Genomic DNA, 245,853 nt, shown 5'->3' with positions numbered 1-245,853 from the left:
ATGTTTACTTTTATAATCTTCTGAGGAATGGCACAGTGATACAGCATAGGACTTTGGAGACATCTCAAAAGTTTAATAGCTACCATAACCCCTGTAAAAACAAATTTCACTTGGAAGAAAGGTCTGTTTTATTTCAATGGAATTTATTTCTACCATGTGTGTTAAAGATGAAAGCTTTTGAAACATTAGGGCAAATTTAGATGCTTAAGAATCTTGGCTTCGATCACTTCCAGACAACCTTGCAAGGCAGATGTAATAATGTTTGCACTATGCCAGAACGGAATCATTGCTGACAAACATCAGAGGGTTAAAACATTCATTCTCATTCTGCAAAACCCAATATGCACCTTTAAAAAGTGTGTGTGTGTGTGGCTGTTCTTTCTCACAATCCTCTTCTTTGTAATTGTTTTAGTACCCAGGGAACTCACATGTAGGACTGCTCATATTCCAAACAGGACTCAAATAGACAGTCACTACCCATTTTCTCCTCTCCTCCCAAATACTCATGCTGAGGGTACTTTTTGCTACTTGAAAAGGTGTTCCTAAAAAGCAAGGTTTAGTTTCAACCCTTTTAATTTTTTTCTGCTTGCGCCACTTGCCGGGCTAGCAAAACAGTTCCTTTTAATCTATTTGAGAATTAACTGTGTGCATCTTTTTGTAGAGATGGGGAACCGTTGACCTGTAGGAATCACCCGGTTTATCCATGGGCCTCAGAAAGACCTCTCCTCCAAGATCCCCACCCCACTACTGTGTGCTACACACAGTCCTCAGTCATGCCCTGTGTATGAACTGTTCCAGAAGCTGCCCCTTTTTCTTCTCTGCACAAAGCACATGGCCACCAAGCCCTCTCCATTCGATGTGCACAGAGAAATGAGGGACATGAGAGCTGGGCTCTTTGCTAGGCCTCAGTCTCTAATGTCACCCACTACCCTTGGTGGGGTAGCAGCCAGATCCACCCTCCTGAACTCCTCTGACTCACCACATGGAACAGCATCAGTGAAGTGGCTCCAAACAGCGTTCCACTTTTGCTGACAAGTAAGGCCATTGGACCACAGCTGTAGCAGAATTCTGCATTGCTGACACGGAGTGTTCAGAATGTGTCTGCAGTGCAGACCTCATGAATAGCATATTAGAAAAAGTGACATGGGAGAGTTTACAGGTTTGAGTATGCGCTCAGTTCAGAAACATGCTGCATATGGAAAGCTAGCTCTTCGGGAGGGAAGCTTAGCAGAGCAACAGTCCCGAGGGGATAACAGTCAGGAAAATGAAAAGCCATTAGCACCCACTTGAGTATTCCTTCTCCTCTGTTCTCATCTGTTCCTTACAAGAAACAATTTGTTTTACTCTTCTGCTTTTTTGGTCATTGTGTCTCAGTTTAACTTCACCTGATAGTTCTGAGGCTAGAACAACCCCCTGAACTTCTTGGATCAAGGACAAAATCCAAAAGAAACACTGCTGTAATCAGGCACTTGTTGTATGGTACTTCTACTGCTCAGGGGAGGGTGGTGGTGGTGGTGGTGGTGATTATTATTATTATTATTATTATTGCACATTAATATTCAAAGAACCCATGCCTTATTTATAAACACTGAGCTTTTGTGCATTATGAAGTAGACTAAGAAGAACAAAAAAATCAGTTTTAGAAGAAATACAACCAGAATGTTCCCTAGAGGTAAAGATAACTAGGCACAGACTCTCATACTTTGGGCACATCGTCAGGAAAGACCGACCGCTTGAAAAGGACATCATGTTTGGTAAAGTCGAGGGCCAGCGGAAAAGAGGAAGACCTTCAATGCGATGGATTGATACAATTACAGCAACAATGGATGCAAACATTGGAACAGTCAGACATATGGCGCAAAACTGAACAGCATTTCGTTCTGTTATGCATAGGGTCGCCATGAGTTGTAAACAACTTGACGGCAACTAATAACAACAACAACAAGCTGGATTGTGTTTTTTCCTGCTCTAACCGGGAAAGTGCTACCTTAAAAGAATATGTTCCATCTTTATACAAGAAGTTAGCCCAGTGCTGCAAATATTACACTTGGCACCTATTGTACAACATAGCTATCATTTTTCCACTAGGAAAAAAAATCAACCACCATTGTTTGGTTTCAGAACTAAAACTTGGCAGTGGGCCTACATGCAAACACCCCCAGGCAGCTGCTTTATATTTCTTCTGAATCAGACTTACTCCAAGCTAATCCTCTGGCTTGACATTCTCTAAAGAACATAAAGACCTCCTAAGGGAAAAGACCCTCCCAATACTATAGTTCCCTATTACTCTGACAGGACAACATAATAGTGATGTACCATTTCATTGAGCTTGCAGTCAAATTACAACAAGATGTCAGCTTTTTCATATGCCATCATGGTCAGTTGTTGGAGCAAACATATCTAGTTGCTGACCTGATATAGTGAATACAGTAGGCTTCCTTGATGCAATCCCAAATTTAACAAGTCATGAAGGATATGCAAAGAGGATTCTGTAGACACATTTATTTCGAAAGTAGTATTTGTAATAATATTTATTACAATAATTTTTCAGATGTCCATTAGGGGTATGCATAGTTAAAACAAAAAAACAAACAAAAAATTATTTGGAAGAATTTCTTCAGATCTCATGCAAGCAGGAGCATAGCTATTTCATTCATTCATCTTTCTTCAGGCCTTGAAGACTATGCTATAATGAACAGCAGTGCAGTGCTGGGCTTGCACAACATCCAAAGTACTTCTTCCAAACTGTTTTTGAAGAATGCACAACCAACAGACCAAATTTCTATGGTACCTTTAACAGTATAGTTGCCATTAAAATAGTCTTAAGAGTTTAGGCAATGGCATATTACAGAATTATAGAATATGGGCAAAGAATCTTGGAGATCAGTTAGTCCACTCCACTGCCCAGGTAAAATTAATACCATATACCCACTGATGGACATCCAACTTCTCTTTAAACACTTCCAGTGAAGGAGAGTCTCCATCTTCCTGAGGCAGTCCATTCCACTGTTGAACAGCTCTTAACTTTAAGAAAATGTTCATGATATCAAACCAAAAGCTACTTCCTTGTAATTTAAACCCACCGTTTCTTGTCCTATCTTTTGAAACAACTTAACAATTCTGGCCTCTGTCTTCTAAATGACTGCATTACAGAAACTTGACAACAGCTATCATGTCTTTCCACAGTCTTCTCTTCTTCAGACTACTGACTGTTCCTTATAATTTTTTTTCTTTCAGGCCCCTTTTGATCTTGGTAGAACATGAACTCTGAATGGGAGCCAGTTTATCAACATCCTTCCTAAAATATGGTGCCCAGAATTGGACACAACACTATAGGCACAGTTTAAGCAATGCAAAATAGAGAGGAGCCATGACTTGTCGTCTTTGGCCTGGTGCCTTCCCCAGTGTAGGTACTCCCAGATGTATGCATTTCAACTCTCAGCATTCTCAGGAATAACCATGCTGGCTCCAGAATTCTGTGGATTTAAGTCGTACCTTGTAATGGTTGCCTAATCCCAAATACTCAGTCTCACAAGCCCGGGCTTAAAGATAACTGATTTATTAAAGGAATAGTATGCAAATACAGAGAAAGCTGAGAATAGGCAAAAGCGCGCGAAATACAAACTAAATACCCTTGCTTCAAACCCAATCCCGCCCCTCGCCCCACCATAGCAACCACCCCCTCCCAGGTGTTGGCAACGTCACACATCGGCCTGGGAAAGTAACCTTGAATACATGTCATAACCCAAACATACATTCCTGCAGAACAGCAAGGAGATTACAGCCCGGCACGGCTGAAATTCCCCTCCCCGCAAATGACAGACACGGAACAGGAAATTGACATGTGAAATGTTACGATGTTAACAGAACATTGGAATGATGAACATGACATACCTTGATAGGATCTTCCAATGAAAGCTCTTTCTTTTGCATATTGGCATCAATGGCTTACAACACAGTCATAAAGTGGCTCCAAGGTAAGGCTTCTTTCAGGAGCTTTCCTGCTATTGAGAAGCCATGGGTGTCATGAGTACAGATGGTGAGCAGGAGGGGGCCTCTATCCAGGTGGAAAAATGCATGCGTAGTTTAGAAGCTTTGAATCTCCCTTCGAAGAAACTCAGAGCAGACCCACCTTAGATTTCTGGGTTTTATCTGTGAGGGTTTTCCCACAGCCTTTCAGTTTAGCAGGATTTTCTGTCTAGTAGAGTGGAACAACAAACACTAGAGACACAAGCAACCATCTCAGAGTAGTTCTTCGCTCCAAGGTAAGACAATGGGAAATCTTTCCCATGTGAAGCTCAAGATGAATGAAGGCCTTTTTCAGCAAACCATCCAAGCCTGCCAGAGTCATGTGTTCCCCTCAGTCAATGGATAAGACATAGCTAGGCTATTTTTTCATGGCTGAGGCTGCACCTACATTTTTTAGGGGGATTATAGCTGCAGTAGACAGGGATTTTATGTCAAATGTGGTCAGGAAGACTAGAATTTTCTCTCTCTCCCCCCACCTTAAAATTTGGATATCTGAGCAGCTGTCTTCCCACCCTACCCACAGCTTTCATATACAAATTCTGGGCAAAGAACAGCATTTATTCAGTTTAACAAACAATGCTTAAACAAGAGGCCCATTGTATAGAAAAAAGATGCCCGTAAGTTCAAAACTCCTAATTTTGTCCCTAGGAACGCCAACATAACTAAATCCTGCAGTCTGACTCACAGTTAATTCTAAGCCATCAATGAGTAAAGGTCCCCTGCATGACCTAAAACTATGCAGAAATTATCTGTGATATATCCAGCTCCTGCATATGACAATAGCAAGTTGAATTACAAAATATCCTGCTCCCTCACAAAACGATAACCAGAGGGATATGCAATATATACTCCAACCACCAGGTGGCATAATGGGCCACTTGCAGCTCCACTATGTTTTGCAGCTCCAAACCAACAGGAATTACTACTACAAAAGAGATCCAAATTACTAGTGTAGCTCAGAAGCTCCCACTATTACTTAGTGCAGTTCTTATATTCTTTGCAGCAGCAAAATAATCTAACAGTCACTCAGCTCTTTGACTAACACTTTATACAGGCTATTTTTTTTAATTTCAATCTTTTTTTTAGCAGATATGCACTAATTTATTCCCCAAATATTGCAAATGGGAAAAGTGGTTGATGAGGAGGCACAAATATATCAAACTCTCTGTTTTTACAACAAAGCACATGCTGCAGCTCCTACCAAATGAAAACAGGCTCCTTCACACAAATGAATGCTGGGCTTTCTTACAAAATTGCTAGGTTCCATTACTTGATAAAAGATCGTTTCACATCCTACATCTCCAGCACCCTTTTGTGTGTGATTTTCAGTCTAGAAAGCATCTACTTCCATTCATCAATCCCGAGTCACACCAATATTGTGAGAAGTCACTGACACTGTTCAGGTCACTTCCCAGACTGGATCACAGCCGACACCCTTGTTCATGAGCCATTCAGCTGGTCAGGATATGGTTCTGTTGCCTCTGACACCATGGAAATCCCTGAACTGGGTCCTACAATATCCTAAGAGACTGGTTCCACTGAATCTGACCACAGTAAAAGAAGAAGATAGAATCAACAGTTTAAATTCAGCTCCCAGTCTGGCAGATGAAGGCATGTACCTTTCCCCACCATCTCAGCCATTCCTTCTTGTTTGTTTAATCTCTGCTTCGTGTTCCTTACTCTCTGCTCCTTTAATCACCAAGGGAGGAACTACCAACCCAAGACTGTCTTGGAGGAAGAGATCCTTGATTATTCTTCTCCTGACATTTCTTCTCAGCAACAGCAATTCTTCTCTTGGAGACAGTGGGATCATAGACAATCTTCTCAGGACTGAGGTTTTTCCATAATACATTTTTTGTGTTACTTTTTTCTGTGTAACTTCAACTGCCATTGGTTCAGGAACATTAGCCTTCTGATCCCATACTTTAAGAAGTATCACTGATTAGGTATTTGATCCCACATGATACAGGGATCTGGATTGTGCAGTATAATGCACCTTGTCAGAACAGGCTTACTTATAGACCAGCCTATAGCCCAATAACTGTAGAGGGTAGGGAGAATGGCTTGAAGGCCAGGAGGAAGCAACAGCAATGATCAGACAAGCAGGGGTTGAGTCCATTCCAAGAAACTAATAGGAGAAAATGTCTCAGACAAGCCTCTCCCTAGTTCACACAGAGATGGCAGGAGGGAGGGCAGGAGGGAGGGCAGGAGGGAGGGCAGGAGGGAGGGCAAAGCACACTCAGACTTGCAAGATTCTGTTATTATCTCTGTTACAATAAAAGTAGTACTGACCTACATGACATTGGTTTCTTAGTCTGGTCTACCTTGTACAGCTAACAAGAACCACCCACTGTGGCTCTATCTCAGGCACCAGCCTGAACACTCAATTGCATTGGAAACATGACCCTGCAGCTTTGCAATCTTCAAGTGACTTCAGTCTCCCTGGTACTAAGTCATCTGAGCAAGTGTTTGCTTTGGTGCAAATCTTGCCTCTGCAGCAAGGGCTTTGGGTCAAGACCTACAGGTTTTCTCAATTTAGAAAAGACACAAAGCATCAAGCATAGAAGTTGTTGCCTTCTTCAATAGCCTCAAAGACCTTTCCAGTTTTCTCTCCTGAGATGCAGATGGAAGACCCAGCAGAATGTTTTCCCTCAGAATGTCTACATTTTTATGGAAAACAAGTACTGCAGATAGCCCAATGTTTAAGCATAGAAATCTGCAACCAAGAAAGTGAAGGACACAGTTTATCCTCTGGTGCAGGTTTCAGCTGTGTCTCTGCCTTGTTCTCCCAGAGGAGTCACAGTACTAGGCAGATGGCTGTAAGTTGTTAAGTTTGCCTCTCAGCCACACAGTAACCAGGCAGAATGTGAAGCAGAGAGGGGTCTTAGTATTCCAAAGTCAGCAAGGTAACAAAAGAATTCCACACATAAACAGGTTCCAGAGAAGAACAAAACAGGGAATCTGGCAGCTGCTTAGAGGAACCTCAGGACTGGGTTATCCCAATTGGCCAGTTTTATTTCCAAGGCTTCAGCCTCTACCCTAAAAGAGTTGAACCACATTGGTTCTCTAAAAGAGCTGAACCACATTGATTCTGCTTATACTGCTGGTCTACTTGGAAGCAACGATGACTTCTGGATAGACCATTTCTCATAAAGAGCTTTCTATGCCTGGGTGTGCATATGCTCAAATTTCCCCTTTCTGCCTCTTTTTGTAAGTACCTCTATCTTCTCAGGTTTGATCCATTAGACTCTTGGAAAAAAAACCCCAGCAAAGTTACATGTGAGTGGCTTTTCTACCAGGTATCTGTTGCTGTTCAAGTTTTAAAAATGGATTTTCTCTATGCAATAGGATCCACCATACTAAGCCAAATGCCATATCCCTTAGCATTACCGGCAACTTGTTTATCATTTTTATTACACTGACATCAGTGAAAATGTCTACTAAGGGGATGACATTGCCATCCTATTTACTTTGAAATACATCCTGTTGATCTCAGCAGAACATCTTCTAAATAAACTGAGACTATAATCCCACATACATTGACTAGAAGTAATGCCCACAGGACACAGCGAGAATTATTTTTGAGCAAACAAGAACAAGACTGGGCTACAAGTTTGACTTTTTTAAATGCTCAAACTTATTGATGTGTTCATGGTCTCTGATATTGCATTTTTCATTTCTGAACATGGTATTTATTGAAAGAGTTTAAAATGTCTGTAAGAATTCATAGTTTGATTGGGCAACCAGAGTAGAAAATAAAGTCATTTATTAGAAGCTCATGTTAAAATAAGGCATTTTTCACTTTGCTTGGTTATGGTTTCTTTTCAGCAATCTTCCCTTAAAAAGTAAGTTTCATATTTTATATATAGTCATGTGAAAAAGTAAGTACACCTCATGTAAAGTTTAATATATCTGGACATATAAATTTTTTAATCTTTATTCAAACAGTATGATAAAGGTGATATAACTGAACAAAAACACTATGAAAATTTGACTTTGCAATCATTTATTCAACCAAAAATTACAGATATGCCATTTCCTTCTGTGGAAAAAGTAAATACACCCTTGGCTCTAATACCTGGTATTGCCCTCTTCGGCAGAAACAAGCTCAAGCAGACATTTCTTACAGTATAACTGTCTCTGACATTGACTGGGAGGAATTTTTTCCTACTCCTCCATGCAGAATTTTTTAAGCTGTGCAATGTTTGAGGGGTTTCTTACATGTACAGCCCATTTCAAATCAACCCACAGAATCCTGATGGGATTTAGATCCAGGCTTTGACTTGGCCATTCTGGAACCTTCCATTTTATTTTTTTTCAGCATTCTTTGGTGGATTTACTATAATGTTTAGGGTCACTGCCATGTTGCAAGGTCCACTTTCAGTTGAGCTTCAATCTTCTGACAGATGGCCTCACATTATTCTCAAGCACCCTCAGGTACAATGAAGAATTCATAGTGGATTCTATGATGGTAAGCCACCCAGGCCCTGATGCAGAAAAGCAGCTGCAAACCGTAGCATTTCCACCACCATGTTCTACAGTTGGTATCAGGTTCTTCTGGTGAAATGCTGCCTTTGGTTTTTGCCAAACTTGTCTTCTGGTCCTGTGGCCAAATAATTCTATCTTTGCCTTGTCTGCCCAGAGCACATCGTTCCAGAATTCCTGGACTTTGCCTAGGTGTTCATGAGCAAATTTTAGTCTTGATCTGATGTTCTTTCTGGACAGTAAAAGTTTTCTCCTGGCACACCTTCCATGTAGATCTAAGTTGTGCAGCTTCTAATGGTAGACTCATGCACTTTGCCATCAATAATGATGAGAGTTACCTGTAGGTCACATGATGAACATCTGGGGTTCTTAGAGACTGAACTTGCTGGGATGGCCTGGGCAGGCTGCCAGTTGTTTGACATCTTCTCCACTTTTAGATGATCTTCTGGACAGTGGAATGACTGATGTCCAACTGTTTGGCAATCTTTTTAAATACCTTCCCAGATTCATAGGCATCTATAACCTTTTTGAAGGCATCAAAGAGTTCTTTTGATCTAGGTAAGGAGATACCAACCACTTCAACAACAAAGAGCAAATCAAACTAAATTTCTGAGGTTTCATAAGACAGGCTCCTCCCAGATCTTCTCTAACAATGTTCTAATCATTGGCACCTGATCTGGTATTTAGATATTTGAGGTAGTAATAAATGTAGAGGTGTACTTTTTCCACATGTGAAATTTGCATTTATGTTTATTTAAATTACACGATGGACTACAAAATGTAAATGGTGCATGATATTTGTTATATTATAACCCTTTTATCTATCAGTATTGTTGAAATGAAGATCAAATATCTGTATGTTGAAATATGCTGAAAAAGTAAAAAAAACTCAATGGGGTGTACTTACTTTTTCACATGACGATATGCTTTGAGAAAAGCGAAAGTATGAAATGCATTTTGGTAATGAAATTAAACTCTGTAGACTTAAGGCACAGAGAAAGCAAGCAGCAGACATTTTTCTTGTTCTGGCATTTCTCTCGCTTTCTCTGAAAAGTGGGAAGGCTGTATTTTACTAGTGTTTCATATTCAACCATATTTTTCCCCCCCATCCCCCCCCCATGTTTCTTCAGATTAACTTCCAACAATAAGAAAGCCCAAGAGGTCAATTTGGGAGAATAACATTTCCAGCATGATGGTGCTTTCTTTTTCCACAGCAATCTTCCTAGTCCAGTCCTCTATGCTACTGTGTGGTGACAGTATGCTTACTATACAAGCTACTGCCCATTCTTGCACAAAGAGATAACATGCCCTCTTGTTCTGACTTCAGATAGAATGCTGCATCCTCTGTGATGGCACTGCAGCAATTACTGATATGAAGTTCTTCACCCAAATCTTAGTGTGATGCAATCAAAACAGAATTTGCAAGACAATTAGAAAATCAAGGGCAGGAAAAAGCTGAAAAAGCCTCCAAAATGGGTGAATATACAGTATGAACCTGTTTTTGCCTAGATATCCCAGTAACTAACTATCCTGACTAGCAGCAACTATTCAAGAATTCAGACAGTGCTTTCTCCTGTTCCATCACAAGATCAGGCATTTATCTGAAAGATTAGTTGTGCAAAGCAAGTGCTCCCTGACTGATCTATTTTACCCTTCTCATAAAATGGCCAAGGAGACCCTCATTATGACCATGGGTATGACCAAACTACTGACTTAATAGTTCACAGCAGCACAATAGTATAAAGTAAGCATCAGTGAATACAAATAAGTATGTTTAGAAGAGTAGCTTAAAATTACCTCCTTTGGTTCAATCAAGCACAGTGTCCAGATTATGCTGATTGCACTCTCTCTTTTTTGAGAGATGGCTTTAGTTGGAACCAACTCTTAGCTGGAATATTTGCATGTTAAGAGCCTCGCATAGTTTCCCCTTTGCCTTGTTCTTCCAGGCTGGTGGACGCAGATTTATTTTTCTTTTCTTTTTCTTTTTGCCCCCTCCTTTAAGATAATAATCCCAACACCATTTAAATTTTTTTTCCTGATTTACACATTCTGCTAAATCATGGCTTATTTAAGCATGGTTTATTGATTAAATCAAAATTGGCTGGGGTCTCAAACAGTTCTAAGCTAAAGACACAGTTTGTAAACTACAATGTTTACAAACTATGTACAAACAAAGCACCACTAAACCAAACCCATACAACCCATATCCCTGTGATGTGTGAGCCAAGTCACATGTACTAAGACACAAAGTAACACACATGTGAGGACAGGTATACATGCACACTCACATGCAATATAAGACAAAGGAACCTACATACACTAAAGCACAAAGTAATATACTGTCATGTTCTCGTTCTAATGTCTGGTTAACATTGTAACGTTTCCCATGTCTTTTTCTGTTCCGTGTTCCTTCACCCGGGGTTTTTCCATTCCTTCGCCTTCCATTGTTTTGAAGGCTTGGAATGCATGTTTGGGTTTGCGCTCCTGTTCAAGGTTACTTTCCCAGGCGCGTCTAACGGCTTCTAGCACCTGGGAGAAGGAGCGTCCTGACGGGCGACGGGGCGGGACCTGCTCACAAGCAAGGCTTTTAAGTTTGTATTTGGCGCGCTTTTGCTCATTCTCAGCTTTCTCTGTATTTGCATACTATTCCTTTAATAAATCAGTTATCTTTAAGCCCGAGCTTGTGAGACTGAGTATTTGGGTTTAGGCAATCGTTACATAAAGCTGAGAATCATTTTATCCATTTTCCGCTAGCCCCATCCAATCATTGGATAAGAGGGTACGCTAGCGATGACAGAACCTCAACTTCGCGCAAGTGAGGGAAGCGAAGAGGAGCGGGAGGCGGCCAAAAGCCGGCCAGCGCTAACCTCGAGAGCGCAAAGAGCAGCACGTCGGGAGTTGCGAGATATCCAATTGGACGAGCTGCTGATATCCATGCAGGAGAGTCTCAGGAGTGAACATAGAACGGTTATGGAAAGAGCACCGGGGAGGGGGTCTCCACAATTGTCCTGGGAGCACGAAGTCCCCTTGTCACCGAGGGTGGTGGTAACCAACCAACCCCCGGAGGAGCCGGTCACTCCGGCTCGTATGAGGGCATTAGAAGATAAGATGGATTTAATAGTGACGATCCTCAAGGATCTACCCAGAGAGGATCTACCCAGAGAGGCAGAGCCCACCCCGGAGGATTGGGAAGAAGAGCCGTCACAGTACCCCAGGCACAGTACCATGTCGACCCGGGGGAGAAGCAAGACTCGATCAGCCCGTCAAGGGGGGGAGCGAGAGGCAAGACCTCCTAGGGATCGACCACCCATGGGGGCTCGGCGCACGCTGACATTCGCGGCACCGCCACAGCCAGCTGAGCCGGCAAGAACCTTCCCACCATTTGGAGTGAAGTTCGATGGGGATCCCACAACGCTCTCCTTCTTTATTACTAATGCCAAGCATTATATAGAAGATTGGGGTCGAAACTTTCGGTCTGAACATGGCAAGGTCAATTTCATTGCCAACAAGCTGAGAGGAAGGGCAGCGGATTGGTATGTGCAACTATGCCAAGCTGAGGCAACTGAGTTAGAGGACTTCGATGACTTTTTGTGGGCACTTAAAGAGCATTTCGAAGACCCCCTAGCTCAAGAAACGGCCAAAAATGACCTGCGGAAACTCTACCAAGGGTCCCTCTCAGTTGCCAAATATGCATTGGAGTTTAAAGCTTTGGCAGGAAAAGTGGAAGACTGGTCTGAGCCAACAATCATCGAATTGTTCAAGCAGGGGCTTGAACCCGAAATCCTTCGATGGGCTCTGGGCAGAGATGATCCTAAAACGCTATATGGGTGGATTCAGTTGGCGGGAAGCGCAGAAAATGCCCTACGAACCTATGCCCATACCAAAGAACTTAGACAAACACGTCTCGCTAGAGGAGCGCGCACATCTGGACTTGCCAGCCGCCCCAAACCGAAAACCTGGGAAGAAGAGAGGGAGCAACGGTTCTCCAAGGGTCAGTGCCTCCGATGTGGGAAAGAAGGGCATCGAGCCACGTCGTGCCCGAGACGCCGTCCAGAGGAACGACAGACGAAACCCACGGTAAAGACGCCTGCTCCTGCTCCACCGCGAAAACTGAAGGCAGCCCTCGCGGAACTGGACCCCCCAGTCCTTCCCTTCGGAGAAGAGGAGGAAGAGTTGCAATTCGAGCAACCGGCGGGAAAAGCCTACCACCTGCCCTGAAGGGCGCCCTAGGGCAGGTGGAAGAAACCGGGCGTAACCATGATTCGGTGAGTGGAAACTTCCCCACACTGACTGTTAAAGTTAAACTGAGCTCAAAAACCAAAACGGTGGAAGTGTGGGCCATGCTAGACTCGGGTTGCTCCCGTTCCCTAATGCACCCTGATGTCGTAGCGGCTCTGGAATTGCCCACGTTCCCTTTGCCAAGACCCATGATTTTCACTCAATTGGATGGAACTATGGCGGGAGGGAAAGCAGTCAATCTTTCCACGGGACTGGTCGCCTTGCAGATGGGCTCCCATCAGGAAAAGCTGCCATTTGTGGTAGCTCCAGTGGGGGGTCCTCTGGTAATCTTGGGGATGCCTTGGTTTGTGCAACAAAACCCTTTTATCAACTGGCTGCATAGAACTGTGACGTTTGCAGATGGATTTTACAAAGTACCCGAAAAGGACCTACTGGAGGACATGGAGGGTGGAGGGGTAGCGTATACCACTGTGCAAACGCTTCAACCTCTTGAGGGACTACCCAATCAGTACCAAGATTTTGCTGAAGTATTTGGGGAAAAGGAAGCGGATCGCTTGCCACCCCACCGAAAAACGGACTGTGCCATTGAGTTTTTACCAAATGTAAAATTGCCTCACCCAAAAATATACCCCATGTCTCCCAAAGAGCTTACCACGCTAAGGGAGTTCATTGACAAAAATCTGGCTAGGGGTTTCATTGAGCCGGCAAATTCTCCGGTAGGAGCTCCTGTCCTATTCAGGCCAAAAAAGGATGGGTCATTAAGGCTTTGTACCGATTTCCGCGGGCTCAATGCGGTCTCAATATTAAATAAATATCCTTTGCCCCTGATCAAAGATATGTTATCACATCTGGCCAGAGGCAAAATTTTCTCAAAACTGGATTTGAGAGAGGCTTACTTTCGCATTCGCATAAGGGAAGGGGATGAGTGGAAAACAGCGTTCAACTGTCCTCTTGGGGCTTTCCAATATAAAGTCTTACCATTCGGGTTATCTGGGGCACCTGGGGTTTTTATGCAACTAATCAATGAGGTCTTGCATGACCACCTATTCAAGGGGGTACTAGTATATTTGGATGATGTATTGATTTATACTGAAACCATGTCAGAACATATCCACTTGGTGCGTCAGGTACTGGCTAAATTGAAAAAAGCAGAGTTGTACGCAAAACTGTCAAAATGTGCGTTTCATCAGTCACAAATTGATTACCTAGGGTACCGGATTTCAGCTCAGGGCATTGAAATGGACCCGGCAAAAGTAGAAGCTATCGTGGCATGGGAACCTCCCCGTACCAGGAGACAATTACAAAGTTTCCTTGGATTCTCTAATTTCTATCGGGCATTCGCCCAAAATTTTGCAGAAATCGCCCTCCCCCTTACTGAACTGTTAAAAACTAAAGGACAGGGGGATACGCGACGTTCAAAGAACCCAGGCGCACTCCTTAAATGGACTCCAGCCTGTCAGCAAGCGTTCGAAGCGCTCAAAGAAATCTTTACCACTGAACCAATTTTACAGCATCCAAACCCCTCTAAGCCTTTCGTTGTACAAGTCGATGCTTCTGATTTTTCCATAGGAGCAATTTTATTACAATCTGACCAATCTGGCGCTTTAAAACCCTGTGCCTACCTCTCTCGCAAATTCACAGAAACAGAGAGAAGATGGCATGTTTGGGAGAAAGAGGCTTTTGCTGTAAAAACGGCTTTAGAGACATGGCGACACCTATTGGAAGGCACTTCAAACCCTTTTGAAGTCTGGACTGACCATAAAAACCTGGAAGCTTTAAGCACCAGTCGGAAACTCAGTCCCAAACAGCTGCGCTGGGCTGAGTTTTTCAGCCGCTTTGACTTCACTCTTAAATTTATACCAGGCAAGAAAAACTTTTTAGCTGATGCACTCTCGCGCAGACCCCAAGATGCTGGCCCAGGGCCAACGGTCCAAGGCACCGTCTGGACCGACAAACAATTAAGTTTGGCAGCAGTGACTCGCAGCCAGACCCGAGCGCAATCAACTCCGCCTCCAGCCGCTCTGCCTTCCAGCCACCCACCGCCCTTGTCAATTCCCTCCGATTTGCAACAACAGTTGCTTTCCCACCTTAAAACAGATACTTGGTTGCAAACCAATAGAAACATTTTAACTTTCACCGATGATCTTGCCTGGCGCAACGATCGTCTCTATGTACCCGAGGCAATGCGGAAAACCATACTCCAGCGCTGCCACGATGACAAGCTGGCTGGACATTTTGGCTACGTAAAAACTTTGCACCTCGTTCGCCGCCAATTCTGGTGGCCAACTTTACTCAAAGACTTGAAGGAATATGTCACTGCGTGCCCTGTATGTGCGGCGATAAAGCGCAAACCAGGCAAACCCCAAGGTCTCCTTCAACCCGTTGCCACTCCATCTGTCCCTTGGCAGGATATCTCCATGGACTTTATCGTTGATCTACCCCCTAGTCAACGCAAAACTGTCATTTGGGTCGTCAAAGACTTTTTCTCCAAACAAGCCCACTTTATCCCATGCGCTTCTATCCCCACCGCGCAACAGCTGGCACGCCTCTTCCTCATCCACGTGTACCGCCTCCACGGTATCCCCGCCCGTTTGGTGAGTGACAGAGGCACACAATTTACGTCACAATTTTGGCGGGCATTTTTAAAACTTTTGGGTACAAAACAGTCGCTTTCCACCTCCTGGCATCCGGAAACGGACGGATCTACAGAGGCGGTTAATTCTACATTGGAACAATACCTCAGAGCTTTTGTTAACTACCAACAGGACAACTGGGTCGATTTACTCCCATTTGCTGAGGTCGCTTACAACAATTCCATTCATCAAACCACTGGTCAAGTTCCCTTTAAAACAGTTTTTGGACGTGAATTTGTTCCGATTCCTGAACTTCCTCATCCTCAACCGCTACCAGCCACCCTTGCTGACTGGGCAGACTCTCTCAAAGACTCATGGTCTAATATTCTACTCGCTCTCCGCCATGCCCAGGCTACCTATAAACGCCATGCCGATGCAAAGCGTTCCCCAGAACCATCCTTTGCGGTCGGGGATAAAGTCTACTTATCAACTAAGTTTATCAAGTCCCCACAACCCTCTAAGAAACTTGGTCCTAAATTTGTGGGTCCTTTTCCAATTGTTGCTCAGCTCAACCCTGTTACGTTTAAACTTGATTTGCCTCACAACCTTAAACGTTTACATCCTGTTTTCCATTGTAGTTTACTCAAACCCTGCCTGTCGTCGGACCGTTGGCATCCGCAACCCATTCCTCCACCTCCCCTCATGATTGACAACCAGCAGCACTTCGAAGTGGCATCTATCCTCGACTCCAGACGCCAGCGCTCTGCTTTACAGTACCTCGTCCGCTGGAAACATTTCCCTCATCCTGAATGGGTTGCTGCTCCAGACGTACATTCTCCTCGTCTCGTAACCCAATTTCACTCTGCCTATCCTGACAAACCGGCTCCCTAGTTTCTTTTGGGGGGGCAATATGTCATGTTCTCGTTCTAATGTCTGGTTAACATTGTAACGTTTCCCATGTCTTTTTCTGTTCCGTGTTCCTTCACCCGGGGTTTTTCCATTCCTTCGCCTTCCATTGTTTTGAAGGCTTGGAATGCATGTTTGGGTTTGCGCTCCTGTTCAAGGTTACTTTCCCAGGCGCGTCTAACGGCTTCTAGCACCTGGGAGAAGGAGCGTCCTGACGGGCGACGGGGCGGGACCTGCTCACAAGCAAGGCTTTTAAGTTTGTATTTGGCGCGCTTTTGCTCATTCTCAGCTTTCTCTGTATTTGCATACTATTCCTTTAATAAATCAGTTATCTTTAAGCCCGAGCTTGTGAGACTGAGTATTTGGGTTTAGGCAATCGTTACATATACAGACACACAGACACATATACACAGAAACAAACACAAACTAAAACAGACACAAACAAACAAATATTGTAAGTCGGTGGTGGAGAGCATGGCAGCAATGGAAGGATGATATTAGATAAAGTCTTGGGGATCCCAGAGGGCTGGCATAGTGGCCTGGAGTTAAAGGGAAGGCTGGGGTAGGAAAAAAATGGAGGACAGTGTGGTGGGAGGAAAAAGTGGTACAAGTGCAGCTCCTGTATCAGATGTGCTAATGGCAAGATTTGCAACAGCATGTTGTGGTGAGTTGGCACAAGAATCATTTTTTGTTTGTTCTTTGCAAACTATATTGGCTGTATTGACAGTGTCAGTGCCCTCAAGATTTTACAACTGCCAGCCATTTCCCAATTTTTACAATTGTATCTGGTTGAAAACATTTTTGAAGCCTGCTAAAAGTTAAAATGGCCAAAACTTAAAGTAATTATATGCTCGTCCTTCCAAAAGCTATTCACTAGCAGCAGAGACATCCAGAGTTGGTTGCATTGTTTAGATTTGGAAGGCCACCCAACTCCCAAATGACTCCATATAAACTGCCATATTTGGGAGAAATCTAAAGCAAACTGTAAGAACTGGTAGGCTTATGAAGATGACCTGATCTATCATGTACAACAAACAGATGCAGCTTTTATTTTAAATGGCTACAAGTATGTTTGAAAAACAAATGCAATTCCTTTATTATCTTACATATACAGTACCTTCAGGCACTGTTGTACTGATCATTGTATAAATTGGTTATTTAAGGTTTGAAACAAAGGACATTTCCCAGATTACATGAGAAAAGACAGGGAAGTTCTAGGCATTTAAACTGCAAAGTATAGTTCTTATCTGGGAATAAGTCCCATTAATCTTAAATAGGATTTACTTATAAGTGAATGAATATACAGTTTGTGTGTGTGTGTGTGCGTGTGTGTGTGTTTGTATTGTTAATATTCTTGTTTACTATTTTTGCAAGTAGACAGAACCAAGCAGAACTCCATAATATTATAATTGCCTCCTTTTCTAAGCAGAAATAAAACTTTCTCATGCACCAAAAGCACATGGGTTGCATGCAAAGAAATTCTGGTTAAGCTCCTATAGTAGCAGGAAAGTTCTATTTAATTGTAAAGTAATGTTTTAATTATTGTTAAAGTAAATTCATAAACATGCTTTCTAGGGAAACATATGAATTAGAAATGGAAAACTAGATTGAAATATATTATTTAACTTTTTATTTCAGTGGGATTATTAAAGGTCTGTTTTTGAAAGGCCACAGGGACAACATAAAACTATTCCAGCAATTAATCTCTGTAATTTGGGAGACTGAGGGCTAGGCAGTAGAAATGACCATTGAGATAGCTGCAGACATTGGCCCTCATGCCACCACCAACCTCAACTTTCCTGGCATAAAAGGTTATTATTGCTCTAGTGTTCCAAATCTGCCATAGTAGCTAAATGGATTCAGTTGAGTATGATTTTTCAATGAAACCATCTAGACCAATAAATGAAACCATCTAGAATGATGGTTTCAATGAAACTATCTAGACCAGGTTCATCAGAATGGAAGTGTCTGTATTTTTAGCAAAGTGAGGACTACTCAAAATGTATCAGCAGTTTCAGTTTTCTCTGAGTAAAAATACTGATTCCAGTATAAGTTCCCATAATTATAATAGGGGGAAAAAGCATTATATCTATATTCACCAAGAATTTTACCATAGATGACTGGAATTTCAACTCCTTTCAACATTTTGCTTATAATTTCAAACCAGCCTTTTTAGAAAGAGGCAGTTCTCTCAGCTGTGCAAATCGTTACTGACTATTTAATCCCATTGAGCTGGGCGGAAGGTCAACTATGCATGGTGCTCAGCAAAGGCATTCCCGGCACCCTTTGGTAAAGGCAACTGCAATAGCAGAAGATTCCAGTATCAAAACATTTTACCTAATCCTTAAACAAACATGGACTGAGATTCTGTTACCTTCCTATGGCTTTTAAATCTTGATCAGTCTCCTGAATCTTCAAACAGTAGTTATCTGCAAGTTTATAAAACTGAGTAAGCACAGAAGCTTTCAGATCAGGATATGGGCACTCCAAATCCAGTAACTGTCGTGGAATCTCAGGTACGAGTGTGGTCCTTTCCTCTAAAGTACATGCCAGCACCTACAATAAAGATAAAGACATTGGTACCATCTGCCACAATCTTGCTAATCCAATTTAAATCAAATTTTAAAAAATCAAAGAACTTACTTCATCTGTAAATTCTTCAAGCTCCTTTTCCAAAGCTATTCTCTCCAGATGAAGCTTTTCCAAAATTGCTTTCTGTTGTTTCTTCACAAACTCTACCTAGTTTTGTGAAATATTACAATAATGAGTTGAAGTGCAGTGAATGTTGTAGGTGTGTCCCACATATTACAAAACACAACATTGCTCATTAATTCATGCTATTTTTATCCTATCATCCCTTCAAAGAATTCAGAGCAGTATAATGCAAGAAAGTTACCCCTTCTTTCTATCATCACAAAAGTTCTATAAAGCAGATCAGATTTAAAAAGATGGCTGGTCCGAAGTCCAGCTTTGAGCCTGAGTGGGAATTGGACCTGGGTTTGTAACCCCAACTCTACTGGTTCTCTCTAACATATTTTAGTGATAAAATAAGCCTGAAATATATGGAAATCTTAAACTCCCTACTGTAGTACGTCATCAGATCAGACTGACTCTGAATCCAATGCATTAAAACAAAATCAAAAGAAAAAAATGATTCGGATCAGAAAAAATTTCCTAAAATAAATTAATATTGGATTCTACGAAGATCCCAAGATTAAGGCATGCAACCAGATGCACAGAGTAGCTTCCAGAGAACATATGTGTTTTCTTATTTTCATTCAAAATGGGAAAATGTATTCCTAGAAGTATGTAGCATGGAGTATATGGACTGAAGAACTTTATATGATCTTTAGAAATTGCTTTATGAATTGACACAACTATTACAATTTTTCTAGAATACACATCTGTTTATTTTGTATATGGTTAGATTGACATTTTAATAAACAAGACAAATTAAATTATATAAAAAGCTATGTAATTTGCTCTCAGAAAAGCAAAAAATAAAAAACTATCGTATGTATGTAGTTATTCATACATCTAATCATTTTTTTTAATCTGTTCAACTGTGTCCAATTCTTGGAGACTGCCTGGACAAGTCCCTCTAACTATGACACAAACATGCCCTGCTAAATCGTTTCAAAACTTCACTGCTATTCTACCAAGTGTTGGTCTGCGGTGTATTTCTTTCTTTTTTTAATACTATTTTATTTTACTTTATTTTTTTTATTTTAATCCGTTCAATCATGTCTGATTTTTGGAGACTGCCTGGAGAAGTCACTGCAGTTTTCTTGGCAAGGTTTTCCAGAAGTGGTTTGCCCTCGCCTGCTTCTTAGGGCTGAGAGAGAATGACTGGCCCAAGGTCACCCAGCTGGCTTTGTGCCTAAGATGGGACTAGAATTCACAATCTCCCGGTTTCTAGCCTGATGCCTTAATGCCTTAACCACTACACCAAACTGGGTCTCAATTACTTCCAGTTAGTTATAATTTCAGTCTATGTATTCCACAGTAAATCAACAGCCAGCCTTAACATTAACTAGATTGCATGTGCACATCCCTGCACATTCAACACCCAGAGGTTTAGTCATTTTATATAAAAATCCAAGATCTGTGTTTAAAAATGCTGATTTACTGTCTGCATTGATTTCAATGTGTGTTTTAACTTATTTTCAAAGTTGAAATGTTTTTGAAATGATTGAGGAGATATGAATCAGCATGAGTGTGAAAAAACCTGTCCCATCAGCTAGCCAACATGACCAATAATCAGGAATGATGAGGTTTGTAATTTATCTGGAGGACCACAAGATCCTGGAAAAAGAAGAATTTTGCATGGTGTCCAATCTCAAATGTCTACAGGCAGTACATGATGGACCCCCAAGTACGGTACAAAAGATTATGTTCAGTAGCATACTATCTCTCAACATTGCTAAGAGAAAACAAGATGAAAGTATTAAAGGGAGAAAAAAAGCAGTTTTAAGAAGCTGGATTCTGAAACTAGTTCTATGCTGCATATATACTCTGATATCTTGAACACCAGATTTCTTTAAGTGTACAAATTAATATAATATAATATAATATAATATAATATAATATAATATAATATAATATAATATAATATAATATAATATAATATAATATTTCACAGTAAAATATAGGACAGAAGACCATCCACAGCAAGATATAGGATGGAAGCCCATCTGCAGAATCACTGAATTACTAACCTCTTCTAATACAGCATCTGGATTAAACTGATATTCCACACTTTTGCTGGTGGTTTGAATTTCCAATAGCCTGTACCTTAAATCTTCTCGTAGCTGCCAGACAGGTTGCACTGTATTTGCTTGAAATGTATCCAAGCCTTTTGTTAATTTATATCCTATTAAAAGTTAAACAGAAATTAGGGGTGTTGCTCAGTTAAAGAGCTAATTAATCAGAGTTTGTCAAATAATAGCTTACATTCTATATTTTCTAGAAAAGGGAATTATAATTTTCTCTCTCTCTCTCTCTCTCTCTCTCTCTCTGAAAAGAATAAGAAAGCCAGGTTCCCAGAAAAAGAAGGGACTGAGTACAGTATAGTATTTTTGTAGGTCTTTTTCTGTTGTATTACTGATGACAATTGGAGAAAAAGGACACAACAGTCCATAGAACAAAGTGAATATTACTCACTCACTTTCATCTGTTACAAGACTTATTTCTAAGAGGGAAAGTTCAATAATGGAACTTAGATGAAGAGCACAAAAATAGGAAATCATTTATTCTTGACCCACTCTCCTTAACCCTCAAACCCTTCTTAACTCTCCTTATCAGTAAGTACAAAACTTAGTTTAATCCAGAAATCGGCAGATTACTTACGCAAGTCCCACAAGTCGAAAAAATATTCATTTTCTTCATCAAAGAATGTTTGAACTTCAGATTCTAATTTCTGCCTGCAATGAAACATTTCAGGTCAGGAAAAACGTACCCTTTTCTCTTGTACCCAAATATTTTGGGGCGGGGGGGAACCAAAGGTATTCTTTCATTTCAGTATAGCTGTAGTTTATGTCTTTCCTAATCTCCTTTCTTTTTTAAGCTGCAGCTATATGTTGATAAATTCACAGATGCCAGAGTAGTTTTTCTCAGGTGAAACGTTCATTTAGATCACTTAAAGATTTACGCTTTTAACCCATACTCACGCATTTTTTGTATATTACAACTACCTCAGAACTTTTTCTCTTATATTTGATATTATCTCTAGGGTGGACCTGAAGCCTTATTGCCAAGTTTTGGTTCCTAGTCTGACTACCCACTATTAATGCTGATGTTCTATATTCATTTCTCTATTTCAGGGAGGTCAACCAGGTCCCCTCCAAGTATCTTTGACTACAATTCCAACGAAGCCTTCAGGGATTAATTATAGCCAGCAAAGCCATATTCAATCAATTACTGAATTATTACTTTTAACATTAAATTAAATTAAAACTTAATTGGATCACTATTTCAATTAATTGTGATATTGACTTGTACTGTGTTTTATATGTAAGTCCTGTAAATTATCTGGAATCCTTTAAGTTTCAGGCAATAGACAACAAACAAGTGAACAAACCACACATTTTCCAGAATTCTGCCTCCTCTGTTCTCTTTGACTCAATTTAGCATTCTCTTGCTACATAGTTTTCTTTATTTCAGCTTACCCTATGTCATCAGTTTCCCATATGTAATACCCACTATCCTATGTGAACTATATACTGTAGCTCTGACATCCTGCCTGGAAAAGGATGTTGCCTTGTTCTGTGCATTTTCCAAATTCCTTTTCCTTATTCTGAAGGTGCATCAGCCAAAAACTATAGTTGTCATGTTCACTGTTCCAATGTATTTTAAAACATCGTAATGTTTCCCATGCCATGGTGCTGACGCATGTTTCTGTATGGGAGGGAGCTGCTGTGAAACCTTGTACCAAGCTCTGTATTTGGAATCAGGGGAATGGAATGTGTTTGGGTTATTCTAGCTGTTCAAGGACTTTTCCCGCAGACCATCAGGAACCGTTAGGAGCACCTGTGGATATGGACTTGTGAAGATTCAAAGGGGGAGGGATTTCGTTTTCACCGAAGGTTTTTAGTTTGAATTTGCCTGCGCTTTTAGCATTCTCAGCTTTCTTTGTGATCCTGCATGCTGTTCTTTAATACATCAGATATCCTTAAAACTTCTGCCTGTGAGTCTGATAATGTTTTAGAATAGGCAATCGTTACAATAGTTGACAAACCACAAAGACTGGAATCACAAAAATACTAAGTCAAAATGAAACAAACCACATTAGGAATTATTGTGATACACAAATTCACTCTCTCCCCTTTCTCTTATTCTCTATATAAATCTGGAAAGCAAGTAGAGATGACACTACAGTAGGCTGAAATATTAAGCACCTCATTGTCTTCTAGAAAGTGTATGATCCAATGGCTTTTGGGTCACTAGGCCTTTCTGATCTCCAGCCCAGTTCTTCCTTTGTGTGGGAACTCTACTGGTAGTTAACTATAGTCAGAACTTCCAGAATTAATCAGATCTACTTCTACCTAACTTGTTTAAAGTTACCAGGGCCAGCTTGCAGTCAACTCTGTACATAGAAATGGGCCTGAGCTCTGGGTGCAATTAGACCTATTTCTCCTCCCCAAGAGAGCTTTTCCAGTTATGGTATGAATCTGGTTCCTGTTTTGGGGTTATTGGCATTTGAGGGTTTTCTTACCTAAAAGAGCATTTTCCTTCAGACTCTGCATATGACGTCTTGTTCATTGCATTACCAGATTTCCAATTACTTTATTAAGCTTTATCACTTCTTACCTGTTTTCATGCAATCTTTTGTGCTCTTTCCACCACACTTGGTGATGCTGTTTCAGCAGCATTTGTTCCTTGTTAATTTTTGAAGCATGCTCTAGTTTTTTAATCTAGGAACAAGATGTAAAGAAATTTTATTAATAATAAATGTTGTTGTAAAAACACCTTAAATTTAAACCATTTTAAAGAAAAGTCAATGGTTCAGATCTATTATTAAAAGAACATTTGTTCAAGAAACCAAGATAATATATATACCAACTATCTCTATCTCATTTTCTGCTAGCTGCAAAGTATGCCTAGGTGGAGAAAATAGGGAACCTAAACAAAATTACTTATACCCAAATACAGTATTGCTTTTCAAATTGCAGTTCTTATTATAGATCAACGTATGCACATCTTGCAAAAAAAAAAAAAAAAAGAACAGCGTACTAAATATTATTGAATATATTATTGTAATTTTTTCTATCTTTTTGTTAATATAGAAATGAATGTGCAATGAACTGATAGCCATGAGGTCACAGGTTAAACAAAAGGTATAGCTCTACCCAGAAATATCCATCATTTTCTGATTTGCAGTTACAGAATTATAGAACCCTTGGAGCTTTCTCACAAAGTATTTTTTTAATCCGTTCAATCATGTCCGATTCTCGGAGACTGCCTGTACAAATCCCTGCAATTTTCTTGGCAACGTTTTTTGGAAGTGGTTTGCCATTGCCTTCTTCCTAGGGCTGAGAGAAAGTGACTGGCCCAAAGTCACCCAGCTGGCTTTGTGCCTAAGGTAGGACTATAGTAGAACTCACAGTCTCCCAGTTTCTAGCCTGATTCCTTCACCACTACCACAAACTGGCTCTCTCTCAGAGTTAGATAAATGAAAAATGTTGGAGAATCAAACGTGATTTTTGTGTGTGAAAGGAGCCTGATTCTGGTGATTACAAATTACTCAGCTGACCCTGTGCTAAAAAAACAAATTGTTTCTTATTTTTAGGCAAAGTTCATTCATTGTATGAAGTAATGGCTTGTTTTAATCATAGTTGAAAAAACTGAGATCTGTTTCACACAACACATTAAACCATAAACCATAGTTTACCAACCACAAAGGTTGATTCATGCATCACACTAAGTTAAAACAGATTAACTATTGGTTAGAACAATATGTTAAACCAAACATTTGTCTCTTTACTTGTTTTCTCCAAGCATCTCAGTTCTTTAGTCGCCTGCACTGTCTTCTTCCTAGACTTATGTCTTCTTCTTTCCAATGGAACTGTGGTTTCCAAACACACACACACACACACACACAAGAACACCTTTACTTCCATCAGAGCTCTTTTTAGTTAGCTGGCTGGTACAGTGATGAAAAAAGTATAAGTCCAATTGTATCTATAACTGTTGTGAATCAACTTGGCAGAACTTATATCTTTCAGAAATTTCACTCTGGCTTCCAGACAAGAACATTAGAAGGGATCCAGTCATGCTTCTCTAAAAGACATTGATGGGAAATGTGGGGTTTGAGCCTGCTTCTGACTCTGAAAATGAAACTTATCCAGAGTCGGAAGGGGAAAACAAAACTTATCAGGAAGGACTTGGAGAAATAAAACCCAGAAGTGACTCAGCGTGGAACCAGAGCCAGTGCCTTCTGCCATTGTGGACCTGCTTCCTGCACCAACCGCTCCAGTCAAGTCTCTCCTTGCCACTCCTGCCAAGCACAGCCTCGCCTGCAGTTCCAAGCCTTGCCTCATCGCTCCAGCATGATTCAGTCTTGCCTCCAGTCCCAAGCCTCAAGATGCTCCAGCCCAGTCTAGCCTTGCCTCCAGATCCAAGCCTTGCCTCAACGTTCTAGTCCAGTCCAGCCTTGTCTCCAGATTCGAGCCTTGCAAAGATGTTCCAGCCCAGTCCAGCCTTGTCTCTAGATCCAAGCCTTGCCTCGACACTCTAGTCCAGCCCAGCCTTGTCTCCAGATCCAAGCCTTGTCTAGACGCTCCAGCCCAGCCCAGTCCAGCCTTGCCTCCAGACCCAAGTCTTGCCTAGATGCTCCAGCCAAGTCCAGTCTTGCCTCCAGATCCAAGCCTTGCCTAGATGCTCCAGTCCAGCCTTGTGTAGCCTCCATGTTCCAGCCTGGTCCAACCTGCGTGCCCATTCACAGATTTGTGTGTCAAGTCTCTTCTTTGCCACACACTCTAGCTCCTTCAAGTCTTGCAGCTTCAATCAGAAAATTAGTTGAGTTCTGTCTGCTGTTTTGCCACAGTCTGAACCTGCAGTATTGCCTGAGTGTCCTTTGCAACCTGGGTGGACTTGATTGATTTGCATTGCCTAATCTATTACAAGGACTTTTGCTATTGCAAATAGTTATTTCAATAAAGACTTTTGTTGGTAATTCTGCCTGGCTGTCTCATAGTCTGAAAAGGACAGGAAAGAAGGGTTCATATCCACCAAATTCTTCTATGCAAGCTTCCTTCCACAATCACAGCCAAATTAATGGTTGCTAATAAACTTGGAGCATACGAGTACTTGCCTACCTGATGTCCCTTTTCCTGTGACAAGTTGCTTTGGTATGGAAAACGACCATTTAATATCAAACTTGGTTTGACAGGTCTTTTAGTTTCTGTAGTAAGTATTTTTTACAAGTGACAGATGCATCTACTGCCAGAAAGGAAAGACTTTATATGCACAGGAATGGAAGGGATCCATATGATAACCAAGCTGGAACTCACGGCTTATTAAGAATTATTAGTTTCCACAGGGATAAAATTGTAATAGATTCCCTTACAACAATGGATCTATAGATTTTCTATACTCCATTTATTGAACAAAGATTGGATACTTCTTTCAGACTATATTGCTGCCATGACTACTATCATCCTGGCATTCATTTGTCATAAATAATAAGTTTATTGAGACTAGCTCTTTTGGATGAGAGAAAATAGAAGCCATATCCAGTTATCAGGAGATGACAGGGAAATACTTAATAGACAGTTTTATCATTCCTTTGTATTTACACAACACTGTTTTATTCCAAAATAATAAAAAAAAACAGACTGAAATACGTTATAGAGATCAAGAGATCATTAACTGTTTTAATAAATATTTGTTTTACAGAAACAAAATGGATGGCATTTCTACATACTTGATTTTCAGGCAACAGGGATTATCCATCTCCATCTATCATTTTATATGCTAAATTTGCTTATGTGAATAGCAGAACTCTTGGTTTCATTTTTAGAAAACTCTTCGTCTAACCACTCATCATTGTTCATATGTCTGCTATAGATTTCTGTTACAACTTGCAAAATGCCATTTTTTTAATTATTGTGCTATATAGGAATTTATTTTCAACAACAAACAGCTCTTAGAGCTTCCTTGACAGGAAAAGATTTGTGAAAAATGAAATATTAAAAGATATAAGATTGGAATTTACTTTGCAGGTACTGAGCTGCCTTTGGCTTTGCCAGTCCATGGATAAATAGTACCTGCCAACTACATGATTCATTAGAAGAAAACTATAAAATGCAGGAAATATTCATTCCAGCCTTTCTCCGTTGTCACTTTTTTTTGATAATACAACTGTTCTTTCTGCAAGAGCTAACCTTTTAGTTTTCACTAGACAACCCTGGGACCCATTGGGTCATCCTTTGAGAGAAAGGTAGCGCAGTCTGATGTATCCAGAATGAACATTAAATTTTAGGCTAACCATATTTTTTTTACCCCAACGCTGGACAGTCCCATGATCATCTAAGGAGAGTATATACTGTATCATAAACAGAAAAATACTGTAATTGTAGTGGCAAACAAACTTTATTAAGAAGTCAATATTTACTTACCTAAGCAGATAAACAGGATGACCATAGGCAAAAAAGCAGCGGGAATGGGAGCAACTTCTGACTTCCTGCCAGCTTCCCCACTGACTTTGCTTGTGGGGAGCTAGCAGGGAACATCAGAAATCACGATCACGTGACTGCAGGGACACTGCAATGGCCACAACTTTGCGAATAAAACCAGTCTGAACATCGTGGACATTTCAGTTCCACAGGAGTGATGGGCCCTGGATTTTTTATGCAATCTTTAAATCAGCAGATTCTTTAAGTTAGCGGATTTTTGGTACCTTGATTTAAAAATTGTTGTGGTATAATGCACCATTTGGACTAATTTGAGGGTACAAAGAGACAAAGTGACTTGTCACTTGTTGAGATGGGTGGCTATAGAAATTAAAATAAACAAACAAACAGACAGACAAACAGATAAGCACAATGAGAGTTTTAGTAGTATATAGATGATGTATACCCAAAAACTGTAAAAATCCTTTCAGACAGAAAACTCTTAATACCATAAGTCAAAAGACAAGCTGCAGCAGCTTCATTTTTTCCTTCTTTAATGGATTTTTAATGCAACGTAAAGAAAAAGAAAAAGCAGTGAGAGATTCAGAACGGTTAACAATGAAAGTGATATTATCTAGATATCCTATCAAATTCCGTGCATAATAAAAGCATCTAAAGGCACTTTAAGTGCTTTATTTATTCAGAAAACCAAGAATGGTTTCCTACATGTATTTAATTACTATTTATCCTTCTGTATAGCCTGCTCAGTGCAGAAAGACAGAAATGTAACATCCTCCTGCAACTATGCCTCTCTTTAATAACACACTTCCACATTCCATCTCAACTGCTTTTCAGTGGAAAATGCATGGATGCATCTTACTATGCTGCGGCCATTATGGAGTGAAAACTCAGAGTTAGCAATATTATTATTCCATTATAAAAGCAAATTTAAATGTCTTACAAAATATAGAATACACAATGTTAAAAACTAAAAAGTAAAAAAATATACAAAAATCATATACAGCCAAAGGTGATGGAAAAGAAAAAGAAAACAGTAGAAACAAGACCCATTCATTGAACAGTCCTACCGAGAAGACCTAGAAAAAAGAGATTGCTTTCCAACAGGTGCCTAAAAGAATGCAACAGTACAAGTTTTCCTTCCTCCTGCTGAATGTCCTGCTGTGCCAGTTTTGCACTTGAGCTATAAACCAGAAATAGGAGAAATTCCCATGCTTGGATTTTTATTATTTATGTATGTATGCTTCTTCAAGCTCTTGGTACTGGTTTGCTACATCAATGTTCAGAGGCTGATACAGCTGATCTTTCATACATAGCATAATGATTGTCTCCGAAGCAGACTGGAAGGGGATCAGTGACAATTTACAAGGGAAATACTACATCAATCCTGTCAAAAGAGATACATTATCAAGACTACCATAGAGCAACTGTATAAATGTAGAGACCGAATCAACACTGAAAGAAAAAAAAATCCATTAAACTAAATAAAATGGAATTGGGCTATGTAGGCTGCCTCCAAAGCAGGCAAACAGGCATGTAACCATGTACTTACCACTAGTCACCAACCCCCTATTAGAAACAACAGTCTGGTACTGGGTCCAATGGTGGTCCACTGAAGCCATTTCCTCCTTCATAGCTCACTCATTAGTCAGCCTACAATAGCAATTAGAGCCAGAATATCTTCACTACTGTGCCACATACTGTGGAAATGCTCCAAAGCTCCATCTACCCAACCTAAACCAAGAGCAGCAGGAACATGACTGGTGCCCCCTGCTGAATTTGGCCAGCGAGGAGAATTCAAAAGATAACACCCAAAGGGCAAGAGCAAGAGATCTTCCTATCAGAGCCACTGAAACAGAATAGAACACCTGAGACACTTCGACCAAGAACAACACATTTTGCTTCATTATCTGTAACAAAACAGCTCCAATTTGATCTGTCTCTTAAACAGAACTTCTGAAGCATTCATGCTTGGGCATGGACCACTCCAAAACAGCTATTCCGTGTACAGAAAGGTTTACCGATGGAAGATTTTGCACCTCCTTACTAAATTATATCTCCCAGTTCCAAAAACAGCAGTAGGCAATAGCACTGCATTCACCATCCATCCATTCATCAATATCTATCTATCTATCTATCTATCTATCTATCTATCTATCTATCTATCTCCAGACATATTTCTTTAATATTCTATCATATTTTAGCATCACTCTAACCTTTTTTACACCTATTAGCAGACAATACCATTGCTGAATCCACTGTGTTCTCAGCTTTCCAAAAGGAGACTAGCCTGTGGAACCATTTCTGTGCTGAATGGGAATGTGAAATAACTGAAAATGAAGGATCATGGAGATAGATGTTTGAATTAATGCTTGCACATGAGTAATGAAACAGGGAAGGCTAGAAATAATGTGAAGAAATCCTTAACAAGCTTTTCTAAAGGAGCACAGGTTTGAAAACAACTGTTGCTTCCAGTTTCTGCTACTCTAAAATAAAGCAGCTCCTATTTTCTTCCTGCTTATATAAAGCAAAAATAATTTGCTATTCGTCCCTGTAAGTGCCAAATCAGTAAAACAAAGCTAGTAAATTAAATTTTCAGAAATACTGGCTTCAGTATGCTTATGACAAATGAGCAGTGCTGATAGGTTCAGTAACATGAAACAAAAACACCTTTATAGGAACAGCATTTTTGTTTCATTTTGTTTTACTCTATTCCTTCTTGTCACTCAAAATGGTTTTCTGCAGCCACCTCTGCTTTGCAAGTAGGAAGTGACACCTAACTCTAGCTGGTACGTTTTAAGAAATCACCGGCACGTCCCTTCAAAATAAAACAACTGAATATATATACAGTGTGTGTGTGTGTGTTTTCTCTTTCTCTCTCACATATATACAATATGTGTGTATATTCCAGAACCAAAGAGGTATTAGGGTACAGTACTGACTTTTCATAATACTGAAGTTAGTGGCTTCACTATTATATAATTTAGTATTGTTTTCCTCTTACTGCCAATATACAGAGGAATTACTGGTGCCAAAATAACTTACATATCTTGGCTGTGTGTGCTAAGGGAGGGGGAGAGAGAGAAGGGTGCCATCAGCTACTCCATTTGAGAAAGTGACACACCTTGCTGTAATCTGCAGCCTCCTGCTTTCCTAATACATCAATATTATGCATTTGAATGGCACTCATGTGCTGGGTATCAGAATTGTTGTTACAGCAGAAGTGAGACTCTCCTAACAGGGTTAGACTGTTATTAGCTGCAAGAGTTCTGGCAGGGATATACAAAGAACCATAAACTAAATCATATGTACCCGCATATTGCTGTGCTGCAATTCGTAATAGCTAAGCAAGCACAACAGTTGCCTGGTCATTATTTTTTCTTACTCAAGTTAAGGGACAGACACTTTCCTATTTCTATGTTACATTTATTTTCACTGCAACCTGATCTCTCCATGTTATGGAAGCATACTGGCTCATATATTGTGATTGCTAATTATAGCTTATTCAGATTTTAAGCTACTTAAGCATTCCTCTTTATGAAAAGCTGGGGCAAAATATCTTAAATAGGACCTAATAGCTGCTTACTAGAACAGCCTATTAACTCATTGTGAAATGAACTCCTAAGTGGAGATCCTCATGTACTGTTGTTGCACAACAGGCAGATATGAACAAGCTCAAGTTTCCAAACGTATGAAAAAAGTCTTTCTGTAAAAAGGAGGGGAAGCTAAGGGGAGAAACAATTGCAAAACCTCCCAATGAGAACCAAGCTTGCACAACAGAGATAGCATGTTGGTTGATTCTTAGAAGGGAAGAGTGGAAGGAAACCTGGAAAACGAATGGAGTATTTTCAAAAGCATGCAAATGCGAGTAAATAGGTACTGCTTCAGTGGGATGGTAACAGTCATGTGACTGTCATGCCAGCCACATGACCGTGAAGGCATCTTCGGACCGCGCTGGCTTTTCGGCTAAGAAACGGAGATGAGCATAGCCCCCCAGAGTCAAACACAACTATGCAGGGGAAACCTTTACCTTTTTATATTTGGGAAAGGATATGGCTCATTGATGGCACCCTGAACAGGAACAATCCATGTTGCAATATTTCATGGCAAATCCCACTTATTTGTAAATATTAAGAATAAATCAACTAAATGTCATATTTTTCTTCAGAGCAACACAACCCTGCAATTTTGAATGCTGAGACCTTCCAGAATAGAACTGGTTGTGTGATACAGAAAGCTGGATTAAATGGACCAGTGTCTAGCTGGGCTCTTTGTGTGTTCATTTTACCTTCGGCTACATAAATGTGCAATTCACAGTGACAAAGAAACAGTTTTAAATGTCACTATGTTCTTGTATTGAAAATGCTTTGATTGTATTTTCTTGGGCTAGTTAACACTTACTAGTAGTAGCTATCTTAGTTTGGGACAGGCCAAGTTAGGCTGAGAGAGATTGCGTTCATACATCATCATGTATTACCTAAGATTTGCTGAATAAGTCACAATTGGTTAGTCTTATATGCTAGGCCATACAAATCATGGTTTACTAATTACAACCATTGCGTTTGCACAACATGCTAAAATAAAACAAAGAAGCCACTTTATGCCTTAATAAAATGAAATTGCTTTTATGGTGATTAATATATTTCAATGGTGAAAATCAAAGGAATCTTTTTTGAAGTATTATAAAGATCCAAAAAGGAGCAGAGAGTTTCCTAATAATGATAGGGTTAACTTAAGTCCACAAAACATCTTTCACAAGCTACATTTTTACTGTTAACTAGAAAGTTAACAAAACTGTTAACAGTCACACTTTTGTGGATTACTACATAAACTTTTTTGCTTTACATTTTATAGATATAATCATCACTGTAGACTTACCTCTGTGACCTCACGGAAGGAAGGAAGGAAGGAAGGAAGGAAGGAAGGAAGGAAGATGTAGGAGTCTGTTGCTGAAATGTGTATCATAATGTCACAATACAAACTACATACATACATACATACATACATCTGCATTGTAACACTGCATGCAAGTACATACTGTAAGGTACACTGCAATGTTGTGATACATGTTTTATCACTTCCCCCCAGAGAAAGCAATGGCAAACCACATTTATATTGTTGCCAAAAAAACCTCCATGGTTGAGCTACATGTCTATGTAGTCTCTGGAAGTCAACCTCAATTCAAAGAAATTTTAGTTTTACTCTATGTTGCTTGACATTAAGTCCAGTCGTGTCTGACTCTAGGGGGCGGTGCTCATCTCCGTTTCAAAGCCAAAGAGCCGGCGTTTGTCCGTAGACACTTCCGTGGTCATGACTGAACGGAACGCCATTACCTGCCTACCGAAGCGGTACCTATTAATCTACTCACATTTGCATGTTTTCGAACTGCTAGGTTGGCAGGAGCTGGGACTAGCAATAGGAGCTCACCCCATCACGCGGATTCGAACCGCCGACCTTCCGATCGGCAAGCTCAGCAGCTCAGCGGTTTAACCTGCAGTGCCACCGCGTCCCTATGTTGCTATATTGTTTAATAATTTTATAAACTGCTTCAAATAGAGGGATAGAAAAAAAAATGGGTAAATAGAAGTAAAAGGAGGTTTAAAATGTTTCATTTGGCATTAACAAATTGCATATGCTGTATAAGCATCAATACTGAACCAAAGTGGTATTACTAATTAATGGCCCAAGCTATTTATATTCAGATCCATTGTTAAATGATTCACCTGAGTGTTACTATCCAATTGCCAATACTGTTATTAATTAGCAATCACTGCTGACTTCCTATTTGCTTCCACACTCTGCCTGGTGGATACTAGGATGTACTTCAATGAACCCTTTAGATCTTATGGCATGTTTTTCTTGAACAGCTAAAGTCGCACATAACATCCATCAAGATTTATAGATACTTACCTTTAAGAGGATGTTGGCAGATTGTAATTTCTTGGCTTCAGTAATTGCATGGAGTTGTTCATAATCAACAGGTTTATACTTTGGACTCTGAAGCCCATTTTTCACACGAACAACCAAATTGTCTAATATAGGCATAAAATAATTCAGATTGTTGAATAAAATTAAGCATTTCATTGTTGGTAAGAATTTTAGAACAAAATTTGAAGCAAACACGAATAAAAACTGTTTAATTTAAAAAGTGTAACAATAAGAAGAAAGTTTACACTGTCTATACCATTTGTTTTTCTAAACAAACTTGTAGTCCATAAAAGTCTTTATGTTAATAATACAAAAATAGAGGAAGTACTCTTGAAGGTAGCAAAATATGGAGAAAACAATCTACACAACCCAAACATTCAACTTTTAATTATTTGATTGCTTAAATCACTTACATGCTACTTAAAACTTATATACACTTAAAACTTTATAAAGGTGCCTGCTTGAAACTAGGGAAAAAGACAGTAGCATTTTGCCTTAGATCAATGATGGGCAGTTGTGGTTCACAGGCTGCATGCAGCTGTCTAATCCCAGTTTTGTGACCCCCAAAGAGCTGCAGGATGACAGCATCACAATTGCTCAGTTTTGATGTTATATTATAAGCAGAGATAGACATCTAGCATTTAAACATTTTAAAGGATCTATGTCGAATAAACCAAAATCAAACCAGCAAATCTAACCCATTCAAAGAGAGCCATTTTTGTTTTGCCCCCAGTATTATTTCTGTTTCACTTCTAGGCCCTCTCATTTAAAATAAATAAATAAAATGGCAACCCCTACCTGTAAGAAATGTTGTAATAACCCTGCTTTAGATTATTAATATTAGGTTCTGTCTTAGCATGTTATGTGAATAAGGCCAGAAAATTGGATCCAGACATATTCATGCTTAGTCTAAATGCACTGACAGTCATCCCACTGCTTTAAATAGATCTGTGTTAAGCATTACTAAAATTCAATACAATCATTAGCAAAACACATGCCTTAAAGATACCCATCACGCTAATATACATTGGAAAGCATCTAACAGAAATGGAGTAGTCTACAGTTAATCAATTTTGCAAATTGGTCCTGACTAGCTCAAAGAAAATTAACTTATACCAACATATCTACTTAAGGATGTATTGCAATAAATTCCCGTAAATGTAGTTAATGATGTTTCACACCCTTCCTCCCAATCTGATAATGTCATGCTATAAATCTGGATATTCTGGTAAAGCACATTATTTTAGCAGTCCCAGTCTTTATTTTAAGGCAGTAAATTGTCAAACGTCCTAATAGAAAACAGCAAACATATGTTCTTATACCCATTTTTATATACTATCCAGTCTGCATCAGCAAACAATGTATTTAAGGCTGAGTGTAATCCTAAACACAGTTGCTTGGAAATCAACCCCACTGGGCACATTATTTTTTCCCCCTGAGTTCTCCTTTGTTCCCCATTTTTTTAACTGTGCAGAAGTGCAATAAAAACATTAATGGTCCCAAGTCTTTTGAAGTGCTGGACACAGCACTGAACTTTATTAATAAGAATATTTCCAATCTACCACAGAGCAAAATGCAATCAATTCAATAGGTCAAACTGTACAAATAACAACTCTACATAATCTCTGTGTAACTAAAATAACAACACTGTAAGGCAAGCTCAAATATAGACACTGAAAAGAGAATAATCAAATATTTTTTTAAAATTTACCTATATTGCTACTCCTCTGAGTTGTAATAGGTCCTTGAAGGTATCTTCCGCTCATCTTATACTGTTGAAAAATAAACACATTACTTGTAAAAAAAAAGTCACCTTTGAATGTATTCACTTGATACTTTGTGAAGGGATTTATTTATATCGGAGTTCCTTATTGATATGAAATCTGTTCCAAGGACGGTTATTTTAGCTGCCCTAGAGTACATACGTTTTACTATTTTTTTTCTAATGGACAAAGTTTATTAAAAGTTCAGGCAAATGTAATGTTATACTTCTTTAATAAAGGCTGTAATAAAGGCTCTTTGCTTTACAGAATTTCTTGTCTGATTCTATTACTATTTACTTGCCCCAAACTCTCACTGAATCCAATAAGGCTTTCTCCCAAATACATGTGCCTAGGACCACAGCCTTAGTAATGAAGGATTCAACCATATGAGAATAAAAATCATGAAACTTATACAATGATTTGCCAAGATATTAAAATTCAAAGACTAAATAAAAACGATAAAATTACTTGTACAGAGAAGGAAAAAATAAGAAACTGAACATCTCATATTCCATATTTAACACTACACCCTTGAAAACTAAGAGAAAACAGTTCTGCTAGAAGAAATTCTCATGGGGATAGTGGAGAAAACCAAATGGTGTTCTGCCCATTATCGTGTAATAAAAATTTGTACAACAATAGATCTGAGACACTGCCAAATGGCCACAACTTCAGTAGCAGGTTCTCCAAATGCTCTACATTCTCTGCATGGCCAAAAGTTATGCTTAAGATACAGCTCCTTCAAGTATCAAAACAGAAGTAAAGTTTCTCAGGCCTTGTTGCACTTCACAGAAAACCAGGATTTTGATTTAATGAATGCTTTTCCATGGAATAAAGCTTTTACTCTGGCATACAAAGCAGATTATCTCCAGATAACAATGTGATTTAAGGAAAAAAACACAGATGCCTCTGGCCCTGGAAATGGAGGCAACTAAGCTCTAAAGCAGTTCCAAAGTATATACAGCATGTGACTCCCTGGCTTTGATGTGGCAGGATCAACCATTTCACCTTTAAAAAAATGAAAGGAAATCTGAAAGAGGCATCTGATCACTTGAGTGGATTAAATCAGATTTACTGAGTAATACACAAGTTGTGCCATGGGGTGAAAAGTCAGTATTAAGGTGCAAGCCCCAAGTCTTATGAGGAGTTTCAGGCAACCCTGACCACCTGACCTGTCTTAGGAATGGGCATGCTTTCAGAGTTGGGCTGTTTCCCCCACCATAGCTCTGGATTGATCAATTTACAGATACCTTCACTAATTATCTGGTGGGTGATGAACTTGGCAGTAAAGCAAACATTTGCATTTATCAAGAATTTTCTGTTGATTGAACTTCCCTCAATCTAATCAATCAAGGAGCTGGATAAACGAATAGGCTCTCACTCTTCTGCAGTCCTTTGGACTATTCTTTTCCTTTCCAACAGGCTCTTAAGCCTTAGGTTCTGCTGGGTGTTTTTTTTAAACAAAATGGATTTTTAACTATGTCAGATTAGCCCAACAGAAAATAATAGGCACAGCTGTACATCAGCAAAGCACCAGAAGTACATCTGAGCAATTTTTTGCCATGTTTCACAAGTAAATAACATATTCAGAAGCAAAGAAAGAGGTACGGTACTGTATTTTGGTCTTCAGGAGACATTGCATGTACTCCACCACACATATGTTGAACAATGTTTATGGATTTTACTTTCAGAAGGAGCTATAACACTGATCAGCACTGATGAAACCTCAACACAGGAAGCAAAGTTGTGATTCCAAAACCTGGACAGCAGGAGAAGCTGCTGTCATCCTTGCAAGCATTAAGCAAGTCAAAGTTTTAAGCAAAAAACACACAGTATGGAAGATTTATGGAAGGAACTAAAAATAGCCAACACCTTTTCCCTTCAGCTTATTCTTTTTCCTCCTTGCTCAGTAACATTTAATACATGTTATCTAAAATCTGCAGCCAGCAAATGGCAGAAACAAATGGCAGTGCAATGGCAACATGCTGTAGTAATGGAAGGGGGAGCACTGGCTAGTGTTCTTGGGAGCAATCAAGGTAAAACGAACCTATTAAATGGAAAAATTGGTTTGTCTACATATTCTATAATTATGACAAATACGATGTAACATTGCAAAGACTGGTTGTTAAAATGAAAGAAAACTATAGAATTTTGTAATCAAAGAGGGTAAATGTATGCCCACCAATGGATGTATTATAAAATGTTTGTTTCTGTTTGTATCAGTCCAGTTATAGCTATGCAGTATGGAAGCCCAGCTGTTTCCACAGAGGTAGCCAGACCATAAGGAGATACAATCCATTCAGATTACAGAGTTAAGCAACTGACATGATAGTATAATTTAAAATTTGGAGCAGTCAATCCACTTCCTCTTTCATATCCAGTAAAATCTTAATTTTAATCCTCGGTCTGTTATTGGACCATATGTAGTTCATATCTTGTTATGCCAGACACTTTAATACCTTTATTTTCAATATGTGTAACTCAGGAAATAAATGTGTATGTTTAAGTACCTACAAACATATTCTCTCCCTCTTCCACTCTCTATTTACATGTCACATTGCCTTCCATACTAAAATTTCAGTGCTTTGGCTGTTTATTCCCAAACGATTGGCTAGATTGATCAGAATCTTCCTTTGAGTATTTTATGGCTGCTGTATATTTTCTTGGTGTATATTTTACTTTTTATTTATTTCAGAGGAATAGCCTGTGCCTCTCCTCTCTAAAATTAAAATCTGCAAGCATAGTTTGAACTCTGCCCTCCCCAGTCATAACACCAAATGCCTCCCAGCTCTTAACAGATGATTGCAAAATGCCCAAGTGGTCTTTGGCAAATCGACAATATAGTTAATATATATGCAATCAAAATTCATACTTACTTTTAAATGAATTTGCTATATTTTACACATCAATGTCTCAGGAGAGTATCTTTGTTTGATACCTTGGTCCCTAGCTTTTTTTTTAATGCTATTCTACTGTTCCTGCTAATTTAATATTCTAAACTTTTCTGCCATATTTCTTAGAGATCCTTTGTGAGACACCTTGTGATAGTCCAAAAGGCAGGCTAAAATGTAATAAATCAATATATTTAATATTGGAATTTATGAGCAATGATATATATATGTAGATATATCATTTTAGTGAACAGACAAGCCCCCATTCACTCAAGAACACTTTGCACGTAAGCAAAACCCTGCAGAAGTCCTAATCCACAAATTTTGCCCAGGTAGGAAATTGACAGCTTTGGTTCACAATAACCAATGTCTGGGAACATGTGGATGGGCAAGGGAGACAAGTCCAATGTTATCTGGACAGAGCCAAAAAGCTTCCCCTCTTTGCTATTGCTGGTTAAAACTTCTGCCTTGAGGTTTTACCCTAGGTGAGGATAACAGAGAACCCCTGGGAGAGAAGAATAAGAGAGACTGCTGGAAGATATAGGCAAGATGAAGAACCACATGGTTTTGGTGAGCTAATTTCCAGGCGAAGCTAAGAGAAAGCTCAATCAGAATGGGAGTGACTCTAGGTAAAAAGCTGCTTGGAATGAAGAAGCTAATCTTCTCTAGGGCTAGAGGTGACAAAGGTACTAAATTAGAGCTCTAAATCTTCAGGGAGCAGAGAAAAGACCTATGTGAGTAGGGGGGACAAGGGGGGTAGTAAGTCTAGGGAACAGCACGGACTGCCCGAGGCCCATGGGAAGGGCAAAGCTAAGTAAGTGTTTGCTACCTAATCTCAGCTAAGGTAGCAAACTGCAACCCAGAAATCTCTAAAGAGCTCAGAGAAAGTGCTCCTCAAGTTTTGCAATTTATGGGAGTCAGGGACATGTTCCTGGACAGGCCAAGGCTAGTTCCCTGGAGAACTCTGAGGCAAAGTAAAGGTTCTGAGCCAGATTTACATTCAGATTATTTTGTTTTAAGGTATGCTTTCCTGTTTTACAGATCAGATATTTTGAAGATGTCTGCTGTTTCAGGGAATTTGCCATGATTTTTTTTTTCTCAGAAGGTTATTGCCTTTAGTGCAAAACATGTAAGAATGTAGTTCACAGTCATAAATTATTTGAATCTCAGATTCAGCCCATCTATGTCCAGTCTTCTCATAGCATTTAACAAGATACTGGGGTTTGAAGTGCTATTTGTGGTCTTATCAGTGCTAAATGATTTATTCCATCCAACTGTAACTGTTTGGACATTTGACTACTTAAAGCTAAAAGGAAGTTCTATTTTTTCTTATTTTTAATAAAATTGATTTTTAAGTTGTAAGATTTATGCTTTTGTTTTCATCTCATCAAAATAAGACAGGGCTGCTTTTCTCTGGGCACAGACTTCACAGCTAGTTGGGATGGAGCTGACACTATATAATTTGATTTTTTGCATCATCACCACCACCACCACACCATCATCATTATTGTTGTGCCCACTTTACTGTCAAATAAGTGTTCAGGCTGTGAGAGCCTCATTTCTCTCCCAAGCTGGTCTTAAGAGCTAGGAAAATGGGTCATGGCAGTGTGAAGTATTAGATAACCCATAATCTGAAGTTGCATCTGGCAGACAGAGAGGCCAGACCAAAAGACATTCTTGGGAGAGTGAAGGCCCCCTCCCACCACCCACCAATATATGTCTCACAGTCACTGTCATTTTACACTTTGACAGTGTAAATGTTTTGGAAACATTAATATAATAATAATACATTACAACACACTTACAGTAACACAAAAATGTGGAACTTCACCAACACTTCCAGATATCATAATCAGAACTATTTCACATTCATACTAACAGGACAGTTAATTTCCTCCATATAGTTGCAAAGAGCAATAAAATCACAGCTAGAAAATTGTAACAATAACCCACACATTAACTGAAGTTGTAAAATGCAACCAACAAATTCATAAAGAAGCCCTATCATCCTCCACTAAAACAACTATAATCTTATTTATAATTACAGTTACGTATGCAAAGTGTTTTTTATAAGCATGGGGATGGGTTCATAAATGACTTTTGAGCTTCAGAAAAGGTAACCTTTTCTTTTAAAAAAAATTGTTCTCAATTTTTCCAGGCTTCATTTAACAGATGTTTGGAACATAACTCTTCCTAAAATGGAAGTTGCAACATGTTTCGGTTCTTTGGCTAATTTAAAAGTATTGTCAAGTAAATGAATACCCAGTTGAATACCAGAATTAAATTCTGTATTTAAACCTCAACATGTTTGTTCATCATTTTGCAGCACCCTTCTGCCTACATCTCCTTTATTTATCTCACCTTTACCAGAGATACCTGAAATAATTTTTGCTTGCAGTCCTCATAGTACTTCCATTTAAGCTACTGAACATATTCTGCAAATTAATCATATCAGATCCTCTTACATGATTAAAACTTCAATTTGAATTGACCAGTTTTTACAAAGAGATTATCATCACTGTTGTTAAGTATGGCTCATACCACAGCAAATACTAAATTGACTGAAATATCTCATGGTTAGCTTCCTCTGCTGGGTCAATCAGTACCAGAAATACTGATTTTTCAAATTCAAAAATTTTGAACTTTATACATGCACATACACACACCCCCGAGAATTCCCAGCAGTAAGTAAAAAGGAAAAAAATAAAAAATAAAAATCCAATCTTACTGTCCAAATGAGGTCCCTGTAATTGCTCTGTGTGTAAATGCCTCTGAAAAGTGTTTGGAAACTTCAACTGGTCCAGAATGTCACAGTCAGACTGGAACTGGTTTATTTATTTATTTACTTAGTACATATATATCCTACCACAATCCAATTAAGGACTCTCAACAATTGACAAGATATACAATTAAAGCATCCACAGTTAAATAAAATAAAACAAAACAAAACATAGGTGCAAAACAACATAAAATAACAATAAATGGCATCAGTCTTTAAACGTTCTACAAAAGAGCTCTGTTTTAAGCTGCTTGCAGAAGGCAGTTATGGAGGGAACTAGTCTAATTTCAGCTGGGTGGCTCTTGTAAAGCCCTGCCACTGAGAAGCACCTCTTTCAGCTCCTAAAAGCCTTGAGAAGCACCTCTTTCAGCTCCTAAAAGCCTCTCCCACAATTTGCCCAATCCCTGTCCAATTTTAGAGTCTGATCCATGCCACACCATGTCACACCAAGCCTGATGTGGCCTTCAAACTGAAGAAGTTGCAAACACTGCTCTGAACAATAAGGGAGGATTCCTATTCTCTTTCCATGCTGCAGTTCACCTACACCAGGAGTGCACAGATGCAGTCGGCCCCTAGAGCCTTACATGACCACTCTTGCCAGAAATCATCCTTGCTGTTTTGAGCTAGGAATTATAAAGTCACATTTCTGCCCGTTTCTCTTCTCATTCTGGGGCACTGCTTGAGTGAACCTCCTTCCTTCTTATGTTATAGTTCATATCCAGAGAGTACAGTGAACGAGTCTTACTCTTGAACTGTTGCATTTCATTGCTTAGAGACTGAAGCAAAGTGCTCTGAAGCAGCCTGTTCATTGTTCAGCTTGGAGGGGGGGGGGGTGTCCCATGCAGACAATATTCTTGCAGCTAATTCGACTTAGTCACCTACGCAAAGTTACTCATGTGTACTACAGCGTGCCACTATAACATCCCACCCTGCCTATGAAGTTAATTTATGCAAGAATGGTGATGCACACTATAATGTCCTGCCCTACGTTTTTGTGGCTGTCATTTCCGAGGAGAAAGGATTGTAATTATCGCATCATATTTATGAGGATTTTAGAAATATGAGCGGGTGTACATGGTTGATTCATTTAAAATCTGCATTTCGTGGCCAACTTGCACATTCACATCCTGATAGTGTGCACTAGAATGCTTTTTCAGAATCAATAAATACTTAAAGAGCTGGTCACTCTATACATGGGACAAGATGCTTTTCAGGAGAATCATAGGAAAACTGTTTTATACTGAATGGGACTGTTGTTTCTTGGAGGTCTTCTCTAACTTGTGGTAGCTTCTCAGGGGTTCAGGGAGACTACTTGTTCTATCTGGAGTTGCTAGGAACTAAACTTGAGACCTTTTCTGCTGAAAGTACAGCTCTTCTCTCAATACACTACACAGCACCACAGTGAACATTATCAGTGACCAGTGGAATAAACATACCTCAAATACCTTTCTGAAATATCCTCAGAATATAGTTAATATAGCTGTATTAATTAAGCACATTCAAAATTCTAATTTTACTAGAAAGGTGTTACTTTCTAAAGAGTAGGGCTATTAAGGAACATTAATCAACTCTGGACCTTCACCAGACAATATGAAAAGAAATGGTTATAAATGCAGCTTTGTATGACAATTGTCTTTGGTAATTTTACAATTATTAGTTAAGATTAAAATGTAATGGACTCCCTGACCTACTAGTTCTTCTGCTCTACCATGAATTATGTGTTTCTTATGTTACATTTAAATTTCAGAATATTAATTAAATCTCCTAAAGGAGAATTATCTAAGAATATGTCTGTACCTGAACTTCTACTTCAAACATTAGAAAGTGCAATGTGAGGATAAACAGAAGAAATCAGATCAGCCAGACTAATGCAGTTCAGACTGATACAACTGAAAATTGTGTGTGACACAGAAGACCCTCTAAATCAGTGTTCAGAATCCTATGATTATTTATCATGAAAGATTGAGAAAATTTGTGAAGGATATGGGAATGAGAGTTTCTAGAATCTAAATATAAGATAGACTATTTGTCGGTAATGTCAAAAGTAGATCTTGGGAGAAAATATTGTAGAGGAAAAGGAAAGAAGTAAAAAGCTCATGTAAAAAGAGAAGATACAAGTCCTATATTTTAAAGCATTAAAAGATAAATCTTCCAACAGAATGAATGAAAAATGGTTATGAGGAAAAGGGACAAGGAAGCTGCTTGAAACTAAGTGAAAAGAATCATGATGCAATGTGCCACAGAAGTGTGTGGAGTAATGTTAATGGGGAATGGGGAATGTGGAAAAGGGTGGAATGAAGAAGGCCTTGTAGATGAGAAAAAAATGCATCCAAGTAAATGTTTGCTGCAAAAAATGATGAAAAATACTGAATATCAATAACAGATGGTTGCAAAGACTGTAATCAAAGAGAACAAAGAATTGTTCTTTGCCTCAAGGAGGCAAAGAAAATACAGAGCTATTTTGATGAAAAAATTTTAAAAATGGAAATTGATGAAAAGGGTTACACAAGGAGCTTCCAGCATAGTGCACAGAATTAAAAATAAAGAATGAATTAATTTGGGAGGAAACTGAAGTGAAACAATGCTGGAAGGAATATTTTACAGATTTGTATGAGAAGGACAGTAATATACTGTATATAAGAGTAGGACTGAAACAAATGATATGTTAGTCTTCAAGAAAAAAAAATATGAGTGATAAATGCTGTCATAGTGTTGAAAAATGGTAAGGTTGCAGGTGTAGATGGTGTAACCAGAAAAATGTTTAAATACTTGTCACTTAGGGAGTGACTTTGTGATTTGTTTAACCTATGTGTGAAGTTTGCATCTGTCCCTGATATTTGAAAGAACACCTTTCTTGTTTCCATATACTGTATAAAGGGAAAGGTAACAATAGTGAATGCAGGAACTAAAAGGGAGGTTGGTTTATTTATGGTACCTGGAAAGATGTTCAGCAGAATTCTGATTGAAAGGTTATGAGAAGTGACAAGGAGCAAAATTCAGGAATTGCAAGGCAGCATTGTGCCTGGCAGGGGTGCACAGACCAGATGTTTGCTCTTTAGAAGGTCACTGAGAAATGTATCAATGTGAGAAAGGTCATTATACTTTTGCTGATTTAGAGAAAGTATATGGTAACATGAATAGGCTTGAATTTTGTGTCAATATGGAGGTGAATGTCAGTTGCTGAATGGAATGATAATGGTATAAATGGGTATAAAATGGATGCAAGATGTTCCCTTGGTTATTTAAAGTATAAGGAATGCTTCTGGTGATGTTACAAGAATATTGGTTTGGGATGTGAATATGTATATAATGTTTTGTGCAGACAATGCCATTTGGTGGCTGAGAATCAAAATGATTTCCATCAAACATCAGATAGACTATGAGGCAAGAAAGAGCAAAGATCTGAAAAATAATGCATCAAAGACAGATAGTTGTATTTAACAGGAAAGATTAAATGAATTTTTGTACCTTTATAGAATGTTAAAATAGGGAGATGGATATAGCAGACAGTATGTGGTATGTATGCATGTGCTTGTCAACTTGTATGCTGCACTGATCACAAAGTGACTCTAGACAGCTTGTTTACTTTTCATTTTTATAGACAAATTCATATCGTTCAGAACCATAAAAACTCTAATATGTTTGGAGTTCAAGGAAACATCTTTATCTTGCTGTTCCTTCTATCAACATATCTTAAGGTTATCCAACATTAGGTTATCTAGACTTTATCCTTGCTGACAGTGATGCTTATCATACAACTACCTAGCAAGAAAGGTCCTCTGGACAAACTATCTCTTACTAAGAGAGTCCCTTCTTTTTCTTCTCTCATATGTTGGATTTCTAATGTTCATTGTTTCTTCCTCCCTCCCTGTGTGGTGCAACATGAAAGGGAATAGCACAATGGACATAAGAGATGAAGTGGGTGGGATAGGAGCCCCTGATTCTCATACCAGACATAGCCATTTTGTAAACAAGAGGCAGAAAGCTCCAAGGAAGAGAAAAGAACAGCCCAAAATCTGTTAAGATGAAATGGTGGGAGGAATAGGCCCAGGACTTGAATTTTGTGCCAAGTTTCTCTTGGCCAATATCAGACTGGAAACCATGCTGCCAGTTCTTGATAAATTAGATTTATTGCAAAAGCTGTTAAAAAGAAATCCAGTAACTGTTGAGTGCAAAATGCAAGCCATATTTATAGCAAAAACAATGTTCAAGCCTTGCACCTTTTTCTCCAATCCTTGTGAAGCAACGAACTGAGAACTGCCACTTTGGGGCAGGAGGAGCAGTTAGCACCTCTGTCTTTTTATGATAACACAATCTTCTCACCTTGGTGCTGACATACATATAGAACAGGTTTCCAGTATGCTATAGTATTCTTTATAACTTCCAAACTCTATGCATTAAAATTACTTATCTGACCTTTATTGCGTCTACCTGAGAATGCAGAGCTAGCAGATGGTTTTATAGCCATGCCTGGTACAAAACCCTGACAACTGGTATATTTGTACATAGGTACTGTGATATCGTGCCATCTTTCCAATCAATTTCCACATATTTTATCAGATGGTGGTGAAAACCGTGTCCTATACTCTAATTTATATAGGAGAATTGGTATTCTATGTTGAAAAGCAACTCTGTACAAAGAAAATAAGGGAGCTGATAATAGATTTCTCCTGAACAACAGAAGCATGGACTTTTACTGAAACACAAGTCAGTGCCTCCTATTCCCTCCACAAGTTAGTGAAGTGAGCTAACTGCCTGTCAAGGTAAGGAAGCTCTTTTGTGTATGGCCTAAATCTTCCTTGGCATCATCATTACTTTATAATTTATAAAATGTTTTAGAGTAGGTAAAATACATAGTGCACCACATTAAATTAAGGCACCTCTTTCCGGCCTCAGTGATTTGAAGAGTATTTCTTTTTTTAATAAAGTGAGATAGTTAACAGTTTGCTGGTGAATAGGCTTGTATACTTTGAAAGATAGAAAGGACACATTTCAGACTTAAATGGCTGTCCTGTTGATGAACTGACACTGTGGCAATCTGCAGTGTGAGATTTGCACTAGGACAGATTGAGTCTGATTTGGTTTGGTGTGTTGTGTTGTGTGAACCCAGTCAGTGTGCCTGATAAAATAAGCTTATGGCTTAGTAGTGCTGTGCAAGAAAAGCAACTATTGGTTTAGTTAATAGACAATTGTTCAATAAAACATGGCTTAGCATAATGTTCTATTGAGCTGTCTCACACCCCAATCAGGAACAGATCTTTAAAACGGAGGATTATTTGACAATCAAATTGCTGAAGTATACCCTACAAACATGATTTTGCAATAATTATTCTGGAGATATGCAAGTGATCTATTTTAAAGGGTATAATTGCCTTGAGAAAGGCAATCAACATTGATATTTTACCTATTTTCTCCTTAAGCACACTGACTGAATCACTGAACGATAATTTTATATTGGCTATGTATCAGGTACAGTGCCAAATTTTGGATCATTGCTTTTCTTGCTCTGAACCACAATCAGCCTACTCAGAAAACCCAGAGAATGTCCAATCACTTTTGAATGCTAACACTTACTGTACATGTTACTACAATAATCCTAGATTAATGTTATAACTGCTTAAAAAGTAATGTCCATTGTTAATCACACATATTGTCTTGAACCTTTTATTGGAACACTGTATATTCAGACAGGTTACACACAAAAATACAATTAGAATATGGAATTCTAATTTCTTACCTTCAAAGTATTGTATAATTGCATGTTGGGATAGGATAGGCTTCCTTTAAACACATCTGTCTCCAAATATACCCTGCAAGATCTTTTTTTCTCACCAAAATTTTTAAGATTAGGCAATTATTCCATTATTGCAAGATACTGTAGTTGGACTGTGCTAAACTAGATAGGTCTCTTACAGAATATTACAATTTTGCAACATTCTATACCTGTAGACATGGTCTAGTATTCTTAAACCAAAAGGAACCTTTCAAGTTAGCTTGTGGGGTTGAGGATTGACTCAGATTATCAGTTTATGCCAGATACCCATGGCAATATGTTAAAATAAAGAATGACCTCACATCAAATTGTCATTGTGCCTGAAAAATGTGCCGTTCTAAATTATTATTTTAGGAAAGAACAGGAATTAAACTGGGAATAGAATCAGGAATAGAAAGGTAAGTGAAATTCAGTCACTTTAACATACTGGGATAATGGAAAGTTTATCATTATTAATTTAAAACAAACATGTATAGTATTAAAACTTGATCAGGGATGCAATGTATTATAACATATTTCTTTAACACTATGAACCTGTGAAAGCCCACTATTGTGATTGATTCACAAATTGTTTTCAACAAGAAATAGCAGTGAGGACCTTCCCACAAGGATGTTTAACTGAAGTTTCAGTCTTATTGCATCAAGCAGACCCCCAGAAGCCACTATCTTAGATCACTTTACATGAATGTTGTACTTTGGATTTGTTGTAGATTACAGGTGCCCATGTCACGATAAATCTGAAATCTAACTTAAAAAGTCATGCGTGCAGGGGTAAAAATGGCACCATACTTACCAACTATAGTGCTTGTTGAATATGTTGTACATCTATAATGACATATATGACATTGGAATATCAACTTATAAATTATCTTTTGTAAGTTACATATTTCTTCATAATCTTATTTTATTGTTCTTTATTCATAGGTCTGCAATGCTGCGTAGCGAACAGAAATTTCCTATTTAAAACAGAGCTAGTCATCTCACTGTGCACACCTCTTATTGTGCACTTATTTACATATAGTTATGCTACAAGGAAATGAAAGCGCTGTGGCCATGGTCTAGTAACAGCAAATTGCAGGAACTGTGTCTCACAGAAATGCTAAGAAAATCCAGTGTATGTGGGAAAATATTCTGAAACGAATTAATATGGAAGTATTACTATCTAAAAATTGCGTTCATGGTGAAGATAAACAATTGTGTGGCTACTTATTTTCTTTGCAATCATTGATTAACCAGCATCACAGATTAGATATACTTCTAGAGCCCAACATCATTCAAGTTCCAGAAGTAATAATATAGACTATAACAGGGGAAGGCAACCTAGTTCCCTACAGATGTTTGGGCCAATAACTCCAACAATCTTGCTACTGGCCATGTTTGTTGGTTAGTACAAACAAGTCCAAATCACCTGGAAAATACACAGTCCAACCCCAGCTCAGTATAATACTTTGCGAATACAATTTCTTTCAATATCTGCACTCTTTGTTGTAGAATATGACTGATACCCACTATCCTAACTTTTATCATCTTGGATTACTGTAAAAAGGGTTTAGATGGAGCTGCCCTTGAAGACAATTTCAGAGATTCAAATGCTGCTGTGTCCAGCAGCTACCTGCTATCTAGGAAGGCCATCAGGACTATATGGATGAATAAACATTGCATTAACCCAAAATTAAGCTTGTTTACTTTTGGCTTAGCATGTCATACAAATTTCACTGAGATTTCTAAAAGATGGTTTATGGTTTAGCATGATTTACGGAATGTAGCCAACTGTGATTCATTCAGGAAATCATGGTTAAACAAAATATAGTTAATTCAATGTGTGACCCTCGCACTTGTATAAAATGTGTTATTCATCAACTATGAATAAACTATGAATAAAGTTGTTATTCATCAACTAGTTCTCTTCTGGGTTCAATTTAAATCTTTTCTAACCTGGTCCCATCCAACGAATTTCAGGTACAACTCTCATCAGTTCCAGCAAGCATGACTAAAAATCAGGAAGATGGAAGGTATTTTTTTATTACATCTGGGGGGTGTAATCTGGGAATATCTACTTAAAAATCTTAATGGAGTGTGTTTTATTACTTTGAAAGATAATCTCTTCCCATATGAATTTGCATAACTATTGTAGCCAGAGACCATGTTCCAGATGCCCATACCAAATGAAGCATCAGTCTTTTTTTTTTTTTTTGGCAGAGATGTAAGAAATGCAGCCAGATGCTGCATGTGATTTGTCAGCATCCCCTCTGCAACCCCCAGAGTGAGCAAAGTTTAAAATGCCAGCCTTTTTCTTTAGAAATTGGAGGTTAATAGACAAAATGGGCGCCTCAAGCTTTGTAGAGGGTTAAGGCATTGATTTCATCTGTTAACACCGCAGCAAAAAAGGATCCTGGCCACCCCAACTTTTGAGCTCTGGACATGATATAACAGTTATAATGGGAACTCAGTGGCACGAATCCCATGACTGGTATGTGGCAACTGAAAATTAATGTTGTTTAAAAGGAACAGAAGCAATAGAGAAAAAAGGAGTTGTACTGTATATATCCTGACATTTGTTAGAGGCAAATCTGCCAAGCATAATTCTTCTAGGAAATTCATGTAACTTTCTCCTTCAGAGAGTGCAGGATCAGCAATCACTGACTTGATACTAATCAGTAGGGAAGATTTAGTCAAGAAAGTAGAAGAAACGGGATACTGGAGGAAAGTGACTGTATAATCCTAGAGCTGTTGATTTTAAAGGAAATTAAATATGAATGTAGTTGAAAGTATATTTTGGATTTCAAAGATGAATTTTAATAAACTGATAGTAATGGCAATAGGGCTCCATGGCAGGAGAAGCTAATAGAAAAAGGAGTTCAAGGTGAGTGCTATTCCTAAAAATGAGATCCTAAAAGCATTAATGGAAACTATTCCAATAAGGAAAAAAGGAGGACAGCAGAAGCAGCTTATAAAAAGCATAATGAATATCTGAAAAGAAAAGCTGCATATATGCACAATGGAAAGAGGTACAAGTCATCCAGAAAGAATACATACAGATAACATGACCTTGTAGAGATGTTATTAAGAAAGTTAAAGCTGAATATGAACAGAGATGTCCAAGAACATTAAGAAGAGCTGCTCCTATTAAAAAAGTATGTGTTCTATCAGGCAAATACTGAAATTAACAGAAGATTGTCAGAGAATGCCTACTTGCTTTGAATTAGTTTAAAGATTCAGGCTGAGATGAATTGCTTCCTAGGATACTGAAGGAAATTCCTAATGAGGTGGGCAAAGTTTTTATGTATTGTCCTTGAGAAATCCTCAAAAAATGATTACCACTTAACTGGAAGAAGGCACTTGTTGTTCCTCTATTCAAAAAGACAGAAAGAAAGAAAGATCCAGAGAACTACAGACCACTCTAGAGCAGCTAATAAAGAGATTGATCTATAAGCACCTTAAAATAATGTGATAATTACTAAAGTCAGCATAGATTTCTCAAGAACAAATCTTGCTAGTTTAACCCAAACAAAAAATGAGATGAAATAACTGCCTTTGTGGTGGGAATGCTGCAGATTTCAGCTAAGCATTTGGCAAAGTAAACCATAATATGTGAGCAGGATGGTATGACAATGAGATAGAAACAGAGCTGCTCTAAAAACATACTTAAAGGTTGCTCATCAATATGTCTTCATCAAACCAGAGAGAGGTACCAAGTGAGATACCACAAAGTTTGGACTTTAGTTCTGTCACTCATCAACATTTTTATTAATGACTTGAACAAAGAAGCAGAGAATGAATATTAAATCTTCAGATAACAAAAAGATAATATTCTAGAAGTGAGAAATCAATGACTAAACAATTATATTAGGAAAATGAGTTAAAAATAATAGAATGAAATGTAACAGATAAAAATTCGAATTCTTTACTTAAACATAAATTAAGTATACAACTGTAAGATGGGGAATACCTGGCTTACTAATGATAACTGAAAAAGATATTATGGTTGTGAGTACAAAAAATATGCATTTTTAGGCAGCATCAACAGAAGTATTGCTTCCAAATCATTGGAAGTAATAACTCCATTTTATTATATGTTAATCAGACTCTGTGTCTCTACTTTTGTATCTAGTTCTGAACACTACATTTAGGATTTAAGCAAACTGGAACAGGTTCAGAGAAGGGTAAGGAGGATGATTAGAGGATTAGTAACCAAGTCCTTTGCAGAATAGCCCAGAGAAGAAAAGGCTGGGAGGTGGGGGGGGGGGGTTGAAGGCAGTCTTCTAGTATCAGAAATAATGTTACCTTTCTAACCATAAGAGGAATGATATAGTGGAACCTTCAGTGAATGTGTTCAAATAGAGATTGAATAGCCATCTGTCTGGAATACTTAAATTTGGTTTCCTGCACTGAGCATAAGATGGGTCTTGATGAGCACTCCTTGCAACTCTATGATTTTATGACATTCAGTATGGTATGGTCCTTGAATCAACTGAGTTGGCTCATTCCAGACCCAGGAAATGGAAACCAAAGCATTCTTCAATAGGAATAAGGTGCATATATTTATAAAACTTTGCTATTCCTGTCCTATGACTTGTCATTGCTATGAATAACATTTCATGTAAGCAGAAAAATGTTTTAAAACAACAACAAACCTTTTAATACATGCTCTGACAACAAGCCACATCTTCTTTAGTATCTTTTTTCAGCTGGCAGAATTTGCTTTGGTTTTTACTAAATATAGTTAAAGCGATGGTATTCCCCATAGTAACATATGGCTGCGAGAGCTGGACCATAAGGAAGGCTGAGAGAAGGAAGATACATGCTTTTGAACTGTGGTGTTGAAGGAAAATTCTGAGAGTGCCTTGGACTGCAAGAAGATCAAACCAGTCCATGCTCCAGGAAATAAAGCCAGACTGCTCACTTGAGGGAATGATATTAAAGGCAAAACTGAAATACTTTGGCCACATAATGAGAAGACAGGACACCCTGGAGAAGATGCTGATGCTAGGGAGAGTGGAGGGCAAATGGAAGAGGGGCCGACTAAGGACAAGGTGGATGGATGATATTCTAGAGGTGACGGACTCGTCCCTGGGGGAGCTGGGGGTGTTGACGACCGACAGGAAGCTCTGGCGTGGGCTGGTCCATGAAGTCACGAAGAGTCGGAAGCGACTGAACGAATAAACAACAAAGTATTTATTAACATGCATTCAAAGTAAGATTTCTGCCACATAATTATCAGGTTTGGTTTTACTTTTTCTAAGACTGAAGGAAGCAAAACCTCATATTCTTTGGTCATTTTTAGAAAATGTAAAGGAAACAAAGCTAAATAATAGTCCTCATGGTTTAGAGTATAAAAAAGTTTCATTTCCATGTCTGCATCATTCTTAGATACTTAGTTCTTTTCCAGCAGCTTTTCTGTGCTTTCGGTTTCTTTTGTTAGATTTAAGGGCTTGTTAATTGGTCTTCCTCATTCAAAGAGTAGGATGCACATATACAGATAGGGTGCCTTTGTTTTGTTAATTGACAACTAATACTACAGCCCAAAGGAGTAACTTCCTAAGGGCTGTTTTAAGTAAAGGGCAAAACAAGATAAAATGTACTTGAAGTCTATCTTCCATCTAAGAGTTCCAGTGAGCATTTTAGCTTACAGTTGGGGGGGGAGTTAGCTATCAAGAATAAACTAATGGATTCATACATACTTTTTCTCAAAATCATGGACCTTTACTTCAGCATAAAAATACTCACTTCAGAATTCCTGTAGCAATTGTTGAGATTTAAAACGTTTAAAAATACGAAAGATAATTCATCGGGCACTTATTATCATCCAAGGAAAAAGCTGCCCTTTGGTCTTTACTCATTTGTTGACTTTCAAGTTCAGTGGAACTTAATACAAAATAGGATGATGAAATACCACAAGCATTTCAATCCAGCTACCTCACCCCCTTTCTACAACAGGAGCAATTTCATGGTGAGGAAATCATGGGTTTTTCTACAGGTACCTAAGCAAGGCTCTGGATAGCTTCTTTTAGCAAAACAGAGCATTTGAAACATCTATTGATCAGAGCAAATGCCTGAAAGGGTATATGTTACAGCAGAAGCTGCAGCCACCCATGTCTGCCAAACTGTCTTGAATCAAGCAATTCAGCTGGGGTTTTGTCTTTTTTACAAAGCCCCTATACAAACTATTTCTGCTGACCAAATGCATCCATTTCCGTGTTTGCCAGTGGTAGATAGTAAGCTTGTCCTTTTCAAAGGCTTGGCTCAAAAAAAGGAGAAAGAGAGAGAGGAGAGATTTTCATTTCTGGCTGTAACACTGTGTATACAGACTGGGGATTCAGCTCTGAAACACATAATAGAGCTCGTTTTTCAGTGAGGCACCGTAGAATTGGGCTATCTAGATCCATAACTGCTTGCAATCATTTTTAAAGCATTTATCAATACAGTATCCCAAAATTTTAAAATCATTTTACATAAAAAACCCTGCTGCTTTAATCAACAAAAGAACCAATCTATAAATACATCCAGAGTAGTATCATCTTGAGAAGTTTGCATGTTAAACAGATGGACTAATCATAAATCAATAAACTAGGAGTAACTGATTGCAGCTCCCACTACATTCTCACTTCACTGTAGTTCATTTCCATCGCTAAGTAAAACAGAACCTTCCCCCAAACCAGTTATTTAGCTTTAATAGCAGTGAAACAGGAAAAATCTACTCCATTTCTGCAGCCTTCCCTTCCCACATTCATCGACTATGATGCTAAGGGTTGGTTTTCTACCATATCAATGCAGAAAACTCATGGGGGAAAAAAAAGACATAATGGAAATAACAAAAGGGAAAAGCTTCCTGCCCAAATAAACATAGGAAAAAGTCTCCTGTAGATCAGAAAGGGTCAGCATAGTCCATACACCTGATGTAATTCCAGGTGTATTATCTAGCAAGTTCACTCCAATTCACATGAAAGCATTGTTAATTTCCTCATGCCAGGTATGGAGTATAGTCAGGTCCTCTGAACTGCCAGCACTCAGATGTCCAGGTACTTCTGTGCTGTCATTATCCAACACTGAGGAAGTGGCAGGTCTCAGCCTACATAGGTGCCTGTGTAGTTCTGCTGCCAGTGTGGCTGCCGCCGCCGCCTTCCTCTTCGTTCTCTTCTGCAGGCCTCCAGCAGCTGCAACGGGAACAGGCTCCCTCCCTTTGTCCCACAGCCTTTTTGCAGTGCTGGCACCCAACAAACCTCCAGCTGTCACCACCACTGGCTCTTCAGGTCACAACTACCTTTTGCCTTTGGGCAGCCAGCCATACAGCTGTTCCAAACTCAAAGGTTATTGCCATCCTCCTGCCACTGCTGACACTACTTTCACTATTTCTGTTATAAATCCAGTTTTATCCATCAGTGAAATGTGGTTCAGTCATTCAGCCCACTACACTCCCCAATCTAATAAATACTGCAGTCAGGCTATCTTTGATGCTCAAGAACATAGGCAGTGCCCCAATGGATTGGACCCCTGTCCCACCTAGTCCATTGGTCTGTTCTCACAATGACCAACCAACTGCATGAGGAAGCCCATTAGCCTCCCAGCACATAGCCTTCAGAGGCAGTCACATGGCCATCAAGGTTGCATGAATTGGTGCAACCCTTTTTTGAAGCCAGCCAACCTGGTAGCCAGCACATCTCATGGTAGCAAATTCCAAAGTTTAATTAAATATTGTATAAAAAATATTTCCTTTTGTCTGTCCTTATTTTTCCAGTATTCAATTTCACTGGATGACCTCTGGTTCTAGAGTTTTGAGAAAGGGAAAATAGCTTTTCCTTGTCCACTTTATCCACACCATGCATAATTTTGTACACCTCAATCATGTCCTCTCTTGTTCACATCCTTTCTAGACTAAAAGGACCCAATTGTTACAAACCTTCCTCATAGGGAAGCTGCTCCAGCCTCTTGATTATCTTGCCCTCCTCTGAACCTTCTCTAGTTCCACTAAATCCTTTTTGAGGTGCAGCAACCAGAAGTGCATACAATATTCCAGCTGTGATTGCACCACTGATTTTTATAAGGGTATTATGATATTGGCATCTCTATTTTCAGTATTGTTTCTTATCCCTAACATGCTGGTGTCTCTTTTTACAGCAGATACACACTGTGTCAACAGCTTCATCAAACTCTTTACCATTACTCCAAGATCTCTTTCCTCATCAGTCACTGCTAGCTTTGATCCCACTGTATGAGTAGTTAGGACTTTTGGCACCAACATGCATCACTTTACATTTGCTCACATTGAATGACATTTGCCATTTTGATACCCACTCCCTTAATGTGCAGAGATCCCTCTGGAGCTCTGCACAGTCCCTTATTGTTTTTACCAGTCTGAACAATTTAGCGTCATCCACAAACTTGGCTGTTCCACTAGTTACACCTGATTCCATATAAGTTATAAATACATTATAAAGCACCAGTCCTAGGACAGAACCCTGTGGGACACCACCAGCTACATCTCTCCATTGTGAGAAATACTGATTTACTCCTACTCTTTGTTTTTTATTCTTTAGCTAGTTGCTTATCCACAAGAAGACCTGTCCTTTTATTCCATGCTTAAGCTAACTGAGAAGTCTTTGATGAGGGACGTTGTCAAAGGCTTTTTTGAAAATCTAAGTAGATGATGTCTACTAGCTTGCTCTTACCCACAAGTTTATTAACACCTTCAAAAAAACTCTAGTAACACCCTAAACTCTAGTATGCTTCTGTGACCTAGATGAAGTTCTTTTCCACACTTTGTCACAGACATTTTACACTGTCCAATCTTCAAAAAGCTGCCTGGAATCTGGAAGGATTCAGCAGCATACAGCTTAAACATTAATACTAATATGGAATTTTAAAAAAGAAAAAAATAGTCATGCATAAATGGACCTTCAACTGGTTGACCCAAATGATCACACACTATGTTCATCCCAGATAGCCAGTACTTTCTAATAATGGCAAGGTGAACAGCTATCACTCTTATGCACTAGTGACATGCATCAGATAAAATGATTAAATCTACATCAGTCACTAAGAGCAAAAGAAATAAAGTCACTGTAACAGAAACCTGCCATAAAAGTGCAATGCCTCCTGCATGATAAAACAGTCCCTTGGCTCTGTGTAGAATTTGTTTTTGATAAATGGGAAGCAATGCCAAGATGTTTATCTAGCAGTAGCAGACTATTATCCAGTGCCAATATTCTATTCCACTAACATCATCTGTTAAATTCTATTATCTGTTACTGACTCTCATTTTGGACCCAAGCGCCTTTGGCTAAAATTCCAAGCACATTTGTATGGAAATAAGTACCATCTGAATCAGGTCACTTCCACATATAGCACTACTCCCACTCCCCAATCCCTTCAAATAGTTTTGAAGCTGGGTATGTGATTGTTTTCATTGTTTCAAACCTCAGAACCCACAGACCAAGCAGAGAAAAAGCACAGTGCTCTCCTCCAGCTAGCATTTTGAGACAGAGAATAACACTTGTTAGTGCCCCACTCCAAACAACTGTAGGTTCTAGAACAAAACCCTCTTGCCCCCCCCCCAGAAGGGAGAGAAAATAGATCACTATCACTCTACCCTCACTCCATTCACAGAAAAATTGCTTTGCCAGCAGCAGCAGCAAAAGAGGAGGACAAACAAATAGAAATCTTGTCAATTTCATCCTACTACTTTCCCCTGGGCTACTGTGCATGGGGCAAGAATTGCAATGATTTATAGATCAAAACAGGCCAGATCAATCTTTACATTTTAAAGCTGAATCAGCAGGACATGTGCATTTGTTGGGTCACATGAGGAAAAAACCTGAACAACTGCTATGAAGAATGACCTGCAAAGCCATCAAGCCATCTTTCTCTTTTAAAGACCTGTGAGCAGACTGCTGAGGCCTAAGGAATGGGAGTTGGGTGAGGGAAGAACTTCTGCCAATGGGAAAGTATTTACAAATACAAACACTGGTGCCTACTCTATGCACTAACCTGGTCAGGCAGAGAGGGCATGTTACGGACCCTGTCCATGAGGGATTGCCAATTGGCAGGGTCCGGGAGGAGGGCCTTCTCTGCTGTGGCCCACACCCTTTGGAATGACTTACCCCCAGAGATGAGGCTGGCCCCCCGCTCTCCTGGCCTTTAGAAAGGGAGTTACGATCTGGCTTTGCCACCTCGCTTGGGGTGAGATGGAGGACAGTAGATGATGGAGGTGGCTGGTGCTGTGATGTGGCCCCCCTAAATTCCATCATGACCATCTTGGATTTTATATATGTTATATGTTATATTTTACATTTTCTATTTATTATATTATATTGTATAAGGAATTTTTATTCTTTTATTTATTGTAAGACACCCAGAGTCATCATTGAACGAGATTGGGTGGTGGATAAATTTAATAAATAAGTATATAAACAAATAAATAAAATGGTTTATTTGTGGCTTAACATGATGCGCAAACATATCCATTTTGGCTTAGTTTTGAATGTAAACTCAGCTACTGTGGCCTGTTTTACTAACCATATATCTGTCTTATTGCTAGGTGTGAAGTCAGCCGATATAGCTGATAAATACTGTGAAGACCTTCTAAAGGAAGTATCTCAACCGCGGTTGTGTTCTCACAACTTATAAACCTACTGCTCATTTAACTATAATTTACTCAATTAACCCAATATATTCTGACACACTAAGCAGAGTCCCTCCTTGGGGGGGGGGAGATGGGCAGTGATAAAAACTTGACAAATAAATAAAATAAATAAAGTAAGAAACAAACATAGTGGCTGGGATTGTAAAACATACTGGACAATAAAGAGTTGGCTAATTTGTCCATTGAGTTGTGGAGACACAGTCATTGATTTGGCTGTAAGACAGTGCTTAGGAAGGGTAGTATACAGCTTTGTTCACACAACACATTAAACAAGATTATTTTTAAATTAAGCATTTCACACAAATCCAAAACCTATCATTTAATAGTAGAAAATATTTCCTTGATTCTTCAGCAGGTCGAATGAAAAAACATATACACCATCATTTTACTAAATGTCATACACAGATGCTTAAACAACAATCAAATGGGGACATACCTTAATCTAAACTTTTTCCTGAATTGTGGAAGGCAGTTCTTGAGTTGACTGCCCATCTCCATTTAAACAGTAACTTTAAAAAACTATACTATTTCTCTATTTCTCTCCCCAACCATTTTTCTCCACTGTCAGAAATATTTCATCCAACAGTTTTGCAATACAGGCATAGAGGTACTTCAGTAAAAGGAAAAAAAGAAAAGCAATCAAGACTATCAGTGATCAAATGCAGAATTCCTACCACAGAGTACTCAGTCCCAGATACAGGCAACAAAGTGTTTATGGATTAAACTATTTTGCACATTCTGCATTTCATTTCTGGGATCCACTCTGTTATCCTTGTCCTCAAAATTTGATAGAGCAGAGTCACGTGCATCTGTTCATGCTTACTTTACATTAGAACATGTGGAAGATGCACGTATATTTAACTTACATATGCAATTGTATGCACATAAAATTATTTCACTTTTTTGCTGTTATAAAACATTTCAACTGTAAAGAATGACAGACTAGGGAGGGCTTTGGGTTTTTTGTCTTCTAAAATATAAAACCTTGTAAAAGGCAAAAGAACCATGCTGCAAATTACTACATTATTTTTAGGGAAAAACCAGTGGTATCTAAATCAGAAGACTAATATTGGCAAAAACTGGTCCCAATAATCAGTTCACTACTCACAGATATGTTTCAAGAGAGAGAGAAAAATAGCAGCCTTTTTGCTATTTAGTGCAGTAAATCAGTGCCCTCACTATCAAGAGAAAAAGAGAGAGAAACATTGTTCCATTACCAAGCACACAGAAGGCATGAATATAAATACGAATTACAAGTCAGGCTTCTATGCAATGTATTGCTAGGAAACGGTTTTATCTAGACACAGGACTGTAGGTGAATTATGTGTGTATGTATGTCACATCCACATACAGTATTCTAGACCATATAATTTATTGTTGTGTACCATTCAAACTAATAGCCTAATGTGAAAAAGAGTGTTTTCAACATGTCTGCTTAGTTTGTCTAAGATAGAGAAGAGGAAATTAAAAGAACATAATTGGGACAAGAATGCTGTCATACAGAGCTGTTAAGAACAAGGCTATGTTGATTCTGCAGTGATGCCTAATTACCAACAGTTTGAAGCTAGAGAGAAATTAATGCTCAACAGAGTTTTAACTTTGATTCTTCAGCTATTTTTAGAAAAGGTTATGTTGTAACACAGAATGTAACAGGTGCATCAAAAAAGAGATTCTCTTTCCTTCTCCAAATTCTTGGAAACAGCACAACCCAATACTGTAAATGGTTGTGTTTGCATGACATGCTGAACCACAAATTAGGCAACCAAACTTTAGCCCAACATGTTGTGCAAACACAACTCAAATTATTAGATTAAGGTGCTGTATGTCATACAAACTCATAAAATATAAAATATAAAGTTGGTTATGGATAATCATGCCATGTAAATAGTCTTCCTCTGTATTTATGTTAAGAGCTCTTTAAGTTTTAAATAATATTTGTAAGAAAGAAATGGATAGGATTCAAGGGTTTAATTCCTTATCCCCAAAGTTGTGTTCTAATAGAGACAAATAGGAGGTGGGAAGTATCATTTTCACTGGGATTATAATGTAGGGAAAAAAATAACTTTACCATGTCCTACAGTCATGATCCACGCCCCCCCATATTTAATAAAGCATAATTAAACAAACCATGTCTGTGTGTGATGTATGAGCCCAGACTCAGAGTTCAGATGAGACAACCACATTTTCATTAAGCTTAATATATAAGTATATATAACCGCCCAGAGGCCTCCAATGGAAGGAGATGGGCGGGGATAAATTAGATAGATAGACAGACAGACAGACAGACAGACAGACAATCTGAACCAGATCAGGCCCAGATTGTGGCTGAAGCAGAACATTTCAATGACAAGTTGAAACCATGATATATTTTATGCTAGTTTACCTTAACCGCAGTCCAGAGAAATTAACCATTGGTTAACTCCCCCCTTTCCACTTCTGGATACAGAACTTCCACAAATCAATTTACTTGGGGAATAACGTGAAGCAGGAATAGTGAGGTGCAGGAGGATAAACTCTGTATCTACTTTGCGCATGATGATTTTGACCTTTACTGGGCCTGCCTTTGTGCACATGTCTGCATTTTGTAAAAATAAAAACAGGAAGTACCAACCAACCTCTGCAAAGGTGGTTGAGATATTGACTAAAAAGGACTGGCATACCATGACTAGCTGCTGTTTGTCACGTCATCAGGGAAGATTTGCATGGTTACTACAGTATAAAGATGCAGCTCCTCTTATGTGCAATGAATGTTCTCTTTCTTTCCAGAAAAAAATCAACATGTTTTAACTTCCAAACTACATGAAGACCTTTTCAAACAGAGTTGGAAACCAGTTCAGACTGGTTGCCTAGTTCTGGTTCAGATGAAAAGTGATAACCATGGTTTTAGACACCCTGACAGATTGCAGTTTGTGCCAAGTTGCAACCTGAATGCGTAGCTCAACTTAAAAGGGGAAAACTCAATTTCAGTCTTCCAAATTAAGCCAGTTGTGCTCTAATTTTTCTCCTTATCTTTAATAACTAACCAGCACTATTTCAAAAAGAAAGAGAAGGAACTAGAAATGAAAGTGACAAAGGAGCAATTAGCAAACAATACATCACTAAAGCTGTGCCATGCTCAACTGTGAGCCCTTGCCAGAAGCCTTAAAGCAGCAGCTCTGTGCAAATCTTTGCTGAATAAAACTACTCCTAAGTAAGATCTGGAGAAGAATCTTGTCCACTGAGATGGGGTAAGTGCTAGCAGGTAATATAGTTCTATACTAAGGGCTATCTAGAACTGCAATTTAATTCCAATTCTACCTGGCTGCAAAGCAGTAAGAACAAAATTGCCTCAGCAATGCTAGGGAGTCCCAGTTTGAAAGCAGCCATTGATTTCAATGGTTTTGTGGCTGAAGCAAGTCAGCTAGAAGGCATAGAGAAGAAAAATTATGCTTGTGATTTTTTTTTTCTATATATCTATCCACATTTTTATTCCAAGTTTCAGTTCCTGTCTTGTATGCTTGACCTCCTCAGTATTCTAATAATATTCCCAACATACCTTTGAGGCAAATGTTAACGGACAGGTAAGTAGCTTCGTAGGCACATTAATTGCTATAAGAACCATTTGCTGTGGACTGTGATTGCTATAATGGTTATCTCCTGCTGCTGAGCATTTCTGATTGAAACCAGCTATAATGTTAAGTAGAAATTACTTTTTCTGGAGTTGAGAGACAATTAAGTGTTTGATGCCTAACCCCTCTATAAACATACTTAACTTCAGGTAAAACTGGAGCCCTCCATCATGAAATGATTGATCTTTTAACTAAAGTTTGTACATCACTAAGATTAGCCTCTTAAGTATCAGAAGCCTGGAAAGCCACCAAGGAAACTTTGGTTTAAAAAAAATAGATGCAGGAAGTTAGAAACCTGTCCATATAAACTCTCTCCCATTCAAACCGGTTAAAATAATGTTAGAGCATACAACATACAAACTTGTGATCCACAAAGGCTTGCTGTTTAGCCTATCTCCCAAAGCAATAACTTTGTTGTTGTTTATTCGTTCGGTTGCTTCTGACTCTTCATGACATCATGGACCAGCCCACGCCAGAGCTTCCTGTTGGTCGTCAGCACCTCCAGCTCCCCCAGTGTCATGAGTGCCGTTGAGCTAAAGTCATCAGCGCAATGGCACTCATGACAATGACAAGGAAATAGGTGAAGGGGTACAAGTTAAGTAGCCATCAACCTACAACGACTAACGGCCAACAAACAATAGCCAAATGAATCACGGAGCCACCCAAACCATCAGCGGCAATACAACGGGGATCGCCCAGCTGAAAGCAATCAGCAGAAGAATGGAAACCTGATGATGGGCGATCCCGGAAACCCTCACCCACCGGCAGGGCAACGCATGGGACAAAGGGGGGTGACGTGACCGTGAGCGAGGGGGCGCTGACCGGCGCGGGGTATTTAAACCCCGCACCGGCGCGCTCCTGTCACTCTCAGCTTTTTTCTACCAACGCTGTACCTGCCCTGAAATAAACCAGAGCCTGATTCGCAAGACAGTGTCTGACTGTTATTCAGGGGGAGGCAGCGCATGACATAAAGCTGAGAGTCATAAACTCAGCCTCGCCGAGCCCCACCGGACGACAACGAGCCGCGGGAGGAGTAGACGGCGAGAAGACCAGCAAGATGAGGCCGGAACGGCGCGGGCAAGGAGGGCGAGCCGCGCGGCAAGAGACAGAGGAGGACCGACCAAGGCCAGAGGCACCGCGGACTCCCGGAGCCATGGACGCCCACCCCACCCGACCCGAGCCTCAGCTCCAACCCCAAGGGGAGATGGCGACGGAGGCAACCCGACCGCGGGAGGGAGCAGCACGACTTCCGAAACCAGCGGAGGACCCCGCGCCCCACATCGCACCCCAGCAACGGGCGTGGAGCGACAGCCCCACGGCGCTCGACACGGAGGAGGACGACGGAGACACCCATCAGACGGCGGAGGAAGCGGACCCGTGGCAGAGGGACGATGAACCCCGCCGGCAACCCACCCCCGAGGACGCGCCAACGGAACCGGCCCCAGCGGCGGCGCGGGCTGTGGACGAGGAGGCATGAGCTGAACTCGCGGCCATGCGGGCTCAGCTGACGGAACTCCGGACCATGCTCCAGGCGCTTATCCCCCCGCGCCACCCAACGACGTCCCCGCACAAGCCCACACCCCGAGCGAAGCATCGAACCCACACGGGCCAGCGGAGGGCCAGCAGACGGCACAGGCGGCCGACACCACACCCCGAGAAGCGAGAGGCGGGGCCGCACAAAACGCCCGGGCCCCAAAGGACTTCCCCATCTTCTTCGATGGGACCCCCACAAAACTCTCATTTTTTGTGACCAACGCTAGGGAGTTCATGGGGAGGCACGGACACTCCTATGACTCCGAGGCCGACAAGATCGCCGCCGTGGCGATCAAACTCCAAGACAGGGCGGCGGACTGGTACGTCCAACTGTACGAGTCCAGCTCCCCCGCCCTCGCCACCTTCCCTGCTTTCATCAAAGAGATGAAAGACTACTTCGAAGACCCCCTAGCCAAAGTGCGGGCGAAAAGCGCACTCCAAAGACTTAAACAGGGCACCCGCACGGTCCCTGACTACGCCCTGGAGTTCAAAGCCCTCGCGGGGAAGGTCAGCGACTGGTCCGAGACCACCCTGCTGGAAATCTTCAAAAGGGGGCTCAACCGCGACGTTCTCCAATGGGCCCTCTACCGCGACGACCCAGAAACGTTACACGGGTGGATCCACCTCGCGGGGAAAGCCGAACACGCGCACCGCACCTTCCTCATGACAACCACGGAAGACACAAACGATGCCGGGAAAAAGGTACCCGCACCACACGGGGGGATGGCCGGCCCCATATACCCAAAAAAGAAGTTCAACCGGGAGCCCTGCGGGAGGTGTGGCAAATTAGGGCACAAGACGGCGGATTGCTTCGCCAACCGACCGCCGACCAGCGCGCCCAAGCCCACCCCGAAAATTAGCCCCAAACCACCCAACCCGGGGCCGCCGCCTCACCGCCGAATGACCGTGGCCACAGCGACACCGAAAGAGAGCTGGGACGCTTACTGGGGGGAAGAGGACAATACCGACCCCGACCAGCCGGCGGGAAATGCTCCCCGCCTGCTCTGAGACGCGTGGCGAGGCAGGCGGTGGGACAGCAACGCGGACCACCTCAACGAAACGACAAAAGCTCCGTAATATTGGCAGCAATTCAACTCTCTGCCGGCAACGGAGCCACCACGGCCGCGGCACTAGTGGACTCGGGGTGCTCAAAAAACCTCATCCACCCCGACCTAGTCGCCAAACTCGACCTCCGCTGCTTCCCCCTCCCCACGCCGCTGGCATTCCACCAGCTGGACGGCTCTACAGCGGGAGGGAAACCAGCCACGCTACAAACCGAGCCGGTCACCCTGCAAATGGGCACTCACACCGAGCGCACATCGTTCGTAGTCACGCCCATCGGACAGCCCATTGCAGTCCTGGGGATGCCATGGCTCGCGAAAAACAACCCGCGGATCAACTGGGCGACCCGCACCTTCACATTCGGCGACGGCGAGTATCGAGCACCAGTACCAGCTGGCAAAAGCAACCCCACGGTAGGACGAGCGGAGGCGACCACACAAGACAACGCCGCTACCACAGCAGACCTACCAGAACAATACGCCGACTTCTCCGAGGTCTTCGGAGAGGCAGAGGCGGACCAACTACCCCCCCACCGCAAGACGGATTGCCGGATCGACCTACTGCCCGACGTCCCCTTACCTAGACCAAAGATCTATTCGATGACCCCGAAGGAGATGGCAACCCTCCGGGAGTTCATCGATAAAAACCTAGACAGGGGATTCATAGAGCCAGCATGCTCACCGGTCGGAGCCCCCGTCTTATTCCGGGAGAAGAAAGACGGGACCCTACGGCTCTGTACCGACTACCGGGGCCTAAACGCGGCTTCCCTGTCCAACAAATATCCCTTACCCCTGGTGAAGGACATGCTCGCCCACCTGTCCACGGGCAAAGTCTTTTCCAAATTGGACCTTCGCGAGGCGTACTATCGCATCCGAATCAGGGAGGGGGACGAATGGAAGACGGCGTTTAACTGCCCCCTAGGCGCTTTCCAGTACAAGGTACTGCCCTTCGGACTCGCGGGGGCCCCTGGGGTGTTCATGCAGCTCATCAATGAGGTACTGCATGAACATCTGTTTAAAGGGGTCCTGGTCTACATCGACGACGTCCTCATTTACACAAAAACACACGAGGAACACGTAACCTTAGTCAGGCAAGTCCTCGACAAGCTCAGAAGGGCGCAGCTCTATGCGAAGCCTACAAAGTGCGAGTTTCACAAAGAGCGCCTAGACTATTTGGGGTATCGAATCTCCGGGGACGGCATCGAAATGGACCCCGCAAAAGTCGAAGCGGTGCTAAACTGGGAGCGGCCCCGCAACAGACGGCAACTACAGAGCTTCCTGGGATTCGCGAATTTCTACAGGTCCTTCGCCCGGGGGTTCGCTGAGATAGCCCTCCCCTTAACGGACCTCCTCAAAACCAAAGGGGTGGGGGACACCCGACGCGCCAAGAACCCAGGCACAGTGCTGAATTGGACTCCCGCGTGCCAGACCGCATTCGACAAGCTGAAAGCGCTGTTCACGACGGAGCCAATCCTCGCGCACCCGGACCCAGAACGGCCGTTCGTGGTCCAAGCCGACGCCTCAGACTTCTCCCTGGGAGCCATCCTGCTACAGAAAGACTCCACGGGGCTCCTGAAACCATGCGCCTACCTGTCAAGGAAGTTCTCCGAGACAGAGAGGCGATGGCACGTCTGGGAGAAAGAAGCCTTCGCGGTGAAATCGGCACTAGAGACATGGCGACACCTACTCGAGGGAGCCACCCAACCATTCGAGGTCTGGACGGACCACCGGAACCTCGAGGCCCTACGAACGCCTAGACGCCTTAGCCCAAAACAGGTCCGATGGGCCCAATTCTTCAGCCGCTTTGATTTCCAGCTGAAGTTCATGCCGGGCAAGAAGAACTTCCTGGCCGACGCCCTCTCCCGGCTGCCCCAAGACGAAGAGCCCGCCCCAGACACCATTGGGACGGTCCTATCCGCCTCGCAACTGGGGATGGCCGTGACCACCCGAAGCGGCGCACGGAGGCAGCTCGACGCTACGGCGCAGCCGACGGCGGGACAACCGGCGACGGAAAGAAGCCAACCGCAACTACCAGGGGGAATGCGCACGGACCTCGCCGCCGCCCTCAAAACCGACCCCTGGTTCCTGGCGAACCCCGACAAGGTAACGATGGCGCAAGACCTGGCATGGGGGGAAGGCAGAATCTACGTCCCGGACTCGCAACGCCAGGCGATCTTGCATAGGTCACACGACGCCAAGCAAGCGGGACACTTTGGGTTCCTCAAGACCCTACACCTAACACGGCGCCAATTCTGGTGGCCCGCGCTCAGGCGAGACGTAAAAACCTACGTGGCGTCCTGCCCAACGTGCGCTAGGGCCAAACGGGCACCAGGCAAACCCGCGGGGCTATTGCAACGGGTGGCAGAACCCTCCCGCCCATGGGAGGAAATCTCTATGGATTTTATAGTGGACCCCCCACCCAGCCAGAAGAAAACGGCCATTTGGGTGGTGAAGGACTACTTCTCAAAGCAGGCCCACTTCATCCCCTGCACGTCGGTCCCATCCTCACAACAACTAGCCAAACTCTTCCTCATCCACGTGTACAGGCTACACGGATGTCCCGCACGTGTGGTGACCGACAGGGGCACACAGTTCACCTCCAAATTCTGGCGGGCCTTCCTGAAGCTGACGGGGACCCAACAGGCCCTATCTACGGCTTGGCATCCGCAGACGGACGGAGCCACTGAGGTTCTTAATGCCACCTTAGAGCAATTTATACGATCATATACGAACTACCACCAAGACAACTGGGCTGAACTGCTCCCGTTCGCCGAAGTCGCATACAACAACGCCGTCCACACGAGCACGGGGAAAACCCCGTTCGAAGTAGTCTCGGGGCGCGACTTCGTCCCCATACCGCAGCTACCTCAACCCCCGGAACCCCAGGTGGACGCCAGCGACTGGGGACGGAAGATCGCGGAAGCATGGCCAGTAATCACGGCGGCGCTGAAGGAGGCACAGGCTGCTTACAAAGAGCAGGCCGACAAGCACCGGCGCCAACAACCGACGTTCCAGGCGGGGGATATGGCCTATCTATCCACCAAGTTCCTAAAGTCAACCCAACCCTCGAAAAAACTGGGGCCTAAGTACATCGGGCCGTTCCGAGTCACGCAAATAGTGAACCCGGTAGCAATACGCCTGGACCTGCCACACAACCTCCGGAGGCTCCACCCGGTGTTCCACACCAGCCTCCTAAAACCGGCAACCACCTCCCAATGGCACCCAAGCACGCCACAGCCCGCACCGCTTATGATCGACGGGCAACACCACTTCGAGATAAGGGACATCCTCGACTCCCGCAAGCAACGAGGAACTCTACACTATCTGGTCAGGTGGAAACACTTCCCCCACCCGGAATGGGTGGCGGCGCACAACGTTAACGCGCCTGACCTGACCAGAGCATTTCACCGGGCATACCCCGACAAACCGCAACCAAGGTCAGCAAAACCAAACCCCCCCCCCGCAGGCCTCCCCCCGCCTCCCGTGCCCCAAGGGAAAGGGCCCCCCCCAAGCCCGCGACTTGGGTGGACCGTCCCCCCCCCGGGACTCACTCCCCCCGCCCCGGGCCCACGGGGTGGTGACAAACGATCGCCAGCACCCTCCCCCCGCCCCCCGGCCGCGGGGGAGTGGCAAGCAAGTCAACAGGGCAACCTGGGGGCAACGCCCAGGAGATACAACAAAGGCGACACACTCTAAATAAGAAAAGAAGGGCCCTACCTGGAGCTGAGAAGCACCCGACCAGCCACGCCTCTCGCCTCGCCGAACTGAGCCAAACAAACAGGGTGTGGTTGGAGCATGCGCACGCCAGGTCAGAACCCGAGCATGCGCACCATGGACACACCCTGGGAAGGCACGTGGTAGAGGGAGGAGCAAAGGGAGGGGCGACAACTACTCCGGCGGGAACTTTGAAAAAAAAAAAAAAAAAAAATGTGGCGTTTTGACAGCTCCACGGGGAAAACCCAGAAACCCGGGGGAGAACACTATTCGGAAAGGGGGCAGTATGTCATGAGTGCCGTTGAGCTAAAGTCATCAGCGCAATGGCACTCATGACAATGACAAGGAAATAGGTGAAGGGGTACAAGTTAAGTAGCCATCAACCTACAACGACTAACGGCCAACAAACAATAGCCAAATGAATCACGGAGCCACCCAAACCATCAGCGGCAATACAACGGGGATCGCCCAGCTGAAAGCAATCAGCAGAAGAATGGAAACCTGATGATGGGCGATCCCGGAAACCCTCACCCACCGGCAGGGCAACGCATGGGACAAAGGGGGGTGACGTGACCGTGAGCGAGGGGGCGCTGACCGGCGCGGGGTATTTAAACCCCGCACCGGCGCGCTCCTGTCACTCTCAGCTTTTTTCTACCAACGCTGTACCTGCCCTGAAATAAACCAGAGCCTGATTCGCAAGACAGTGTCTGACTGTTATTCAGGGGGAGGCAGCGCATGACACCCAGGGACAAGTCCATCACCTCTAGAATATCATCCATCCACCTTACCCTTGGTCGGTCCCTCTTCCTTTTGCCCTCCACTCTTCCTAGCATCAGCATCTTCTCCAGGGTGTCCTGTCTTCTCATTATGTGGCCAAAGTACCTCAGTTTTGCCTTTAATATCATTCCCTCAGGTGAGCAGTCTGGCTTGATTTCCTGGAGTATGGACTGGTTTGATCTTCTTGCAGTCCAAGCCACTCTCAGAATTTATCCAAAACATCTATCTTCCTTCTCTCAGCCTTCTTTATGGTCCAGCTCTCGCAGCAAAATGTTACTACGGGAAACACCATTGCTTTAACTATGTGGGCCTTTGTTGTCAGTGTGATGTCTCTGCTCTTAACTATTTTATTGAGATTTGTCATTGATCTTCTCCCAAGGATTAAGCGTCTTCTGATTTCCTGACTGCAGTCAGCATCTGCAGTAATCTTTGCACCTAGAAATACAAAGTCTTTCACTGCTTCTACATTTTCTCCCTCTATTTGCCAGTTATCAATCAAGCTGGTTGCCATAATCTTGGTTTTTTGAGGTTTAGCTGCAAGCCAGCTTTTGCACCTTCTTCGTTCACCTCCATCATAAGGATCCTCAGTTCCTCTTCGCTTTCAGTCATCAAAGTGGTATCATCTGCATATCTGAGATTGTTAATGTTTCTTCCAGCGATTTTAACCCCAGGCTTGGATTCCTCAAGCCCAGCATGTCGCATGGTGTGTTCTGCGTACAAGTTGAATAGGTAGGGTGAGAGTATACAGCCCTGCCGTACTCCTTTCCCAATCTTAAACCAGTCTGTTGTTCCGTGGTCTGTTCTTACAGTTGCTACTTGGTCGTTATACAGATTCTTCAGGAGGCAGACAAGATGACTTGGTATCCCCATACCGCTAAGAACTGGCCACAATTTGTTATGGTCCACACAGTCAAAGGTTTTAGAATAGTCAATAAAACAGAAATAGATGTTTTTCTGAAACTCCCTGGCATTTTCCATTATCCAGCGGATATTGGCAATTTGGTCCCTAGTTCCTCTGCCTTTTCTAAACCCAGCTTGTACATCTGGCAATTCTTGCTACATGAATTGCTGAAGTCTACCTTGCAGGATCTTGAGCATTAGCTTACTGGCATGTGAGGTGAGTGCCACTGTTTGATAGTTTGGACATTCTTTAGTGTTTCCCTTTTTTGATATGGAGATATAAGTTGATTTTTTCCAGTCTGATGGCCATTCTTGTGTTTTCCAAATTTGCTGGCATATAGCATGCATTACCTTGACAGCATCATCTTGCAAGATTTTGAACAGTTCAGCTGGGCTGCCGTCGTCTCCTGCTGCCTTGTTATTAGCAATGCTTCTTAAGGCCCACTCAACCTCACTCTTCAGGATGTCTGGCTCTAGCTCACTGACCACACCGTCAAAGCTATCCCCGATATTGTTATCCTTCCTATACAGGTCTTCTGTATATTCTTGCCACCTTTTCTTCATCTTTTCTTCTTCTGTTAGGTCCTTGCCATCTTTGTTTTTGATCATACCCATTTTTGCCTGGAATTTACCTCCAATGTTTCTAATTTTCTGGAAGAGGGCTCTTGTCCTTCCTATTCTGTTGTCTTCTTCCACTTCCACGCATTGCTTGTTTAAAAATAATTCCTTATCTCTTCTGGCTAACCTCTGGAATTTTGCATTTAATTGGGCATATCTCCCCCTATCACTGTTGCCTTTTGCTTTCCTTCTTTCTTGGGCTACTTCTAGTGTCTCAGCAGACAGCCATTTTGCCTTCTTGTTTTTTTGTTTGGGATGTATTTTGTTGCCGCCTCCTGAACAATGTTACAAACTTCTGTCCATAGTTCTTCCAGGACCCTATCTACTAAGTCCAGTCCCTTAAATCGATTCTTTACCTCCACTGCATATTCCTTAGGAGCTCATATCTAGCTGATCTGTGGGTCTTCCCTAATCTCTTTAGTCTGATCCTAAATTGTGCAATAAGAAGTTTGTGATTGGAACTACAGTCAGCTCCAGGTCTTGTTTTTACCGACTGTACAGATGTCCGCCACCTTTGGCTGCAAAGGATGTAGTCAATCTCATTTCGGTGTTGTCCATCTGGTGAAATCCATGTATAAAGCTGTCTCTTAGGTTGTTGGAAGAGAGTGTTTGTTATGCAGAGTGAGTTGTCTTGGCAAAATTCTATCAGCCTATGTCCTGCTTCGTTTTGTTCTCCCAGCCCATGCTTACCTGTAATTCCAGGTGTCATTTGACTGCCCACCTTAGCATTCCAGTCTCCCGTGATGAAAATAACATCTCTTTTAGGCGTGTTGTCCAGTAGGTGCTGCAGATCCTCATAGAACTGTTCTACCTCAGCTTCTTCAGCATCTGTGGTTGGGGCGTATATTTGGATCACTGTGATGTTGCCCTGAATAACTAAGGGACAGAAAATGGACAGTCGCAGCACAATGATTAGACAGCCCTAGCCCTAAGTGTATTATAAAGATTAGACCTCCTATCCCCAAACCTTTGGGTTTGAGCAGTAGTAGACTATAATACTACAGGTAGAGCATGATTTGAGGCTGAACCGGGCTGCAAACTACTCTGAAAGCTGCCAATGTGAGCAGTTTATACAAAGGTTTCTACTCCTTCCCATACTATAGAAAAGCGGGAGGGGGAGTAGTTTCCATTTCTGTTTGAAGAGGAAGACGTTATCTGCCAATTCCACTCCGGTGTACAGAAGTAATACTGGCACTTAAAATCCTAGTTCAGAGTAGTTAACATCCATGTGCATTACAGACTTACTGCATTAAAAGATCCTCTTACCTGGTCCTTCCATAAACATGATTATAGTCAGCAAGACTGCTCTGTTGTTCATTCAGACTGAGATAATTCTTGTGTTTTGTTGTTTTTGTTTATTAGTTTGGAGGAGGAGGAGGAGGAGGAGTCATTTGAAAGAACCCAGGAAGAGAGCCTTTTCTGTCACGGCAACTGCTGTTTGAAACATCATCCCCCTGGAGAAGAGATTGGCCCTGACCCTTAAAGTCATGGCTTGTGTCACCAAGCTTGGGGATCTGGATATGTGCCAGAGCCTGTGCAGTGGTTATGCTGATTTGTTGGTTATTTAGTTTTTACCTTGGTTGCCAATTTTGTATTATTTTATTGTTATATGTTGTTATATGGTTTTTTAGCTGCTATTAGCCACACAGAAACATGAATTTGAGAAGGGCAGCCATATACATTGAAATATAAATAAATAAATGATAATGATGAAAAAGAAGAATGTTCTTTAGTGACTAGGAGAATGGTCAGAAATAAAATAGAGAGTTTGCAAAGGTGAAAATCCCTGCAGTTTTTTAAACAGGATTAACTGGGACAGAGGTCATAGCTTACTCCCCTTGAATGCTTACCTGCTACGATTCTGTTCATGTCTCTACACACTAGCAGTCCATACCCCCACAACACCTTACCATTAAGCACTGCTCTTACCTTGGGGTCAGAAAAGCAGTGGCAACAATGATTATTCACTCTTCCTCTTCTTTCAAGAATAAATGCTTGCGGACATCATATTGATGCTATGGCATTATTTTTGCAATTACGTTCTCATCACCTATAGCAGAAAACACTATGCACTTTATATCAGGTGTTCTTCTGATGGGGAGGATGGAGGAAGAAGTTTAAAGGCACTTTGGAGGAAGGCCTACAGAGGGAAAGAATTATCAGAATGCAGCCCCACTTACAGTTGAAATTTTGGGCGGGAACAAGGACATTAGAGAATATTCCTGCATTCCCAGTGACCCTGAGGATGCTTCGTCTGATGGAACAAAAGGTAAGATGATGGTGCGTGCACTATCATTTTATCTTAGTGCAAACACTCACAAATTAGATTCACACATCATACTCAGTTAGGTTTTATGAGTATGTGTTATAAACCCAGTCAGAGTCTCAGCAATTTGTTATCCTTGGCTTTTCAGCACCAAATCATTTCTGTGCAATTTGGAGTAACACTGAAACTAAATCCAGCAATATTTTCAGTAAGATAACCAAAGAACAAATTTTACTTAAAGCTTTGGAAAAGTAATCTTAAATTACAACGTACTGTCATGTTCCCCCTTTCAATGTTCTGTTAACATCATAACGTTTCACATGTCAAGCCGTTTTCCGTGTATACCCGCCTGGCTCATTTCTGGGTTTTTCCATTCCTGCGCTCTGCTTTGTTTTGGAACTTTGGAATGTATGTTTGGGTTTGCAATCCTATTCAAGGTTACTTTCCCAGGCACGTGTAACGGTTCCTAGCACCTGGGAGGGGGTGTGTGCTGACGGGAAGATCCTTTTATCAACTGGCTACATAGAACTGTGACTTTTGCGGATGGATTTTACAAGGTACCCAAAAAAGATCTACTGGAAGACATGGAGGGTGGAGGGGTAGCGTATACTACTGTACAAACGCTTCAACCGCTTGAGGGACTGCCCAGTCAGTATCAGGATCTTGCTGAGGTATTTGGGGAAAAGGAAGCAGATCGCTTGCCACCCCACCGAAAAACGGACTGTGCCATTGAATTCTTACCAAATGTAAAGTTACCTCACCCAAAAATATACCCCATGTCTCCCAAAGAGCTAACTACGCTGAGGGAATTCATTGACAAAAACCTGGCTAGGGGTTTCATTGAGCCTGCAAACTCCCCGGTGGGGGCCCCTGTTCTCTTTAGACCAAAAAAGGATGGCTCATTGAGGCTGTGTACCGATTTCCGCAGGCTCAATGCAGTCTCAATATTAAATAAATATTCTTTGCCCCTTATCAAAGATATGTTATCACATCTGGCCAGAGGCAAAATCTTCTCAAAATTGGATCTGAGAGAAGCCTATTTTCGCATTCGCATAAGGGAAGGGGATGAGTGGAAAACAGCGTTTAACTGTCCTCTTGGGACTTTCCAATACAAAGTCCTGCCCTTTGGTTTATTGGGGGCACCTGGGGTTTTTATGCAACTTATCAATGAGGTCTTGCACGACCACCTGTTTAAGGGAGTACTGGTGTATTTGGATGATGTATTGATTTATACTGAAATCATGTCAGAACATATTCACTTGGTGCGTCAAGTGCTTACTAAATTGAGAAAAGCTGAGTTGTATGCTAAACTAAGTGTGCCTTCCATCAATCCCAAATCGATTATCTAGGATATAGAATTTCTGCTAAAGGTATTGAAATGGACCCTGCCAAGGTTGAAGCGATTGTGGCATGGGAGCCTCCCCGGACCAGGAGGTAATTACAAAGTTTCCTTGGATTCGCCAATTTCTACAGGGCATTTGCCCAAAATTTTGCAGAAATCGCCCTCCCCCTTACTGAACTCTTAAAAACTAAAGCGCAGGGGGATACGCGACGCTCTAAAAACCCAGGAGCGCTCCTCAAATGGACTCCAACTTGCCAACAGGCATTCGAGGCGCTCAAACAAATATTCACTACTGAACCCATTCTGCAGCATCCAGACCCCTCCAAGCCTTTCGTGGTACAGGTGGATGCCTCTGATTTCTCTGTCGGGGCACTACTGCTCCAGTCAGACCAGTCTGACACCTTGAAACCCTGTGCTTACCTCTCTCGCAAGTTCACAGAAACAGAGAGACGGTGGCATGTTTGGGAAAAAGAGGCTTTTGCAGTAAAAACTGCTTTGGAAACTTGGCGCCACTTATTAGAGGGGGCTTCAAACCCTTTTGAAGTCTGGACTGACCATAAAAACTTAGAAGCATTAAGCACCAGTCGAAAACTCAGCCCCAAACAACTTCGCTGGGCTGAATTTTTCAGTCGCTTTGATTTTACCCTCAAATTCATACCAGGCAAGAAAAACTTTTTAGCTGATGCGCTGTCACGCAGACCCCAAGATGCTGGCCCAGGGCCAACGGTCCAGGGTACTGTGTGGATGGAAAAGCAACTGAGTTTGGCAGCTGTGACACGCAGCCAAGCACGAGTGCAACAAACGCAACCTCAAGCCGCTCCGCCTGCCTCCCAGTCACCGCGCTTGCCAATTCCGGCAGACTTGCAACAACAGTTGCTATTCCACCTTAAAACTGATACTTGGTTACAAGCAAACCTACACACTGTAACTTTCGCTGACAATTTTGCCTGGCGAAACGATCGTCTCTGTGTGCCTGACGCTTTGCGGAAAACAATCCTCCATCGTTGCCACGACGACAAGTTGGCTGGACATTTTGGATATCTTAAAACACTTCACCTGGTTAGGCATCAATTTTGGTGGCCAACTTTGCTAAGGGACCTTAAGGCATATGTCACTGCGTGCCCTGTCTGCGCGGCTACTAAGCGCAAAACTGGCAAGCCTCAAGGTCTTCTCCAACCGGTGGCCACCCCGTCATTCCCATGGCAGGACATATCCATGGACTTTATTGTCGACATACCACCCAGTCAATGAAAAACTGTCATTTGGGTCAAAGATTTTTTTTCTAAACAAGCTCATTTCATCCCATGCGCCTCTATCCCTACCGCGCAACAGCCATGCCGATGCTAAACGCTCCCACGAACCTACTTTTGCTGTAGGGGATAAAGTCTACTTATCCACAAAATTCATCAAATCACCACAATCCTCCAAAAAACTTGGCCCTAAATTTGTGGGTCCTTTTCCCATTGTTGCACAAATTAACCCTGTTACTTTTAAACTGGATTTACCCCATAACCTCAAACGTTTACATCCTGTTTTCCATTGCAGTTTGCTCAAGCCCTACCTACTGTTGGACCGCTGGCATCCCCAACTGGCTCCACCACCTCCTATCATGATTGATAACCAACAACACTTCGAGGTTACTGAAATCCTTGACTCCCGCCGCCAGCGTTCCACTTTGCAGTACCTCGTTCGCTGGAAACATTTCCCTCATCCTGAATGGGTTTCTGCTCCCGATGTACGCTCACCCCGCCTAGTTGCTCGTTTTCACTCTACCTACCCTGACAAACCGGCTCCTTAGCATTGTTCTGGGAGGGGAGATATGTCATGTTCCCCCTTTCAATGTTCTGTTAACATCGTAACGTTTCACATGTCAAGCCGTTCTCCGTGTATACCCGCCTGGCTCATTTCTGGGTTTTTCCATTCCTGCACTCTGCTTTGTTTTGGAACTTTGGAATGTATGTTTGGGTTTGCAATCCTATTCAAGGTTACTTTCCCAGGCACGTGTAACGGTTCCTAGCACCTGGGAGGGTGTGTGTGCTGACGGGTGCTTGGGGCGGGACTGGATTGAAGGCAAGGCTTTTAAGTTTGTATTTGGCACGCTTTTGCTCATTCTCAGCTTTCTCTGTATTTGCATACTATTCCTTTAATAAATCAGCTATCTTTAAGCCCGAGCTTGTGAGACTGAGTATTTGGGATTAGGCAACCATTACACGTACAGTTTGTACAAGTATAGGGACAGTAAAATAGTAAAATAACTATTTAAAAGGTATTTGGACGATAGATTTGTGCTGCCTGTTAATTGTGAAGATTTAATAATGCTAAAAGATTTAAATATGTTAAAAGAAGCTAAGTTCAGACTGATGCAGGATAATTCAAGAATGCACAGTTCACCTCTAAATTTATTAAATTTCCCCCAATCTGATGTTTCTCTCAAAATCTTCCTTTCATCCATGTTATCACCTCCTTTCCCAATATATAATCCATCTCTCCTTTCATTTGGATTATGTAATCCAGATAATTACAGGAGACTGGAATGCCAAGGTGGGTAGTCAAATGACACCTGGAATTACTACTGTGGACAAGAGGACCACAGAAGAAATGGAGTAGCCTTCATAATTAATAGTCAAGTGGCTAAAGCAGTGCTTGGATACAATCCAAAAAACAATAGAATGATCTCAATTTGAATTCAGGGCAAGCCATCTAACATCACAGTGATCCAAATATACGCCCCAACCACAGATGCTGAAGAAGCTGAAGTAGAGCAGTTCTATGAGGATCTGCAGCACCTACTGGACAACACACCTAAAAGAGATGGTATTTTTATCACGGGAGACTGGAATGCTAAGGTGGGCAGTCAGATGACACCTGGAATTACAGGTAAGCATGGGCTGGGAGAACAAAACGAAGCAGGACATAGGCTGATAGAATTTTGCCAAGACAACTCACTCTGCATAACAAACACTCTCTTCCAACAACCTAAGAGACGGCTTTATACATGGACTTCACCAGATGGACAACACCGAAATGAGATTGACTACATCCTTTGCAGCCAAAGGTGGCGGACATCTATACAGTCGGTAAAAACAAGACCTGGAGCTGACTGTAGTTCCAATCACAAACTTCTTATTGCACAATTTAGGATCAGACTAAAGAGATTAGGGAAGACCCATAGATCAGCTAGATATGAGCTCACTAATATTCCCAATGAATATGCAGTGGAGGTGAAGAATAGATTTAAGGGACTGGACTTAGTAGATAGGGTCCCGGAAAAACTATGGACAGAAGTTTGTAACATTGTTCAGGAGGCGGCAACAAAATACATCCCAAACAAAAAAACAAGAAGGCAAAATGGCTGTCTGCTGAGACACTAGAATTAGCCCAAGAAAGAAGGAAAGCAAAAGGCAACAGTGATAGGGGGAGATATACCCAATTAAATGCAAAATTCCAGAGGTTAGCCAGAAGAGATAAGGAATTATTTTTAAACAAGCAATGCGTGGAAGTGGAAGAAGACAACAGAATAGGAAGGACAAGAGCCCTCTTCCAGAAAATTAGAAACATTGGAGGTAAATTCCAGGCAAAAATGGGTATGATCAAAAACAAAGATGGCAAGGACCTAACAGAAGAAGAAAAGATGAAGAAAAGGTGGCAAGAATATAGGGAAGACCTGTATAGGAAGGATAATAATATCGAGGATAGCTTTGATGGTGTGGTCAGTGAGCTAGAGCCAGACATCCTGAAGAGTGAGGTTGAATGGGCCTTAAGAAGCATTGCTAATAACAAGGCAGCAGGAGACGACGATATCCTAGCTGAACTGTTTAAAAGCTTGCAAAATGATGCTGTCAAGGTGATGCATGCCATATGCCAGCAAGTTTGGAAAACACAAGAATGACCATCAGATTGGAAAAAATCAACTTATATCCCCATACCAAAAAAGGGAAACACTAAAGAATGTCCAAACTATCGAACAGTGGCACTTATTTCACATGCCAGTAAGGTAATGCTCAAGATCCTGCAAAGTAGACTCCAGCAATTCATGGAGCGAGAATTGCCAGATGTACAAGCTGGGTTTAGAAAGGCAGAGGAACTAGGGACCAAATTGCTAATATCTGCTGGATAATGGAAAATGCCAGGGAGTTTCAGAAAAACATCTATTTCTGTTTTATTGACTATTCTAAAGCCTTTGACTGTGTGGACCATAACAAACTGTGGCAAGTTCTTGGCGGTATGGAGATATCAAGTCATCTTGTCTGCCTCCTGAGAAATCTGTATAATGACCAAGTAGCAACGGTAAGAACAGACCACAGAACAACAGACTGGTTTAAGATTGGGAAAGGAGTACAGCAGGGTTGTATACTCTCACCCTACCTATTCAACTTGTACGCAGAACACATCATCCGACGTGCTGGGCTTGAGGAATCCAAGCCTGGGGTTAAAATTGCTGGGAGAAACATTAACAATCTCAGATATGCAGATGATACCACTTTGATGACTGAAAGCGAAGAGGAACTGAGGAGCCTTACGATGAAGGTGAAAGAAGAAAGTGCAAAAGCTGCGTTGCAGCTAAACCTCAAAAAAACCAAGATTATAGCAACCAGCTTGATTGATAACTGGCAAATAGAGGGAGAAAACGTAGAGGCAGTGACAGACTTTGTATTTCTAGGTGCAAAGATTACTGCAGACGCTGACTGCAGCCAGGAAATCAGAAGATGTTTAATTCTTGGGAGGAGAGCAATGACAAATCTCGATAAAATATTTAAGAGCAGAGACATCACACTGACAACAAAGGCCCGCATAGTTAAAGCAATGGTGTTCCCCATAGTAAGGTGTGGCTGTGAGAGCCGGACCATAGGGAAGGCCGAGTGAAGGAAGATAGATGGTTTTGAACTGTGGTGTTGGAGGAAAATTCTGAGAGTGCCTTGGACTACAAGAAGATCAAACCAGTCCATACTCCAGGAAATCAAGCCAGACTGCTCACTTGAGGGAATGATATTAATGGCAAAACTGAGGTACTTTGGCCACATAATGAGAAGACAGGACACCCTGGAGAAGATGCTGATGCTAGAGAGAGCGGAAGGCAAAAGGAAGAGGGGCCGACCAAGGACAAGATCGATATATGATATTCTAGAGGTGATGTACTCGACCATGGGGGAGCTGGGGGTGGTGATCACCAACAGGAAGGTCTGGTGTCGGCTGGTCCATGAAGTCACGAAGAGTCGGAAGCCACCGAACGAATAAACAAGCAAATCCAGATAAGGAGAGGTAACATGAGTTAAATCCTGAACTTCAGTATTCCCCAAACTCAAAATGAATAAGACTAAATCTGAAAGACTGTCACGAGTACACTGCCATGGGGCAAAAGGCATGGCAGCGCACACATGACAAAAGACAGCCTCAGGTAAAGAGGGGAGAAAGACAAGCAATTAGGAAAACAAAAGGAAGCAACAATCTAGAATCTCCTACCTAAAGAAGAGCCGGCACCCGATCGTTAACGCTATCTCCCGACAATGAGCAGGGCAGGAACGAGCAGGGTGTGGTTGAGACATGCGCAGTCATGACTCAATCACACCCAAATAAGGAGATCCAGAGAAGGGGCAGAGCAAGGGGAGGGGCGAGGAACCCTGGCGGGAACGAGGGGATATATTTGAATTGTGTGACAGCCTGTGCTACTCTCGGCTTTCTCTTGGACGGCAACTACCCAAATAAACCCTGAACCTGCGTTACCCTAACCAGCGTCTGTGCGTTATTTGAGGTAAGACGATCCTGACAAAGACCAAGTGAAAGACTAGGCATAGGGAGGCCCAACTGCAAGCAAAACTTTAAATGCCTTTTCTGCATACATGAGATGGAAGTTAAAATGATCCCACTCCTTTGGAATAGCTTGCATCTACAGACAGAGATTATTTGTCCCTGCTGATATTTCAGAAGTGATTTAGACCTGGTTCTTCCTCAAAGCTGCTGGTTATAGAGTGTAAAAGGTTCTTGAAAGTCAATCCCAAATTAAAGATTAGAGCTAATTGTGGAAGGGATATGAATTATACTTAGAATCTGTCTTTCTACTTAGAGTTAGTGAAGTTACACATAAACCAATTTATACTTAAGTAACATGTAATAAATAAACATATGACAAATGCCCACTTTTTTGTACACAAAAATATTTGTAAGGAACTTCTTAAACTGAACACTTTTCTGATCTCACAACGTCCTCATTTATTTTTAAAGAAAACAGCCTAACCACAAATTAAATTGATGCTCTATAAAACAAACCACCAACCCTCTTTCTAATGTATTCTGCCAAGAAGTTGCAATTGCACTAGATTTCATGAATTAGTCACTGAAAAATAAACTATGAATGGGTGGTTTGTATCCATGACACTTTGGGATAGGTGTCACTGGACACATTCATGGCTAAACTGTGTCAGTTGATGCCATATCATACAAATGCACCCACTGACTTTTCAGTGCTGCAACCTGCTTATTTCTGATGAGAGAGAGAGAGAGAGAGAGGGAGAGAGATCCCACTAAGCGAGAGTGTTCTACTTGTGGTCCTCCTTGCCCAGAATAGTATACCTACCACCAGTGTAGCTTTCCAGCACCAAGCATATACAAGTTTAATTCCCAAACTTCTAATGAATTGTTGATTAAATTATATCTATCTTTCAGGCACACTAAAAGCTCTGCTAAAGGGCAATATAGAAATGTTTTAAAAAATAAATTTGACAATTGGCATGTACTAAGTTATTTTCTGCTAAGATAAAATAACATGATGAAACCACCTGAGAAGCAAAACAAAGTGAAATTATGGCTTTAACAATCTTTAAACCTAAACCAACAGAGGTTTAGGTTTAAATCTAAACCACCACAAAGGTCAGGAAGCACCCATTAATGAACACTTAATGAAAATAACAAGAAAGAACAATGGTCCAAATACTGTTATTTCTGACTAACAAATACAATGATCAAACATTTACAGTATTTTATTATACTAATCCAATTCAAAACTCATCCATGCTGTTAATCTTATCACAAAATGGAAAAACATTAACATCTGAGCCTTAATACATTTACTTAGAATTTGTCTCTAAATTATTTCTATATAACTTTGTGTGTTCAGAGGTATTCCTAAAGAGGGTAATAAATCAAATCAATTAAGCAAAGGACAAAATAGTGTCCTCTTATTCTGCATTCAAAACCATCTAATAGTTTATCTTTTTCAGCTTCTTTATTGCTGAAAAAACCAAGTTGCTTCAGGAGTGCTAGTCAGACCACGTACCATGAACACCTCTCTTTTAATGCCTTGTCACCACTCCCTAACATCAGCTGCCTGAGTGACCATTATGCCTAATATTAGGGATGGTTTTATTTATACACAGTATCAACTATAGTGCAAATAGATATTCAATTTTCATTCACCAGTTTTAGCATTTTCCAACTTATAAACAGCCACAGATGTTCATACACAACTGACCAGTATAATGGCACAGGCTTTCAGGAGTCAACTGTACATTTCCTCCATGATTATCCTAATGTTTTTACAGAAGTTAGCTTAGTTTCCCACCCAAAGGAAGATGTTTCTAATCATATAACAAGCTTCTATTTGTGTGCTATAGCATCAACACAGGGCATGAGCACAAGAATGCATTATAGAAAAATTGGACTCAGTCCAGTAATGGTTATACATTTAAGCTATAATTAGGTCTTGAAGGTCTTTAGCTCAAGGTTTATGATATAACCTCAATAGCACCACTAAATGAAATTATAGTCATCCAACAAAACAGAGAATGGAGGCAGAGAAGGAGAGAGGAAAACATAATCAAATTGATACTCCAGGATCAATCCAAATCATGATAAGCAAGGAAATCAAATTTATTTCAATAGTGATTAATCCAACTGAAGCTGGAATTACAGAAACCAAGCTACTATAAATAATTACATGAATGGAACCTTAAATTTAAATATAATACAATCATCAAACTTCTCTAAAGTAGAACTGCACTTAAAATTGAATCATTTATAAAGCTAAGCTGTCTGAGAATACAGAACCAATTCAAACATTCCAAACCAACCCTATATGACACCTAATATGTTTATTATTCACTTTAAAAGTATAATTCTTTAGCAGCTCTTGGGAAAGTATGTGCCACAAGAAATCTTTGAAACTTCACTTTCTAAGTTATAAAATCCCATTTTATAAGGGTCATGAGATAACTAATCTTAAAACAGTTAAGAATGGATGTTTTGTTATGTTTTGTCTGTTCTTGCCTTCAGAAACTTGAGAAATAGTTTTACCAGCTCTTATTTCATTTCAAAGTTGCTGTCTGGAATCACTCCTAAGGAAAGATTTATTAGACAGTAGGAAAATTACAGAACCATACTATAGACGAATTAAGCTATAGAGGAAGGGAAGAGATGTGGCTCATACCCCAGCAGAAATAATGCCATATTTGTACATGCTCAGTCCAGGAACAGAAAACAAGAAACTCCAGAAAAGCACAAAGGAGTAGAACATCAGTGTCCCAGATACACTGCTGAACCCCAATCCCCAGAGAGTGTACTATTGATGGTGCCCCTGCACAAATAGAGCTAATTAACTCAAGACAACATATCACAAGTAAACATATACTGCATCACCATATTTGCATAACACATGCCAGTACTATGTACTACAGTATTCCATCACATCCTGTAGCAAAACCAGCAAAGACAGGTTTGCTGCCATTTCTCAGGCAGCCCTACAGGCAGAGGTCTAAATTCCACTATGTGTCTCACAGCTACTCTGGGACAGAAATGCAAGACTTACAGAGAAATCACCTATTATTACCCTTGTCAATTGAATTTGTTTTTGTTTTTTTAAGTGTGGATCCTATCTATGGAAAAGATCCCTATACCTACTTTTCCTTCCAGAGAGCAGCTCTCTACCCAATCTCCACAGCAGACAACGTTCAGGTACAAAATAGATCCTCCAGATAGATCCACTCTAGATACCAGAAGGACATGGTCTGCAAAATGAGTCCTATTCCAGTTAAACAATTTATGAGTTATTTGCAAGCAGATTCAAATGCATGGGTGAACCCTCCTCCCCCCTAGAAAAGGCAAAAAAAAAAAAAAAAGAATTCCCCACATTTACTGATCAGGAAGTGTACTATATAGACCAACAGCCAAAGGCTGTCATAGGCTCACAGGTCTCACCCCCATAACTTTTAGACCATTTTACACACACCTTGCTATTTGGACTGATAAGTCAACCCTTTGGGGGAACAATCCAGTAGATTCACTGACTGCTTTTCTCTACGGATATTTTCTTACACAGTGATAGAATCAGTCATCCTACTTCACTGGTGTATTTCTCTTAGAAAAGCTGAGGTTTCTGCCAAATCCTGTATATGTCAATTCTGGATCTCAACTAAGGCATTATGTTTTTACTTGTCATTTCATAGAACAGCATCTTACTCTGATCTATCTTATTAGTCATCAGTCCAGATCATGGTTGCCAAGCAAATGTAAACTACTTATACATTTTTATCCAATATTTAGGAAACCAGGTGTCTAGGGTCTTTCCATCTTGGAGTTTTGATTGCATAATATCTTGGCTATTATGAAGACAGGCAGTGGTACATTGTCTTCTGAAATAGTCATCTCTGGATCCAGGGATTTTTGATAACTATTGTCCAGTCACCAACCTCCTTTTCTTAGGTATGATTGTTCAGAGAGTGGTGATAGACCAACTTCGTAACACCCTAGAATAAGCAGATTATTTGGCCCTTTTCAATCAGGGTTCAGACCTGGGTACAGGACAGAGGCTGCACTGGTCACTCTCCTGGATGACTTATGCCAGGACCTAGATAGGGAAAGTGCTTCCTTCATGCTTCTCTTTGTTAAGCTCTTCAAGGCAGGCAAACTCAAGAGACAAGAACACTTGGACTTGTAGAAAGGTCTTTATTCCTATTATGGTAAAGAATCTTAAAAGCCTGTAAAGGAATTCTCTACCTCAACTTATTCCTAACATAATTTAGGCAGAGTTACTCTGAGTCTCTTTCTTATGTTTCCCCCTTCTCCTAGACTCAAAAAACTTTACTTTAATGGCCCTGCTTCCCAGGGCCTGTTAGATATTCCATCATGTTAGACTTCTCAGCAGCTTTCAGTACCAGGAACTATGATATCTTAAAGGACCATGTTCAAGGGCTGTGGATTGGAATCAGTTTTTCAGCAGTTCCACTCCTTTCTCAGTAGGTTGTTTCAGTCTGCGGTAGGAAGGATGGGAGATCATCCTGGCCTCTGCAATGTGGAGTGCTGCAAGGGTCAGTCTTCTTTCCCATTATTTAGCATCTATATGAAACTGCTGGGAGAGATTATCCAACAGTTTGGGGTGTGATATTATTAGTCCACTGATGATACCCAACTTTATATCACCACTGCATGTTGTGTGGGAGATGCTGTTGATATCCTGTCCTGGGGTATGGAGGCTGTAAGGGCTAGGATGGTAGAAAACAGACTGAAGCTGAACCCAAGTTAGACAGAATTGTTGTTGGAAATTGGGCTTTTCTGTTGATACCAGCATTATCTCTGGATGGGCAAAAGAGCAGGTTTCCAATCTGGGGCTTCCTCTAGACTCATGGCTCCTGCTTGAACAGCAGGCAGAGGCCATGATTAAAAGGGCCTTTACCCAGCCTTGGCTGGTGCATGAAATACAACCTTACCCAGTACAGGAGGATCTAGCTCCAGTAACATATGCCCTCATTACCACCAGACTGGACCTACTAGAACACAGTTTACATAGCGTTGCCCCTGAAAGATTATGTGCCATCAAGTTGTTTTCGATTCCTAGTGACCACATCGATTTTCTCCACGCTGATCTATCCTTAACCTGTTCTTTCATGTCTCCCAACAATGTACTCATCGCCACTGTAATTTAGTCCATCCACCTTGCTGCTGGTCATGTTCTCTTTCTTTCCACCTTTCCCAGCACTAGAGCCTTTTCCAGAGAGCTGGGTCTTCACAAAATGTGTCCGAAGTAGGAATTTGAGCCTGGTCATTTGTGCCTCAAGTGAGAACTCTGGGTTGACTTGTTCAATGTTCCATTGGTTTGTTTTCTTGGTTGTCCATGGTATTCTCAGGAGTCTTTTCCAACACCAAAGTTCAAAAGCATCAATGCTCTTCCTATCTTGCTTCTTTAAAGTCCAACTTTCACTTCCATAGAGTATCACAGGGAATACCATGGCTTGCACAATTCTGTAGATATAGACACATCACGGCATTTGAATATCTTTTCCAAGGCCTTCATGGCTGCTCTACTGAGTGCTAGTCTGTGTCATATGTCTGAGTAGCTTCTTAAAGACTACTCAGAAAATGCAACTAATCTGGAATGCAGCAGCCTATGTACTCACTGGCTCTCACAGCTGGACATATGTAATATTGATGCTGCAGGCCCTGCATTGTTTGCTAATTAGTTTCCAGGTACAATTTAAGGTGCTTGTGTTGACCTATAAAGGCCTTCATACCTTGGTGCTGGGTACCTGCAGGATTGCCTGTTCCAACTGGAATCAACCTGACTCGCTTTTGATGTCACACTTCCAAAAGGTGAGAGGGACTGAAGTTAGAGGAAGTTGCTTTTCTGTGGCAATGCTGATAATTCCCAATGGAGGTCAGGCCAACACCCTTCTTGCTGACCTTCAGAAAGATTTTTAAAATGAAGTTATTTGGAAAGGCATTCTCTTAGATTAGGAACCATGCCATCTTTTATTTCTTTATTTTTGTTTTCACATTATTGATTTTATTTCTTGGCTTTTATTATGTTATCTTTTGATCACACTATGGATGTTTTAAATTTTTGTTGCATTATATACTATGGAAGCTGACAAGAATAATCATATTGCAGTGGAGTATAAGTCTAATAAACAAACACCATGTGCAAGAGAAAAGCAGAAATACCAAGTCAAACTTATAGTGTAGCCATCATTCTTACTCCTTATTTTTGCACAAGCACCCCCTCCCCATATTGTTGTTGATGGTCTGTTGTAGTATTTTTAACCTTGTGAAAGTTTATTAATCTGACAATTGATATGGCTATAGTTTCTGTAGAATAGCTGCAGCTCCACACATTCAGCAACATTTAAAACCTTGATTAGCAATTATCAATTCTTAATTCTACATTAAGAAGTAGAAGTGGTGACATGGTTTAGTCATGAATTGTCCTATAACATGCTAATGTTCTTGTAGGCTCAAGATCTCTCTTACTAGCAGCACCATGTGAAATAGCAGATAGATATTGCTAGGTGACCTCTTAAGTATAATAGATGATCTATTATTCTTTTTAATAATCATTTTATCTTTTTATAATGATTGTTTTTATTTACTCACTGTTTTTATCTCATTGTTGTATACTGCCCAGAGTCGCCTTCTAGAGATGGGTGGCAATATAAATGTGAGCAATAAATAAATAAATATCCATACATGCAATTATCCTTCACACATATAGTATAACTGTTACATACAGCTGCCCACTTAATGATTAGCTTTTAGCAATAATTCCAATATAGTTAGAGGTAAGTGATTTAATATTCTCAAAATCTGTACTTAAAAGAGAGTTGATCCATATGCAACAGAATTTATCAGGGACATGCTTTTTAAGGTCAATCCTCAGATATTAAAGAAAGTAAAAGTGAATGATATACTGTAACCATATACATCTATCCTGTGATACATGTATCCAGAGTAATTTATTTTAGCTCCACAGGAACAATAATCTAATCTCAGTATATATGAAAAGATTGAAGTCTAAAATGGCAAAACTGTCTTACAGTTAGAATATTGCTGACCAAGAATAAAAAGTGACAAATGAATGAAGTTGTTGTGGTAAACATTCATTACATTTCTGTTGAAAAGCATCCATACAAATATTATCAGCAATTAAGGGAACCCCTAAGTTTAGTGCTCTACAGTTAAGCCATCTTGCCCCCCTCTTTTTTCCCCCCTATAACAATTAGGAGGAATGTGACTAGGTAAAAAAAAAAAAGCATATTATTTCTGGAAGCTAGAATGTTATGTTTGTGAGCAAACGAGAGAGAACTAAAAAAAAATAATAAGACTAACGCTGCAATTCCATTGGCACTTTCCTTTTAAGAGCAAACCTCACTAAAACCAGTGGGGTTTACTTACGGCACAGATGCGCTAAATCAAGTTTCTTTCTCCCCAGTGCTCCTAGGATCCTCCCCTTCCTAATACTGTATAGCCATTTTGCCTGCACCTCCATTCCATTTCCTTCCACACATTAGTCCTTCCCGGTGTCCCTCGCGTATACGTACGTACATACAAACACACAACACCCCCCCCCCCCGAAAGAAGCAAGCACCTCGCCTCGCCTGAAGGAACTGCAGCTCCCTAACCCTCGGCCGGTCTCTTCACAGCATCGGTAACCGTAGCAACCGCAGGTGCGGGAGCCATTGGTCAGTTTAACACGAGGCAGAGACCAATAGAGACCCGAGCTGAGCCGCGCTCCGCCAATCGGGGCGAGGCATAGGGCAGGGCGCCTTGCTGACGCCTAACGAGGGGAACGGGGGGTGCGAGGGGCGGGAAGAAGCGGGAGGAGAGCCTGCGAGGGAGGAGGAGGAGGAATTTGTGCTGCTCGGCTGTGGCACATTAGTCTCACTACCATGGACACCCCGGGGTAGGGCCCTTCCCGGCGGGGCGGCCGCGGCCCCTCCGCGCCCACGAAGACCCAGCGCCGGCGGGGGAGGGGCTCCTCGCTCAATCTACGCGGTGAGTGACCCTTCCCGGCTTTTCCCCCGAGCGGGGAGGAGCGGGATAGCTTCGCACCCAGAGCTGCGGTGGGCGAAGAGCAGCGGGGCACGGAGAGAACGGCCTGCCAGAGATCCCACTGAGGAGGTGGAAGTCGGCGCCTCTCCTCGATCCTGCCTTCCTCGCCCGGTCCCTGCCGCTCTTCCTTGCTTACCTGCCCCTCCGCTTCCTCCTGCTTCAATGGATTTGCTCTCTCCTCTTGTCTCCGGCTAACTTTTCCTTCCCGTCTTCCTCTGCTCTCAGATATTTATCCCCCACTTTTTAAAAGAAACTTGTCTAACTCCATTAATAGTCCCTCTTCTAATAAGCACATTACAGTACTTCTTTTTCCTTTGGTCACCACCTTTCCTTAATCGCCTATGCCTTCCTTATCTATTCAGTCCCTCTCGCGCCCCGAAAAACTGTTCAGTTTTTTCCTTTTTATTCCCTCTAGAAGATCCTCATAGTCATCCTCTAACTATCCTTTTCTTTCTCTTGTAAAAAAAAAAACCTGCTTTACATTCTGAAATATTTGTCTTCTAATTCCTTTTTCTATCCTCTGTCTCCTTCCCATCTGTCTGTTTTTGTAAATGGGCTCTACCTAAACACTCTTCCTTTTTTATTTATCAACTTCCTTTATGCAGATTTCCCACTTTTTATTACTTGTCTCCTTTGCCCTTGTATACTTGGGTTCCTGTGTTCAATAAAATACCCTTCTCCCACTGGGTAGCTTTTACTTAGCCTTGCCTTTTCTACCATTGCTCTTAAATACTGTTCTTCAGAATCTTCAAATGCTGTCTCCTTAAAACCTTTACATTTTTATACAGTATTATCCCCTCTTCTATAAAGCTTCTGTTCCTTAAGCAAGCCTTACCTAATGTCCTTCACCCAGTGAACAATATCTTAAATGCATTGCTCCCCTTTTTAGCTCTGTCCTTGAATTAAAATGAGTATCCTGTGATTTCTGTGAAAATTTTCACTTTTTATTTGACAAATAATGTTGCATTTTATTTCTTTTTCCTCCATACTTTTTTCATTTCATAAACCTCTCATTTTACTACATAAGCCCCCTCAATTTTTCCCCTGTCATTTGCATGTCTCTTAAATGCTTACAAGCTCTGCTCCTTCCTTCATCTCTGCCTTCTCCCATGTTGTCACTGTAGAAATTTCTTTTTGCTTCTTTAGTCTTTTTCTTAAAGGGGCTCATTCCAGTCCTCTTGATTCCCTATTAGCCAGCTTCCCCTTCTTCTGGCCCTCTAATTCCGTCTCTCTTAACCTGCTGAGTCTTTCCTCACTCAACCTTGCCCAATCTTGTGTTTTCTCTCATTTGCTTGTTAGAGCTACTTGCAACCTGGTTGGGGGAGCAAATCCATAGAGAGCTTTTAGCATGTCCTCCCTCCTCCTCTCAACAGACCTCAACTATTGTCCCTCTGCAGTTGCCCTGTAGGAAGAAGACAGGGAAGGAACAAGGGGATAGCCTAGATCTCGCTACATGTTTGAGAAGTGTAACACAGCCATGTGTGTGGCTGGAAGCTTTTGGTGCTCTGAGCAGATTAGGAGGCAGGTGTGTGCCTGTGAGTTTAAGGGGGGGGATGCTTGTTTGTTCCTGGAGCTTTTAGATAGTGCAGGAATGTGAGGAATGCCTTGGAAGCCAGCTGCAATAGACCCTCTTGTCCAAGCTTTCAAAGGTCACTGGACCATCTCTGTAGCAGCAAGCATCTCTGCCTGACTGCTGCAGAGAATGTGTGGGAGCACTGTCTGTACTACATGCATTACGTAGGATCAGGATAGATTCTGCTCACAGTGTTCTACTTGAAGACTGGTTTTGAAGGCAAAAATGATCGCTTTGGCCTATCCCAGATAGGCAAGGGTACAGCCTGATTACTTCCTCCCTTTCAAATATATTTGGGGTTTACCAAGTTTTATTCTAACATAATCCAGGTTAGTGCTGTAGCATTTTTTTTACACATTTCAAAGCAGAGCTGTGGAACCTAAGTGCTGGGAAAACTGTGTAGGAGATTCAGAGAGAATGAACTGATGGAAAATATATTAAATCTGGTGCTAAAGAATGTCTTATGGCTTTTTTTATATCAAATGCTGTTGTCAGAAAATTAATCTGGTGATATCTTTGTGGAGTGCTTACAGAGCATTAGAGAGAACCTCTTCTTGTTAAGACTGAGCTGCAAGTACCCCCACCCCTTACAATACCCATCAGATTAACCAACAGAGAAGCAGTGTTTTCCTAATGATGGGGCAGAGAGAACTGTCTGGTACAGCTAAATTACTGGGCGTGTCAATTACCATTTGAAATCACATTGAAGGGCAGTGGGACAGAACAATTGCCAACATACCTTTTTCCAAATTTATATCTAGTAATTTTGTGGATTGAGCCTGTTCATCTATTTAAGCTGCCAACACCAGTTAATTTGATATTTATGAGCGCAGGGTGGGGGCTTGGGTCAATATATTGGGTTGGAGGAGACAAAACATGTTGGAAAGTTTGAAGCAGCATAGTTTAGCTGTAGGTAAAGGGGAATCATCTACGTGTCTGGACATGATCTAAAAGTAGTTATTTTCTGTTGGATTTTTAAAAAAAAACTGGCAGATGAAAGGAAATAATTACAATGCTTCAGTAATGAAGAAACTATAGCAGTTGCTGCCAAAGCAAGTCCCAGAGCGTATCATATAGGCTGCTGTTCTGACATGTTTGGGGCAGTTCTTGTAAATAGGACATGGTGAATTGGCTATTACATTTAATTAAAAGGTATCTACTCAAAAAAAGTTTAAACAGGATGTTCTATATCTCAGCAAGTATTGCTGTTATTTTGATGAAGTGATTACATTTTCAAGCTTTGAAAGGTTTGCAGTCTCACATGCTAAATAGCATTTATGGATAATTACTTCTTTTTTACTTGAAAATAAATGTTTCAAAATATTAGTGGCATATTTCCTTTGTTTACTACATATGGATAATGGGAATAGAGCAATATGTTTTATTAAAAATATATTCTGGATTATTCTTTCACATGTAAGGCTTTATAACTGATATGTTTGTGTTGTACTCTGAGGAAGGATCGCAGGTGTCAGCATGTTCAAATGGATGTTTATAACAGTTATATAGAATTATTAAAGGGAAGCAAAAGATTTGGCAAGCAACATACTCTTCCTGTGTGCTAAAGGTTAAGCATTACTAAAATGAGATAAAAATATATTTTATAAAAATTAAAGGGAATTAGAACCTCAAAGCTTTTTCTACTGCAGTGATTACTAAGATCTTTAAGTACCCACATATTTTTTAAATTATTTAAATATTGCACCTATATATTATTTTTCAGCTCAAGGTGGCATATGTGGTAGTCTGCTCTAATATTATCCCAGGAACAAGAGTACTTAAACAGAACGATTGCAATTTAACATGTACAATCAGATGAAATATATTCTATAGCTGGGAAATTAGCTGAGGGTAGAAGAGCATTTAACGTAGTAGTACATCATTGGACTCCACCCTTGCATGTATGTATCTCCTATTCTGTTTCCCAGATCATCTGTTTTTTCCTTTACCTATCCTCTGGTAAAGTTACAGCAATTATGGAACCCGCAACAGTCAGATAACTCAAAACTGTGTACATCTGGTAATATCCTAAGAGTTCTCAATTCTCAGTATACATACTGGTTACTCCAACCAGTTTATTTTGGCATTAAGCCTCAAATTCTCCTTCTTCCTTGCTTACTCCTAAGATTCTTTGTGACTAAAAGGCACTCTTAGATCCTCTTTCTAGGATCATCAATGAAGTTCCTAAGTAGAGAATATATTTAATTTTATGTTTCATTTTTAAAATTGCAATTTCTCTTGCTCTATCTCTTTATTTAGATAAAAAGTATTTAAAGTAATACCCATGAATTCCTGTTTACATGATATATAAAATAGAATTTCCCTAAGAATGCTTGAGGAAAATGATCTGAAGATAAGATTTGTACTGTATGAGCAGTATAATAAGAATGTTTCTGTATTAAACGATAAAATACATTCTTGGGAAATAGTTATAGTAATTTGTAATAGAACAAACCATTCTTTTTATCCTAGGGAACAATATTATCATAGTAGATATAATGCTAAAAGCTTAATAATCCAAGCAGTGATATCTCAAGTTTCCTCAGTCAGTTTTCATTATTCATCACAAGGTTTTTATTATGTATCTCGAACAATTTAAGTTTTTTATTTCTGGCAAGAGATACTGGTTGGCATATGTTGAGGGTAGTTCAATTACCTGTTCAGTTATATGGCAGGAGAGCCTATCCAGGTTGGATTGGAGAGCATTACTTTGCTCTTGCTTCTCCTTTTTCCAAAGAAATGTAGTATCATTCATGTCATTATTTTTTTTTTGAGTCTGTTAGGGCCAGCCTGAAGAGTGAAAGCTAAAGTGTGTGCAGTTGCCACTGAACTCAGTGAAAAATAGATATAGGATGAGAAATGACAGAAAATGAAAGGAGGTGGGGAGGATGAAATGGAATAGGGAAAGGCCTGTAAAATGAAAATAGAGATGAGTCTATGGACTGGGAGTTAGATAATGAAAAATATGGAGGGAAAGAAGGTGGTTTCTGAAAAATTGAGCATCCAAGGCATTAATGGTTAGGTTAATTGGAAATGCAGAATAGTTAGGTGGGGGAGAGTGCAGAGGTCTATAACTAAGTTTTGTATCTGGATTTGGATTTGAATATTTACATTTTGGACATTTGCAGGGCAGGTAAAAGTCAATACACAAAAGTAATGCAATAATTATCTATTGACATGAGCTCTTCCTCCCTAACTGCAGTAATAACAATAGCAACATGGTTTACCCCAGTTGAGTTACGCTTAGTGACAGTTTGAAATTTTTGATATGCTTTCAGTTTGATTATGAACTAATATAATGTTGCAGTGAAGTCGAAGAAATATGGCAGGAAGGAATCAGGGGACATGGAATCCTGAGGTGATGCAACAAAAGGAATGCAATAAGAAAAATCTTCAGGTTGAGTTTGACTCATAGTGATTCATGGACATACATCTGACTGTGCAGTACTGACCAGGCCAAACCCAGCTTAGCTTTTGAGTTCAGCCAGGTGCTGCCACCTACTGAAATTATAGAGAAGAAGTGGGAGTAACTCCAGAGTAACAGGGAGTTCATGAGCAGAAAATTGAAGAATAGAGTTGGTAAAAAATGGACACTCTGATTTGGGTTTCAAAATGCAAGAATGATCTATAGGTACATACATTTATATGTTCTTTGTTTAACAAAACAAAATAATACATCAGTGATGGTACAGCGAAAGTATACATATATTACAATGGTTAAACTAAAACCTTTAATAAAATTCAAAAATCATCAATTCATTAATTAAACGTATAGAACTAAGTTAATTATATTATCTTCAGAAATAACTAGAAGTCTCTATAAAACTTGAAACATGATACTAATTTTCATATCACCACTATTTGTTACTGTTCCAAAGGTAAGTGCAGATAATTACATAAAAGGAAAAGAAAAAAGGAATTGAAAACAGAAACAAGAGAAAGAAGTCAGTAAAAACAATATCAGGAAATTATATAGTTTTAAATTCTCTCCCATTGTACTTGACTGATGATTGCATTCACATGCAATGTTTAATAACATTGAAATTGTTTCTAATTATTGTCTTTACATCAATTATTTCCTTCTTAAAAACTAGACTGTGCCTGAATTTGCTTTGTTGTGTGATGTAAGATATATAGGGGAGCCATTCTTGCTTAAATTTAGTCAAACCTGTTTTTTATAGTAATGTTATTAGAGGTTATAATTGCAACAGTAAAAACTAATACAAACAAAAAAATAGAAAAATAGAAAGTAGAAGATGCAGAAAAGAAAGAAAAAAGGGGGAAAATAGAAACGGAAATAGAAAAGAAATAAGAATATAGTGAAGAAAAATAATATATATATATATATATATATAAATAAATAAAGAAGTGACTTCCCACATTCATCACAACTAGTATGAACAAGTTCAGTAACTTAAAATTTAGTCAGACTTCTGTTCTGAATGTATATTTTGCCATTGCTGTATATTCCCTGAGTTTGGTTTCCCAATCTGATACTGTTGGTGAAGTGTCTCTTTTCCAACATTGAGCCAAATGTATCTTAATAAATTGTTATAATTTTTATTTATTTTAAATAAATAAAACAATTCCTAGTAGAAAAAAACAAGGGTTCAATTCAATCTTTGTTTTTAAAATTTATTTATTTATTTCTCAAATTTGTACTACCGCCCATCTCCCCCTAAAGAGGGACTCTGAGCGAAAATATCAAAAAATATTTTGAATGCTGTATATTTCTTTCTAGTACTTTTAAATTTTTTTATATGACCACTACATATGATAAAATATTCATTCTATGTCATAACATTTCAAACATTTTTATTTTATTTACCTATTTTTGCCATTATTGATGGAATTATGTACCATCTTTAAAATATATTGAGTCAATTTTATCTTAGATTATAGCATGGGGTAAGTTTTATTGAGTTTTTCCGTAAGTCTTCCCAGCTTATGGGAAAATAAACTAAAACCTATGGGGAAGAAATAAAGAGAAAGGCGGGGGGGAAAGGATCCATATAATATTAATATAAAATTAAATCAATCTTTACACTTATTAAGTCTAGACCATATAGAAACATATTACTCCTTATCATTTTTGAATATAAAGACATTTCAAAAATTGATAAAGAACATTTATCCTGAATCCATACTTTAATATCAGGAGTATAATTTTTTTCCCATCTATGTAAAATAATTCTCTTTGCAAAACCCCAGGCTTGATAGAGCCAGAGTTCTTCACAGAATGTGAAATTCTAAATTTATTTATTTAAATAACTTATATGGCCATCAATCACACACAGTAATCCTAAGCGACTCACAGCAAAACCAATAAAAACAGCATACCCTTCCCACCAAGGCACCATAGCAACTGATAAAACTCATCCACCCCCCCACCCACCCACCCCGCTAAACCCCATCCTAGCCCAGTGCTTGGGGGGAAGAACCAGATCTTCACAGCTTTCTGAAAGGCTAAACGTGTAGAGACCCACTAGGTGTGATTCAAGGTGCTGGTCACCACCTATAAAGCTCTATATAGCATAAGGCCTGGTTACTTGAGGGACCGCTTGTCTCCCATAGTATCTGCCCAACCAGTTCAATCTGGCAGGGTTGGTGTGCTTCAGGCTGCATTGATTACACAATGCCACTTATCAGGATCCCCAGTTCTCTGTAGCAGTGCCTGCCCGCTGAAATGAGGTTCCCCCCGAAATTCAAATGGCTCCGACACTATTGGCATTTTGAAGGGCCTTAAAGAACTGGCTCTTTGTCCAGGCCTTTGGAGGGGATTTTCTTCCTCTCTGTTCTCCTCTGGTTTATTTTCTTTGCCATCATTGTTCCTTTGCCTTGTGCTATTTTCATGTTTTTTGAATTCTCTGTTCTTTAAATGTTTTAGCATTTGTAAACCACACAGAGTTGTTATTATCTCAGGTGGGAGATTGGTACAAAGAGCTAGGGTAGCTATGGAAAAGGCATGCCTCCAAGGTCCCACTAGATTACAACATTTGAGGAAAGGGACCTATAGCATGCCCACCCTACTTAACCGAGTGGGATGGACAGATATTCTCAGGGAGAGGCAGTGCCACAAATAACCTGGCCCTGTGCCATATAGGGCTTTAAAGATGATAACCAGTACCTTGAATTGCAACTGGAAAGCAACTGGAAGCCAGTGCAGCTTGCACAACAGCTATTTTACACAGATGAACTGTGGGGTGGCCAGAACTGCACACACCCTATTCTGGACCAGTTGCAGCTTCCTGATGGTCTTCAAGGGCAGCCCCATCTAGAGTGCATTGCAATAATCCAATTGGGAAGTAATTATTTATATATATTTTTAAAAATCAAAATTACATATTCCTATTCCTGTTCCTCATTCCACTTTTCATCCATATTACCAACGTTAACCTTCATCTTATTTTTTTAGCCTTATACAAAATTGAATCATTGGTTTTACTTGAAATACAAGGTCTCTTAGAAATCTTAATACTATATTTAAAAAAAAGTTGGGAGGCTATGAAGTACAGAGAAAAGGAAGGCTAATGAGAATGTAATAGAATAAAGAAAACACTTGTATATAAATGCTATAACAATACAAATGTTTCTTTGGTTAAAGTAGTGGTGTAGCCTTCATAGGTACATTTGAATTGTGCTGCCCTGTACTATAGGAATGCAGAAAACTTGACAGTGCTAAATTTCTGATTTATTATTATTATTATTTTAGTTGGAGGGATTGCATTTTTTGACAGAGGGCTGTATGTATGTTGCTATTTATTGCCCTGTTTATAATGTATAATGAAGGAAAAAATTCTAGCCAATGAAATGTCTTTTATATAATATCTAATAGTACATACAATATGTACTTGCATTCTATAGCTAAAACTAAAGATCAACACATTTTTGTTATGGAATTGTGCTGCTCAATAACCATTCAGGTTATAGACACTATTTTTTTAGTTGTGATCTTAAATTGGACTGTAGCAAGTTATGGTTTAACTTCTTGATGTTGTATTTTATTTCATATTGCTCCTAATTGTAGGTGCATGAAAAATAAAACTACTACTACTTGTGACATGAATTTTTTTGATTTCAGCAGAGATGATTGCTGAGAATATTTGACAGTTCCAGGATAAGAAGTTTGCTGTTGATGGAATATGAAATCAGTGAAGAACTAGATTTAAGAAAATGAGTAGACCAAATAGGTAGCTGAGTCAAAATGAGGGTCTAAGAATTTTGGCAATACTTGAAGTAGATGGTGCTCCAAAAGACCAGGCATCTGCTGAGCCAGGACAACAGTGTTGTTGATTGAAGGCACTCTTGCATTTCCCAGTGGAAGGTGATGTCTATGATAGCAGGGGCTAGCAAATTATACAGTTCCTTCTGTTTCCCACAGAGAGTAGGTGATAGAGGCAGGGAGCATAAGGGGAAAAGAACTAAGTAGGTCTGGGTAAAAGTAGCAGAAGGCTATATATAATGGACAGGAAGGAAGTGGCCAGGTCAAGGAGAGACAGATTTTCTCTGTACTGTACAGCAAATTTGAGCCATTTGCAGTTTGAGTTGTCACCATGGCATTGTAATCCAGCAGTGGCAGTTTTAAAATGTAGCCTAGAATAAGTTTTAGCTAATTCCATATATTAGCTTGAACTAATCAGACAATTTGTACATTTCTGTTTAGAAAATATTCAGGCATTTAATAGAAATTCATTTATTCTGTATCATTATTTTAAAAGCTAATATCTTCCATATTTGCATGAAAGAGACTTGAGATAGTGAACAAAATGAACAGTACTTTCTAAAACAATACAGTATTGACTGTCAAACCACTATCATTCCAGATGGGCATGGGCAGCCACCAAAAAGACATAGCCTATGGGTTTCCCATGTATATTCTATGGACCTGATGGACTGGGTAGGGTATTCTCCAATTTGTCTATTTCTTCTTCAAGTCTCAGCCCTACTTCTCTCTTCCCAATTGCAGATCGGAGAAGAGTTACAGATGTATGCTAAGTAAGACAAAGCTGCTTTTAATATAATTGTAATCCAGTGTGTGGCAACACCTAGCTGACCTTAGCTGAGATTGAAAAGCGAAGTAGGATTTAGAGTCCTCCAGGAAATATCAAGGCTGCAGGCCAGAATGGAAAGTAAAAAAAAGGTCCTGGAAGAAGACAATGGCGTGCGCACGCACACACACAAACACAAAGTGATATATCCTTGAGTCGCCAAGTGTTGAGCTTGACTTGTGGGTGCCCAGTATAAATTAGCAGTTATATGAGGAGAGGGGAAACCTTTGAGGAAAGGAAGAGCACTCACCTTCTCTTTTCTGCTATAATTAGGCTTTATAACAGCTTCCACTGATGTCCAATGACTTTTCATCTAAAGTCATGAGGTTAGGGGGTGTAAAGTAGTACCTTAGATAATAACTGAAGATGCAGGGAGGCACATTTGGAAGAAAGGTGTTTTTAAGACAGATCCCAAGTCATATATGGTAGTCCTTCAGGTTCAAAGAAGACATGCTGTTGTGAAGTTCATCTGTGGACATGGAGGTGGCTCTGCAGTCCCAGTCTGGAAGTGCAGAGCCAAGCACAATGGGGGCACTGGATGTCCATTGTTGTAGTAACTGGGTGTTTTTCTGTGATGCCACTCATGGTTTTCTATCAGTTTTTGGCAGAGCTTGTCTTCAAAGCCAGTGGAGCCTTCATAGCACAGGGCTTGCCAGTGGGTTCTGTCAGCAGCTGCAGCTTCTACTACTTTTGGCTGGATGTCACAGTGGCGTAGGGTTTCTTTTCACAGCACTTTCATGGTTGACCTCAAGGTAGGCTGACCATATTTCCTTGAGACAAAGAAGGGACATTGGGATGGCAAAACGGGATGGGGTTAAACTTATGTAATCTGTATTCATGAAAAAGACAATTAAAAAAAGTTATTGACAGTAAGCTGGGAAGGTGCAGGAGGGGGAGGTACAGCAGTTGTTGTGTCTGGAGAGGCTGGTGCAGGGGTGGTGTTGGGCGAAGAGATTGCAGGAGGGCTGAGGGCGGCGGCAAGCTGGAATGGGAGGACGGGAACAAAGTGGCAGGAAGCTGGAGAAGCTGAGGGCGGCAGCAAGCTGGGATGGGAGGACAGGAATGAGGCGGCAGGAGGCTGGAGAAGCTGAGGGCGGCAGCAAGCTTGGGACGGGAGGACAGGAGACTGGAGAAGTTGAGGGCTGAAGGCAGTGGCGAGCTGGGATGGGAGGACAGGAACGAGGCGGCAGGAGGCTGGAGAAGTGCAGGAGGGCTGAAGGCAGCAGCGAGCTGGGACAGGAGAACAGGATGGAGGAGTCTAGTGAATGGTTGTCCCTGATAACCTGTTCCTCTCTGGCATGCCCTTTTATTTTATTTTCTTCCTGCCGTTTTGACCTGAGAGCCAATCGGCTTCTTTTCTGCTGGGTGCGCTTTTCCGACTCTTCCACTGAACTGATTGGCGGCAGTGATTCTTCCTCTTGCTCACTTCCAATCAGCTGTTCCTGCAGTTCCCACTCTAGGTTTCCCACCAGATTGAGAACTACTGCCAAGTCAGCCTCCTTTTCAATTTCAATTTCTTCCCACTTTTCCCAATAAGAGCTCCAATGTTTTTAGAAAACGGGACGAAATTGACACTTATATTAAAACGATGGGACAGTCAGGAAATGTTAAAAAAACGGGACATAGGGTCAGCCTACCTCAAGGTTTCTTCCCCGACTGGGGAGGCATATGTTGGTCATCCATTCCGATGATGTGTCCCACCTACTGTGTCAGGGCTCTGATAATCAGGGACTCAATGCTGGTGGATTCCACACGGTCCAAGACCTCCAGGTTGGAGACACGGTCTTGCCAAATCTCATTGGGATTTTAAGACAGTGAGATCTCAAGTGATATATTGCTTTGAAAACCAGCATCTTGACTTGAACCAGAAAAAACACCAGCCAGTGCAATTAAATAGAATCAAACTTGTTCTGCTTGTCTTCCCTCCATCAGTTTTGTAGCTTGGCTGCCTACAACTGGGTACTCAGAAATGGTAATGAAATACATTCCATACTTCTTTCTTTGGCTGCACAGGAGCAAGCTTACAGCATTTTGAGCCAGTTGGACTTTTCCGAAGTTAATAAAAATGCTGTGTTTAGTATAGGTTAGAAAATAGATTAGGTTTTTTATTTCTTTTAATCATTGCTTCTTTAACAGGTGTTTGCAAAAGTTGCTTTGTTTGTCCTAGAGCAGATATATGGTCTAGGTTTAATGATATAGTAAGGTTATGTCTGTGTTTTAATTATATGGCAAATAAAAATCCAGAATTCAGCCAGCAGCAAAGTTTGATTTAAAATCGTCATGAGTAGAACTATTTTTGTTTTCAAAACACAGTCAAACTTCATGAGAAAAAAAAAGTTACACGTCAGTGGTAACATCTTGGGATTGTGCCATCTAAGCTAGAATAGGCACTATATTTTAGTGGGCAGGATAATGTAGTAGTAAACTAAAAGTAAGAATAGAATTTGTATGCTACAGATGGGGTTGCCAATCCTCTTTCCTATGGGACAGTCCAAAGATTTTAACCATTACTAATAGAAAATTCAAGTTTTTATTGACCATAGTTAAGCACTAATGTCAACCTAAAATATTTAAATCCTCTAAAAATGTGGGCCATGTAGGACAAAAAATTGCCACAGTTTTAAAGAATGAATTAAAGGTAACCTAATGTTGGATCTGTAGTAGCTGCATGCCTCTTTAGGAAAATACCATATATTGTCATTCATGAACACTGAATTATTCCAAAGCCGATAGTGATGATGGCAGAGCACTTATTCATTCCTGATTGGAACTTCTTGAATTTATTTTGTAAGTAGTCAGCTACAAACTCTGATCTGAAAGTCAGAGATTTTGAGATTGTGCTTGTATTTGTCAAGATGCCAGATGAGCAAAACGTTTAACTGAAATGTAGTACTGACCTTTTACCTCTACCTCTATGCTCATGCAATAACTAACACTTAAATGTGGTGTTTGACATCAGTAATTCCTGCTGCTGATGTAGAAGTGTACTGTTTTCGCTTGACATAGTTTCCTATAACAAAATACTCTGAATCTCTACAACCAGGAAGTGGTACATTTGATAGTGACTTAGTACTGAATTGTCTATTTCCCCATAACATCTGCTCCTCCTACCCCTCCACACTGGATCTGTATGAACTTTGAGTATGTAAAGAATTTTGAGAACTGATTTCTGATTATTAAAAATATAAATTAAAGAGCTGAAACATATTCCCCAAGCTACTTGTTGGTTTCAGCACTTTTTAAATACACTTCCTTCACTGGCTTCATAATCAGTGAGGCCTAGAACAGAGCTTGAGAAAATTTTATTGAAATCTGGGATACTTAAAAATGACAGTGACGTATTTCACACCAGATCTGATATGATAGATGATATGATAGTCGCCTTATGTGAGATGGGCCACCATATAAATGTGAGCAATAAATAAATAAATAATATTACCAGCATATGTTAACATTCCTGGCCTTGTATCAAGTTATGTACATCTCTTGGTAGAATGGACCTCACTGAAAAAGGTAAAATTTCCCACATGTCAAGCTCAATTCCTGGCAATTTCATGAATACATCCTTATAGTTTTCTTGGCACTTGGGAAAGGAAGGATGAATGGCAACGAAAACACCTATACCCCTTCTTCCCCATTTTTCTTTAGGGAGCTGCCTGTACTGTTTTTCAAAGCCATTGCTTTAAGAAAGGGTTCACCTGAAAAGTATGGGATGATAGTAGGAAATGGAGGAGGAAGAGGATAATTTAAAAAAAAAGCTGAAAGACACATAGAGAAGTCAGTAGCAATGTCAAAGAAGCAGATGGTATGTCAGCTATACCCTCTCCAAGTGTCCTAATGCATTGGCAAATCATAATAGCCTCTGGAGCTAGCAAATTATGAGTGACCCAGATGAGGAGGTTTCTAAAAGCCCAGGCCCTGGCAAGTGTTAGCAGGCAGCCCAGAGCACTGACAACTGGAGGAGCCCAGGCTCTGGCAAGTAAATATCCTAGATGCTAGCTATAACAAGGAAGAGGAGAAATAGTAAGATGTAATAAAAGCCTCCCTTCTAAGGGAATCTTGCATCTCCCTGCCTCTGCTTGATGCTCTCTCACAAGTTGAATCAACAATGTAGAATTTTGCTGCTGTCTTCCAGGATGTTTTTTTTTTTAAACTTCCCAGTCTAGTCTAGTATGTCCCATCTAAGTACTAACCAGGTTTGACCCTGCATTGTTTGGTAGCTCGGGTCTGCCACTTTGCCAATTCATACTCTCTTTTCTCCTTCCCTCCACCTGGACGAGTAAAACCCCTGAATTGGCGGCTGAAGGGGAAATAAACTGTTGTGCAGGTGGAAATCTCTTTATGTGTTGTGTGTTAAGTCTATTGCTTTATTTCATTTTGTTCCACTGCATTTATATTAAAAATATCACAATTTTTCATCATTAAAAGTAATCCTTGTGCAGAAAACTTTAACACAAAATAAATTCAATTATTTGTATGAAAGCCCTTAAAAACAGCTTAAGAGAGAGGTCAGTCCTTCTGTTGGGTAGGATATGGAATTGATATATTTGAACCATCAAACATTTTCAAAAAGCCTTGAGTATTACAGTTTTCCTAGAATTAAAAAATACAACTTAGCATTTTTATTTAAAAGTAATTCATATTAAGTTCAGTAGATTTACTCCCCAGCTAACGTGGATAGTAACTGCAGCCCAAGTATCTTCTATCTGTACATGAGTTTTAAAGAATTAATCATGCCATTCAGAGGAAAAGTACTTGGAAGATACAAACATGTGCACAAGAGTCAAGGTCACAAAAGTGTTAGCTGTAACTGTTTCCTTATACTTGTTTTTCTGATTGTTTTCCTTTCTACATTTGTTCATCTTTTCAGGGAAATATTGTAATTGAAAGAATTTTAATTATGTGGGATTTATTTTTATACTCAAATTTAATATATATTTAACCTGTATTGGCTTGATGCTTGGTAACATATTTAGCTGAGATGTTGCTGTATTTAGAGGAGGCTTCGTTGCTTAGTTACCTTTTTCTCTTAATGGAAAATCTCCAACAATAAAAATACAACTGTAGTTGCTCAGTATTTGCTAGATCGACAGTGTACCCAGAGATATCCACATTTCCATAGAAAAGTTGTACCTGGAGGTATACTAAATAGCAGTTCAGTGCATACAGTAAAAAATACAAGACTGGAGAAAAAGGTTATGTCATTCCTGTAAGCAGAGCAAACTATTTCAGGGGTAAAAAAAATGGTGTGATTCTTATTTTTTTTACCATTTCCGACTCAAAAGGGTTTTACTTAAATATAAGCCAATAAAATCACTTGCTAGTCCAGATTATCTTCTGGCTTTCTTCTAACAAGTTGCTAATTTATAAGAAGCTAATGCAAACTAAATTTAACTTTATTGCATTAGGAATCTGAATAAGTGTTACAAACTGGGCCACTACCTTTTGATGTTTTCATATGCTATTAAAATTGATGCATTATTATGATAAAAGAATTGCTGTTCTTATTACAGAATTTTCATGCTGTGTCCTAACCACTACCTTGATATACATGACTAAAACATATTAAAATGGATTGCTTCTTGAATAGATTAGAATGATTTCTTAAACTTATTTATTAATAGTCATTCAGTAAGAACATTTATCAAAAGTTATACAAATTACAAATGTTGGCTACAGACTGTGATTTTCTTAAAATAAAAATAACGGTTTCAACAAGTTTTTCCCCTTCCTCCAACTGCTGGTCTATATCAAATGAGTTTTGCATGTTAGTACTGACCATATAAAAGTCAGCCAGTTTGGTGTAGTGGTTAAGGCACCAGGCTAGAAACCAGGAGACGGTGAATTCTAGCCACATCTTAAGACACCAGGCCAGCTGGGTATAGGTAGACTTAATTCACCCAAAACTGTAATGGAAGACTAACATTAAGGAAGATTGTATGTCACTTGCTATACTGATATATTCTGAATGTCAGAAGGCTGAATTTACTCTCTTATATTAAGAACCTATTGTATGCTAAACAAAACTGGTGTTTTCTCCACTTGCCTGTTTAATAAAGGCATACTATGTTGGCATTATTGTTTAGAAATAAAATGGCTTGTACAAATTAATATATATAATGCAAGCATGTTTTTAAGTATACTAAATGGAGATTTAAAATGTTTGGCATTTTTTAAATTTGCATTTTCTTTAAATGAAGTGTTGCATTATAAAATAGTTTCTAAAGGCATTGGTGCATCAACAATTGTAACAAGAAAGGAGAAAATTATTTCGTTCTGAAGGCTGTGTACAGGGACAGTCCCATGTAGAGAGAACTGCACTAGTCTAAATGACATTTGACAGAGGCATGAATATAGCACCTCCTGGTCCAGAAACTAGCAAGGCTGGCTGACCTGCCAAAACTGCCTGAACACTTTCTTAGCTACTTGCTGTGCCAGCAGGAGCCTTGAATCCAGGAGAACCCCCAGATTGCACACCAACTTTTTCAGATCTATGCAGATATAATCTATTCAATGTGTAACCATGTTAACAACAGTGGATGGAACCTCCATGGAGCCATAGGGATTGTATACCAACAGTAACTGTCTTGCTGGGATTCAGCCCAGTCTATTTCTCCCATTTAGGAGTCACTGCTTCTAGGATTTCCACTGCATCTCCAACTTGGCCTGGATTTAAGAAGTAAAGCTGGGTATCAACAGTAAAGATAATTCTGGAGCCCAAACCAACAGATTACCTCCTTTGGTGGTTTCATGTAGATGTTGAATAAGATGGGGGAGAGGGCTGATCCCTAGAGCACCCCATACTGGAGTGCTCAAGGGTTCAACATCTCCAGTAGCACTGATTGGAATCACCTAGCCAGGAAGGTGCAAAACAGTGCCTTCAATATACAACTTCATAGATAGTCCAAAAGATTCCATGGTTGATAATTGTGAATGACACAGAGAAATCTAATAGGATGAGAAAAGAGCAAAGTCAAATTTATTGACTTTTAATGAGTTTACTCTCAAGGTACATGTGACTTGGTTTTTAGGTACTGAAAGGGCTTGCTGTTGGTCTGGCTGGACCTTTTTAATAAAAGGTAGGCTATATATAACAAAGGATAAATAACTATATATTATGTTTGAGAAATAATGAAGATTGGTTAAGTGCCACATGATTGGAAGAAGACAATGTTGCCCCATCTGAAAAAAGGGGAAAAGAGAAAGTAACATCAATATCTGGGAGGATTCTAAAGCAGATCATAAAGAAATTGATGGGTGAGCATGAGTTTAGTGAGAACAAGTATTCTCAGATTATGGCCTTATTTTGGGGTCAGGTAACCTTAGTAGAGTGTTTTAATGCTGTACATTTCAACATAACATTGGGCAAAATACATATTCTGAATAATAAGTTAGACGTGTGAACTGGATGGCATGACAATTAAGTGGGTACATAGCTATCTTCAAAATTGCTCATCAAAGGTTCCTCATCAAACTGGAAAGAGATACTGAGTTAAGAACTGCAAGGTTCAGTCCTGGGTCCTTTAACAATTAGTTTTTATTAACAGAATTAATAAAGAGGGAGTGCTTACCAGATCTGAAAATAACTCAAAGCTGGGTAGGACACCCAGAAGTTAAAGATAAAATTAAAAATTATCTTGGTAGGTTAGAGAAATATATTGAAAATAACAAACTGAAAATTATTTGACAAATGTAAAGATCTTCACTGAGGAAATAGAAATCAGATGTGAGGTATAGGATGGGAACTATTAGGCTTATTAATAGTGCTAGTGAAAAAGATCTTGGAATAATGGTTGGTTGCAAAATGAACATAAAACAGCAATTTGATATAATTGCCAATGCATCAACAGAAGCATTGTTTCTGAATTACAGGAAGTAATAATTTCATTTTACACTGTGTTGGTAAGACTCCAATTCTCAAGTATTGTATCCATCTCTGGACACCACACTTCGGATTCTGACAAACTGGAACAGGTTAAGTGAAGGGCAATTAACATGCTTGTGAGGTTTGAAAGAATTGGGAATACAGTAGACTCTCAGTTAATTGGTAGATGCTGGATAAACGTAGTTTCTGGTTGCTTGAGAGTTACTATTAAATTTTATTTAAAGTATTATTTATTCAATTTTTTTGCTGGTTGCTTGAGGGTGAGGGCCAGTTGCTTGAGAGTGAGTGCTGGTTAACTGAGAGTCTACTGTATTATTTATTTAAATATTTTTGCCAATTGCTTGAGAGTGCTGGTTGCTTGAGTTTCGGTTAACTGAAAGTCTACTGTAGTTAGTTTTGAGAAGAGAAGACTAATAGTGGACATGAAAGGTGCCATCAAATGAGATTCAACTTCTGGTGACTATGGAAAAATGCTTATTATCATGACAGAATTTTCAAATATCTGAAAGTGGAGTGTGCAAAATGTTTTGAATGTGAACTATTTCAAATTTGAAATGCCTCATTTTGACTTGTAAATAGCTGTTGCAAGTGTGAAATTGGCTGTTTGCAAACATTTTAGAAGTGTTTTGATCTCAAAATGGGGTGTTTTGAATTTAAGATTGTTCAGTTCGCAATATTTTGCATATCCCTGAAAGGATCTCACAGAGAAGATATTGAAAACATTTCTGATCAAACTATTTCCTATTCAAATGTTACAGGAAGCCAGATTCTGATTGTAGGTTAGAAGAACTTTCCCAATAGGGACAACAGCTGGACAGTGGAATCAGTTTTCAGAGAAATTGTTATTTCTTCGCTCCATGTGCACAAGGAGAAGCTAGATACAGGTAGTCCTCATTGAATGACCACTTGTTCAGCAACAGTTGGAAGTTACAATGGCGCAGAACGAGGGGGACTTAGAGCGGATTCTCATGTTACAGCTGTTGCAGCATCCCTACAGTCACATGATTGTGATTTGGGCACTTGCCAACTTGCTCACAATTATGACATCACAGCGTCCTGCATCACGTGATCACCATTTGCAATCTATAATCCCGGCTTCCCACAAGCAAAGTCAATGGGGAAGCCAGCAGGAGGTCGCAAGTGGAAATCAAGTGATAACGGGATGCTTCATCCATGCGGGATTTGCCTAACCACAGCAAATGGGACTGCCACAACTGTTGTCGTAAGTTGACATGGTCACGTGATGTCACGCTTTACAACATGTCACTTAGCGTCCAAGTTGCTGGTCCCAATTACCATAGGTAAGCGAGGACTACCTGTAGTTTTCTGTCAGAGATCCTTTAATTTGGATTCCCACATGGTGCAGAAGGTATGGCTAGGCGTTTTAGATGGCCCCTTTCACATATGATTATGTGATTTATTTTCATTGTGAATAGCTCCTATCATCAAGAAAATGTATTTGGAGGCTGTGCTGGTTCTTCTGGATGGGGGGAACAGCCTTAGAGTCAATCCTGGCAAGACCAAGTGGCTGTGTATATTTGGAGCTCCTGGTTCTGGGGACATTCCATTTCTGGGGGGGGATACACTTAAGGGTACACTTTCCCACTTAAGACTGGTGTACAATCTCACAGCTCCCGCTCTAAGAGCAACTGGTAGCTGTGCTAAGAAGGTCTTTGCATATATTTATCTAATGCAGCGGTTCTCAAACATTTGGGTCTCAGGACACCTTTCATTCTTAAAAATTATTTAGGACCTCAAAGACTTTTAGTTTATGTGGGTTATATCTATCAATATTTACTGTAATAGAAATTACAACTGAGAAATTTTACAATATTTATTCGATTTTGAGGATCCCCTGGAAAGGTCTTGGGGGACCCCCAGGGGCCCCCAGCCCACATTTTGAAAACCACTGATTTAATCCATCAGTTGTGTCCATTCTTGGATCAGGAGGCCCTTCAGACAGTCACTCATGCCCTAATTACCTTACAAATGGCCTACCTTTGAAAACTAAAGAAGCTTGTCTAGAAAGTGGTGGTACAGACAATGATGGGCATGCCCATGTGACCTAGAGCTGAACAGATTATCACTTGGTTTCCAGGTGCAATTCAAGGTGCTGGTTATCACCTATAAAGTACCTCATAACATAGGCCATGGCTATTCAAGGGATTGCCTGACTCCAATTGTTTCTGGCTGTCTGGTGAGATCAAGCAGAGTGGGTGCACTTCGGGACCCTTCAGTAAAACTGTTCCACCTGTTGGGACCAAAGAACTGTGCCTTCTCTGTCAGAACACCTGCCCACAGGAACAGCATCTCTCCAGAGATTCATACAACTCCACCCTGATGACATTCAGAAAGTCATTGAAAACATGGTTGTTCTCCCAGGTTTTGGGGCAGAGTGCTGGATAAATTCCTCTGGGATATTTTATTGTTATGTAAAGTTTGCCTTTTTTAAAAATGTAAACTGTCTAGTCATCTGGATTGCGTTAAATAAATAAATGAACCACCAACTTAATTATCTCTGGCTGCGTTAATAATCTGATGATAAAGTAACTTTAATTAAAATTATTTTTGAATACCTATTAACGCATTAAGAAATATTATAGATGTTCATCTCTGATCTGCCATATTACAATACTGTGCTTAATTTGGTGCTTTAGAGAGAATGAATAGTAATCTAAAAAAAATTGCATTTTAGATTTCTTCTCATTTACTAATCTGATCGTATATGTCATTCTGAATTCTGGCAAGCTACGTGGACACAGTCAATTAATGAGTAGCCATTTAAAAGTATTCTAGTCAAATTATAAGGTGACTGTACATAAATGGGGACAAAGTAGAAGAAAGTAAGTTTGGACAAGAGACTGCATTACTTACAGTTATACAGTATGAAGGTATAACATCATATGTGTACACTGGGTTCCCAAGTAAGATAAAAGAGGCTTTACCTGTTTTAGGGATGGGGAGAAATTAATTTGATTGACCTTCTTAAGTCAATTAGCCTAATTTGCATTTTCTGACTAACGTGCAGGTGGAACATTGTAATTTTTTTTCCACATTTTGAAATATAGTTCTTGGCTCAGAACTGCATTTGGATAAGCTCTTATCGGGGAACATTGTTATGAAAATGCAAATGTTTGTGTTTATTGCCCTTTTAAAAGATATTCTAATTCTTATGACTGAATACATGAAAATTGACTCCCACCAAACATTCTGATTCATCCATTCTTACTTGGACTCAAGAACTGGTTTCTTTTTAGATATATCTCACTTGCTACCTAATAAACACAGATAAATAGTCATGTACAAATTGCTTTCTTTGTTTAATGTGACTGTGTTAAACCATGATATTCTTTCAGTATTTTATTTTAACTGCTGCTGGGTATAATTTTGAGCACAAAAAAATCACAAAATGCCCCATTTTGAGTACAAGACTGCTAATTTCAATATGAAACAGGCTGTTTTAAGCATTTTGTAAGGGTTTCACAGTCAAAACATCCCATTTCATACTTGAACCAGCAGTTTCAAAATCAAATGGGATATTTGCACTCAAAAGCCTTTTGAAAATCTCTTCCAGTCCTGCAAAGGCAATCACTGAGTGTCTGCTAATTTGCTAAGTAAATTGCAAATAAACACACTAATGGAGTCCAGAAGCAACAGATATATCTTATTGTATGGGAGCCATACATTTGGATTGTACATGCTAGCCATCCATTATTCATGACTGATTTTTTCCACAAGTCCAATAGGTTGGGCTAATTCAGGAAAGAAAAGGCAACCAATTTTTTCTTTCCATTTTTCTCCAAGTCTTCAGAGTGAAAAGTACAATTATTCAGCAGTGCCCCCTGTGCTTTGGAATAGCCTTCCCTTCTAACCAGGTTAGTACTCTCCTTGTTAGTCTACCAGGAGTTGGTAAAAACAGAATTGTTCTGAAAGGCATTTAAAGATTGAGGCATGGCTGTCATCTATATTATTATTTTGGGTTGTTACTTTTGTGCTCTATTTTTTGCAGTGTTATGAACTCATTTTGTATGGTTTTAATGTGTTTTATATGTTTATGGATATAAACCACTAGGAGTTAGCACAGATTATGTCAATGTATAAATAAATGGCATGCAGCAGTTTCCTTTGTGCCTGTTCAAAACTCCTCTAGAATTTAATGGCATCTGAAAAATGTCATCCTTCCTCAGTTATTCTTGACCTAGATATTCTCCAGTGTTCTCTGAACTTCATATGATTTGTGTAAATACATTATTAAGACTTTTCTATTGAAGAAAATAATGAAATCTCAAAATCTGTGATTCCTTTCCTTTTCCTTTTTTTTCTTCTTTCTTTGTTTTTCTTTTTTTCAGTTAGTGTTGCTTTGGTTTCTCCTTTTATGCATACTGTGAAACAAACACTCTTTCCTATAATATAGTTTACATTTCAGTTTGTGGTTAAATTTATCAACTGTAGTGTCTTTCTCTGAGAGCCAGTGTGGTGGCTGAGGTGCTAGACTAGGAGCAGAGAGACCTGGCTGGATGACATTAGGCCAGTCACTCCCTTTCAGCCTTTGATTGGGAAGTCAGACACCTACCTGCCAACCCACACTGTGGAACAGCATGGTGGATTATGATTAATAACTTCCAATGAAGAGGCCTCGTGATTGTTCCAGCTGATTTTAGATACTGTATGAATATTTATTTGTGTACATCATGGAGACCTCCAGAGAAGACAGAGAGATATTTGTGCTGAAGAACTTGGTCTAAGAAAGGCATTTGTCACTGGCAGGCAAGGATGTGTACCTTGTATCAAAGCTTGCAAAATAAAAGGGAGATATATCAAGCAAATAAAGTATTTTGTGAGACTGTGAGGCTTCATATTTTTAACAGAGTACAATTCCTTCAAATCTTTCAATATGATGAGCTTTGGGGAATGTAGAGATCTCTTAAAAAGTGCTTTGCTATTTAGAGGGAAAAGACCTGGAAGGAAGGGAGATAGCAACTTTGGTAATTTTATGAACAATCTCATGCCCGCACAAAATTGCTACCACCTACACAAGATAGGAAATTGCTGATCATGTGAAAGCAGCTGTAATGTCTAGTCTTACTGTGACTAAGAAAATGTAGGTTGGGCATTTCTATTACATATCACATTAAAGAAGTGGCTTATCATACTCTCTTTAAGAGTGCTTTTTTGTAATAATTTCTAATGGCTGTTTTCCCATAGAAATTTGCCTGGCTTCAGTATTGACTTCTCTTGTGTGCTTAATTTTTTTCTTCAAATCTAAGGTAACTTTTCTGATGAAAATTTGGGCCATCAGTTTCTATGAACAAATATGTATTTCTTACTGCTGCTTTTCCAAATAATGGATTCTTGTAGCCAAAGAGGGTAGGCCTGGATGCAAGATGAATAATGGAAGAAGCAGTTGCAGAATTTATACATTGTGTTTAATAATACTATTGTTGGTTGAGCCTTTTTCCTTAGCCTGATATAATACTGCATCCACTGTGGTTTGTTTAACAAAATATGATTGAAAGAAACCATGATACAGTATATCATAGTTAAGCCAGCGTATTGTGGACATAGAAGTGATGTGATTTGATTTACTTATTTATTGCAGTAATTTGATATTGCCCAATCTCAAGATGCCAGGTAGTATACAAAAAATATAAAAGGTATCCAACAATTTCCTCAATTAAAACTCAATTTAAAAACTTGCACTGCAATAATGATTACAATGATGGCCTCTAATACAGTAAATTTAAGCACCAAATGCATGTTTTAAAGAGTTTAAACCGTTTTTAACATCTTCTTGAATGTCAGAAACAAGAGGGCCAGGCGCCCCTATGAGGGCAGTGTATTTCATAGTATGAGGGCAATAGCTGAGAAGGTCTGCTTTCCAGTTCATACTTCTCTCACCTCCTGTGAGGGTGGGACCTTGAATAGACTGTCTCTAGATGTCCTCTTAGGGTGGGTAGGATCATGTCAGATAAGACAGTTCCTTATGTAATCAAACACTGCTCTTTGTAGGTATTTATAGGCGATAATCGGGAATTGAGAAAGTGAAGAACTGGCAAGTGAGTAAAGTAAAATGTGTAGGGAGAAGAAGCACATGAGTCATAAGATCGGAGCATGTATCTCAGATATTTGATCTTACAAAGCATATTTTGGATAGTTTGTAATACTATTTGGAGATGGTGCGGCTCTAAACCCTTCTAGCCAGGAGGTAGTTAAGCTTGCTCTGCAATCTCCCTTGATCTTGAAGAAGCGAAGAAGACCTTCTGAAAAGAAAGACACCAAGGGTGCAACTATTGATGTGGCTGCAAGTAGGCAATCAATCTCTAGGGGGTCACTAAAGTCAGCCACCAAACTGACCAATCTTTGGTACTGGGCCTTTGTGGAACTAAGGTCTGAAGAAATTTACCATCGTCGTTATCATCATCATCATCATCATCTACACAACAACATGAAATCAGCTACCAGTTCTTTAGCTGGTGTTGGCCTTAATTCGCACTGAGTTCTTCCAAAGAACCTAGGAAGTTGTAATGTATCATCCAAGTATATGTGCAGATCCAAGCAGAGTCACCTTTTGTAATTGACAGATGGAAATTTTGTTAATGCACAGATTTTCTAAGGTCCAAGGTTTTTGGTATGGCACCCAGTGTGTCGATAATCACTGGGACCACCACTTCTGGTTTATGCCATAATCTTCAGCTTCAGTTTTCAGATTTTGATACTTTATGATCTTCTCCAATTCTTTGTTTTCTATTCTACTATCCCCTGGTATTGCCACATCAATTACCCACATTTCTTTTCAACCACAATTACATCTGGTGTGTTAGGTGCCAAAACTTTATCAGTTTGTATTTGGAAATCCCACAGTATTTTAACCTTACTTTTTACTACTTTTTCAACTGTATGTTCCCACCAATTTTTCATTACTGGCAGATGATGATTTTTACAGATGTTCCAGTGAATCATTTTGGCAGCTATGTTATGTCGTTGCTTATAGTCAGTTTGTGCGATCTTCTTGCATGAGCTGAGTATATGGTCTACTGTTTCTTCTGCTTCTTTGCACAATCTGCACTTTGAATCATTTGATGATTTTTCAGTTCTGGCCTTGATTGCATTAGTTCAAATAGCTTGTTCTTGGGCAGCCAAAATCAAGCCTTCAGTTTCTTTTTTTTTTTTTAATGTTCCAGTTATAAGTGATTGCCAGGTTTTATCTTTATCCACTTTACCCTTGATCTTTTGTAGAAACTGACCATGTAATGCTTTTCCTTGCCAGCATTCTGTTTGCGTTGTTATTACATTATTTCGATACTCATGTTTTGTTTCCTGTACATTCAGTAAGTTCCAATTTTTAACTTGAATCAGTGCTTGTTCTTGATATCTTTTACATAATCAGCCGATGCATGCTTTTCTTCTTTAACAGTTTGTTTGACTTGAAGTAGACCTCTGCCTCCATTTCTGCAGGGCAGGTATAATCTATCAATATCACTACGGGACTGTAATGCATAGTGAATAGTCATGAGTTTTCTTGCTTTTCAGTCCAAACTGCCCAGTTCAGCTTGTGGCCAATTAATAATTCCAGCAGTGTGTTGTTGAGCAGGTACGGCCCAGGTATTCATGGCTTTTGATGGTGTTTATATTGTACTGTAGGCAAGCTGACTGGTCTGTTCAATAGATGTTACTTTAAGCATTGTAAGTGCCTTATTCACATCCTTCATTAAAGGTGCCAGGTCTTTTTTTGGTACTACTTTCAGCAATGGCAGTCTTTGTCTTTCTACTGGTAATTGTGTATATGCCATAATTTTCTCATTTAATTCTTGTCGGAGAGTCAGTTGTTTCAGTGGTGGCCTGTACTGGTTCTGTTGTTATTACTTCTTCTAAGTTATCATTTCTGTAGTTCATATCAGCTGTTTCCTCTATATTTCCAATTGTTATCTGAGTTTCTGCTATTACTCTACTATTATTTTGGGGTCTTCCATTTTCACAGTTGTTCTGAATTTCTTCCACTTCGGCATCCCTGAATATTTTATTTCTGATAATGAATCTCCTGTGATCTGCTAATTGTTCTTCAGTGATATTTGAGTCTGGATAAATTCCTTTCCACAGTTCAAACATTTGCTTTAAGTAGCCCCACTTCGTTGGTTCTGATTTATGATAGCAGGCCATAATGGAATGATTTTCAAGCACAATATACTTTTGTCTTTTTTGTGATTGTTGTTCTTCCAGTAATCCTACAGGGCTAAGCCCTGTTTGCCCGCCCCTAGCTCCTGATTCCTGTTGCCCACTTGTCGACAGATGTCCAGGAACTCTAACACCTTACAAAGTCCTTGTTGACCCGGGTGATGATCGATCCAGTATAGGACTCATTTTCTGTTTTCTCACCATAGTTAATGGGTTGGTGGATACACTTAGTCTGTCTCTTCTTCTGAGACCTGTCTGGCTTTGGAGACCCTTCTGGTAGAATACACCATCACCAGCATAGCTCTCAACCTCATCAGAGCCTCATAAGTTCCTCCCCATGACAAGGGGGTATCAATGGAGGGGATTATTAGTAGTAGTAGTAGTAGTAGAAGTAGTAGTAGTATTATACCACATGACTCTGGTAAGGTCTACCAGTTTTAAAGCTAGTGAGTTGAGGCTGGATATAAGGGTGTATCCATGCTCTCCTGTTGCAGAGAAGTATTGGGAGACTGGTTATTCCAATACTGGTGGGAACAGAAGATTTGATGCTGGAAAATGAGCAAACCATTATAGAGGAAAGCTAACAAACAAGTTAGTAGATTATTTCCCTTTTGGCTGCCCTGGCAGGTCTTAGAATTCATAGAGGAACTGCAATTACCTACAGAGCCTAGACTTGGTCATCTGTAATGTCAGTTGGTTGAGAATAAGAGCAAAATCATCCATGATTTGATAACATACGAAGAACCCGAAATGTGGTGTGTAACAGAAACCTGACAGAAACAGGCAGTGTGGGCCCACATTCTTCTACCAGGATATACTTATTATGGGGATTAAGGGATTTGTGTGGGATGATGGGGTAGCCCTGGTTGATAAGTACTGTATACCTCTTGCCAAGATACCTATCAGAGAGCTGACTTATATTGAACGTGTGTACAAAGGCTCAAGGCTCAGGATAGTTTCAGGATTTAATTAGCGTACAGGTAGTCCTCGACTTACAACTACAGTTGGGACCAGAATTTCCATCGTAAGTCATTGCAGTCATAAGTCAAGTCACCACATGACCAGACCCGATTTTACAGCGGTCATTAAGTGAATCATCGCAGTAGTTAAGCGAATCCTGCTTCCCCAATGGACATTTTTTGCCAGAAACTGGCAAAAAAGGTTGCAAATCGCGATCACATGATTGCAGGACGCTGCAACCAGTCATAAATGTGAGCTGGTTGCCAAGTGCCTGAATTGCAATCACATGACTGCAGGGATGGTATGATGGTCATAAGTACAGGTCGTAAAGCACTTTTTCCAAGGCTGTCATAACTTTGAACTGTTGTTAAATTGAACGGTCGTAAGTCTGGGACTACCTGTATTGTCTACTCTATTGCCTAGTGAAGTCTTTAAGTGAACTGACAGAGCTAAGTGCAGAATTGGTATTGGAATTACTAGACTTTTGGTGGTGGATTATTTTAATTTTCACTTTGGGCAGATGTGTCTGGTGCAGTCTATGACAACTATTACCATATTCTAGTTAGTATCGGGTACAACAACTTCTGCATGACGCACACTGAATTGCTCAGTCAGGATGTTCTGTGGGTGGGGGTCCATATAGTTTGCCATTTTTGTGAATAGATCACTTCCTGATTAAGGTTGAGAATACTGAAAAGCTGCTTGTGGTGGTACATCATACTATCTTTTCTTTGGATCCCTGCCCAACAAGGCTGATTCATCATATAGGGAGTTATTGGAATTGGCCAGTTCATCATTAAAGCCTGTCTGAGGGAGATCAGGGTGCTATCTTGTTTAATTGAACTCTTTTTAAGAGTCCTATCTGGATTCCTTACTGATGGATTATTGTAGGCCATTCTCCAAGTTTCAATGATTAGAAACTGTTATGCAGAGATTGGTGGGCAATCAGCAATTTTGGAGGAAAAAGATTATCTAAACCCTTTTCAACCTGGCTTTAGAGTAGGCTATTGGGTTGAGATGGCCTTGGTTGGCCTGTTAGCTGACCTTCATCAAGGAATTGACTGAAAAAGTATGACTATTTTTATTGTTTGGAATCTCAGTGGATTTCAGTGCAACTGACCATGGTAATCTTTTGGATTGCTTGAGAGATTTGGGGTAGGGGTCATTGCATTGGACTCCTTTTTCTTGAGTAGTTTTCAAATGGTGGTGCTTAGTAACAGTTGTTCCTCAAAATAGAAACTATTATTTGGAATATTGTAGGGCTCCAATACTGTTTAAATCATTGGATTTAATATCAGGATTTTTTGGTTCGGAGTGTTACCAATATCCTGGTGATACCCAATTCTATAGTACTTAATAAGATTCTCAGGGGGGTCCATCTTCAGGTGCCATCTGTTTGTCTGCTAGGACTGGGATTACTCAGTCATCACCACTAGGTTGTGAAACAAGCTTTTTCCAATATATCAGAGGTCTATCTTTATTAGAAACCTTCAAGAGAGTCATGGAAGTCTATCATTTCATCCTTGTTTTTAATAATATTTAATAGTTAAATTGTTTTAATATAAGTTTAATGCTTATTTTGTTTTAATATATTTAAATTATTTATATTTTAATATCAATTACTTTTTAGGAAGGGCAGTAGAGAAATGAAATACTGTAAATATAATCACAATCATATTTCCACCTGAATTATTTTGTAACGTGGATTTTCAGCATCTAAACCCATAGGTGGTGGTGGTGGTGATTATTAGATTTTTATTCCACCCATATATATATATATGTATGTGTTGGTCAACTCAAGGCGGCAAACATACCTAATACTTCTGCTTCCTATTTCCCCTACAACAACAACCCTGTGAGGTAGGTTGGGCTATTTGATCATCTCTATTTGAGTTAACAGTGGATGTATGCATGTATTTGTTTTTTGCCTGACACTTTAGTTTCGCATGATATAATTTTGGGTTAATACAGTTCTGGGAATTTTCCTTCTTCTAGATTTTCTGAATTTTTGCACAATATTACCACTGAATTACTATCAGAGCTTACCTAGGTTTTGTTGATGCAGCTGCTCAGAATTATAACAACTATATAGGCAAGCAATAAGGCACACACATTATTTTCAAAGTATTTAGCTAGTCATTAAGTTTTCATTCTGAAATTTGCTTTCTTTCATCTTGTTTATCTTTCAGACCCACCAAGCTGCATTATACATTTAGTGGAACAGTGCCATTATTAAAACCTACAGATGAATGGATGACTGTCAGGGCATAGTTTTAATTTGTTGCTAAACCTATATTTAGAACATACTGTAGTAAGAACTGGTAAAATACTCATCTGAGCATGAATATAAAATATTTTAATATGTACATCCCAGATACAGAATCCTTTCATCATGCTTAGTGTTCTCGTAAAAACCGTCATCTACCTTAAAGCACTTCTTGCAATGTTTATGCCTTTTTTCATACAAAATATAAGCATCCTGATTCTGTTTTGTTGATATAAATCAGAGCTTATAGTGATGTATTATTAGTATTTACTTTTTAAACTTAAATTTAGCAGTAGTATTCATTTATTGCACATATACATTGGCACCATAAATCATTTAAGCATTAAAAAAAGAAAATTAATTTAAAAAAGCAGGCTATAATTATCACACATCAGTTCACCCACTAATGTTATGTGGAACACTAAAGATATATCTTAGCAATATGGGGGTGATGTACCTTAGGGCATACAGTGTTTTATATTAACTTTTACCAGGAAACTTATTTTTTCTTCTGTTTGTGTGATTGTTGGGAATAGGGTGAAAATTAACTTTTAGATTTTTCTGCTGAAATACCTATTAAAAATTATATGTTACAAGGACAGAAATACCTTATCTATACCCAGTATGTTTTGGATTACATCTTAACTAAGGGATAATGCTCTTGATTGCTTGCTAATAGAAGCTTCCTGATACTGAAATAGTTTAATTACCAAGATGGATTATTAATTGGGGCTGTGTAAAGTTTTTGAAAGAGGTTCTTTGTGAAGTGGGTGTAGAGGAGCACAGAGATGACCTTGGAGAAGATATGCAGAGACTATTAGCAAAACATGAGCTCAGACCATTAGCAACATGCGCTCAGCCCAGGAGCATAAGAAAGCATGAGAAATGTTAAGTTGCCTCACCTTGACTCTCTTTGGTATAAGGGGATTGCTGTCAGGCTTTCAAGGTTCCGTTGTTAAAGCCTAAATAACATAGAGTTCAGTATTTCTTATGTCTCTTTCCTGACCTGGCCTACCTCAAAGGGCCGTAGTGTGTTACTGCAGGCAATGCTGCCCTTCCTCAAAGCATAAAAGGAGTTGTATCTTTTGGAAGGCTTACACAGCTGCTTCAAGAGCTGCCCATATTAGTCTGCATGTGGTTGTGTACAGGTAGTCCTCACTTAATGACCACAATTGGGACCAGAATTTTGGTTGCTAAGCAAAGCAGTCATTAAGTGAATCCAACCCAATTTTATGACCTTTTTTGCACCAGTTGTTAAGTGAATCCCTGTGGGCGTTAAGCAAACCACGTGGTCATTAAGCAAATCACATGGTTCCCCACTGATTTTGCTGCTAGAAGCTGTGTGGGAAGGTCGAAAATGGCGATCATGTGACCATGGGATGCTGTGAAAGTCATAAATGCAAACCAGTTGCCAAGCACCCAAATCGTGATCATTTGACTATGGGGACTCCGTGACGGTTGTATGTGTGAGGACCGGTCATAAGTCGGTTTTTTCAGCACTGATGTAAGTCCGAACCATCACTAAATGAATGGTTGTTAAGTGAGGACTACCTGTATGCATGTTTCTAGGACCACCAGTGAGACTCAGGAGCTGAGTTTGCACAGATATATGCAGAACACTGTCAAAGCAACCTTGCTCTAATGCTTCAAGGAGAGGTCCTTCGCTTAGAGTAACTCGTTTTGTAAGCACTTGTTTTGAATGCTTTATACAGCTCTCCTATTTATGTATGTCATCAATTCTTTTTTTAAAGGGTTTGTTAAATTTGGGGTTGCCAGTGAACACTTTAGGCTTTGAAGTGTGAAACATAATGTGAAGAAAAATATATGGTGCATCATTAGCCCTTTAGGCTGTAATTCTATCCACACGTACTAGGATTAAGCCTTCCAGAATGTTTGTAAACATCCATCTTGTTTAATGATTATACTTTCATTCCACAGACAAGAAATAACAATTACAATGGCAGAAGCAAAGAAATTATGAGAGCTTAAAATAAATATATAAAAGCAGATTCAAAACGATAATGTATTTGGTGTTATTGAATATATGTGCTACCTGATCTATACAGTTGAAGCAACATTTCTTTCAAATATCACAAGATTTTTACTCCAGTAAAGGAGGATAAGACTCTAGTGTAGAGAGCTATTTCTAATTCTTTCATTTGAGTGGGTAGAATATAAAGCTTTAAAAAAACCAAAGTGATGCAAAATTGCCTCCTTGCACATAACATTAACTTATGGTTTAGTACAGGGATCTGTAACCTTTTGATGGTTGCAAGGTGACACTAATGTTCTTTTTGGGGAGGAGAGCCATTGTGGTCAGATTATGTAAAGAAAGAAAGCCCATGTCATGTACTTAGACACAGCTGGGCTTTTCTGGGGTTTTTTTGGGAGGGGGAGGGGGCGGTCAGCAATTTCTGTTCTTTAAACTATGTTAAGCCTATTATATCATTTATGCTATTTTGTGTTTCCATTTCAACATTCTGTGTTCTGACCAGTTTCTGGCAACTGTAATTGAAATGGCTTCTCTCCATTTCATCATAGCTTAAAAGGGTTCTAAAGTTTTCAGCCTGAAAAAAAGTGGCTTCTCATGATGTTCAATATTTACACAGAGCTGCTCGAGGAGATTATGTGGAGCTTTGGAGTGGGCGGCCTTCGGCTCCTACCGTTCAGTTCTAATAAATCATCTGGTACTCTCAAATGTTGTCAAATAAGTTTGATTATGGGGTGGATGAGAGAGAATAAGTTGAAGTTAAATCCAAACAAGACGGAGGTATTGTTGGTGAATAGGAAACAGAGCATGAGGATTTATGTTCAGCCTGTTTGTTTGGGGGTTCCACTCCCTGAAAGAGCAGGTCTGTAGCATGAGAGTGCACTTGACATTGATTCACAGATGACAGCTATAGAAGTGCATTTGCACAGTTATATCTAGTATAGCAGCCTGTCAATCAGTTAATCTGTGCCTTGGCTACATCTCTTGATTATTATAATGCTCTCTATTGGGGGGTGGTCTTGTTAGGTGTCCAGAAGTCACAAATTGTGCAAATCTTGGCTGCTCACTGGTGCAAGATACAGGTATCACATCATGTCTGTACTGAGAAATCTGCACTGGTTACATTGTGTGTTGAATACAATACAAGATTTGTACTTGGCATTACTGTAATCTTTAACATTCTAAATAGCGTAGGATCTGACTCTTTGAAGAACATCTTCTCCCATTACCAACCTGTCTGGGTCTCAGAAGGAGATAATACTTGGGCAACCTTGTCTGGGCTTGGCAGCTAGGCTGGTTCAGGACAGGTTAGTATTTAGATGAGATAATACCAGAGCAGCAGGCTGGGCTGGGAGATTGAGAAACATCTCAGATAAAAGCAGTGGGAAACCAGCTCTGTATTGCTGCCAGGAAAACTACATCCATGTATCCATGAAATCATCAAGAATCAAGCTTGACTTGAAGGAGGACCTTTATCTGAGTGTTTAAATATGACGGAGAGGCTCTTCTGAAGATGCCTCAGCTATCAGGGACTCACTTTTCAGGCACAGGGGAGATGGCTTTCTCCTGTCTCTCTCTCAGCTATGGAATATGCTCCTTTGTAGTTGTATTTGGCCTCTAGTCTTTTAGTATTTAGAAATTTCTCTTACCTAGCTTTCAGTGATACCTTTTTCACCAAGTTTTAATTGTTCATTAATATTAGAATTAATGTTTATTTTAAATTACTACATTTGTTTTAATATGTATGCTCTATCAGCTGCCTTGAGTTGCTAAACCTAAAACCCAAGTATATGCAACCTGCCACCTGCGGGCCCCCCAGTTGCCATTGTGTGATTCCCAGACAATCCCCAGTATTTTTCTGTTAATTTTTTTAAAGATGTGAATAGGTATGTTAATGCTATACAAAATTTAATGGTTCTATTTTGTCACTTCAAACACATCGCAAGTCCCCCAAAGCAAAGAATTCTGGTTGGTCTACATCTGTAGCCTTTGGAGGCCAAACTAATAAATAAAAATAAGTTGTTGTAATTATTTTTCAAACATAAGGCTAAATTCACATATTGCTTGAAGCTTTTTGTTTTAATTAAGATAAAGGGAGGTAGCTATTATTTATTTAATAATAAACTGCTGTTTGATGAAACGTGAGGCAGGCCCCCACTCTCCTGGCCTTCTGGAAAGGAGTAAAGACCTGGCTCTGCCATCTTGCTTGGGGCGGGAGGGGGGGTAATCGACCCTGGGGGTGGCTAGTGCCCTAAAGAGGCCCCCATGTATTCATGAATTTAAGATTTAAACTTTAATATCTCCATTTTGGATTTTATATTTATATTTTTATTTAAGAGTACTGTTTTTATTGTATTTTAATCTGTATTTATTTTTAGTTTTATTGTAAACTGCCCAGAGTCGCTCTTTGAGGGAGCTGGGCAGTGATGAAATTTGAAATATATAAAATAAATAAATCATAGTGTATGATCGGCCTTCTAATTGTGACTGTGGCATTAGACTAATATGCCAACAGGACTATCCTTATTTCTGGTTATTCCTGTTTACCATGATGTGAGCAAGAAACTGCTTAAAATGAAAAAGAACAAATAAGGAATTGGCCAAGAATGCCATGATTATTTAATTTGTTTGCAAGATTGACTCTGGCCTGTTTCTGAGTTGAACAGACTATACTTATAACAAGCCATGTGTGAATGTAGCCACTGTTTGTATCTATCATATTAAAAAAAATAAGCCTGAGTGAGTTGTGGGAAAGGTTAATAGAGTGCTATTATAATAAGTCATAATTCGGGTGAGGAGGACGGGAAAAAAGAAGCTTCTGTTCCTGATTTTTCCCTACTTTGTGAAATGAAATTGAGGCTCCATATACATATATGCTTATGTATAAACATATTGAATATGAGGATATTCTTTGCAAAAAAAGTATACAAAGATTCTTGGTACAACAGGGAAGAAATTGCATATAAGCAAAGAGCACTTAATGTGTTCTTTGTGGTTAACTGCTAAAAAAAAAGGTTGCTGCACTATATCTCTTGGCTTACACTTAGGCATACAAAGGATGTGTTGAAACAATGAAAACTCATTGGGATTTGGAAAAGACAGTCCTAGTGCACACATCTGTTGCGATTTCAGAGTGGCTAAAAAATACTGCCTCAAGCATCTGTAAAACCATTCATAATGGAAAGGGAATAATTCTTCACAATTATTTGTGTTTCTAGTTAGCCTGTGTTTTGCTACTGATACTTCAGACTAGAAAAATTATCACTATCCACAAATATCTCTGTCTTTGATAGAATTAATTTTTAATTTAAATTAAATAATGTATGTTCTGCAAAGGTGAAATCAAGAGCAGATATTCTTTCTGATATAGTGAGCAGTGTTTGCATTTGGGGGGCATATTGTTGGGATCTATATAATGGCAGTCATGGCAAGTATAGTGAATTTCAAAGCAGCCATCTACTGGAAGGCAAACTGTTGAGGCTGTTGCCTAAGATGCTCTATAATACCCTGGCTTTCATCTGTCTTTTTTCTGGACAGATCCATATTTCCAGATAAAGCACTGTCTTGCAGCTACTTAGATTTCTGGGTTTTTTAAAAAAGTGTTTTTGTAGCCTATGTGGGGCAAAAAGACATTCTCAAAAGCAATTATGACAGAGACTGGTTTTTTTTTTTAATGTTTTATGAAAGATGTTTTAAAAATTAAAAAGGAGCCTGAGGGTTGCCAAAGAAATTACCCACAGGTATGTTTGCCCATTTGTACAATATAGACTCTGATTACCAGATGACTTTTACCACACCTCTGAATTTCTGCATTGTGGAACAGGGATTACTAAAACATTCAAAATGTCAGGTAGTTAAAATGTGCTAATTGTAACAATTTCAGTCAGGAAAGCCCTTATTTTATTAATTCAACCAGTAGAGTTTACAGAATGAAGTATTATAATAACAAATCAGCTCTTTAATTTCGCTCTGTAACAACTAGGGCTTTTTAAAATCTCCATCTCATTCAAGTATATCTGCACTCTGTTCTTTAAGTATCACATTTGCTTAAGGTGAACCAGCACCCCAGTTTTTACATCCTGAACCTGGCAAGTGACATGGCAATTGGAAGATAAGGGTAGTTTATTTTTGTTGCTCCTTTCTTTCAGCCCTTGCCACCACTAACACTGTAGTAGTAAAGGTTAGGCTTGGATGGAGCTGTTGAATGAATTTATAAGAATAATATTGAATAAAAGATTGGATGATTCAGTACTGAAGTAGAAATAAAACTGTTGTAAAGGAAATTAATAAAATCCAGTTTAAAGCAGTATTTCAGGTTCAAGATAGCATCACTTATTTCTGAAGGCCGGATTTGTTAGTTGTTTCTAATAATCATATGCTGTTGGTTCGTCACAGTGTAAACTCATTCAAGTCAGCTTGGGAATCCTTTGCTCTTTGAAAATATTAGCTCCTCACCTGTTAAAAGGTAAATAGCTTAACTACATTTAAGCTAATAGATTTATATAACAGAAATGCTATGAATACACATTGTGTGTGTTATCTAGACTTATTACAAGCTGTGTAACTTTGCTGGAAAAGTGAAAAAAGGTCAGAAAAACTACTTGAGCTATGCTATATTTTTCCAGGGAAATGATACCAAATAGATGGAGTTCTGAAATTTGGAGGGCAATGTATATAGCTTGCAATGTACAGTATGTTAAAGGGAGATAGTGAGAAGTATCTTGCAAGCACGTAAGTCACCACTTGTTTCCAAAATTGGAAGGAGAAAATCTCTTGATACCAGTAGCTAGGAAACAAGGAGCTTGTATCTTGCTTATGGACTTCTGTTTGACCTTTCTACATGGACCTTCTGGGTGATCCAGGAAACTCCTTCAGGCAATTAAGTCTCTTAGAGTAGAAATGGTTAGTGTCTTCTTTGGCCAGAGATAAGCTAGTGGGATATGTGGACCTGGTGTATCAGTTAGCATTAGCTATGCTTACAAGGTTTGTATCTTGCAGGACACACATTCACTTGCTAGTAATTGAAAATTGATCAGCCAACCAAATCTGATATCTCAAGTAAAATGCAGATGTGAAAAATCACTCCAACCTAAGACAAGCATAGACATTTTCCTCTTCCTATTTCTGATTTCTTGCTTATATGAATCTTAAGAAATAGGGAAAAGCAATTTAAAAAGTGATTTTTAATTCAGAGCAATCTTGTGCCTTGTTTTTTAAAAAAAAAAACTCTTTTTAGTGTTTTTTGTTTCCTTTTTGTTATTTTTAAAGAGTTTGCAATTACCATAAAATTTGAAATTCATTGTTTAATTAATTTATTGACTGTATAGAACAAATTTTGTTATGTCCTCTTAAGAAATAACTAGAAATTTCTGTAAAACTCTTTTTTCAGTTTTTGTTATTAGGAAATTAAGTTTCCTAATATCGTTTTTATTCATTTTTCTCTTTTTTCATTTTCATTTCTTTTTTCTTTCTCTTTTTTTCCTTTTCCTTTTAAATAATACCACCACTATTTATAATTATTTAAAAGGAAAAGAAGAAAAAGAAATTGAAATGAAAGAAAAGAAAAGAAAAGAAAAATGAATAAAAACATTAGGAAATTACATAATTTTAAATTCCCTCCCATTGCATATTTGTGTCTACTTCCTTGTAACTTCTTTCTTTTGTTACAGTTGCATGAATTATATGCATAATGAAAATTGTGGGCATTTCACTTTTTAAGCCAGGAGGGTACTAGCACCCTGTAGGAAGTTTGTATGAAGATCACCTACCTGATCATGCATACAGAGGAAAGTTGAAACTTTCTACCTTTGGGCATATAAAAGTCTTTGTGCTGTCACCATATATAAAAACAAAGTTCCATGGGTTCTTTCTAACTTTTTATCATCAGTCCTAAAAGGAAAGTCTCTAGTTTCGATTGTATATTAATCTTTAGAATCCTCTGAATTAAAATATGTATTCGACCCCAAAATTTTTTAGCTTTTTTTGCATGTCCACCAAAGATGATAAAAAGTCCCCTCTGGTTGTTCACACTTCCAACATACATTTAAAGTCCCTTTGTACATTTTAGACAATTTATCTGGTGACAAATACCAACAATACATCATTTTATAAAAAAAATCTCTTTAAGATTATAGCACAGTGTAAATGTCAGTCATGCATACAAAGGAATGTGATGCCATTTGTTCCGATAGAAGCAGCAGGTAGCACAGCTGAATCTGGTGATTATCTGAGGCTATCAAAGGGTGGAAAGTCTAATGTTTTAACATATGGGTATATCTGGAGAAAATTTTACCAGTTACCATATGGTAGCTATCCAGCAAAATTACAGCAAACACTTTAATTCCCTAAATCTAGGGCTATAGAGTATTGAAGATATTTTAATCTGTTTTAAAACAGAGATAGACGTAGGCTACTGCTTTCTTGTAAGTCAGAAGTTGACAACTTTTTGGTGGCCAAAGGCTGCATTTTGGAGAGCAGGCAAAATGGGGAGGGACACATTATACATGTTGGTAGGACTAGAGAGGGAGGGGGGTTTTTTCCCCTTGTTTTTTTATCCTTGACATGCCTATTTTAGGACATATATTACAGCTTTCATATGTTTTCCAATTCACAATAACAGGAAACTATGCTTTTACTTTTCAGTGGTCAAGATGAGGAGGGAACTGCAGCCAAAAGACCACAGGTTACCTCCTCTTCTGTCACCTTGTTTCCTAGCCATTATTATGGGGTGGGGATGGGGGAATCTGAAGTTCTTTTTGCTTAATTCCATCTCTTACTCCTTTAGATTTGTGAAACATTGTGGAATATTTTTAGCACAGCAAAGGTAGCAAGTCAAACATCAGATATCAAATTAATTTTTTCCCCCCACCAGGCACTATGCCGGCTCCTGAGCAGATCCCTTTGGAAGACGGGCTGCAACAGACCACCCAAGAATCTTCTGCAAATCCAGCCATGGAAACAGAGGCTACTGCCACTACTATTCTAGCTTCTGTAAAAGAACAGGTATTTTTTTTTAAAAAAACAATCACAATAATTGTTGCAGATAGATGTAACCCATAGATAGATATATTGGGACTTCATGTTTAGGTAGTTTTGATCTTTCTTAACTTGCCACGTACTTGGGATAAATTTCATTCTTTTTTTAATCTCACCTTAACGTCTTATGTGGTCATCATCATACACTGTAGCAAGCAGTAACAAACTCTGATGTTTTCTGGGTAATAACTTGAATTTGGGTGTGCACAAAATGGAAAGTTTGTTTTATATCAGACTTGAAACAAACAGGTTGTGGCTTGGAAGTTTGTCCAAACTGTTCTAGGTGAATTGTAGTTTGGCAGAACTGAAACCAGGAACATTTTGGTTGTTCTGGCTGTTGGCTGAAACATAGTCTGGAGGTGTCTTCCTATCACTTTCTTTTCCCTACATTCTCTTAGCTGCCATCATTGGTACTCTTGCCTTCAAGAGCATCATATCCAGCTAGCCTGCCTGTTCTTCCCCCCATCTTCCAATCTTCTTCCTTCCTCTATCTCCCTCCCAATGATGTTGCACTTGGCTTCAGGCATGATATATCCAACCTGTCCACCCAACCTTCCCCATATCTTCCTAGCACCTTGTTTTCCTACCTTCTGTTAGAAGCTGCCCTTGGCTTCATATGAGACATGCACCCAGCAGACCAACCCCTCTCCAATCTTCTGGGTGCCTTCCTTTCCCACTACCACTTTCCTGCCCCACCCCCCACCCCCAAATTCCAGAGGCAAATGCAGCTCTGTGCAGTATGGTACAGCTATTTCTTCCAATCAAAGATTAAAGTTTGCTACTGGCAATCTCCTCTTCTGAAAAGATTACACCTTTTTGAGTTAGAAGTCAAAAGTATAGCATACTATTTAATTAAATCTATTGCTGCCTTTCCACAGCTTATTGCATGAGGATATTCATCTGCCCTTCCAAAAACATTTCAAATTTTAATTTGACAAATACACATGGTGCTATTGCAATTTTCTGAACTGGAAAAGTATCTTGTTACGAATGTAGCAAAAGCTCCTGAATGCGGCCCAAACCAGATTAAAATGCAATTGGGAAATATTGAAAAAAATACAATAAAAATACAATAAAACATAGATAATATGTTTTAAAACTAAAGAGTAATAAATTTAGTCACCAACCCCCATAAAATTCCAGGCTCACGATTCATGTGAAGTCCTGCAGGAGTTCACCACCTTGGCTTAACTGCAGCAGTGAGGATTGCTTGGTGCTGCTGTGGCATGGACTGAGCGGGAGCACCATATGACGGGAGTTCCCTCTTAGTCTGCACCACTGCAGTGCCGCCTGGCCTTGACATTCTAATTAAGTTGAGGCAAAGAGCTTGTGCCTTTTTCCCAGACAACAGGCAGGGAGCCTTGTGCTGGTAGCCAACCTGCTCCAGACCCCAGAGCCTCCAGCACATGAAGGAGCATCTCCCTCCAAACAGGTTGAATTAATTCCTCTCTTCTCTTCAAAAAAGGTTAAATTCTTTTCCTTCTCTCTACAAAACAGGTTGAATTAATATCTGTTGGGGGTTTTGGCTTCACAAGGTATATGATTGTTGTAAACTTTGTAAAATCAGTTTTTAAATTAATAAGTAGAGTTTAAATAAGTTCAGAATACATCCAGAGAAGGAGGAAAGAATGGGGAAAAATTAAAAAAAGACAAAAGAGGGTGTGATCTAAATGCTTTTTGTACAATGCTTTTCTTCTTTTTTCTAAATTCTTCTTTCATTATAATAACATATTGAAAGAAAGAGAAAGAAAGAAAGAGAAATATTGATTGCAGTTATCAGTGACTGGTGGATATTAATCTGTAAGCATGTATGTCTGGAGCCAGTTTGGTGTAGTGGGTAAGGTGTCAGAGTAGAAACCAGGAGACGGTGAGTTCTAGTTGTGCCTTGGGCACAAAGCCAGCTGGGTGATCTTGGACCAGTCACTTCTCTCACCCCTAGGAAGAAAGAACTGCCAAGTCACTTCTGAAAAATGCTGGCAAGAAAAGTGCAGGGGGCAGTGGCCAGGAGTCCAAAAGGACACAACTTTCAAGTGTGTAGGTGTTGTACTATTGTTCTTTCTAGTTTTCTAACTTTAAATAAGAAATGCATAAATATTTTAACGTGTCACTGTTACTTGTATTTGTAATTTACTCATGTTCTTGTATTATGGTGCACAAATTTGTACTTGGTTTCGTAAAATCTGCACAAAACATGTTTTTCACATCTGGAACATCAGAAATTAGAGGGAACATTGCAGGGAGGTGATAATGGGAGCAGGAGATGAGGTGGTGTATGTGACAATTTGGTGGTAGGCTGGGAAGAAGCTCAGAGTGGGGTGGTAGGTATAGATAGATGGACAGACAGATAGATAGATACACACACACACACATACGTGTGTGTGTGTACTGTGCACTCACAAAAATATATAAATTCACATAAGTATTGAAAACAATCAAATTCATAATAATAATATGTTTCTTTTTATGTATTATATCTAGTTCCTATCTGATTTTATGTGTTGATGTATTTATTTATTTATTATTTATTAGACAAATTTATATGGTCATTCAACTCACAGTGACTCCGGGCAGCTTACAAGATTAAAATCCATAAAACAAAACATACAACCCACGGCAGCAACAATTAATATATTATTATTATAGTATTAATTAAAATAGATATATAAACATGTGGTTTTTTAAGTCGATCTGTGGCCTGCAAGGATTCTTACATATGGTTAAGTGGCCCCTGTTTCTATTTGGGTTTGATACCGCTGGTGTAGAGCATCACTTTTTCGTGGCAAACTGCATTTCAGCGGTCTTGATCTCTTGGCAGTTAAAGCATTCACAAAGTGGGAGTTGCTATAGCCCAGCCTTTCTCAACCTTTTGACCCTGGAGGAACCCTTGAAATATGTTTCAGGCCTCGGGGACCCCTGCACATTCAGGCTCAAAAATAGGCCAGAAGTCACAAAATTGTTATATTCATTTCATGGGTTGTGTGTGTGTGTGTGTGTGTGTGTGTGTACACACACACACATATACATACATACACTAACAGTGTTCTTAAACTAAAAATAAAGAATGAAACTTACCTCTTTGATGTGAAGTTGCCGGAATTTGAAATAATTTTTTAAATAAATCATGATCTCCCAGCGAACCGCTAGGGACCTCTTGTGGAACCCTGGGGTTCCACAGAACCATGCTATTAACCTCAGGGTTTCTGGCAGAAACTCACTCCCATAGCCTTGAGAGTCTCCAAACCGCTACCAGGAACACATGATAGCATCTTTTAAAATGCATGCACGGTTGGACAATTGGACAATTTTCCAATAATAAGCATGTTCATTGAAGTTACTGCTAAGCTGTACCTGCTAACACTTCAGTTTCTTGGGATGCCTTGGGGCCCCAGGCTTATCAATAGGGTATTCTTATGGTGAATGCCAGATGGGAGACTGTTCTCTAGCTTATCGTATCCTCTTAATTTTGTTCTCATCTGAAATTATCAAAAAAGAACCTACACAAGCTCCTCAATTGGCTCCAGGAAAAAGAGCAGACTGCTTTAGCTACGTAAATGATTGAAAGGAAAGGAGAGATGATCCTGGTTTTCTGGTCTTCCTTATCTTCTAGTCACATAAGTAGGAGATCAAAAAAACTACAACTACTTTGTGAAAGCAAAAAGAAAAGGAAAGCAGCAGCAGCAACTTGTCCTTTCTGGGAACCTGTCATGTTCACTGTTTCAATGTAGTTTATACATCGTAACGTTTCACACGCCATGGCGCTGACGCACATTTCTGTTTGGGAGGGAGCTGCTGTGAAACTTTGTACCAAGCTCTGTATCTGTGTTCATTACAATGGAATGTGTTTGGGTTATGTTATCTGTTCAAGGCCTTTTCCCGCAGACCATCAGAAACGGTTAGGAGCACCTGGGATTGTGAACTTGAGAAGATTCTACGGGGGGAGGGATTTCATTTGCACCGAGGGTTTTTAGTTTGAATTTGGCGCGCTTTCATCATTCTCAGCCTTCTCTGTGATCCTGCATACTATTCTTTAATAAATCAGATATCTCTGAATTCCTGCTCATGACTCTGATGATGTTTTAGAATAGGCAACCATTACATAAAGCTGAGAATCCCCAAAGTTGTACCGTTAGCTCCTACCAAGATCAGTTTCTTGCGAGGGAAAATAGTTAACGATGGCTGAGTCCAAGCTCACAACCGGGGGACTTGAGGAGATGGCTAGCTTGATGCCCGAGTCAACGGTCAAGAGCGGAGAACTGAACCTCACCCCAGAACCTTCAGACTCCCGGGATGGATCGAGTTCCAATTCTGAGGTGGAAGAATCTAACGATGGGGAAGAGCCAGAGCAACCGGCCCCCAGCAAATTGCTCTCAGAGTTGATCACCTTGGATGAAGTAGGGGAACCCCAGCCAGGGACATCGGGGGCATCCTGGAAGTATTGGTTCCCACTAACCCCAGACAAAGAATCTACTACGGTGTCAACAGAGAGAAAGCCGAACACGCGAGGGAGGGAGGTCTCTCAAACCCCTGAAAGACTAAGAGTGATGGAGGCCAAACTAGAATTGATAGAGTACATGCTAAGAAGCCTGTCTCTGTCACTGGAGGGGCAGGGGAGGCGCGGAGAAGATCCCAGCTTCCCGCAACCATCCCCCATCCTCCCATCTGGACCGCTGGCAGAGCAGGGCCGGAGATGGCTCCGGGATGAATCTCCACCCCGCAGGGCTCAATCACCAGTGTCCCCACCCCGAAGAGGGAAAGCTACCGTAACCTGGGGCCCAACCACTCAAGTGGCTGCCGATTCCACTCCAACCGGAGTGGGGGTGGGAGACTTTTCTGTCAAATTTGATGGGATCCAACAAAGTTATCTTTCTTTTTAACTAATGCTAAAAGTTATATGAGGCAGTTTGGAGCATACTTCCCTTCCAAAGAGGCCAAAATAACTTCCATTGCTACCAGGTTGAAGGGTCGAGCGGCTGACTGGTATGTTCAGTTAAGTGATGCTGACTCCCCTGCACTTGATTATTTCGATGATTTCATGTGGGTGTTAAAGCTGCATTTTGAGGATCCTCTGGCCAAGGCAAGAGCTAAGAAGGCACTGAAGGATCTTACCCAGGGCCAAATGTCCGTAGCTGATTACGCCCTAGAGTTTAAGGCTCTAGCTGGGAAAATCCCTGACTGGTCTCAGTCAACCCTAATAGAACAGTTTAAAGAGGGACTCAACCAGGACGTCCTACAGTGGGCGTTGTGTAGAGACAACCCAGAGTCCTTGTACGACTGGATCTGTCTGGCAGGGAAGGCTGAGCACGCTCAGCATCCCTTCATGCAAACTAGAAAACCTGAAAAACCACCTGCCACCATGAGAGGACACCAAAGTGCTGCGACTGCTGCCCGGCCAGGCTGTAGAGCTTGGGATGAGGAGAGAGATCGGCGCTACGCGAGGGTTCAGTGTCTCCGATGCAGAAAGGAGGGCCACCGAGCAGCTGATTGCCCAAAAGCCAAAGCTGGAGATCAAGCAGGGAAGCCGCTGGCCAAATCTCCCCCTCCCCTCGCGGCAGATGACAGCAGCCAAGGGTGCAGCCAACGCTGAGGAAGTAATCTACTTCTCAGGACAGGCTGAAGACGACTCTAAGGAGCCGGTGGGAAACGCCAGCCACCTGCCATGAAGAGCGCCTGCGGGCAGGTGGAGGAGGATGGGCGCAAGGATGCTATGGTGAGTGCTGACTGTCCCACTTTAGCAGTAAAAGTGAAATTGGGATACCGCACAAAGACTACAGAGGTCTGGGCTTTGGTTGACTCTGGGTGTTCCAGGTGTTTAATTCACCCTGATCTGGTTGCTGCTTTGGACCTGCCTAGCTTCCCACTCCAGCAGCCTTTGATCTTCACACAGTTGGATGGTTCAACAGCCGGGGGGGGGTGGCTGGCAACCCATTTCACTGGAACTGTCGCAATGCAAATGGGCAGCCACCATGAGACTTTGAAATTCATTGTAGCACCTGTTGGCAATCCCTTGGTAATCCTGGGGATCCCCTGGTTGACCTATTGAAGCCCCTATATAAACTGGGAGCACAGAACTGTGACTTTTAAAGATGGTTTTTACCAAGCTCCTACAGCGGAGAGAGTTGCACGTGTGGGGGTTGGAAGGGCAGCGATCGCCGCACCGCGCCCTAACTTGCCACATTTAGAAGGCTTGCCTGTTCAATACCAAGACTTTGCAGATGTATTTGGGGAGATGGAAGCAGATCAGCTACCCCCTCCCCCACTGGAAAACTGACTGTGCGATAGAGTTGGTCCCCAATGCTCAATTGCCCAAGCCAAAAATTTATCCGATGACTCAGAAGGAGCTTGAGGCATTATGGGACTTCATTGACAAAAATCTGTTAAGGGGGTTTATTGAACCTGCAAATTCCCCAGTTGGGGCCCCTGTGCTATTCCGGGAAAAGAAAGATGGCACGCTTCGACTCTGTATGGACTGTCGAGGGTTAAATTCCATCTCTGTTGTCAACAAGTACCCTCTTCCGCTCATGAAGGACATGTTAGCTCATTTGTCAAAGGGCAAGATTTTCTCCAAGCTTGATCTTCGCGAAGCCTATTTCCGCATTCACATAAGAGCTGGGGATGAGTGGAAAACTGCTTTTAATTGCCCACTAGGATCGTTTCAGTACAAAGTCCTCCCTTTTGGGTTAGTAGGGGCACCCGGGGTCTTCATGCAGTTGATTAATGAAGTATTACATGATCATTTGTTTAAAGGGGTCCTGGTTTACTTAGATGATCTCTTTTACACTGAAACTGAGGAGGAACGCGAACGCCTCCTCAAACAGGTGTTACGCAAACTTAGAGATGCCAAACTCTGTGCCAAACTTTCCAAATGTGACTTTCACAAAACCCAACTTGACTATCTGGGCTCTCGGGTGTCTGACAAGGGTATTGAGATGGACCCTGAAAAAATTCAGGCGATTCTAAGTTGGGAACATCCCCGCACCCAGAGGCAATTGCAAAGCTTCCTAGGGTTCAGTAATTATTATCTCCAGTTTATCCAGGGGTTCGCTGAGATTGCCTTGCCTCTCACTGATTTACTCCGTACCAAGGGCTTGGGGGAGACACGGAAAGAAAAACGTCCTGGGGCTGTGCTGAATTGGATGCCTGAATGCCAGGCAGCATTTGAAAAGCTGAAAACCCTTTTCACTGCTGAACATATTCTACAGCACCCTGGTCCCGAACACCCCTTTGTGGTCCAAGTTGATTCTTCTGACTCCTCAGTTGGGGCTATTTTGTTACAGAGGGATTCTGCAAATCACTTAAAACCCTCTGCTTATCTGTCCAGGAAATTTTCTGAAACTGAACGCCATTGGCATGTTTGGGAAAAGGAGGCGTTTGCTGTAAAAGCCGCTTTGGAAACCTGGCGTCATCTCCTTGAAAGCGCTAAATGCCCTTTCGAGGTTTGGGCTGATCACAGGAATTTGCAAGCCCTCCACACCCCCCGGCGTCTCAGTCCTAAACAAATTCGCTGGGCTCAGTTTTTCAGTCACTTTAACTTCCAGTTAAAATTTATTCTGGGAAAGAAAAACTTTCTGGCCGATGCTTTGTCACGTTTACCTCAGGACCTTGACCAGGTGGCAGATGTGGTTGGGACTGTTCTCACTGAACCACAACTGGGCTTGGTTGCTGTCATCCGGATCCAGACCCACGCGCAGGCAACCCCACCCCCAGCCCAGTCTGGGAAGCGGAAAGTGCAAGTTCCTTGTCAGTTACGGAAGGACTTTCTCCAGGCACTGAAATCTGACACTTGGTTGCTAGCTAATAGAGACAATGTTTCTTTTGAAAACGGTCTGGCGTGGGTGGAACACCGCCTCTATGTGCCTGAAACTTTAAGAGCTGGTGTTTTGCAGCGTTCCCATGGTGATAAACTTGCTGGACACTTTGGTTTTGTCAAGACCTTGCATTTGGTTCGTCGTCAATTTTGGTGGCGAACCTTAAGTTGTGATGTAAAAGACTATGTTGCTTCCTGTCCTGTTTGTGCCATGTCAAAACAAAAAGGGGGGAAACCACAGGGGTTTCTACAGCCAGTGGCCAGCCCATCCCATCCCTGGGACGAGATTTCTATGGATTTTATTGTGGATCTTCCTCCCAGTCAGAAGGAAAGTGTAATTTGGGTTGTAAAAGATTTTTTCTCCAAGCAAGCGCATTTCATTCCATGTGCATCCATCCCGTCAGCCCCACAATTGGCGCGCCTATTTCTCCACCACATCTACCGCCTCCACGGTAGCCCCTCCCGTTTGGTCAGTGACCGCGGGACACAGTTTACTTCCCAGTTTTGGAAATCATTTTTAAAATTGATTGGCACCAAACAAGCACTATCCACATCGTCCCATCCTCAGACTGACGATTCTACTGAGATTTTGAACTCCACTCTTGAACAGTTTCTGAGAGCATACATTAACTACCATCAGGACGATTGGGTGGACTTGTTGCCTTTTGCTGAAGTTGCTTATAACAATGCTGTGCATCAAAGTACCGGACAAATCCCTTTTCGCCTGGTTTCTGGTCATGACTTTGTTCCCATCCCTGAACTGCCACAGCCCCCTTCCCAAACATGTTCTACATCTGACTGGGGTGTTAAGCTGCCTAATTCCTGGCCAGTCATTCAACAAGCTTTGGCTGACGCCCATGCTGCTTACAAGTCTCAAGCTGATAAGCATCGCTCTTTACAACACGACTTCAAAGTTGAGGATCAGGTGCATCTATCTACTTAATTTATCAAATCACCTCAACCCTCTAAAAAACTTGCTCCCAAATTCATTGGTCCTTTTCCTATTGTTGGTCTTGTCAATCCAGTTACTGTTAAATTGGAACTGCCTCACAATTTAAAGCGCTTGCACCCTGTTTTCCATTGCAGCTTGCTTAAGCCTGTGCACCACTCACCACATTGGCACCCTCAACCTCCTCCTCCCGCTCCAATTATGATTGACGGCCAACAACACTTTGAAGTCAAGGACATCGTTGATTCTCGCAAGCTATTGAGGCACCCTGCAGTATCTGGTCCGATGGAAACACTTTCCTCATCCTGAATGGGTGTCTGCCCACCATGTTAATGCTCCTGATTTAGTTCGCCGTTTCCACCTTGCTTACCCTTTGAAGCCTGCTGCTTAATGTATTCTTCATTTTTGGGGGGCAGTATGTCATGTTCACTGTTTCAATGTAGTTTATACATCGTAACGTTTCGCATCCCATGGCACTGACACGCGTTTCTGTTTCGGAGGGAGCTGCTGTGAAACCTTGTACCAAGCTCTGTATCTGAATTCCTTACAATGGAATGTGTTTGGGTTATGTTCTCTGTTCAAGGCCTTTTCCCGCAGACCATCAGAAACTGTTAGGAGCACCTGGGATTGTGAACTTGGGAAGATTCTACAGGGGGAGGGATTTCATTTGCACCGAGGGTTTTTAGTTTGAATTTGGTGCGCTTTCATCATTCTCAGCTTTCTCTGTGATCCTGCATACTATTCTTTAATAAATCAGATATCTTTGAATTCCTGCTCTTGAGTCTGATGGTGTTGTAGAATAGGCAACCATTACAGGACCTCTGAAAGAAACCTGAGTGGAGGAAGATACCAGCTCAACCTCCACAGACTTTACAGCTTCACTCTGAATGGCTTTTTTTCCTCCTCACTTTCTTCTTTCTCACCCCTGCTATGTACAGTAATTTGGTTTTATTCAGAGCAGTTTGATACCTTTACCTGGAGTTTAGTATGGGCATGCTGGTCCAGAGTATATTGAGATCATAGAAACCATGAAAAATTAAATTTGTGTGTGTGTCTGTGTGTGTGTAGATTGGAAAGAGATATATCAGCCACTGAATATATTGGAAAGAGACATTTGGATAGATGAAGATAGAAGGATTTGGTGCTTACACTGACACGTCCTAACAAAGAAAAAGCCACAAAGGCATGTGGCAAAGCTGATAATCTGAAAAAAAAATTGTATATCAGAATGACAAGGTAATAGAAAAAAAAAAAAGTAAGATCAATCAGCATGGTTTGGTGATTGTATGCGCATTCTGAAGTTTAGAGTCTCTGTTATGTGTGAGGTTAGACTTCTACAGTTAAACTAAGGGACTAGGGATTTCATGGACAATACTTGATGGGAACATTGTGAGATTAATTCTAAAACTAGCATTTAAAGTTTTCTTTGGTAAACAAGTTTTAATTTGAGTTGCTGGGAAGTGTAAGATGGATTTTAAAGGAGAAACAAGCATTCCCAAAATATTTTCTTCAGATCACAAGCAAATTCAAGATAAAAAGGTGCTTTTCCTGTTGTTTTGAAGGGAAAGAATCAAAGGCATTAAATAATATGGATTTTCTGAATATTCAGATTTCTGTTGATATTGCCATGTCACTTGTTCATAATGAAGCACTTCTCTTGTATGGCAGAGAGCCCAGAGTTGAGTGTTTTCCAATATAATTATTTACCTTTATTTAGCCCAAACTGTTGTTTGCTGTTGCCTCTTGAACTTCCTTTTTAATTCAGGTGAAACCTCTTATTTCAGTGAGTTTCTGTTTGCAAAATAATTCAGGTTGCTATACCATAACCATTTAAAACTGTGCTGGAAGTGCTCAGGTAAATAATTCCTTATAGTCAGCTTGTTTTCATCCAGCTGGTGGAGCAGATAATAAGAGCTGCAGAATGAAATTGTTAAAAAAAGAAGTTATCCTGTATTAATGATCTCAAAAAGCTAAGCAGGATTGGACCTAGTTAGTACTTAGATGGGAGAACACTAGGAAATATCAAAACTGTAAATTAGACTGAGAAGTCAACCATTCTTTACCAAAGCAATAACAAAACATTTCTGTACTGTTGTCAAGAAAAATGCATGGACATGTTCATGAAGTCACTAGGAGCCAGGCTTGACTCAAAGGAGATTTAAGCTTTTTTAGAAAACCAGGGTGTGTCTATGAACTCCTTCCAGTTGCAACATATGCAGTCTAGCTGTGGTCTAGACCAGTGTTTCTCAACCTTGGCAACTTTAAGATACGTGGACTTCAACTCCCAGAATTCCCCAGCCAGCAGGTTGTTCTTGTTTGTACTAACCTTCATGAGCAATAACTGTTTATCCCAGATTATACTTTTCTTTGGTGTATCTTTATTAGACTATATTTTAATTTAATTTAATTTTTGAAAACTTTTGTAAGAGAAAGGTGTAAGTGGAAGATCAAGCCTTCAAACTTGACAGCTACTCATACACCACATTTATATTCACAACCATCCTTTCTAAAGATCATCTGCAAGAGTTTTGTAAATATGCTTACAAAGCCTATTTTGATATTTTTTAAAAGATGCTAACTGCCAGGACAAGTTAGATTTATCACTTTTCTTATAAATAGGCACTGTCATTGAAAGATTGAAAGAACATCCTTAGGCCAGTGTTTCTCAGCTGTGGCTACTTTAAGATATGTGGAATTCAACTCCCAGAATTCAACTGCTAAACCCATGGCTGGCTGGGGAATTCTGGGAATTGAAGTCCACACCTCTTAAAGTTGCCAAGGTTGAGAAACACTGCCTTAAGCCATTGTTAAATGGAGGGATCGCTATTAATGTATGTATGTATGCATGTATTTAATTATTTATTTATTTTATATCCCGCCTTTATTATTTTTATAAACAACTCAAGGCGGTGATCATACCTCCTTCCTCTTCCTCTTTTCCCTACAACAACCACCCTGTGAGGTGAGTTTGGCTGAGAGAGAGGGACCAGCCCAAGGTCACCCAGCCAGCTTTCATGCCTTAGGCGGGACCAGAACTCACAGTCTCCTGGTTTCTAGCCCGTTGCCTTAACCACTAGACTAAACTAGCTCTCTGTATAAAGAGACTAGTATAGGGGATCCACCAATAAGAGTCTTTAATAACTCAGAATTAAGCCCTCTCCTTTCTTTATCATTTTAAAATTAGAGATATCAGAGGGAGTATAGGGTCAATCTAGGTTGCAGTAATGACTTAGATGAGGGATTTGATTATATGGTGTATCACTTAATGTTTAAAGTACAATAGTTCAATCTGTCAGAGAATTATCTGGATAATACTGCTAGAATGTAGTGTGGTTGTTCTCCTTAATTGTTTGGACTAATTTTTTTTTCCTATTCAAGGTGAACTATATGTGCTTATGAGGAAAATGCTTTAATAAAAGGCTAATATGTAAAAGACTCTTTTTAAATATCAAATTTGTACGTTAAACTTCTTTAAAAAAATGCTTTGCTAGAGTGTGCTATATTTCAGCTAGAGTTCCCAATGTTAGCTTGAGTACCATTCTGAATGAAAGCGACAAGATTTGTTATTATGTCTGAATTTTCCCTATTTGATTGCCAAGAGCCAGGAAACCAAGGATATTTTCTTCCATTGTTTTTGTTTAGTTTAATTTGCTAAACTGAAGTCATTTATGACTGAGAAGACTGAAATAAAATTGCTTTGTTGTTCTTAAGGAAGAAATATTAATATGAAATGTTTTTCATTTTGGTGTCCATGCAGTGTAATTTCCCTTACTCTATTCTCCCTGTATTCCATGTATCAACAACTGCAGTTAGGAGTGAATTATGATACTGAGTCCATTCTGGTATTTTTTAATCTACTATACCAATGCTCTGAACCATATTATTGTTAAAAACCTGCAGTAAATGCATTCTTGCTGCTATCCTGCCATATTCTTTCTGAAAATTTGTAAAGCAAAAATAGTAATACAAGTGAATTTTGCAGACAGTGGTATAAAACCTACCATATAAAAGAAAACTCTTCTTAAAGTGCACTTACAAGATATAGAGAAAACATTCTCATATTTTAATAGGGAAATATTCTTTTTGTGTAGTACTCAACATTTCTCAACAGTTCATGAGAGGGGGCTAAATAGTAAAATTTTGGGACAATGAACTCTCTTGTGCACCTTGAACTTTTGTTTAAAAATAACAATGTATATTTTTTAGGTATGTTGTCTATCATGAAGACTTACACATATGAATGAAGTGAATCTATACATACTGTCAAAATGTTTTCTATTTTATCTAAGCAGACTTTATTTATTTATTTATAAGTATTTTGTGTCCTTTATTCAGTTAAATATAAGCGGAGTACAAACTAATAACTATGCATGTAACATATAACAAAATAAAAATAATATCAGTATCAACAAGCCATAATTAAACCATCAAGAAACTATAAGAAGTGGAGGTAAAATCTTTAAGCATACCCCCCTCACACACAAAACCAACTAAAATACTTTATAAAGAGCAGTCAAATATAGGAGGACGAATTTGTCCCAGCGCCTGAACCTGCAAAGTGTAACTTTGGTTTCAAATCATGTGTTAAATCTTGGTTTATTATGCAGCTAATTTTGACAAATTGGGATGTTATAGTCAGTGACTTCCAGGGCTTGATATTTGTCACGAAGAGTCTTAGGTATGGATAAAAATTTGTGAAAAATCTATACTAGAATGAACAAAAGAACATGTTACTAATAATAACTTGGCTAAACATCCTGATTATGGAACTCCTCCCAAAAGAGGTGATATGAGATGGGTAGTAAAAATATGTGCATACCGTCATACTTCTAATGCTATGTGGTGGTTTGTTGTACTCTAATGCTGATCCTAGTTACTGTATTGCTTTTGCTCCTGTGCAGTTTACATTACTACTTTTGCGTGCTTGGATATCACAGGACACAACTTACACTTTTATTAAATTAAATACAGTGACTGTCTTTTGGTGAGCAAAGTAGATTTGTAGTTGAGGCAATGATATACCTTTATAGGTCTATTTTTTCCAGTTGTTTCAATTGACCTTTTTATAGTCTTCTGAGAATAAGACATCTTTACACTTTTTATTTGAGCCCCAGTTGGAAAGAGAGAGATAGGTGTACAGGCAGTAGCTGTAATTACAAACCTGGTTACCTGATGAAAGTTTGAGGTAAATCAGCCAAGATCCTATCTTTGTCTGGAACAGAATAAGCAGCTCATTTGTGTTTAAAAAAAAAAAAAAAAAGGAAAAGGGTTTCCTGAGGAGTTGGTGCTATAGCCATTGCTTATCACTTAAATATATGACCCTTCTTCAAGGCATTAGTTACTGAACTGATTGTAAATTTTCTAAGCAAAAACTTAGTTTTTCCTATTATAAAGCTTCTCACTCCAATTACAGTAAACTAATTTCAAGTCATATGGTATTTTGTATGCGTACCTGGGCCATTTGACCAAGTACAAGTGTGGCATGATCCTGCCACACAGTATTTTTCAGTAGCTCGGAATTTTCTGGCTTCAACTTTTGAGCAGTGAAAGTCTGTTCTTATACATGGGTCCCTAACCGTTTTTAGATGAAAGAAAAGTTTGTGCTTTACGTATAATTCATATTTATCTTAGCAGAATCTTGTTTGGGGATGTGTGAACCAGTTTTTATTTTATCTGTACCACTATTAAATGTATTTTAAATCCTTTTCTTTGAATTACAGGAACTCCAGTTTCAAAGACTCACCAGAGAACTTGAAGTGGAAAGGCAAATCGTTGCCAGTCAGTTAGAAAGATGCAGGCTTGGAGCAGAATCACCAAGCATTGCAAGCACAAGGTATCCATCCATGTTTAATTTTCAAATTGTCAACTACTTCCTCAAAATAAACCTTTATTTCATCACAGCATGAATTACCAAAATCTTTCAATATATGAATATCACATTCAGCATTATTTCACTGCTGCTTTCCTGCCAGCAACCTGGGAATCATGGATTTAGCTCTATGGCAGGGAAGGCAGGTGACAGATTGGAATCATCACTGGCACTTCTGTCAGTGATTTGAAGTATATCAGTAACAAAACCCTACAGTTCTCCTTGCTTTAAATTAAAGCACAGCAGTGGAAGAAAGTGGGATGAACTTTGTTCATTTTGTATGACTATATTTTGAGATTAATTCCGCTACAGAAAACAAATGTATAGATGTGCATGTGTTCTGAAGCTCCATTAACCCTTAATTCTAACAGTATCCCCACTGACAACTATTTTACACCTAACTCTGGCCTTTAGATTTATAGGGGGACTCCCCCACCCAACACAAACATAATTAATCTTGAACATCTGAAGTCTGTCTGTTCCTGCTCTCAAGTTGATGCGGTTGCTTCATTTATTCATGGATTCAACAGAGTGATTTGGTGGTTCCACATGATAATTCACTAAATTGCAGCAACTGGGACATCAGTGTAGCCCTGCTAAATAGTGACAAATATTATCACACTTCTACACTATTAAATTAACTTTTAACTTGAAGCAGATGCATGGAAAAATCTATTAACATTTGTCTGTGTGGCACTATGCTATTGATATAAAGGTAAAGGTAAAGGTTTCCCTTGACGTAAAGTCCAGTCGTGTCCGACTCTAGGGGGCGGTGCTCATCTCCGTTTCAAAGCCTTGGAGCCGGCGTTGTCATAGACACTTCCGGGTCATGTGGCCAGCACGACTCACGGAACGCCATTACCTTCCCGCCGAAGCGGTACCAATTAATCTACTCACATTTGCATGTTTTCGAACTGCTTGGTGTGCAGGAGCTGGGACGAGCAACGGGCGCTCACCCCGCCGCGCGGTTTCGAACCGCCGACCTTCCGATCGACAGCTCAGCGGTTTAACCCGCAGCGCCACCGCGATATAGATAACAAATTTAGAATTTCGGGTCCAGGTATTTCTCATTTCTGTGTAGAAATGTGTTAAAAAGAACCAATTTGCTTCTGAATTTCAACAATTGTTTGCTTGTGTGCATATGAGAGAAGGAGTTGGAAATTGATGTATTGATACAAACATATTCTGAGCTTGCAGTCTTTAGAGCATCTCACTCCTCTGTGCTGGATACAGTACTAGGCTGAATGGATCTATGGTTTGATCTGAAAGGCAATGTATTTTGATGATGTATATGGGATAATTAAAATACTGGTTCCAGTTCATTCTTCCAAAGGATAGATGTTCACTGCATGCTTACTGAATTCTACATAACATTACAAGAGACAATATCTTAGGGTGATTTGTAAAATTACAATGTACAAATTACAATGGGTAATATAGATACCAAGCAATAAGATGTGCATGAAATCATTTAAGCTATCTTTCCATAGAAGCTCCTGATTGTAATATTGAAGAAATATAGGTACCTTTTCCATTTTGGAAATAATGAAAAAACATGCACTGAAGATGAACTGATTTTTTTAAAATCTTTTTTAAAATGAAAATCAGAGTGTGACTTTTTCAATATTAGTACTTTCTTTAGATTATTCTGTCCATTTCTCATTAGTAATTCTATCCCTTTCACTGGATTCTCCAGCACCAAGCCCAGGTCGTCTTCAAAGGCTCTCAATTTATATGTCCCTTTTTAAATTTTTACACCCATTATCCCCTCATCTTGCCTTATATCTCTGTTCAAAACTTCCAAAATCAATATAAACAAAGGTGGGGATAATGGACAACTTATCTTGTTCCCTTTTGAATCTTGCATGTTTTTGTTAAATCTCCATTAACAATGATTTGTGCTTTCTCTAATGTATACTGTATATCGATTTTACCCATTTTATAAAATTCTCTCCAAAGTCCATATTCTCTAAAACTTTGAACAAAAGAGGCCAGTTAAGATGTCAAAACTTTAAATAACAAGATTTTCTTAATCGAGAAAGGAGGTACAGGGTCCAAGGGATTAAAAGTAAATACAGATATTGAATCTGAAGCTTTTGGTTTTAGAACTTCCCATTCAGTATTTCTTCTATTATGTTTACAAACTCTGAACTTTCAGTGAGCAAAGCAATCAAATATATCAGGAGGTTGGAAACACCTTAAAACAGTGACTGCACTTTCAGGATTAATTAAAATGGATATATAAAACATTCTATTGATCAAATCATTTGTAGCTTCTGAAAATTAGTATTGTTTAGCTACTTGTGTCTCAAATTCAGTATGCCAAGGTATAAATGAGACTTTTGCCTGTGTGTGCAACCTCTTTAAGATATTACTGTCTACAGATTTTGATTTCAACAAAAATATAGTTCCCTATTTCATGTGAAATGGGAAGTTACAAGCACCAGCTTTGGAATAAGTAATCGAACTTCAAACCACATTTTAATAATTTGACTTGTTCTAATAATCATAATAGTTAACAGCATAAAACGGGTAATATGCTGGCTTAATAATGTGTCAAGTGAATGAGCCATGAGTGCAGGTAAGATGCAAGTACGTAAGAGTGTTATTCACATGATAATGCCTGAGGGCACCACTGCATGGGAATCCTTTTGAGTTCATATATCAGTTTTTAAGTAATCATTGAGGTTTATTTACCATCTCTTCATATGAATAGTAATCTGAGATAAATATTTTAAAACATTTACATAATGTGAAGATATTTTGCTTGTGGGAGAAATAGTCTAAGATATTTAATTTTCCATAAATATTTTAGAGCCTATAGGAAGAATATGAGACTAAATCCAGTTAATTGAGTAACTGATAATTTACCCATCTGTTGTACTGTTTTAATAAATATTGGTGTGGAATGTTCATAATTAGCAATACGACGAAATATACCATCAGGATATAATAATAATTTGTTTTTGTCCATTTTTTTGTCCAGTTGCATGGCAAGATAGGCCAATGATAGGTTTCAGTGTTAAATTAAATGTAAGAGGAAATAAAGGGCATTCTTGGTAAGTCCCAAGCAATATCTTGATAGATGAGGAAATAATTCCATGTGTAATATTTCTGGCAAAAGACTTAGAATTGCACACGTTAATCCACTTGAGAATGAAAGACGGAAATCCATATTTGGCCAAGAATTTAAATTGTGCCATATCAGAGGCTATTTCCCTATCCAGGGAAAACATCACTGCAAATTTCAGTTTTTAGAATATATTTCTACCGTATCAATTTACTGTACCTAATATTACCCAAGGCTTATTGCTGTCTTATGAAACCAGATTGCGTAGGATGGTCAATCGAAGGTGAAATCATCTGTGGGCTGTGTGCCAACATTGTTGTCAGAGGTTTTGATACCAGCATTTAATAAAAACATCAGACAGTAGCTTGCACAATCAGCAAAATATTTACCAGCTTTCAAAATTATAGTTGCATAAACCTCATTAAAGGAAATTGGAAAACAATATTTAAAAAGCATCATTATAAACTTCCAAGAAGATAGGATTGAGTGGTATATATTAAGTGTGTGTGTGTATATACATACATGTATAGCATGTTTAGATTTTTCAGATATTGAAATATATGGACGTATCCATCACTAGAATGTCTGGCCCTCAAGCCCCATTGTTGCGGAAGAATTAAAAGTTGCCCTATATCTACCAAATTTAACATATAAACTTGTAGCATCTTCCATGTATGAGAATAAAATTCAGTGTATGAGAAGCATACAGTCTAATGAAGGATTTAAATCTTGATTAAAATCTCTAGTGATAATTATTTGATCCATAGCAATATGGTTATTAAAACATTTAATCATCAAAAAAATTTTTACTTCTTGTACCATTACAAATTTTGAAGACTTGCCAATCAACATAACTATATCCCTGGCAGATTTTGAATTCCCTCTGGTTGTATGTGACCAACCCATCCTTTAGATAAAAGGTCTTTCTCAGATAGAAGCACCTAAATTTCTTGTTTAAACAAAACCTTCCATTTTTAAATAACCAAGTATAGTAACTGTCTCCTCAGAGAAGAACCCATAAGGCCTTTTATAAACTACAAATACAACTTAATTAAAAGAAAACTGCAGATGAAAATGAACAATATTTCCATTACTCAGGGAAAAGAACAAGAATTGAATTTCCATTTAAGAAACTTTTTGAAGAACTAAAAAAAAAAAGTATGAAACCCACAAATAATTTTAAAAAAAAAAGAAAAAGATGTAAAAGATTGAATAAGAAAATTCAAACAATAAAGAACTTTAAAAACAACATTTAAAATTATATTACAGGACTTCCAAAAAGGGTATACTAAATACACGCAAGAACTCCCCACAGCTCAAGCCATGGTGGCCATCTCCCCTAAAAAAAATTTTTTTTAATATTAAAAAATTAAAATTGCTGGAAAAAGGGGGCTTAATCCCCCTTTATTTTGCTGCCAAGCAAGCTTTGTTGACTAGCTTTATCTGCCTTCCATGATAAATGCAAAATATGATCCCTTACTGTAGATCTTTAAAATCTAACCACAAGAGAACTGGCATTCTGTATTGAAAAGAAATGGAAACCCACATGATCAGCAGACTCAATTTCCAACTTGTATTCTGACTGGAGTAAAAAAGAAAATTGCGTGTAAATTTCTTCATAAAGACTGCTGAAGTCTGGTATTGCTCAGCATTGTAAGAAAGGTTTAGAAATTGTAAATAGTTTCTGTGAAGCAAACCCTATAATCAGGTCAGTTACCTTAAATGTCTTTCTTTACTTTTAATACTACTGAAACTGAATTACTACAACATTACTGTATATTTTTTATAAGAAGTTTCAAACTAGGTGATTCTTTTTATCATGTGACTCAATCACTAAAGCTTTTAACTTCGCTATTGTCTGATTTAGAGAATCAGATTTCTGCCTATTCTCCAAAAGGTTTTGTTTCATCTCATCCACTGCAGTTTTATCTGCACGAATTCTGTCATTCTAAAAGGCTGTAAATCTTGACCAAGAGCTTTTAGAGTGATAAGCAACTCCACATAACTTTCTTTCCGTGAGATTAGCTTCATTTGTGGGTCAGGAATAAATTCATTAACTACACATGAGTTCCAAGAAACTGTCCCCTTTCAGAGCAATAGGGAGGGGCAGAGAAGGGTGTGATACATATTTTCCGTTTTCTTGATTTCGGTGGCATAATTTATCAGCACAAACAGTGCTGTGCTTTTAAAAAGACAGAAAAGTTTTACCCTTACAAATTAAGCAATAAAGGTTCAAAAGATGAGATAGCCCTTAAATTGATGGAGACAAACATTATAACTCAGATGATCAGTATATCAAATCCAGAAGCCCAGAAGTTACTGTTTTCAAGACAAATCTTGTGCTCTTGTTGAGGGTTCAAGGACAGGAAAGTAAATAGTGTGTGTGCTTCCATTCCAAAATTAATGCCAAGAGTGTCCCCCAAAGGCCCACAGCTGATATTTAGAGGGCACCCTGCTGCTAAAATTAAACCATTTTGCTGTCAATTTTTAGTAGCTGAAACGGGCGGAACATCACTTTCCATGTTGCCCACTCAGGTCCAACAATGTATATATACCTAACGTATAATGGCAGATAACATTTCTCAAATGTTAAATGGGGCATCTGAGACAAAGGCATCTGATTCTCATGAAGGATGTTATCATTCTCTCTCTTAGTTCTCTTTAAACCATGGAAGTTATTTTTAAAAAAACGAACAGCCATAAAGTTACCTTCTCTGAACCTCAATAGGCATGGGGACCTCTTTCTTTTACAAGCCCACTATAAGTGTCAGGGGGCTTAGAAGTGGGGGGGAAAGGATGCAAAAGTACAGATACTAAGCCAAGTAAATATGTCAAGCACAACTTCTGAGGCAAAATCTGCTTTTTCTACTTCTAATTGAACAACTACATTGGAATTTCAATTCCCCTAAGTTAATTACTTTAATTCTTAATGTAATTATAACATTTTTAATGTTTTTGTTTGAACATTTAAAAAAGAATATACATACATACATACATACATGAAAGGAAAAAGAGAAGAAAAGGGAAGAAAATACAGAAATAGAACCAGGTAAATCACAAGGAATTTACAGATATCTGCTAAATCATACTGTCTGTAATTCAGCATATTATATAGCAGCAAAGTCCCCACAAATAGTTTTTATAGATAGTATCTATCCACTGAGAGGCCAGTTTTGTGTAGTGGTGGAGAGGCCTAGTCCCACCTTAGGCACAATGGTAACCTTGGGCCAGTCACACTCTCTCAGCCCTAGGAAGCAGGCAGTGGCAAACCACTTCCAAAAAAACCTTGCCAAGTAAACAGCAAAGACTTATCCAGGCAGTCTCTGAGAATTGGACACGATTGGACAGATCTTAAAAAAATCTATCCACTAGAATCTGTATTGTTCCTCAATATGAGAGTTCTGTGGTTTGTCCTTGTGGCAAATAAGTATTTTATCTATGCCCAGTTGAAAACTATCACAGCCAATGGTCCACAGTGTATTTACAACAAGTATCAGCAAAAGGCTGTTCACCTGCAGACCATGAAATCAGGAAACACCGTAAGCGGAGCAAGCCTTACTGGAATGGGTTGTTTTAGCTTTTTGTATTCCCTTATACAGACTGAAATATGTGTGTTTCTCAGAGTAACCCTGCTCCTATTCTTTTCCTTTCCCTGAACTCTAGTTACCTTATCACCCTCAAGAATCTCCTGTCTTCTCCCATCCGCACGTCAATAAGAGATTTATATTTTGCAGGGTTATATTCATCTATCATAACCTGTGAACAGCTTATGTTATTTTAATGGACCTGGGAGCCCCACATGGTCATGAGTTTGAAACGTGGTGGCAAACTGGCAAAAAACGATAATGTGATTTCCCATTGGGAATCAATGAGAGGCAAGGAAAGAAACCGTTATGTTAAGCCTTGGGACAAGTTTAACATCCCAGAAGGCTGGACAGAGTGACCTATCTCACCTCCGCAGCATTCAGTAACACAAGATTCTTGTGCTGATCACTTCGGATTTTGGATACTGAATTTAAAAAAAAAGACTCCTAACCAATCAAGAATTGCCCACACCAACCCCCCATTTCGCATTATGCTAATATAATAAAAACAGCTTCTATTATGATGAAATATTTACCATAACTGCTGTTTGTGGCGATACTATTTCTGCTTAACTAATATTGGGAAACCATTAATATTACTCTGATTTTACCAAATGATCACAATTTTTTTTTGCTTTAAAACAGAGTATGAGCCACACCCAGACAGTATGTACTGGGAAAGTGTATCTCCAAAAATGTTGTTTGTTTGGAGCAGTTCACTGAAGCAGTATTCTTGGAGCAGCCATTTTTAATTACTTGGACTCATTGCCATTCTGTTCACAAACTTCTAATGCCACAAGTCAATTTCCCCAGGAATGTAAAAACCCAAATTGTAACAGTCCCCACCAACTGGAATTAAAAATGTATTTCTAAATCTTCTGTAGAGCATTTATGCTTTAGATAACTCACCCAGTGTTCCTATTAAACAGATGTAGGCAGCTGGCTGCAACAACCTAATATTAAGGCTTTATGAACATTTCAGTTTTGAGCTGAATAGTTTTGAAATACTGCTGGAATGACTTCTAAACTATGGATTGTCACTTGAGCAGGGTCTTTCCAAAGAAAGGTAGCTCATTTTGTTAACATGTTTATTGAAAAGAATATTTTTAACTGTATACATAAACAATTCCAACTTCTCTTTTCTGTCTTTATCTCTTACCTTTATCTCGTACTTCCTCTCAAACATATAATTTTAAGCTATGGAAGAAGTAACTAAATCAGAACAATATATATTTATAAATGTATATCATGCCTTTTTATTTAGGAGTTCAAGGTGAAGTATGTGGTGTTCCCTCCTACTTTTCCCCACAGCAGCCCTGTGAGGTAGGGTGACCTTCTGTGGCTAAGGATGGGTAGCCAGTCAACTGTAGACCATATTCTGGTGGTATACCATCTTACTTGGAAGTATGTGCACAATTTGAAACCATCGTTACATGTGGTATATCAGGACTTTAAATTTGCCATCTATAGCTAGAAGGATTTTGGGTGATAAGCTCAGAAATAGTCTGATGGATAGGCAGCATCTTTATTTGATCCAGAACTTGTACACCAATTCCATCTTGAGAATAATATGTAACTATTAAGGCTGTTTTCTAATGTGATAAAGATTAAACAGAGAGATGTGCAGAAGGGATGCATTCTGGTCCCTGCCCTGATTAATTTGTTTATTACTTCCATGATTGAATCAGTGAACAACTCAGACTGTCACACTCCCAAACTAGCAGGCTGCAAGACCCCAATATTGCTATGTCCAGATGATACAGTTTTTGTTGCCCACCCTCCTATATGGCTTAGAAATGCAACGAGTTCTGTGGTCCAATATGTAAACAGAACGGGTTGGTGCTTCCAAAAATCTGAAATCATGGTCTTTGCCGAAAAGACTAAAATACAAAGATGGAACATAGAGTGGAACCCAATAGAATAATCCACACCTTTAAATATTTGGGACTGGTTTTCCATTCCAAGGGAATTTGGAGGGCTCACCATGATTGCTGGGCAATTGTATGGACATTCAATAAGGGTGGAAAAGTATTGAAGTTTTGCTAGCCTTATCGCTGCTAGGGAGGCATTAACAGCAGCTCTAGCTCATACAAAATCAGGTTCACCCCTCATCCTTGAACAGTGCTCTAGTCATCTGTAAGCCAGGGGTAGCCTCAGGCTCCATGGTGTGGGGGGATGGGGGAGGAAGGCCGTTAGGCATAATCAGGTCCAAAGCCCAAGCTGCCCTCTTATCCCAAGTGACAATCAAGGTCTCAGTCGGACCGTGCATCAAGCCTTCAGGAATAACTCCAAGCTCCCTCTGGAACCCCACCAGCTTCATCAAGCCCCTGGGGAGAACCAGTTGAATAGGTCCAGCCTCCTCACAGTGGAGAGTGGCACCAGAGCACTCCCAGCTGACGAGAAAGTGATCTTACCATGGCAGGGGAGTGATGACAATCTCCCCTACTCCAGATCATGTTGCCACTGCCCCAACAGGAAACCCAGGTCCAAAGAGGGACCACTATTATATATTGGGCCTTCAATGACTTGATTCAGGTTTGTGGCTGCCGTGGTGACCATGAACTCCCGAGCCATCTGAGACTCCACCCCAAAGGAATGCAGATTGAGGTCTCCCAGGGTCGTAAGCCTGGAGAACTCTGCCATCAATCTGGACAGTGAGGTTGCTATGCAGCAAAGAAGCTGGTATAGCATTAACAGTCCCATTTGATCCCTGGAGCCAATTTAACAAATAGGATCTCATCCCCAGTCACCTGCAGAGCAGCACCTCTGCCCGCCACGAGAATGCCTCAGACAACCATAGCTACTCCACCATCTCTGGCCTGGAGTCTCAACTGATGCCACACCGGGCTGGGCAGATTTCTAAGAGGTCAACCCCTCCTTCCATTTCCAACAAATCACATGTGAGAGAGCCTTCTTTAGTAGTAGCAGCCAAAAGCCTGGGCCTTTGAAGGTTCAATGACCAGGACTTAGGCTGAGCGCAAGGGGTTAGAATCCACACTGGTACCAAGCACCAGGTCTGCATTCGCTAAAAGCAGCCCCCCGTCTGCTTCCCATCATATCTTCTCTCCATCAACCCCCCTGAAATGCCTTCTTCCCCAACCACCTGCCAACCTCCCTCCCAGGCCAAAGGTCCCCTTCTCATCCTATCAATTATCCACCCTTCAAAAAGGGCCCAGGCTGCTGAGATGCTTCTGGAATCAATGGCCCAGTAATCATACGGCAGGGCAAGATGGCAACCAGGCTGCAACAGGGCACTGCACAGAAGTCTCAGAGTCCTGGCCGGCCCCACAACACTGCCAGCCTGCTTCTGCCTTCTCTGCTGACATTCTACCCCATCACATACTACCTATGCCAACAAGATCCCTTTTCTGTGCATGTAATGCCGCTTTAACTATTTAATGGCCAGTCCTCATACTTTGAACGTTATAAAGAGAGGGAATGAGACTAGTTCATGCTTTCATTCTCAGGAACCATTAAAATAATTTATCAGTTGTGTAAATTAAATACCATGTAAATGAACATTAAGATCATTTTGGAGGTTCTGCTTTTAATGAATATTTTAAAATTAACTCTATCTATATGTCTTGCATATATTTGGCTAAGAAATTTTGCTTTTCTAAAAGTTAATGAAATGTTCTTTTTATTATATATGCTTTTCCTGCCACCTTTCAAACCTATCATCAGAGCATACTGTAATTCATCTTAATGTATTTTGGCATGCATTTCCCATTTGTTATGCAGTCTTCCTTAAATGGCTGTTCCATTATTTATTATATATTATATAAAATTACATAAGCTATTCTTTTTCCAATATGTATATTTTTGGGGACAGAAAAAGAAAGGGCTAGCTGAAAAACTTTTAAAAAGTTTGTTTAATTTCAGGAAAATTAATCTAATGTGTTGCCAAAGCAAATTTCAATTGATACCACAAGTAAATTGATTTATAACCTTTAAAGGCTGTATGTTTGTATGTGTGAGAGAGGTTCTCATATTTCATGATTGGAGGAGACGAAAAAATATTTAATTTATTAAAGTTGAAATTTGGTAGTATTTTTTTTTAAATGCACGCCTTGCCTTGCATTGAAAGCTAGTATAAATATTTCAAAAAATTAAATAACATTACTACTTTGCAGTAAATAACATTACTACTTTGTAGTAATTGATTCACCTAATGCCTTTATTTTGCCTTTCTGGATTCATGTGAAAACTCTTCTGAAATTAATATAAGGAGACATCTTTAAGAACAGTTTTCGTGATGTAACCACAAATTTCATTGCAATGTGCAACAAGAGAAGGTCATGTTTATTTTAGTTAACACTACCCATCTGGAGTGTAGGTGTTGATGGGTTTAGAACAGAACTGCTCTGATTAACTTTTTAAAAAACAATCTGAGTATTCCCACAGCACAAAAATTTAAAACTGCCAGTGTCGTAGTAATGGAAGAGATGATAAAAAAAATATCTGGTTTCTCTGTAACAAAAAAATAGAGCAAGTTTTAACTAACATCCCAGTTCTAATAACATGATATAGTTGCATTGGTTGAGTGTACTTGGTGTTGTCTATAGTCATATCTGTTGGATCAAACAGCAACTCTGTGTTTTGGGACAAGATCCCAAGGTCCATGTATATCTAAATTTCTCCACGTATCCAATAAAATTTTCTACTATCCTTTTATCTCTTGAAGCTTTGAAGTTTCAAGTCCCTGGATACTTGTTACTTCCCTGACATGCCCCCCAAATTAGTTTCTGATATGTACTATCTTTGGACCAAGTACAGATTAATAGCTCCTGTATCTTTTGATGGGAGAGAATGTACTGAATTTCAAAAACAAAGCAAAGATGAAAAAACAGAAAACGCTGCTCTTTTTCCCTTTCTGCCCTGGATTTATTGGAGGGTCTGTTCTCTTCAGCTTTTAGTTACATTATCATGCCTATGTGCTAAAGCATAAATGCTTAATTATTCTGTCTTTGTTTTTGTTTTATTTTTTAAACAAAACAGGCCTCGTGAAATTTACACATTCAAAAAAGTGACTTAAAGTTTCCTTGAAGGAACAGTTAACTGATATATCACTTTATACATTCTCTTTAGATGATACCTGTTACTGTCATATCTATTTTTACATAAGTGAAAATCCTAACAGTGCAATCCTATGTACTTATTCAAACCACATTAAGTGTAGCTTGTGTCCTGGACCTAGATAATGAAAGACAGGGTGGTGAAAGTGCTGGATTAGGACCAGGGAGCCTCAGATAATCCTTCCCCTATACACATTTCTGTTGTTTGGAAGCACAGAATTTTGGAAGTAATGTTACAGTAGATGCTACTTCATACAGTACATTTCACATATTGCAAATCAATGTTAAGACCAATTTTTGTATCCCTAATATAACTACTTTTATTGCAACACATCAAAGCCAATGACCAGGTGGACTGTGTGGTTCCATATTTCATCTATATCTGTCTGTATCTATCTGTCCACCCATCCATCCATCCATCTAAGTCTTATCTCTCACATCTCCAAATGCTCACATTTCTATATCCTTCTAATCTCCCATAGGAGGAGGAAATAATCCATAAATGTTGCAAGAATTAGCATGATAAAACAGATCAGGAAGAAGATTGATGTATTTCCATTCTGGAAGGGAAAAAAATCCCATTACCCTATGAATATCTGAAATGTCCAAATACAGTACAACTTTTAAATTTGATTGGCTAATTTCTTTAGAACTGTGTTTGAAAGACGAAGTGGGAATAAATGTCTCATAAAGTGGTTTAGGGAGTGGAGGTGCAAGTAATTAAGCTAATGGACAGATACTACATTTCAGTTAGAAGATATGACAATTTTGCAGTATCATTCAGAAACAATGAGTTACTATGGGAGGGAGGACTTGATTTATAAACTTAATGAGACTTGAAAAATCAGACGTGCTCTTTTTTACATAAATATTTACTTGTATTCACTAATCTGTACAATGAACATGTTCTGCCTTACCAAACTTATGGTCTATTTTGCCATAATCATGAATGTCAGCAGTAAATTAGCAAAAATGTATATGATGTGCAAGTTTAATCCAGGATTCAACTTAAACAGTTAACTTATTCATGCATTTAAAACTAGCTAAGCCCATCAAAAATAGCAGAACAGTGATTAAATAGATATCCATAAGTGGCATTGTTCTATTGAAGTAACCACAGCCTTTCGAACAAGGGATTCAAGTCTTGAGAATTATTCTTTGGCATTCAAGGTGTTGAACAGAGTAATAAGTATATTTGCCAGCTCATTCTTCTTTAGAAATTCAGAAATTTAAAAAGCAGGTGCTCAATAATAATTGCACTAATAATCAGACAAGAAAAGTTTTTTTCTTGTCTAGAGTTCTGTTTTCTGTAATAGTGATCTGAAGAGAATCACAGTAGCAAGGAATTAAGATGGTATCCATCTCTGTTAGCCTGTCTATAACATCATGTGTCTCAATCTACAGAACTTCTCTTAGGAAGACCTAAGAAAACTAGAGACCTAGCTAACCTTTCCACACAGCCATCCTCTGTGAAGTTGTCTAGTTGTTTTTCAAAGCCATATATCTTTGTGGCTATTGTGATGTCTTGCATTACATAAGCCAATTATTCATCATGTTGAAACACCTTTCTTGGAAGTTTGACAATTTTCGACAATTTTCTGGAAACCGTTGATCATAATGTTACTGCATAAGTTTCATCCCTGCTGCACAGATGTTTTATTTTTCTTAACTAAAAACTCGCAGTATTTTTTAGAAGTCCATATCAGGGTATTAAGAGCCATTTGGTTTGGCCATTAAAGCACTGCTCTAGGAATTAGGGAGACCTGAGTTCTAGACAGGATGTAGAGAAGACAACTAGGTAACTAGGCCAGTCATTTTTACTCAGCCATAGGACAAAGGCAATGGCAAACAACTTCTGAAAATGTTGCCTAGAAAACTACATGAAAGTGTCCATGTAGTTGTCAAGATTCTAGGCTAACTTAAAGGCAATGAATAAATAAGGGCAATATTTTTATTAGGCTAGCTTATTACTTTATTTGAATTCTTCTAATAAAAATATTGTCCTTATAGAGATTTAATTAATGTTACTATGATCAGTATGTGATCTTCTTCCTGCCCCTTCATTTTGAAGCTTCAATTAATATTGAATATATCTTTTCATTTATACCATTCCTACATCAGGTTGCTTTGTGATATCTTGCCAGAAATAATGAAAAAGAGCAACATTGAGTACGTTCTAGGTTCTTGAACAAATCCCAGTATCTTCTCTTTATGAATGAATGAATATCTCTCTCTGTCTGTCTGTCTATGAAATATGAGCATTTCTTCCTTAAAAATATGCTGCAATGGAGAAACAGCGTTACACTGATATTATTTTAACAATCCATAAATGAACAGTAAGGGCTGTTCTGTACTGCAAACTTAAGCTGCTTGATTTCCGTACGTAAACTAGCTGGAAATGAAGCTGGCATAAAAAATCCCTTTCTGGATTTCAATTCCTTCTTCTGCTTTGGCCACAGTGATGGCATTCTTGCCACGTAAATTATGTCAGCACAAGGCTGTTGGCTCACAGAGATTGTAGCAGAAAAACGTAGGCCATCCAAGAACAGTCTATGGGTCAAGAACCAGAGGAATCCATGAAAGCCAATCCAAAAATCAAACTGAATGTTTATTTATAGAGCAAGAGACAGGAAACCACAAAAGCACTGGTCAGTCAGGAAACTGGAGAGTTCTTCCCACAACGACCATATGGAGGAAGCTTTCATATAGTCAGAGTTCCTGGCTTTGCCCAATTAAAGCATTTGACACCTTGTCCTCTCCAGGAGTCATGCTGGAGTGGATCTTACCCACTTTAACTGGTGGTAGGATTTAGGGCTAGACACTCTCCCAAGGTCAGGGTCAGACTTTGCTGTCCTAATCAGCCACCTTTACTGAGGGTGCTCATCACTCACAGGTGGCAGACAGCAGATAGTTTCCTCAACACTTGTCAATTTCATCTGGTTAAAAAAATAAAGCCCTACTCTTTCACCATTTCACATTTTAGGGGGAAATAAGGGTTAGCCTCCCACCACTCCAGCAACCTAGCCTTTTTTCTCTTAGCCTTTTAACCCTTTTCTACCCAAACTCATAATTGCTGGGGGCATAGATCCACTGCAAGCAGGCAGCTGAACAGAACAGAAGTGACAGGAAGAGGTAAATGCAGGAAAACAGCTAAAAGGCTCACCACTTCAGTGGTCCATTGGTGAAATGAAGAAAAAGAAGCAGAGGTTCACTTATTGAGATCTCTTCAGAAGGGGGCAGATAGCCCAGTAGTCCAGAATAAAATGGGGAGGGGATATACATAATAGCAAATTGGAGTGGAGGCCTTTGCTTATAATGAAATGAAGTATAGCAGGTGAATCAGGCAGAATCACTTGTGCTGGCACAAGTTGGAAAACCGTTTTTGATGTATGACAAGAAAAGGGATGTGAAGTTTGCCTTCCCAGTAGGCTAGGATCAGGTATAGGATGATATGCATTCCTGACCTTGCAAAACTGTTGGTGGCTCATTCTCATGCTGGGGCAACCCTGAGAATGAAGACAAAGCCTTCAGTCACATAACTATGCAAAAAAAAAATTTTGCCTAGGTTCTGAACAATTTTGTGAGGAGATTAAGTCTGCATTGGGGAGTAGAATAATGGCCATAATCTAAATTCTGCTATCCCAGGTTATTTAATTTTGATAATATAATTTTTTACTATTCTTTTGTGTGGAAATTTACTTTTTGTAAAGTGTTTAAATCTTTAAAATAAAATGCAGTAAATATAGATGAGAATTGGTGAGATGAAAGGATTAGTCATAATGGATTTCTGCTGAAGGGACTCAAAAGAGGAAATTGAACTATGCTGACCTTTAATGTTTACATTTTTTTAAAAAGCGTTAAATAAGGCCTCTATTTTGAGATGCATTGAATATCTGCCAGTGCATCTTATTTTTTGAGTGGGCACACCTCAGCCCAATCTCGATGACCTTAATATCCTGGATTTCTCCAATGTTTGTTTACTTCTTACATGTAATAAAATAAGATTTAAAAAATGGAATGGCATTACACTGATAAAATAGCTTGTGGCATTCTACATCTTTTCCCTCACTGTTAATCTCACTGCCTCTCTAAATGGCTGAGAATAATGAAATGCAGGTATAGGATATAGGGAAGTCTTTCACAAAATGTTTAAGGGGAATACTGCTTGCACGCTATCTCTTTTGATTATGTAAGGAGTATACATTTGAGAGTAAAATATGCATCAGAAACTAGTCCAAGTGGACAAGTGGCATAGCAACATGAAAACAACCCTACTACATTAGACAAAGCCCATTGTAGTCCACCGTTTTGGTTCAGACACTGACAACCAAATGCCTCTGTGGAGCCTGCAAGCAGAAGAGAGAGATTTACCCCTCTCCCACCAGTGATCTCTTGCAACTGAAATTTGAAGTCATGCTTCCCCCAATCCAGAGGTAATGTTGAGTCTTCAAAGCTAATGGCCCTTGGTAGACTTGTTCTTCATGAATTTAACCAGTCCCCTTTGAAAGCCACCCAAAGTAGTGCCCATCACTAAGACTTGTTTTAATTGTTTGGCTTTATTGTATGCTGCCCAGAGTCATGTTTGTGAGATGGGTGGCTATATAAATTTGATAGATAAATAAATAAATCACTGCATCTTTTGGTAGTTAATTCCATGGGGTGATAACAGTGTTTCCTTTTGTCTGTTTAAAATCTCCTTCCTATCAGCTTCATTGGATGTCCCCTAGTACAAATACTCTAAGAGAAGGAGAAAAAAAAGTCTTGATTTTATATCTCATTTATGTTCCCCCTCATTTGCCCTTTTTTCCAAGCTGAAACATACTAGCCTTTTCTCACAGGAAAGGTATTTGAGCTCTCTGATCACTTTGGTTGCTGGTTATCTAGTCATACTTCAGACAACCAGGCCATGACATACCACATCAGTGATACATTTTAACTACACACATATCATAGGAATGTGAGAATAAAGATGTCTAAGAAAGCAAAGTATGCATTAAAAGGAGCAATCGATGCTATACTGTATGTGTATGATCCTCTGGATGCATAAGATTTTTTTTATTTCGAAGTTACACCATTTTTGTCTAAAGTTGCTGATGCTTGCATATTTTTGCTGATTTCAATGCTGCATTGCTGAAATGGCTATTATTTTGCTGAAATTATTATTTTTTCTGATCTCACTTTATTTGCTGTTTTATATAATATTTGTACACCGGTCTAATGGCATCACGGTTGTGGGACAGAATAAAGAACCTGACTTGCTCCCAAAGGAGTACAGGGATTGATCTTTGTTATTCTCACTAATCTCTAAGAATTCTTTCTTCATTATGTGATGTCAGTGGATCACTGGAAGCTTTGCTTTCCACCAACTCTTCATGTTTGCTATGATCTAAGCTCTTCAAAGTTATTCACTGAGTATCTTGCTTTTCTGTTCACGATTATTCATAATGAACTAAGTTGCAGGTAGTTACAAAGAACTGAGTGCAGAATGGGAATGCAAGCCTCTACTGACATTCCATTACCAAGTTGACAGATATTTATTTAACTGCTTTATTTATTTGTTTATTTATAAACATTTTAAACTGCCTTAATCTTAAAAGACTAGCTGGTGGAAAAAGAATGGCAACAACATGCCAATGCAAACAATAAATACATAGAAATACAATCGGTCTAGAATTACATTATTATGTTAGATTACATTTTGGTTGACGGTGACACATCTGGCACTTCCTAACAATCCAATCCCAGAAGCCTTCTGGAACAAGCAAGTTTTGAGGGACATGGAACTGGAAGCCACCCTAACTTCCGAGAGCAGGCTGTTCCACAGCAGAGTAGGTCCCCTAAAGAATTCCCACTTCTGGAGTCCCTCCCTACTTCTCAATGAGTAGGTACCTTCTCTCTTCCTTTGGATGATGAGAGAAGTTAGATTCCTCCTTAGAATGGGGAGGAGATCCAATGCTAGCCCCTGGCATTCTTGGGTAATCCTTGCTGATAAATAGACCCCTTCCCCTCTCTTCTCCCATTACTAGAAGCTACAATACTAAATTTCCAACAATAGCCAAAGAATACTGTAGAGCCTTGTAGTAGTTTTTAAATGGTACACATCAATTTCCCAGGAATTACTGTGTCTGAAATGTTGTACATGGAGATGCTGTCTCTTCCCTGAGAAGCCTTCCCTTGTGAACAGTTGTGTATCCTTCCACAAAAGGATGCACTACCAAATTGCACAGATATACTATATTAGTTGGGAGTATATGCATAAACCACAGTCACATTATGAAGATCAAAATATATGAGGACTGAGGCATGTAAAATATGCCTGCAACAGATTTTAATCGTAATGCAATAATGACAATTCTGTCATTTGTTTTTAAATAAATAAATATCTAGTGTGAAATTGTAATATTTCCAGTGAAACAGCTCTTTCACATAATGTGATTAGGCTCAAAAGTTTATTTACATATTTAATCCATTTCTTGGCTGCCTATCAAGTCCACAGTGCTCCCAAGTTAGCTGTAATTGTATATTACAAAGAATCGGAGTAGAAAAGGGAAATACAAATTCTATAATTTGGGAGCTATTTTTATATTTGCATCTAATTACTAATGAACTTACAGAAATGAGCAGAAATTCTATTTATTGCTTTTCATTCTATTCTTATTAACATTTTATGGAAAGTTGATATTAACATATTTAGATAAGGCATCGCAGAAGTGATTTACCATTACTGTCTTTTGGGATGTTCTTTCAGCTACCAAGGCTAATTTACAGCCTAGGGATTTCCTTTTTTTTTTTTTTTTTTGGTCTTTTCTGTAATTATCAATTAGGTCAGACCCTGCTGAGTCTTTTCATGGTTAACCAAGGTTGGCTAGGTGTTGCAACTCTTGATAAATTATTGTTACACAATAACACTTGATTTTGGGGTAAGGTCAATGTCGGAGTGTTCTGGGAAGCTGAAGTATTTGTCTGTAGTTGTTAAATATTGCCTTTTCTAATTTCAGATTTTTATCAGTTTATTCTTTTATGTAGGGACTAATGTAACCGGTGCAGAATTGAACAAGGCATTCCTTACTGAAAGCATATATCACACGGGAAGAGTTGACATCTAATGTGGATGAAAGAATGGCTTAGGGCCAAATTAGCAAACAGCCAATCTCATTCCTACAACTGTATTTGTGTTATTTAATTGATTTAGATTGCATGTCTAGCTATAAACAAATGCAGACCCATTATCCAAAATTGGTAAAAAGAAGTGTCATTGCAAATTGCCTTCTGGTATAACAAGATCAATCAATACATACGTAAAATGAGTTGTTGTTGTTTTGTTTATTCGTTTAGTCGCTTCCGACTCTTCGTGACTCCATGGACCAGCCCACGCCAGAGCTTCCTGTCGGTCGTCAACACTCCCAGCTTCCCCAAGGACAAATCCATCACCTCTAGAATATCATCCATCCATCTTGCCCTTGGTTGGCCCCTCTTCCTTTTGCCTTCCACTCTCCCTAGCATCAACATCTTCTCCAGGCTGTCCTGTCTTCTCATTATGTGGCCAAAGTATTTCAGTTTTGCCTTTAATATCATTCCCTCAAGTGAGCAGTCTGGCTTTATTTCCTGGAGGATGGACTGGTTGGATCTTCTTGCAGTCCAAGGCACTCTCAGAATTTTCCTCCAACACCACAGTTCCAAAGCATCTATCTTCCTTCTCTCAGCCTTCCTTATGGTCCAGCTCTCGCAGCCATATGTTACTACAGGGAACACTATGCAGGCCTTTGTTGTCAGTGTGATGTCTCTGCTCTTAACTATTTTATTGAGATTTGTCATTGCTCTTCTCCCAAGGATTAAACATCTTCTGATTTCCTGACTGCAGTCAGCATCCGCAGTAATCTTCGCACCTAGAAATACCAAGTCTTTCACTGCTTCTACATTTTCTCCCTCTATTTGCCAGTTATCAATCAAGCTGGTTGCCATAATCTTGGCTTTTTTAAGGTTTAGCTGCAAGCTAGCTTTTGCACTTTCTTCTTTCACCTTCATCATAAGGCTCCTCAGTTCCTCTTCGCTTTCAGCCATCAAAGTGGTATCATCTGCATATCTGAGATTGTTAATGTTTCTTCCAGCAATTTTAACTCCAGCCTTGAATTCCTCAATCCCAGCTTGTCGCATGATGTGTTCTTGCATACAAGTTGAATAGGTAGGGTGAGAGTATACAGCCCTGCCGTACTCCTTTCCCAATCTTAAACCAGTCCGTTGTTCCGTGGTCTGTTCTTACCGTTGCTACTTGGTCGTTATACAGATTCTTCAGGAGGCAGACAAGATGACTTGGTATCCCCATACCACTAAGAACTTGCCACAATTTGTTATGGTCCACACAGTCAAAGGCTTTAGAATAGTCAATAAAACAGAAATAGATGTTTTTCTGAAATTCCCTGGCTTTTTCCATTATCCATCGGATATTGGCAATGTGGTCCCTAGTTCCTCTGCCTTTTCTAAAGCCAGCTTGTACATCTGGCAATTCTCGCTCCATGAATTGCTGAAGTCTACCTTGCAGGATCTTGAGCATTACCTTACTGGCATGTGAAATGAGTGCCACTGTTCGATAGTTTGAACATTCTTTAGTGTTTCCCTTTTTTGGTATGGGGATATAAGTTGATTTTTTTCCAGTCTGATGGCCATTCTTGTGTTTTCCAAATTTGCTGGCATATAGCATGCATTACCTTGACAGCATCATCTTGCAAGATTTTGAACAGTTCAGCTGGGATGCCGTTGTCTCCTGCTGCCTTGTTATTAGCAATGCTTCTTAAGGCCCACTCAACCTCACTCTTCAGGATGTCTGGCTCTAGCTCACTGACCACACCGTCAAAGCTATCCCCGATATTGTTATCCTTCCTATACAGGTCTTCTGTATATTCTTGCCACCTTTTCTGGATCTCTTCTTCTTCTGTTAGGTCCTTGCCATCTTTGTTTTTGATCATACCCATTTTTGCCTGGAATTTACCTCCGATGTTTCTAATTTTCTGGAAGAGGGCTCTTGTCCTTCCTATTCTATTGTCTTCTTCCACTTCTGCGCATTGCTTGTTTAAAAATAATTCCTTATCTCTTCTGGCTAACCTCTGGAATTTTGCATTTAATTGGGCATATCTCCCCCTATCACTGTTGCCTTTTGCTTTCCTTCTTTCTTGGGCTACTTCTAATGTCTCAGCAGACAGCCATTTTGCCTTCTTGGTTTTCTCTTTCTTTGGGATGTATTTTGTTGCCGCCTCCTGAACAATGTTGCGAACTTCTGTCCATAGTTCTTCCGGGACCCTATCTACTAAGTCCAGTCCCTTAAATCGATTCTTCACCTCCACTGCATATTCCTTGGGAATATTAGTGAGCTCATATCTAGCTGATCTGTGGGTCTTCCCTAATCTCTTTAGTCTGATCCTAAGTTGTGCAATAAGAAGTTCATGATCTGAACTATAGTCAGCTCCAGGTCTTGTTTTTACCGACTGTATAGATGTCCGCCACCTTTGGCTGCAAAGGATGTAGTCAATCTGGTTTCGGTGTTGTCCATCTGGTGAAGTCCATGTATAAAGCCGTCTCTTAGGTTGTTGGAAGAGAGTGTTTGTTATGCAGAGTGAGTTGTCTTGGCAAAATTCTATCAGCCTATGTCCTGCTTCGTTTTGTTCTCCCAGCCCATGCTTACCTGTAATTCCAGGTGTCATTTGACTGCCCACCTTAGCATTCCAGTCTCCCGTGATGAAAATAACATCTCTTTTAGGTTTGTTGTCCAGTAGGTGCTGCAGATCCTCATAGAACTGCTCTACTTCAGTTTCTTCAGCATTTGTGGTTGGGGCGTATATTTGGATCACTGTGATGTTAGATGGCTTGCCCTAAATTCAAATTGAGATCATTCTGTCGTTTTTTGGATTGTATCCAAGAACTGCTTTAGCCACTTTACTATTAATTATGAAGGCTACTCCATTTCTTCTGTGTTCCTCTTGTCCACAGTAGTAGATCTGGTGGTCATTTGATGTGAAGTGGCCCATTCCAGTCCATTTCAGTTCACTGACGCCCAAAATGTCTATCTTTAATCTTGGCATCTCACCAATAACCACATCCAATTTGCCCTGGCTCATAGATCTTACATTCCAGGTTCCAATGGTGTGTTGATCCTTAGAACATCGGATTCACCGTTCACCACCAGCACTGTCGGCTGCTAGCCATCCTTTCAGCTTTGAGCTAGCTGCGTCATCACGTCTGGGGCTAGTTGAACTCATCCTCTGTTCCTCCCTAGTAGCATTTTGACCATCTTCGGACCTGGGGGTCTCATCTTCTGATGGTATACCGACATATCTCTGGTTGTACTGATCCATTGAGTTTTCACAGCAAGAATACTGGGGTGGGTTGCCATTATCTTCCCCAGGGATCGCATTTAGTCTGACCTCTCTGTCATGACCTTCCCGTCTTGGGTGGCCCTTCAGGGTTTAGCTCATGGCATCATTGAGGTACTCAAGCTCCAGAACCACAACAAGGTAACGATCCTTTGCTGAAGAAAAATGAGATGTACAGGATGCATTATAGACAATACTTTTGAATGATTGTAAATGAGAATTGTAGGTAATAGCACGTAGTATTCTGCTGTTTTCTGTTCTGGATTTGTTCTATAGTAAATTATTCCTGGTTGCCAAAACTACTTTGTTGATCTGTGGTTTGCTTTTTTTTTTATGATGTGATAATTGTGGTCCAATAAAATATCAAATATAGATCCTTAGGCTATGAGTCATCTCCCGCCAGATTGAACAACAAGGCTGAGCTGTGGACTAAATCTGTTCGTACTTCAAAAATTAATCAGAAGAATTCTATGAGCACAGTTTTGTTTTGTTTTTTAATCTATCTAATTGTGTCTGATTCTGCCTGGACAAATCCCTGCATTTTTCTTGTTAAGTTTTTTCAGACATAGTTTGCCCTTGCCTGCTTCCTAGGGCTGGGAGAGAGGGACTGGCTGAAGGTCACCCAGCTGGCTTTGTGCCTCAGGCAGGACTAGAATTCCGGTCTTCTGGTTTCTAGCCTGATGCCTTAATCACTACACCAAACTGGCTCTTATGAATAGACTCTTTTCAGGATTCTGCTTCAGCCTTTTAAAAGGTGCAACTGCTTTAAGAGTCAAATTAAAAATAGATTCCTCAAAGGATCTAGTCTCAGATTGATGATGTTACTGAAGTTCTGTACAACATTGCTAGAACCTTCCTTCCAGTGACTTCAAATAGATCCAGGCCACTGTGTTTTTCATAATCCCATGTAATACTGGAGGACTTAACATGCTGTTTCCAATATTGTAAGTATAATAACAGTGGTTATTAAATTATCCTAAATTAGCCATTCAAAACTTTGGGGGAGGAATAGAGTAAGAAATTAGAATGGTTGATTAGAGTGAAAGAGTGGCATCTATATTTCACCATTCTATTAAGAAAGTCTCCTTCAGATTTCTGGTGACTTTATGGACTCTTATATGCAATTTTCCTGGTATGGAAGTGGTTTGCCATTATCTTTTTCAGGATATTTTTTTCAACTTTCCACTCTGGTCTACAGCTTTGGAGTACCAAGGTGGTCTCCCATCCAAGTGCTAATTCAGCCCAACCCTCTTTAGCTTCTGAGTCTGGTCAAGGTCAGCTAGGTGGTACTATCAGCTGAATTTACATTTGTAATATAATTGAAGTTACTTTCAAAGGACCAGGCAAGTTGCTAAAATAATATGTATTGGTATCTTCCCATTATTAACACTAAGGGAAGGTATTAAATTGGCTAGCTTGAAAGCCATACAATATTTTAATGTTGTTATATCAGAAAGTTAGGAGCTAGAGACAAAGCTGTTATAAGCCAACCTAGCATACACATAACTGGAAATCAGACATATCACTTCGTAAATCTGCGTCCCAGATACTTTGTCAGATCATTTTCAAGATATAGTGCAGTACCAAATCTAGAAGAGAACCTATAAAATTTGAATTTGTTTTCAGGGTTCTCTTCCATATAGATGTACATTTGTGAATGAAGGGAGCCAAGTCACCTGTAGAAAGGCAAATTTTAGCCAAAGAGTGAAGGAAGACCCAGATTCATGCTTCCACCAATCTAATCCTGTCTCCAAACATAGCACACGTTTGTTTGTTTATCTGTTTATATTGCCCAGGTCCCAAGACGGCAAGGCTGCAAGAATAAAATGCAGTTATTTAGACTGAACCATTTCCAACCTCCAGTTCTCTCTCTAGGAGAATATCTGGATGATTCTGTACAACAGCCAGGGATTATTTTTTTTTTTGCGCCTCATATATTCTTGCTCTCTTAAAGATTTAGTAGTTCCCTTTAGTTCCCTTTAGTGCAGAAGACATTTGTAATGGTAGCCATTCTTACTTGGTATATTTGGAATGCACTCCAAACTTACCCTGTAAATGCTTGGAAGTCCACCCCAATTCTATTAAGTGGCTTACTTGTTTAATTAGATTCTCATCAAATTTATCTCTATAAGGTTTTCTCTATTTTTTTTGTAAAAACATATGCTTGTTGTTTTTTATAGTTTACAGCCAGCTGTTCAAACTTGCAATAGAAAGTTTGCACTTGTGCTATTCCCAAACATTTGATGGTTGTATTATATTCATACAATAATACGGACAGTGATCTATTATCAGACTAGGGGGATAGTTAGCTTAATCAGCAAGTTAATAAATTAGGGTTCTAAAATATACACCCATGTTACCCTTTTCAGGGTGGGAATTGCCTCTAACATGCTGTTGAAAATTACATATAATTTGTGTTTTCAGAGAGCCAACAAATGAGCAGCGACAAATACCTGTCAATAGATGATAATTCAAGTTTCTGTCAATAGATGATCATTCAAGTTAATATCAGAATTATCTCTGGAGATAAAGGCTGCAAGAAAGGTTCCTTGCAAGGGAAGTGGGGGGAGAAGAATATTTTTCAGCCAGATGATGTCAAATTAATCCTTAAATTAGTCATTTGACTTGCCTAAAAACCTACTTGCCCTTCTCTTAAATGTTCTTATTTTCTAGCAAATCATGTAATGTCAAATAGAAATGTTGAACATAAAGCTTACTATCTATACTTACTTAACAGCCTGACTAATCTGAAATTCACTGAATCAGTTTTTTTCTGCTTTCTGTAAAATTGAATAATTACTATATAACTTTAGTTTTCAAAAATAACTACTATGTAATCTCTATGGGATAAAAAAGCCACTAGAAAGGGTCCCCGCCAAGTGAACCTGGTTATGAATAGTTCAAAAGGGGACACAATCTCCTGTAGGGTTTTGTCTGCTTTTAATTGTTTTAGAACCTTAATTATTTCAGAAACTATATCTGAATCTCTATTTAACTAGGCATAAGATGTGAAGGGCAGATGGAATTTGCTACAAAAAGGGAGGTGAGAAGAGTTCAGCCTGGGCCTGCTTTTACCAATTACATGTCAGGAAATTGTTGAGTTCCTTGGGGTTCCTTAAGGTTGAAGAGGAAGGGGAAAGAATAAAATGGCAATTATTCAAAAGAAGGGTGGAAGTCAAAATTCTTTCATTTCATTTCATTTTCTGTTTCTTACTTTCTATATTTTTTTATTCTTTTAATTCTGTATACTTTGTTGTATTGTATTGAAAAATTCTAATAAAAATATTTTTAAAAACCCAGAAAGTTCCTCAACATAACTGCTGTAGTGAACTGTTGCTAGTCTTCTCCTTAGAAATAGTTCTTTGCCTTAAGCAAAGCCCTTTCTCCCCACTCCCCGCCCCCATATGTATGCATTTATTTATTGGTGACCAATTACTTTCTCCCTTAGAATTGGCTATTTAGGTGTTCCCCCCCCACACACACATATTTTTCATTAAACCATAGTTTTGATTTATGAGGACATCCTGGGGCCTCTTGACCTAATCATTGAATACCAAATCCCACAAAAATTTCATTAAAGCATTGTGTGTGTTTTAGAGGCAGATAATCACTATTTGAGTGACATTGTATTACAAAATGATCAATAGGATGAAAGACATCATGAGATACCATCATATAATCAATAGTGCTGGTGCTGCTACTTACCCAACATATGTATTTCCCTCAAACTTCACCTCTTACCACCCCATTTAAAGTACTGTCCTCATATTTGGATTGGGAAACACATGCACCCATCATTGTGAATTTTTTTCAGGGACTGAAAATCTGGTTTCATCTGGCCAGATTTAGAATCATCTGGCTTCATTCTTGCATTTGAATCTCCTGCCCTGGTTCTGAAGGCCTTTTGGTAGAGTTTTACTTGGTTGGCAATGAATCCTGCCCAAGTACCCCAGGACTTTTTGACCTTGTTCTTATGGCGTTAGGGAGATTAGTATATATTTATAATCAGAAAATTATTTCTGCTGATTATAATTGATCAATTGAGGCTTTAAGCTTCTAGAACACCAGGAGACCTAGGCCCCACTGCCTTTTTTTTCATTAGTACTGGCTTTAAGTGAGTAAGTTAGCTGTTTAGTTTGGACCTCTCCTAAAGCCCTAATCTCCTGGAGTAGCCTTAGATTAAATTTCAAGAAATAGTCCAGAAATGGGATGTCAGGTTCCTTTCTATTCTAATCAATAATGTTCAAGCACAATAAAGAGACATTTCCATGTGTCAGAGAATGCCGATCAGCTAGCTGGCTTATGCTTGTCTTCTTAGAATGCCCCATTGTAGATTTCTGAGCATAAATAGGTAACACTTTTTCTAAAATATCTACAAGCAGATCTTTGTTTCGTAATTATTTTTTATTTTTATTTAAACCTCGAAAAAAGTTACAATTGATATTTCTTTTTTAAAAGTTAACTATGATATTTAATTATACTGTATATAAATATATAATTTAAAATAGATGCTATATATGCCTGTGTGTGTGTGTGTACGAACGATGAAAAGTGAAATGCTATGTTACGCTACTAAAAACTAAAGGAAAAGGAAAACGGGAAAAAAATCCTACACTAAATTAAAAAATCAAGAGAAAACAGTAAAACACCTAAATATGTAACTTATATTTTTCTCCAATATCTGTATAAAAGTCAATTTGATTGATGATTGATTGAGATAGATAGATAGATAGATAGATAGATAGATAGATAGATAGATAGATAGATAGATAGAATCAAACTACTAAGATTACATGGCTTTCTTCATTTTTTTCCAAGTTGTGATTCCATTTTTAAACAATGAATTGAACCTAGACCACAGGTAATTTTATAGTTCAGTATCTGTTCATAGGTTCACATGCAGAACTTATACAGAAAACATGAAAACGTGGTAATTCCCTGCATGTTTAGCTGAATCAGGCCAAACAGGGATCAGAATTGCTTTGTCAAATTAAGCAACATAGGATCATTGATCTCAGTAGAATGCCAGATACTGGATTTGATATTTGATCATTAGTTGTCCCTCAGTTTCACATCCTATATTTACCTGATCTTTCATGACTGAATTGATGGAAAACAACCTATTGATGATGCAAACATCCTGCACATTTATTTAGGATCATCAATTCAATTAATTGTTGAAAACTTCTTCCAAATACAACAGAGGTTCACATGATAGGATTCAATTCTTAGTAGCTCATTTTGAAGTGTGTGTAAATATATATATAGACAGAGAGACAGAGACAGAATGAGAGAGAGATAACAAGGTTGAAAAGTGTGCTCATTGTCTCTAAAATTATATAATGGACTTTATAATGGTTCGAAGACCTCACCTCTTAGTTTGAACAAGCATTTTACCTTCAGAAGCTACATTTGGACGTTTCTTTAGAAATTTTCTGTTTAATTTCCCATTAGTTTTCTTAAGTAAACTGTCTTAAATGTACAGGCAGTCCTCACTTAGTGATTGGTTGTTAAGCAGTGCAGTCATTAAGTTTGTCACCACATGACCGAACCCAATTTTACAACATTTTACGGCCGGAAACCAGCAAAAAAGTTTGCAAATAGCCACCACGTGACTGCAGGATGCTGCAACTAGTTGTAAATGCGAGCAGGCTGCCAAGTGCCTGAATTGCGATCACGTGGCCTTGGGGGTGGTGCAGTGATGGTCATAAGTGCAAGTACAGGTTGTAAAGCACTTTTTCCAAGGCCGTTGTAACTTTGGACTGTTGTTAAACGAACAGTCATTAAGCAAGGACTACGTGTATATCAATACTACATGTGTGTGTGTGTGTGTGTGTATTACATATATATCCTGTATATATGTTTACCATATTAAAAAAATGTGATTTGTTGGGGAAGGAGGTTCTGCGTTTTTCCTTTCCTCGCTTTTATACATCAGGGAGTTAGGGCAAAGCCAGTCTGAGTTTCTTTCTAATGTTTTCTTTGTTTCCCAGTCTTAAACCACGTTTTTGTACATGTTTTTGTAACTGTCACAGCATAGTTTCTCCAAAGTATCTCTTTGGCTGTCTGCAGCAGCCATGAGGTATCCACATGGAAGTTTTCCACTAAGCTGAAATAATTGTGAATAGGACCAGTGGGGCAAATCTTGATGGTTAGGTATACCATAGCATGTTCCCATTGTTCATTCTCTTACTACTCCAAAGGTTATAGTCCCCAGAATAGGCAGTTGCAATAGTATCATTAAGTAAACATAAATTTAAACTATTTTTCAGCTGTCTTCAGGCATAAGCGTGCAAAATTGCAGACTAGATCCTTGACATAAATTTTTAGAGGGATCCCAGTTTATAAAATAATTGTAGGGTAACAGTGGTATCATCCATAAAGTTCTTTGTCATTAGAGCTTAACTTGCAATTGAAATCACAGCCAGTAATTGATTATAAAAGACCAGTGGTTGTTAACTAAAATGTACAACTAAACTGTATATTTAGTTATATGTTTTTCTAACTTTACTTATACAATTTTGATTTGACCATACGTAGGCAAGGAATGGATATATACATTAAAAAGTAAAAGAATGCAATGCGCTAAGGACCATTATTAGATGTTCACAGTGTGCTTACAAGGAGGAAAGCTAGGTATTATAGCACGGGGGAGATAGAGCTGAATATAACCAAGCTTCCATTCAGTCTGCCCCTTCCCTCTTTGGCTCTCAGAGAAATTGCATTATAAGCATTCAGATCAAAGTTGGAGGGGACCAGATTTCCTACAGGGACAAAATGTCAAAGTTATGTTGGACCATACTCCTCTTAGTTTATAGGCCATCTCTGGACTGGATATTGTTGTTAAGACCTTCAATATCTTTGGTAATTTATGGATTGCAGTTTTTCCAGAAAGTTGGTAGTACCCTAGTATAACTTGGAATATTAATGTTATATAAGAATGAAGCTCATATAAATTGTCCTTTTAATTGTGTTTTTCATCACCCATTCTGCTTATATAGTTAAAGGTGAATATTTCAGTTATACATGATAAAGTAGTAGTATTTCAAAATTCATTGGTATTTAAGAGGGAATAATTTTTAAACATGAGAAGCATAAGAGGAACAAAAGTTTCTAATATAAAAATTAATCATACAGGAAAGATTTTAGTACACAATTTTTATTAATCCATATTAATTAGGCAAAAAGAAAAGAATCTGATTTTACTATTTGGTGCAAATTGGACACATTTATTTTAACTCCCCTGTTGACATCAATAAGGCTTAAAAGGGCTTTAGAATGTCTCTTTATATTTATTACTGTCATCTTTGCACTGTATTGATCTCCAGCATAAATTCAGTAATTATGATACAGCTAATGAATATAGCTCTGAGTTGCGCAATCCCAGAGATCTTTATGGACAGGTTTTCTCACTTGCTTCACTGGATGGATATGCCAGATACACAAGGTTTTTTTCATCAGTTGGCAGATTAATGAATAATTAATTAGTCCGCGTCTATGCTTTCCTTGCAAAGGAGTGTTAGAATTAGTTAATTATTTGCTTTTCATAAAGAGATATGATAGGAGTGTTAGAAAATTGCCTGTGGGGCTCAACAGACTCCTGTTTATCATTGCTTTTGTTGGCACAGGCAGCACAGTGGTCAGTTTGGGACATGGCATTCCAAACCATGTTCTCGTTAATTAAATCAGGACCTCTTATAACTCTACATCAAGGTTTCTCTACCAGGGCTCCGTGGCACCCTAGGGTTCTACAAGAGATCACTAGGAGTTCCCTGGAAGATCACGATTTATTTGAAAAACATTTCAAATTCAGGCAACTTCACATTGAAGAGATAAGTTTCATTATTTTTAATTTAAGAGCACTGTTAATGCAGATATACAGGCCTACACATGAAACAAATATTTTATTTATTTATTCATTTATCAGATTTTTATCACCGCCCACAACAATTTAAAATTCGATAACATAAATACTACCAATAATAAATGTAAATGTAAAATGCAATGAAATCCAAGCCATGGATATAATATTATAATTTTGTAACTTCTGGCCTATATTTGAGCCTGAATGTGCAGGGGTTCCCTGAGGCCTGAAAAATATTTCAAGGGTTCCTCCAGGAGCAAAAGGCTGAGAAAGGCTCTACATAGATAGAAAGATGACCTTAATGCAGATATGGGAAGCACTCACACGCTTTCTCTCCTTGACCTATCCTGATGTGCTTAAAATTGTGCAAGTGGGTAGTAGGTGAAGGGAGATGTGCAGAACTCAGTTTTACCCTCATGAGAGACTTTTATACCTGTGGGTGCTGATCATACTGTATTCTCTGTGTTTATAACATTAAAGAAGTAAAAAAATTAAAAACCTGGCTTTGTCAACATGCCTGGTGCAGGAAAGAGAATAGTTCCTCTTGGGGATGGTTAGCTCCTTAAGAGTTGCCCTGTTTTGCTTGCGGACAGAGAGAGAACTTTAGCCATCTGGATTCTATTATATTTTAATATATTTATATTTTACTGTTCATTGATATTATTGTATATTATTTATATTGTATTGTGGTTAAGTATTTTTATTGTGAACCGCCCAGAGTCGGGGGAGATGGGCGGTGATAATTTTGATAAAGAAAGAAAGAAGACAAATGTTTGAGAAGAATTAAATTTGGTTTCTTTGTTTCCTTTTCTGTAGTTCTACTGAGAAGTCCTTTCCTTGGAGATCTGCAGGTACAGTTTTGCTTTTATGACTACAGAATTCATTGCTTTCTTATTAATCCATTTGTTCTGAACCACACTGATCTAAGTTAGACTACATGCAAACTGTTACAATACTTTAAGGAGATGTGCAAAATGTCCCATGCATGATCTGTTACATTTCCAGAATAGCTGTTTTCGTGCTGTCCATGCACAGAACAAAGGAGGGTTCTTTGGACCGTGCATGAGTCAAAATAGAGTTCTACCTCTCAAAAGTAGTTCAGGGATGGAGGGGAAGAGTAGCCAGGAACATTAGCAATGGGTGGTGGGGCAAGATTAGTGCCTCTGATCCCCTCTGTTCCCTCCTCTATTCAGCAGCTATTAGTACAGCATATCCCATCAACCCACCTGCCCTCACCCTCACCCTTCCCAACCTCCATCCCCTCCCATCTGCCACCACTCTGCCAACATAGCATACCCCACTAGCCTGTCTTTTCCCAGAGCTTAGCACCTTCCCTTCCCTATACCCGATGAGCTGCTGCTGTTCTCCCAGCAGAGCAGAAAGGGAAAATGAAAATACAAAAGCTCTCACAGACTGTGACTGTATACATGGAACTTACCCCCCTCGGGGGGGGGGGCTTTTTTCCTTCATGATACTTTCATCTTCAGATGAAGTTCCCACCCCCTACCCCAACACAAAGGAGCACTCTAAAATCTAATTGTGACATATGACATAGCTTCCCTTTCAGGGTAAGCAACATTATGCAAAGTGTAGAAAAGGAATAAGAAATATTAATCAAAAATGTTAAAGCCGCTCATTCTTCTTTCATATACTTTTTCAGTCCTCATTCATTTTCTGTATGTGACCAAATCATCCGATAGATTTCTTTTATACTGCTCACCCACTTTCATATTCACTTTACATTCATTCAGCACCATTCATTCTTGACCCTACCTGTTATGAGTACGGATGGTGAGCAGGAGGGGGCCCCTATCCAAGGGGGAAAACACATGCGTAGTTTAGAGGCTTTGAACTGTCCTTCAAAGAAACTCAGAGCAGACCTGCCTTGAGTTTTGGGGTTTATCTGTCTGGGTTTCCCACACTCCTTCAGTTTTGTAGGATTTTCTGTCTACTTTAGCAGTTTATAAACACTAGAGGCTAGTTTCTTGTCTCAGTGTGGTTTTTTGCTTAAGTCAGGACACTACCTCTTCTTGTTTGCACATGAACACTTCATTACAGATAGTCCTTGCTTATTGACCGCTCGTTCAGCAATCATTCAAAGTTAGAACAGTACTGAAAAAGGAGACTTATGACCAGTCCTTGAAGTTGTAGCTGTCACAGCATCCCTGTGGTCACCTGATCACAATTTGGGCACTTGGCAACCAGCACACATTTACAATAGTTGCAGTGTCCCACAGTCATGTGATCACCATTTGCGACCTTCACGGGCAGCTTCCGACAAAATCAATGGGGAAGCTGGTAGGAAGTCACAAGTCGCAATCACGTAACGTCGTGCTTAACAACCACAGGTGATTCATTTAACAACTGCACCATGTTGCAGTGGAGTTGCTGGTCCCAGTTGTCAGTAAGTGAGGACTACTTGTACTGTTATTTTCCCACTGCAGCCAACTTCCAATTATGTTTCTTCTGGTTCAGCCAACTCTTACCTCTATGTAGCATCTTGACTATATGTCATACGTTGCATGTTCCTTCCAGTTGGTAGGACACAGTCAATGGTATATTAGCTTGTAAGGTCATCTCTACATTAGTGATTCTAGCCTGCATAGAATAGTATGAATATGTTTGGGATAAAACTTGGCTTTGGTTCCTGTTGTGATATACTGGCCAAAATGTGCCAAAATTGACAATACTGCCCTTTCAATTAGCAGGGAATGCAGCATGTGACACAGTTAATGCTTAGTTAACCTAGTAAATACTTCTCTGTCATACTAAAAAAAGTTACCTGAAAGTGCCTTTGACGTAAAGGAATTGTATATTACGATGAATATCACCAAGTTGTTCACCATGCAGTGAATGATCCAAACAACTCCTTATGACTAAGGTTTGCAGGCAAGCATCATTTAATTTTTCTGTATTAAGTGTCTGTTACCTTCCCTGTTCCCTTGGTTATAATTCAGATAAATATATAAATAAGCCTAAATTGTAAACCATTGCCTGTTTCCTAGTAAGTGGATATTTTAAGTCAAAGCCATAATTCTAACATATTGCTTCTCTGAGAGATAGTAGTGCTTCCTTCAAATAGTGAGTTGGCCCTCACACACACTCATTTCCTTTTCTATTTGCTGAGTGCCTGAGCTTCATACTGTTAATTGTTTTAAGCTGTGAAGTTAAGGAAACATTATCTAAATAACTAACAAACAAAAAGCTGATTCTAAAACTCTAATTCAGAGATGCTCCAGTCTCTTTTACTTTTGTGCATTTTGGTGAAGATGCCTTCAACTGCATTTCATTTAAGAGATCTAGAAAGTTTCCAGCTACAGTGTCAAAAGTTTCTTCATCTAATATCACTAAATTATTTGGAGAAATAAACTGTTAGCATATGTAATTTATCAGAATGGTACATACTGTCCATTTCCTTTAAGCTCTCCGAGCAGAGATATGAATGCCATGTCCCAGGATAGGAGGTTTTACATGACTTCTACCACCACCCCTTGTTTGGAAGGTGGTTATTTTTAAACAGTGTTATCCTGTGTGGTATTTTTACTTCTACTGACCACAAGGTGGCAGGATATGACATAAGTAACAACTTGAAACCAAAAAGGAGCCATTGATGGACATGACCAAATCATATGAGTCAGAGAACCCTCAAATTTCTTGCAGTACCAAGACAAGAAATGTAATATGAGATTTTTGCAGCCAGCAGATCTGGGTTTCAAAAATTCAGATGACCAGTAGAAAACCTGATCTCTCTGTTGCCAACTTGAGGTAGACTGAATTTTTGCATTCCAAATCTGATAGCCCTAGTTTTCTTAGTATTTCTATAGTAACAAAGAAACAAAGATGACCTGGGATTTTTAATGAGTTCCTGATTAAAATCTGATACTTTCAACATCTGGTATCATTCAAAGTATTGAAGAGTTTTAGGAATATATATTGGTTTTATTCCAGGAGTATCAGAACAGCTGCCAATTTCTTCAGTCATTGCTTTCAAATTTCCCTACATGGAAAATGTGTGGTATTGTGTTTTTGGAGCTCAGAAGAAAACACCATCTGCAGAAACAAGCCACTGTTCAGATTCAAATATTGCGTACAAAATTATTACTATCACACAGTGATAGGTAATATAATTATTTTCTGTTTCATATGGACCATATGTCATGTCCACTATCTTTGTTGGTAATGTTATGTAAAATAAAGTCATGAATGTATAGATAGGTGTATATATAAGCTGTTTTTATTGACTAATAAAACTCTGCTTTCAGATTTTCCAAACACAGGTATAAATAAACTCAGAGCATCTGAGAGTGTCCCTATCACTTCTTACCATGTTGGAACGGAGCCTGAACAAGGAAATCTCTACTCTCCAGAGCAGACATCGCTCCATGAAAGTGAGGGTCTGTTATATAAACTTTAAGTAATCTGAAGTTTTTCAATTTAGCAGCTTTTTTGTTGTAACTTGTAATAATGTCAGTCTTGTAATGACTTATATCTGCAGGATCAGTTGGTAACTCTAGAAGTTCAACACAGATGAATTCATATTCTGATAGTGGGTACCAGGAAGTAGGCAGTTTCCATAACAGCCAGAACCCAGGAAAAGGAGAGAACAGACAGCAGCACTCCTTTGCAGGAACAAATAATAACCATTTAGTGAGAAGTTCACGTGCTGAAGGACAAGCTTTGGTACAGGTACAGCTAAATTTTAGCACCTTTTTCATTCAATGTTCCATTTGCTGATCATTTACAAATAGTTCTGCTTTGTAGTTCTGTAAGCAGATATTTCTGTATTTTGTAAGAAAAGGCCTTAAGTTATGTAGTAGAGGTCTCTATTTATTATCATATTGATTTCTTTCTGCCCACAAAGCACTAATTTCTAGTATAATGGGACTTTCTTTCTTCACAGCCTCCTGCCCCCTGCCCCCCCCCCAGTCATTTTCCACCAAATCTGCTCTGGAAAAGCCTTCACCTCTTTTGAGCAGATGTGGAGGATGGGCAGGGTGCAGGAAGAACATGTTCTGTTACTGGGTACTGTTTGGCCATATAAGATGCCCGATGTTTTTAGGTTTGCAACATTTGCTCAGTTTTGTTAATTAAAACAAAAGTATCTCAGCAATTGAAGAGGTGCCCATGATATGAATTTTAAATTTTGAAAGTGTGTGACTTTTCTTAAACGCACATACATTTAAGAAAAACCCACAAATTTATAACTTAGTGTATATATAGTGTAAATAAATATTATTTATCAAATATAATACTATACTTGTCTTAACCCATAATGGTGCATAGACTTATAAACCGTATATAAATACATATATAAATCGTATAACGTTTATACAAATAAAAAACAATGAAACAACACAAGAATATTTATCACAGCTACTCCAAAAAATCGACAAGATAAAGACAACAAAAACATTATTTACTGTTAGTGTTGGATCAAATTGTAATAACTGTAGTTTGTATGAAACAGGTCAACTAAATAAACCTGAGCCAATATTTCTTACGAAAATGTAACAGTGTTAAACTAAAGATACAGCTACACAAAATTATAATTTTTTAATTATATAATCATTCTACGGTGTTATTATCTTTATAGCCTCTCTCACGGAAACCTGAAAAATACTGTTCTATTTAATGAGGATCTTAAGTAGGGAATTATCAGTGTTCTCCAAGAATGCATTCCTGATATATGCTATAATAAATAAACTTGTCTAACAATATTTTAGGCTCAATGCAACAAAAGTAAAGTATTTTTACTTTTCATTAAGAGAAACTGAGAGTTCAGTCCTGTACAGAAGTACTTCCCACTGCATCCAATAGGACCAAATCCAAACTGTGTATGTGAGGTTTTCACTTACTCTTTACACTTAAATTTATTTTGTTGATATTATTATTTTTCTCCTTTTTAATAGACAGCACCAAACATAGCTTCCAACAGAGCCATGAGACGTGTAAGTTCTGTTCCATCAAGGGCCCCATCTCCCTCATATGTAACCACTACAGGAGTTTCCCCTTCAAGGGGATCACTCAGAACTTCTTTAGGAAGTGGCTATGGTTCACCATCTATTACTGAATCACGATCTGTCAGCTCTAATGTTTTCTCAACATTACCTGTTCAAAGAGCAGCATCTCCATTTACTACACAGAGGCCTGCCTCACCAGTAGCAGTGCGCCGAATTGGTTCAATAACATCTAGGCAATCAACCAACCCCAATGGAGGAACTCCCCAATACCAGCCTTCAGTCAGAGTTGGTTCACCTCTCACAATAAACGATACGCAGACAAGAGTAGCCTCTCCACCCTTAACCCAAGTTGGATCTTCATCACCAAAGCGTTCTGGGATGACTGCTGTTCCACAACATTTGGGAACATCATTACAGCGGACACTTCATGACATTGAGCAATATGCACAACAGTATGATATCTATGAAAGAATGGTCCCACCTCGTCCAGACAGCCTTACAGGTTAGTAAAAAGGTAAAGACACAACTTAAAATTTTGTGCAACTATATGTTACATTAATGACAAATGGGACTATCAGAAACAATTGTTGCAATTATTTTTCTGAAACTGAGTTTTTCTTTTAAGAAAGAAATTGTTTTACTTAAAAATAATAACAGTTGGCTAGTATGGTTCTTTCAGTTCTTTTTCTTTTCTAAGTCAGAATGGCGTTTCAAGCTGGGGAAGAAAGAATAGCCAAACTGAAATAATATACACATGCTAATGTCTGTGCTATAAATATATGTCAGATCTCACATAGATGCATTTACTTTCATTGCATATATGCTTATACTCTAATTAAATAATTCATGGTAAAAATAAATCCTATTGTTTCAGATGGCCTAAAAGTTGACAATCACATTGTAATCTGTCCTTTTTTTCAGTGAAGAACCTCTTAATCTCACAGAACATTTTTTTAGGAATCAGAGGAAAAGAAGTACAGCATAATATTCCTTTATAGTTTGCATTTATCTTGGCTATTAATTAATTATTTATACCCAAAAAAAACTTTTGTTATTTTTTCAAGTCTCAGTCAGTTTGATGGGGAAAAATATGTTTTTCACCTTTTTTTCGAAGAAGAACTTTTTGATGGAATTCTCATTGGTTGGCCATAGGATTCATGCATTTATCTTATATATTGGTGGCTTCTAATTATACAATAATAACAATAAAGATCTGCACTTTCCCTGGCTTTCCACTCTTCAGTTAAATCTCAAGAAAATATATCACAAGTGATCCTCCTAAGGGACTTTTTCAAATCAGGAAGTATTGAAGGCCAGGGAGGCTGCAGAATGATGGAGAGATACAAAACAAGGGAGAAAAACATGAGCACTACTTCTGCTGTACAGTGGTAAAGTTAGTTAAAAATGCCACTATACTAAGTAGAAGTTACTTTTTCAGGAAAAAAACTTTGGGCAAATTAGAAGATTTTGATACATTACTGTAGCAGTTGATGATTATATCTTTAGTAGCAAACAGAATATTTAATTATTTGTTTGGAATATTTGTGGCCCTCCCACCATCTATTGGGATCACATGGCAAGTTACAATCCATTAAAAAAAAAGGTAAAGGAATAGAACCAAGTAAAATCAATAATAAATTATTTAAAAACACAATATAAAACAATAATGAACAAGTAGAGAGGCATTTAAAGAATGGTGAAACATGGACATGAATTGTCAAATCTGAGAGTAAGAAAATCAGGTCTACATCTGGTATGAAAAACTGATAATGTTGGCACCAGCATTACCTTCCAGGAAAATGTCTATTCTTTGTTAGCTATATCTTAAAACAGGGCATGCATTTATTTAGAAATTCCCATCCTTTTGCCCCAACACAATCATAACTCTAGTATAACTTCAGTGTAAAAATATTTTCATTCTTTAATTTAAAATGCTTTCATAGGATTACTGTCATAACATTTAAAAGTGTTAAACTTTAACTCCATTAAAGTTAACTCATACAAAAATTCTGAAATCAACTCATTTTTATGCAGTAATATTTTTCAAAACAGTTAAAACCAGCATGGATAAAATTACAAATTTTGCTAAGAAATAAAATAAGGCAGTTGAGCAGTTGAAAAGTTCTTTAAAGTTATCTTATGTCAATAAGAGATACTGAAAAGTTAGTATTTTGTGCTCAGTTCAGCAAATTTCAATGGAAAATATGTATATGTGTTCTTAATGTTGGCTGCTTCATGCTCGTTTTTCCAAAAAAGAGAACTCTAAAAAGGGTAGTTCTTAAGGAAAAACTTCTACTGGTTTTAATTCGTCTCTTTCAGGCATCTCTGTATCCGATATCCACATAATTGTGAGTTGTTTAATACTTGTTTGATTTTTCTGAATATTTTTATCCTTATTTTACAGAATGAGGTTTGTAAGCTTCCCAGAGTCAGTTATAATTGGAGCAGCATTAAAAAAAAAAAAGCCCAGTAAAATAAATAATAAATTAAATAAATATCCATCTGCATAAATTTGTCAATAGTTATTTCATGTATGACAGCTGAAATTGTGAAATACAGTTCCAATACAAATTAATGTTTCATAGAAATCATGATTTAACAGACCAGTTGTGGGGAGGTGGCATCTGTTACTCCCAAATGTCTGTCAAATCGCAAATTATATAATTTACAGAAATTTATACTATTTGCATAATGACATTGTTAAGTAAATGTGATTCACATCAATTCATGTCATTTACATAATGACATCATTACACAAATGACGTAAATCTCAAATGAGATAAAAGTATAACATTAACATATTTAATTGCCTCATCTGGACTACTTGGGGTGAGTGTGATGGGCTTGGCCATTATATTTGGCAGGAGGGGGGAAATATCCAAACAGAAAATTTATCTGCTGCATCTGAAGACTGCTAAATAAGGATCCATTAAATGGAGTTTTCACTGTATTTTTCTAAGATTTTAAAATCTTTATGCAGTTAATAATTACTTAATTATTATATAGGCATGGATTACCCTCTTAAAATATTTGCTTGTATCTAATTACTTCAGATAATATCATTATTCTATTTACGTATTACCTCTGTACAACTAGTGTTCAGGTTGGTTAATGGCAAAATGCAAATATAATAATTGGTCCTCTTGCTTTTCTATATTAATCTTAAAGGGTATTAACAATAAAGCAATAACTTTCATTTTCCAGAATGTATCGAAATATTCTTTCCCAATTTAATGTATTCTACTAAGAAATATCAAGAATCTTTCTGAATATTATTATGTTCAGTAATAATTTCAGTTTTGCAATGGATCTGAAGCCTTTTTAAGGGCCCAGAGCAGAATGTTTTTAATTTTATACTTTTTTTTCTGTTGAGATCAATGGTCTAGTACAGAGTTTCTTAAACTTTTTTTTCTCTCAGGACCCCTTTCCAGTTTTAAAAATTATGGAGGACCCCAAAAGACCTTTCATTGTATGGGTTATATTTATCAATATTTACCCTATTAAAAATTAAAATTGACACATTCACTGTCACTACCACTTCTCACAATTGTTTGATGGGATTTTAATATTGTATTAATTTTTAAGATAGGCTGGCAAATAATTTTGATTTTGCAGACCCCTGAGAGCATCTTGGGGGACCCCCAGAAGTCCTAGGACCACACTTCAAGAAACACTGGTCTAGTAAATGAAAGTGTGTGGAGAAGCTCCAAAATAATTGAAATAATTCTTGGGATTATAATTCTTAGTTTCCCTGCCTTGATCAAAAACTATATCTGATCATTTGAACTACTTATCCAAATTTGGATAAGACCCCTTCCGTGTATGGGGCTCATTTCCGCAAAGGTCCTGAATAAATCTATTGCAATTAATCATGTTTTCATATAATCTTGCAGAGGGGCAAGGAAATAATTTTAAATTTAGGAAAGCTTATTAAAAATTAAATATAGCTCACTGTAGTCAGTTGATGAAAATGTGTTCTAAAAGTATAATATCTCTTTCTACTAATAACTTTAATTTTTCCAAACACTGCAGATTTTTTGTGATTTAATTTGAAACGGGCATTTTTCATAGGGGGGAGAATCTTAGAAAATTTGGCACAAATTTAACTAGATATGTTAGGGATTGAAGGAATGGAATACTACAATATTGTTTATTCATTCAGTCGCTTCCGACTCTTCATGACTTCATGGACCAGCCCACGCCAGAGCTTCCTGTCGGTCGTCAACACCCCCAGCTCCCCCAGGGACGAGTCCGTCACCTCTAGAATATCATCCATCCATCTTGCCCTTGGTCGGCCCCTCTTCCTTTTGCCTTCCACTCTCCCTAGCATCAGCATCTTCTCCAGGGTGTCCTGTCTTCTCATTATGTGGCCAAAGTATTTCATTTTTGCCTTTAATATCGTTCCCTCAAGTGAGCAGTCTGGCTTTATTTCCGGGAGGATGGACTGGTTTGATCTTCTTGCAGTCCAAGGCACTCTCAGAATTTTTCTCCAACTACAATATTAAACGGTATCAATCTGTTGCAGAAGGCTTTCATCAAATGTAAATAATGAGCATTAGTTAGTTCATATTTCCTGCACATGAGTCCTGATCATTGCAGAAGAAAAATTTAATGCCCTACCAAAGCAGTTGTTTGTGGACAAAGTTTTGTATACCTGAAGTTCCCCTGCCCTCAAAATCCTTATTCATTGATTGATTCATTACAGTGAAGGGATCTGTTTTATTATAAAAATAAAAATATAAAAATAAAGTACTAAAGTGATACACATCCATCATTCTTCATTTTAAAGTGGTTCTCAAGAGTATATGAGCAAACTTAAGGTACAAAGCCAAAGAAGAACCGTAAATATCTCTGTCAAAATTATTTTTGTGTGTATTTTTTTAATTAGGTAAGTTATTGTGTTATTGCTATAATGTATATTTCTGATTCCCCATATGTAATACTTGAAGCATTATTTTATTACAATTGGAACATAAAGTATGAATCTTCAGATGATTAAGAGGAAGACTTTATATAGCTATCCATTTTCATGCTCTAGCAGACTATACTTCAGCAAAGGATTGTTACCTTGTCGTGGTGCTGGAGCTTGAGCACCTCAGTGATGCCATGAGCTAAACCGTGAAGGGCCACCCAAGACGGGAAGGTCATGACAGAGAGGTCAGACTAAATGCGATCCCTGGGGAAGGTAATGGCAACCCACCTCAGTATTCTTGCCGTGAAAACTAAATGGATCAGTACAACCAGAGATATGTCGGTATACCATCGGAAGATGAGACCCCCAGGTCGGAAGATGGTCAAAATGCTACTGGGGAGGAACAGAGGATGAGCTCAACTAGCCCCAGACGTGATGACGCAGCTAGCTCAAAGCCGAAAGGACGGCTAGCGGCCGACGGTGCTGGTGGTGAACGGCGAATCCGATGTTCTAAGGATCAACACACCATCGGAACCTGGAATGTAAGATCTATGAGCCAGGGCAAATTGGATGTGGTTATTGGTGAGATGTCAAGATTAAAGATAGACATTCTGGGCGTCAGTGAACTGAAATGGACTGGAATGGGCCACTTCACATCAAATGACCACCAGATCTACTACTGCGGACAAGAGGACCACAGAAGAAATGGAGTAGCCTTCATAATTAATAGTAAAGTGGCTAAAGCAGTGCTTGGATACAACCCAAAAAACGACAGAATGATCTCAATTCGAATTCAGGGCAAGCCATCTAACATCACAGTGATCCAAATATACGCCCCAACCACAAATGCTGAAGAAGCTGAAGTAGAGCAGTTCTATGAGGATCTGCAGCACCTACTGGACAACACGCCTAAAAGAGATGTTATTTTCATCACAGGAGACTGGAATGCTAAGGTGGGAAGTCAAATGACACCTCGAATTACAGGTAAGTATGGCCTGGGAGAACAAAACGAAGCAGGACACAGGCTGATAGAATTTTGCCAAGACAATTCACTCTGCATAACAAACACTCTCTTCCAACAACCTAAGAGACGACTTTATACATGGACTTCACCAGATGGACAACACCGAAATCAGATTGATTACATCCTTTGCAGCCAAAGGTGGCGGACATCTGTACAGTCGGTAAAAACAAGGCCTGGAGCTGACTGTAGTTCAGATCATGAACTTCTTCTTGCACAATTTAGGATCAGACTAAAGAGATTAGGGAAGACCCACAGATCAGCTAGATATGAGCTCACTAATATTCCTAAGGAATATGCAGTGGAGGTGAAGAATAGATTTAAGGGACTGGACTTAGTAGATAGGGTCCCGGAAGAACTCTGGACAGAAGTTGGCAGCATTGTTCAGGAGGCGGCAACAAAATACATCCGAAAGAAAGAGAAAACCAAGAAGGCAAAATGGCTGTCTGCTGAGACACTAGAAGTAGCCCAAGAAAGAAGGAAAGCAAAAGGCAACAGTCATAGGGGGAGATATGCCCAATTAAATGCAAAATTCCAGAGGTTAGCCAGAAGAGATAAGGAATTATTTTTAAACAAGCAATGTGCGGAAGTGGAAGAAGACAATAGAATAGGAAGGACAAGAGACCTCTTCCAGAAAATTAGAAACATTGGAGGTAAATTCCAGGCAAAAATGGGTATGATCAAAAACAAAGATGGCAAGGACCTAACAGAAGAAGAAGAGATCAAGAAAAGGTGGCAAGAATATACAGAAGACCTGTATAGGAAGGATAACAATATCGGGGATAGCTTTGACGGTGTGGTCGGTGAGCTAGAGCCAGACATCCTGAAGAGTGAGGTTGAGTGGGCCTTAAGAAGCATTGCTAATAACAAGGCAACAGGAGACGACGGCATCCCAGCTGAACTGTTCAAAATCTTGCAAGATGATGCTGTCAAGGTAATGCATGCTATATGCCAGCAAATTTGGAAAACACAAGAATGGCCATCAGACTGGAAAAAATCAACTTATATCCCCATACCAAAAAAGGGAAACACTAAAGAATGTTCAAACTATCGAACAGTGGCACTCATTTCACATGCCAGTAAGGTAATGCTCAAGATCCTGCAAGGTAGACTTCAGCAGTTCATGGAGCGAGAATTGCCAGATGTACAAGCTGGGTTTAGAAAAGGCAGAGGAACTAGAGACCAAATTGCCAATATCCGCTGGATAATGGAAAAAGCCAGGGAGTTTCAGAAAAACATCTATTTCTGTTTTATTGACTATTCTAAAGCCTTTGACTGTGTGGACCATAACAAATTGTGGCAAGTTCTTAGTGGTATGGGGATACCAAGTCATCTTGTATGCCTCCTGAAGAATCTGTATAACGACCAAGTAGCAACAGTAACAACAGACCACGGAACAACGGACTGGTTTAAGATTGGGAAAGGAGTACGGCAGGGCTGTATACTCTCACCCTACCTATTCAACTTGTATGCAGAACACATCATGCGACAAGCTGGGCTTGAGGAATCCAAGGCTGGAGTTAAAATCGCTGGAAGAAATATTAACAATCTCAGATATGCAGATGATACCACTTTGATGGCTGAAAGTGAAGAGGAACTGAGGAGCCTTATGATGAAGGTGAAAGAAGAAAGTGCAAAAGCTGGTTTGCAGCTAAACCTCAAAAAAACCAAGATTATGGCAACCAGCTTGATTGATAACTGGCAAATAGAGGGAGAAAATGTAGAAGCAGTGAAAGACTTTGTATTCCTAGGTGCAAAGATTACTGCAGATGCTGACTGCAGTCAGGAAATCAGAAGACGCTTAATCCTTGGAAGAAGAGCAATGACAAATCTCGATAAAATAGTTAAGAGCAGAGACATCACACTGACAACAAAGGCCCGCATAGTTAAAGCAATGGTGTTCCCTGTAGTAACATATGGCTGCGAGAGCTGGACCATAAGGAAGGCTGAGCGAAGGAAGATCGATGCTTTTGAACTGTGGTGTTGGAGGAAAATTCTGAGAGTGCCTTGGACTGCAAGAAGATCCAACCAGTCCATCCTCCAGGAAATAAAGCCAGACTGCTCACTTGAGGGAATGATATTAAAGGCAAAACTGAAATACTTTGGCCAGATAATGAGAAGACAGGACACCCTGGAGAAGATGCTGATGCTAGGGAGAGTGGAAGGCAAAAGGAAGAGGGGCCGACCAAGGGCAAGATGGATGGATGATATTCTAGAGGTGACGGACTCGTCCCTGGGGGAGCTGGGGGTGTTGACGACCGACAGGAAGCTCTGGCGTGGGCTGGTCCATGAAGTCACGAAGAGTCGGAAGCGACTAAACGAATAAACAACAAGCAGACTATAACTAAGCGGAAGAAGTGAGAAGGTAGCAAGAGGGAAAAAAGAGCCCATCCATTTTGTCGCTAAATATAGCCAGCAAGTATACATTTCAAAATATAAAAAATGCTGGTATTGTAATAGGATTTCTTTTTATGTAGAATTATCACTGTTGTCTATATTGGTCAACTCTCTGGAAGTGTCAGTTGGTATTTAGATGTTAATTTAACTGAAAAGATGCTGAAAGGGTGGTATATAATAATTCTTTGTGTTCCACAAACAAGTATAGTGGTATCCTAATCAGTTATATTCTCTAATATAGCAATCCCATAATAGCCTAATTGTACATGTCTGTTATAAGAACATAAGAATAACCTTGCTGGATCAGAATAAAGCCCATCTTAGTCCAGCATTTTGTTTCTTGCAGTGGTCAACCAGATGCTTCTGGTGTGCTCATGAGCAGGAGATGGAGCCATGATGCTCTCTCATGCCCCACCATAAAAGTAATACTAAATCTTCAAACTAATAAGCCTCAGAAGGCCTGCCTTCCATGAATTTATGCTCTGAAAGCTTTGCAAGTCAGTAGCCATCAACCCTGGTTATCAGAATAGAAATAATTTTAATTATTTCTACAGAGCAAAACTAGCCCAGATTACTATACATTGCAGTCATTAACCTCTCTAATAGGAAGCACTTACTAACTGAAGCTAGAAAATCTGTGATTCTAAGTCACAGAAGCTACTCAGCATCCAGCAGACAATGCTAGGTAGTTGTACCCCAAGTAACCAACCTGATTTTTAACGCACAATAACCTCCATGTTCATTCTGCCTGTTTCAGTATCTCTGCTTTATCTATTTCATTTTAAATTTGTTAAGTCTCATTTAGACTTCCAAGAACCTCTTCAGGACATTTGCTATTTCATTTAGATTACAGAAAAAAAGTTACCTGTCTTAATATTGATGACATTTTATTTCAGAACTCTTTAGCAACCTCTCACAATGGCTTTAGTGAGATAAATTATCTTCAGATATCTTCTAAACCACCTAAGAAGTGCATGATATTGGAGCTAAATAATATATTTAAGTTGCAAGGCTGCTTTTTCACCTGCTTGAAGAATGGAATTATGCTGTGAGATGTGAAATAAGCATAGTGTCTCATGTGCACTTTAAAGTTTAAATGTTTAACAGCCTCACATCTAATCCTCCTGCCAGGCAATTCCATATGGACCTATAAAAAAATAAGAAAAAATTGACCACTTAACTTAGTTTGTTGGAAATGGTTCATTACATCCAAGTGTACAGCTATTATATGTTTCCAGATTCTTACTGTCGTTATACTACTGCTTATTTCAGTCAATCTGTTGAAGCACTACATCGAGTAGTGTTCTATGTCGACAAGCTGGCCAGGCAGCCCCACCAAAAAAGAAGGGGAGAAAGGCCAGGAAAGGTTTTCTTGCAAACCCAGGAGACTTCTAAGGCATGCTTGAAAGTCCTGTTTTTAAATAATAGCAGCAGCTGCCATGCCTTCCAAAAACCAAGAAGTTCTGGCACTTATACTGCCTAAATGCTAAATACTGCCAGCAAACATTTCAGAAGAAAGGATGCAGGTGTGAGTATACATTTTTCATGGAACCTTCTGACAGAGTGAAGCTCTGTTGGGCCATGAAGAAAGCTTCTTATAGCTTAAGGAATCAGCAAGCATATGCCCTAAAATCAGAGAAGTGGAAATGAAGTAAATGGGGTGCACTTCCCAGTGTGGGCAGTTTATTTGCACTGCATTGTATATGGCTAAGGGAAACCTTTTGATTTATGTTGGAATGATCACTTAAGGAAGGGATCGCTTTCCAAATCTCAGGCAGCGCTCCACATAATAAACAATATTATAAACTATAATATCTCCATAGTACATAAATCTTCAGATACTTTATTTCTCTGTCACCTTGAACAAGGAACACAGATCTGGATAACAATGAAATTGAGGAATGGATGAAAGATTAAGCAAGCACAAAAATCGTAAGGGCTATAGATAAGAGAAATTACCAGGAGAGAATCTGAACTTTTCACTATAGATAAGAATGAAAACAAGAAAACCAAAAGAGAAAAATAGATCCTATATCTGTGGAAAAACTGATTAAGAAACTTGGGTAGTCCATTCAAAAACAAATAGGTATCTAGTGAAACCTTTAGAAGCAACAAAGGGCAATAGATAACAGGATGCCAATTCATTCAAAAAGTCTAAGTCAGGATATGAATTTAATTAGCTTAAATTGGTTATTGCTTGCTTCAATGTTTCCTCTTTTTAGGCAGTGAATTTTTCTTGTGTTTTTTTTTCCCAGCACTCACAAAAACCTGGAGGGAGAAAAATGGATTTCTCATGGTAATTTTCGTACCCTGATAATTGCCATTTATTGACCTTTTCTCTCTCTTTTTCCCCTGCCCCCTAGGCTTAAGGAGTTCATATGCTAGTCAACATAGTCAGCTTGGCCAGGAGCTACGTTCTAATGTATCTCCTGATTTACACATCACCCCCATTTATGAAGGTAGACCCTATTATAGTCCAGTGTACCACAGTCCAAGCCATGGAACAGGTGATGTACACCAAGGATCCCAAACTGCATTATATCGAACTGGCTCAGGTGAGTTTGAAATTGTTATTTCTCTGTTGTCCTCTGTTGCCTTTCTCAACCTTTTGACCCTGGAGGAACTGTCTGAAATATTTTTCAGGAATTGGGGAACCCCTGAACATTCAGCCTCAAATATAGGCCAGAAGTTACAAAATTATTATATTTGTTTCATGTGTACACCTGTATATATGTATTAATAGTGTTCTTAAACTAAAAATAAAGAATGAAGCATACCTCTTTAATGTGCAGTTGCCCAAATTTGAAATATTTTTTTAAATAAATTGTGATCTCCCAGGGTACCCCAGGGACCTCTTGTGGAACCCTAGAGTTCCATGGAACCCTGATTGAGAAACTCTGTCTTAGAGCTTGCGTACCAGCATTAAATTCTTATTGTTGTGGTTAGATTTATATTCCACCTTTTCTTCAGAAGCTTAATATGGACATATAGCATTTTGTCCTTTAATTTTATCCCCTCCACAGAAACACGATAAGGTAGGTTGTTTTAGAGATAATTTGACTCAAAGTGACCCAGTGAGCTTCAAACTAGAGAGCTGAAACTGATCTCCTGGTTCTAGTTCAACATCCTACTCATTTCACAGTATTGACTGTGCAACTAGTATGTATAACTATAGCAGCAATGGTACAGCTGCTTTTTTTTTTTTAATGTAAGATGGAGAGCCCATGTGCTCCACACAGCCATCAACACCCTTGGGTTCTTTGATCACGCTACTAGAATTGACAGCAAAATGGCTGACTTTCAGCCTGTTTTTCAGGGGGTTGGGCCTCCTAGTCTTTTAAAACTCCGAAAAGGGCAAAAAAACAGACAAAACGTTTTGACCATGCCCTTTCCAGTTACATCATACATCAGAGTGCCTTCTGCAGCCCTTCAGAGGATCAGGAGACAAAATTGTCACATTCTGAAAATTACTTACAGTACTATATGACTATTGAGGCACATCTAGTTTATATTCGATACTTCATTTTTTTGTATTATAGGTTCTTTATTTTACTCTCATTTAATATAGAATTTCAAAAATGTTCCTACTTTTTGTTAAAAAGTACAAAACAATGTAAACATTAAACAGTATTCAGTGTGAATGGTTAGTGAAAAAAATAGTATATTGCTTTAAAAAAAATCCAAAGCCAATTAAAACAGATGTAGAGATTTGCAGGGAGGAAAATGTAGGAGAGTATTATTGTCGGCCAAATTTATTTTAGTTCTAAACAAATCATTAACCAAATGCATTATTTATTACGGACCAAATCCAGATTTTGTCATGGCTAATTTATATTCCATTAATTTCAGTTGATTAACTTCAAAGTAGGGCTAAATTTGGATCCAGCTCTCTGTATTTATCACCTTTATGAGTAACCCATCTTGAAAATACAGAGTAAGAGATTAAAAAGTCAATCAGTGCTGAAATTAAACTCCAAAATATTTTTTTGAAGTAACACTGTACCTTGCAACCGAAAATAAGTTACCTTAAGGAAGTGACTGAAGGAAGTATCTTATCTACTTCTCTCCTTTAAGCCCATAAAAACCCTCTGGAGGACTGTAGATCTATGACAAGCAATATGAGAAGTAGCATGGTGGCATTTGTCTCTCCCAGAAGTCCTCCTCCACTCTGTGAACAATGCTATGCATATTTATGAAGCAATAAGGCCTAGAGTGTTGAATAATGCTTACTTCCTAATATATTTATGAGAGCAGTAGGAGGATAAGTCTATTACCCTTAAGATCCTACTTTTGGACTACCCATAAGCATCTGATTGGCTCAGCAGGGAAAATAATGATGAACTTAGGAGTCATTTGTCTGATGCAGCATGGCTTTCTTTATAGAGCTATATTCTTCTCTAAGTCAACTTATTTAGGATTGGAACTGTCTTCTGTTTAATTACATTCTTTACAAACCAATCTAGGAAGAAGCATTCAAGATATTTTTTAACATTCTTGAAAAGGAATTAAGAGAGAGAGAGAGAGAGAGAGAGAGTATATGCCTGTATCTGTGTATATGTTTGTTAACCATACAGGGGAGCCTTTTCATAGTATTGATTTGGTATGCCAGGTGTTGGAAATCTGCAAAGATCGGCTAGTCAGCGTAGCACTCTTACATACCAAAGAAATAATTATGCGCTGAACTCAACAGTTACCTACGCAGAACCCTACAGGTCACTTCATTATCGGATGTCTGAATCAAATTACAACAGGATGCAACATGCAGTCCCTGCTGATGATGGAACAACAAGATCTCCATCTATAGACAGCATCCAGAAAGATCCCAGGCAAGTATAAACAATACTTTAATCAGTTACATACATTTAGCACCATAATAATAAAAATAAATCCTTAAGTAATTCCTTGTATTTTAATTTTTAATTCTTTACCTCTGTGATAGCATTTAGTTTAGTTAATTTAAGTTTAGTTACTGATGTTTATCAATAAATAAACAGAGTAATCTATTGTTGGATGCAAGTGTTACATGACATACATTCCCAAACCCACCTTGCTTAGGGGTTGACTAACAAACCTCACAGAATATCAGTAAATTCACGCCTTCCTTTGAATTCTTCTTATCGGTTAAAGAGAATTTGCATGGCGGGATCCAGAGTTGCCAGAGGTCATTCACATGCTTCAGCACCAATTCCCATCAGTTCAGGCCAACGCTGCAGCCTACCTCCAGCACCTGTGCTTTGGAGATAATAAAGTAAAAACCGAGGTAAGGAACAGAGGAGGTCTTACTGATCAATTGTCAATGAAGAATATTTCAGAACTATTAGAACATATGACTTAATGTTGAAATATTCATCAGGTTAGACACTGTAAACTCTACGAACTGAAAAACCCTGTAATGGAGATAGAGTTATGCTTTTAAGCTTTATTATGGCCACGAGCAAACCATTGTGCAATTAGCTTTTTTCCCCATTAACATTATAATATTTTGCTCATGAACTTAGAAGCAAACCCTGGTGACTTTAGTGGAACACTTTCTAAATAAATATTTGCATATAAGGCTAAAATGAGGTTTTTTTATCACAATTTTCTCTCACTGTAGCTCTTTAAAACAAGTGTATGAATATTCATGAAGTTTTTAGAGAAATTTATGCATATATGAAATGGAAGTGAAAATAATAGTACAAAGAATGGTGCTTAACATTAACAGCAAATTCCTGAAAGTATGCTTTCCAGAGTTATTTGCCACCTCTTAAACGTTGAGGAAATCCATCTCTCCAAACATTTCTTCTACTGTTTTCACAATACAGTATTTATATAAGAAAATATATATATATATATATATATATATATAAAGATTTGTTTGTTTGTTTGTTTATTCATTTATTTATTTATAAATTAAACAAATTTATATGATAATGTTATGAACCCAGTTTCAAGATAAACAAATTGAAGGGTGTCTGTAGTTTCGTTTTTCTTGCTTTCTCTATTTATAACTGCATTTAAAAAGCCCCATTGGAGACTGTGATTTTTGCAGATTTTCAAATTCTAGGGGAAAACGTATAAATCTTTTCCTGGATTTTATCCTCGGTGATTCAGGTAATAAGTACAGAGATAGGATTCACTGACTAATCTTTAGCTCACCTGAGATTGAAGCAACACTCTATGAATGAGGTACAGAGCTGATCCGAAATACATTATTTTGCAATGTTATGCTTTCCAGCAGGAGATAAACAAGCCATCTAGGCAAGCACAAAATGCACTACATTATTTTCATTCCTATGCTGTTTTTTTCTTTTTAATTAAAAATCCCCTTAGCCAATATCTCTGTAGATCTGCAGTAGGTACTTAGCACAGATTACCTTGTCTACCCAAAACATTTAGATCAAAGTTCCTTTGAGTTAATTACATCTGCAGCCTTGACAAATGAAAGGTACCTTTCGGTTTTGATAATAATTAATATATTAATAATAACAACAGCAGCAGCACATGGTTAATTGTGAATAATTATTACATAAATTGTCTCAGTAAAGGCCTTTTTTTAATGCTTTGCAAGGTTTCAGAGGCTACGAGGGCAAGAGGGCCAAGCCATCTACATAACAAATGTTTTAACTCTAACTTGCCCATAGCAACATTTTAAAAAAAAAAACAGCAACCAGAAAGGCTGGCAGAAATGTAGCTGCAAGCAATCTTTTATCTACCTACATCCTTATTTGCTGCTTTTCTTTTAGCACCCCATTCTTACATCACTCCATTAACTTTAAACCAGTAGCACTGAGGACATGACTGGTTGCTGCTGCTCTACTGACCAGGCTTGAAAAAACCTAGAGGGGGGAAAAACCTGATCACAAAGCTCAGAACAGCAGACAGCACTTGGAACACCTGGAATGAAAACATTTGAAACACCTAAGTTTTTGAATAAAACAATGTTTTATTCCAACCTTAAAACAAAACTCCCACAAGACATGTCTTTTGCTTTGGGCTTCGAGCATTTGACAAGGCCACATTTATTATGTATCTATATAAACAACTAGCAGGTGACATTTCATATAAAAATGATACATTTACTAAAATATAGAGATTAAAATTCAGACTAATGCCTATTTTATGGATATTTCCAACAACAAACTTAACAAGCGGGTGTATGTTATAGTCACCTTAATTAATATAAAGGTGCAAGAAAAAATAATTTTCTCTAAAAGCTTTCCTTGATGTGCTGTCTTCAGAGGTGTTACACCAGAAATCCCATCATCTGCAGTCAGAAAAGCCAAACATTTGTGTGGCCGGGGATTGTGAATATTATTTTTACAAGCACATGAAGGATCTTAAGATTGAGGAAAGTGTATCTCTAAACTTTTGAGATACAGCCAAGCATGTTTATAAAAATTACTATTAATGGGTTTTTTATTAAAATATGTGTAATTCATGTTTTAATTCTAGTTTATTGAATCTTAAAGCATTCATATTAACTGAAAATGGGGGAAATATATATACACACACCATATACAGCACTGTATTCTCAGCTAATTATAGATATGTCCCCTAGAAATGCCAAATATTAAATAGGCAGACAGCAAGTTTGGTATGTGCAACCTATGTGAGAAAACAGTAATTTTCTGGAATTTCACTTCATATATTCACCAAATCCTCTATTCAATATATTTTTATAGGTGTGCAGGTTAGGGGGAATCAAACACTTGGTTGACCTGTTAGACCACAGAGTTCTTGAAGTTCAGAAGAATGCTTGTGGTGCGCTGCGGAACCTGGTGTATGGGAAATCTACAGATGAAAATAAAATAGCAATGAAAAATGTTGGTGGAATACCTGCACTTTTACGGTTGCTAAGAAAATCAATTGATGCAGAAGTAAGAGAACTTGTCACAGGTAATTTTTAATAGATAGGAAATAAATGGTGCACAGTCAGGTACAATGAGTTTATGTGCAAGAAAAAAGCCTTCCTTTGAAATAGTTATTATTTGTTTGAAAAGATGCTTAACACAGTTCTAAATAGTTTCTGTTCAGTTCACTGATATTTAGACCAGAGTTAGACAACCTGGTTCCCCCAGATGCTTTGCATATCAACTCCTGTCAGTTCCAGTCAGCGTGTCCTTTTGTAAGGGACTGAGGGTATAAATGCCATCCAAAACATTTTATGATGTCTTATTTTGTGAGTAAGCCTTCCCTATGGGTAGACGTGCATAAGATTGTATTGATAACTCAGGTAAGTGTTTAAAATATTGCAGCCTAAAAGCATACATTCTTTCTAGAAGTGATTTAAGTCGTGTAAGTTGTTTAGTACATCTACATGACATTACTGTGTGTTTATTTATTTATTTTATTTTATTTTATTTTATTAAATTTTGCCACCACCCATCTCCCCCCAAAGGAGGGACTCTGGGCAGTTTACAATAATGATAAAAGCATTAAATACCATAAACATAAATATCAAATACAATATAATAATATAAAACATAAATATAGTAAAAAATTCAGATGACAATAATAGTTATAATACCGCTCATATACATCTAAAGGGCCATTTTAGGGCACCAGCCATCTCCAGGAGTGATTACTTCCCTCCTCACCCCAGGCAAGGTGGCAAAACCAGGTCTTCAGTTGTTTTTGAAAGGCCACAAGAGATGGAATCTGTCTTATCTCTGGGAGAAGGATGTTCCAGAGGGCGGGAGCCACTCCAGAGAAGGCCTACCTCCTGGACCCCACCAGACAGAATTCTCTTACAGATGGGGTACTTAACATGCCCCCTCTGCATGATCAGGTGGACGGGTTGATGCGATGGGGATGAGATGGCCCCTCAGTTTATACTGAGAAATGTACTGTGTATTTTCTGCATACAAAAATTCTACTATTCTATCCTCCTAACCCAAGCTTGCTGAAAGATTATTTTAGCCCCATAGGTTGCTGGAATTGATTCCAGTGATATTTGCAAATGCCAAATAAGGAAAGACTGATTCCCTAGTTTGGGGAATACATTCTGTCAGAACACAATGATATGACAGTTACTGACATTAGTTTAATCTGAAATCTGTGTGCTGATTCACTTCCTCACTATCTTACTTTAAATGCAAGTGTTGGGCAAGGCTGGAGAGTTTCTATCTTGTGTGTAGTTTGTGCTCAAAAACATTTTGATTTTTAAGTCAAAAATCAAAAATTTTAAAGGGGACTATTTTAAGTGTTTAAGTTTTAAAAATAGTCCCCTTTAAATTCAGGAATCTTAACTTCTGATCCACATAAACAAGTATGAGTAGTCGATTACGGTTTTAGAAAATATTCACACATTTGACACTACTTTACAGAGTGTGACACATGGATTAAGCATTAGCCACACTGAACTGCTGAAATGTTTGTTAGTTTTTGCAAGTGGTAAAGAGCAAGAGAATCTGCAATACCCGAAGAAATTAAAAAGAGGGAGAACATAGACTTTTCTCTCTTCCCTCCCCAACGTCCTTGAAAAGTATCTCTACTAGCCATTTCTCTGGGGACAACTTTTAGTTCAGTAAATCTGCTGCTTCTCACCTGTTTACCTGAAACCGTCAACCCTTCTAGAAAATTGTTCTATCACTGCTTGGTCATCCACTCTGTGAATACTCACATGCAGTGAGCTGACAACTATTTCCTGTGTTTCTCCATTCCAAAAATAAGACATAACCAAAGATCAAGATACCATTGCTTATGACAGAGAATAATGCTTACATGGCTATTTTTGGTAGCTCCAAAAATTGGGGAAAAAAGAGGTGGTTGGAATTTTGGTGACATTATTTGCCAACCCTGGTATACCTTAGTGGTCATAAAAAATGTGGGAAAACACTGCTCCATGGGACAAAAATATTGCTACTGCAGGCTATAGTGCTACTTATTTTTTCCCAAGATATTGTACCAATATTTCAGGATATTGGTGGCTTATACTTAGATGACAATTTGCTTCGAAGACTGATTTAACTTAATTAAAAGAGTACAAACATAGCATGATGCTATTAAACGAGTCCTACTGGCAATTTACTATATCACAAATGCCAATCTTGGGTGGGGCGTTTTCCATCCATGTCATGGATCATGCGGCACTGTTGATGGCTAACATCAAAGATTTTGAATGTCTAGCTCTCATAGCTCAGTTGTACGGTAATTTCTTCAGTCTCTTAACAAAAGGATACTACAAATATAGCCATACTGTGCATGTTACTTTTTAATACCCAGATTTTAATAATTGATCAAAATCTAGTGCAAGTCCTCAAGAGCTTTGCTAATAATGTTATAAGTTCATAATTGGAAAGATTCCCTCTTAATTAATTTATGTGGATGAAATTCAAGTGGGGTTTTCTATCCATGGCAAAAATTCTGTGTCCTTTCCCCTTAAACTACAGCATGGAGTAGGGAGAGCCTTCAGAACAAATTAGTATACAGGAAGAAGGAAAGAAAGGGAAGGCTCCATTGCATAGCTAGAAGGTGTGCAACATTCACACTTCCACATGTTTGAAACAGTTATGTAAAATATTCAGTGTGCAATATTAGCTCTAATGTTGCCATGGTTCTCAGACTCTTGTAGTACTCACGTTCTCTGATCTAGTCATGTCTAATTATCATTCTTATACTATGGTTTAGTTATGGGAGTTATTTTAAACAGTTCTTTGTGTCAGAAAGTTGTTCCGTTGGATATCGAATGAAGTATTTTAAACACTACAGTGTATGCTGTATAATAAAATCTAAACATTGTGGTTCTTCTATCACTGATATGGAAGATTTACATTTTTCACTTCCTTAAAATAGCCTTATTCTGCTTAAGGGTACTTTGTGTTTGTTTCTTTGGAATCTAATTGTTCATTAACTTCCATCTCTAAAAGGTGGTGTGATTTAAATTATGGCTAGCATTATTCCTGTTAATATTATATACATTTACATTCTTAACATTTTTTTATATTTGGAGTGCAGTCTATGGTTATTCATCCCTAGGGCATGAAATTAATGAAATCTAAACACTTAACGTTGAGTTTAAATACTCATGGATTATTTCATGGAGATCAGTTTCTGCTTCAATTTTCATAGAAGGAACACATGATTAAAGCAGATCTACTAGAGCAATATCTAGAAACCACAATTCTTGTGTCTGTGTTCATCTCAGCTGCATGAAACAAGTTTATAGAGAGATAATTTAAATCTCTGATTTAAATTTACTGGATTACTAAAATGAATCCATTCCTCTTGGGGCCTTGATTATCTTGGAAGAATAGTCTGCAAGAAGTGTGACTAAAATTAGTGCCAGGCACCTTTTGTCCTGTGCGCCACTGAACACATTCTATTCCCTTACAATGCTTACCAATACCGTTTTCTATACACAATAATCCATCTTTCTCATAATTGCAGGGAGATTAGTTTTATGGCAGTTGAGATTTTTTTTTAACCAACAGAAAGGATTGTTCTAACTATTGAAGTGATACATACCCTGCTAGATACTGTACATAATATAGAGAATATTTTAAAGTTTCCTTTTAAAACAGAGCAGTGTGCTGCATTAAAACATTATATCCAAAATGGGGCTATCGTCCACTAGTTTTTTAATCACTTGACAAGAAAAATAGAGAAAACCTTGCAGGATCATTATTTTACTGGAGTCTTCTACCCAAAACATTCTAGACATGTTCTTTGAACCAAGTATATTCTGAACTGCTTCTTATTAATAGAAAAGTACTGTGTGAGAAAGGTTAGTGAGAAATTACCTCAGTTCTAGAGAAATTCTAGATGCTATACAAAACTTTGTTTACTTTCTATTAAATCCTGCAATTTTTTTTTAAATTCCAAACATCTTTCTTTGGATCCAAGGCAGAATCTTTTCTTGATTCAATTTCTGATCCATTTTATTTTATTTTATTTTATTTTATTTTATTTTAATTTATTTTATGTTTAGAATTTTTTTATATTCAGCAACAGCATAAATCAGAATTCATTCATTATTCCCATAAATCACAAGACTCACCAAAATTACAGCTATCATTAACATAATATATGTAATCATTTCAAATTCTGTAAAATGAAATTCATATTTGAAATTTATCGGTACCTTTGTAAGAAAAGCATTGACCATCTTTTAGTAAGCCACTTAAATGTTAAATTGTCAAGAAACTTCCACTGTTGAGCAATTTACATAGCTGCTAGAGATAAAAATATAATGAGTTTCTTACTATGTCATTTAGCATTAACTCCCATCAAAAATATACAATAGTCCCAGTGTTGGAACTCCTGCTACCCTTTGCTTAGTTATACTTATTTCTTCTGATTTTTTCCTAGAAAAATGCAACTTTTTCCCCTATGAAAAACATTATTTTCTGTTGACAACTCCAATATTTTTTGAGTAATTGTAAGATATTTTTACTGGAGTTAAATGCTAGTGCATTGCACCTCTTATACAGAAGCTGATAAAAAGCCTTCTGATTTCCATACTGTTTGTCATTTCATATATTCCATTTATTTCCCTAGGTCTGTATACCAAGCTTCTTTAAACCTACTGGGAGATTGCCTGTCTCCTTTTCTAATAATAACATACATACATACATACATACATACATACATACATACATACATACTTGAAATTGTTCCTTTAGATTTGGAGGGGTAATTTATTATTAATTTTTCAAAGTTTGTTAAACAACAAGGTGCTGTGTTGGGAGATGTGCTGTGTCACTGCTGCTTATTGGCACTCTCCAAATCTGAAACATAGATTCTGTAGATATGCTATTTATACTACCTATGTGTATAAGATCCTTAAGAAGAAGAAGAAAACATTTGGCTTATAGAGCTATCTAAATCTTGTATATTTTCTATCTGCACTCACTGTCTTGTTGAATTTTCCCTATATAAATGGAATAATATTTATCTCACATGTGCTGCTTGATAATATAATTGTAGAAATCTAGGCCTCACAAGCCCTTTTAAATCACATGTGTTGTTCACTGAAGACTGAATAAATGTTTGGTGTAATATGGGGGTGGGGGGAGTGCTGTTAAATTTAAGTCTGTCCCCCCTCCCTCCCAGTCAGTTATGTCCCTATATTAGTTTCTATAAGATACTTAGCCAATCCCTTTATTTTTTTCTCACTTAACTCCTAATATTGAACATTTACTCTATAATACCCAATGTTCTTGTACTTCCCAAACTAGAAAATGTCCTTTTATCTCATATCCAGACTTCTAGACATCCAAGGGTTGTCTTCAGTTAGTTATTCAGGGAGTATTCCTTAAATCTGCTAGGATTCTGTTCATTTCACAAGGAATTGAAATAGTTTCTCTTTCTTATGGTGTAAATATAATTATTTTGTAAAGATATCTCATTTATGCTGTATTCCATTTTTAAGATAATTCTTGAGTAACAGGTTGAAAGTGATCCTTCTTTTAACATAGCAGGACTAATATTTTGAAAATATAGAAATACAGTATATCTCTGTCTTGGTTTATCCTTCCAGCTCACAAGCTGCTTGCACAAGTTTGTCTCTAACACAGTGTGATGGACTACAGTAATGTAGCTGGTTCTCAGGAAGGAGGGAGCACATTCCAAGGAGGGGGCAGGACAAGAGACAATATAGCCCAGAGACAGAGTGTGGGAAGACAAAGAGATGCAGAGTAGCCCTGCCTAGAGCCTCCCAGTTTATTTCCCATAGAGTAGAAAAGAGTAGAATTAGTTCGGCAAAATTCTGTCTATACGATGGGGTCAGATAAAGAACTGAATGGACTGATTCCTCATCATTCTTTGACTAGGCCTAAGAGCATTTACAAAGCTGCTTATTAGACCTCTTCACTTTTGCAGTTGGATGAGTCTAGGGAAAAAAGCTCTATTCTACAACTGAAAGCTGCAAGTCTGAGATAAGGTTTAGGTAGTTCTCACTTAAGAACCCTAATCAGGATCAGAATTTCCATCACTAATTGAAGTGGTCATTAGGTGAGGAGCACATCATGGTTAAGTGAGGACCTCACACTTCTCCTGCCCTGCCATACTTGCTTCTGCTTCAACTCACCCCACCCATCTGTGTCTGCATACACACTACCCTTCCTGGATACCCTCATCAGCAGAGGAAACCAAGAAAATTAGAAACACAAGTCTATCGAAAAACAGCCCACACTAACCGAGTGTCATGGGGGGCTCGGGCTCAGAGTCCATGGGTGGTTCGGGCTCAGACGGGCGGCCAGCCTCTGACATAGAGTTGGAGGGCAAGAGACAGCTCTAGATAAATGGCCGTCTGAGCAGTACAAGGAGTCGGGGCTGGTCAGCGAGCAGTAGCCACAGACGCCACTGATTAGTGAGGACGAAGGCTTAGAGCTGCTGCCTCCTCCTCTCAAGAAAGGAGAGCAGAAAGGAGGGAGGAACAGCATAGGTTGATGAGGCTACGTGCAAGAAAGTAGCCCCGCCCTCCTAAATAAGCTTCTCCCAGATCTGCCTCTATCAAAGGGAGCTGCGAGCCCAGATGGATCGCTGGAGACAACCGTCTGCTTACCAGACTCCACGTGCCTTGACTCCTGAGCGGAAACCTTGTGACCTGACTCTTGGACTCGTTTGACTCATGTTGTTTGAAATGTGAAACTCCTTTGGACAAGCTCATGGGACTTTTGGGGCTTGTTTCTGTAGAGTGCATGCATTTGCACTCTCAGTTCTTTGCCGCCTGTTTGTTACCTCGCAAGTTTACCTCGCAAGTTTCTCAGTAAAGTTTTACAACTGCCTCCCTGGTGTATTATGTTGGTTGGGCTGGGACAGGACACCAAGTGCTTTATTTCCAAAGTAACAACCCAACCTCCCACAAGAGGAGCTATGTAAGAACATTATTCAGACGAGTACAAACGCACTGCAGCACTGCAGCAACCCAGAACACCAAAAAAAGGAAACAGACCAACTATACAACATCTTCCAACAAAATGGATACCTGCACAACTTCATCAAAAAGTGCCTGATCACTCAACAGCACAACCAGCACAAACTATGAAAAGGATAACACTGCCATACATCAGAAACAACCAACAGACTATTACAACCACACGGCATCACCATAGCACACAAACCAACTAAAGCCCTCCAAGTAAACCAAAAGACCCAGTAGCCCAAGAAGAAAAAACAGGAGCCATCTACAATGTATAATAAGGACTGAAACAGCCACTATGTAGGACAGACAGGCAGAAGACTAGCAAAGCGCATCCACGAACACCAACTAGCAATCAGAAGACAGGATGAAAACTCCTTAATTTCACAACACATGGCCAGACTCAACCAGAGTTTCAACTGGGAAACTGTGAGCAGCCAGATCTGAATAGCTAAAACTATCAAAAGAGTTGGGTCAAGAGGCGAGCAATCAGCTCAACATGCAGTTTTCACTGGTGGCTAGCCACTCCGTCCAGTTTCGGTTGCATGTAAGGCATGTGTGTGTGTGTTTTTAAAAAAAAAAAAACAATACTGGAGAGAGGGATTTTATGTGCTTGGCATTGTACCTACACCAAGAGTTTGATTTCAAAGTAAACTGGGATAATATAATAGAATATACTGTAGCTGTGATTATGAACACATGAATATTTATTTAAATGTATTCTTTACACATGCCTTTCTTTGTATTTAAATTTGGTCTTAGTCTGATAAATTCTGAGATGACATTGAAGCTGATCTTAAGATATTTCCCTATTTTTTTATTTGAATTCTCATTTCTATCTCAAGTTTAGAGTTTAGACATTGTTTGTAATCATTTAAGAACAGAATTATTGTCGCACTGTTTAAAACAATAATGGAATATAAATCATACAGTCTAAAGCTGGTCCAAAACTGTGGTAAGAAATGATATAGAATATTTTGGAGCCAACTGTGCTTAAAGTAGGAAGATTTTCCTCATTTTAGAAGTGATTCAAGGTGCGTGTGTCTTTTCCCATTTATTCTTTTTAGAATATGAGTTTATTTGCAATGCAATGATTAGTTGCCCCAGAAAAAGAATGCGGAGGCACCTGGACAAACATTTATCTTAGTGCCATTACTCATCAGTCATATTTAGTACTGAGTATGAAAGGCAGCACTTTCCTTTTCCTCTGAGATGTTAATGCAAGTACGTCAATAATTAATTGCAACTAAACCATGTCAAATTTAATATAGTATATATTCCTGTTTGCAGCCCATCCTGTTTGATGAATAATTGCCCCCAAAACCTTTGTAAATAAAGAGACCTCCTCCCCCAAATGTCTGTTACAGGTAGCCCTCACTTAACAACCACAATTGGGACCAGCAGCTCCATCACAAAGTGACATGGTCCTTAAGCAAGACATCACATGACCGCGACAGACTTATGACCTTACTTCCTCCACGGTCGTTAACTGACTCACAGTTGTTAAGCAAGACATCACGTGATCGCAATTTGTGATTTTACTGCCAGCTTCTCTATTGACTGCTTGTCAGAAGCTGGCTGTAAAGCATGCAAATGGCGATCATGTGACTGCGGAATGCTGCAGTGGTCGTAAGTGCAAGGACCATTCATAAAGTTACTTGGACCATTGTAACATTGAACAGTCACTGAACAGGGCAGTCATTAAGCAAGGACTACATGTATGTCTATTATGCAAATGTCTGCAACTCTTATGACCAGCTATTTCACTAGGCCTGTAAATCTTGTGCCTTTTCCACAATGAAATATGTACAAGGGAAGGAAGAGAGAGGGGAAACAGACTTTATGGGTTCACACAGTATGTTGCCTAACATTGTATTTGAATACTGCATTGGTAAAAGAATGGAAATCGCATTTTATAAAAATTAACTCTTCGTTAAAGTTCCTGCTTGGATGATGCCTACTGGTCATTAAACATCTGAGTTTATTAGATGTTGTGAGATGAAATCGTAATGAAAGAGATAAATTATGACAAAATCAATAAATTATGTCCTCAAAATTCTTCCACTTTTTCAAATTCTGGAGAAGCTATTTTAAGTAGCACTGTCAAGCCAACATTTAGAAATTTTTTTAGTTCAAATGTTATTTGTGGCATTCTTATTTATGCTCAGTAGTCAAAAATGTTTGCATAATTATACCCATAAAATTAATAAATATTACAAAATAAACAGAATTCTATAGAGTAATGAATTGTAATAGAGGAAGTATTTGGATGGGAATGTTAGTGATTCAAATACAGAAAATCTCCAAAAAAAGTTTGGTCACAGACGAAACAAAGAATTCTGAGAAAAAAAGCTGACGGCTAGTTTGATAGAAAGCATCCTATTTTTGCTGCCCTAATTTTGACCCTGGTATCTGATGACAATGGAGTTCAGAGTTAGGAAGAACCCTAAAATGAGAAATGTTGGAGCCGTACATTCCTTCTTAGGACAGTATCTGTCCAGATAGTGGCAGAACAGTTGTTAAGAAGACACTGCACAGAAGTTCCCGATGTTGGAAATATCATTTTACCTTTGTAGAACTATCTAAGGAAAAAACTATATTGCTAAAGATGTTTGGCACAAAAATATTTTGCAGTTTGGGGAGACAGGTGGTTGTTATTTCAGATTCTCATGTAAATATTTGTCAAGCATGAAATTTGAACAGTTAAGTAAATATTAGACCAGGAAGACGGTAAAAGAGAAAGCTATATTGAAACCACTTCAACTCTCTCTTACAAACCACAGTGACTCAATTGGTACTACACATTAGGTCAAACTTACGATTGTAGCCATTAATGGGCTTTTATCCTCCATGAATTTGCCACTTTTGAAGTCATTCAAGCAAGCAGTCATCGGTACATGTCAACGTGATTGCCTAGTTTAACTGTGCCACTGTTTAAAAAAAGTATTTCTTGTCTGTGCTGAATCCCCCCCATTCTGCTTCCTTGGATGACCCCAGTGTTTAGAATTTTGAAAGAGGAAGAAAGACTCATTTATTTTCTCCACACCAAGCCTCACTGAGTACGCTTATAATGATCACCCTTATTTGCCTCTTTTTCAAGAGAAGAAGTCCCAAATGTTTGTTTGGAGCAATGAATTGGAGTATTATTTATAGAGCTACAGAAAGAAGTACAGGCTTTATTTGCAATTTGATATATGCTATATTTCTTCCTTTTTCTTTTTTTTTCTTTTTTTCTGTTTTTGGCCAATCCTTTATGGAGGTAAGGGATATAATTCCTTTATATTCATTATTTATAAAAATAGCTTTTGTAATTTCTGCTACAATAAATCCATTATAGTGATTGTTTTACATTCTGATTCTTTGAAAAATAACTAGAACAATATAACACTAAATCAATTTTTAACAAAATCTTCAGTCAAAAATATTACATATTTCCTAAATCACTCCTGCTCTGTATTTCCGTTATAAATGGTGGGTTACTGTTCCTTTCATACCTTAGAATATACATGTTTGGGGTTATGCTTTATATCAGAAAACCTTTATAAAGCAGTGCACAATGCTAAATTGGTTTATTGGGTTCAGTGGGACTTACTCCAAAGAAAAATGGGTATAGGATTGCTGTCTAGGTTGCATCAATTCACCATTTGCACTGCTGTCTCATACCATTCAAAGTTCTTTCTGATTTATAAAATGGTCAATAGCTGTGACATTTCATGTTTTATAGACCTAGCAAAGAGCCCCTTCTTTGTAATATATTCTGTGGTCCAAGTTGGCAGACCAAACAACACGTAGAGAAAAAGATACTGTTTTGTGCTGTTAGGTGGTGGTGATGGTGGCATTGCTATTATAATTATCAACATTATGATCATTTTTTTAAAAAAATTGTACTGGGCTTTCTATTATCAGTCCTTTGCTCTTATAAAATGATAGTTGAAATTGTTTTGTCTCTTGATCTTTTCCATTACAAAATGTGATACATCTTTTCTTCCAAAGGTGTCCTCTGGAACCTGTCATCATGTGATGCAGTAAAAATGACCATCATTCGAGATGCTCTAGCAACATTAACAAACAGTGTGATCGTTCCTCATTCTGGATGGAATAATTCTTCCTTTGATGATGATCATAAAATTAAATTCCAGACTTCTTTAGTTCTGCGCAACACAACAGGTTGCCTAAGGTAAAGTCATAGTTTCATAATAGTCATCTTAAGTAGTAAATGCTTATGCATCCTTTTTAAACCATTCACTTCTGTCATTCAAGTCAATATTCTTTCTTTAAAGTAATGAAAAAATGCTGCAAATTTAGACCCAAAGAGAAACTATTATATGAATGAAATGAGCCTGTGTATTTGTATTAAATGCCCATTCAGTGTTAGCCTTCACCTGGTTGATTTGGTCCAGATCGTAGTAATTTATTTTGCAGCATGTTACCAATATGTGTATAGTTTTTATTAGTGCAAGTGTTACAAAATTATGACAAAATACTTCCATCAAAATCAATGTAATAATAGTTGTTAGTATGTACTGTATGTCCCCAAGGTTTAGCCCAGTGGTTTGTTGGAGGGTTTTGTTCGATCTCCTTTTTCCCTTAATCATCAGAATTCACTTCTCATATTGTATCAAAAACTGTTTCAGTAAGCCCTTGAGTGTCAAATATGGCCATTTTGCATGGAAGTCTGTTGTAGCACAGTCTCAGATCCCCTCTGGGAAAGACTGTTTGGTCTTGGCCACATTCTGTAAATCCAAATTCCAAAATTAATGTATAGACTTTCACCCAAAAATCTAAAAACGTACTGGATGGAGGACAAACTGGAGAAGCACATGAATAACTTTTGGAGGGTGGTTATCCCACCCATTTTCCTTATAATTTTGGGCCTTTAAACTACGCCTTGGGTTCAAATCTATTGTGTGTGTATTTTATTTCATTTCATTTCATTTCATTTTTATTTATAAAATTTCTTTTCTGGTTTTCTTCAACTGATCCTAAACCACAATACAAAAAACAATAAAACTTTAGAAAATGCATAAAATCCCAGCAGTGTAAAAACAAAACAACAGTACAGTAGCAATAATAAAAGACCCAGTAGCACAGATTCAGCAGATGGCTTGGGAACAAATGAATCTTCAGCTAGTGGCAGAAGCTCCCAGGAGTTGGCACCACCCTATTGTACAGGGAGACCCACAGCAAGAAAACACTTAACTCAAATCACTGGATTATGGCCAATCATACAAATACAACCTTAATTATATCTCCCTGGCATTATAAGCCAAAAATAAATCAGTGTTTGAATGACTTATTAAAACATCCAGAGCTCCTGGTGCACATGAAAACAAGAAATGGACTACAGTTGGAGTCACATGGGTTTGAATAATTTCCTCATTTCAAGAGGAACCAACTGGAAGTCACTAGCATGCCTAGTGGTTCTCACTAGGGCAAAACGATTTATGTTTTTGCTTACTGTGGCAGCCTTAAAGTGTATGCAGTTAGATAGAAGTGGAGAACCTGAAGTCCTCTAGATGTGGAAGTACAGTTTTCAGCATTGTCATCCATTCTGACTGGAGCCACCAGAAGACTGCAAGTGTCTTTTCTCCCCTGAACTAGATAATAACCATAAAAAATGAGAGTTCATAACCATACTATTTAAGTATTGTAAAAGATAGATCAGTTTGCGTAACATCATCTTCAGCACTTATCATCCTTAGCCAAGGCTCTTCTTCAGCACTTACCCCACTCTGTCCCGCTTTACCACAAGCTCCTGCTGTATTTCTTTACTCACCTTCTATAAAGCAGACTGCGCTGTTGGTCTCTGTGGTCTCTGCAGAGCTGTTCAGAGCCTCCCTAGGAAACCTTCCAAAACTGATGATGTTTTTTAATAGGAAGCATGCTCCAGACTTGTCCTGCTATCCTTCTTAAATACCACAGCAGTACTGAGAATGCCTTCTTGCTTTTCCTTAATCACTTGATAATTTTTTTTGATGGTTGTCTTTTTTTGCTGTTACAGGAGGGAGGGAGCAGAATTATCATTTCTGCATAGTTACATTTCACTACCAGAGAGGCTTCACTGGTGTGATAATTTGCCTGACTGGTCTCTGGTTTTACTTTATCCTTTCATTCATCACCTAGCTAAAGCCCCTATCTAAAAGTGCCCCATGTGTAATGGCAAAATACCCCCACAATGGGCATGATTCTGTCTCCTTGAGAAAACTACATTATGGTCACTTGCCTACATTGCCAGAACTTTATAAAATAAGCTCACCAAAATAGTTCATCCATTGTTTCAGCTCTGGTTCCATCAACTTCTACAGAACCCTTCACAATCTCTTTGATTCTGGGCAATTTTCTGCATGAATTATCTTCACCCAGAGAAAGTTAAAATGAAAGGCCCAACTCCTCAATGATATGGAGAAGGAACCAGAAGGAACACATTGTCTCCAATTCAGCAGTCTTTACCTACCCACCAGTCACCACATCTACACTGTATTGGCTGAGAAGCTGCTGTAATCCTCACTTCCTCTCCTCATCCACTTTGATCTCCAGTCTGTTGGAACTGGCCAGTTTCACTGCTTAACAATGTGCTGCTCAGTTCTATATTGGAAGGCGAGATTAAGAAACACTCTTTACCACCTAAAGCCCAGATGATTTTCTATCTAAGGTGTCTTGGTCATACCACCATTTGCCACAAGTCTTACATCATCAAAATCCGCCCTGGACTTTCTCCAGGTTCTCCCCCATTCAGTTTATTCCATATCTTTTCTTAGTTACCAAGCACCATAATATCAGAACTCCTTTCCTGGTCTTTATCTTTGGATAAAAGGTACAATTGCTATTTCCGGTGGACTACCCTTATGTTCCAAAATTGCACTGGGTTCTTATCTTATGGTAGTATGATAATTTCTCAAGGAAACCTTATTGCTTAAGTGCTCAGTGCTACTAATCTTTGTATTGACCTGCAAGGGCTTTGAAATGTCAAAGTTCCACCAGTTGCAGTTCAGGGTACTGCTACTGCATAGGAACCAGATAACATATCTTTGCCTGTTAACAGAGTTAGTTCTACCTATTACTTTTGCCCCTTCAGCATTGGCAGCTCTGGTTCAAGCAATTTTGGCTTCAGCAGAGATTCCATTTCAGTTGCCATCCAAACCAGCAGCTGCTTCGCCACACTTAGGCAGAATCTTTTCTGGAAGCTCATTATCTGTTACATTTATGAGGGTGATTACTGGATTTAAGAGACTTTCTTTTGGATTAGCTGCCCATTCCCTCTCCAAACCTCTTGATAAATGACCAGGGGATCTCTCTCCATCTGAGGAAAACCACCCTTAAGCTCCTGGTCATTGACTGAACGAACATTAATTCATTTCATCCTTAAACTGAGCAACTTATCCAAATGGCTTCTATTTGAGATTATCCAAGCTCCACCATTATGAATGAGTAGGTATGTGTACCAGGTGCCCATTGCTTTGCTCCCAGCTGTCCTTAGATTGGCAAAGAATGCATGACAGGAGCTAGCTACCATGCTCCAGACTTCCAGGTAAGTCGAAAACTTACCTAAGATCAAGGATGACAATTACCATTTCTTGTTTCATCATTTATCTTCACCTCCTTAATTGCTGAGTGTGTCCCAGCACCAGCCTTGGAATCTGTTGGCAGAAGGGAAGGCAGGAAATTCAATTTGGATATAATTCTTATTCAATCATTGCTTTGTCCTAGCATGCTGCTAATCCTCAAGCTGCTACAGGCTATTACCAACAATTTATGTAGGGAAAGACAAGCGATTGTTCAGGGGGACAGGAACAAACAATAAGGTGTTACCATCTACTGTATCATCATTTCAAGCAACAAATCATAGCAGCTTAACATGTAGTCATAGCTTTAGCAAGTGCTGTCTGCTTCGTGCAGTGTCAGGGAGGCAGGAAACAACATCTCAGACCCTCCACTCTTGTATTGCACTCTTGTATTTGCCACCTGAAATTCAGTGAGCCCCAGTAACAGCACCTTTGATTCATCTCCACAGAAGCACTATTCATAGCTCTTTTTTCCTTGAAAATGCTCTGATCTCTTTTCTTCACAGTTGTGGCTGTTTTATATGCATGCCTCTTCAGTCTTCTTTGAATTAGTTGTACAAGTCTTCTGAGTCAGACTTCAGCCTGCAGGAAGTTTCAGCCTGCAGGAACCTTTCACAGAAGAATATACTATCCACATTTAAAGAGCAAATAAAATTCTTCACCATTTTTCTAGGTAGTAGAAAGTGGAGGGCTGGCTACATATTAGTTGCAGATTCCAACATCATTTTGGCAGCAGTCATCAGCTGTGGCCTGCGTCTGGATCAGACAATGCTTCAGCGGTCATGCAGTGCCAGATGGCATGGCAGGCAGCAGCAACACATGGACAGGAGCATGGCATGTGGGTCATTTATTAGTGACATTTAAAGAAAAAAAAAGATGGTTCTTTTTTCTCTTTTGTAAATCTTACCGTTTCTGTGCTCCCCCGGTCATACGACTCTGAACCACTTTATTTATTTGTTGGTGGTGTTTATGTACTGTTTCTCATCATACAAAATCCCAGAACTTGATTTCTGTACCACATGATTGGCTGACTACAGTTTCACAACCAATGTACTGCTGTGGCTGCTATGGGGAAAACTGCTTTGTCCATTGCTATGATTTTTGCTTGGTTCAGATCCAGTCTACAGCAGGCTGATTCAGTTTCCATTTGCCCTATCCAGGTTTTCCTTGGTGCCCTACATTGAACTTTCCATCCATGGGATCATGTTCCCCAGCACAGTTTGCATGGGGAGTGAACTGCATCCATTATGTAAATGTGCCCAAGCCACCTCTGTCACCATTTTTGGAGTTCATTAGCTATTGCTGGCTGATTGTTCTTTTGCTGATGGATGGCTTCATTGTTTATGCAGTCCATCACTGGGATGCCAAGGATCCTACAGAGACAGTGCATTTGGAAGGTATCCTGCTTTTGGATCTCTAGTTGTAGGACTGTCGGTGATTCAGCCCCATACAGTAGCACTGGTAGACTGAGAAAATTGGCTTATACGATAATGTTAGATTGCAACCATAAGCACCCAATGAGTTAACTGAAAGCTGTGGTGGCTGCATTAATTCAGCTTTTATCACTTCAATTGTTGAGGCAACTTTCTTTTTCTGTACTACGGAGCTGAGGTATTTGAATTCTTCTAATTGTACTTCATTAGTTATACAACTACTGATGAACCATCAGCGTTCAATATTTTCATCTTTTCCACACTGATTACCAGTCCAAATGGCTGTGCTGCCATCAGCAAAAATTGCGGTGTCATCTGTATACATGAAGACAGTGATGAACTGTCCCTGGCCATATTCAGTTCCACACCTGTTGGTGAAGACTTTTTTTCATGATGGCCTCTGTTTGAGTATTGAACAGCAATGGGAACAGGACACATTCTTGGAATACCCCAGTGCAGGCTGGGAATTTCTCTGATAGTTCACCTTGGAGGCACACCTGACTGACGGAGACATTATAACTGTGCTGTAGGAACTGTAGGATCTCACTTGGCATTTCCTCAGTGGCTAGTGCCAGCTGAATTGCATTCATTCTTCCATGACAGGTTGTAGTGTAAATATCTGGTCATAGCAACCCCAGTTTGGACAGACACCAGCAGGCCTCTTGTTCTCTTTGTTTTTGTATTTGGAGTTGGATTGTCCACATGAATATTTTACCAGCTACAGAAAATAGACTGATCCCATGGTAGCTTCTGCGCTTGTCTCTGTCCCCTTCTTTACACATGGGGACCATGATGGCTTGCTTCCATGTACTTGCTCTGATGGCCAGATCAGCAAGTACAGAATTAGTGGAGTGCAGAGTTAGCGAGCCCAGGCCTGCAGCAAAGCTCACCTCCTGACTTCAGGGCTTCTGCTGTGACCCTGTTGCATCCACCTGCTTTGCGTTGCTTTAGTTGTTTTGTAGCCTCTTCGATCTCTCCAGAGCTTGGTCCTGCCTCTGGTATTGCTTCTTGAGGAGGACCTAAATTGTTTCTGCAGAGGGTATATCAGATTCTTTTTTTTTAAGAGAACTTTATTACTTTTTGGAATATAATTAAAATACAAAATATAGAACAGATAGAATACAGGACTAAAGAAAAACTATGAAAGTGTAGAACAGAGAGAACAGAAACAGAAAGTGACTTCTGACCTTCTCCAATACAGATATAAATACATTTACAAATATAATCTCTTATCATTAGTTAAACCGTAGTATCATTATTTCTATCAAATCAAACCGTTTAATCATTAAAACCCAAAATCAAAACTTCATTTTTTTCTGACAAGCAAGTAGTCTAAAAGTGATTGCCAAGTAGAAACAAATCCAGAAACAGTATTTTCTCTTATCAGTGCTGTTAACTTGGTCGTTTGGGCCAGCTCCATCAGTTTGATAATCCAGTCCTTCACTGTAGGTATTTGCGGATCTTTCCATCTTTGTGCATATAAAATTCTTGCTGCTGTAATCAAATATAAAAGCAAAGTCTCATGTTGTATCTAGAGCTGCTTCTCCATCAGACCCAAGAGAAACAGTTCTGGTTTTTTTTGTAAGTCCACTTTAAGGATCTTTTGAATATCAGCACATAGTTGGTCCCAAAATTTTTTGGCCTTTCCACAAGTCCACCAAAGACAATAAAAAGTTCCTTCACCAAGAGCACGTTTCCAACAAACATTTGTTACTCCATTATACATTTTTGACAATTTACCGGGAGTTAAATACCCACAATACAGCATTTTATAAAAATTCTCTTTTAAGTTATAATTCGAAGTAAATTTCAAACCTTTGTTCCACATCTTCTCCCATTGCTCCAACATAATATTGTATCCAAAATTCTTAGCCCATTTAATCATACATTCTTTAACTTGTTCATCTTCTAAATTCATCTGTAACAATATTTTATACATCTCTGTAATAACATGTTCATCATTTATACAGAGTTCCATTTCAAATCGAGTTGTTTCATTAACAAATCTAAAATTCTTTTTATCCACTTTAAAATGTTCTAACAATTGTAGAAATGTAAACTGATGACATGTAAAGCCTTTTAGTTCTAACAGTTCCCTTGTTTTAAGCTTCAGTTTACCCTCTTCAAAATTTAACAGATCTTTATAATTTAACCAACTTGTTCCCCCCGCATTTTAACAAATGCTTCATGAGGTGACAACCACAATGGTACATTAGGAGACATTCATGCTTTATATTTGTTCCAAACCCTCATTGTGGCACTCCTAACAAAATGGTTTTTAAAATCTTTATTAACTTTAATTTTATCATACCACAAATAGGCGTGCCACCCAAATCTCAATTCATGTCCCTCAAGCTGCAGTAACTTCCTGTTCTTCACAGTTATCCATTCCTTCGTCCAAAGCAGACAACAGGTATCAAAATAAAATTTTAAATCGGGTAAACCCAAACCTCCTCATTCTTTGACATCTTGTAACAATGTATATTTAATTCTTGGTTTCTTGCCTTGCCAAATGAACTTAGAGATATCCTTCTGCCATTGAAAAAGAAACAACATCCTAGGCAAAACATTCATCTTAATCACAGATATTCTCCCCATAAGAGACAATTGTGATTTTCCCATCTTAACAGATCTTTTTTCACATCATTCCAAATTTTAACATAATTATTCTGAAACAACATACTATTCTTGATTAATAAAATCACCCCCAAATATCTAACCTTTTTTTCAATCTTAAAACCGGTCTTACCCATCAACAATTCTTGACTGGACAAAGTCATAATTTTGGTCAGCATCTTTGTTTTTTGTTTATTTACTTCAAGTCCTGCCAATGACCCAAATTCTCTCAATTTCTTCATCAGATGCTCCACAGTATCCAAAGGGTCTTGTAGTATCAAAACTAAATCATCAGCGAAAGCCCTCAGTTTAAATACCTCTTTTCTAATCTTTAATCTCTTTATTTAATCCCTTTATTCATCTCTTCTAATATCTCTATTAAAAACTTCCGACACCAAAATAAAGAGCAAAGGCGACAAAGGACATCTTTGTCTGGTCCCTTTTTGTATATGACACGATTCAGTTAACTCCTCATTCACAATGATGCTTGCCTTTTGACATGTATAGATTGACTTCATTCCCTGAATAAAATACTCTCCAAAGTACATATTTTCCAAGACATTAAACATAAAACTCCAGTTCAAATTGTCAAAAGCATTCTCTGCGTCTAGGAAAATAAGAGCTGCTTGACATTCATTATGATGTTGTAAGTATTCTATAATGTCCAGAACAAATCTTACATTATCTTTTGGCTGTCTTTTGGGTAAGAACCCACACTGATCATGGTGAATGAATTCCTGTAGAATTTTCTTCATTCGTTCAGCCAGTTTTGTTGTTTATTCATTTAGTCGCTTCCGACTCTTCGTGACTTCATGGACCAGCCCATGCCAGAGCTTCCTGTTGGTCGTCAACACCCCCAGCTCCCCCAGGGATGAGTCCGTCACCTCTAGAATATCATCTATCCATCTTGCCCTTGGTCAGCCCCTCTTCCTTTTGCCTTCCACTCTCCCTAGCATCAGCATCTTCTCCAGGGTGTCCTGTCTTCTCATTATGTGGCCAAAGTATTTCAGTTTTGCCTTTAATATCATTCCCTCCAGTGAGCAGTCTGGCTTTATTTCCTGGAGGATGGACTGGTTTGATCATCTTGCAGTCCAAGGTACTCTCAGAATTTTCCTCCAACACCACAGTTCAAAAGCATCGATCTTCCTTCGCTCAGCCTTCCTTATGGTCCAGCTCTCGCAGCCATATGTTACTACAGGGAACACCATTGCTTTAACTATGCGGACCTTTGTTGTCAGTGTGACGTCTCTGCTCTTAACTATTTTATCGAGATTTGTCATTGCTCTTCTCCCAAGGATTAAGCGTCTTCTGATTTCCTGACTGCAGTCAGCATCTGCAGTAATCTTTGCACCTAGGAATACAAAGTCTTTCACTGCTTCTACATTTTCTCCCTCTATTTGCCAGTTATCAATCAAGCTGGTTGCCATAATCTTGGTTTTTTTGAGGTTTAGCTGCAAGCCAGCTTTTGCACTTTCTTCTTTCACCTTCATCATAAGGCTCCTCAGTTCCTCTTCGCTTTCAGCCATCAAAGTGGTATCACCTGCATATCTGAGATTGTTAATGTTTCTTCCAGCGATTTTAACTCCAGCCTTGGATTCCTCAAGCCCAGCATGTCGCATGATGTGTTCTGCGTACAAGTTGAATAGGTAGGGTGAGAGGATACAGCCCTGCCGTACTCCTTTCCCAATCTTAAACCAGTCCGTTGTTCTGTGGTCTGTTCTTACTGTTGCTACTTGGTCGTTATACAGATTCTTCAGGAGGCAGACAAAATGACTTGGTATCCCCATACCACTAAGAACTTGCCACAATTTGTTATGGTCCACACAGTCAAAGGCTTTAGAATAGTCAATAAAACAGAAATAGATGTTTTTCTGAAACTCCCTGGCTTTTTCCGTTATCCATCAGATATTGGCAATTTGGTCCCTAGTTCCTCTGCCTTTTCTAAACCCAGCTTGTACATCTGGCAATTCTTGCTCCATGGATTGCTGGAGTCTACCTTGCAGGATCTTGAGCATTACCTTACTGGCATGTGGAATGAGTGCCACTGTTCGATAGTTTGAACATTCTTTAGTGTTTCCCTTTTTTGGTATGGGGATATAAGTTGATTTTTTCCAATCTGATGGCCATTCTTGTGTTTTCCAAATTTGCTGGCATATAGCATGCATTACCTTGACAGCATCATCTTGCAAGATTTTGAACAGTTCAGCTGGGATGCCGTCGTCTCCTACTGCCTTGTTATTAGCAATGCTTCTTAAGGCCCATTCAACCTCACTCTTCAGGATGTCTGGCTCTAGCTCACTGACCACACCATCAAAGCTATCCCCGATATTGTTATCCTTCCTATACAGGTCTTCTGTATATTCTTGCCACCTTTTCTTGATCTCTTCTTCTTCAATTAGGTCCTTGCCATCTTTGTTTTTGATCATACCCATTTTTGCCTGGAATTTACCTCCAATGTTTCTAATTTTCTGGAAGAGGTCTCTTATCCTTCCTATTCTATTGTCTTCTTCCACTTCCGCGCATTGCTTGTTTAAAAATAATTCCTTATCTCTTCTGGCTAACCTCTGGAATTTTGCATTTAATTGGGCATATCTCCCCCTATCACTGTTGCCTTTTGCTTTCCTTCTTTCTTGGGCTACTTCTAGTGTCTCAGCAGACAGCCATTTTGCCTTCTTGGTTTTCTCTTTCTTTGGGATGTATTTTGTTGCCGCCTCCTGAACAACGTTGTGAACTTCTGTCCATAGTTCTTCCGGGACCCTATCTACTAAGTCCAGTCCCTTAAATCGATTCTTCACCTCCACTGCATATTCCTTGGGAATATTAGTGAGCTCATATCTAGCTGATCTGTGGGTCTTCCCTAATCTCTTTAGTCTGATCCTAAATTGTGCAAGAAGAAGTTCGTGATTGGAACTACAGTCAGCTCCAGGTCTTGTTTTTACCGACTGTATAGATGTCCGCCACCTTTGGCTGCAAAGGATGTAGTCAATCTGGTTTCGGTGTTGTCCATCTGGGGAAGTCCATGTATAAAGCTGTCTCTTAGGTTGCTGGAAGAGAGTGTTTGTTATGCACATTGAGTTGTCTTGGCAAAATTCTATCAGCCTATGTCCTGCTTCCTTTGTTCACCCAGGCCATGCTTACCTGTAATTCCAGGTGTCATTTGACTGCCCACCTTAGCATTCCAGTCTCCCGTGATGAAAATAACATCTCTTTTAGGCATGTTGTCCAGTAGGTGCTGCAGGTCCTCATAGAACTGCTCTACCTCAGCTTCTTCAGCATCTGTGGTTGGGGCGTATATTTGGATCACTGTGATGTTAGATGGCTTGCCCTGAATACGAATTGAGATCATTCTGTCGTTTTTTGGATTGCATCCAAGCACTGCTTTAGCCACTTGACTATTAATTATGAAGGCTACTCCATTTCTTCTGTGGTCCTCTTGTCCACAGTAGTAGATCTGGTGGTCATTTGATGTGAAGTGGCCCATTCCAGTCCATTTCAGTTCACTGACGCCCAAAATGTCTATCTTTAATCTTGACATCTCACCAATAACCACATCCAATTTGCCCTGGCTCATAGATCTTACATTCCAGGTTCCAATGGTGTGTTGATCCTTAGAACATCGGATTTGCCGTTCACCACCAGCACCGTCGGCCGCTAGCCGTCCTTTCGGCTTTGAGCTAGCTGCGTCATCACATCTGGGGCTAGTTGAACTCATCCTCTGTTTCTCCCCAGTAGCATTTTGACCACCTTCCGACCTGGGGGTCTCATCTTCCGATGGTATACCGACATATCTCTGGTTGTACTGATCCATTTAGTTTTCATGGCAAGAATACTGGGATGGGTTGCCATTACCTTCCCCAGGGATTGCATTTAGTCTGACCTCTCTGTCATGACCTTCCCGTCTTGGGTGGCCCTTCAGGGTTTAGCTCATGGCATCATTGAGGTGCTCAAACTCCAGCACCACGACAAGGTAACGATCCTTTGCTGAAGGTTCAGCCAGTATTGAAGCAAATATTTTATAATCGTTGTTCAGCAATGAAATTGGTCTGTAATTCTTAATTAGAGAAGGGTTTTGTCCTTCCTTTGGTAAAAGTGCAATGTTAGCTTCTTTCCATGAATCTGGCATTGCAGAACCTAACAAAATAGAGTTCATCAGTCTTTTAAAAGGTTGAAGAATCTGATCTTCAAAGCATCTAATATAATGCAGGTAAACCATCGGAACCTGGTGCTTTTCCCAATTTAGTTCTTTTTATGACTTCGACTATTTCAAAAGTATTTATAGGATTATTCAATATTGCTCTCTGTGACTGTGAAAGTTTTGGTAAATCTTGTTTATTCAAATATTTGTCTATCTTCTCCAAGAAGACTTCTTGTTTTTTATACAAGTTAGAAAAAAAACTATAAAATGCTTTCTTAATCTTCTCATTGTCCAATAATTCCACATTTCCTTCTTGAATCTTTAATATCATTTTCTTCTCTCTTTCCTCAATTTATATGCTAGCCATCTTCCTGGTTTATTAGCGAATTCAGAATGTCTCTGTTTAGCATATTTCAACTTTGTTTCTATTTCTTTCACAGTCAACATTGAGAATTGCTGATGTAGCAACTTAAGTTGGTACACAATATTGTTATTTGTCGTTTTTTCTGTAGCTCAGTTTCTTTCAGCTTAATCTGATCCAAAACCGTTTGTAACTTTTGTTGAGATTTCTTCTTAAGACTATAGTTATGACAGATAAAATGCCCCCTCATAACCACTTTACTAGTATCCCAAACAGTTTTTAGTTCTATTTCATTGTACAAGTTAATATTAAAAAAAATCATTTAATTTCCTCTTACAATCCTCCACAACCTTTTCTTTTTGTAGAATTAATTTGTTCAGTCTTCATCTATATGCCCTAAATGTTTTCTTTATTACCATACTTAAAAGATTATGATCAGAAAAGGTCTTTGGTAAAATATCCACTTTAGAAACTGTATTTGCCAAGTCCCTTGAAATCCCCATCATATCAATTCTTGAAAAAAGGTTTATGTCTTTCAGAATAAGAAGTATAATCCCTTGCCAGTCCATTTTTGTATCTCCAAGTGTCCACCAATGCCAAATTGTCTATCAGATCAAAAAAGGATTTTGGTAATTTCCCTTGTTTAATTTTAATTTGTTTCTCAGATGTTCTGTCAATCAATGGGGAAATAACTCCATTCCAGTCCCCCATTAAACACCAATTTTGATATGAAAAAGATGACAGTTCATTCAAAAGTTACGTTACCAAATTTGCTTTTATCTTCAGTTGGTACATACACTCCCACAATAATAGATTGAAGTCCATAAAGTTCCACTTCAACTGCTACATATCTACCATGCTCATCAGGTAATAATAAACCTGGTTTCAAATGTGGTTTAACATATAAGGCCATTAATTTTCTTCAGACCTGCTAAAAAGTTTAGAGTCAAAGTGATCTTGTAGGACCAATTCTCTTGTTGTCCTCCTAGCAAACTGGACCAGAACATCTCTCGGCTTGTTATTTATAGTTGCGTACCTTGAGTTAATGCGAAAGACTTTCTATTTCTTCCATCATTTTGTCATCCCCCCGTTCAATTAAAACTGCAAGAGCATGTGAAATCTTAAAGACTCTCCTCCTTGGCTTCAGGAATTCCCCTGAGCCTTAAGCAATATTCTTTATCCCTTAATTCAAGCAGTGCAATTCTGTCAAGCTCTTTCTCCCTTTCACTTTCCAATACATCAGCTCCGCTAGTTACTTGTTTCACATCTCCTTTTTTCTAATTTTTGCTCCAATCTTTTTTTCAAAGTCAGTAAATCTTGTATCCACCTTTTTCTCAAGAACCTCAAGAAATTGGGCAGTAGACTGTGTACATTTAGCCGTGAACTCCTCAAACATGCTCTTTAGTCTCTCAAATTTGCCAGAGGCTCATCTTCGTACTCTTCTAGTGGCCATGATTTCTATTTCCCCCAGATAGACAGACAGACAGAACAAACTTCAGTGCTTTAAAATTTAATACTTTGGCTCCCTTGGGTGACCAACAATGGTATTTATAATGAAAGATGACTCCACTAATAGTATTTGAAGGGGGGGAGAAAGTTTCCAATTACAAAGTATCCAGTTACAAAGCCACAAGTTGAAATTGAAAGTCGTTCTTTATCATTGTTTAAAGAAAGTAACCAATCCCAGCTTGAAAAAACAACCACAGCAAATACTTTCCCATAGCAACTAAAAAGAGACCAGTCCCAAATCCAACAATATCTTTTACTTAATTTTTTTTAAAAATAGAAAATACAGTAGACTCTCAGTTAACCGGAACTCAAGCAACCGGCACTCTCAAGCAACCAGCAGAAAAATCAAAGAAATAATACTTTAAATCAGGCATGTCTGGCCCACGGGCCACTTGCAGCCCTGAACGGCATTTTTTTCAAACTGCTGGTGCCTATTGTTGGAATTGCTGCTCCCGCCACCACTGCCTAGGAGCAAGAGCCAAGCACAGCCCAAAAGTGGGAGAAAAAAAGAAAAGGGGGGGGAGAGGAAGAGGGAAGGAAAAAGGGGCAGAAAGCAAAACCAAGAGGCAGAGAAAGCGGAGCACAGAGCAAGCTGCTTCCCAGGGGGAGCAGGGGAGGAAAAGAAGAGCCTCCTCCCCCAACGGGAAGCTGCTGCTGCTGCTGCTTCTCCTCCTGCATGCACAGGGTGCCACCGAGCAAGCAAGTGGAGGAGGGAAGAGGAAGGCGGGCATGCAGGCGGGGGGCTGGCACGGGGCAGGCGGAGCACGTGCCCTCTCTCCTTCCCTCCTGGGCCACCAGGAGGGAGCATGCATGGCTGTGGCGACGGCCCTTCAAGCCTGCACCCACTGCACTGCACCGCCTCGCCCCACACACCCATCCTCGGAGAGAGGCAGTGTTCGCCCACTGCTTGGCTTTCAGGGCATGTGGGGGGCTGCATCTGGATGGTGGGAGCTGCAGTCCCGTGCATCAGGAGGTAGGGGCTCAAGTGTTTTTTGGGGACATTGCTGAGTTTGGCGGGGGAGGGGCAGGAGAAGGTGGGGGGTCTGGGGGTGAATTAAAAGGCACAGTCCCAGCTTTTATTTATTTATTATTCCGACTATATTTTATATGTGGCCCAAGACAATTCCTCTTCACTCTGTGTGGCCCAGGGAAGCCAAAAGGTTGGACACCCAACCTAAAAATAGTTAGGCCTATTTTTAATAGTAACTCTCAAGCAACCAGAAACTACATTTATCCGGCATCTACCAATCCCCATGGGTGCCGGTTAACTGAGAATCTACTGTACTCACAACATTTATTCCCTTAAAAAGAATGTTACTAAAGCAGTTCAACTTTCAGCTTCCTTGCTCAAACTTTAATCCTTTAAAGCAGTTAAAACATACAAAAAGTAAGTCCCAAAAATAATGAAAGATCAACCAAGAGAATCAATATTTCTGTACTAGAGAAAGCCTCTTTAAATTCAATACTTCAGAAGCAAAAATATGATTTTAGAAGTCAGGTGGTCAGAGTTAATGTCCATTTTTCAGCTTCATTGGAAGAGATGGCAATCCTGCCTCTCAGCTGATCGCTCACCGTTCGGTCGCTGGAACACTGTTTCACGATCTTCCGGCAAGGAGCAGCTGTTCAGAGGGCACAGGGAATAATTCCTTGAATTCTCCTTTCCCGGAGATTATTTGGGGGCTCTAAGGTCCTGCCTGGGTCGCCAGACAAACACCGCATGGTCGAACCTAAGCCTGGAATTCGGTAGAATCGGTCACTCCTCCGTTTTCCTCCATCGGAAGTTGGTCCTGCCTCTGGTATTGGTTCTTGAGGAGGACCTAAATTGTTTCTGCAGAGATTATATCAGATTCTTAGTAGTTATGTATGTGGTGGAAACATCATTTCCATCAGTTCAAATATTCAGTGTTGAAATGTAAAAAGGTATCACAGGTTTTGCAAATGTTATCACTGATACTATGCAGGTGACCTCCAAGATGGTGCAGTATGGTGTACAATATACAGTATTCTTGTTGCCATGCAACTTCTTGAGATTCTGCAGCAATATTATCCCAATACTGTCAACCCAGCCATATAGATAGTAACACATCTATATGCCGGTCCCAAGCCCGGATAAATGGGGAGGGTTAATCCCCTATTGAGGGATCATAAAATGAGGCACCTACCTACATGAGCCATGGGAAAGAGATACTTTGCTGAAAATCCAGCAGCAAATTACAATAGCCATAAAATTAAAAACCACATAAAACCAATAACAATCAAATTAAAGTAGAACTGTGGCTAGAGAAGGCCAAAAAAGATGGGTTTTAAAGATATACTTGAAACACAATAGTGTTGGGGTCTCAGAAGGGCGGTGTTGAGGATCCCATTCTCAGATTTTATGTCAAATTTGCATATATAGCTTGATCTACAGTGCAAACTGATATAATGTTTAAAGAAAACCGTGGCTTGGTAGACAGATATTGTAGAGGATTCTGGATTTTCTCTCCTAATACTTCATTCCTCTTAGAGAAAAATAGAATCAGTTGTATTCAGAGAAGCTAGTCCACTGTTGCTATTAGACTCTCCAGTGCAATGGCTTTTCCCATCCTCCTGTTCATATTCTCCAAATGAGCCCCAGAGTGATGGTAGGAAATGCCAGAGCACATCAGAGAAATTTAAGGAGAGGTAGAAATTTGTTTGCACAATATTAGTTGTTGCCCATTGTGAAAATAGACTTTCTGTTAAATTGTTGTTTTGGTTACCTACTTGTTTAGCTGAAAAGGTCCTTTTAAATAACGACAACAACAGTGTCCTTTTAAATTAACAGCAACAAGAGACAAAATGTTTAACTATCTTTAGATCCTTGAGAAGGCTCCAATAGTCAAAAGTACCAAATCCAGTCAGAACTACCTGACAGACTATGTGTAAATAATATCATCATCATCATCTATCAAACTGAACACTTCCACGTTTTTTATACTTCCCCAGAAATCACTAGTATTATCTTGAATAAATAGTATTTTTCTATAATCAATTTCTTGAATAGGAATGCCTGTGATAATAAAGCATGCATATATATCACAGGTTCGGTATTTTTTTGCTTTGTTTTGTGCCTTAGGAATTTAAGTTCTGCAGGAGAAGAGGCACGGAAACAAATGAGATCTTGTGAAGGATTGGTTGATTCTTTGTTATATGTGATCCATACATGTGTGAACACTTCTGATTATGACAGCAAGGTATGCAAATCTTTTAACTTATTGATTTTCTTTTCAAATAAGAGTTATGTAGAATTGACTGATGTATATATTATTTCAGGCAGAATCTGACTTCTTGTCACTGATTATTTAGATGTGTAATGTCATCATTAGTATGTTTTTTGTGTGGACAGAAAACTTTTAAATAATCAAACAAGGGTTTTTCTTTTTGTTTTTGTTTTTGTTTTGCTTTCTTTCTGGTTCCTATCCACCCCTCATTCCAATTTGGCATTTTTAAGGGATAGACCATTCTTGCTGACTTGGGAAGATTCACTCTGATAATAATTCATTAAGTTAGTCCTTCAAAATGAGAAACAACAATCAGGATATACCATGACATCTTAAAAAATCTGTATTATTTCGGCAAAGATAAAAAACACAGGAAGTCACAATGATGCCAAAAAGACAGTGTCAACTTTGTGGTGCCATTGATCATTAAATTTCAAATAGGACAGATGGTTCTCATCTCCTCGATATCACAGATTCAGGAACCTGGTCTAAAACAATACAATTTAACTAAAGCTAAAATGAAACCCTTGAGAAATGAGGTGGTTTAGGAATTTAACCTCACTTTTTTCCCCGATATTAATAATTCCCTATGAGTTGGATAGCATTTCTTGATATTAAAAGATTAGAAAATTTGGCCCTCATTGCTTTACTTGGAGAAGTGAAAACTTGAGGAGAAATAGCTTGATAATCCCTCTTGATCTGTGATGGTGAAACTACGAGTGCCCAGAGAGAGATTTTCTTTCCTGTTTTACTCCCCCACTCAACTCATCATAGGTGTCCTATTCCCTAAATATTCTCTCAACTTTTTTTTTTATCTTCCCAAATCACCATTGTATTTCTTTTAATCGCTTATGTTTCACTTTTAGACGGTTGAAAACTGTGTGTGCACCCTTCGGAACCTTTCCTATCGTCTAGAGCTTGAGGTTCCTCAGGCCCGTCTCTTGGGCATCAGTGAGCTGGATGACTTTTTGGGGAAGGAATCACCCAGCAAAGATTCTGAGCCAAGCTGCTGGGGGAAAAAGAAGAAGAAAAAGAAAAAAACTTTGCAAGAGGATCAGGTTCTTTCTTTCTTTTTTTTCTCTTTGCATAACTTTCCTAGGAGTACCAAAAACAATTTTTCCATTATCTATTTTATATTACAGTGGAAGCTTTTTATGGTAACATTGAGTCACAAGATGTTAAAAGAAATAACTGTTTGCATTTAATGTAATGTTTTTATTGTGCTTACCTTGCACAGTGGGATGGAGTTGGTCCAATACCAGGGTTATCCAAATCTCCTAAAGGTGTGGAAATGCTGTGGCACCCATCTGTAGTAAAACCGTATCTAACTCTACTAGCTGAAAGTTCCAATCCTGCTACTTTAGAGGGTTCTGCAGGATCTCTCCAGAATCTTTCTGCAGGCAACTGGAAGGTAGTGTATGAAACTTGGGGGGACTGAGAGTTCGTTCTTTCTGTTTCTGCAGCATTGATATTTTATTGGAGAGTCACTTGCAATATGGAATATGCAATCTGCAGTATGAGTTGCAATATTACAGATAACTGCTAGCAGTTAATCCCTTGATTTTTTTTTTTAATCCGAGAAAGTTGTTTGAGATCACAAGGTCTCCTCTGAAATATTTCTAAAGTTAGTTCAATCTAACAAAGCCTTAACCTACAAGCAGATCGTATGGCTGTTATTCAGCTAATAAAATTAATTGGCCCTGATTCTTTACCTGCATTTGCAAACTTATCTGTAGATTAACATTAGGTTGCAATTCTCTGGGGACATAGGATATATTCTAGTGGTAGAAAAAGAAAAGATAGGACTTTGGAGGGCAAATGTATTTAGGCATCCTTCCTTAGACACCTGAGAAATCTTGTTACATACCTGATATCAGAGCTTTGATACTGGAACAAGCAAGAAAAGGGGAAGGGTAGTAGACATTCCCTGAACATGCTAGGAATCTTTCCTAGCCTTCTTATGCCTCTAATACAGCCATAGAATAGAGGAAGAACTATGTTAGCCTTGGAGCTGGTGTAGTTCATGACCTTACCATTGCTGTTAGCAACAGTTGCAAACCCTGGAAAGTAATGTGGCAAATGGACTCCAAAGCAAACTTCTGTCCTTCTGGACAACAGCATGTTTGGGGGTTTCTTGCAGGCATATCAAAGCCCTGCATCAAAATGTGGAGCTGCTTTTCCAACCAGTGTCATGCATAGTTGGGCCTTTATATATAGTGAAACTGAACGAAGCTGTGTCTTGCTCCTCAACATCCATTATTTAATGGAAGTGGAAAATCCTTAGTATGTCAGATAGTTGTCTGAATATTCATTGCATTCTTTTCAAACCCAATGGCTAAATTCAAGCAAATGCTAAACATTAAGATGCACCTGAAGAAATTCTGCTTATATTTTGAGCATCTTATAACATTCAATTTTATTTCGATCATAGACCAGCATAGAACTAATAACATAACAATCACTTTAAAACAGAAATAAGATAGAATAAAATAAGGTAAAGTTAAAATTATTAACCTAAAGTTACAAAGTACAGGAATTAAAACACAAAAGAATCCTATAAAATTATAATTAATTTGACAATGACTATTCTAAATACTATAAATAACTGGGATAATAACTATAAAAGGACTTAAGTAATACTAGAATTTACAAGACGCTACAAGAATGTAAAGCTATGCTAGCTTACATTAAGTCTAATACTTGCTGAAGCCCTGCTAGGGTTTATTGGGATTAAGACCATTATGGTCCAACCAATTATAACAAAGAAATAGTAAAATAAAACATAGAATGCTATATGTATATTTAAAAGGAAAAGAGAAAAAAAGGGGGGAAGGAGAAAAGAAAGGGGGGGAAAAAGGAAGAGAAAATATATTCAGTTATTGAAGCTTAGTTAAGGCTCAGCATCACCTCACTTGAAGGAGTTGTTATGTTTAATCATAGCTCTGACACAGAACTGGACTACATTGTCTGAAATCCCTGCCTCCCGGTCAACTAGCAAGAGACTAAGGTGATCAGCCTCAGGACTGCCCGGGCATTGTGTTATACATGGGGGAATACACACATCTGGTAGATCTCTATAAAAAAGGCAATGCAGCAACACAGGACCCACAGTTTCAATTTCCCCCTCACCACGAGGACAAAGCCGCAGCTCTCTTAGTATGTTATAGAACCTTCTCTCCAAGAGGGCGGAAGGGAGAACATTAGAGCAAGCAAGAGTAAAAGCTTTTCTGTTTTTTTGCAGGGACAGTATTGTAGAGGTAATGCGTGGGAGCAACACTTTTTTATGGGTTCATTGAATTAATATATGACAGAGCCTGGCTAAGATCATTTTGCAGGGCCATGCCTCTGGCACGTTGCTTGAAAGATGCTTTGACCTGATCAAATCCCATTGGAATCAATACATCGGGGGAGAATCCACAATGGCTTAGGGTGGCACCAAGTAATTTTTGCCAAGAAGTCTGGAATTTGGCTTGAAGAGTCAAAAAGAGCCAGACACCCTGGGCTGAAAATTAATTTGAGCCAGTAACTAACACATTTATCTCACACTGAATTTTAAATAAAATGCCTAGCAAAGGTAGGGATTTTTCTTTAAAAAATTAGCTATCTGAGATCGATGATGGTTCTTGATCACTGCCTTCTGCAGTTTATAAATCTAGTCTTTTACAGTATATAGCAGGAACAAAAAGTGAATTTTTTAAGGAGAAGAACATTACAAACAGCATTCTGTTAAGAATACTGGGTTATTCATAGTTATAAAAAGGAAACTATGTAGTATCATTTTATCATGTTTTCTTTTTTTTAGATTAGGTTCTAGTAAAATTCAAAATCCAGCATTTTTCGAGAGCCAAGAAAAAGAACTTAATTCAGCTAATTAAATTCACTGAAATGCAGTGAGGTTTTCAGCAAAAAGCAAGAGCATTACTCAGAAAGAGGTGCTAGCACTGAACACTCCAACTTCTGATCTGCAGAGCTAGTCATCGTTACTTTACAAAGGATTTTTTTCACTCCAAGGGACTTTTTTAATATCTACTTTGGAAGATACTTATAAATAAATAACATACTGCTATGTTAAATTGCTTCAGCAGCTTGACTTTCCAAACATTTTGTCTTTATTCCATAAGTGCCACTGCATCTTTAATAGCTGTTGAAACAATGATAACTTAATTTAGTATTTTTCATTTAATCTCCTAATTCATTTTATTTCTCTGTGTCTCATAAGAAAAAGCCTTCAGATGCTCAGTCAGTGCCAAACCCACACTTAATTTAATGGGAGCTGGATACCAGGCTCCCATTTATAGTTAGAATAAACATATTTGAAAAGATATAAAAAATTATGGTTTGAAAGGTAATATTGATGGATTCATAAATAAGAAAAGGCTTTTAAGTAACTTCTATTTTTACGTAATAGTTTGCAGCCTACATTCGAGCTGCTGTCAGGAAAGAGAAAGGGCTTCCAATTCTTGTGGAACTGCTAAGGATGGACAATGACCGAGTTGTTTCTTCTGTGGCAACCGCTCTAAGAAATATGGCATTAGATGTGCGTAACAAGGAGCTCATTGGTGAGTATCGACGGACTCACCAAATTATAAATATGAGAAACTTTGTAGGCATGTTTTTAAAAAATCATTTTAGAATTCTGTTATCCATTCTGTGTCTCTCCACAGTGAAAAACTGCCATGGAAGATAAATTTCTTTTGGGAGGAATTTATATTTGCTGAGCTTGATTGGATTTTTTTTTTTTTTTGGTAGCTTCATTATAAGCATCATAACCTTTTAAAGATCTGTTATGGCTAATGGCAGGTTCTGACAGAACCTAAAGATATTTTTCCTTTCTGAGATTGACTGTTTTTTTAAAAAAATTAATTTTAAAACCCTTTTTCTTTCACCTTCATATTTCTCTCGAAATGATGGTGTGGATAGGTAAGACACATTTCTTACCAATGAGTCACTTTCCCTTCTTCCTTCTGGATTTCTGTTTATAAGTGAAGGGAGCATGTTTATCAATATGTTCTACGGTCTCGATAATTGGTTTGAGTTCCTGAGAAGCCTATGGTTGGGAATTGATTTGGTGTTTCTCAAGAACAAATCAGATGAATTTGCTTTCCAGCCAAGTAATCACTTTCTTGTAGGGCAGAAAGTATATGAGATTACACTTTCAGATCTAAGCCCAACTTTTTTATAAACTTTAAAACAAGCAGAAGGAATTCAGAATAGCATTCTGGCTGCGATGCTTGAAACTCCCTGTACATCTTTAGTGCTGGCAGTGTTGGTAACATTCTGATACTCCCAATGTGTGGACAGATTACAAATTTACTTTAATTATTAAAACATTAGAAACCATGAAATTCTTTAAAAAGTTGCACAAGGAAGATTTAAAATATATAAAAGAGACTATGTGGTAACTTAATATAAAAAACTAACTAAAATATAGCTAGGAGAATAGGAAAGTTTTAGCCTGCTGCTAAACAGACTAAGAGCCAGCATGCCTCCTGGGAAAGTAGTCCATAGGCAGGGCGAAAGCGGATAAGGCCGTACCATCTGATTCCGTGTGTAGTATGCGATTTGGTATTTTGTTTAGCTTGAAAGAATAAGGAAACGAATGGACTTGGTCAATTGGCGAAATGACTCCTGGGGGATGCATCTGAGACCATGAGAATGGGCTAATGTTTTGTTGGCCGTGTTCTAGCTTCTTCAGATGTGCTTAACGCCAGGCATTGGTGAAATACATGCATTTAAACAGGCGCCAACATTTTCTGCAAAATGTAGGACTCACTCAGCAGATAAATCAACAAAGACATGGTTGCTTGAAAAATCATTTACGCTGCATCTGTTTTATCATCTGACAGGCCCCGTAATGCAGCTCATAAAAATTGAGAGGAGTGCTGAAAAAAGGATGAGATACTCAATTCACATTCCAATGAAGCACAAGCTGAGACTCTAGGAGGACCACACAAATTGTGCATCAGCTTGGTGGAGGGGACCCCTTCCCCCCTGTAAGGGGGCAATATAAATGTTTGAGTTGCCCCAAGAAACCTCCCATTCTGTTTACATTAAGATGTTTTTAGAATACATATTGAAAGAAAGGTGTCACTAGTCATAGTTTTTACTTAAATACTGAAAGTTGTCTGCAGTTACTGTGGCACAGAATTAATGCTTTTAACATTAAATCTAAACGCTAATCATCATTTATATACAAACATACATTTCATGTTTATAGAAAAGTGGCTAATTAAAAGCCACTAAATTATGCCAACCCAAAGCTTGGGGTCATTTTCCTTCTTTACCATGCAGTGTCCATCTTTTTCCTTGTAAGAGATCCACAGATCCTATTTGTTACAGGTGAAAAATGAAGCAGGCAGGTCATCTGTGCCCTATTCAGTTGTTTATGAACGGGAACTTTCAAAGAACAGTAGACCCGCAGTCTGAAGAACTGATTTTTCTCTTCCCTACACATTTATTGCCTCCATACTCACTAGAGCCAAGATTAGGTCATAACATTTATCTTGTTTTGTTCTCTGTGACTTCCAAGTTGTACTCGACAGAAAAAGAGAGTATAGCCTGGTGAAGTAGCTGCTGTGTTTCAAGAAACCACAGATTGAAAGCTATGCAATTAATTTGACTGTGTCTTTTTACCTTTAAAGATAGCTCAGCTAAAACAAGGTTATCTAAAATAAGTAAACAGATTTGTGTATGTCTGGGTACTTTGGTTTCTTGCCAGAATTATTTTAATCATGTTTTCCCCTAATCTAGTACATTTTTTTATTTGAAAACTGATGCTTCAACACCTTTTTTCCCCTACACCAGTGTTTCTCAACCTCAGCAACTTTAAGATGGGTGGACTTCAACTCCCAGAATTCCCCAGCCAGCGTGTTGAAGTCCACCCATCTTAAATTTGGTGAGGTTGGGAAACACTGCTCTAAACAGTCATACAGGAGTATGAATAAATACAGGAGTATTTATTTTTTATGAAATTGGTTTTCCCCTATTAAATAGAATCTCTCTTTCATTTTGAATGCGCGTATTTCTCCCTATTATCATCCTTTATGAGGTCTAGTGGTCTAAAGGTTAGGGCAATGGGCTAGAAACCAGGAGACTGAGAGTTCTAGTCCCACCTGTGGCATGAAAGCCGGCTGGGTGACCTTGAGACAGTCCTTCTCTCTCAGCCCAACCTACCTCACAGGGTGGTGGGTGTGGGGAAAAGAGGAGGAGGAAGGAGTATTAGGTATGTTTGCCACCTTGAGTTATTTATAAAAATAATAAAGGGATAGAAAATAAATAGTATATACTGTGGCATAATTCATAGCCTCTTCTTTTCAGGTAAATATGCTATGCGGGACCTGGTAAATCGCCTTCCAGGAGGCAGTGGGCCCAACATCCTCTCTGACGAAACAGTAGCGGCCATCTGCTGTGCTTTGCATGAGGTCACCAGCAAAAACATGGAAAATGCCAAAGCATTGGCTGATACAGGAGGGATAGAAAAACTGGTGAACATAACCAAAGGAAGAGGGGACAGGTCAGTGCAGGATGTTTGAACTTCCCTAATGAAAATCTTCATCAGAACAGGAATGTATCAGATTACGAAAGTAGCCATTGACTAAACTCTTTGTTTCCGCACTGTCAGCTTATTAAATTCACTGACTAGCCTCATTCTGATTTGTTTAGGAGGGAATACAGGAAGCTTAGCGTCTTTTCGGTTTTCATTTTCATAAAGTCCACATAGTGCCTGCCTCCTTCCATGTTACATAGCATTTATTTGTAAGCAATGTTTTTGCAAACTACTTCAAGATTAACACTCTCTGTAAATGTCAGTGATGTTTATGGCTTTTACACATTGTAGCTGTTCACAGGCTCAGAGAAGATATGCAGGTATATTGTGCTCACGTATCTATGTCTCTCTGTGTGTGTAATTATTAGCCCCTCCAGCCAAAAGATAGTTGGAGTTATAAAAAGTCAAATAATGTCTGCTTGATCATTAAAAGGTGGCTATTTTGCAAAGCATGAAAAAATGCTGCGAGTGTCTGCTGTGACATTGGAAAAGAGAGAGAAATGGAAAGATGCTATCATTAACCATTAAATTGTGTTGGAAATCTAGACTCTTTATGCCTATCTCTCTTGGTTTGCTCAGTGCCACTTAGTGATGATTTTTTAATTAGATGCAGCATGCAGTTCTTATGCATAAATAAAGGACAAATGAGTCACTTGTGCAACAAAATGTCCTTGCTCTCTACTTGTACCCCATGAAAACTTGTTATGGGATTCCCCCAAATGAAATGAGGTGTGTCAAAAGACCTTGGATTTTTACATGAGCACATGTGAATCCAAGCCAGTGGTCCTAATACAGTATTTTTATGTGTGCAAAGTTTGTTACCTCACACCAGTGTTGGTCAGTACTGCCAACTAATGCATGCTTAAGTGTGAGTATATTTTTCAGCCATCATATATCTCAAAGTGCATAAAAGTGCATTTCAGTTGAAGCATCCAATTCCTAGAATAAAAGCTGCTTTGGTAATATAACACTGATGCTGCAGGTGCTGCATTAGTTACCTGTTTTCAGTTATTACCTATAAAGCTTTATGTGCTTAGGCCCAGATTATCTGCAGGGCTGCCTACTTCAGACAGAATCTACCAATTCCATCTAATTAACCTTAAAGGAGATGTCTGGGTCTCTCCTCCTCAGCAGATTATGGGGGAATGGTGTGCAAGTAGACTTTTTCTACAGTTGCCATGCCTCTTTTGGCTCCAGCACTATCATTTCTCAGAGGAACTAAATCCTGGCCTGGCTCTTTAAGAATTATTTGGAGATTATAAGATTGATGCCTGGGATTGTTTTTAACTTTTATTTATAGATTGTTGTTTTTATTGTTATTACAATGGGTTTGAATTCTGTCACTATCATGGTCAGTTTTTAGCTGTTCAGATTCTTTGGAGTAGAGCGAAATACAGTGTGTGTGAATGAATGAATGAATGAATGATAATTAATAAAAGAAAGAATATAAGGAAAATGTAAATAAATCAGTGGCACTGTGTTCATGTTCCAAACTCATGAGGTAAATCAAACCAAAAAGGTACAACAAAATAAAGAGAAGGAAAGTTAAACTCTAGCTTCAAGGAAAGAAAAGTCATGTTTAGGGGTCATCACTAATGAAGACCCTGATCTTCATAAACATTGAGATCAGTGTTTGTTAAACTTTTTGTCAGTGTGAATCACTAAATAAACATTTGAAAAATTCATGGATCACCTAGTTGAAAGAATATCCCCTGCCTACATTTTCATATTTAAGAGCATAGGAATTACCATTTTCCAGTGAATGATGATTATAATTGCATTTGTGTGTGCCTTCCTATCCACTCCATTTTAAAAAACCCTTTTAATTAAATCGTGTACCAAAAACAACTTCAAAATTAAGTCAGTCATTTTATTTTGGTCATTGATCGGCAAATCAAATCTTTGAAAAATAGTCAAATTTAACTTGCTGAAAATCAATGCAGCTCCAAAATTAAGTGTTAATGCACCATTTAAATTATTTTATGTACCATATGTCATGATAACAACTCTTAGCACAAACCTGCCTGTTCTTTGACAGAAATCATCAAATTTCCTATTCACACTCTACTTTTTGAGTTGCTTATATGAGATCACTGTTTCATTTAGCACAGTACATGTGGACACTCAGTTGGTTAAAAAACCCGTTGTGAGGGTTTTTTTAATTATTATTACTTTAGTACCCATGTGCCACTTTTGAACTTGTATGCTTCAGTGAATTCAGCTTTCAGCCAGCAATCTATTCTTAGGAAGAGTTGACTGGCAGGGAACACAGAGAGGTAGGGACTGAAGTGGTGTGTTCTGGCCTGCCAGCTGGCTGATGGTGAATGCAGGGAGACTACATGGTTCTTTGTGGCCCACTGGTAGTCCATGGACCCTAGTCTGAGAATCACTGCTTTCAGCTTATAGAGAAGGAGCAATTCAGAGAGTTTCTTGGAATTCACATGATTTAAGCCAAAGCCGCCATCTTTAACTGGGCTTGCAAATGGACTGGTAACTCAGGTACTTTTAATGAAGTATGATATGTACAAAGACTCATGTGGCGCAGAGTGGTAGGCGGCAGTATTGCAGCCGAAACTCTCCCCATGACCCAAGTTCGATCCCAGCGGAAGCTGGATTCTCAGGTAGCCGCCTCAGGTTGACTCAGCCTTCCATCTTTCGGAGGTCAGTAAAATGAGGGCCCAGCTTGCTGGGGAAGGTGACAACTGGGGAAGGCAATGGCAAACCACCCCGCTGTAGTCTGCCAAGAAAACATCGCGAAAGCGGCGTCCCCCCAAAGGGTCAGACGTGACTTGGTGCTTGCACAGGAGACCTTTCACTTTCGCTTTTCATGATACGTTCAAGAAGCTTGCTTCTGCTAATGAATGCTGAGCCCTGTTGTTTTCAGTTGGAATGGCTACATGGTCAAAGCTATCCATGAGAATCTCTGTATTTATTTAAAAAGAAAAAAAAACCTTGCAGCAATCTGATCCAGAAACACCCCAAATTTGAATGACACTGCAATTTGTGGATTTGAAAGCAATAAGCACACAAATAAACACACAAACATTTATTAAGCAGAGCAAGAGGGTAACTTTAACGACAAAGCATAATATAGATAGGAAATATCCATAAACAAAGGAATTAAACAAGACATGGCATCATCCAACAGAGGAGTATAAATACAGGAGAGAATCTCACATCCCCTTGGTAGCTCGGAGCGCCTCATCCTCATCAAAGGCCGGCATTCCCCAGATTATTCTGGCTAGCATATAGCACCTTTCCTTGCTAGGTCTGTACTGAGGTTCATCTCTTGGAGGTGATTTAATGAATGCATACCTTCCCCTCTTTCTTAATCACTTAGTTAATTCTTCCTAGGTGCTGGTAACCATGCTATGGACATTCCATAGATAAAAAGCACACGTGGATAGATCAAGAAAGCCCACCTGACCATGCCAGTCTAACTCCCTACATCAGGTAGCTTTGAAATAAACACATCATGGTATGCTGGTGTCATTGGTAAAGGGTTTATGATACAATTTGAAACACACATATCATGCTATCCAAAAAGGGTAGGGATATGAAATAAGTTTCATGTTAACCTATTAAATATTGGTTTATAGCCTTTATGCACTTCAATCACTTAAAAAGGAAAAGCCACGCACATAGGAAAAGGGGTGCACTCAACTGACTCCTTGCCTTTTTTCCATGATTTCATTATACACTGCCAAGGTCCTATTTATGTGTTTGTTGCTGATGGTTCATTTTGATCATAGAATATTGATGTTCTTTCTGGTGAACTATGGTGTACGTAAAGCAGAATTTGATTTTCAGTAAAGGAATGTTACTAGCAGACCCCCATTAGCTTAGTAGGACTATTTTCTCACTTGCAGCCCTGCAAACTCTGCGTTCAGAATTAGATTTTGGGGCTACAAGGGGAGAATTATTCCCTTCCCATTCTGTTAAAGGAAACTGTCTTAACTGATGGTAACATACCACTGGATGCCCCCCATTGTGTAGTGCGTGCATGCCTGATCAATCTTTCCTTCTTAGATCATCACTGAAGGTTGTCAAGGCAGCAGCCCAGGTGCTCAACACATTATGGCAATATCGTGACCTCCGTAGCATTTATAAAAAGGTAATATATCAAAATCTCTTTTCACAAAGATAGTATTTATTAAGATTCAATACCATGGTGAAGTCTAAACAGTTTCTCTTAATTAAATGGAATTTGTTTGTCATGTGACCTTCTTTTCCTTCTTCCACAGGATGGTTGGAATCAAAATCATTTTATTACTCCTGTGTCAACACTTGAGCGTGATAGATTCAAATCACATCCCTCCTTGTCTACAACGAATCAGCAGATGTCACCTATTATTCAATCCGGTCAGTCAATCAGCTTTTTTTTTTCTATGTGCCAAATTTGATGTTAATTAACCAAACAGGTTTTGCACACATCTTTTGAAACCTTAGAAAATCATTCTCTGTCAGCCTCCCTTCTCATATGCAGTTGAAGCTATCTCTCCTGACTTGATTTTGTTATGACGAAACCAAGTAAAGACAGACTATAAACTTTTAATCAGACACTCTGTCTCTCCAAGGAGACTTATAAAGCAGTCTGACTATACGAGGAGCAAAGAGAGAATACTTGCAATTAAACCTGAACAGTATTCATACTGGAAGGCTCAGATCAGTGGGTAGAGCACAGACTTTGTATGTGAAGGGTCCTTGGTTCAATTCGTGGTCTCTATAGATGTGAAAGGGAAAAACCTTCAAATGAGACCCTCACAATTAGCTGCCAGTCAGTGTAGACAGTATTAAGCTCAACAGCCTAGTGGTCTAACTAATATTAATCAACTGCTCATTTCATGGGAAGCAGGAGAGGAACTGGTGCTTCCTCTCTAAATATGCACCCTGCTGTCCCCCACAGACAACATCTCCCCCCAGTCAGAGAGGCAGCATATACCTTTAGCCACCCTGCCCATCCACCTGCATTCCTGCATATTCTGCACCTGCATTCTACAGCTATGCCATTCATTGCAGCCTCCAGCTAGGATTTCTTTGGCCAGTCCTCACAGGTATGTTATCCCACTGGAACTGCTAAGGCAGTGCCAAGAAGAGGAAGAAAAGAGATGTACAGGAGAGCGTCTGCTGACCAAAAATCATGAACATACCAGGCTGGATTGATTGGCAGAGCTGGATCTTTTGAGTCCTGCAAACCCTAGAAATTCCAGTGCCCCAGCATGTTGGTCTGTTCAGTTTCTTCTCAGCTGCCAAGGTGTAGCTGTGTGACTTCCAGGAGATGCTGCAATACACACACGGTATCAGATACACTGGACTGGAGGTGCAAGAGTGGCAGAAATCAATGTTCCTTGCTGTTTATCACCATACAGTATTCAGACATGAATCTTATCTCCTTTTTGTCCATCGAAGTGGGAAGTTCTTTTCAGGAGGCATATGCCACCATTTTCTCCTTCAAAGCAGCAGAGCCCAAAAGAAGACTGTGTCTTGCTTAAAGAAAACAATTATTTTGCATAGGTAGATAAATCTTTTTGTGAGAGTGAAAAAGTAAACATCTTCTAAGCAAACATCTTCTAAGATCCATAAAGTCAAAAGGTTCTTTGCTAAAAATTTGCAAAGGCCTTTGTATAGAGTAGGAAATAGCCTAGCTTTTAAAGGTGTTTGCTTGTTTATTTAGTTTAATCATTTCTGTTCCAGTACTTAGGAACTGAATGTAACTAATGTTTTAAAATCCATATATTGAGTGTCCATTTAATGTCCAATAAATGTTTATTTAACCTAGTTACTGATTACATATTCTACAATTTGTTTATTTGTGTCCCAAATAAATTATGTCCAACGTACTACTACCACCACATTTAATCTTTACAATAGCCTTGTGTAGTCAGTTAAGCAGAGAGCTAGTTATGGGCACATTCTCCAATAAACTGCTGGAGTTGGGATTTGAACCTGGCTCATCACAGTTCTGATCTTAACAGGTTACTTGCTGCATTGCAGCTGCAAAGTCTCTCTTCCAGAAGGTCACAATTAATATTGACAGATACATACTTGTTGCCTCTTTTTGTCACTAGTCAAACAGTTGGTTATTACCAAGAAGTCGTATAGCTTTCTGAACTGATCTGACACTCATCCCCCCTTCCTTCCTTCCTTCCTTCCTTCCTTCCTTCCTTCCTTCCTTCCTTCCTTCCTTCCTTCCTTCCTTCCTTCCTTCCTTCCTTCCTCTCTCTCTGCCTCCTTCTCTGCTACTGTCTTTTCCTCAGTTGGCAGCACATCTTCATCACCAGCACTCTTGGGAATTAGAGACCCTCGTTCTGAATATGATAGAACCCAGACTTCTATGCAATATTACAATAGCCAAGGTGATGGGATTGCGCACAAAGACATCTATACTGGTAAGGGCCCCGTGAAATGAAACGGAAAGCGGGAATGTAAATCACTCTCTCTATTTAACCTCTTTGTTTATAAAAGAGGGGGGGAGTGCATAGTGTAAGCAAGATTAGTTTATCTTTGCAAAGTACCTATAAAATAGCTTCCAAAATAATGTTATTTGAATGCCAGTGGATCTCTTCTGATACCAAACCAGTTCATTTTTGTCTGTCATTTTTCAGGAACCATATACTTAACCTTACACCAATGAAAAGCTGTCAGTGTTTTACAGATTTAGGAATGTCTTAATTCTACCTGAAGAACTTGCAGACTTTTTTCTTTCCTTTGCCTTCTACCCTAGCATCATTGTACAACTGGAGTGGTGAGGGAAAGGATAGAACCTGTAAGACAAATATTGATTGAGAAAGGTGCAAGGGCAAATTAGAATAAATCAAAGCAGTCTTCACCCACGGTCTACGTGACTGTTGCCCAAGTTTTTCAATCCAATTTGTTGCCCTCTTCCCCTCAAACGAAGTATTGAAAACATTGATTGAAACAGTTCGTTCTTCCTTCAGTAAAGCATGAAAACTCAACTGGCATGAAAGTTGGTTTTTAACACAATACTGCCATTTACCTACAGGCTCTAGTAAACCTTCGCCAATCTATATCAGTTCCTATTCTTCACCAGCAAGGGACCAAAATCGGCGCCTGCAGGTAAGGAATGGAAGCTTATTCTGAAGGTGATCAGTTTGGATCCCAGTGAGGGTGCATTTTATGTAAATGGGATTGTGGGAATCTAAGGGCATTAAGCAGGAGGCCATTTTCCTGAGAAATCATGCAAAATCGTCCAACTTTTGACACCAAAAAAGATCTGGTGTCAAAAACTATCCAATAGCACAGGAAAATAAGATGTATTGTAAGACCACTTTCCCCTCTTCCCTCAAGAAAAGCTCTGGCAGACACCCATGATAAGGCAGCAGATGCAACAGTGTCCTGAGAAGTCCAACCATATTCCTTAAGAAATGTGGTCTAACAAGTAGAAGCAAAATGAATAATAGAGATTAGATCAGAACGGTACAATCAGCACTAGACAAATTGAACAAAGGAGCCATGGTTCTACCAAAATGGGTTGTGGAACATCTTCGTACAAAGTATATAGGCAAAGTTTGCACATAGGTGGCATATAAATGCAAAATCATTGTTCCTACAGAGGAATAATTAATCACATCCTCGAAGATGTGCCACTAGGAAAAGGAAAATTAGAAAGTCAATTGCACAACAAGATTTGCAATTAGCAAAGAATGGAAAATGGCCCAGACCCAAACCTTCAATACAGAAAAACACCTTTACCAGGAGGTTGATGAAATGCTATTGTGTGAACTTGCTAACGGAAGAGCTGAAAAAACCATGTGGCACTTTTACTTTCTATCTATATCCACAATAATGAACTTTATTCAGATGCAGGGCATAATTCTTACAATTTCAAGTTTTTAGGAATTGTGGGAAAGGTACAAAGCTAATAAGAGAAAAAAGCAGTTTTTCTCAGTGGGCAATCAGAGATGAAGTTTGCAGACAGGTGGATGATATCTAAAGAGGACAATAGTTTATGTACGGTACCCAAACAACACAAATGCACAAGAGGGAAAATAATGCATTTGCGGTGCTCTAGCAGCGTGAATGAATAAGTAGTGGAACAAGCATTGAATGGAGACTGCAACTTTGTCATGAAGAAGAGGTTGAAAAACTCTGGGAGATTGGAAAGTGTCTCCCTGAGATGGGCTGCAGTCACTTTCCGGAGAATAAAATATCTTCCACCGGTTACTTGTATCCTCACTAGGGATGACAAAAATGAACATACTGTGTTTAAGAGCATACATAATCACCATAATCTTCATACTTGATTAAAACTTTGAAAATGGCAAGAATAAAGTAAAAGACATTTACTAACATATATCATGGTCCAATATCATGCACTGTTTGAACAAATGCCTCTTGAAAAGATTTGCCCTTTTTTCCTGTCTTCTTCCATGATTTCATTTAACTTTCACTGTGTTTTCATATTTAGATTACATTTGAAATCTGGCCTATCACAAGAATAGAGGTTTGATAGCAAGATGCTAGCCCTGTGTATGGCTAGTTGGGCTGGGAGGGGTGGCCATAAAAATAAGATCCAGCGTGCAATGTCGTACTGCCCACTAGATCTTCCTGCATTCAGCACAATAGATCTACAAACTAAATATTTGGCTATACCCACTTATAGAATTATTTGTGGAACTTTGAATTCCACTCAGAGATCGTAGCCTACAAAGTACAACAAAAAGGTGGGGGACAGGAGCTTCAGTCTAGATTTTGATCCCCCAGACTAGCTAGCCATTTTTCTTTTTCAGAAGAATGCCTGCTTGAGACTGTCTCTTGACTCCACAGATTGTGGGTTCCAAATGAAATATCAGATCAAAAGTATTATTTTATATACATACTGTACTTGTAAGATAACTCATTGTACTGCAATCAACACTGGCCTTCTTGAAACTGTGGATCTAGAAAAGGCTAATAAAGATAAACTTGGTGCAAGATTTGATAAATATTATTTCTCAGTGTAGAAATGTCACTACAGAACTCATTTCTCATATGACTAATTTACTTCTACATCTGTGCATGGAAATCTGTTGTGTAGTTCTAAGAAAGTGAGTCACGTTGCTTGTGCTTTTGTTTTATTTTCCGAATAGCATCAGCACTTGTACTACAGTCAAGATGATTCCAGCAGAAAGCATTATGACGCATACAGATTATATTTGCAGTCCCCACATAGTTACGAAGACCCATATTTTGATGATCGGGTTCACTTCCCAGCTCCTACAGATTACGCAACACAGTATGGACTGAAATCAACCACAAACTATGTAGATTTCTATTCTACCAGACGACCTTCTTACAGAACAGAACAATATCCTGGGTCCCCTGACTCTTGGGTGTAGCATTCATAAATCATACCATTTCTTTCTAACTTTGCTTGAGAAGAGATTGAGTAATGGTTTCACTGTTTTGAGGGAGAAGTATGAAAGTGAATTACAAAGAAGGAAAGAAGGAAGAGTTTTAATAATCTGGATGACGGGAGAGAAATTGGAAAGAGAGGGTGTTCGCTCTGTTTAGATTTTAGATCTAATTACTTGTAGTTGCTGTAGTTCGGTGAAGGTGTGGGCAATGTGATGAAAGGTTTGAGAATTGAGGGAAAATGGATTGGAGAACTGTGTAGATCAGATCAAATTACAGATGATTTTTTTAAAAAATGTGAATAGAAGTCTTGTTCTCATAGTTGTACAGAAAAAGCCCAGATGCGTTTTGTTTTACCGCTATTACTGAATGTCAAGATTGTATGCTATCATGTCTTGTAAATTTCTTTTTAGTTGTTGTAAATATGGAAATGCCACATTGGTTAGAAGTGCCATCATTTTAATGCCATGTGTCATTTTAAAACTGATTTCAAATATTAACAACTTTAGCAAGAGAAAGAGAGGACATATATGGAATTGTTATAAATAAATATCATTTGATTTTTAAAACGAATAGCGTACTTTTGAAGCACAAACTTCAGCCCAATATATCTGCACCTTTCTCATTCTTCACCTCTTTCCCAGAATACTTCACTGCCATTTTTAATGCCTATGGGGAAAAATAAATATGGACATCTCAGCCACGAAAAGTAGTTCCCTTCTCATTCTTCTTTATTTTTCATGTTTACTGTTAAAGAACAAAACAGTTGTAAATGCTCACTGTGAGTTGTAAAATTGGATTTAAATATATGCATATGCAAAAATTTTGGCAATTTTTTTTCTGTTGTCCAGAATTTATTTCTTATTTGTCAAAACATGAAATTAAGCACTTTTTGGTCATCTTTTTTTGATTTCCCAGCATCCATTGTTTCAGTTTATTGTCTTTCTGTTCAAAACTACATGAAGCAGAATAAAGTTTTTTTCTCTCTTTTATTCCCTTAGTGTGTCCAGTTGGCTCTTATCCTTTTTCCTACATTTTTTCTCCTTTCATTAATGAGCATTAATTATTTCCATTCACTTTTTTTTTAGTCTCATTAGGGCTAAGTGTTTAGACCCAATATTAATTAGGATTTATTTGTTGCTTATCTGCATCTGCTTGTGACTGTGTTGTTGCTGCTACTCCATAAGCAGAATTTATTACGGTCTGTATAAGCAGGATGAGGACATAGATGAAAGGAACAAGCAAAAACAAAAACGATGTTCGTAATTCTCAGCTGGAGATCAATACGCACGTGGAGACTGAGTTTATATACTCCCTTTAATTCACTACACTCAAGGTGCCAATCGTATCATTCAAGGTAAGGTCCCATCTGGGTCATTGATCATATCTGCATCTGCAGTGCTTTATCAAGTATCTTGAATAATAGATTTTATTTATTTATTTATCACATTTCTGCACCGCCCATCTTGCAAGCAACTCTGGGCGGTTTACAATTCAATTAAAATAACAAGAGATTAAAATCATAAAAACAAGTACATCATAAAATATAAATATAGAAAATATTTAAAATTTATATAAAATATAAATTCCTTGGGGCCACATCACAGCGCCAACCACCCCCATGATTGACTCTCCCCCCTCTCAACCCAAGCGAGGTGGCAAAGCCAGGTTTTCACTCCCTTTCGGAAGGCCAGGAGAGTTGGGGCCTGCCTGACCTCTGGCAGTAACATGTTCCACAAGGCAGGGGGTTCCACAGCAGAGAAGGCCCTCTTCCTGGACCCTGCCAATCAACAATCTCTCATGGACAGGGTCCGTAGCATGCCCTCTCTGCCTGACCAGGTGGGACGGGTCGATGCAATGGGGGTGAGGCAGTCCCTTAGGTAACCTGGACCCATGTCAAGGAGGGCTTTAAAGGTAATAACCAACACCTTATATTGGACCTGGAAGCAAACTGGCATCCAATGCAGCTTGCGCAGCAAAGGTGTTATATGTGCCATCCTCGGGGCTCCTAAAACTGCTCGCACAGCCACATTCTGAACCAGCTATAGCTTCTGCGTGCTCTTCAAGGGTAGCCGCATGTAGAGCATGTTGCAGTAGTCTATACGGGAGATGACTAGGGCCTGAGTGACTGACCGGAGGGCCTCCCGATCCAGGAAGGGGTGTTACTGGCGTACAACATGAAGTTGGGCAAAGGCTCCCCTGGCCATGGCTGCTAGCTGCTCTTTGAACAGTCGTGAAAACCCCCAGATTCCACACCAGATCTGTCTGGGGCAGTGCAACCCCATCCAGAACCAAAGATGGTAAATTCCTGGATGCCAAGGAGCCCCTAACCCACAGCCACTCCATCTTATCAGGATTCAGCTGAAGCCTGTTGTTCCCCATCTGGACCCCTACAGCCTCCAGGCACCAAGAGAGGGTGGTCACAGCATCACTTAAGTCACCTGGGATGGAGATGTATAATAGGGTATCATCAGCATATTGATGATACCTCATCATGTGGCGACAGATGATCTCACCCAGCGGTTTTATGTAGATGTTAAAAAGGAGCGGAGAGTACTGAACCCTGCAGCACCCTGCAAAGGAGGAGCCACAGGCTGGATCTCTCGCTCCTTAACAACTCCGATTGGGACCGGCCCTGGAAGAAGGAGGTGAACCAGCACAAAACTCCACCACCCACCTCCAAATCCCTGAGCCAACCCAAAAGGATACCATGGTTGATGGTATTGAAAGCCACTGAGACGTCAAGAAGAGCAAGGATGGATGCACTGCCCCCACCCCGCTCCCACCAGAGACCATCCAAAAGTGCGACCAAAGCTGTTTCCATCCCATATCCAGGCCTGAAACCCGACTGAAAAGGGTCCAGATAATCCGTTTCATCCAGGATCCTTTGGAGCTGCAACACCACCACTTTCTCAACCACCTTACCTAAAAAGGGGAGGTGGGAGACTGGATGAAAATTATCCAGTACGGTGGGATCCAGCTATGGTTTCTTGAGGAGGGGGTGCACCAGTGCCTCTTTAAAAGTTGTCAGAAACCCTCCCTCGAGGATGAGTTCACAATTGCCTGGACCAACCCACACGTCACCTCCCGAGCTGCCTTTACCAGCCAGGAGGGGCATGGATCTAATTGGCAAGTGGTGGCATTTATAGTCCGGAGGACCCTGCCTACTTCCTCAGGCCCAATAGGATCAAACTGTTCCCAGATTACATTAAGTACATTCCTCAGGCATCTCCACGGGCCATGCCCCACACTTGGCATCCAACTTGGCACGAATCTGAGCAATTTTATCCTCCAGATGCCTGGAAAACTCCTCTGTGCAGCCCTGTAGGTGGGTTACTGGACCCACTTTCCCCAGTAGGGACTGGGTGATCTTAAACAGGGCCACTGCGTGGCATTCTGTGGATGCAATAAGAGCAGAGAAATATTAACATTTCACTACTCTTACTGCCACACGGTAGGCCTTAATAGCAACTCTAGCTTGTGTTCAGTCGGATTCGGTCCTTCTCTTCCTCCAGCGGTGCTCTAGGCGTCTCTTAATCCCCTTCAGAACCCTCAGCTCCTCCGTAAACCACAGGAAGTGTCAGGTTCGATGGGATAAGAGAGGCTGTACAGGCACGATCCTGTCCAAGGCCCCAGCTGCTTCCCTATTCCAGGTGGTAGCCAAGGCCTCCGCTGGACCATGCAGCAGATCCTCGGGTATGGCCCCAAGCTCCCTTTGGAACCCCATTGGGTCCATCAGTTGCTAGGGATGGACCAATCAAATGGGTCCTGCCTCCCTGCAGAGGGGGGCAGCATAACAGAATCTCAAGGCCACCAGTGCATGATCTGACCATGACAAAGGTGACAGATTTAACTCTCCCCTCAGATCACATTGCCACACTCCTCCGACAAGAAAACCAAGTCCGGTGTGAGGCCATTGTCTTGAGTTGGGTCCTGAATAATCTGGGACAGGCCCATGGCCGCCATGGTGGCCATGAATTCCTGAGCTGCCTCTGAGGCATGCCCCAGGGATGGTAGGTTGAAGTCCCCCAAAACCATAACCCTGGAGAACTCAACCACCAACCACCACCACAAAAGAGCAGCACTCCTGAAGGCCACCAGAGATTCCCAGATAACAGCCACCCCCTCCTCCCCTGCCCTGGGATCTCAGCTGGTGCCATACTGTAAACCCAGCCAGGCACATTTCTGAGAGGGCTTCCCCCCCTTCAGGGCCCAGCCAGGTCTCAGTAATACACGCCAGGTCTGCCCCCTCCTCAGTGATCAAATCACATATAAGGGGGTTCTTGTTAATTGACCTGGCGTTCAAGAGCAACAGCCAAAAGCCAGGGCCTCCATGGCTCTGCTGTCCAGGGCCTGGGTCTGAGTGCAGAGGGCCGGAACACGCTACTGGTACCAAACACCGGGGGCAACTTCCCCAAGAATGGCCTGCCCTCTGACTCCCGCCATGACACCCTCGCCCCATCACCACCTGAATGGAATGGCCTACCCTAAATCCCCCAGAGCTCCCATTTCTATTTCCCCCAATCCTGGCCCTCCGGGTTCCCTGGTTAGGGGTCCCTCCATCCAACCATACAACAGATACCAAGCAGTCACAGGGTGGTGGCAAGTTCCCCAGCACTCCATCTCCTGGTCTCAGTACTGTGGGAACCCAACCATCACCCCCACATCTACCGTGCCCCCTTCACCAGCCTCTCTCACTAGCCGGCAGTGGGCTAGTACCCTTCCTGGTATTTCTCTTTGACATAATTATGGCAAAAATTAGATTTCTGTGGAATCATTTGCTTTGAAGTTTAGTAATATCAGAAAATGGGCACATGATGCTCTTTGTATGATGGTTTAAAGGAAATGTTATGGCTTTCTGCAAACCAAAAATAAGCTATTACTAGGCTGTTGTTCCATTTTATATCTGATCACAAGTAACATTTGAGATCTTATTCTTCATCAGTTTGTATTAGGGAGCTGAAGACATTCCCATGCCCACTTCTGAGGACACTGGAATTCACTAATCAGACTTCCCAGGGTAAGGATCTCTGAGGAGCACCAAGGTATAAGGAACATGGGGTAGAAAACTAGTGATGGAAAGGGCAACTTTGTCCAGTGACTTAATCTCAAAAAGTTTGTCTCTGACATATGTTAAGGAACAAAGAATCTGACCATTGCCATTTCTGTAATCCATAATAATTCCCTTGTGACTTGGCACATTTTCTTGTTTAGCATTATTGTTCAGTATATTCAGCAGGCTGAAGCTTTAAGAAACCTTTCCAGCAATTATGGGTGCATGTATCTCCTTTGCAATGCAAAGCTGCAAGCCTGTTTCAGTGTTCAGTACTTGTGTTTGTGTGTGTGTGTGTGTGTGTACACACACAAACACCCACACTTTTTAAGGCTATTATGCAAATGAAAGGCCATGGTGAGTTTCAGTTTATTTCTGTTCAGCCTGTTCCATTTTTTATTAATGTAGGATTAATGGTAGGTTAGCAAGCTCAGCTCACAAGTTTAGTTTGACTTCTCCTATGGGAAAGATGACACTGATGAAAAGTAATTGTTAAGCCTGACAGCTTTGGAGGGAGGAGATGATCTTATGGAAAATTAGTGTCAGTGTGGAAACAGTTCTGTGCATTGATGAAAATATACAAGGAAAATGAGATAAAACTAGTTACATATAGCTGATGCAAAGCCTACTACTAAATAAATAAACAAATAAATATAAAGGAGGTAAAGACACTAGAATTTTTCCAGGCTTCCAAAATGCCAGGGGATATTTCCATGAAAGGGTGATTTCCAAATTTTTGACCCAATGCAACAAACAAGAAATGCATTTAACTGGTTTTATTTATTTATTGCTTCCATTTATTTAGCTGTCCATCTCAAATACATGACTCTGGGCAGTTTAAAACACAACCTTAAAAGAAAATAGAATTTAAAGCACATAAAAACCAAAACAAAACTATAGAACATAATCAGCCAAGGTAGAGAAACACTCAACTACATTCAGTGTAGCCACTGGACAGGCGCTGCTCTATTTTACTGATGTTCCTTGAGAGCTGTAGCTTTGTATTTGCAACCAGCCCTGGCATGGTGGTAGTAACGAGGGCTACCAAATCTTTCTGCTAAACCACCTCTTGTGCTGCAGAAGATTTTGATTGATGGGTAAAAGTTATTAATAACTCAAATAATGAAAATACACTTTGTTGTAACAGTGCACTAAAGACTTTAAATAATGGTATGAGATTCCTGCACTGGATAGGGGGTTGAAGACCTCCAAGGTCCTTTCCAACCCTATGATTCTATGACATCATAGAAATAATAGTATTTATTACCCACTTTTAGCACTCCTAATTTTTCCTGTGCATTTTGGTAATATAGATGAATGGCTGAGGCTTTAAGACAGGTTTTGAACAGCATTTCATGGATCACAGCTCAGTTTTTGAATCACTAAAATATACAACTCTTCATCCCCAGTAAAGCAGCTTCCTCTGTGAGTCGAACCAGTTCAGCTCTTTTTGGTTTGTTCAATCTCAACTGCGATTTGTATAGGTGTTGCTCTCACACCACTCTGCCCCGCCAATGGCGGTGCATTAGTTTTTGCAGTTTAGTTCATCATGAAATGCTACCGGAATTAATGTGTTAAAAGCTTTTGTGGTCCAGACCACATTTCTTTAGATAAGGGTTGGAATGATCCTTTCAATTCAATGTTTTCAGAGCTATATTTTTTTCTCAATCTTCCAAAGAGTTTCAATCAATATTCATGGCCCATCCAACCTCCTCTTCATTTTATGCTCACAATACTGTCGTTCCGCCCCCGCCCCCCCCCCCACCACCACAAAAGAATAGTGCAACAAGAGTTTGGATAAGATAGAAACACAATACTTCAAACTAACAACCAAATAGCTATCTTCTGGTATACTGTGAAAATTGCTATTACTTTCCAGAACATCATACATGGGAGAATCAAAAACAGCAACATGATTGAACTGAGTAAAACTCAAGTGGTGCTTTCGGTGAGATGTAAAACATTTCTCTACCCAAATGTGTTTCCTTAGAGAAGAATTAATGTAAACATTTCAGAACAGAAAAACATCATTGCTGTAAAAACCCCTCAGAACAAGTTAAAGGAACAACCAAAAATATAAGTGCAAAAACCAAGTTTGGACAATAAAGTAAAATGGTGAATAAAAGCAATGATAAGGTGAATATTGAAGTCACTTAAATATGATTGGCAGAGTTTACAAACGCACACACACACAAACACACAAACCCCTACTTATCTCTCTGAAAATGTTATTTTCAGTTACATTCAGGGCAATTCTAAGCATGTCGGAATTCTCATTCAACACACGGGCATTCTGTTTAACACGAGCTGCTAAAGCTGCCTATGATCCATGGGAAAATATTTCTACTGCCATTCATTACTTGAATGGCACTCTAAATCAGCTTTGTCCAATCTGTGGCCTCCCAGTATGTTGAACTTTGACTCCAGTGATCCCTAATCAGGTAGGAATTACAGTAGTGGTAATCTCACAGATTTTGAGGGAATCAGGTTGGGAAAGGCTACACTAGCTGCTCTGGAAATGCTCCTATATCACCCTTTCAAAGGAATGTGCAGGTGTTACCTGCATTTGTTGCTCACACATTACACCAAAAGCAGGAGGGTCCAACCTCTCACTTTGGAAGGGAACATAACTTTGAACCAGGACTCTGTTTCTAAGTAATGGTTGGATATAACCACCATGACCTGGCTAGATACCAGTATCCCAAGCAGAAGTTATAAAATACACAACTACCACATCCATTGAAACACACAAATATCACATTATTAAAACAGTAGCAAACACTGCTAGGTTCAAAATGAGCCTAATTCCCTAAAACATTAAACTCAGTCCCAATAAAATCTCAAGATAATGAATATCAAGGGAAAGGCCTTCTCTAACTGCGAGAAGACCTGCCTTTGTACGTTCCCACTTTAAGCTTGGAATGCAAGTATAAAATTCAAAACAGCAGTTCAACATAAGCCTACATGTCTATTACAAGCTCTGTGTGTGCTTGTGTGTGCATGTGCCTTCAACTCAGTGTTGACTCTTGGTGACTGCCTGGACAAGTCCCTGCAGTTTTCTTGGCAAGATTTCAGGAGTGGTCTGCCCTTACCTCTTCCTAGGGCTGAGTGAGAATGACTGGCCCAAGGTCACCCAGATGGCTTTGTGCCTAAGGCAGGACTAGAACTCACCATCTCCCAGTTTCTAGCCTGGTGCTGAGGGCCCAGGTACTCATAAGAAAAATTACCGTTTAATGCTTGCCTGCTAGCAGATAATATTAGACACTTGTGGTTAAGATTCAAGAGGATGTGAGTCGAACAGCAGGTATCTGACAGGAGGAGGAAAGTGTGCTGTACTTGGGAAAAAGGGGAAGAAGACTGGTTTCAAAATCTGCTGTACTTGGAAAAAGGGAAGGAGACTGGCTTCGAGGTATTCAAAACCCACAGAGTGACCTTGTTATGGAACCACCGCTGCCCTAGCTGTAACCTAAGGGCTAATTAGCGTAGTAAAATGCACACCCCTAAGGTGGGGTTTTTTAGAAAACATAGAGCATGCTAAGGAATATTATGGGATAGTATGTATGTAAGGTTACTGTGCAAGTGCTAAAAGAATCAGCCAATAAAGAGATTTTGTTGCCTTTATTTCCTTGCTAGGAGATGTATAAAAGAGACACCAGGTGTGTTGTTCGGGGCTCTTGCACTTATGCAGGAGACCTCTCATGTTGCTGTGCCCAGAAATAAAAGAGAACAAAGGACCTTCCCGCCTCGGCATGGTTTATTGAGTGACAACTCGTGCCAAGTCACGGGCCTCTTGACCAACAGTGCCTTCACCACTAGACCAAACTGGCTCTCATTACAGGCCACCCCCATTCTGAATTACAAGGTATCCTTGACTATTTATTCTTGGTTGTGTTTATACACCATGCTTTTATTCTGAAGAGATCTCACATGACAGAGCCTGAACTTCCAGCAAAAGGATGTGATAGTAGGCATTGTTGCTGGGGCACCTCAGAATTGTTGGAATATCTGCTGGCTTCAGAAAACAGCTGTTTCCTGTGTCATCCCTGCACTTCCCATACTCTTTTTCCTGTTGATAGGTACTGAGAGAAAACTCCCACGGTGTTGCCACTGCCCTTCCAAGTTTATTTGCTCACTGAGTAAAGAACCCTGAAAAGGTATGATGGTTATCTTAAATAAACCTTTGGCATCTCTAGCCAGGCTTTATGTTGTGATTTGTATTCCAATCCTTCTGGACCCTTCTCTTTTTTTCTGGGAGACAGCTGTTTTTGTTCTTCTAAATAGATTGCATTTCCCTTATACAAGATTTATATCCTTTAATGCTAGCCTTAGGCCAAGTGCTCACTTGGTCAATAGACAAGATGTATGGGCTAAGCTATATGCTCCATAACTGCTGGAGACCTGGTACAGTCAACACAGCCGCCTCTCAGAGTGTGAGCAGTGCAAGAGAAAGTTTTTCTTCTTTATTATAAAGTCCATTTAAAGGTGCCGTTCCAGTTTGTAAGCAGGGACTGTTTTGGAGCAGCCAAATTGAACTTACACCAACATTTCAAGCATCTTTCATGTCGTGAGTGTTTCCAAATAATGTTAAAATATATCCAGTATATTTAGTTGAGCAAATCTATTTGTCTTCATTAAAA

General features: G+C 39.3%; 2 protein-coding genes across 6 annotated transcripts; one reads left to right on the top strand and one right to left on the bottom strand.

Annotated features, from left to right (window-relative positions):
- Positions 1 to 18,569: 18,569 nt before the first annotated feature.
- Positions 18,570 to 35,055, bottom strand: LOC134499944 (coiled-coil domain-containing protein 148-like). The gene is made up of 7 exons (XM_063306907.1): positions 35,001 to 35,055; positions 33,272 to 33,393; positions 23,541 to 23,644; positions 21,582 to 21,655; positions 20,951 to 21,105; positions 18,876 to 18,971; positions 18,570 to 18,788 (listed from the first exon to the last, which is right to left on the bottom strand). The coding sequence occupies exons 1-7, from the start codon at positions 35,053 to 35,055 to the stop codon at positions 18,603 to 18,605; spliced, it is 792 nt and encodes a 263-aa protein (XP_063162977.1). The 3' UTR covers positions 18,570 to 18,602.
- A 51,477-nt stretch (positions 35,056 to 86,532) lies between these two features.
- Positions 86,533 to 236,995, top strand: PKP4 (plakophilin 4). 5 transcript variants are annotated; one of them, XM_063318338.1, is made up of 22 exons: positions 86,533 to 86,705; positions 124,528 to 124,658; positions 139,165 to 139,277; positions 170,087 to 170,121; positions 173,533 to 173,658; positions 173,766 to 173,956; positions 175,180 to 175,732; positions 185,924 to 186,115; positions 188,170 to 188,386; positions 188,688 to 188,820; positions 191,225 to 191,438; positions 202,399 to 202,582; positions 219,119 to 219,236; positions 220,130 to 220,321; positions 220,501 to 220,674; positions 223,672 to 223,822; positions 226,581 to 226,776; positions 230,839 to 230,923; positions 231,054 to 231,171; positions 233,067 to 233,198; positions 233,813 to 233,886; positions 235,899 to 236,995. In XM_063318338.1, exons 2-22 carry the CDS (start codon positions 124,533 to 124,535, stop codon positions 236,145 to 236,147), a joined length of 3,573 nt encoding a protein of 1,190 aa, XP_063174408.1. In that variant the 5' UTR covers positions 86,533 to 86,705; positions 124,528 to 124,532; the 3' UTR covers positions 236,148 to 236,995. The 5 variants fall into 5 exon arrangements, with proteins under 5 accessions (XP_063174408.1, XP_063174411.1, XP_063174409.1 ...); XM_063318341.1 differs by having other exon boundaries at positions 173,533 to 173,664; positions 175,414 to 175,732; XM_063318339.1 differs by having other exon boundaries at positions 173,533 to 173,664; positions 188,251 to 188,386.
- Positions 236,996 to 245,853: the final 8,858 nt, after the last annotated feature.

Source organism: Candoia aspera, chromosome 1 (assembly GCF_035149785.1).
Source record: "Candoia aspera isolate rCanAsp1 chromosome 1, rCanAsp1.hap2, whole genome shotgun sequence".
NCBI lineage: Eukaryota > Metazoa > Chordata > Lepidosauria > Squamata > Boidae > Candoia > Candoia aspera.
The sequence above is the reverse complement of the archived record's forward strand: the minus strand, read 5'-3'. Positions and strand labels throughout refer to the sequence as shown.

Bases quoted from the DNA above. Each gene is read 5' to 3' on its own strand.
- LOC134499944 (XM_063306907.1), bottom strand. From the start codon at position 35,055: ATGAGCGGAAGATACCTTCAAGGACCTATTACAACTCAGAGGAGTAGC. The intron at 21,106-21,581 runs GTAAGTAATCTG...AACTTTTAATAG, and splicing joins TTTCGACTTGTGGGACTTGC to GATATAAATTAACAAAAGGC. The intron at 18,789-18,875 runs GTAAGTTCTTTG...TCTTTATTGTAG, and splicing joins TTGAAGAATTTACAGATGAA to GTGCTGGCATGTACTTTAGA.
- PKP4 (XM_063318337.1), top strand. From the start codon at position 124,533: ATGCCGGCTCCTGAGCAGATCCCTTTGGAAGACGGGCTGCAACAGACC. The intron at 173,957-175,179 runs GTACAGCTAAAT...CCTTTTTAATAG, and splicing joins AAGGACAAGCTTTGGTACAG to ACAGCACCAAACATAGCTTC. The intron at 220,675-223,671 runs GTAGTGTATGAA...TTTACGTAATAG, and splicing joins TTTCTGCAGGCAACTGGAAG to TTTGCAGCCTACATTCGAGC.